This window comes from Castor canadensis, chromosome 6 (assembly GCF_047511655.1).
Source record: "Castor canadensis chromosome 6, mCasCan1.hap1v2, whole genome shotgun sequence".
Lineage (NCBI taxonomy): Eukaryota > Metazoa > Chordata > Mammalia > Rodentia > Castoridae > Castor > Castor canadensis.
The window spans coordinates 17,274,917-17,562,069 of record NC_133391.1 but is presented as its reverse complement, the minus strand read 5'-3'; the positions used below and the strand labels follow the sequence as shown (position 1 = coordinate 17,562,069).

Genomic DNA, 287,153 nt, shown 5'->3' with positions numbered 1-287,153 from the left:
GTGAGGCATCTTGGTTGTTTCCATAACTTGGCTATTGTGAATAGCACTGCAATAACCATGGCTGTGCAGGTGCCTCCGGAGTAACCTGTGTTGCATTCCTTTGGGTATATCCCCAGGAGTAAGATTGTTGGATCATGTGGCAGGTCTATGTTTAGATTTTTAAGAAGTCTCCAAATTTTTTTACAGAGTGGTTGCACCAGCTTGCATTCCCACCAGCAGTGGACTAGGGTTCCTTTTTCCCCACATCCTCACCAACACATGGTGGTGGTGGTGTTTTTGATGATGGCTATTCTAACAGGGGTGAGGTGGAATCTTAGTGTGGTTTTGATTTGCATTTCCTTTATGGCCAGAGATGGTGAGCATTTTTTCATGTGTTTTTTGGTCATTTGAATTTCTTCTTTTGAAAATGTTCTGTTTAGTTCAGTTGCCCATTTCTTAATTGGTTCATTGATTTTAGGAGAGTTTAGTTTCTTAAGTTCCCTGTATATTCTGGTTATCAGTCCCTTGTCTGATGTATAGCTGGCAAATATTTTCTTCCACTCAGTGGGTGGTCTTTTCAGTTTAGAGACCATTTCCTTTGTTGTGCAGAAGCTTTTTAATTTTATGAAGTCCCATTTATTCTTCCGTTCTCTGAGCTGCTGGGCTGCTGGGGTTCTATTGAGGAAGTCTTTGTCTATACCTATTTGTTCCAGAGTGTTTCCTGCTCCTTCCTGTAGTAACTTCAGAGTTTCAGGTCTGATATTTAGGTCCTTGATCCATGTTGAGTTGATACTAGTACAGGGTGACACACATGGATCTAGTTTGTTTCCTGCAGACAGGTAACCACTTTTTCCAGCAACATTTGTTGAAGAGGCTGTCTTTTCACCATCGTATATTTTTGGCACCTTTGTCAAAAATGAGGTGGGTACAGTTGTGTGGATTCATATCTAGGTACTCTATTCTGTTCCACTGGTCTTCATGTCTGTTTTTGTGCCAGTACCATGCTGTTTTTATTGCTATTGATTTGTAATATAGTTTGAAGTCGGGTATTGTGATACCTCCAGCATTACTCTTTTTGCTGAGTATTGCCTTGGCTACTCGTGGTCTCTTGTAATTCCAAATGAACTTTAGGGTAGATTTTTCAATCTCTGTGATGAAAGTCATTGGGATTTTGATGGGAATTGCATTAAACATGTAGATTGCTTTCGGTAGTATAGCGATTTTTACTATGTTGATTCTATCAATCCATGAGCATGGGAGATCTTTCCATCTTCTGTAGTCTTCCTTGATCTCTTTCTTCAGGGGTTTGTAATTCTCCTTGTAGAGGTCAGTCACATCCTTGGTTAAATTTATTCCTAGGTATTTGATTTTTTATGAGACTATTGTGAATGGAATTGTTTCCATATATTCCTTCTCAGTTTGTTCATTGTTGGTGTATAGAAAAGCTAATGATTTTTGTAAGTTGATTTTGTATCCTGCCACCTTAGTGTGGCTGTTTATGGTGTCTAAGAGTTTTGGGGTAGAGTTTTTTTGGGTCTTTAAAGTATAGGATCATATCATCTGCAAACAGGGATATTTTGACAGTTTCTTTACCTGTTTATATTCCTTTTATTTCTTCTTCTTGCCTAATTGCTCTGGCTAGAAATAACAGTACTATGTTGAATAGGAGTGGGGATAGTGGGCACCCTTGTCTTGTTCCTGATTTTAGGGGGAATGGTTTCAGTTTTTCACCATTAAGTATGATGTTGGCTGTAGGTTTGTCATATATAGCCTTTACAATGATGAGGTACATTTCTTCTACTCCTATTTTCCTTAGAGCTTTTATCATGAAGTGGTGTTGGACCTTGTTGAAGGCTTTTTCTGCATCTATTGAGATGATCAAGTGGTTTTTGTCTTTGCTTCTATTGATGTGCTGTATTACATTTATAGATTTGCATATGTTGAACCACCCATGCATCCCAGGGATGAAGCCTACTTGGTCGTTGTGAATGATCTTTTTGATGTGTTGTTGGATTCGGTTTGGCATTATTTTATTGAGGATTTTTGCGTCGATATTCATTAAGGAAATTGGCCTGTAGTTTTCCAATTTGGAGGTGTCTTTGTCTGGTTTTGGGATGAGAGTAATATTGGCTTCATAAAATGAGTTAGGCAGTGTTCCTTCCCTTTTTATTTTGTGGAATAGCTTAAGAAGAGTTGATATTAGTTCTTCTTTAAACACCTGATAGAATTCAGCAGTGAATTCATCAGGTCCTAGACTTTTCCTTTTCAGGAAGCTCTCGATGGCAGCTTCAATTTCTTTTTGTGTTATACATCTATTCAGGTGATTAATATTTTCTTGGTTCAGTTTTGTGTGGTTTTAAGTTTCTAGAAATCCATCCATTTCTTCAAAATTTTCAAATTTATTAGGTTATAGGCTCTCAAAGCAGTCTCTGATGATTTCCTGGATTTCCATGGTGTTTGTTGTTATCTCTCTTTTTGCATTTCTGATTTTACTGATTTGGGATTTCTCTCTCCTCATTTTAGTCAGGTTTGACAGGGGTCTGTCAATCTTATTTATTTTTTCCAAGAACCAACTTTTTGTTTCATTGATTCTTTGTATGTTTTTTTTTTTTCTTTGTTTTTTGTTTTGGTCTCTATTTCACTGATTTCAGCCCTTAATTATTTCTTTCCTTCTGCTTCTTTTGGGATTTGCTTGATCTTGTTTTTCTAGGAGTTTGAGCTGTAGTGTTAGGTCATTAATTTGAGATCTTTCAGTCCTTTTAATATATGCACTCATGGCTATAAACTTACCTCTCAGGACTGCCTTTGCTGCGTCCCATAGGTTCTGGTAGATCATGTTTTCATTTTCATTAACTTCCAGGAACCTTTTAGTTTCCTCTTTTATTTCATCAATGACCAGAGATGGAGAACATTTTTTCATGTGTTTTTTGGCCATTTGAATTTCTTCTTTTGAGAAAGTACTGTTTAGTTCACTTGCCCATTTATTGGTTCATTAATTTTGGGAGAACTTAGTGTTTTGTGTTCCCTATATATTCTGGTTATCAGTCCTTTGTCTGATGTGTAGTTGGCAAATATTTTCTCCCACTCTGTGGGTGGTCTCTTCAGTTTAGAGACCATTTCTTTTGTTGAGAAGAAGCTTTTTAGTTATATGAAGTCCCATTTGTCTATGCTATCTCTTAGTTGCTGAGCTGCTGTGGTTCCATTGAGAAAGTCCTTACCTATACCTATTAGTTCCAAAGTATTTCTTACTCTTTCCTACACCAACTTGAGTTTCGGGTATGATATTACGGTCCTTGATCCATTTTGAGGTAATATTGGTATAGGGTGATAAACATGGATTTAGTTTCAGTTTTTTGCAGACTGCTAACCAGTTTTCCCAGCAGTTTTTGTTGAACAGGTTGTCTTTTCTCCATCATATATTTTTAGCACCTTTGTCAAAGATAAGTTGGTTATAGTTGTGTGGCTTCATATCCAGGTCCTCTATTCTGTTCCACTGGTCTTCATGTCTGTTTTTGTGTCAGTACCATGCTGCTTTTATTGCTATTGCTTTGTAATATAGTTTGAAGTTGGGTATTGTGATACCTCCAGCATTGTTCTTTTTGCTAAGTATAGCCTTGGCTATTCATGGTCTCTTGTGTTTCCAAAGAAATTTACTGGTAGATTTTTCAATCTCTTTGATGAATGTTGTTGGGATTTTGATGGGAATTGCATCAAACAGGTAGATTGCTTTTGGGAGTATAGACATTTTTACAATGTTGATTCTACCAATCCATGAGCATGGGAGATCTCTCCACTTTCTATAGTCTTCCTCAATCTCTTTCTTCAGGAGTTTATAGTTTTCCTTGTAGAGGTCATTCACATCCTTGGTTAGGTTTACTCCTAGGTATTTGATTTTTTTTTTTGAGGGCTATTGTAAATGGAATTGTTTTCATATATTCTTTCTCAGTTTGCTCATTATTAGTGCATAGAAATGCTAACGATTTTTCTATGTTGATTTTATATCCTGCTACCTTCCTATAGCTGTTGATGGTGTCTAGGAGCTTCTGAGTAGAGTTTTTTGGGTCTTTAAGGCATAGGATCATATCATCTGCAAATAGGGATATTTTGACAGTTTCTTTACTTATTTGTATTCCTTTTATTCCTTCTTCTTGCCTAATTGCTCTGGCTAGGAATTCCAGTACTATGTTGAATAGGAGTGGGGATAGTGGGCATCCTTGTCTTGTTCCTGATTTTAGAGGGAATGGTTTCAGTTTTTCTCCATTAAGTATAATGCTGGCTGTAGGTTTGTCATATATAGCTTTTATAATGTTGAGGTACTTTCCTTCTATTCCTAGTTTTCTTAGAGCTTCTATCATGAAATGGTGTTGGATCTTATCAAACGCCTTTTCTGCATCTATTGAGAAGGTTTTTGTATTTGCTTCTGTTAATGTGTATTACATTTATTGATTTTCATGTTAAACCACCCCTGCATTCCTGGGATGAAGCCTACTTAGTCGTGGTGAGTGATCTTTTTGATGTGTTGTTGAATTCGGTTTGCCATTATTTTATTGAGGATTTTTGCATCAATGTTCATTAAGGAGATTGGCCTATCATTCTCCTTTTTGGAGATGCCTTTGCCTGGGTTGGGGATAAGCTTAATACTGGCTTCATAAAATGTGTTAAAAAGTTTTCCTTCCCTTTCTATTTCATGGAACAGTTTAAGGAGGGTTGATATTAGTTCTTCTTTAAAGGTCTGATAGAATCCATCAGATCCCGGACTTTTCTTTTTGGAGAGACTCTTTATTGCTGCTTCAATTTCTTTTTGTGTTGTGGATCTATTCAGGTGAATAATGTCCTCTTGGTTCAGTTTTGGATGATCATATGTATCTAGAAATCTGTCCATTTCTTTAAGATTTTCAAATTTATTTGAATATAGGTTCTTGAAGTAGTCTCTGATGATTTCCTGGACTTCCATAGTGTTTGTTGTTATTGCCCTTTTGCATTCCTGATTTTAGTAATTTGGGTTTTTTCTCTCCTCATTTTAGTCATGTTTGCCAGGGGTCTGTCAATCGTTTATTTTTTCAAAGAACCAACTTTTTGTTTCATTAATTCTTTGTATGGTTTTTTTGGTTTCTATTTCGTTGATTTCAGCTCTTATTTTTATTATTTCTCTCCTGTTTGTTTTGGGATTTGCTTGTTCTTGTTTTGCTAGGAGTTTGAGATGTATCATTAGGTCATTGATTTGGGATCTTTCAGTCTTTTTAATATATGCACTCATGGCTATAAACTTTCCTCACAGGACTGCCTTTGCTGTGTCCCATAGGTTCCAGTAGGTTGTGTTTTCATTTTCATTGACTTCAAGGAACCTTTTAATTTCCTCTTTTATTTCATCAATGACCCATTGTTCATTAAGCAATGAGTTATTCAGCTTCCAGCTGTTTTCTTTTTTTTTTTTTTTTGTCTTTATTTTTGTTGTTGAGTTCTAGTTTTAAAGCATTGTGATCTGATAAAATGCATGGTATAATTTCTATTTTCTTATATTTGCTGAGGCTTGCTTTGTGCCCTAGGATATAATGTACTTTGGAGAAGGCTCCATGGGCTGCTGAGAAAAATGTATATGGTGTAGAAGTTGGATGAAATGTTCTGTAGACATCAACTAGGTCCATTTGATCTATGGTATGTTTTAGATCTAGGATTTATTGATTTTTTGTTTCATGACCTATCTATTGGTGATAGTGGGGTGTTAAAGTCTCCGACTACCACTGTGTTGGAGTTAATATATGCTTTTAGGTCCTTCAGGGTATGTTTGATGATACTGGATGTGCTGACATTGGGTACATATATGTTGATAATTGTTATTTCCTTTTGGTGTATTTCTCCTTTTATTAGTATGGAATGTCCTTCCTTATCTCGTTTGATCAATGTAGGTTTGAAGTCTACTGTGTCTGAAATAAGTATTGCTACTCCTGCCTGTTTTCGGGGGCCACTGGCTTGGTAGATCTTCTTCCAGCCTTTCATCCTAAGCCTATGCTTATTTCTATCAATGAGATGGGTCTCCTGTCAACAAATTGTTGGATGTTCCTTTTTAATCCTGTTTGTCAAACGATGCCTTTTGATGGGGTAATTAAGTCCGTTAATATTAAGTGTTAGTATTGATAGATATGTGGTGATTCCTGTCATTTAGTTGTCTTAGTTGTTTGAGGGTTTTGATTGTGTGTAGCTAAATCAATGTTACTCTCTACTTTCTTGCTTTTTCTTTTCCTGTAGTTTGGTACTGCTTGCCCTTTCATGGTTATGTTGGGTTTCACTTTCTGTGTGCAGAATCCCTTGAAGAATCTTTTGTTGTGGTGGCTGTGTGCTCATATACTGTTTTAGTTTCTGTTTATCATGGAAGACTTTTATTGCTCCATCTATTTTGAATGATAGTTTTGCTGGACAGAGTATCCTAGGGTTGAAGTTATTTTCATTCAGTGCCTGTGAAACCTCACCCCAAGCTCTTCTTGCTTTTAATGTTTCTGTTGAGAAGTCTGCTGTGATTTTGATGGGTTTACCTTTGTATATTATTTGATTTTTCTCTCTTACACCCTTCATTATTCTTTCTCTAGTCTCTGTATTTGTTGTTTTAATGATAGTATGTCGTGGGGTAGTTCTACTTTGGTCAGATCTGTTTGGTGTTCTGGAGGCTTCTTGTACCTGTATGGGCATAGTTTCCTCTCGAGTTGGGAAATTTTCTGTTATTATTTTGTTGAACATATTACGCATTCCTTTTGTTTGTGCCTCTTCTCCTTCTTTGACGTCCATCATTCTCAGGTTTGGTCTTTTGATGGAGTCAGTGAGTTCTTGCATTTTCTCTTCACAGGTCTTGAGTTGTTTAACTAATAGTTCTTCGGTTTTTTCCTTTAATTACCATTTCATCTTCAAGTTCTGAGATTCTGTCTTCTGCTCATTCTATTCTGCTGGATTGGCCTTCCATTTTGTTTTGCATTTCTGTTTTGTTCTTTTTTCTGAGGTTTTCCATATCCTGGGTCACTTCCTCTTTAATGTTGTCTATTTTCGTCCTGAGTTAATTTATCTCTTTATTAATCGTGTCCTTTCACTTTGGTGTTTATACAGTGCTTCTATGGTTTATTTGTTCTTGTGCTTTCTCAAATTCTCTATTTTTGTTGTCTTGGAATTTCTTGAGTGTCTGCTGTATATTTCGGTTGACCATGTCCAATATCATCTCTATAAAATCCTCACTGATTACTTGCAGGATTTCTTCTTTCAGAATGTTCTTGTGGGCTTCATTGGGTTCTTTGGCTTAGTTTATCTTCGTTTTGTTGGAGTCTGGATCTGGGCATCTGTTTTCTTCATTTCCCTCTGGTTCCTGTACTAATTTATTATTGGGGGGAAGCTGGTTTCCCTGTTTTTTCTGTCTTCCCATCATTGCCCTTGCTACTGTTACTGTTCCTGTATTGTGTTATTCAGTATTGTCTAGCTTGTAATAGTAACAATGATGATTTCTAGAATGGAAGGATGAGAGGAGAGGGAAAGCAAAGAAGGTAAAGAAAAAGGGAACAAAACAAAACAAACAAAAAGAGCCAAAGAAATAAACAGGGAGAGATAGTGTACTAATCAACAGTGAGCTAAACAGGCATTAGAGAGACAGAGAGAGGATAAAAAAAAATCCCCAAGTTTAAATGCAATACAGTTTCAGTCTTAATAGTTTTGGTGTTAGTCCTTCAGCATCCAGTTGTGGTGTTGGTGTTTGAGCAGTGGTTCTGTCATTGTCTCATCTCATCAAAGGAAAATAAAAAGAGTCTGGAGACAGCTTTGTGAATATCTATCTGAGGCTATGGCTCACCTGCCACTTACTGTCAGCCAGCTGCTGCTGCTGCAGGCTTTATTTATTGCAGATCTCAGGAATGAGGTTTACACTAACCTAGCCCCACAAGGCTTTGTTTATTTAGAGTTCTCCTGGATGCATGCCCCTTTTGTTTTCTCCAGTATACAGCCCTACCCACCTGTTGCAACTGCAGTCTTTTTTTAATTTAGAGTTCACATGAGGAAGTGCCCCTCCCCCACTCGTTTTTTCTGAGGTTTTTCCATATCTTGAGTTACTTCCTCTTTAACATTGTCAATTTTTGCCCTTAATTCATTTATCTCTCTGTTTATGGTGGTCTCAGTTTCAGTTTGGTGCTCACTGCCTATAAGATAAATCACAAAAAGATAACAGTATATATATGAATAATATATTCACCTGCATCCTGCAGCAAACCACATTTGGAGTTGTGTGGCTGTTTTCATGGTCTTGACAAAAACTGTTACTGTTGTTCTGGCTTTTAAGATCACTTCTCCAGGCAGAAGGATGAGGAGATGCCTGTTTGTAGGAGCTCCTAACTTCATCATTCCCATCTTCATACTGATCCAATTGACTCTCTGTGGAATCTGATTGGGAACATGTCCTCCATTTATTGATGACGATACACACTCTGAACATGGACACATCATGGTTGTGTGCAACAAAGGCTCAGTCACTACCTTCTACTGTGTCCTGGGATACCTGGGTTCCTTGGCCCTGGGGAGCTTTACTGTGGCTTTCCTAGCAAGGACTGTGCCTGATACATTCAACAAAGCCAAATTCTTGACATTTAGCTTGCTAGTGTTCTGAAATGTCTGGGTCACCATCCTCCCAGTCTACCACAGCACCAAGGGGAAGACCATGGGGGCAGTAGAAGGCTTCTCCATCTTGGCCTCCCATCTTAGCCTCTAGTTCAGGGCTGTTAGGCTGCATCTTTGCACCCAAGTGCTACATTATTTTGTTAAGACTAGATAGGAACTCACTTTATGAGTTCAAGGAAAAAATGCATTCTAGGAATAATAAGATTTCTTAAATTTTAACTGTTTTTCCTAAATTAAACAAAGTTGCTGCAGACAATAATGCACCACTCTAATCACCGAATATTAGATTACAATATGAGATATGATCTCATGATCAAGTGGCTGCAACTGTTTCACTAATTATGCTAGAATCACTACACTCTCACCCAACACCCATTTTCATTTTAACACCATTTCAGTGTTTTGTTTCATGACATTAAGTCACCTTTCATTCAGGGTATTCTTGATTAGTCTTGTTTGTAGAATTCACCTTATCTTGTCTTTCACTTGGCCTTTTTTACATAATATTTCTAATTTGCACCTATTCATAAAAATTAATTTCCTTCATCTAGCAATGCCAAGCCAAAGACAAGAGTGTTTATAGAACATCACTGAGTTTTTTCAATAATTTGAAAGGTTGCCTTTAATACTCTATATCCCTGAATATATGTCATTGTATTTCTGGACCCCTCAGTATACTTCATTAATGTAGTTTATGTTTTGCTCCTGAAAAAAACCAACACATTTTTGTTAAACTAAATTTGTCCTGAACGGGGACCATGTACAAGAAATCCTCACATATTGAATGCAACTAAATATACACCCTAACTTGAGTATATTTTTGGAACAAATAGCTGATTCTCAATCATAGCAGCCATGATTCAGTAAATCCCAGGAACCCACCTATACAAACTATATTGAAAGACAAATACCCTGCTGTAACTAATCCATCTGTGTCTATACCTCAATTCTTTTTTAATTCTAGAAGCACAATCTCTTTGTCTAGTCACTTTTGTCAAATTGTACATAGACTTCCAAGTCCAACAATATCTATGTCTGACTACTTTTGTGTGTTTTCACCTCTTTTATGTGAAGCTGCCACTTATACACTGATGTTAAGATCTTTGTTATCATAAGACTTTTCTCCTATTACTCTGTCATTCATCAGTTTATTTCAAAGGATATAAACTTTGGAAGATAGATGAAAAGTTGTTTCCTCCTCTACAATTCTGTTCATAATTAAGCCAGTGTGTCTTGTGGGGAACCTGTTGGTGAATATTTGAATTTAGCTGAGTGCTACAAAAAGATGCAGGATAGTGTGAGAATAGATTTTCTGTTCCAATCTCTCCAAAATAGTTCTTGCAGGTAAGGGGGGGAAAACCCCAAACCATGGTGGTGAAATTTCAAAAGACACTTGATGGATAAATGGGAGTTTTGTTAATCAAGTTAGACATAAGACCAGGAGGGAATAAGCTGGTGAAGAGGTAGAAGAAGAATACTACAAGCAGGAAGATGGCCTAGCAAAGTTCCTTAGGTTAGGCTCAGCTTTGCAATGTGACTGAGGATGCCAGAGTTTGTGGAACCAACTGAGGTATAAGAAGAGGTAATCAGGGATCCAATTATGCAGATAATTTAAAGATGTTGAATTTTATTTGAAAAACAAGGGACATATTTAAGAAACTGACAAGAGAAATGGAACTTTTCCTAAAAATGATCTCATTTGCTATATTTGGATTTTGGTGGATCTGGGATCAAAAACTTGTTCAGATAAAAAAATCTCTTTATAGGAAATTCATGAGTCTTAATAACTTAAGATTAATTTTTATATACCACTGTACATGGTGTAAGTGTTTTGAGATATTGTTATGGTTAGATGTGGCTTTTCTCCCAAGGTTTCATGAGCTGGAGGTTTGGTTCTAAGTGTGACAGTGTTGAGGTGGTTTAACAATAAGAGGTAGGACTTAGTGGAAGGTCATTACCAGCCTCTTCCCTTACTCTGTATTTCTTTCTCACCATATGACTCTCCTTCTCACATACATTCCCATCAATGTGAAGATATCTGTCAAGAGATCCAGGGGGACCAGTCCAATGGCAGTGAAATGCCAATGAGACTTTCGGATACCAAAACTGCTAGCTAAATAACCACTTTTCTTCATAAGTACCCACCTTCAGCTATTTAATTATAGTAACAGAAAACTGAGTATATATCAGTGTATGTGTTCAAAGAATGAGTTGACCTGGATGGATACAATTACTGTGCAAATTCATAATGTAAGAATCTACAGAGACAATAGTACATAAGCAAGACTTTCTATACAAACTATATGGGAAGCAAGTCCTTTTTGAAATCAAGGTCATAGCAAGTGGCTGCAAAATGTGAGAATGCCAATATTACTCTTATAAAATTACAAGGACAGGACAATCAATGGTAGAATGAGTATTGTTTCCTTATGTGTCCTTTGCAATATAATAAATATATGAACTCTAAAAATTCTCCACAACCCATCAGCAGCTATAGAACGTTATGTTAATGAATTGATGAGAATGTGTCCTGTCCAGCAGGGCATGTGGAAAAACAGGAGGAAAGAGTAGGCTGCAGGTTTATGGATTGGTACCCATTAGAGACAAGCCAAGAAAAGTCATAATTTGGTGGGGCAGAGGATGCTTCTGTGATCAAGAGAAGCAGAGGTTTTTACCATGAGCCCACACCTCCTGTTAATGACATAATACTGAAAAAAGACACATTAAAATGAATCATTAGTAACTGGAAGTCTTAGAGAATGTGGTCTCTCAGCTGGGAAAGTTTGTGGTAGGAAGTTTGTGCAGGTAACAATGAAATAACAAGAAAATGGAGTTATACTGTATCATATAACATGAAATAAAACTTAGGAGCTTAAGAAACTGAGTTATAATGTGTCATGTGACATGAAATAAAATGCAACTTATGAGCTTAAGAAATTATTGTAGGGAAAATCTGCATGGCAAAATGAAGAGAAAAACTGTAAACTTTGAAAATGGATGGGAAATTCTTCAAAAACATAGCTTGTGTCTCTGACTTATAAACCATTCCTAGAAATCAAGATGAAAGCTGAACACCAATGGAGAAATGGGGATGTAGGAGGGGATAATAAAGGACTGGATCATAGAAATGGCATTATATATGAATGCCAAATATATGGAAAGATAAGTGAACTCAATCAGGACTGACACTTCCTTCTCCTCAGGACAAGCCCTAGATAATCCAGCTTTGGAACACTGTGGGTCATGTCCACAGAGAGGACTGGAGTTCCTTCCCCTCAGGACCAGGCTCAGAGAGATGCCCTAGTCCAACAAACTTTCAGCCTTCTTGATAGGGTCTTCAGATGCACAAAGTTCTTAATTTTGAGCAAATCCAATTTATTTTTTGTTTGTATGCTTTTCAGATCCTAGAAACGACTGCTAAATGTAAGATCATAAAGATTTATCTGTATGTTCTTGTGAACTTTATAGTTTTCTTTACTTTCAGCCTTTGTCCTCCTTCCCCCTGTATGTTAATATATGTGTGTAGTGTACATTAAGGGCATAGTTTCATTCCCATACACATGGGTAGCCAGTGGCTTAACATTACTTGTTTAAGTCACCATTCTTTTTTCCCAAAGTTAATGGTGTGTGCCCTTGTCAAAACTCAATTCACTGCAGAGGTAGGTTTTTATTTCTGTACTTTCATTTCAGTTCTACTGATCTTCTGGGCCAGTATCACACTTTGTGATCACAGTTGCCTTGTGGTGATTTGAAGCTGGAAACCATGAACCTCCAAATTTCCTATTTTTTTGAGGTTTGCAGGTTTTTCTATTGTTAGCACCTTGAAATTTCATTATCAGCCTTCCTACTTCAGCCATAGGAATCACACTATGTAGATTGAACATTGCCAATTTTAAAAATATTGCTTTTTCAGGCCAGGCATGGTGACTCACACCTGTAATCCCAGCTGCTTCAGAGGCAGAAATGGAGAGCACCACGGTTCTAGGCCAGCCCATGCAAAAAGTTACTGAGACCCCTATCTCAATAAACTGGGGTAGTAGTGTGTGCCTGTAATCCTAGCTATATGGTAGGAGAATTGCCATCTGAGGTCAACCAAAGACAAAAACACAATACCCTCCCTAAAAAATAAGGCAAAAATGGGGCTGGGAGTAGGGCCCAAGTGGTAGAGTACTAGCCTAGCAAACCCTGAGTTCAAACCCCAGTATGCCAAATAGATGTATTTACACATTCTTTCAATCGAAGCATGGCATCTCTTTACATTTAGATTTTCCTTAATTTCAAAAATGTTTTGTAATTTTCATAAAATGAGTTTTGCCAATTGTTTATATTCATTGTTTTTAATGTTGACATTATTTACACTTGCTTTAAATTTCATTTTCAGACTGTTTATTGTTAGTGTGTAGGTATATGTCTATTGATATTTTGCTTGTTAACTTTGCAGAATTCATTTACTGGCATTAGTTGTATTTTATGAATTCTCAGGATTTTCAATATATAATGTTAAATGATCTGTGACACATGAGGGGATGGTTTGTTTCCTTTTCTGTATGGTGCCTTTAATTTCCTGCTCATGTCACCCCCACCCCCTACCACCATTGGCTCTGGCCCTGCCAACTCTATTCTCTCAGCTGGGCAGGACTCCCCCTTATGTTTTTCACAGGGAAACCCATCTCCACCCCCAATCAGGGTAAGGTGCTCTCATCTGGACTTCTACAGCAATGCACTCTCCCTCAGACCAGGCACCTCTAGGACTGCAGCTTCAGCTCTTCATGAAGAGATGGACATGACATCTCTTCATGCTGTGATATGACTGGTCTGAGTGTTGACACTTGCCTCTAGGGTGCCCTGATGGGGGTAATATTTTCCCAAAACAAAGGTGTTCATCAACAGGGACTCCCTCCTCCCAAGTCAAACAAACCTGTTGACCCTAGAAAGGCCCTGCCCATATCAACCCTCCCCTCACTGGATAGGCAGCATTTCAGGTGCCCAGAGTGACAGGTGTCAGGATCCATCTGGTGGTGGCTGCCCCAGGGAGGGTCTTGTGTACATGGTTACTTCTACAGGTTTGCTTTCTGGCCATTCCCACAAATGTATGTGTAAAATTCCCACGGGCTCATCATTCACAGTTCACCTCTAATCCTTATGGAAGACCTTAGAAATCTGTGAAAATCATCATGGCTTTAAGCATCTTAAGTAGAACAAAACCCTCCTAAACCCTCCTCTTTTCAAATTCTGCATCATGTATTTGCAGAGTGGAGTGTGGAGTGTGTATGCATGTGCAATGGTCTTGGGATCAGGGTTGAGGGGTTGCTCCACATACCATTACATTTACCTTCATGCTACCCTAGAAGTGGGCTGATGACCTGAGGGGCCTAGAGTTCAAGCATGAGCACATTTCCAGGATACATGGGCTATCCCTAACCATTGCTGGCACTCCCCAGAACATGGTACTGTCCCTGATTGCCTGGATTCCTTGCTGCTCTCTTGGCATCCATCTGGTTCCCTGTAAGCCAGGAGCTCCACTCTCACTTGCTCCAGGATGACTGGCAAGCATTCTCACAGGACCCATGTGTTCTGACTGGGCCTTAATCTGCAGGGAAGCAGTGCTGGTGAGTGAACTTAGTGCCCTGAATACTGCAATTTAAAACTGTGAAATTTAATTAAAAACCAATACTAAAAACCATATGCCAAACATGGGGGCGCCGGGAATCAGAGAAATTAAAAAGGGTATTTTCCCACTCGAGGGGAGGATGGCTCTGGTACTGGAGTGCAGGCTGAGTGGAGCTCAGGAGGTGACTCTTAAGAGAAGGGCTATAATGTACTTTCCCTCATTCAATAAACTTTGCAAAGTTCTTTGCTAACTTGTGATATTGCTGCTGTAAATACTTTTCTTTTAAAATGGTGAAACTATCTTTTATGCATTGTGAATTCCATTTGGTGATTAACGCATTTACATTTAGAAATGATCATCAGAAGATCATTTAACTTGCAGATAGTCTTAAATTGAAGTCATATCTAATGTCAAAAGCAGCATAACTGAGCAAGGCATGGTGGCACACACCTGCAATCCCAGCACTTGGGGAGGTTGAGGCAGGAGGATCATGAGTTTGATATAACACCATGGGCTAGTGAGAATTTGTCTCAAAAATTGTTTTGAAAGAGGGGAAGCAGCACAATTTAAAAGTGTTTATTAAATCTCTGCTATCTGTATTTCCCTATTTCCAGATTTGTTAAAAACTAGAAGACAGAAAAACTAATGTAGATAAAGCTAGCATGAAAATTATACATTAATGTATATTTAAAACCAAATGAGATGACATGTATTAGTTCATCCATGGCTCTGAGAATTAATGCCAAACAACAGTACTCATGACATATTAATCCTATGTGAATTTTCTGTCAATAAAATTTTTAAAATCTCTGAAAAAAATGAGAGGCCCTCATATCTCATCCTACGAACACTAAAAGAATAAAAACATATTACAAAGAATATCATGACCACAGATTTGATAACCTAAATTAAGTGAAACAGTTTCTTCAAAACACAATCTACTATAACTCACAAGAGAAGAAATAGGTAATCTGAGTAGATTTTATTAGTGAAATGGAACCAATACCTATTATACTTCTAAAAACTCACATTCATCCCCATTTGAACTGATAGGGATTCCCATTTTGTGAAGAACATTTGGAAAGAGCAAATACTTAACTTACTACTCATTGGCCCAGACATTCCATGACCATTATGGGGTATTTTTCTGCAATGGGTGCCACAATTATGGAGAATTTAATCTTTTCAGGGTTAAAGAAAGGTATATTTGGCCAGACATGTTGACACTTGCCTATAATCCCAGCTCTCGGTAGCTAGAAACAGGAAGATCACAGTTCAAAGCCAACCTGAGTAACTTAGCATAACCCTGTCTCAAAATAAATTTAAAAGGCCTCAAGGCGTAGCTTACTACTAGAGCACTTTCCTAGCACAAGGAGCTGGGTTCCGGCCACAGCACTGCACCAAATAAGGGGAGTTATATACTCATGGGCAAAAAGTGTTGAAGGACAACCAGTACCCAGGAGTCCTGTAACACAGTCTGGGTTCTCCAGGCCACTTTCCCCTGATCTCTGTATGTTGCATTCCTAGCACATTCCATAGTCATTCTTAAAATTGCAAGTGAGAAAGGTATGTTTGGGGGTCGGTAACTAGACCTGTCCAAGACTATCTACAGAACTGTCCTGTGCATATCTGTTAACACACAGGAAGCATAGAAGGTAGCCAAAGAGGCCAAGACAGGCATGTTCTGCTAACAGGTTTTGGATCTGAGCATGCACGTGACTGCTTTTCTCTTTTCTCTCTATAAAAATTGCCTGAGAGTATTTTGATTTCTACTGAGGTAAGTTGCAAGTTTCACAGATGCTATCATCATCTAATCACCAGTAGTGTGGATCAAGTGTGGTTAAGGGGAGGCATTCAGGAGCCCAGCAGCCTACAATGGGGGAAAGGACCTCAGCTTCCAGGGCTTACAATCCACTGCAATACTGTCACTTTGACTAAGACGATCAAACCTGTGGTCACAAGATTACACCTTTGGCAGGCTGGTAATCAGCAATAATGAAAGCCTACACAATGGCTAGGGGTTTTACAATACTTCCTCCTGTGCTTTGGCAGGGACTAACAGCAAATGCTTCTTCCTCTTCTGTATTCACCAGCACATGCCCTGAGCCACCATAGATGTGCACCTCAATATATTCAGGGGACAGGAGTCTGCAAATGACAGCAGCAAGGAAGCAGCAGCACAGGAAACAGATAGGGTTGATATTCCTGCCTGTTCAACAACTCTTATTAGCAAAGGGTGATATATTTAATTCTTCCCATGGTGGAGGGGGTCCCTTTTCTTAAAACAACCATCTCTAGGCCCATCCCAGGCATATGCAATAACAATGGTCACATGGCTACTTCAAGCATCCAGCGATGGTGACCAGAGAAAATGTGGTGACCACAGAGCTGCAGCTTGGCTCTTGATAATCAGAACTAAGTCCCACCTGGCTATGGTGCTATTTTTGCTTTCTTGATAGGCAAGTGCCTCCAACACTTCCTGCAAAATACAAACAGAACTTCACAAGATACACTGAAGCATTTAACCATTCATGTTGAGATGAGTCTTTAGTGTGGGAAGAGATGGTAACACCTGAAAATGACCAAAGCAAAAGTCCATCAGCAATTGGTGGTTCTGACTTGGGTCCAGTGTATCACAGAACCAGTCAGCACAGAGCAGTCACAGTAGAGATGTCCTCTGTCATGGTTGGCCCATCCTGATTTTATTGCCATTTGTTTCAATAGTCTGCCATTCACTCCACTGGTAAGGGAGGAATTAGTATCCTGGGGCTACTTGGACAAATACATGACACCTCTCACTGGACAGATAAAATGCACAACAGCTTATTAGTTAACTATATTCACAGTCAAGAAGTGGAAAGCACTGAGTCTATGCAGGCACATACACGGATTTCACTTCAGAGTAGAGAGAAAATATAGATGAGGAATAAGGCTCTGCAGTTATCAAGAAGGTAAGATTTTCCTTTGCTCACATGGGAGGATGTGGCTGGTTTGTTTGAATCATTTTGTCTGCTGGCAGCAAACTATAATACACTAGAGTACAGAAAAGACATACTATAAAGCTATAATACCAACAATGTACTATAATCTACACTAATTATATAATTTTAATTGCATACAAGATAAAGTAGTAACATATATACTACTTGTACACAAAACCATATTATATACTAAATATTAAATATACATGCTTATAGATACACATGTACACACACACTATGCATATGAGATAATGCTATACGTTACAATAGGGTATCAAATCTCTTTGAATAGAGACACAAACAGCCTCAACAACGTATTAGAAAAGCAAATCAACCAATAGGCAAAGACTTACACTTCATGATGGAAAGAGGATTTACCTATAAAAGTCGTGTTTTATAACTGAAAGAATTGATGTAATACATCATATCAGAAAAAAAATATGAAAAACCACATGATCATTCCAAGAGATGCAGAAAACCCATTTGAAAAGTTTCAACACCTCTTCATATCGACACACTCCATAATAATGAACAAAAGGGAAATTCCTCGATCTGTCTTAAGCCATTAATTTAAAACCCACAAACTTTAAGAGGAAACTATTTTCTCCCTCTGACTAAACCCAATACATTGTCCTTTCACATGTCTTTCTCATTAATTCAAAGTGAACTGTCCAAACAGCAGTTGAGAATAAGAAAAAAGCCAAGTAATTCACATGAAACTGTATGATGAACTTTACATACTTAAAATTTGATCACAACACTTTATTAGCAAAGAAAATTCCCTTATGTCCCCCAAAAGTTGTTTTTCCAACAAGGTAGAACATATACAATGTATGAAGGCAATAAAGAACATCCCACAAAGTACAGTTTTTAAAAAATCCCCAAAATTAACAAATACTCATTTTTGGGGGGCAACTCATCAATCACAGACCACTTATACAATTATATAAAAATTAAACATACTTACATATTAGAAATACATTTTAACTTATGGATCCAACACATTTTAAAGTAGAGAAAATTTTTATTAACTGACTTAAAAATCACTACCTATTCAACTCAGGCACTACTGCTTGAAGAACACAGCCATGCGCTGCATAACATTTTGGGTAACAATGGATCACATACACAAGAGTCATCCGTCACCTTATCAAGGGGGCTGAAAAATTTCTACCACCTATGAAATGCATAGCTGATGAAGAGGCAAGAGAAAAGACACTGCACAAGGGAAAGAAGCCCAAGCAAGTTCACAGAAAAGGGTTTAGCAGAAGCTACTGCCAACCTCAACAAGCTCCTTTAACAGTTTGAAAACTCAGACCCCCAATAGCAAAAGGTTTTCTTTAAAAGAGAGGAATGTTCATGTTTTTGCTTGCTTGCAAACAAATCTATAATGGAAAAAAGCCTCTGACCCTGTAAAGGGGATCCCAGATGATGGCACTATAATCACAGGAAATGACACCTCTTAGTGTTTTGTTTTTGGTTTGTTGGTAGTGGGTTTGTTTTTGGTTTTTGCCTCACACTTGATAAGCAGGCACGCTAACACTGGAGCCATAACTCCAAACCCTTTTTGCTTTACTTATTTTTCCAGTCTCACACTTTTGGCCAGGCTGACCTGGACCATGACCCTCCTCCACACACCTTCCACATAGCTGGGAGGACAAAGGAGCACCACAATGCCCAGTTTTTTGTTGTTGTTCATTTGTTGTTGTCTCACCAAGTTTTGGGTGGGGCTGGCCATGAACCCAGATCCTTCCAATATGTGCTTCCTGAGGAGCTGGGATTACAGTTGTGAGCCACGGCACCTGGTCCCACGTGCGTTATTACACCAGAAGACTTTCCATTAGGCTATGTGGGGAAAAGCAGAGCAACACTGTGGATAATCTTGGCCCTGTGTGAGCTTAGGATATTGGGTGTATTTACATCTTAAGGTTTTCTTCTCCTTGGACATAGTCTATGCAACCCACGCTGGTTCTAAACCTATGACCATCCTGCCTCAGCCTCTGTGGTACTAGCATACTAGATTTAAACAAGAAAGCTTAAGCTGCTGTGATAAAACAAATTAGGAAAAAGCTCACAGAATAATTATGCAAAGAAATATTTTTATACAGCTGTACAAAGTATTTGAGTTTTAAGGTACAAGCAATTACAAAAGTCAAAAGGTTAAAATTTTAAAGTTTACAAATTGAGAAAGTTTCAGTAAGTTGAATTAATTAAAAGTAGTTCTTTTTATAAATTCAGTAATAATCTAAGGCTATATGTTTATAAAGTCTACAGTAGTATACAGTAATGTCTCAGGCCATCACATTCACTAAGTAATCACCCACTGACTCACCCAGGGCAACACCCGGCCCTTACAGCTCTATTCACATTAAGTGCCCTTTACAAATATAGCATTTCTTTTCATATTTTATACTTCTTTTGTACCACATCTTTATGGTGCCTTTCCTGGGTCCAATACACAAATACTTACTGTGTTTCCACTGCCTACACTATTCAGTACAATAACATGCTATGAAGGCTTGCAATACAGAAAAAATAGACTATACCATATAGTCTACATATATAGTAAGCTGTAACCTCTAGATTCCTGTAAGTAAACACTATGATCTTAACACCATGATGAAACTGCCTAATGATGCATGCCTCACTTAGCATGTGTCCCCATGTTAAGGACATAACTATACTTACAGAATTCTCCCCTCATTGTTTCTCTGCAAAAGATATGAAAACTCAATCTGAGAAAACTTTCTAAATGCAAACCACTGAGGCCAGACATGGTGGCAAATAGCTATAAGCTTCTACTCATGAGGTGGAAATCAGGGAGATTGGGCTTCAAAGCCAGCAGAGGCAAAAAGTTAGAGAGAACCCTATCTGAACAAAGCCAAGCATGGTGCCATGTGCCTCTGACGCCAATTACATGAAAGGCATAAGGAAGAGGATAATGGTCTGATGCTGCCCTGGACAAAAAGTACAAGGCCTCATATAGAAAATAACTTAAAGCCAAAAGAGCTGGGGATGTGTATCAAGAGTCAAGCATGTGTCTAGCAAGCACAAGGTGGTGAATTCAAACTCAGTACCTGCAAACTCAAAAATACAAGACACTAATAAACACAGTATGTTAATAATTCATAAAACAGTTCATTCATATTGTGAAATTTTGAACATTATATAATTAATTTGGATCAGAATCTCAATATACTTACCTTTGCAGGATTTCTTTCCAAGGAAAGCTGTCATGACTATTAATGTTATTGTTAAAATCTTTATTTTCCAAACCACTAGGGGCTCAATCCAGTGTCCATTCTTATATTTACAAGATTTATCTCCAGCATGCATTCTCATGTGTCTTTGAATGGGGTGTGAGAAACATGAAGCCATTCCCATATTCCACTCAATAACAGGGTTCTTCTCCAGAATGAGTCTTTTCAAGTCTTCAAATGGAACTGGAACAACTAAAGACCATAACACACTTCTAATACTCATTGAGCTTTGCTCAATGAGATCCTTCCATAATCTCAAAAACAACTGAAAAAACTGAAGGCTGCCACAATTTTCCTTATTCATAAGATTAGAACAACTTAAGAGTTTTACTGTACTGTTCACATTTTCTCTTGAATTATTTCTTTCAATATTTCTTAATGGGAACTGCAATCTCTGAAGGCATTACCACAGTCTACATTCATAGTGATTTTTCTCTGGTACAAGTCCTTTCATGTCTTCAAGGTAAATCTGGAGGGTTTACTACATTGTTTATACATACAGAGTTTTCTCAACTATGAATTCTTTCCTGTAATTGAAGGGAACAGTGATGATGAAGGTTTTACCTCATTGTTTACATATTTTATTCCAGTGTGAGTTCTTTCAAGTCTTTTACAGACTTGAAAGAACTAAGAGCTTTACCACATTATTTACATTCATATGGTCTTTCGCCTGTATGAATTCCTTCGTGTAATTTAAGGAACTGAGAGTTTTGCCATTGTTTGCATTCACAGGGTTTTTCTTCACTCTGTGTTCATTCATTTACTCAGAGTTAACAGATCCCTGAAGGCTTTTTCACATTGTTTACATTGGTAAGATTTTTTCCACCAGTATGAGTTCTCTCATGTACTTGAAGGGAACTGAGATGTCTGAAGGATTTACCACATTGCTTGCACTCATAGGGTTTTTCTCCTGTGTGAGTTCTTTCATGTACTTGAACATAACTGAAATATCTGAAGGCTTTGCCACATCGTTTACATTCATAGGGTTTTTCTCCAGTATGAGTCCGTTCATGTAATTTAAGAGAACTGGAACAACTGAGAGTTTTACCGCATTGTTTACATTCATAGGGTTTTTCTCCAGTATGAATTCTTTCATGTCTTCGAAGAGAACTATGATCTATGAAAACTTTACCACACTGCATACACTCATACGGTTTTTCTCCAGTGTGAGTCCTTTCATGTAATAGAAGGGAATTGTGATGACTGAAGGCTTTATCACATTGTTTACATTCATAGGGCTTTTCTCCAGTGTGAGTCCTTTCATGTACTCGAAGATAACTGGAACAACTGAGAGTTTTACCACATTGCTTACATTCATAGGGTTTTTCTGCACTATGTGTTCTTTCATGTATTCGAAGGTAACTGAGATGTCTGAAGGCCTTTCCACATTGTTTGCATTCATAGTTTTCTCCAGTATGAGTACTTTCATGTACTCGAAGGTAACTGAGATGTCTGAAGGCTTTGCCACATTGTTTACATCCAAAAGGTTTCCCCCCAGTATGAGTTCTTTCGTGTAATTTAAGAGAACTGGAACAACTCAGAGTTTTACCACATTGTTTACACTCATACATTTTGTCTCCACTATGAATTCTTTCGTGAATTCGAAGGGAACTATGAGCTATGAAGACTTTACCACACACTTTACATGCATATGGTTTTTCTCCAGTATGAGTCCTTTCATGTAATTTAAGAGACCTGGAACAACTGAAAGTTCTACCACACTGTTGGCATTCATAGGGTTTTTCTTCACTATGTGTTCTTTCATGTACTCTAAGGGACCAGAGATGTATGAAGGCTTTGCAGCACTGTTTACATTCATAGGTTTTTTCTCCACTATGAGTTCTTTCATGTGCTCGAAGGTGACTGAGATGTCTGAAGGCTTTACCACACTGTTTACATTCATGCGGTTTTTCTCCAGTGTGAATTCTTTCATGTACTCGAAGGTAACTGGAAGAACTCAGAGTTTTACCACATTGTTTACATGCATATGGTTTTTCTCCAGTATGGGTTCTTTCATGTACTCGAAGGTAACCGAGATGTGTGAAGGCTTTTCCACATTGCTTACATTCATATGGTTTTTCTCCAGTATGAATTCTTTCATGTACTTGAAGGGAACTGTGAGTTTTGAAGACTTTACCGCATTGTTTACATTCATAGGGTCTTTCTTCACTATGCGTTGTTTGATGCACTCGAAGGTAACTGCGTCGTCTGAAGGCTTTACCACACTGTTTACATTCATAGGGTTTTTCTCCGCTATGAGTCCTTTCATGCAACTTAAGCGCACTAGAACAACTGAGAGATTTACCACATTGTTTACATACATAAGGATTTTCTTCACTATGTGTTTTTTCATGTACTCGAAGGTACCTAAGATGTCTGAAAACTTTCCCACATTGTTTACATCCATAAAATTTTTCTACAGTATGAGTACTTCGACGTATTTGAAATGAAGTAGAACAAACAAAAGCCTTTCCACTTTGCTTGCGCTCATGGGGGTTTTTTGCACTATGTGTGTGTTGATGTATTTGAAACAGACTGAGAAAATCAAAGGTTTTCAAACAAACCTTACATTCGTAAGGTCCATTTACATTGTGAGATGCCATGTGTCCTTGAACACTTGTGAGAGAAATAACAGTTTTCCCACTTTGTTTACACTTATATTGCTTCTCTCCATATTCCTCGTGTTCATATGGTTTGTATCCAGAGTGAGGTATAATGTACCTATTAAAGGATGAATAACACATGAGAATTTTCCACACACCACAATCACCTGCTTTTAGTGGAGTAGATATTGCCTTGCTCATATTAACATTTGGAATCTGGGTGAAGGCATCTCCACACTGCCTCTCTGCTTTGTTTTCACATAGTCTCTCTACCCCATAGCTTCTATTAAAAAAATGGCAAGACAAAGTTATAATAAGTGCTTTACTAACAACTGTCTATTTAATTAGTAGGTCTTGGATATAACACTGCTTCAAAAATGAAGGAACATATGTTTTCTGCTATATCTGAATCATCTGAAATTGAATGGACTGGTTACTCAGCAACATGGCTTCCACAGAGCTACTAACAGAACAGCAATATTCACATGTGCCATTTCTTATTCCTGTCTACAAACACTGAACATTATTGTTACATTGAAGAATACATTTCTGATGAATGTTTTCCAATGATAATTAAAATTAAATAAATTAAATTAAAATTAAAAGTTGTGCTTATTTATTTTGTTTGCTTGTTTACAAAATTTCACTCAAGGGACACTGCTTCCTCTTATGCATGCAACCTACCTTAGATTTTCCCCAGGATTTTTGTGCTTATCTTTAATGTTCTGGCCTTCCCATTTGTTTCCTAAAATGTAGAACAAAAAAATTATTATGAATTATTAAAAACTATAGAAAAAAATATCAATTTCTAGGTTCAACATACATTGTAACCAAGCCTTAGTCAATAAATTCTTCTCTTTTCACATTCTAAATCACAGAACAGCTTGTTCTCTAACTGGCTAACTGAAGGAATGATGTTACTCTTACCTATAGAAGCAAGGTGACTGAAGGTTTCCAGCATTACATCTCTGTAGAGATCCTTCTGAGAAGGACCCAGCAAAGCCCACTCTTCATGGGTGAAGTTCACAGCCAAATCCTCAAAGGTCACAGATTCCTAAAGCATCCCAAATGCATACAAAGGAGAATGGATGAGACAGACAGCACTGTGAATCTACACTCAATTCATAAGATGTCCTCGTGATTCTGTGAACTCCAAACATTTATTACATCACTTGGTCATTAAAACTCAGTCCCATAATCCCTCCTACACAGCAGTTCTAATGCTAGAATTGAAGTATTCAGGATGCAAACAGAATAGGAATTCTCCTCTCATTAGCCATCCATAAAAAAACTACAACAGGTAAGATTTTTTTTCCATTTATTTTTTTTTCTTTTTCAATTCCTATTATAAAAAGAAATCTGTCAAAACACTGGATGAACACAAGCTAAAGGAACAGAGACTTACATGAGTAATAGTCCACATCATGAAACTGAAGAAGAATGAGATAAACATAAATCAAGCACAAGAAACAATTACAGAATGAAACTACAAGCAGGAAATTAATACAGAAAACTGACAATCCCCCAAAACTGTGCTTCAAATATCAAAGTGAGAGCCTGGTGCCACCAACACAGCAGAGACCTGAGCCAACACTGGCGCTCTCTGCAGCCCCGCACTCCCTCCATGAATGATCCAGATAAGTCCCTATGTATCAGAGTAAGATGGATGGCAGCTTAGTGCTGACTGTGATTGTGGTGATCTGGAGCTGGAGCTGCCTGGGCTTCCTGCTGAAATATACATAGCAATAAAGGAAGAAAAGAAGCAAAACTCATGGAGTGCTTACCAGCACCTTAGAATGCTGTTGCTGAAGACCAGCCCAACACTAAAAATAGCTGCACTGTGAGAAGAATTTCACAGAAGCCCGAGATGTGCATATTTACTCACATTTCTATTAAATGTTAAATCATTTTGCATAATAAATCTGGGTGCATAGTACATCATTTCATTTTGTTTGAGTTTCTTGAAGACAGAGCACAGTTAACCATTACTATGAACCCAAACTTATTATGAATCTTTTCAATTGGAAAAAAACAATCCAAAAAATAATCTGATGAGAAAAGCAAGTCAAAAATGTGAAAGGAGTGGATTGGTTAAAGCCACAATAGCACTAGAAGGGAGCTTTACAGCAAGTGGCTGAAAAAGGGAGAATAATCCAGGATTTTATTTTGATTCCTTTACTGCATGAAATATTCAACTTAGTTTACAACATGTGCCTACTGATGTTGTTGATAAGTTAAATGACTTGAGTAAGTTCAGTGTCCCACCCAGAACTGAAGAAGTTTGATATTAAAGTCAGAAAGCCAGGAAAAAGGAATGGCAAATTTGGCTATTAGAAGCCTTCTACTGATCTTCCCAGGATAGCCATCTTGTGAGTAGAGGAGAGGAATGTTTTCTCATCAATCAGTTTTATTGTAAGGTCAGGAAGGATGAACAAGTTGAGAAGGAACACATAGCAGTTACTTGGACAAGTTCGTTAGCAGGACAAAAGACTCTGACATATGACATAGAAACTGAATCAGTAAAGGACAGGAGAAGAGGAAATGGGGAAGGATTTCTGAACAGTGGGAAATTCCTCTTAAACAAGCAGCTTGAATCCATAGGCTTCTCACAGTTACACAGTCCAATGGGGGTTACTAATTAAAGTCAGTCTAGGCTTCACTTAATACCTTCTGCTGTAAATCTTCTCCTGAACTAAAATAATCAGCAAACACTCTGCATTTTTTGCAGTGTTTTGTCTTTTATTATTACTAGTGTTTAAGTCATTTTTTACTTGAACCAGAATGTGACATTTGGTAAGGATTTTATTCATTCTGTTTTTAAAATCCAGAAATGGAATTTTATGCAGCCATGAAGAAGAATGAAATGTTATCATTCTCTGGTAGATGGATGGAATTGGAGAACATCATTCTGAGTGAGGTTAGCCTGGCCCAAAAGACCAAAAATCGTATGTTCTCCCTCATATGTGGACATTAGATCAAGGGCAAACACAACAATGGGATTGGACTTTGAGCACATGATAAAAGCGAGAGCACACAAGGGAGGGGTGAGGATAGGTAAGACACCTAAAAAACTAGCTGGCATTTGTTGCCCTTAACGCAGAGAAACTAAAGCAGATACCTTAAAAGCAACTGAGGCCAATAGGAAAAGGGGAACAGGTACTAGAGAAAAGGTTAGATCAAAAAGAATTAACCTAGAAGGTAACACCCACTCACAGGAAATCAATGTGAGTCAATGCCCTGTATAGCTATCCTTATCTCAACCAGCAAAAACCCTTTTTCCTTCCTAATATTGCTTATACTCTCTCTACAACAAAATTAGAAATAAGGGCAAAATAGTTTCTGCTGGGTATTGGGGGGGAGGGGGAGGGGGCAGAGTGGGTGGTAAGGGAGGGGGTGGGGGCAGGGGGGAGAAATGAACCAAGCCTGTATGCACATATGAATAATAAAAGAAAAATGAAAAAAAATAATAATAAAATAAAATCCAGACATAAGGGATAGTTTTCATTTTAACTGGCATATTGTTTGCACACAAAAAAGAATAGAGCAAAATAATGCCATGCAGGAGGAAACAAAAGAAATGCACTGGACTGGAGGAGTGGCTCCAGCAGTAGAGAGCCTGCTTTGCAAGCATGAAGACCGGAGTTCAAATCCCAGTCTCACCAAAAAAAAAAATTAAGAAATGTACCAAAACAAAAAACATTCTCTCATAGAACAATATGTTTTACAGGAAACAACTTTTGCCTTGAAATTTACACAAAATTGTACATAACTGCATGAAAATATCCATTTCCTAAAACATTTTTCATTCATTGGTATTTTCAAGTTTTTCATACTGTACACAGTTCTTAAAACACAGGATACCAGCAGCAACTGAAAATGAATGCAAAATTATCTACCTCAAAATAACAAAAGTACATGGCAAACATACACCACCCATAGTGCTTCCCAATATGTACTTCTATTTAGTCAGCATATACTGTAGTGAACATTCTTTACAATGAAGTGTAATATATCACATCTTATTTATGTTATCAATTTACTTGCTGTACTTAATTATAAACATTAGTTTTAAATTTTTATTTGCAACTACACTTTTTCCATTTAACCCTATAGTTTGTTGAATACCTAGCTGAATATACAATATAAGTCTGTCCTAAGGCTGTCCATGTACTTAATTTATTTAAACACTCATACTCATTGTGTATAGGAATTTGTATTTTGGAGGTACTTGATCTATCCACCAAGAAAAATTTAGAATTACTTTATTATAAAATATTCATAGAGGTCTTTATTACAAAATGCTTATTTGTTAAGACTTGTGTGCATGGACGTAATCAAGAAAATCATTATTGTAGCTTAAAATTTGTACACTATCCAAGGCAAGCATGTATAAAATTTGTTAATGTAAAAAAAAGTAAAACCTAATATGAATATGCCTATACATGTGTAAAGAAATTGAATAACTAGTAACTGTCCAAAAAAGAATGGACAAGACCTCAGTCCACAGGGTGCTCATGGATCCAAGGGAGCAAGATGGAGGACTGTTGATGTCCTGATGCCCCAGTGGCACCTAACTACCCTGAAGAAGATCAGAGGACCCCACAAGGTACCCATGGGATTCCATAACCAGCAAGAAACAAAGCCCTCTCCAAATCTACAGAGATTCTTCCAGAGGAAGAATGGGAAGAATGACTTGCAGTTCAACACTCCTGATTTCCCTGCCCCCTGAAGTCTCCACTTGGCTCCAGGCTCCATTACTCGGCACTTGCTTGGTGTTAAGTCCTGCTTCCCAGCACACACAGGAACTCAGGGCTACATGCTTCCCCAAACTACAGGACCTGCTACCTTCACCCTGAAACACCAAGGAAACCAACGCCCCTGTATAAGCAGGCTCTACGACTCTCACAGGCTTTTTCTCCCATGACTACAGCAACTCCTGTGGCTCTAGAAGCCGGCACCTGGCAAACAGGCCCCAGAACTCCCACAACATGCAGCTGAGATCCACCATACCTGTAGCAGTTGCCGTGGCTCCTGGAAACCCATGCCACAACACAAGTAGACCCCAGGGCCTCTGCTGCATCGTGGGCAGCAGACGATTCAAGCCTGCCAGCTTTGCTGCCCCAAAGGCACTCTCAACTTGCTACTCAGTGCTAGGAGCTCACTGCCACAAATGCAAGTGAATCCCAGGCTCCACGCTTTGCTATTTTATTGGCTCTAGGAGGCTTCCCTCCCCACAGAGGCCAGCGCTAACCACTAAGCCCTCCCATGGGAAAGCCCCCCCTGCCCCATAAAAGAGAGGGAACCCAGCTCTTCCACTGAGTGGTAATCTGCCATTCTGTGGGTGCCAGGAAACCAGCTTCCTAAGGCACAAAAAGGCTGAAAGCATAGTTCCCAACCACAGGAGAGCCCCTACCTCTCCCTTAAAGAAAAAATGCTAGATTCCCCACTGAGGGGAGGAAAGCTGTAAACTACAACACAAAGAACGGCACCAGAAGGCCTGCCTCCCAAGGTGCACAGAGGCCCAGTGCTCCCCACTCTACCTGACAGTTGGCGAGCCCCCGCCTCCCTGCAGGAGAGTTCCATCTATCCTGTCCAAGAGATGGAATCCCAGCTCCTTCACTGAGTAGCAACCCACTACTCTGCAGCTACTAGGAGGCCTGCCTCCCACAGTGCACAGACTCAGCACTCCCCCTTGTGACTGCAGAAGAGTCCTTAAAGCCAGCATTAAGATCATTCTGAAACCCAATAAAGACGTAACCAGAAAAGAGAATTATAGACCAATATCTTTAATGAACATGAATGCAAGATTGTCAACAAAATCCTGGCAAACAATTCAACAACACATCAAAAAGATCATACACCATAACCAAGGTGGTTTCATTCTAGGCATGCAAGGATGGTTCAACATATGCAAATCCATAAGTGTAATACAGCATATAAACAGAAGGAAGGACAAAAACCACATGATACGCTCAATAGATGCAGAAAAAACCTTTGACAACATCCAACACCCTTTCATAATAAAAGCACTGAAGAAACTAGGAATAGAAGGAATGTTCCTCAACATAATAAAGGCTATATTCAACAAACCTAGAGCCAACATCATACTAAACAGAGAACAACTGAAACCATTCTCACTGGAGTCAGGAACGAGTTAGGGCTGCCTGCTTTCTCCACTCCTATTCAATATAGTTTTGGAATTCCTAGCCAGAGCAGTATGACAAGAGCAAGAAATAAAAGGGATCCAAATAGGGAAGGAAAAAGTCAAACTATACCTATTTGCAGATGACATGATCTTATACCTAAGAGACCCCAAAAACTCTACCAAAAACAATTAGAAATCATAAATTCTTCTGGCTAAGTAGCAGGACACAAAATTAACATAAAGAAATCAGTAGCTTTTCTATATATCAATAACAAACAGACTGAGAAAGAAATCAGGCAAATAATCCCACTTACAATAGACTCAAAAAAAAAAAATTAAAGGACCTTGGAATAAATTTAACAAAAGAAATCAAAGACCTTTTTAATGAAAACCATAAACTACTGGAGGGAGAAATCGAAGAAGACATCAGAAGATGGTAAGATCTTCCATGCTCAGGAACTGGTAAAATCAACCTTGTGAAAATGGCCATACTACCAAAAGCAATCTACATGTTCAACACAATCCCTATCAAAACTCCAATGACATTCTACACAGAAACAGAAAAAACAATCATGAAATACATATGGAAACACAAAGGACCTTGAATAGCCAAAGCAATTCTAAGCAAAAAGCCCAATGCTGGAGGTATCACAATACCAGACTTCAAATTATACTACAGAGCCATAACAAAAACATAAAAACAGCATGGTACTGGCACAAAAACAGACAGGAAGACCAATGGATCAGAATAAAAAATCCAGACATAAACCCACGCACCTACAGCCAACTGATCTTCAACAAAGTAGCCCAAAACACATGATGAAGAAAAGAGAGCCTCTTCAACAAATGCTGCTGGGAAAACTGGATATTCACTGAAGAAGACAATGAAGAAGACTGCAACTAGATCCCTGTTTATCACCCTGTACCAAAATAAACTCAAGGTGGATCAAAGACCTTGATAAAAGGCCTGAAACTTTGAAACAACTCCAGGAAGCAGTAGAAAATACACTGGAACAGATAAGTATAGGGAACAACTTCCTCAACAGAACTCAAAAGGCTCAGAATCTAAGAGAAACAATGAACAAATGGGACTGCATCAAACTAAACAGCTTCTGCACAGCAAATGAAAAAGTCACCAGACTTAAGAGATAGCCTAGAGAATGGGAGAAAATCTTTGCCAGCTACTTATCTGATAAGGGTCCATATCCAAAAGCTACAGGGAACTCAAAAACCTCAGCCCCTAAAGAATCAACACCCCAGTGAAGAAATGGGCATGTGGATTAAACAGGGACTTCTCAAAGGAAGAGGTACAAATGGCCAGTAAATACAGGAAGAAGTGTTCAATTTCCTTGGTTATAAAAGAGATGCAATTCAAAACAACACTTAGATTTCATCTCACCCTAGTTAGAATGGCCATAATGGTAATAACAACAATAAATACTGGCCAGGATGTGGTGAAACAGGAACCCTTATACACTGCTGGTGGGAATGCAAATTAGTATAACCACTATGGAAAGCAGTATGGAGGGTTCTCAAAAAACTAGAGATAGAACTGCCATTTGATCCAGTAATATCTCACCTGGGCATCTACTCAAAGGAACGTAAGACAGGATACAGTAGTATCCTGTATACCGATGTTCATCTCAGCACTGTTCACAATAGCCATGCTTTGGAAACAACCCAGGTCCCTACAACTGATGAATGGATCAAGAAACTGTGGTATATATACACAATGGAGTATTACTCAGCCATAGGAATAATGACATAGGTTTTGAAGGTAAATGGATACAACTGGCAGACATCATGTAAGTGAAGTAACGCAGGATCAGAAACACAAAAGCCACATATTTTCTCTCATACATAGAAGACAGATCCAAAGATAAACATATATACAAAAACAAGAATGATCATATACAAACTCAGAGGTAGAACATGTTTGTAACAGTGGAACTACTCTATGGAACTTGGGGAAGGAGGGAAAGGAAAAGAGAGTGATAGAGCACACCACAGTATATATCAAGGGAGCAATCCCCTTGCCTCTCAGCTCCAAGGGCACCCAGACCACACGCAGTCAGACTGGAAGAAGAAGGACAGCCAGATGTCCTCCAGGGACCAGGAACTTGTGGGGAGGTATCTATTTCTCAGCCCAAAAAAGTTAACATATGCCAAAATGGGAACAAAATTATTAAATGCATGGAAAAATTGGAGTTGAAGGCAGAATAGTAGATATTAGAGCAGTTATCAATGAAATTGGCAATTTTAAAAAATAACACTAATGATATCAAAAGTTAATTTTTTGAAAACATAAACAGAACTTACAAACCTTTAGCTATACTGACTTAAAAAGAAAGAAGACTCAAATTGCTAAATTCAGAAATAAAAATAAGAGATATCATTACCAGTCTTACAGAAACAGATAAGATTACAAGAGAATACTATTCCAGGAAATTGAAAAACCTACATGAAATGGACAAATTTCTATGAATACACAATCTACTAAAACTGGATCATGAAAAAAATAGAAAATCTGATTGGAACTATGAGTGAACATATGAACTCAAACACCTCCAATGCACTGGGAGCAGGTGGCTCACACCTATAATCCTAGCTGCTTGGGAGACTGACATTGGGAGGATCATGGTTCAAGGTCAGCCTGGGCAAATAGTTCCCAAGATCTCATCTCCAAAATAACCAGAGCAAATAATGGACCGGAGGTGTGGCTCAAGTAGTACAATGCCTGCTTTGCAAGCACAAAGCCCTCAGGTCAAACCCCAGTACCACCAAAGAAATCTTCCAATGATGAAAGGCCAGAACCAAAAGATGGCTTCACTGGTAATATTTACCACATATTTACAGAATTAACAGCAATTCTTTGCAAACCCTTTGAAACAAAAGGGAACACTTTCTAATTCTTTCTGTGAGGCCAATATCACCCTGATCCCAAAACCATACAGTGGAACTACAAGGAAACTAATCTAATCCTTAACAAAATACTGGCAACAGGAATGAGCAGCAGGTTAGAAGGATTGTTAATGTAGTATTTATTCCGAGAATGCAAAGATGTTTTAATATAAAAGAAATAACACTGCTATATCACATTAACAGAAAGGAAAGAAATCCCACAATGGGCTCTACTGATACAGAAAAATCATTTGGTAAAATTCATCCTTTATTATTACAAAAACAAATGCAATCAATGGATACAGAGCTGAGTGAAATGATAAAAGATTTGGGGGAAGAGTCAGCAGTAATGGTTACAAGACATTATGAAAGTTCTTAATGCTATTAAATGTTCATTTAAAATATTAAAATGGTAAATTTATATATGCATATTTTACCACAAAATGCTTATGAACTAAAAACAAAAAAAGACAAAAATCAAACTAACAGAGGTGAATACAACTATGTCTGGGATTTTAAAAAGATAGGTTGAATGAGAATGGAGAATTACAAAGCCTTTTATATAAGCACCTCTGCCCAAAGATTGCTTTTTCCATCTGAACAGTAGATATGAGCACCTTCTGTGTTCAACACAGTCCTCGACCTGAAGCCTCACAGTCATGAACTGATAATAACCAAGAGAGAGAGGGACCCAGGTCTCCAGAGCACATGCCTCTCCTGCCCTGGTCCCAGGATGGCCATGGAAAAACATTAAGAATTCAAATATACAAACACTTATGCTCAGTGGGCCAAAACTTCATTTAAAACAGAAAAACAAGCCAGAAGGATGAAGTGAACACAATTCTAACTGCCAAGTACTCAATGAGACAAAGCAAAAAAAGTCCCATACCCCAAAGCAGGGTCCAGTGAACAGATTCCACCTTGGGTAGCCAGGGAGAGCCCCCTCATGGAGAGACCACCTAAGAAGGCTGGCCCAGAGAACCCAGTGCTTCTGATAGCAGAAATCTGCTCTATCTGAGACATGCAGCATTAGGAAGGGGGAAGGGGGCATCTTGGGTGACTCTGAGATCACCCATTTCTAGGGATGCACAAGATAAGAGAGGGCTGGGAAATAATTTTGAAAACACTGACTAGAAGCAAGCACTCTGCAAAAAGCCTCAAGCCAAAAGACATTCTGGTCTATTTTGTGTTGCTATAACAGAACACCTGATACTGGTAGTTTGCACCCTGAATGCTCCCAAAGGCCCATGTGTCGAACACATGGTCACCAGCCTACAACACTATCGGGAGATTGCAGAACATTTAGAGGTGGGGCTTAGTGGGAAAAAGTTAGGTTGCTCGGATGTGTCCTTGAAGGGGATATTGGAACACCAGCCTCTTCCCCTTTCTCTCTCTCTGCCTCTCAGCCTCCATGAGGTGAATAGGCATTCTCTGCCATGTACTCCCACTATTATGTACTGTGCTACCACAGACCCAAAGCAATAGGGCCAAGGGACTATGGACTGAATCTGAAACCCTGAGCCAAAATAAATAAATCTTTCCTCCTACTAAGGTGATTATCTCAGGTATTCTGTCAGAAATAGAAAACTGACTAGCATGCGGGATAAATTTTATATATATATACATATACATACATAGGTTTATTTAGCTCACAGTTCTGGAGGCTGGACATCCCAGACTGGGTTGGCACATCTGACCAGGGCCTTGTGTCAAGCCACATCATAACACAGTGAAAAAAAGAGAAGGGGATTCAGGTGGGCATGAGCACTCATGCAGAAGAGATAAAACTCAAGGGGAGAGTTCATTGCAGGGTAACTAATCCAGGTCGGTGAGAACTACACAATCCCTCTTAATGACCTAATCATCTCTTAAAGGTCCCACTACCTCTCAACACTCATACCAGGGACCAAATCTCAACATAAGTTTTGTTGGGAGAGCAGGGGATAGAACATATTCAAACGGTATCAGGCTAACCCCAGCCAGGTGTGAGGAGCTGCAAATGGCCAAGAAAAAGGCAGCAGCAGGAGGGAAGCAGTGAGGCCAAATGGGAAAGAGTTCAAACATGGTCTAACATCCCAAGCCCCAGCCCCTGCTCAATCAAACTATGTGACTCTAAGCAAGTTACTAATGCTCTCTGGGTCTTGACTACCTTGTCGATACAATGGGCAAAAATAACACCTTTGTGGGGTAAAGACTCACTTTGGAATGGTCTAGTGCAGTGCCTGGTACATAGGGGACCCACCTATATTGCTATAGTCTTTTTTGACAAACACATACCAATCTAGAGAGACATATTCCTTTTGAAACAGCAGGGTCTCCAAAGCTTGCAAGGACAAAATTCATCTTCACTGAAGGGAAGTAAGGAGGCTCTTCAAATAATTAAAAGGAGCCAGGCACTGGTGGTGCATGCCTCTAATCCTAGCTACTCAGGAGGCAGAGATCAGGAGGTCTTGGTTCAAAGCCAGCTGGGCAAATAGTTTGCAAGACTCTATTTCAAAAAAAAAAAAAACCTTCACCAAAAAGGGCTGGTGGAGTGGCTCAAGGTGTGGGCCCTGAGTTCAAATGCTAGTACTGCAAAAAAAGAAAGTAAATGGGATGACAAAGGCACTGGTCAAATATTTCTGGACAGGGAAGGCCAACTAGAAAGCAAGACACCCTTACAGCGGACAATGAAGTGAGTTAACCATTTCTTAATGGTGAAGATGGGGTCTTAAAATGGGCAAAAACCAGTTTTTGTATGCCAGATGACTTCCCACTCTGGTACAACTGCACATGCCATCAAAACTCAAGGAGAGATGATGGATGACACTTCAGGGCTGCTGAAGTGTCTGCCCTGGCATGGCAGTGGGCCCAGGAAGGCCTGGAAGAGTCACCTTCCTGGTGCTGACATCTCTACCAACAGCGTGGGAAAGAAATGCCCACTGGGTGAAAGTAGCTTTAAATGATTTGATTTAAAATGACTTTAGAATAAAAACGAGGGACAATAACAAGTGTTGATGAAGATTTGGAGAAATTGGCACCTTCACTCCCATCAGGTGGAAATGTGCAATGGTGCTGGACACTTTACAAGAAGTCTCAAAACATGGAACACAGATGTTTCATATGACCCAAGAAATTCCACCCAAGAGACCTGAAAACAGATATCCACAAAGAAACTTGTACATGTAGGTTCACAGCAGCATTGTTCACAGTGGTTTAAAAAAAAAAAAAAAAGTGCAAACAAGGTCCTAATATGGCAGCTTGCTGACAGGTACCACTTTCTTATGTCCATGGCTGCAAGGAGAGGTGAGCAAGTTAAGAAGTTAGAGAATGTGCCAGTATAAGGAAAGATAGTAGATAGAGAAAATTTTTAAATACCACTCTAACTAAACCTCTAAAAAAGCAGAACTGCCACAAGGATCTGCTCCCTCCCACAACCTTTCCAGCCCAGGTTTTTGGGGGCTTTTTTAACTGTTCTGATTTGCTTTTGTCAAGATTCACACATGTGGGCCATGCTGTTAACAAAACAACTGCACAAAGGACTATGAGCAGGTCAGCAAGCCTTGCCTGGGCCACCAGACAGAAGATGACCAACATCTGTGCTCCATGACCAGGGACAAAAACAGTGAAAGCAGGAATGTGCTAGCAGAGCAAACCAGTTTCAGTCCTGAGAGCACTGCACAGGCCACCCCAGTACTCAGGCACATATATGACCCCAAGAAAACTTTTGACTAAGCGGACTGATTAAAGGCCCCTGTATTTGGAACAGGACTGGCAAGTGGGTGAAACTGGATGAATTTTGTTATAACCAGTGTTATTCCTGAAGGCCTCCACCCAGTCAAGTCCAGTGTGAGGACAAAAATTCATCTGACCCCCCCAAGAAAAGTTTTGGCTAAGCAGGCTGTTCAAAGGCACGCGCGCGTGCGCACACACACATACACACACACACACACACACACACACACGGTTCCTAACTGATGGGGGGAAGGGGGGCGCATGCTGGGCGATGTGGGGGTGCAGCCACTCGACACCAAGGTCTCTACCCAAAGGAAGTGAGCAGTCTACCATCCAGGGTTCTAACCCAAGACAAGGAAGAGTGTGGAAGCAAGATGGCTAGCTGCCTAGAACTCTTAACCTAGCACCCAGCTCAACAGTCTATACATATTCACAGTGACAAAAGCTACTCACTAACAAACAAAACATTACACCAGAGGCCTAGGTGGAAAGGGTGAAAAAGCTCATTGTGGACAAGCTAAAGCAGCACTGGACTCAAGAGGCAAGGAAAAGTGAAGGCCTTGAGAATGGAGAGTGCCTTCTGACCCACTAGCTGTGGTCCAGAACTCCACCCCCTAGCCCCCAACTGCTCTCTGACATGCCTGGAACCACTCCACAAAAGTCAGCAGAGCAGTCCAACCCCCAGGAATTGCCACTACTCTACAACTGCCCCACCCCATCCCAGCAGTTACCTGATCCACAGCCTTCCTCCCAGGCTGCACCCAGTCAACCCAGAGCCCTGAAGGGTAACATGAGTAAACACAAAGGACTGCAGACAAAAAGTTGAGGACCAGAGACTGGAGGATAAAGCATCCACTGTACTGATAAGAGCTCAGCAGACATACACTCTTCTCCTCAACAAGGAAGAAATACTTTTAATTTTTTTAATTTGTTTGTCTCTTTTACATATTTTTTTCTTCTTACTTTCTCTTTTCACTTTTCCTATCTCTTGCTTACAAACTGTTCTACTGTCAATTCTACCTCCTTCTTTTATTGTTCTTAGCCTTTCTATTCCTTTCCAGTCCCTGATGATAGCACCCTTCTCCACAATAACTGAACTATATTCCCACACACTAATACTTTAACTGCAGTTCTCACACTTCACTCCCTTTCTTATTTCTTCCCTTGACTCCTTCCCTTACTTTTACTACCTAATTTTAACTGTTACACACATTTTTATTTTTCTAAACCCTTACTGTACCACATAAGAACACTAGTCCCCTTCATATATAACATGATTGGTTGCATGGGTTGCCAATGATATTTTACTTCATGTAAATATCTGGTTTGGTACTGAACTGGTGAACTCGTTACTGCTAAATTATACCCCCAGGCCAGTGGTGAGAAATGGCACATCAACTCTGCACTACCCAGCCTTGCCGGAACATAGCAAATAATTCAAGATGACTAAAACTCCCAACCAATGAACTGACTACAAGAACAAATCTCAATGTAGAAGTACATGAAATATGAAAAAGGGAAGGGACATAATACCTTGAAAAGGTCAACAATCACATAACAAACAATCTGAATGATACTGAAGGGGATAAATCCTCTAATTTTGAGCTCAAAGGAATGATAAGATTAATGAGATGAAAGAAGACAGTATAAACACCTCCAACAAAATCAAAGCGAACACAAATAAACAACTAAATGAATTCAAAGAAAATACAGATAAATAACTAAATGAATTCAGAGGATACAAACAGCTGAATGAACTCTAGGAGGATACAAATAAACACCCAAATAAAATAAAGACTACAGTGCAAGATGTGAAAGGGGAATTTAATAAAGATACAGAAAGCCTGGGGAAAAAATCAAATTGAAGCTCTGGAAATGATAAGTTTAAGTCAAATAAAAAAATCTGGTTGAAAGCCTCTCCAGCAGACTAAATCAACTAAAAGACAGAATATCAGAGCTTTGAAGCTGAAGTAAATGTAACAGAAAAATGATGATACAGAAAAAAAATGAAGAAATATGAACCCTCATCACTGTGTCACTAAACCCTTCAAGATTTTTTAACAGCAACATTGCCAAAGAGAAAGTACTTGTTTTTGAGCACCAATATGTTTTCCCATCAAAAGCACTACATACACAACAAAGAAACAAAGACATCAGAAATTACATCAGATAACATTAGATCTGAGAAAGAGAGGACCCCAGGAAAAATCTCCTTTTTGGTGGTCAAGGCTAGTTGGTAGTAAATACCACTCACAAAAACTGAATGGAGGATTTGGTTTTCATTTTGGTTTTGTGGAACCACAAAGGAACTAAACCTATGGTCTAACGGCTAGGGAAGAGGCCTAAATCCGGCAGGTATTGGTAGTGGTGACAAACCACAGATGGACAAATCAAATAAGAACAATGCAGAACAGGAGGCAAAACTTGGACAAATTATGTTACAGAGGGGAAAAGTTTCAGGAAAAAGAATCCATCTGCAAGGTCCTCACAGAAACTAAAACAGAACAATTGCAAGGAGATCATGTACAGTGATCTCAGTGATGGCAGAAGATCAAGCCAAAGGCAAAGACTATGGGACAGTCTTCAAAATTGATTACATATCATTTGTTTCAAAAATACCTAAGACAATAGTAACTAGATTAAAAGTGCAAATGAGCACAAGACACATCATAAAAAAAATAACTTTGGACAGTCTGTGTTATAAGCTGCCCATACAGACAATCGGAGAGAGATGTATGCAGAGCTGTTTAAGGACCTGTGGTAGATTCTATCCTCCGCACATTCCAGTTTTCATTCACGCATCAAGTAAGGACCACACTACTTAACTATTTGTGATACAGCACTAGGTGAACATTACTACTGCAGAATGCTGTGTTTATTTCCAGGTTGGTAGTGAATCACTCCTACTAAATCATCTATGTGCACAGCGAAGATTCTGTTTTAGACTTCACAGGCCATGGGAATTAACAGTGCTCTCCTCAGGATCAATTCAAGTCTTCTAAAGGCTTAAATTTTGCCTATATCAAACAGGACAACTTTGTGTTATTTATGCATATTTCTCTGAGGTTCAAATTTGTTTAAGTTTCCTATTTTAATTAATGAACTCTCATACAAAGCTTCTAAAATACAATGAAAAGCAGCTGAAGAAAAAATAAGCAAGCAACTCACCACAGATGTTTTCATTTTCTTTGTATGCAGAGACAGCTAGAGGACTGAATTATGGTTGGAAGACAAAAATGAATCCAGGGAGTGATGAGAGAATTGGTATGCCTTGCTTCAGGATTCTGATACTCAAAGATCTCTTCACAGCAGCTGGAGAAAAATCTCTAGAAAATACCACAACAAAAACCTTCCCTGTGGGAGTCTCTTACACATGAGTATGTCCACACAAGACTGTGCTAAAACAGCACACACAATCATGCTAACTGACATACAGGTAATTTATATGCTAATTAACATAAAGCTTATACGTAATAAAAAACATTTGCTATGAATAATGTTATCATGAAGAAATAATTTTAAATATTAGGATGATTGTTTAATGAAACTACAGTACACCAAAGGAAAAATATTTAAGTAGTATTATCTATGCTCCTATGAATACAGATGTACAACATGAGACTCCACATCCGTGCTTCCACTAGACCACCCCTTCCTTTTATATACCTAAATTTCATAGGAAGTATACACCTTGTAGTCTAACATTTTTGGCCTAGGATTTTTTGTAGGGGAAATGCACAAAATGTGTATTTACTTTGAACCTCTGTACCATTAGTTCCTGATGACAGGTCTCACTGTGACCACAGCTTCATGTATTTCTGTCCCTCAATGACCCTGTGCTTTGTAATTACATCAGTATCCATGAAGTAAGCAACAGTAAATGTGATACAAACAATTCTGAAATGAGGTGCTACTGAAAATTCACCAATATCCAATGCTATTAACACACTGGTGAATAGGGGAGAAATAATTCAATTATATCCACAATAAAATCAGTAGAACCCAATCACCAGGTAAGTTTCCACAAGCATTGTAAATGTCAACAAAATGGATCTCAGCAAGGATGCAGGAATGAAGAGAACCAACGAGAATGAATCATACAAAGAAATTGTCTGGAAGTAAGACTATGTATTAAATTTTTGTATCATGAGCCTTTTACTTATGTGGGCATAGTATTGTTTTTGTTATATTTTAAGAAAGTAATTAATAGTTGTGACTCAGTTTAATTTTCTCATTTTAAATAAAGAAACATCAGCTCCTATTAATTAGCTGTAGAATTTATGATTTTTAAAAACAGATTACTGACAGTGAGAAGGCAAAAGTCTGTTTTACTAACTCCTAGGCTCATATAAATCCTCAGAAAACACTGGAGATAAAAGCTTTGAGAACTAGTTTACTCAGGTAGGCACTTTTAATGGGTACTAGACTCATCCCACAATTACAGAATCTTGAACTATCAGAAACTACAGTAGTGTTTTGTTCAAATCTTCATAGACCAAGATTGAGACCTTATCTAAAAGTGGACTCAGAGGACGCAGGATATAGTAGATGATACATATACACACATATATAAACTTATATAAGCTTTTTTCTCTCTTACATCATTATTTTTCAATCACTGTTGCTGTGACAAATGTATACCAGCAAGTAAAAAACAATCAACTGGTCCTACATCATACCAAAAAAAAGATCCACAGAGTTATAAGAAAAAAGTAATTTTGGAGAAAGCTTCATTACTTTCTTACTAGGAAAGTGTTCTTACATTGGATTTTTAAAACCATAAATTCTAAAGGGTATAATGAACATACAGCAAACTTCACTAGAATTAGGAATCTCTGTTCACCAAATATTATTAAGAATGTGCAAGGTAATACAAAGAATAGAAATAAGTGTGCAGAGTACATTTCTAGTATAGAGCTTACAATGTAGAATCTACTAAGATCTATGTAAGCCTAAGGAAAAAGCAAACATTCCAACAGAAAAAAATAAGGCTGAGAGATTTTAACAAGCACTTCACAAAAGAAAAGACAATCAAATGACAAATAAATGTATGAATATATATACAAATCAATGGTAAATAGCTTAAAGTTAAAACTAGAATATAATGCAATATAATACTGCATCATCACTAGAAAGGTAAAAACAATGACAACAAAGGCAAAAAATAATAAACAGATTAAAAACCACAATGGTGTTAAAGAATTACAGTTGCTAAACACTGCTGGTGGCAATAAAATTGAGCCTCTTTGGAAAGTTATTTGGTACCATTTACAAATGGTAAATGGCCTATGTACCACCAATTCAAGTGCTAGGAAGAAGAGAAATGCACCACATCATTTTACAAGATTGCTCTAACAACTCTGGACATGGTGGTGAACTCTAGTATTCCAGCACTAGGGAGGCTAAGGCCAACATGAGCTACATAAGAGCTCCAGGCCAGTGGAGGGGATACATGGAGAGAGCCTATTTCACCATTAGTAATTACCCCCAGGGAGAATGGAGAGAATAGTGATAGGAAGACAGGGTTTTCCAGGGCATCACTAACGTTCCATTTCTTCACCTCATACTAGGTACATAGGTACATGGTGTGTTCCCTCTAGAACAATTCACTGACCTACCCAATATTGATGCTTGTCCTGGTCTTTATTATTGTTGTTGTTGTTTTTGTTGCTCAGTAAATCACCTTTACTAAGAAAAGGCAGTGAGGAAGAACAGAAAGGACAGATGACAAAAGGGTACTAGGAAACACTTTGGAGTAACAGATTGCTAATGATATTTACTACGGTGCTGTTTCAGCTGTTTCATGGATGTATTCATATGTCAAAAGATGACAGGTATATACCTGAAATATATGCATATTGTTAGGGATGCATTACATACATACATTACATTTCAATAAAGGTGTAAAAATATTTAGGATGCATCTAAAACTGAAGTTAAGAAGGAAATATGCAGGCAAAATATATAAGCAAATATATAGAGAGACAAAAATTAAAAAGACTACGAATTCATTAGCTAAAGTTCAGTCTTATTAGAAGAAGCAAATATTATAAAAAGAACAAACAATGAAGATGTTGAAAATGAACATACTACACAGAGTTTCAGCAATGCCAAATGTTGCTTCTTTGAAAACACAGTGAAATTGAAAGAGTCCTGGTAAATCTGAAAAGAAAACTAATATGTAAATTATATGTTATGTAATTGTAACATATGTACATATACAGTAAAAGCTTGCTTTATAACAGAGATTGTTAGGTGATTCTGTGATTCCATAAACATCACAGAGTATACCTACACAAACATAAATGGTTTAGCCTTAGAACACACCTATCCTGTATATTATACACACCACCACATAAGAACTTTGTCACCAGCCAGGCACCACTGGCTCATGCTTGTAATCCTAGCTATTCAGGAGGCAGAGATCAGGAGGATCAAGGTTCAAAGCCAGCCTGGAAAAATAGTTTGTGAGATCCTATCTTGAAAAAAATCCATTTCAAAAATAGGGTTGGTGGAGTGGCTCAAGGCGTAGACCCTGAATTCAAACCCCAGTACTGAAAAAAAAAAAAACAGAACACCATTATATGGCACATAACGGTATATTATAAAGCCATAGCAATCAGCCTAAGCTTAGCAATTAGGCCAATAAACAGACCCACGAAACTAACAACAGAAACCTTAAAAGCTTACCTTTAACCTTATAAATCACTTAGAAGTGACAATGATTATAAATGATAGTGATTGTAAATGACTTATAGGTAACAAATGTACTCCAGAGAAGAAGAAAAAACGACACCATTTCCAATGAAGGCTACACAGGGGGAATCTCTGTAGCAAGAAAAGAAAAATTACTGTGTCTGATACACAACATAGTAAATCATTATCAAAAAGAATAAATACCTAAATATAAAAGCAAACTATGAAACATTCAAAAGTTGCTGCAGCAAAGGAAGTTATTTCTTCTCAAAGTAACATAAAACAATACTAAAAAAATAAAGCAGTTATAAATTGGACTACATTAAATTTTCTATTCACCAAATGAAACCACAGAGGGTGCAAAAAGAAGTACATGACAGAGGGAGAAACTAATTGCCTCACAAGTGACACATTAAGTAAGAAAACGTCAGAGGTCCCAGAAGTAACACAGTCAAAAGACCTCAAAGGCACTTTATTAGGCGAGACCTAAGGGCTCAATAATCATAAAAAATTCAACATCTTTAGAAATTACAGAACATATACAAAAATCACATCATTACCAGTAGTACTGATGAAGATGGGGAACAACTGAAGTCTCACGAATTCAAAATGGAGAACATGTTGTTATTATCTACTTCAGAAAATTGGCTGTTGAAGATACATGACTCTTCGCCACCAGTCATAGACTTCTACAAGTGTCCTATAATAACATACAAGGGACAGCAGAACTGGTCCACAACACTGACACCAAGAGTTGGGGTAAGAGGATCTGCACTCAGGAAGATAACTAACAAAGTACAAGCACATTGTGGGGCTAAACATATTCTAGTCTTGTATATCCAGTTTAACAAACAGTAGAAACCACCACGTGACTTTTATACAGGTGTCACATTCACGTAACATTTCACATGTGCACATTTTAAAGAGGAAATATGAGCCATGCATCAGTGGCTCACTCCTATAATCCTAGCTACTTGGGAGGCTGAAATCAGGAGGATGGAGGCTTCAGGCTAGCTGAGGCAAATGAGTACATGAGACTCCATCTCAAGAGGAAAAAAAGTTGGGCATAGTGGCACACATCTCAGGATTGTGGTCCAGGATGGCCTGGGCAAAAAGCAAGACCCTACACTATCCCAAAAATAAACGGAGCAAAAAGGGCTGGAGGTATGACTCAAGTGGGAGAGCACCTGCCTGGCAAGCATGAGGCTCTGAGTTCAAAAACAAGAAATATGTAGCCTGGCACAGTGCTCAGGTCTGTAATCCCTGCTACTCTAGGTTACCTGATCCCAGTGTGTAGGTGGGAACAGGGAAGAGAAGGGGTCCCAGTTTCTCCTCAGAAGCATATTGCCAGTACAGTGTACCAACTACTGTTGCTGATCTTTGAGCTTCTATCTAGCCTGCATCAGGGAGATTAAAAAAAAAAAAAAAGTAGACCTCTGGCAGCCTGAATGGGAGTTCAGCACTTTCTGAACCTGCTCCCCCAATTCAGTCAACTAACAGCCCAGGTCTACCAACTCCTCCCATAAGGAATTTATTCATGCACCAAGTGTCCCCAATTTATCATCTCCATTTAAGTAACTACATCCTAAACCTCCAACCTCTGGTAGCGAAGGTCTCTAGGAATTTGCAACAACAACTGATTTTAAATGGGTATGCAAGCATGTCCACTAACTACAACCACCAGCAGTACAGAAAGGAATTAAGAACCACAGATCCTTGGATATTCCTGGAAGAGTTTTCTAGCACTCTTCCTAGGACAACATGGCAACAAAAATTTTAACTAACTTGCATCAGGTAGTTCATGCAGCAAATACCAGACCCCCTGCAGCCTGAGCACAGCTGTTAAAATGGCTATTGCCAAAAAGCTGAGCCAGTACTCAAGAGGCTCATCAGAGAATGAATTCAAGGCAAACCTGGGCTACAGTGGGAGTTCAAGGCCTCCTTGGACTAAAGAGATCCTGTCTTAATGACAAAGAAAAAAAAAAAGGTGAAAGATAACAAGTGTTCAGGAGGACATGAACATGAAGATAAAGGGAACCCTTGTATATTGTTGCTATGATCATAAATTTAGTAAACAATTTTTTAAAATATTATGATGGCTCTTCAAAAAATAAAAATTGCACAAAGCACATGAACCAGAAGTCATTTCTAGGTATCTATCTAAATGAACCAAAATCAGAATGTTGAAGAGATGGCTGCACACCCATGCTCTCTGCAGCACTATTCACAGTAGCAAAGATATGGCCAACAACCCAAGTGCCTTTTAGATGAGGGTCCACTGGAAGATTTCTCCCAGCTCCAGGGCTTCCAGCTGCTCCTGAGAGCTCACATGACAGGGGCCTGATAATCACTAGACACTCCAAGAAACCAGAGACATGACAACTGTGGGCACCTGGTGTCAGACAGTTCTGAAACCCAGGACCAGGGACAGACTGCAAAGTGGGATGAAGACACATCACCCTGTAAAGTGCAACCCAGAAGCTCAACCCAAAGATTCTGATAAGGTATCTGTGCATAGAGAAGACAAAAGGAGGTGGCAAAAAAGACTTTTACAAGTGGTCAAGTAATTCTTCTCTGCTTTTCTCTCCTGGGAGATATTCACAAACAGGAAAAAAAAAACCCTTTAAAAAGTGTCATCTAGTACTTGAAGGAAAAAAATACAAAATTTTGTGTTTGTTTGCAATGTAACATGGGGAACAAATAATGGGAAGTGGTGTGGAGAAGGGAAGTCGGTTTTGAGGGATGAGGATAGTGAGCTAGAGTTTTAGGAATTCATTTCCAGACCTACTTAGGAGGATACTGGGGGGCAGGGGTATCAGGAGGGGCAGGTTTCTAGCTGTGTTCTTTCCACACATTTGGAAAGCTCAAGCAGAAAGGATAAACCCTCAGGAGTAAGGAGGGACTAGGGACCTTACAGACCACAGCCCCTCCCAAGAGAAATCCTTCCCTGATGATCCTCCCAACATCACTACACAGTCTGGGGAGAAGCCAGGCTGTAGGCAGGGAGCTGCCCAGAAAGGATTCCTGGCAGAGGCTGTAGTCTATGGTCAGACAGAAGGCACAGTGTTCCAGGTGTCACCCTTTCCCCTCCCTGCTGGCTGACAACTGGAGCCTGCAGACTCCAGAGCAGATCTGGAGGAGTCCTGATCCTACCACAACCGATTCCAGTTGGTTCCAAACAGCCCTTTCTCTAATCTCAAGAGGTCTGACTGCGGGGGGGGGGGGGGGGGGGGGGGATAATGTATACACATGTAAGTAAATGCAAAAACAATAAATAAATAGGTCTGATTGCAAACTCACCATTTCCCAGCTGGGGTGCTCCCTAGGAATCTGCCAGCACTAGCATGTCCCATGGGACATGCTAGCCCATGGGACAACAGCCGCTGTGGCAGTCCATTGGGTCTCCTGAGAAGACAGCCTGGAGAGAGAGCCCAAAATGGTGGCTTTAGATACTGCTGAAGTCTACCTCCTGTGCCCTGGCTATGTTCCAGATTGGACAGGTCTCATCCCATGCCTCTGATTGTACAGGGATTCAGGCCCTGCCCCTTCAGGCCCCGAAAGACAATAGATAGGACCAACCCAAGACTGAATGAGGCCGCTAGGACAAGTCCTAGGCTGCAGCTATTTTAAGGCTGGGATTCCTCCATACCAGAGGACTGAACCACCAGAGGCACATTTGCAATCACTAAAGCCATAATAATTTATTAATTATATGTATGTGTATACATTATTCACAAATGGAAAGAGGGTAGTGACAATTACTTTTAAATTTCCCATAACTTTTTTGGTCTCTAGTCCTGTGAGGAGGCAGCCTGAGCTTTAAACTGAGAAGCAATCCCTAAGGCAGGAATTTCATTTTCAACACATATAAAAATGTAAGGTACAACTATAATTTTAAATTTTCTAGTATTCACATTTTAAAAATTAAAATAGAAGAAATCCATCATAACAACTAAGCCCAATGTATACAAAATACTTTCACTGTAATATGTAAAAATAAAATTGTCAGTGAAGAATATATTTTATTTGGTCACGACTTTTTATTTCATCTGTATTTGCACCCATTCCCCAGTCTACCCCTACTGTATATATTTAATTATATTATTGGTAAGGTCAGATGCACATACATTTTAAGACACAAATATTAACTGTATAGTTTTGTCAAATACACCCATAAAACTTTTACGTATTTGAAGAACATAGTGTTTTAGTTGCTCCAAGAAAATCACATTGTGTTCCTTCCCAGGCAGTTTTTTCTCCACCACATGCAACATAATGTGATTTCTTAATCACAGGTCCACTTCTCCTGAAATATCATATAATATACACAATTTCAGGTGCCGCCATCTCACTAAGCACAGTGCTTATAAGGTTGACCCAAGGTGTGGGCCTCAGTAATCTTGATCCTTTGCTGTACTGAGCAGTATTCTATTGTGTAAATGCACCACAATTTTCTCATCCATTTTACTAGTGATGGATATCTGATTTATTTACTTTTGGGTAACTAGTACTACAGTGTCTATGAAGACTTGTGTGTGTGTGTGCACTCTAGTTTAATTTTAGGGACAGTATGTAGGCCAGGCTAGCCTGGAACTCCCTATGTGGCCCAAACTGGCCCTGAAATCAAGATCTCATCCTCCAGAGTGCTGGAATTACAGGCTGGGTGGGTTCTATTTTAAACATTTTTCCCCTCCACTTCAATTTTATTCAGCTGACTTATTCTACAAGTTTTCTTTTGGCAACTTCTTCCCACTGCATCTCTCTCCATGTTTACATAAAGTCAGTTTGGTCTGGATCGTTTATCAAGTATACCTGTCTTCAATGTTCAAAGATTCAAAATCAAAACTCCACACTCTATTGGTGGGTCCATTTGTGATCTACTTTACCTGGCTACCTCTTAATGGCCTTTCTACTCATTCTACAGTCCTCTCAAACTTACACAAAGCAGGCATGCAACTACCCCACACTAGAAGTTATTTCCAGCAGTGCTCTGGAATTCATGAAGAGCTACTTTATCGCACCACTGCTTCTGAAAAACTGAAATGATTCTCAGGCATCACCTAGATCAGGCCTTAATTTTTACAAATCCAGAAACTTTCTGTCCAAATACAATAGTAAGTCCCTCATGGTCAGGGTCAGGAATCTGCTACATTCCCAGGGCCTCAACACACACACATCTCCCTCCACCCTTGCAGGATTCCTGGACACGCCCCCTGCCATCTCCATAGCCCCCTTTAACAGTGTGGAGCCTGAGTCCCTGGACAAGTCCAGGCCCTGAAGACCCGAAGATGCGTGCGTGCTTGCGTGCGTGTGCGTGTGTAACTGAAGGTACAGGGCACAAAACTCGTCTCTGGGCTTCCCAGGTGTCTTTTCAGCAAGAGAAGCTCGGGGGAGGGGCAATGCTGTCCTCCGCAGGTTCCGTTCCGAGTGGGGAAGGGGGGAGGGGGAGCTGCCAGGTAACAGCACTTAAAGGACCCGCCACACCCTAGGAAAGACCACCTCTCCTCAGTGGAAACTGATGGGACAGTCCCGCTCCCTAACGGTAGTTACTGATCTATGGATTAAATCCGCGACCCCCGGCACCCAGGCGGACCTCGCTGGGCATGGTCGCGTCACTCCCACAGCCCGCCCCCACCCCCACCCCCGTGGGAGCGCGGGCCTGGCGCGCGCAGGACGCGAGAGAGGCGCGCGAGGGGTCATGGGGCAACAGCTCACCCAGTGAAAGAACTTTCTCGAGAGGGCAGTGGGACAGGGAAGGAAAAAAAGCATCGAATTCCCGGGCTTCTCCGTGCGGGTCCTCCACCGAACGGACACCCCTGGCAGCCGCCGTAGGACTGACCTGCGTGGAAGCGTACGCACGCGTACCGTGGGCGGCGCGGTTGCTCTATTCGGCGCTCGGCGGAAGCGGCTGCTCTGGGACAGATTTGGCGTTCCGTTTGCGCGTCAGCAGCGTGAAAGAGATCCCGGGGTGAGAGGCTGCGCACGCGCCGACCTTTCTAGCTGGAATTCCTGTTGCAATGTTCTGCCGGCCAAGCTCTCAATGGGACAAGGCCGTGAGGGGTTTCCATCACCAAAACAGCGAAGAAAACCGTTTTGTTCGTAATGGGATATGACTCTGAAGAGTCCCGACCTTCACCTGGAGATTCATGGCTCGTTTTTCAAACGTCCACCAACGAGCTCGGGGTCCTGGGCTTGACCCTGTTAGCTTGCTTGTAGGGGAGGCCTTTGTACACTTCTTGGTGGATTGAAGCAGAGGAAGGGGTCTCTGAGCATTCTTAAACAAATACCTTTTTTTTTCTTTTTTGGCCATTGCGCGCGGGGGTGGGGGTGGGGGGCGTTGAATTCAGAGCCTCGACCTTCCTGGCAGGTTCTCTAGCACTTGAACCACTCCAGCAGCCCTTTTGCTCTTTAAATTTAATTCACTACTAGCATTTAAGTAACACAGCATTTCATTTTCTCGCGGTTGCTATGGATTGCAACGTGCATTCAATCTATTTGGAAGTAGTATACTACTGGTTTAATGTATGCAAAACCGTTCCATTTACTGAATTCTATCCTTGGAGCAGCTGGATAAATTTTAGATCTACACATTATAAATTGTACAGTACACTGTTACTTTTTTTGCTTTAATTTTTTTTAATTAAGAGAAAAATGTATTTGGAATATTTGGGAGACGCTTTAAGGATGTGCAATTGACTTTTATCATTCTATCACCCACAACTTTTGCAGGCAGCTGTGAATCTTGCAGACAGGAATTACGATTATTGTTACCCGCACTGATGCAGTCTGTGATCAGAAAATGCTAGTTTTTGTGCTTCAAATGGAAAAATCCACGTACAGCACGTGAATGGGGTGAGGTAGGATAGCTTTATTGAGAAGAGGGGAATCACCTGATCTGCCAGGTGAGGAAAGGGAAGAAAAAGAAGGGGGCATGGTAGACAAAGGTGGAGTCCACCAACAGAGAAAAAGAGAGAGAGAGAGCATTTCTAGCCTGCCTTATGGTATTCTAGTGGTGATTTTCTAATTGTTATAACCATCTATATTTGATTTTTTTTTTGTTTTTTTTTAATTTTTTTATTATTCATATGTGCATACAATACTTGGGTCATTTCTGCCCCCACCCCCTGCGTAACAACCCACCCCGCCCACTCCCTCTCCCCCCCAACCCCCAGGATACCAGGCAGAAACTATTTTGCCCTTATCTCTAATTATGTTCAAGAGAAAGTATAAGCAATAATAGGAAGGAACAAGGGTTTTTGCTGGTTAAGATAAGGATAGCTATACAGGGAGTTGACTCACATTAATTTCCTGTGCATGTGTGTTACCTTCTAGGTTAATTCTTCTCCATCTAACCTTTTCTCTAGTTCCTGATCCCCTTCTCCTGTTGGCCTCAGTTGCTTTTAAGGTATCAGCTTTAGTTTCTCTGTGTTGAGGGCAACAACTGCTAACTAATTTTTTAGGTGTCTTACCTATCCTCATATCTCCCTTGTGTGCTCTTGCTTTTATCATGTGATCAAAGTCCAATCCCCTTGTTGTGTTTGCCCTTGATCTAATGTCCACATATGAGAGAGAACATACAATTTTTGGTCTTTTGGGCCAGGCTAACCTCACTCAGAATGATGTTCTCCAATTCCATCCATTTACCAGCGAATGATAACATTTCGTTCTTCTTCATGGCTGCATAAAATTCCATTGTGTATAGATACCACATTTTCTTAATCCATTCGTCAGTGGTAGGGCATCTTGGCTGTTTCCATAGCTTGGCTATTGTAAATAGTGCTGCAATAAACATGGGTGTGCAGGTACCTCTGGAGTAACCTGTGTCACAGTCTTTTGGGTATATCCCCAAGAGTGGTATTGCTGGATCAAATGGTAGATCAATGTTTAGCTTTTTAAGTAGCCTCCAAATTTTTTTCCAGAGTGGTTGTACTAGTTTACATTCCCACCAACAGTGTAAGAGGGTTCCTTTTTCCCCGGCATCCTCGCCAACACCTGTTGTTGGTGGTGTTGCTGATGATGGTTATTCTAACAGGGGTGAGGTGGAATTTTAGTGTGGTTTTCATTTGCATTTCCTTTATTGCTAGAGATGGTGAGCATTTTTTCATGTGTTTTTTGGCCATTTGAATTTCTTCTTTTGAGAAAGTTCTGTTTAGTTCACTTGCCCATTTTTTTATTGGTTCATTAGTTTTGGGAGAATTTAGTGTTTTAAGTTCCCTATATATTCTGGTTATCAGTCCTTTGTTTGATGTGTAGCTGGCAAATATTTTCTCCCACTCTGTAGGTGTTCTCTTCAGTTTAGAGACCATTTCTTTTGTTGAGCAGAAGCTTTTTAGTTTTATGAAGTTCCATTTATCTATGCTATCTCTTAGTTGCTGTGCTGCTGGCGTTCCATTGAGAAAGTTCTTACCTGTACCTACTAACTCCAGAGTATTTCCTACTCTTTCTTGTATCAACTTTAGAGTTTGTGGTCTGATATTAAGATCCTTGATCCATTTTGAGTTAATCATGGTATAGGGTGATAGACATGGATCTAGTTTCAGTTTTTTGCAGACTGCTAACCAGTTTTCCCAGCAGTTTTTGTTGAAGAGGCTGCTTTTTCTCCATTGTATACTTTTAGCGCCTTTGTCAAAAACAAGTTGGTTATAGTTGTGCGGCTTCATATCTGGGTCCTCTATTCTGTTCCACTGGTCTTCATGTCTGTTTTTGTGAGAGTACAAAAACAGTTTTTGTGCTGTTTTTATTGTTATTGCTTTGTAATATAGTTTGAAGTCGGGTATCGTGATACCTCCAGCATTGTTTTTTTGACTGAGTATTGCCTTAGCTATTCATGGCCTCTTGTGTTTCCATATAAATTTAATGGTAGATTTGTCAATCTCTTTAATGAATGTCATTGGAATTTTGATGGGAATTGCATTAAACATGTAGATTACTTTTGGGAGTATCGATATTTTTACTATGTTGATTCTACCAATCCATGAGCATGGGAGATCTCTCCACTTTCTATAATCTTCCTCAATCTCTTTCTTCAGAAGTGTATAGTTTTCCTTGTAGAGGTCTTTCACATCCTTTGTTAGGTTTACAACTAGGTATTTGATTTTTTTTGAGGCTATTGTAAATGGAATTGTTTTCATATATTCTTTTTCACTTTGTTCATTATTAGTGTACATAAATGCTAATGATTTTTCTATGTTGATTTTATATCCTGCTACCTTGCTATAGCTATTGATGGTGTCTAGGAGCTTCTGAGTAGAGTTTTTTGGGTCTTTAAGGTATAAGATCATGTTGTCTGCAAATATGGGTATTTTGACAGTTTCTTTACCTATTTGTATTCCTTTTATTCCTTCTTCTTGCCTAATTGCTCTGGCTAGGAATTCCAGTACTATGTTGAATAGGAGTGGAGATAGTGGGCAACCTTGTCTCGTTCCTGATTTTAGAGGGAATGGTTTCAGTTTTTCACCATTAGGTATAATGCTGGCTGTAGGTTTGTCATATAGAGCTTTTATAATGTTGAGGTACTTTCCTTCTATTCCTAGTTTTCTTAGAGCTTTTATCATGAAATGATGTTGGTAGCAGGATATAAAATCAACATAGAAAAATCATTAGCATTTCTATACACTAACAATGAGCAAACTGAAAAAGAATGTATGAAAACAATTCCATTTACAATAGCCTCAAACAAAATCAAATACCTAGGTGTAAACCTAACAAAAGATGTGAAAGACCTCTACAAGGAAAACTATACACTTCTGAAGAAAGAGATTGAGGAAGATTATAGAAAGTGGAGAGATCTCCCATGCTCATGGATTGGTAGAATCAACATAGTAAAAATGTCGATACTCCCCAAAGTAATCTACATGTTTAATGCAATTCCCATCAAAATTCCAATGACATTCATTAAAGAGATCAAAAAATCTACTGTTAAATTTATATGGAAACACAAGAGGCCACGAATAGCCAAGGCAATACTCAGTCAAAAGAACAATGCAGGAGGTATCACAATACCTGACTTCAAATTATATTACAAAGCAATAACAATAAAAACAGCATGGTACTGGCACAAAAACAGACATGAAGACCAGTGGAACAGAACAGAGGATCCAGATATGAAGCCACACAACTATAAGCAACTTATCTTTGACAAAGGAGCTAAAAATATACGATGGAGAAATAGCAGCCTCTTCAACAAAAACTGCTGGGAAAACTGGTTAGCAGTCTACAAAAAACTGAAACTAGATCCATGTATATCACCCTATACCAAGATTAACTCAAAATCGATCAAGGATCTTAATATCAGACCCCAAACTCTTAAGTTGATACAAGAAAGAGTAGGAAATACTCTGGACTTAGTAGGTATAGGTAAGAACTTTCTCAATGAAACCCCAGCAGCACAGCAACTAAGAGATAGCATAGATAAATGGGACCTCATAAAACTAAAAAGCTTCTGTTCATCAAAAGAAATGGTCTCTAAACTGAAGAGAACACCCACAGAGTGGGAGAAAATATTTGCCAACTATACATCAGACAAAGGACTGATAACCAGAATATACAGGGAACTTAAAAAACTAAATTCTCCCAAAACTAATGAACCAATAAAGAAATGGGCAAGTGAACTAAACAGAACTTTCTCAAAAGAAGAAATTCAAATGGCCAGAAAACACATGAAAAAATGCTCACCATCTCTAGCAATAAAGGAAATACAAATTAAAACCACGCTAAGATTCCACCTCACCCCTGTTAGAATAGCCATCATCAGCAACACCACCAACAACAGGTGTTGGCGAGGATGAGGGGAAAAAGGAACCCTCTTACACTGTTGGTGGGAATGTAGACTAGTACAACCACTCTGGAAAAAAATTTGGAGGCTACCTAAAAAGCTGGACATCGATCTACCATTTGATCCAGCAATACCACTCTTGGGGATATACCCAAAAGACTGTTACTCCAGAGGCACCTGCACATCCATGTTTATTGCGGCACTATTCACAATAGCCAAGTTATGGAAACAGCCAAGATGCCCCAGCACTGACGAATGGATTAAGAAAATGTGGTATCTATACACAATGGAATTTTATGCAGCCATGAAGAACGAAATGTTATCATTCGCTGGTAAATGGATGGAATTGGAGAACATCATTCTGAGTGAGGTTAGCCTGGCTCAAAAAACCAAAAATCGTATGTTCTCCCTCATATGTGGACATTAGATCAAGGGCAAACACAACAAGGGGATTGGACTATGAGCACATGATAAAAGCGAGAGCACACAAGGGAGGGGTGAGGATAGGTAAGACACCTAAAAAACTAGCTAGCATTTGTTGCCCTTAACGCAGAGAAACTAAAGCAGATACCTTAAAGCAACTGAGGCCAATAGGAAAAGGGGAACAGGTACTAGAGAAAAGGTTAGATCAAAAAGAATTAACCTAGAAGGTAACACACACGCACAGGAAATCAATGTGAGTCAATGCCCTGTATAGCTATCCTTATCTCAACCAGCAAAAACCCTTGTTCCTTCCTATTATTGCTTATACTCTCTCTACAACAAAATTAGAAATAAGGGCAAAATAGTTTCTGCTGGGTATTGAGTGGGGGGAGAGGGAGGGGTTGGAGTGGGTGGTAAGGGAGGGGGTGGGGGCAGGGGGGAGAAATGAACCAAGCCTTGTATGCACATATGAATAATAAAAGAAAAAAAAATCAGAGACTTCGCAATCATGAAAAAAAAAATCTTAGTGTTTTCTATTCACAGTGGATTTAAATTTAAATTGGAAATCAAAAAGGGCCTCAAATACTTAAAAATTAAATATTATAGCCCTCACTAATTCAACATTTTTCTTTACTCAGTTTCAGTTGCCTGTCATCAACTACCATTGTTCAGTGATCCAAAATCACACAAACCAGATGATCTCTGATGTATCACCAGAAAGTGCGTATCATTCACCTCACTTCATCTCCCATCACCACAAAACACTGGGAAGAGTACACTAAAATATTTTGACTGAGGTATATCTTAGTGCTCAGAACTTATTCTCTAATTAAATTACCTCTTTAATTGAATTTATTTATGGATGGCTTAACATGTCAAGACAGACACAGTAAGACTGTTCATGTAACTTTTGTGTCAGTGTATTATAATTGTTCTGTTTTAGTAGTAGTAGTGGTAACTTATTGCCAACTAAAACTAATATATAAATTAAATTTATGGAAAAATGAGCATATCTAGAGTTAAATATTATCCTTGGTTTCAGATATTCACTGGGAATCTTGTAACATATCTCCCATGGAGAATGGGGTTTAATATGTTGCATCTCTAAATAACACGTGAGTAAAACATATCACAGGAAATACAGATTGTTAAGCAAAACATAATGATGACATTTGTGGAATACTAAATGTTGTCATAAGTTCTCTTATAATCTTGGCTTTGAGGTAGAAACTAATTCCCATGAATGTGGACTAGATTTAACAATTTGCTCAGCTAACAAAATTAGGAATATTCAGAACACTAATACAGTCATTTCAAATAAAAGACAGTAACTTATTTAGAAACATGGACTATTAAACCTTAAAAATAATTAATTTCTAAGTGAATGAATAAAATCATTTCTTATTTATGTAATGATACAAAATTATAAGTTTGAAATATTCACTTAAGAAAAATATTAGGGAGAAATTTCATGAAACTTGGGATGGCAATGATTTCTTTGATATAACACCAAAAGCATAAGTAATGAAAGAGAAAAAACAAGATGTTTTACTGTATAACATTAAAGTGTTTTATGCATCAAAGGACACTGTCAACAGAGTGAAGGGACAATCAATCAAATTTGAAAATATTTGCAAATCATATATGTCATAAGAGGTTAATATCTAGAATATATATGTAAGTCCTACAACAAAAACCTAACAAGAAAAAATTTTAAAATACTCATGTGTGAAAATGGAATAAGGAGACCTGTTGAAAATATTCTAAGAAGTAGGGGAGGATAATAAATGTTGGAGGGGGTGAATGTAACTAAGATATATTGTGAGCAGTTTTGTAAATGTCACAATGTATTCCTAGTACAACAATAAAGTGCTAATAAACCTAAAAATAAATCTTTAAAGAAAAAAAAACAGGCAGAGTATTGAATAAGCATTTCTACAAGGAAGACATACAAATGGCTGATAAACATGAAAAGATCTTCAACATCCCTAGTCACTGGAAAATGGAAATTAAAGCCACAATGAAATAGCACTTTACAAATGTTATGGTAGCCATTATGTTTCTAAAAAGGAGATTATCAGCATAGGAAAGGACATGGAGGAACTGGAACCCTCATGTGCTGCTGATGGGAATGGAAAATGGTGGAATGAGTGGAAAATGTGTGGAGACCCATGAAAACTTTAAAGATAGAATTGTCAGAGGCTCTTCAAGATAGCAGATTGCTGACAACCCCAAACCCTGGAACTCTCACAATCCTGAAAGAAGGTGGCAACTGAGGACCCTGGAAGACGTATCCTAGGTCCCACAGTCAGCCAGTAGCAGAACTCTACCTGAACCTAAAATGAGTGAAGCAGCAGAATAAGTGGAGAAAGGTTGGCAGGTGTGCATTTCCCATGGCACCAGAGCCAAGCACTGGCTCCCCTCTCTGGGCTGGAAGAGCTGAAACCTTTATCACAAGAACTGTGTGAAAAAGGTCAGTGCCTAAACAACAAAGGCACCCAGTGGGCAATCTGCTGAGGAAAGCTGCTGGGACCTGGTGAGGACAAGTATAGCCACACCACACGACTGACCCCTGAACAAAGACTTCTCTTGAACCAGCTATGAAATTCCCTACAACACATGACCCACACTGGAGCACCTGACCAACAGCGGTGACACTGAAGGCCATAGAGGAACAACTACCCACCAGGGAAAGTTTACTAGGACCCAGCAGCAGCCCACAGAAGTCATTGGGAATGGGGCACACTGTGTCAGTGCTATCAACAGCAAGCTGCACCTCCAACCCTACCAGAGACCTCCACCAGTGACAACATCTAGACAAAACCCTGCGCTTGTTCACAACTACAGACTGTAAGTTCTGGGGACTTTGAGAGAGGGGATCATTACAAGTGTGAATGAGGTGAGGCTTGCAAGTTGTGACTACAATCTTCAGAGATCCTACTTAGATCTACACCACCCTTTCCCCAGCACCAGGCAACAATCCAGAGGCAGGTATCTAATTTAGCTTGCCATCTAGTGGACTGAAAGACACAGAGGGCGGGGGAAGGTCAATGGATCACAAGACCAATAGAAAATTTGCAATTTTTGCATAAAATTTATGTCCGTGGCTGCAAAATCTGTGATGTAGATCTTTTACTCATTTATTTGCAGCTTTTTTCCTGTATATTCCAACAGCAGTTTTCTGTATTTCTCACTCTCCAATTTTCTCTTTAGCCTTACCTCCCTCCCTCCTCTCTCACTGTAGTCATCATACCAGAGCCCTGTAATCCACATTTAACTTTGCAGTACTAACCATTTCTTCTCCCCTTTTTTACCACCCTCCTGGATTCATACTTTCCACCTGTCAACCACTAGAACAACTTCCTAACTCTTAATTTCCTTTTCCACTGTCTACCCACCCACAATCCTTATTCAGTATCAATATTTTCAATTGATAAAGGGATTCCCAAATTTTTTTTTGGTCAGTTCTGTGGAGTTTGTATTTGTCTGTTTACTTTCCTCCATTGCTCTACCCTCTCTCCCCTATTTTATTATTTAGCTACCTATCCCATCCTGCTTAATTAATCCTTTATATTAGCTCAACCACCACCCCCTTCCAGCACATAAACTTTTCATGTCATATACCCACTAGTGCTTTCCCCCTATCTCTCGCCCATCACAGCCCTTACTACCTTTAGCCTTCCAGGACCACAAAGAGTCATCTTTGCTCTAATAGAAAACCAAAGATACTGGAATGGTAGCTATAACTGATACTCATTAGGGATTACTATAATTTCAAGGTTGCCATTTAACAACTGTGACAGCTTTAGTTGCTAAGCTTTCTTGCCCTATGTAGAACAGAGAGTAGAATCCAGCATCTTAAAAATAAGCAGCTGAAGGGATTAATATTGAGACACTACACTCCCATATAGAGACAGGAAAACACACCAAAGATCAACCACCACCCAGTCCTGTACAATCTTCCATAAAACCCCAACAAAAGGGGCAGAGAAGATTAGAAACTTGAATCAAAAACAACCCCAGAGACATAAATCTCAATGCAGAAACAAGAAGCAGCAAGGCAACAGCTCTCCCTCAAAAGCCAACTCTACCACTAAGGACCCAAACAAGAGCAAAGAGAAGGAAATATCAAATGTTGAATTCCAAAAATAATAGTAAAGAATGATTAATGAGCTCAAAGAATAGACACATAAGCTAGTGCCTGAACTCAAAGAGGATATGAATAACAACTAAAATAGCTCAAAGATAATTCAAACAAACAGATGAGTGAAATTAAGACAATGCAGGATATGAAAGAATAAATCAATAAAGATATAGAAATTTTGAAAAATAACCAAGTTGAAATGAACAGTTCAGTATCCCAAATAAAAACCTAAATTGAAAGCTTAGGAGCAATGAACAGAGTGAAGACAGTTGAAATAGAGTATCAGGAACAGAAGACAAAGTAGAGGAATTAGATCAAGCAGTCAAAGACCATGAAAAAAATGCTAAGAAAATATGAACAGAACATGCAAGCTATCTGGGACACCAGCAGAAGACCAAATCTGCAAATCATGGGTGTAGAACAAGAAGAGATACAAACTAAAGGCTTATCCAATAACAATAGCTGAAAATTTCCCCAGCCTTGAGAAAGGGAGGGATGTCCAGGTTAAGGAGACTTACAGAACACCAAACCATTAGGACAAGAAAAGAAATACCCCGGACATACTATAATCAAAACACTCAATATACAGAAAAAGAAAGAATACTGAAAGCTGCAAAAGAGAAAAAACAGATCACATCTAAAGCCAACCCATCAGAATAACAGCAGATTTCTCAACATAGATTCTAAATGCAAGAAGGTCATGGAAAAACATATTTCAGGCCCTAAAAGAAAACAACTGTCAGCTGAGCACCAGTGGCTTTCACCTACAATCCTAGCCATTCAGAAGACAGAAATCAGGAGGATCACAGTTCGAAGGCAGCCTGGGCAAATAGCTCGTAAGACCCTATCTCGAAAATACCTAACACAAAAAGGGCTGGTGGAGTGGCTCAAGGTGTAGGCCCTGAGTTCAAGCCCCAGAACCACAAAAAGAAAGAAAGAAAACATCTGTCAATCTAGATTATCCAATAAAACTATCCTTCCTAATTGAAGAAGAAAATGAAAACCTTCCACAACAAACAAAAACTAAAGGAATTCATGACCACCAAATCAGCACCACAGAAAATACTTAAAGGACTCTTACATGCAGAAGAAATTAGAGTCAGACAGAAAGATGTGAGAAAGAATAAACCCTTCTGACCAAGCAGACTAATAAAGACTAGGAGAAAAGTAAACATCAGGGGGATAAAAATGACTGGAAACACCACACACTTCTCAATACTAACACTGAATGTTAATGGCTCCAATGCCCCAGTCAAAAGACACAGAATAGCAAATTGGATTAATAAAAAAACAAGACCCCTCCCATATGTTGCTTATAAGAAACACATCTCACTGAGAAAAATAAACACTGGCTTAGAATGAAAGGGTGTAAAAAGGTTCTCCAAGAACATGGACTGCACAAACAGGCAAGAATAATTATATCTGACAAAGTGGACTTCAGAGTCAAATCAGAAGAGACAAGGAAGATCACTTCATATTAATTCCTGTCATCAAGAGGAAATATCAATTCTTAACATGTATGTGCCAAACACTGGGCCGCTCAACTACATTTAAAAAAACATAATGAATTTAAAAGCACAGATAAACCCCAACACAGTGATGGTGGGAGACCTGAATATCTCACTGTCACCAATAGATAGGAACATAAGTCAGGATGTGATAGGACACTTGCACACCGATGTTTACTGCATCACTGCTCACAATAGCTAAACTATGGAAACAACCAATGTGCCCTGCAACTGATGAGTGAGTCAAGAAAATGTGCTATATATATGGGGGAGGGGAGTAAGGGAGAGTAATAGAAGAGATTGAACTGACCAAAGTAAAGTATACGCACAGTGGGGATATATCGAGAAACCCCTATGAACAGTGACTTGGGAATTAATAATAAAATTCAGGACAGTAAAATAGGTACAATGGGGGTATGTATGGGAGGAGGGAGGGTGAATGGAGGAGTTGAAGATGAGGGAATATGGTTAATGGACTTCATATACATATACTAAATAGAACAATGAAACCTTTTGCAATTGTTTTAGTGGGGCAGAGAGGGGGGTTGAGGAGGAGAGACAGTAGGGTTGATGTAACCAATGTCAATGTAACCTATTCAGAATTGTCACAATGAAACCCCCTGTACAATGAATGCATCCTAATAAAAATGAAAAATTTTTAAGAGCGAAAAATAAAAGAATTGTCATATGATGCAGTAATTCCATCCTGCTTGTATACCTAAAAGCAGTGAAAGCAGAAGCTGCCACAAATTTTGGTGCACAAAGTTCATAGCAGCATTATTCATAATAACCAAAAGTTGGACACCACAAGCTTTCACCAAAGAATGAATGGATAAAATGTGACCTATACCTATATTAAAATATTGCTAAATTTCCAAATACTGTATGATTCATTTGAATAAGATTCCTGGAGTAGACAAATTTATGGAGACAGAAACTAGAATAGTGATTTTGAAGGTGTGAGATATAGATTAGGAGGCACTGTTTGGTGGGTTCAGTTTAATTTAGGGAAGAGAAAAAATTCTGTAGATGAATGATGGTGATACTTACAAGTTATTTTTAACCAGAGTTTTAATCCATAGTTCTAGTACATACTAGTAGATATGATTGATACATAAATATTTCTCTATACTAACTTTTATGTAATTTTCTGAGAAATAATAAAATTATGTACAATTTTTAAGAGTACATATATAGCCATTATTGAGCTAGAAACATATATTTTTTTTATTAATTTAGGCCTAAGAATTTTCTAGTGTCTATAGGGTCTTTTAATTTTTCCTTTATTCCTGTGCTTGGTTGGGGGGTACATTGTGGCATTTACACAGGTTTCTACAACGTATCAAATATGTCATACTTGAACTCTTTTTCCACAGTTCTCCTTTATCCTCCTCTCCCAATTCCTGGAATAATTTCAACAGGTATCATTTTTGCATTTACATACATCTGTACTCCTTTTTTGCACTGTATTCACTCTCCTCCCTCCCACTGGTGCCAGCCCTGCCCCCTGGGCAGAACCTGTTCCATCCTCCTGTTCTCTGATTTTGTAGAAGAAAAAAGAGAAAAGATGGAAAAGAAAAACATGACATTTTAGCTTGTTTGAGTTAGAGGTAGCAACACAGGGAGTTTCCTTGATCATTTTCAAACAAGGATAAATTGATTTCTGTATTGTTCATATCCTTTTTACTTCTCTTGCCTTATTGCTCTGGCTAAGAATTCAAGCATTATTTTGAGTAAGAATGGGGAGTAGACACCCTTGTCTACACCCTTGTCTTGTTCCTGACTTTAGAGGAAATACTTTCAGCTTTTCCTCACTAGTACAATGTTGTCTAGGGGCTAGTCATATATATTTTTATTATGTTGAGGTATGTTTCTTCTATTCCTACTTTTCTTGGGGCTCTTATCGTAAAGAGGAATTGAATTTTGTCAAATGATCTTTCTACAACTATTGAGATCATCATGTGATTTTGCCCCTGATTCAATTTATATGCTATATTGTACTTATTGATTTTAGTATGTTGAACAATCCTTGCATCCCTGGAATGAAACCACCCTGATCTTTTTAATGTGTTGTTGAATTCGGTTTGCAACATTTTATTGAGAAATAAAACCAAGGAAATTGATCTGTAGTTTTACTTTTAGTTGTTGTATACTTAACCAGTTTTGATGTCAGGGTAATACTGAATTCATAGAATAACTTCAATAGCATTCCTTCTTTTTTTCTATTTTATGGAATAGATTGAAGAGCATTGGTGTTCATTCTTCAAAGGTCTGGGAGAATTCAGCAGGTCCTCAGCACTTGTTTATTGATAGACTCTATTATTTCTTTAATCTCATTGATCCTTATAAAGTTCTTTGAGTTATTTATATCCTCTTATATTAATTTTGGTGGGGCATATATGTCTAGAAATTCATCCATTTCTTCTAGATTTTCCAATTTATTCAAATATAAGTTTTCAAAACATTGCCTGATGAACCTCTGAATTTAATTGGCATCTGTGGTAATACCCCTTTTCATGTCTAATTTTATTAATTTGGTTCTTCTGTTTCTTTTAGTTTGTTGATCTTATCTTTTCAAAGAATAAATGTTTTATGTTATTGATCTTTTAGTATTGTTCATTTAGTGTGATTTCATTCATTTTCACCCTGCTCTTTATGACTTCTTTCTACTACTAATTTTGGGTTTGACTTGTTCTTATCTTTCTAAAAGTTTGTGGTGCATCATAGGTTATTTCTTTGAGATCATTCAGATTTTTTAATGTTGGCACTCACGGCTATACTTCCCTCTCAGAACTGCCTTCCACAGGTTTTGGTATGTTGTATATCCACCTTTGACTCTAGGAATATTGATCATTTCCTCCCTGATTTCCTCAGTTACCCACTGATCATTGTCCAATCTCCATGTGTTTGTATAGTTTCTATAGTTTCTCTTGCTACTGATATCTAATTTTATTTAATTATGATCTAATAAGATGCGAGAAGCTATTTCAGTTTTCTTGTATTTGTTAAGACATGGCTTATGGAGTAAGATATGATCTATCTTGTGGAGAGTTCCATGAGCTCCTGAGAAGAATACATACTGGGGTATTGAAATCACTTACAATTATTGTATCTGGAACTCTGTGTCCATTTATGTCCAATAGTGTTTGCTTTATGAAACTAGTCTTTGCCAGTGAGGTGGGGCTCTTGCTGTAACAAATAGTTGGATCTTGTTTTTTAATCCAATTTTTTAATCCAATCCAAATACAGTCTATGTATTTTCATTAGAGAATTAAGACCATTTACATTTAAGGTTATTATTGACAAGTATTTTCTGATTCATGTAATTTCAGTTTTTTGCTGATTAATTCATGCACTGTTTGTTCTTTTCTCTCTCTTGTCTATCTTAGAAATTTGTTAGTTTACTGAGTTGAGCATGTTTTATTGTTTCCTTCCTCTCATCTGTTTGTCTACACCTCTCCTGAAATTTGTTCATTTCAGTCATGTTTGTGACTGTCTTTATTCCTCATCTGCATAGAATTCCTTTGTGCCTTCTGAAATTTTGGCTTAGGTGTCATGAACTGCTTTAGTTTGTGTTTATCTTATAAGATGGATCAAAGACCTAAATGTAAGGTCTGAAGCTACTACTAGATGAAAACATGGGGAAACATTTCAAGACACTGGTACATGAGACCACAAAAGTGCAGGAGACAAAAGTAAAAATAGACAAATGAGGTTACATTAAACTCAAAAGTTCCTGGGAGCCAGTGACTCATGCCTGTAATCCTAGCTACTTTGGAGGCAGAGATCAAGAGGATTGAGGTTCAAAGCCAGCCCAGGCAAATAGTTTGAGAGACCCTATCTTGAAAGTACCCAATACAAGAAAAGGCTGGCATATTTGAGTCAAGTGGTAGAGAAAGCCTGCCTAGCAAGCATGAGGCCCTAAGTTCAAACCCCAGCACTCCCCCCAAAAAATAACCTTCTGCATGGAAAAGAAAATACTAACAGAGTGCAGAGACAACCTATTTAATAGGAGCCAATATTCACAGGGTTCAAATATGACAATCCACATCTACAACACATAAGGAATTTCAAAAACTAAATAGCAAAAAAATCCTACAAATAACCAAATTAAAGTGGGCAAAATATCTAATTAGACATTTCTCAAAAGAAGATACATAATAGCCAACACGTATATGAAGAAATGCTCTACATTACTAATAATCAGGGAAATGTAAATCAAAACCATAATGATCTATTACCTGACTCAGTAAGAATTACTTATTAAAAAGACTAAACATAACACATGCTAAAAAAGATATGTGGTAAAGTGAACACTTGCACACCATTGGTAGAAATATAAATTAGTACAGCCATTGTGGAAAACAACTTAGAAGTTCACCAAAAAATTAAAAACAGATCTAGCATATGTTTTAGCAACACAACTACTGGGCATATATATCCAAGAGATATGAAATCAGTATAAAGGGCATCCACACTCCTACATTCCTTGCAGCATGATTCATAGTCACCAGGAAATGGAAACAATATCAGTGTCCATTCACAGATCAATGAATAAAGAAAATGTGGTGATACTTACAGTGGAGTAATATTAATCCATAAAAATGAATAGAAGCCTGTCATTTGTAGTATGCAGAACCTGAGATTAATATGCTAAGTGAAATAAGTCAGACAAGAATAATGTTTTGATTTACATTTTCTTCACCTATCTCTATGGCACCCATAACTGGCCTTTGTGCTCACTTGGAGCAAATTTTTGCAGAAGAATTTGGAAATGTTTCCCAATGTGACAAAGGTTTCAGCACACTGATGGAAAATTATAGATGGTAAGTCTGTTAAGAAACATGTTCTGACTCATGTTTTCCTCAGTCTTTCTATATTCCCCAAAATATCTTCTATGTACAATTTTAAGAAATATTTGCAAGGCAATTTGCAAACTGAAGAAACCTAAAGGCTCAAAATTTGGCTTGGTCTTTAGTCACTTAAAGAACACAGTAAATGATGAAGCATTTGACAGTGATTTTCTGACTCATGTATCAAACCCCTTTTCTATAGCACTGATACAGGGAATATATGCAGAGTTGAAAGACATCTTTCCAAAACACTTGTGAAAGTGCTGTACCCTAAAGGTTCCCATGCTAACATATGTTTCAATTCACTGGGAAACAAAAACATTGACAGTGAGTAATATTTTAAGAGTCTTATTCTGAAGCATGTTTTACCTGCCTCCCTTTGTATAATAGGCAGAAAGGGACTTTATGTGCAGCTGGAAGATTTCCTTGCAAGCATATAAAATAGAAGTTATCTAAAGGTTCCCAAGGAGACATGGGTTTCTAGTAACTGCAAGATACTGGTGATAAAGCTTTTTAAGAATAGTGAACTTATTCATGTTTTCCAAACTCTTACCTAAATGTCCCATGAAGGACTTATATGTGATGGTCAGAGACAAAAAGCTGGAAAATGAAGTAACCTAAAGATCCTTGAGCTGGTAGAGCTGGCAGTTCCTGAAATAACACTGGATGGCAAAGTGCTTGAAAATGTACTCATTCATGTATTCGACACCCCTCTGTGTAGCACCAAAAAAGGGCATCAGCACAGAACTGTAAGAGTTTGGCTTGGAAAATGATGTGGCCTAAAGAATCATGGTTCAAGGCCAGTGCCAGCCAAAAAAAAGCAAGACCTCATTTCCAAAATAACCAGACCAAAACAGACTGGAGGTGTGGCTCAAGCGGTAGAGCACCTGCTTTGCAAGCACAAAGCCCTGAGTTCAAATCCCAGTCCCACCAAAACAAAACAAAAACAGAACATTGTAGATGATGAAGCTGACTTCTCAGCAGAAAGCCTGGAAGTCAAAAAACAACAGATGATGTAATTAAAGTGATTTTTTTAAAAAGTCAACAGAGAATTCTACATCTCACAAACCAGTCCTTCAAAAATGAGAGAGAGAGTAGGTGAGGGAGCAGGCAGAGGAGGACGTGTTAATGGTGTTGGACCCATGGAGCTTCTTCTCCCTGCTTCTTTTCTTGGGAACCGCTGCAGAATGGAGGCAGATAAAGAGCTCTCTTGCACCGCCAGCAGGCAGCCAACCCCATCCAGGACATGGGACAGCGTCTCAACGTCCCTCAGTTTACAATAAAGACTTCAATTGTTTATATGCACAGGTTTTACATGCACTGTTCTTTCACGAAATTTAATAGAAACATTTAAGCCAGCATTGGAAAGTGAAGAATGTCAGCAGTGAGGGCATCATGGCAGAGAGGGGAAATAGGCTAGGAATGGGCAGGAGAGAACAGATGGAGAAGGAAGAGAGTCAGATCAAGAGCCCCGATGGAGTAAAATATTTGCAGGCTGTAGAGGAGGAAATGTGAATGGATTTAGTGGATTTCTCTAGGAACTTTGGAAGAGTGTTTGGTATTAGTGGAGCAGGAGGAGGATTGGTCCCTGTTTAGAAGGAACAAAAAGACTTTTGTGAGGAGTGTGCATAAATAAACCAGGAATCTACCCTGAAGATAACTGTTTGACTCTCTGGATACTTACTTTTTGAAGTTTGTTATAGAAGTTTAGAATCATTAGTACTCATTCTGTGTTTCCTTTGAGAGTATCTTCTAAGGAGAAAAGCTGGTTTGAAGTTTTCTTCATATTGAGGCTTAAAATTACTACTACTATGAAAAGTATAAAGAGAATGAACTATTATTGGGAATCCTGTGAGAGTTTGACAAAAAAAAGTTCATTGGAGACTTATCAGTGCCCTTTTGGCAAATAAGAGTGAGTCATCTGGCAAACAGGAAGGAAATTAAGTGTTAAATTTGGTCTAACTTGAATTTTAATTTGAGACTTGTTTCATGCTTGATAGTTTCTTCATTTGAAGGTTAGATTCACTATTCTTCTCTTAGAAATGAATGAGATAATAAATGAGAGATTGTGAGAAAAAAAATGAAGGACAAAATAAGATATTTCCAGACTTTTTAAATGCTGAGATCACTTACCTGCCATACAAGAAATGTTAAAGGAAGTCTTTCAGATTGAAATAAACGGGATCTGATGGAGAACAATATGGTGACTGGGTCATACCTATTGATTATCTCCTCACAGACAGCAAAAACAACAACAATACACACTACTGTGTCAAATGCGTGAAAAGTAATTATATATATGTGAGCAGGTACACAATTAATGAACATATAATTTATTACATCAATTACATAAAAGGCAAAGAGCTGTACAGTGGTAGTGTTGGTGTATAACTGAAGTTAAGTTAGTATCAATCCAAATTAGATTATCGTAACTTTAGAATGTTATATGTAATACACACAGTAATGAAAAACAAAACATCTATAGAACATACATAAAAGGAAATGAGGATGGAAACAACATATTCCTACAAAAATCAACTAACCACTAAAAAGGCAGCGATTGAGGAAGTTAGTCCAAAAATATTACTATCACTCACATTAAGTTTTTCTGTGGTACATAAACCTGGAATCCATTTTACAAATAATAGGAGTTTAAGGAGAAAACCAGTGGCTCTATTCATATAATTAAAATTTATATAGGAAACAAATAGAATTTCTTAAAAATTATGGAAGGAGCAAAGATATATCACTCTGGTATTATGTTTTATGCTTTTAGAACATCACCGAAAAACAATGACATAGTTTAAGTTGAAATTTCTGTGCACTAATAAAACTATGTACTCTCAAGTTGGTTCCTAAAACATCCATCCTCAGACTCAGCAGTCATAATTTTTGCAAAGAAAATTTTATTGATTTTATACATGAAATAACATTTGTGATTTCAATTTCAATAACATTAGATTGAAATAAAAGAATGAGAATATAAAAATCAGCAATACAACCTGCAATTATGTTGAGAAGCAGCAACTGAAAAGCCACATTATCTTCTGAGACTCAATTATCTAAATTCAACTATCCATGCATTTAATATAGCTAATGTATTCATTTATTCAACTAATATTATCCATAATTTGTTAGGGATTGTTCTAGGCCTAGGAATGAATATGTAAGTGAACAACATAAATATTCTTGTCCTCACAGACTTTTCCCTATTAAGATCATGTATTATACTTCTTTCTCTCCCAGAGTATGAGCTGACAACATATCTGAAGTTAATTGTGGGTTTGCTTCCCTTTCCTCCTACTTTTCACATAAATTTTTTCTATGAAGTACAGTATTATAATCTATTTTGAGGTTATATTACAATGTTCTTATATCCTAAAAATGCTGTATTTGAAATGGATGAAGTAATAAAATTTTAATGGAACAAAGCTTTACTCTTTTATGAATATAAGAAGGATTTGGTGTCCTACTCCAGATGTAGTTGAAGTAAACAGAGGCAAAGACCCTCAAAGGTTGCACTGTGAAAGAATGAGTCAAGGCTGGTGGAGTGGCTCAGGTGGTAGTGTGCTTGAGGCCCTGAGTTCAAACTCCAGTACCAAAAAAAATAAATAAATCATGGTGAATGTCAACCATACTCAAATAGTACTCAAACTGATGACAATCATTTTAAATGCAGGAAACAGCATGTAAAGTCAGAAGGAGGTTTACAAAAAAAATATACCTTATTCTCTATAACTGTAAAAATTTGATTTTAATGCATAGCCAAAACCTGTAAGGCACAAAATTACCATCTGAGTTCTGCTCATAACTGCCTATTACATCCTGTCCCTCTCCAGGTTTTGAACTTTTATTCTAATGTCAATTTTCAAGGTCTGACATCAAAGAGTAGGAGTTTTAATCAAAGCTCAATATCTTATTGTAATGAAAATTATCAAGGAATACAATTTGATGCAGAAATATGTACCTAATAATTACCTTTCATGACAATATTTTTGAGTCCCTAACAACACCCATAGCTGCTATTAAAATATGAGTATTAAAAGTCACTCCTGGAGTCACAACCACAGCTATGGTAAAAGAATTTTCTCCATCTGTTAATTCTCTGCTGTATACTTCTTTGATTCTTTTTCATTTTGTAAAATTTTACCTATGTCAACTAGCCCATGTTACAACATCTAACAAGACAGATAAGATATATTTTCCCAAGCATTTCACATTCTGTGAGGAAGATAGGCAATAAGTAAACAAATTTTAAAAATTAGAACTCCAACCAGAGTTAAATGCTATAAAGACAATCTTACAGGTGAATGGAGTAGAAAATGACAGGGCTCTGTAGTAGACAGAATGGTAAGGAAACTATTTCTTACGATCTCTGTCCTTCTTTGTACTGGGGGCCTGAGTAGGTCCTGGTTCAGAGGCAGTTTTCATTTTATAAAAGTTTGTGATTTCTTCTTCCAATTGCCTCCTATCTTCTTCAAGCTTCATTATCTCCTCTTGTTGAACCTTTTTAAGGTGCTCAAACTTGTCCTGCAACTGTAAAACAAATGTGCAGTTGTGACCTAAGACACAGTATGGTAGACATCTGAAAGAACATATTTGTCTTTTTTCTGGATGTCAAACAATCTTTTAAAAATTCATGTTTAATCCAGGCACTAGTGGCTCATGCCTGTAATCTTAGCTACTTAGGAGACTGAGATCAGGAGGATTGTAGTTCAAGGCCAGTCCAGGTTAATAGTTCATGAGACGCCCCCCATCTCTAAAATAACCAGAGCAACATCAACCAGAGGAGTAGAGAGAGAGCCTGCTTTGTAAGCATGAAGCCCTGAATTCAGACCCCAGTCTTACGCACCCCCCCCCCAAAAAAATCATGATTAAACTAAATACTCAGGTATGAAATTTTTCTTGATTTTAAAATTTAATGTTTTTCCATTGAGCCAAATTTAATAAAACCCATAGCCATGGGAAAACAAGATGATTTTATAGCCAGGCACTGGTGGCTCACGCCTATAATCCTAGTTACTCAGGAGGCAGAGATCAGGGGGATCGAGGTTCAAGGCCAGCCTGGGCAGATAGTTTGCAAGACCCTATCTCAAAAATGCCCAACACACAAAAAGGCTGATGGAGTGGCTCAAGTGGTAGAGCCCCTGCCTAGCAAGCATGAGGTGCTGAGTTCAAACCTCAGTACAGCCAAAAAGAAAAAAAAATTTATAACATGTTTATCTTTCCTAAAGAGGTATACTTTCTCACTCAACATATTCTCCACAAAGTCTCTCAAGCAAAGTTTCATCACTAAAAGTGCATATGTTGGAGGCAGGCAAGACAGCTCAGTAAAAGCCCCCAGCACTAACCTACTCTTCCACAAAGAACCAAAGCAGCAGGCGCAGGGCAGCCTGACAAGGTAAGTGACCACAGGATACTCAAAGCCAACAGTAGGGAAACTGAAATCTCATAAAATCCAGAGACCTGAAATGGCATCATAGCAAGAGAAACAAAATATCCCATCACCTGCCACCCCAAGTGTACAGCCAAGGGAGAGGGTCTCCCCTCTGCAGGGGTAAAAGTCAAAGAAAATCCCAGCAAAGTCTGCCAGTGCAGATATTAGCAGTTCTTACCTATTAGAAAGTTGGACAGACCTTGAAGGAGTACAAGCTAAATAGCACACCTAAAATCTGCAGAGTAGTCTGGCTTTCCCAGCAAACTCCCAGAAGCCATCTTGAGAAGCAAACTATTGTCTGAATTTAGATTGTTTTACGGGTCAGAAAAACCCATCTGTAGGACCTCACAGATACCCTACAGTACTGGCTCAGTAGGTGACCTCCTCATCAGCCAGACTTGATCAGTGGATTAACTGTGACACAAACCTGGTGAGAGTGCTGCATAGTAATCAGCAGGGGTTGTAAGGAGGAGGGGAGCAGAGAACTGGGCGATCAGGCAGCATGCCATCTAACACTGGGGGACATTTCAGTTGCATGTTTCACAAAGGTGCCAGGTTGCCCACACAATTCTCACCACCCCTCTCCCAGTGATGGGCACTCACTAGCATGGCAGAGCTGGAACTCTGAATGTCCACTTCCCCACCCACCCACAGAGACAGGCAGGGCAGCTTTGAACAACACCAACACAGCCCCGGCTGTAGCCCTTACCCCAAGCACACAGTCTGAGAAGACCAAGAGAGAAACTTTGCTCAGGGTTTCAAGTGCATCCACTTTCTTTCCCTCCTGCAGGCACCTCAGCCAGACAAATGTCACACAGCTCCCAGCCATGACACTCTCACTTGACCCCTGCTGAGTACTCCAACTCAAGGAATCAGAGACAAACAAACCCTTGCTGTCATACAATCCCCAAAAATGCCTAGCTAAGGGGGTTCTGAGTCCTGCTCAGGTGTACCCACAGCAGCATCAGAGAGGAATAATATTTCCTGCTTAACGTTTTGAAAAAGAACCAGTCAGAAATCTTCAAAATAAAGAGATCTATAAACAGATTTTAAAAATTCAGTTGAAAACCTCCAGAACAGACTAGGTCCAGCAGAAGAAAGAATATCAGAGTATAGAATCAACAGATCTGTATTGCTGACTCCAATGTAGGGACAGTGGGTTGGCTCCCAGTGGAATCATCAAGCTACCTTCTGGTCACAGAGGCTGAGGATCATTCCTACTGAGGATCTGATCCTGCACATGGTATTTCTGCAAACACTTGAAAGTCATAGTGGGTAAGCTGCTGTCAAAATCCATAGTCCAGATTTGGACCAGCATGACTTGGAGCACGTGTGGGCATCCAGCAGACGAAGTAGGCAAGGGACAGGTGTTGACTGCTGTACATCAGCGTGTGGCCCTGCTTTGTCTCCAGTGAATAGATGTGGTCAGTAATGGAGTCAAAGAAGTCACAGAGACTTCTACCATGTCTACCATAGGCACCTGGACATGCTGATGGCACCATAGAAAGTGCTGATGACCATGGAGGACAGCAGAAGCTTGCTGTTGACAGCCACACCATTGCTGACAAACAGGCTTCTGGATATCTAGGAGATGCCACTGACTGAGGACTTCCAGAACTGAACTGGGAAGGGAAAAAGGGTGCTGCTGTGGAAGCAGTGTGTCAGCAGTTGGCAACACATGAGACCTGCATCTTTTGCTAGGCCGTCTCCATCAAAAACTCACTCCCACAGGAGGATTGACAGTTCCATCCAGAAACTGCATACGGCGAAGCTCCAGGCAAGGCCTCTGGGAGAGAGAACACCTGTAGAGACTCTGGAACCACAGTCCCTGCTGGCCCAGAACTCTAGTTTCAATAACAATAGTTTCTCCTCTCTAGGAGAAATAGACTATTTTGGGTCTTTGAGAAATCTGGGCCTCTACTCAAGACAGATCTTTTGCAGTATTATATCCAGACAGAAATTTTAAAAAGGAAGAATGAAGACAGTACTCAAGCTTTTTAGGACACCATTAAAAGAACAAATCATGCCCTTTATCTTTACAAAGATAAAACTAGAAGTCAACAACAAAATGAATCTTAGAAATTACACAAATACATGGAGACTGAACAATACACTTTTGAACAAACAATGGTTATCAAAGAAATTATAAGAGAAGTTTTAAATTTTCTTTTTAAAAGTGAAAATGGAAACATGGGAGAAAGGGCAAGATGGGAGCAGAGTAAAATTCTTCAGGGAGCTCTCTCTGAAGAGACCCCAAGTTGAACACCCATACACATACCAAACTAGCAGCCCAAAAGCTAAGGAAGTCAGGGAAAAGATGACAGTGTCTGCTTTTAGTACGAGAAAGTGAAAAGACTCACTGAAGAAGACAGTAAGGAGTTTCCCGTGTCACATCCCTCCCCCAACTCCCAACAGTCCAGCATGGAGAGGGCAACTGCTCCTTGAGGGAAAGAGAGAGAATTAAGTTCAGGCCTTAGACTCGAAACCCAGTACTGGGGCCACTATGGTGAAATTCAATGTTGGGAAAAGCCCAGTGACTGATACCACCAGGCCAATACCTGCAGACAGAGCCTCTAGAGCTTCATTAGGCCTCCCCTAACCTCAGGCCACACAGCCAGGAACAAACTCCACCACTCGAGGAGCAGAACACTAAAGCTAGCACAGGTCTTCTCAGAGCCTAGAGAAAAACCTGCTATGGTGAGACCAAGCACTAATCAGAACTAAAGTCTCAATACACAGTACAGAGCTCACAGATGGAGCCTCTGAATAGGCTCTGTATTTAGACAGAGAAGTGCATACCTGCAGGACAGACACGAGCTTCGGCCAACCTTGTATTGGCCGAGGGAATGCTGCCCTACTCTCAAGACTGTGCAAGGTCCCTGTAGCTGTGAGAATCAGACACCACCCACGTTAGCACATATTTTGGTGGCCAAGACAGTATTTCCCACCACACATTCTATAACCTCAGGTAGCACAGCTATCACCAGGACAGTGATCAAACATGAGGATCTAGAACAGTCCCAGCACCAAGAAGAGACCTGTCCCAAGGGAGTATCTTGTGTTTTAGCCTACATCACTATAGGCTGTGGCATGATTCTCAGTATACCCCTGAGATTATGTAGGTCCTTGCAACTGTGAGACTTAGAAGCAACCCTGATTAGCATCAACCCAGATGGCCAAGGGTCTGCCTTGAGTGACTCTACTCCAACCTGGAACAGGTTCTTACTAACAGGGTAGTAAGAAAAGGACTGCTATGGTACTTGATGCAAGGCTGGTGAAACTTAATTCTGGGCAGATTTTGGCAACTTCACCAGCAGGACTGTCTGTAGATGGAGCCTCTGGAACATCACCAGTGCTAGTGGGACATGTGGTCCCTATCCATCAGACTTCTAGCTAGTATCACCTGAGGCTGGTTGCAGCGGTCTTCAGCCATTTGTCTACTTCAGCAGGAGGAAGCCCATAGAACTGTGGACCTGGGTCCTAATCCAGTACAGTACCTATATTGGTGGCCTGTCATCTCAAAGCATGACTCAGCTCAGTAACTTTAATGGCCACAGATATTATATAGGAGCCTGTAGCTTGTCTGTCCACAGTGACTGTCCAGAATCAGGCAGAATTCTATTGCATCTGACTATAAGCCAATAACTGTTGATGAGGTATCTGGGCCAATCTTGGCCCCTAGGGTAAGCTTTTGGGGACAGACTACTCTTCTCCAGGGACTCTACAATTGCTTCCAGGACAATAAACCAATGGAACATTCCATCCAGAAGTTTAAGAATACACATTTTCTCATCAGCACAGGAAACATTCCACAAGATATATCATATGTTAGGCCACAAAATAAGCCTCAAATTTTTTAATGAAAGTACATTGGGCATTGTCATATGCCTCCACCCCTATAAAAAAAAGGAAGAAAGTATATTAGGTATCTTTTCTGACCACAGGACAATAAAGCTAGAAGTCAATAACAAGAAAACTTTGAAAACTATACAAACACATGCAAATGAATCTATTTTTGAGCAAGCAATGAATCAGTGGAAGAAAGCATGAAGGAGAAATTTAAACTTCTAGAAATAAATGAGATAGAGATACAACATACACTTGTGGGAGACAGCAAGAGCAGTAGAAAGAAGGAAACTTAGAGCAATCAAGATCTCAAGTGGCTCGAGTGGTAGATGGCATGCTTTCCAAGTGCAAAACCCTGAGTTCAAACCCCAGTCCCACCAAAAAAAAAATTGTCATTCAAAAAGTAGAACAATCTCAAATATACAACCTATTGCTACATCTCAATAAACTGGAAAAGCAAGAACAAACTAAAGCCAAAATTAGTAGAAGGAAAGCAACAATAAAGGTCAGATCAGAAATAAATGGAATGGAGACTAAAAAAAACACATAAAAGATTAAAAAACAGATGATTGTTTTAAAGGTAAAAAAAATGTACAATCCCTTAACTAAACTTAGAAAAAAAGAGAAAACACTCAAAAGTGAACCATTACAACTGACACCACAGAAATACAAACAATCATTAAGAACAACTACATGACAGTAAATTTTATAATTTAGAACAAATGAATAAATTCATAAACACTTGCACCTTATCATGAATAAATAGAAAGCTTGAAGGGATGATCATACTGAGCTGCTAATAAAAAGCCTTGCATTGGGCTGGCAGAGTGGTTTAAGTGGTAGAGCACCTGCCTAGCAAATGTGAGGCATTGAGTTCAAATCCAGTACTGTCAAAAAAAAAAAAAGCTTCTCATAAAAGGAAAGCCCAAAGTCAATGACCTTGCTGCTGAATTCTACCCAAATTTACAGAACTTGTGCTGATTCTCCTTAAGTTATTCAAGAAAATAAAAGAGGAATGAATTCTTCCAAGTACACTCTATAAGGCAAGCATTACCCTGACACCAAAAACAGACAAGGACACAATTTCACCACCCAGAGGCAACCACCTTTGATATTTTACTGACTTACTTTTGGTTTTTACTTTAAACATTCAATACAATTGTTAAGTCTTAGCTTAGTGTTGAAGAATAAACTTTCAGTCGAGCTGATTGGGATTTTCTCTGAAAACTAAGACTCAGGGTCTGGGGATAGCTCAGTGGTTGACTGTTTGCCTCACATGCACAAGGCTGTGGGTTCAATCTCCAGGACCACAAAAAAACAAATCCAATCTGAGATTCCTTTAAAAAAGAGCTAAGACTCCATTTTGTCATCTATAAAATGGATATAAATATAGCATCTAATTTATAAATGATGGAGATTAAGTTAATACAAGGTACTTAGCAAGGTGTGGGGCACAGATAATCCTTACTAGAAATATGGAACACAATTTTTCCTCTAAGGTAAAAATTCTTTGTAAACAAAATTTTGTACAAAATTCCAGGAGATGAAAGTATTTTTATATACCATTCTCTGTTTTTGAACTTTCTTCCAATTGTTGTTTATCATAAAGAACATTATGAAAAATACATTTGTTTTTTAATATTGTCATACTGGGAATACGGTTTCATTTATAAAAGTTCTTACAATATATCATAGTCGAATTCAACCCCTCTACCATTCCCCATTATCCTCACTCCCCCCATTTCTGGAATAGTTTCAACAGGTCTCATTTGAAAAATATGTTTGTATTCAAAGCTTTTTCTACATTTTAGATTATTTCCTTAGGACAAATCCATGTTTTCATCATGGAATGATGTAACTAATATAAATAATGAAAAAAAGAAATAAAGTGCATTCAGATTGCAAGAAAAAAATCAAATTGCTGCTGCTTGCAGATGCTGTGATCTTATATATCCAAACCTGAAAAACTCCCACACAAAACTTTAGAACGAATACATGAATTCATGCATACCTATAGGACACAAAAGTCAACTGACAATTATAAGTAGCATTGCTGTATGCCAAGAATGAATTATCTGAAATAGAAATCAAGAATGCAACACTACTTATAACAGCTACAAAAAAAACTAAAAGACTGGGCCAGGTGTGGTGGCTCACTTCTGCAATCCTAGCTACTCAGGAGGCAGAGATTGGGAGGGTCATGATTCAAAGCCATCCCAGGCAAAAATTCACGAGACATCATCTAAGCCAACAGCTGGACACGGAGGTGTGCATCTGTTACCACAGCTGTGTGGGAAACGTAAAATAGGAGTACCTCAGTCCATACTGGCAGGCATACACTGAAGACCCTATACTAAAAATAACTAAAAGCCAAAAGGATTGATGAATGGCTCAAGTGGTAGAATGCTCAGGAAGTATAAAGGCCTGTGCTCAACCAAAAACAAGCTAAAATAATTACAAATCAATATTATCAATAAGGTGAAAGAAGTCTACAAAAGAAATTAATAAACACTGATGAGAGAAATTGAAGTGAACACATAAAAGTGGGCATGTTCATAGATGGAAGAGTCAATATTATTAAAATGCCCATAACACCCAAAGTGTTCTACAGATCAAGTGCAATCCCTATCAAAATGACAAGAGCATTCTTTACATAACTAGAAAGAAATTTATATGAAACCACAAAAAACCCAAATTAACAAAACCACCTTGAGCAAAATAACAAAGCAGACAGCATTACACTGCCTTACTTTAAAACATAATGCAAAGGTGTAGTAATCAAAAGCACGATACAAGCATAAAAACAAATGTAAACCAACAGAACAAAACAGAGAGCCAACAAGTAAGTCATTCATTTATGGCCACTGACTTTTTTGGAGAAAAGACAGTCTTTGTAGTAAGTGAGAATGGAAAATTATACATCTGCATGCATCGGAATGAAACTAGGCCCTTGTCTTTCACCAGTTCCAAAGATCAACCAAAAAAAACCTAAAAATTTAAATGTGAGACATGAAACTACTAGAACAAAATAGGGGAAATATTTCAGAACATCGGAACAGCATTTGGGGGAGCAAGATCCCAAAATCACAGAAAATGAAAGCAAAAATAGGCAAATGGGATTACAACCTAAATAGCTTCTTTACAGCAAAGAAAACACTCAACAGAGTGAGTGGACAACACACAGAAAAGGAGAAAATATTTGCAATGTGTACATCTGAAAAGGGGTCGACATCAAAAGTATATACAGAATTCCAAAAGTCATTTGTTCAATTAAATAAATGGACAAAAGATCTAAGTAGACATTTCTCAAAAGAAGACATATGAATGGCCAACAGGGACCTGGAAAAAATGCTCCACATCACTAATCATAAGGGAAATGCAAACCAAAACCACAGTGTGATATGACTTCTACCCAGGAAGAATGGCTAATATAAAAAAAATAATAAAGACAAAAAGTGATGGCAAGGATGTGGAGAAAAGGGAACCCGTGCACACCATCAGTGGGAATATAAATTAGCACAGCCTTTAGGAAACAGTACGGAGGTTCCTCGTAGATAGAACGACAATATAATCAGCAACAACACTACTGACTACACAGCCAGAGTAAATTAGTGTGCTCATCTTGAGCTCTGCCCTTCCGGTTTCATTTCAGGACTATTCACAATAGCAAAGAAATGCAAAGTGTCCATCAACTGAAGGGTGGGCAAAGAAAATGTGGTGTTTATGGATGGTCCAGAGATAATCGTGTCGAGACAAGCCAAGCTCACAAAGACAAGTAACACGTTTTCACTTATATGTGGAATCTAGATCTAAAAACATAATGATATGATGTACAGATAGAGCAGGACCCTTAGATCCCAGCACAGTAAGCACTGTTAAGGGTGTAGGAGGGTGAATATGGTGGAATATTATGTACTCATGTATGAAAAAGGAAAAATGAAACCTGTTGAAACTGTTCTAAGAATGGGGGAGGGCAGAAAAAAGGAGAATGATGGAGGGGCAAATTTAAATATGAAGTATTGTAAGCACTTTTGGAAATGTTGCAATGTACCCCCTATACAACAACAATATAATAAAAAAATTTTTAAAGAGCTGCTGATCATAGCCAAAGAAGCAATGGAGAAACTGTACTATGGAGGTCAGAACTAAACTCAACACTCCAAAATGAACTGACATCCAGGACACATTGTCCAGAGAAGGCTATTCCCTAAAGAAGGCTTCACATAGCAATGAAAAAGTTAATAGGCTGTAAATTTCATTGACAATGCAATGGTGTCAAGAGGCATAATCTTTAAGAGATGATTAGGTCATGGGGGTTCTGGCCTCACAAATGTATGAATGCTCTTATCATGGGCGTAGACTAGTCATTAGTGAATGGTACCAAATGGAAGAGTGATTTCAGCCCCTTTCCCGCTCTTTCTTTCCCCCTCCTCCTCTCCCTCCCCTCTCTCCCTTTCCTTCTCTCTCTCTCTCTCTCTCTCTCTCTCTCTCTCTGTCTTGCCCCTCTACTTTCCACCAAGAGATGATGAAGTAAGGAAGTCCTCACCAAATTAACAATTCTCATTGTTGAACTTCCCAGTCTCTAGAACTATAAGAAGTAAATCTCTGTTCTTTATAAATTACCCAGTGTCCAGTATGCAATTACACATGCACAAAATGGGCTGAGACAGAAAAATCATACTGAGAAGTGTAGCTGTTGCAGTAACAATGGCTTAAAATGTTTGAAACTTGGTAATTGGTAGAGGAGCAAGCTAGAAAAAGCCTAATGTCTATTCTGGGCGCTGGTGGCTCACACCTGTAACCCTAACTACTCAGGAGGCAGAGATCAAGAGGATCATGGTTCTCAAGACCTTATCTTGAAAAAAATCCACCACAAAAAGGGTTGGTGGAGTGGTTCAAGTGGTAAGAGCACCTGTCTAACAAGTATGAAGCCCTGAGTTCAAACCCCCAGAATCACCACCCCACAAAAAAGCCTAATGTCCATGAATTGACATTAAAGAAAAATAATTAAAGGCTCTGTAGATGACACAACCTGTAGGGAAAGCCTATGTCTTCTCAGGGATGACTTAACTGGTCGTGATCTGAATGTTTATAGAAACATGTACATAAAAGGACACTGTGATGAGGTCCCAGAAGAAATGAAGAACAAGGAACTGGAAACTGAACATAAAGCTGTCCTTTGTATACAGTTGGAAAAAACTTGGCTGAATTGTTTCTGTGGCCAAAGGCTTTACTCAAGGCAAAACTTAAGAGCATCAAATTAGGGTATCTGTCCTAAGAATTTTCTACGCAGGAAGGTGTTCAAGGTGAGCCAGGGTCTTTTTTAACTGTAAACTGAGAGAAAATAGAAGTTATATAAAGATATAGCTAAAAAAAAAAAGTAGTAAAAAAAAATTAAACTCCAGGAACCAGTGGCTCATGCTTGTAATCCCAGCTATTCAGGAAGCAGAGATCAGGAGGATCGCAGTTCAAAGCCAGCCCCAGCAAAGAGTTCACGAGACCCTATCTCGAAAAAAAACCATCACAAAAAAGGGCTGGTGGAGTAACTCAAGGTGTAGGACTGAGTTCAAGCCCCAGTACTGCGAGAAAAAAAAAAAAAAAGAATTGAAGCTGAAGCTAGCCATGGAAAGAATTTTTGAAAGCATGTTTGGGAGAGAATGCTAAGGAAAATGGCAAGCAACTATTTTCTACAGAGATTGCTATAGTAGAAAGAGGCATGTTCTGCTCATCAAGAAAACAGCCCTGACAGCTCTTAGAGATGTCAAGGCAAGTTAAGGACACTGAAAGTGAGGTTTCCAGAAAGGTGTTGTATGGACCTCACCATTCATTGCTCTGCACCACCTCAGGACTGTGCTCCCTGAATTCCAATGCAGTGCCCTTGGAAACCCCAGCCATTGTTCAAGTGACCCCAGATGTGGTTCAGACTGCTATTCTAGGGCTCAGGAAGATACTTGTCATGGGGCATGACCAGAGAGTCCCCATTTAGGGCCATGCCAATAGGCCCATGGAGTAATGCAATCCCCAAGACCCCAGAAGAGTGGGGCTTCCAGCATGCAACTCTATCCTGGAAAGCTAGGCAGGAGAATTCAACCTGTAAAAGCTTCTGTGTGAGTTGAGTACAACAAAAACATGTGTTCAGTGCTGTCTGAGACCTTAGAAGTACAACCCCTACCCCCAATATGTCAGAGATGTGGACATTTAATTGGCAAATTCTCAAAATGTTCCAGAAAAAAATAAATTACAAGGTCAGGCACAGTGGTACATGCCTATAATCCCAGCTATTAATAAGTAGAGATCAGGAGGATCGCTGTTCAAGGCCAGCTCAGACTTAAAGTTAGTGAGACCCCCCCCCCCGCCATCTCAACTAAACAAGCTGGGCATGGTGGTTCACATTTGCAATTGCAGATATGTAGGGCACGGATGAGAAAATCACACTCTGAGGCCAGCTCTGGGCAAAATGTAAGACCTTATCTAAAAAATAACCTAAAGTTGGAGTTATGGCTTAAGTGGTAAAGTACCTACTTTGTAACTGTGAAGCCCTGAGTTCAAGCTCCACTCCCACAAAAGTAAGTAAGTAAATAAATAAATAACCTAAAGCAAAAAGGACTGTCTCAAGTGGTACAGTGCCTGCTTAGCAAGTGCAAGGGTGAAGACATACTATGTACTCACATGAAAATGGAACAATGAGACCTGCTGAAACTATTCCAGGAATGGGGGGAGGGAGGATAAAGGAGAATGATGGTGGGGTGAACTCTTTTGTAAATGTCGCAGTGCACCCCCAGTACAACAATAATAAAAAAAGATTTAAAAAGTCTTTAGTCTCACTTTTAAAAAAAACAGTAGTGTCAAAAATAATAAACAAATACATACAGAAATAACAGGCTATACTTTTGTAAAGTCTATTCTGATCCTACATAGTGAAGAGCTATTCTTTTAAAGAATAGCAAATTTGTTTCAGAAATATAAACTAATCCCTTGAGATAAGGCCCTAATTAATAGGATATGTAAAAGAGACTGCAGATGACCACAAGGACAGCACTTGCCTCTTTTTCAGCATCTTTAAATGATGTCTCTTTCTCCTTTACTCGCTGCATGAACTTCTGCTTCAACTCTTCCTCTTCCCACTGGCACTGGTCCTGGAACTCTTGTCTCTTGGTTTCATATAGCTCCTGAAAGCTGAAAAGGAAATAGTATTATTCTTATGTTAAAATGCTAACACAAATTAACATGTAGACTGAATATTAGCATGTTAGGTTCTGTAACATGACATTCACCAATATTCTCTTATGTGTAGTAACACAAAATGGAGATGTCTATATCATGAGATGTAAAAACTAAGACACAATGAGTAATATGAGTAAAGTCTAAATAAAGAACGTAAGAATTCTTTTTTTTTTTTTTTTTTTTTTGCGGTACTGGCGTTTGAACTCAGGGTCTTCACCTTGAGCCACTCTGCCAACCCTTTTTTTATGGTGTTTTCAAGATAGGGTGTTGTGAACTATTTGCCCAGGCTGGATTTGAGCTGAGATCCTCCTGATCTCTGCCTCCTGAGTAGCTGGGTTCACAGGTGTTAGCCACCAACGCCCAGCTAGAACACAAGAATTTTGAGAAACTTTTCTTGGCAGTACTGAAGTTTAAACTCAGGGCCTCAGGATTGCTAGGCAAATGCTCTACTGCTTGAGCTGTGCCCCCAGCCCAGAATTTTGAAACATTTATGTCACTCTCTGTTATATCATACTTATTCACATCTTTGGGCAATAAAGTTGAAGGAAACTGGTAAGATCTGAGACTATCTCAAAGTAGTTCAAACAAAGAAAGGGATCCTTTCACTTATGATAGTTCCATATTGATTGTCTTCAAAGAACCATAATGGATATAAATGGATTGTGATAATAGTGTTACCTGGCTGGCAGAGTAGCTCCAGTGGTAGAGCACCTGCCTAGCAAGCATAGGACCCTGAGTTCAAACCCCAGTACCACCAAAAAAAAAAAAAGTGTGATCAGTGCTATCCATACCTTTCATCACAAATACTATTCCTCTTCAATATGGCTCTCAAAATTCCTTCACTTTACTTCAAGGACATTTCTGTTTTTCAACACTTCACTCCATCAAATTCTTTTTAAAATCCTCTGTCAAATTTGTCAATCTTTGCTAATATCTGACCATTTCCCTCTGAGCATCTATTTTATGTAAATACAAAAATTCAAAACTATAACATTTTTTTCCTTGCTTACACATCTCACTATAGGCACACCCTGGAGATGCATATTCCAACATCTAAAAGAGTCCTCCACCATGCTGTTCCTTCTGTGTCCATCTGTGTGAAGATAATTTGAAAGCCTAAAAATTCACTTTGGACCAGAATGAGAGAAGTACTCTTTATTTCATTCCCAAATGATCAGACCTTGTGGTTTTAGGGAGTTTCTAAGTCATCATTTAGGTGTGGCAGTGATGCACACACTTACCTCACTGGCTGGTTGTCGGGACCCACATCTGTAAAGCCCAGGTTCTGCAGCTTGCGGCACCTGTAGCATTCATAGTGATGAAAGTGGGTGTGTTCTTTCAGGTCTTCCATATTGGTACAAAGAAGCATGTCACGCAGCTTAACAAAGTCACAGTGGTTTTCATTTTCCACTAGTCAGAGAAATAAATCCATGGCACTCACTACCAATTGCTGGCATTCAGCAAACATTCTCAAATCAATTCATGGATGATAAACATTTAAAATAATAGCTATATGATGGTATCTATATTTCTGATTAACAGCTAAAATTCTTTGAACTATGTATCTGGTTACTCTGTCTCGGTAATATTAAGCATAGTTAAAATAAAAAAGAAGCCAGGCATCGGTGGCTCATGCCTATAATCCTAGCGACTCAGGAGGCAGAGATCAGAAGGATCAAGGCGTGAAGCAAACAGTTCATGAAACAAACCCTATCTTGAAGATACTCAACACAAATAAGGGCTGGTGCAGACTTTCAGGCAATAAGAGCACCTGCCTAGCAAGAATGAGGCCCTGAGTTCAAATCCCACTACCACCAAAAAATAAAAAAGTTAAAATAAAATTGCTCTAAATTTATTTCATTAGAATAAGTAGGAAGAAGCAAAATTAAAAGTTATTTTAGTATATATATAATAAGTTTTCATGAAAATTGTATTAGTGTCCTATAAACTACCATCAAGATATTTCACAGCTAACAGATCATGCAATATAACTTCAACAAAGTAAATAATTTTTAAAATAAATTCTTCTAACAAAAATACCTTAAAATCATACAGGTTTTAGTTATCAAATTCCACTTATGTGCCACATTTATGATACTGCATTAATCAGTATTCAAAATCAATGAACACATTCATCTAATTCTTGTAATTCATTTTTAACTGATACAGAAAGCCATAAATCTTGTACATATTACGCAATACCAAGTAACATCTGATACATGTATACATTGTGCAATATTTAAATCAAGTTGCATGTATCCTCAAACTTGTATCATTTTTTTTGGCAGTACGGGGGTTTGAACCCAAGGCCTCATGCTTACTAGGCAAGGCACTCTTACCACTTAAGCCACTCTGCCAACCCTGTGTTATGTTGAGTATTTTCAAGATAGTGTCCCATAAACTATTTCCCCAGGCTGGCTTCAAACCTCGGTCCTCCTGATCTCTGCCTCCTAAGTAGCTAGGATTACAGGTGTGAGTCACCAGACTCTTATCATTTCTTTATGGTATAAATTTTCAAATGTTTTCTTCTCTCTTTTTGAAATATAGAGTACATTATGGTTGTCTGTAGTCACTATACTGTGCAACAGTCTACAGGAGCTTTTTTTATTTGGCAGTACTGGGGTTGGAACTCAGGCTCTCATGCTTGCTAGGCAGGTGCGCTACCACCTGAGCCACTACACCAGCCAGCCCCCACCCCTCCACCCCACCAGTAGCTTCTTGCTCCTATATAACTGCCATTGAGGAACCTTTCCCTGTCCCACCCACTGGCCCTAGCCTCTGGTAATCACCATTCTACTCTCAATTGCTACAGGGTCAACTATTTTAGATTGCACACAGGAATGAGCTCATGCGGTTGGCACTTGTCTCCCTGAGCCTGACTTATTTCACTTAACATAATGATCTCCAATTGCATCCATGTTGTCACAAATAATGGGATTTCTCTGTCAGGTTTATGTTAGGGTTGGTTGACCATTTACTTTTACTTTGTGTGTGTAACTTAATTGACTTTTTCATTAACATGTATCAATTGTACAAATTAATGGGCTTCACGGTGACATTTCCAGTACATGCATATACCATGCGTTGATCAAGTCATCCTCTTCTACCCTTTCTCACACTCCCTTCCTCTCCCCCCAGTGCTTACTGCATCTGTAGTCTACACTTGGACCATATTTCTTTTTTTTTTTTGGTGGTGGTGGTACAAAGGTTTGAACTCAGGACCTCACACTTGCTATGCAGGCTCTCTACCACTTGCTACTCCACCAGCCCTTTTTTGTGTTGTGATGGATATTTTCGAGATAGGAGCTCATGAACTATTTGCCCAGGCTGGTTTCGAACCGTGATCCTCCTGATCTCTGCCTGAGTAGCTAGGATTACAGGTGTGAGCCACCAGCACCCAGCAGTGTAAGAGTTCTGTAAGGTACTGTTAAAATTGATTGAAGTATCCTATTGAGAATTTTTACACCTATGTTCATCAGGGATATTAATCTATACTTCTGTTTTTTGTTTTGTTTTTATTAGACTTTGGTAGCATGGTAATACTGGTTTTATAAAATCATAGACTTGTCTGAGAAGCATTATGTTAATTCTTCTTTAAAAGTCTGGTAAAATTCAGCAGTGAATCCATTCAGTCCCAGGCTCTTTTATTGTTGGAGACTTTCTCATTGTAGAGGCATTTAACATCTTTGGTTAATATATTTTAAAAACAAATCATACATCTCTCTCCTGTGTTTATCACATCCAGAAAACTTATCATGGCACACTGTCTATTGTGTAGGATATAGTGACCAAATTTTATACATCTATACATATACAATATAATGAATACAATATATTAAAACATTAAGTTTTTAAACTATGGTTCATAAATTTAAATTTTTCAAATATGTCAATTTAAAAAAACATCTGGAGCCAGGTGCCAGTGGTTCCTAACTACTCAGGAGGCAGAGATCAGGAGGATCATGGTTTGAAGCTAGCCCCAGGCAAACAGTTTGCAAGACCTTTATCTCAGGGAGAAAAAAAAAATCACACAAAAAAAGTGGCTGGCAGAGAGATGCAAGTGGTAAGAGTGTGAGACCCTGAGTTCAAAAACTCCAGTGCTGCCAAAAAAAAAAAAAAAAATTCACAAGAAAGAACATTTGGAGACCAGTACAGGTAGAAATCCTCCGTCCTCAATAATTTGTACTACAGATACATGAGCAAGAACACAAATCACTCTCTATTACAATATTCAATTCATTTTGATGCTAAATAGGTTAACAAATGTCAAAGATACAATTTAGCCAATGGTATACTGCACTTCTTTGATTTAAGTAGTAGTTGGCCATTCTTGTTTTTTAGTGACCACTTCAGAATACTTTCGAAATTAGTGGTATTTTATGAAACCCATTTAAGCACTAGCATTCATCCTTCCATCTTGTTCAAGGCAATCCCCAGCATTCTGACTGCCCTGGTTCATGCAGAGAGGTAGTATTTATATGGTACAAGCAAGGAGTTTCCCAATCCTGGCAACCTATCAACTAAACTTCCTGCCAACTAAATTTCCCTTGTCACCTCCTGGGTTTGGGGTAATGATGGGAGCCTCTAATAAAGACTTCCATCTACCAGGGACCCTTAGATAGCCCTCTGTGCAAAGGCCCTGACTGCCACCCTCCCCCGCCCAATACCCCTTTCTAGCAGGAAAGAAGCCAAAGAGCAGTCGTTGCCCCTTTTCCCTAATGGCAGTTAGAGTTACTTCTTCACAGGGGGGAATCAGACAGAAGGAAGGGGACCCCTAGAAACCTCCATTATGTCCTCCCTGTGATCACAACCGATGGAAAGAAGGAAAGGAAGGACAGGCAGCATGAGGATCAGGACCCACCAATCAGAATGTTGCATCAACAGCCAACCAAAATGCTGCTTTCTGCATACCTAATTAGCACACAGATTGAGGAATGCTCTGGAGTGAATGGACAAAAACCTCAGATGATGTCATTTCTCGGGCACCCTCTTTTGGGACTCTCCCCTCAATTCTAGGGGCTCTACTCTCCCACTTTACTTTTTTCTATCTCAATAAATGCTCCCACTTTACTTCATCACAGAATGAGCTCTCTTTCATGATATTTACCTTGCAAAACTCCCCAAGGGTAGTGACGGCCTCTGACTATCCTTTTTCCAACTTTCACCTCATCCATACTTCCTACCACAGCAAAAGGTAACAATCCCTAGAAAATAAGAAGGATAAAAATTGAATTCTCTCAGAACAATGTGGTTTACTAGAGTCACTCTTTTTTTGTTTTGGAAATAACAGAGGTGGGACTATCATAGTAAATTTAATCCAACAAGCGATCTACCTGGATCAGATTTTAATACTTAGCAGAAAATAAACACTATCTGATTTTGCATCAGTCTCAAGTGGTATACACAATTAAAAACTATTTACTTAGAATCGACTAAAGCAAGACATTCTACTATGCTGTGGGAAATACTAAGAAAAACATGTTAACATATATACAATTTTTTTCACACTATATTCTAAATGCAGACACAGTGTTGAGAAAATAATACACAAACTTTCTACATGCTATTCTTTTACAGTATATAGAAGATATACTATATCTTCTAGTATAGAAGATAAAGATAGAGACATTAAAAATAAAAGTGCAACAATTAATTAATGGCTACACAATGTAAAATATGCTGATTAACAGTAATATATATGTCCTGATGAATTTTAATATGATTTAGAGTAGGAAGGGGCCATTTGTGATCATGAGCATCAGAGAGAGTCTGAAAAATAAAGCCCAATGCCAGGGACATCTGAGAGGATGGTAAGCAAAGCCAGAAGGGACCACAGGTAAGGAGGAAGTTTGGGGCAATATGCAAAGACAGGAATGTACAAGAGAGACTCGAGGTCTGTCAGAAGTGATGTACATTGGTGTGTCTGGATAGGAATTTTGATAGTATAAAGGAAAATACTATGGTTAAAGTTTTGGCATTGTGTTAACTATTTGATAATTAATATTAGTTTATTATATGTTCATGATAAAAAATTATTCCATATAAGAATTTCCTATACTTGGGCTCCTAGAGATATGTCAGGAGAGGTGAAAATATTCAAGACATGATAAAAAAGAATTTAACACATATGAATAAAGAAAAAATATATATCACTCACCTTTTCAATAAAGGAATCTTTAAGCATCTTGAAATAAATAAGGTATGAAAAATAAGAGCAACGAAATTAACATTTATCAATATAAGAGGTAACTCTTATATTCTAGACCTGTGTGTCAAGTGCTTCAAAATGATTCTGGCAGATAAATCTCAAAAGAAACCCTAGAAGATGTATTGGTGACACAGATAACAGTTTTAGAGGTTCCAGTCCATGACAGACTAGTCCTGTTTCTTTGTGACAGCACAATACATCATGTGCCATCATATAGCAGCAAATGCAGAGGAAGTTCAGTCATCTTGTAGGTGGGAATGAAAACGAGGGAAGAAGAGACCCTGCATACTATGATCCCTTTCAAGGTCACACCTCAATGACCTCAAATCTAGGCCCCACCTCTTAAAATTTCTACCAACCTCCAATAGTACCATGGGCTGGGAACCAAACTTTTAGTACATGGGCTTTTGGGGCCCATTCCACACCCAAATTATAGCACTCTACTTCTGGATCCCAAAGCCTTATGTCTACCTCTTAAGGAAAAATGCATTCAAAAGAAGAAACACAAATGTCAAAGTCTTAAGTGTTCCAGCATTGCAGCACCAAGTTCACATAAAAACCAACACACAAATTACATGTGTCCACATACAATACCAGCATTCCTATTCCAAAAGGAAGCAATGGGGAAAATATGGAAAGATCATACCAAAGCAAGACCTAAATTCACAGGGCAAACATTGAACTCTAAGCCTTCATGTCTACCATCTGGGACACACTAAAATAGAATGTGAGCTCCCACAGAATTGGAGAACCCCACCCCTACAGCCTTGTTGCAGACCAATTTGTCACTTTCTTGGGATGGATCTGCTTAGTACCTGAAATTTCCCTCTGCAGGCATTCCACATTCCTGGTATCTCAGCCCCCTCCAAAACCACCCATTGATCTCTGCTTATAGCATTCTAGGCTTTCTCTAGCCCACTTCAATTTTTTCAAAAATCCTTCCATGAACCAATTCCAAACACTTCTGGACCTCATTATCAGGTATAGTCACAGCAATGACTGCACCTCTCTGTATCAATTTCTCTATTAATAACTTCCTCTCACTGTGAGAAGAATCAACACAACAGAGGAAAGGTATATTTTAGCTCATAACTTGTGACTAATTGGCCATTTTGCTTTGGGCCCACGGTGACAAAACACATCATGGCAGCACCACATGGTAAAGGAAGTTCCTTAACCTCAGGGCTAGGGATGAGAGGGAAAGAGACTGGCATCCCACACCCTCTCCAAAAGCCTGACTCAAATGGCAAAAGCCTCATTCTAGACCCAAACTCCTCATGGTTCCATTACTCATCCCAAGAGCACCACAGGATGGAAACCAAACTTTTAACGCAAGGGCTATCAGGGAATATTTCATGTCCAAACTATAACAAGCTGAATAGATATTTCTCAAAAGAAGAAACACAAATGTCATCTAATACATGGAAACTATTCAGTATCATTAGCCATTAAGGAAGGGCATGTTAAAAATTCAAAATGAGATGTCATCTCACCTCGGCTAGAATGGTTGTTGTCAAAAAGAAAAAAAGTACTAGTAAGGGTGAAGAGAAATGGTAAATCCTTTACATTATTGGTTTGGACATGAGTTAGCACAGACACTATGGATAGCCCTGTAGAGGTTCCTCAAAAATATGAAAACAATAAAAGCAGAAATCAAAAATAAGAAAAACTCTGAAGCTTTATAAATACCTGGAAATCAAAAAAAAACTTATGCAATGAATAGATGAAGAAGGAAATTTAAAAATTTCTTAAAAACAAAAGAAAATGAAGGCAAAAACATCAAAAAACCTATGGCATACAGCAAAAGCAATACTAAGAAGGAAATGTAAAACAAGCAATGCCCACATTAAAAAATGAAAGGAGAAACAACCTACCATTGCATCTCAAAAGAACTAGAGCCAGGCACAGGTGGCTCATGCCTGTAATCCTAGGTACTCAAGAGGCAGAGATCAGGAGGATCAAGGTTCAGAGCCATCCCAGGCAAACAGTTTGTGAGACCCTATCTCAAAAAACCCTTCACAAAAATAGGGCTGGTAGAGTGGCTCAAGGTGAAGGCCCTGAGTTCAATTCCCAGTACTGCAAAAGAGAGAGAGAGAGAGAGAGAGAGAGAACTAGAAAAAGCAAGAAAACGAAACCCCAAATTAGTAGAAGAAAGAAAAAGATTGGACCAGAAATAAATGAAATGGAAACTGTATAAAGGGGTGCCCGCATGCTCCTATGTATTATGTCACTATTCACAATAGCTAAGATACCAAGTCAACCTAGATGTCCACTGATGGATGAGAGTATACGTAGCATATTATTACACAATAGAATTATGCAGTGGAATATTATGGAATGTTATTTGGCAGAGTAAGGAATGCAATTCTATTCTTTGTAGCAAAATGGATAGAACTATGGGACATTATCTTAAGTGAAATGAGTCAGGCAAAGAAAGATAAGTACTGCATATTCTCTCTCATATGCAGAATTGAAAATCCAATCTTAATGTACCATAGTGATGACTAGAGGCTGGAAAGGGAGTTAGGGAATACAAACAGGTTGGATAATGGGTACCAAAACAGAGATGGAAGAATTCATTCATGAAGTTCCACAGAACACTGGGGAAAAAAGAATACACGAAGAACTCTTACAACTTATAATAAAAAGACAAAAATATCAATCTAAAACTGGGAAAGGGATTTGAATACATATTTCTCCAAGGGAGATATAAAACTACACACAATCCCATGAAAGGATATTCTACATCTGTAACTATCAGGAAAAAACAAATCAAAACCACTTTGCTCTACATAGCATGTCCAGATTTCTTTTAATTTTACATAATAGTAATTAAGGCAAAGAAATGAGTAAATCAGAACTTCTGGTACAGAAGTTTTAAACTGGTACAGATTTTTTTTAATTAATATAGTAGTTCGTCAAAAGATTGAGTAAAATAAGACTCAAAAATTCCACTTATAAGCATATATACCCAGGAGAAATGAAAACATGCCCATGCAAAGACTGTACACAGAAGTTCACAGCAACATTTTTCATAATATCCAAAGTATAGAATAAACCCAACTGATGAGTAGATAAAACTTTGCTATCCACACAGTGGGATTTGGCCACAAGAATGAAGTACTGAGCCAGGATCCAGTGACTCATGCCTGTAATCCTAGCTACTTGGGAGGCTGAAATTGGGAGGACAGAGGTCCAAGGCCAGCCCAGGAACTATTTCTCAAGACCCCATCTCTAAAATAACCAGAGCAAAATGGACTGGAGGTGTAGCTCAAATGGTAGAGCACCTGCTTTGCAAGTATGAAGCCTGAGTTCAAACATGAAGTGCTGAACATATTACAACAGTATAAACCTAGAAAACACTGTCTTGAGTGAAGGCAGATATAAAAGATGTCATATGTGATTACATTAATATAAAATGTCCAGAACATAGGAATCTCCATATAGACATATAAGATAAATTAACAGCTGTCTTAACTGGGGGAGGAGAAATAAGCAGAGGAGAGCTAAAGAGTAAAAGATTTCTTTTGGAAGTGATGAAACTATTCTAAAATTGACTGCCAAGATGGTTGCCTAGGGAGATCCAAAATGGCGGCTAAGGTAAGGGAATCAGAACTCCTAAGCTCTGTGACACCAGAAACCTCTGTGAGACGTTGGAGTTACACTGGATAATTCTGATTGCTTCTAGCCAAAATAATAACCATTATCACATTAGGTGCAGACAAAATTCAAAGACTAACCCTTAAATCAGCTTTTAGTTGCACCTAACAGCCACAAAAATACTACCCAGCACAGCCAGCAGGACATGTCCAGCCTTTGGCCCTGGGATAAAAGTCCCCAGCTACTTCTCCTTTTTTTTTTTTTCTTCTTTCTTCTCCCAACAAGCAGAAAACAGAGCATCAGTCAGAATCAAACTCTGCGACATCCTGGACCCCAGCCTATGGAAAGCCTCCCTACACCATGTCACACTAAAAACAGAGGCCCCATTTCTTCCCACCAGCTGGCTCCAAATCTGCCCACATGAAAGTGCTGAAGGAACAGGTGAGCATCACACACCAGGCACAGCTCCCTAGTCCACCCCTCCCTGCAACCCCCCCATAGGGAAAATAATCCAGACAGCCCTGGGCAGACTGAACCCTCTCCCCACCCAGCAAAACTGAAAAACATTAACAGAGAACTGTAATCTAACACCAACATCGGAGGTGGGGGTGGAACACTGAACCTGCCTCAGAAAACAGGAGTGGAGCAAGGAGCCAAACTCTCAGCACTGAACTCTCAGAGATGCACACATAAAGCAGCAAAGGCTGAGAGCGGGGCGGGGCAACAAGCCAACCACCCAGAGGAGCCACCAGTACCCAGCAGAGATCAGGATGAGGCATAAAGGCTGAGAGAGGGAGTGGAGCAACAAAGCAACTTCCCAAAGGAACTGCCAGCACTCAGCAGAGATCAGGAAAAGTACAAAAGCCAAGAGCAAGGGTGGGAAGACAGGCCAACCTCCCAAAGCAGGGCAGGAGGTGAATCCCAGAACTGATCTCTGGGACAGAAGGCAGCATTCAAGACTGCATTGCCCCACCTTGCTGGGGGAGGAGCTGACCAAACAGAGCTACAGCTGAAGAACAACACAGCTGCTGCCTTGTGAAAACATCAGCTCCAATCACCCTGCACAAGCTGGCAGTCTTACCTCACCTCACAACTCCAACTAATCTTGTGGACAGAGAATGAAATACCATTCACAAGCCAGTCACCTAGCAAGACCACATCAGAGCTTCTCCTTGAATGCCAATACCAGGATTGGACACCTAAGGAAAACCTCCAGAACTTTTAAAACAAACTGAACTTTTTGTGGTTCCTGAACCTGGTGTTTTTATTGTTTTTTTTTCTCTTTTTCTTTTTTATTCTTGTGTTATTAACTTCATTATCACTATTCTCTTATCCCTATTCTCACCCTCTTCACTTTCCCTCCTTCTCCTGTGCTACAATCCATTGTTCTCCCTCCCAACTACTTTTTCTGCCCCTTCTCATTCACTCTCTCCCCTGTCTTCACCCCCCCTCCAATACTCCCCCAACCTGTCACCACAGTACCCCTCTCTCCTACACACTCACAACCTGCTGACTAGCCTACTATAGCAACAGTACACACCCCCAACCTCCTGCAATCCCTGACACAAACATCTTCCACTACAACAGAAACACACCCAAACACACAAAAGGACCTCAAAACCCTGCAGCCCCCATACCTCTTAACACCCATCCTTTTCCCATATACCCCCTTTTTTTAGTACCACCTTTACCAATTCCCCAAAATCTATAACAAGCCTAATAACCATTACCTCCCCCCACTCCCACTGTTTATAGATATTATCACCAAGGGGTTTTCTATATAATATGTAAACAACTGGTCTGGCATTGAGCCTGTGAATTTGATATTGCTAAAGTATACCTCCAGACCAGGGACAGATAGAGCACATCAATCTAGCTAATGTCAGTCACAACACAAAAATTAAATCAGGGAAGGAAATCAGTCGATCAAATCCACCAACTAGCCTACCAGAAACACAGTTACACAGCACCAAGTGGAGCAATGGGAAGAAAAAGGGATGGAAACCACTCTCCTCAAAAAAATAATTCAATACAGGAGTCAGTGGGAAGTGAAGGAAATGGATACCCAGTTCCTGACCTCAACAAAACAATGATAAATGTTGCTAAGGAACCCAGTGACACCCACAGGAAAAAACCCTCAAAAAAGAAATCTTAGAAAAAAATCTCTGAGAAATTCATGGAAAAGATACTAGACATGGTTAACCAGAATGTACAAGATGCACTCAAGAAATTTGAAGACACTCAAGAAATTTTCAAGACACCAAAAAAAAAGAAATTGAGCTGACACAGAAACAAGAAAGAAACTCAGGACTTCAACAAATATCAAAGTGAGACAAAGGACACTATAAAAAGAGAGATATGTGAATTAAAGAGAACACCACAAATTATAAAAGAGGAGTTGAACAAAGATATGGAAAACCTCAAAAGAAAGTATCAAACAGAAATCCTAGAAATACAAAGTCCCTATAGTCACTCCAGATGATTAGAACAAGTGGAAGACAGACTCTCAGAGCTCGAAAATAAAACAGAAATTAAAGAAAAAACAGAAGAAATCTTCGTGAAACAACACAAGAGCTGTAAAAGGAATACGCGAGATCTCAGCAACTCCATCGAAAGACCAACCCTGAGAACATGGGCACTGAAGAAGAAGAGGTGCAAGCCAAAGGGATACAAAACATATTCAATAAAGTAATGACAGAAAATATCCCAAATCTCGAGAAAGTTTTGCCCATTCAGGTACAGGAAGCCTCCAGGACACCAAACAGACTTGACCAAAATACAACCTCCCCACGCATATTATCATTAAAATGACAACCACAGAGAACAGAGAAAGAATGTTGAAGGCTGAGAGAAAAAACAAATAACATATAAAGGTAAACCCATCAAAATGATGGCAGATTTCTCCACAGAAAACTTAAAAGCTGGAAGGGCATGGAGTGAGGTATTTTGGACACTGAATGAAAATAACTTCATCCTAGAATAATCTACCCAGCAAAACTATCATTTGAAATTGACAGAGCAATAAAAATCTTTCATGATAAACAGAAACAAAAACAATATATGACCACCAAGCCACCACTAGAGAAGATTCTGAAAGGAATTCTACACACAAATGAAAGCAAACAAAACCACAAGAGGACAGGAAGTATCACACCATAGAAGAAGAAAAGACAAGTAATCTGAGAATAGTATTGATTCAACTGCACACAATCAAATCCTTAAACAACAAAAACAACTAAATGAAAGGAATCACCGCATACCTATCAATACTAACACTGAATATTAACAGACTCAACTCTCCCATCAAAAGACACCGTTTGGCAAACTGGATTAAAAAGGAAGATCCAACAAGCTGTTGTTTACAAGAGACCCATCTCATTGACAGAAACAAGCAACTGGTTTAGGATGAAAGGCTGGAAGATTTACCCAGCCAATGGCTCCCGAAAACAGGCAGGAGTAGCAATACTTATCTCAGACAAAGCAGATTTCAAACTTACATTGATCAAGCAACATAAAGAAGGACACTCCATGCTAATAAAAGAGGAAATACACCCAAAGTAAATAACAATTATCAACCTGTATGCACCCAACGTCAATGCACCCAATTTCATCAAACATACTCTGAAGAACTAAAAACATGTATAAACTCCAACACAGTGGTAGTGGGAGACTTTAATAACCCCCTATCACCAATAGATAGGTCATCCAAACATAAAATCAATAAAGAAATTCTAGGCGAGGATGTGGGGAAAAAGGACCCCTTGTACACTGCTGGTGGGAATGCAAGCTGGTGGAACCACTCTGGAAAAAAATTTGGAGGCTTCTTAAAAATCTAAACATAGATCTGCCATATGATCCAGCAATCCTACACCTGGGGATATATCCAAAGGAATGCAACACGATTACTCCAAAGGCACCTGCACACCCATGTTTATTGCAGTGCTAATCACAATAGCCAAGTTATGGAAACAACCAAGATGCCCCACTATTGATGAATGAATCGAGAAAATGTGGTATTTATACACAATGGAATTTTACTCAGCCATGAAGAAGAATGAAATCTTATCATTCGTAAGTAAATGGATAGAACCGGAGTACATAATCTTAAGCAAAGTTAGCCAGGTTCCGAAGGCCAATAATCGCATGTTCTCATATATGGATTATGCATCTAAAACAAATGCAGTAATGTTATTGGACATTGGTCACACACTGAGGGGAGAATGCACACAAGGGAGGAATAGGGAAAGTAAAGGAAACCTAAAACTTGAATGTGGTTGATGTGCTCACTGTAGAGGAGCAAATAAAGAAATCTTAAAGTGGCAGAGACCACTGTGGGAAGGGGACTAAGAAATAGTGAAGAGTTCTGGTAGAGATGAACCAATGTGGGTTGCAATACACAAGTGCATGGAAGCAATGCTAGGAATCTCTCTGTATAGTTATCTTTACCTCAAACAAGCAAAAATGCTATGTCTTTCTTATTATCTCTTATGTTTTCTCTTCAACAAAATCAGAAAACAATACGGTGGAGTAAGTTCTGCCTGGAAGCAGGAAAGGGGGAGGAGGGGGGATGGAAGGTAGCCCTTATAATGTATACACATATAAGTATGTAAAAATGATAAAATAAAAGGAGAAAAAAAGATGATTGCCTATATCTGTGATTATATTAGAATCATCGAACTGCATACTTTAAATGGGTGAACTAAAATAAAGCTGTTTTACAGAAATGCCATTTTTCTTACAAAAACAGAGAATAGGAGAGCCTGCCTTTGGGGTAGGTTCCAGTGGGAGGAGGGAGGATGTGGGGAGAGGGTGTAGGAGGGTGAATTGATGCCAATATTATGTACACACATATGAAAATGGAAAAATAAGACCCGTTGAAACTGTTCCAGGAATGGAGGGAGGGATAAAGGAGAATGACAGAGGGGTGAATTCAACTATGATATATTTGATATACTGTAAGAACTTCTGTAAATGTCACAATGTACTCCAGGCACAGCAATGATAGAAAAAAATAAAAATAAAGCTGTTTTAACTCTTGGCAAACACTTTTTCAAAATCAAGAAAATTATTTCCCCGCAATGGATTTTGGGGGAAAAAACATTGTTTATTGTCACTTTGTCAGGTGCAGGTGACCAGACAACACTACTACCATCAGTACATATTGTAAGGCAGTACAAAGAGCTGGCAGTTGGAGGCTTACATTGGTCGAGGGGTTTACGTGAGTAGTTGTTTCATCATCAGATGGGAACTGATATATCCGGATGCCACTGTTGGTCAATTCACTCATTATCCTATTCTTAAACTTTTGTAAATCACTCTTAGAAATTGTATCCGCTTTGGCAATCAGTGGTATAATATTCACCTGTGAAGAGGAAAGACAAACTATCACCATTGAGGAGCTGTTGTCCACCATGCAGTTTTCAGTCTACATCTTACAACCTCTGGAAATTAATTTGCATAACTAGATAATCACCAGCTGTCAACCCTTTCTTACAAAATTGTTTTTGCAAAGTCATCAGTACTGTGGAAGATTCAGCTTTTACCAGAATTTGGGATTAGAAGTCTTCATCTTGCTTCACTTCTAAAAAAATCTTGTACTTCCAACACATCTGGACTTAGTAAAATTTAGGCAATGGATGGAAGATAAGACAGCAGAAAAACACCCTTGACCATCCATGTGAAATTCTCCTTACAAAAATTATGAATTTCCTATATCTGGAAAACAGCTTGATGATAACCGATGTCCATAAAATTAAAAATAAAACTATGTCCCTGACTACTGAAATTCAGGTCAGGTGTGGTGGCTCATACCTGTAATCCCAGCTACATGGAAGCCATACATGGGAGGTACTGCAGTCCCAGACCACCCCAGGCAAAAAAAAAAAAAAAAAAGGCAAGACCTTATCTAAAAAATATCTAAAAGCAAAAATTGCTAGAGGCATGGCTCAAGTAGTAGCACACTTGCCAGTACTGCCAAAAAAAGAAAGAAGAAATTAAGGAAGATCTTAATTTATCTAGAAATCTAATTTCTTTGAACTGTATGTCATTACCATATAAGATTAGTATGAAGTTTTTTTGCACATTGAACAATCCATAACAAAAGTTAAAGCTTTGTATTGAAGGGAACCTGACTTTGGAGCCTTCTCATTCTTCACCTGAAAGAAGTTGAGGTCAGTCTGTTATATCAGAGCAGAATGCAGAAAAAAATCTGATGTCACACCTTCATTCACATGCACATTGCCCTCCATTGAAAAAAAGACAGACCTTTGAATTCACTTGCAATAATTTTGGACTTATGTAAGAGTTATACAAACCATACAGAGGAGGAAATCCTAATTTTCCCAAAGCCACAGACCAGCCAGTGGTAGGGCTAGATTTTGCAATCAGACAGCTTGAACCCACAGTCCTTGATTTTAATCCCAGAAAGCTCAAGACACTTTCTCAACGTCACAGAAAGCTAACAATTTATGATAATAAAGCAAATATTCCAAAGCTGCTTCTGAATGGAGGAGATGAAAATGAAGGAATAGGGCTGATGGGCTTCATACACATACAGGAAATGGAATGATGAAACCTCTTGTAATTGCTCTGAGTGGGACAGGAAGAGGGTGGCATGGGGTGGGGGTGGGGGAGTGGGTGATCTAACAATGTAAGGCTATTCAGAATTGTCACAATGAATCCCCCGTACCATAAATATATGCTAATAAAAAAAATTTTTAAAAGCTGTTTCCACTGACAGAAAACCCTATGAACTTTATAGATTCCGTACACTTCTTCTGTATGGATGAGACTGCAAACTTGTACTTTCCAGTTTTTATATTCATTTAGAATGATTTTCCATACATTTAGATTAAACTATGAAAAAACTAATGACTAGAAAATTTAACTAAGTGGACAGGGTCGCATATAAATTTCTTGTTTGTTATGTAACTACTTAATTGACTCTTGGAATACATGCTTACAGGAAATTCAAACAGTGAAGAAAAGTACAAAGCAAAGAATGAAAGTCTCCTAGGACCAGTTCTGGCCTCTGAGAGAAGCCCTGAGCAAATATGAGCACTGTAGTGCATGCCTTTCCAGCCATTTTTCTTGGTTTATGCAATTATATTCATAAATGGTATCATTTAAGATTTTTTTAATTCTGAGTTTTTTTTTTAATGGAATATCTTTAAATTTGGAGTGTTAAAGAAACTGAGAGAGCCAGGTGTGGTGATCATGCCTATAAGCCCAGCACTCGGGAGGCTGAGGTTGGAAGATCACAATTCCAGGCCAGTCTGGGCTACATAACAAAACCCATCTCAAAAAGAAAAACAAACAAATGTGGGAGGCACAGTTAAGAAGGTCACAGTCTGAGGCCAGCCCCAGGCAAAAATGTAAGACCCTATCTAAAAAATAACTAAATCAAAAAAGGATTAGGGTGTAGCTCAAGCATTAGAGAGCCTGCCTAGTAAGCATGAGGTCCTGAGTTCAAACTCCAGTAACAGCAAAAAAAAAAGGGGGAGTGGGGAGAGACTGAGAGAGAACTTGAAGGAAGAGATGATGTCTTTGCCCCCATCTGATGCCCCAACCCTCACAGATCTGATCCATCTAGCCTTCAGCAGATTCCACCACAGAGAAGTGGTCCATCTGTGCTGCCTGGGAGCAGGCTGAACATGTTGGAGCTTTGGCACAGGGTCACATACGTCTTTAAGCCCCTCTGCCTGTGCTGCACAGCTCATTCCCTGCAGGATTTCCTAGAGAAGCAGGAGAACCACATCACCATGGTTGTAGGTAGGTGTGGGGAGTATCAGGCCAGAACCCCTTTTGCCCCTGCTGTAAGGTGCCCACAAGTCTCTCAAGGACTGGGTTATTGGTTCCTGTACAGCAAGGTTCTTAACCTGTTCTTGTGCCGGGGTCTCAAATAAATTTCATCAAGATTTTTCTAAAATCCATGGGGATAAGCAGCCTGTCAAAAGGGAGTCCACTGGCCATCAGTGGCTCACACCCGTAATCCTACCTACTTGGGAGGATCAAGATTCAAGGCCAGCCTAAGCAAATAGTTCATGAGATTCCATCTGCAAAATAACCAAATCAAAATGGGCTGGAAATATGGCTAAAGCAGTAGAGCATCTGCTTTGAAATCATGAAGCCCTGAGTTCAAACTCCAGTCCTATCAAAAATGGGGGGAGGGAGCCTGCATACATTCCAAGCTTTCTCTAGTGGAATCATGCTTCCATGGCCCTTTATACAGAAGACAATAGCTACCTGCATGATCCTGCATTCTGAATCCACTCTTGATAGGATTTGTAGCCAGACTTAGAAAAGCTTCATGGCTCACATCATCAGTTGTACCAAAAATGAAAGGGATTATTTTATATTATCATATGGTAAACTTTATTTCAAAAATAACACAAACAGCCATGATCTGAATTAGTATTTAATCACAGGAAAATTAACTAAAGTTCTATTTTAGTGTTTTTACCTGCATCTCCCTTTCCAAAGAAGTATAATTTTTAATTTAAGTTATCTAGAAAGTAAAGTAAGGTTGAATTCTACTAAATATTGAAGTCTCCCTCCCCCCAAATTCATATGTGGAAGCCCTAACCCTCTTCATCTCAGGATGTGACTGTAATCATAGAGCCTTTAAAAGGTGATTAAATTAAAATGAAGCTTCATGGTGGGGTCTAATCCAATCTGACCCATGTCCTTATAGGAGAAAAGCCATGTGATGAGGAAAGAAGCCATGTGATGAGGAAAGAAGGCTGTCATTGGCCAAATGAGAAAAGAGATTTCAGAAGAAACAGAACCTGGTGTTGACATCCTGAGCTAGCCTCCAGTTCAAGACTACTAGCCTGTACAAGAAAATATTCTTTTATTTTTTTTAAGCCATCCACCAACCATTCCATTTTGTTATGGAAGCCCTTGAAAATGCATACAAATGCTTTAAAGACTAATGGGGAATAATGTTAAAATATATGCACCAGCTGGGTGCTGGTGGCTCACACGGTAATCCTAGCTACTTGGGAGACTGAGATTGGAATGATCACAGTTCAAGACCAGCCTGGGCAAACAGTTTGCAAGACCCCATTTCCAAGAAAAATCTGAGTCAAATGAACTGGAAGTGTGGCTCAAGTGGTAGAGCACCTGCTTTGCCAGTGTGAGTCCCACCAAAAAAAAATGCACATATGACAACATAATACATATTTGCTGCAAGTATGTTGTCACCTCAAAATACATATTAAGCTTAAAAGGTTGGTGGATTTTCCAAACACACCTTACTGTCAATGTTCTTCATTGTTAACAGATCGAGTGACTTTAGAGAATGTCCTGTAGGTGAGATGAAGTAAAGGCATGCATGGATTCGAGAATCGTGATACTCGAAGATGGAACGTTTAATCTTCAATTCTTCCTGAAGATAGGCCTCAAATTGAGCATCGAGGTAGTCAACCACAGGCTGGTAACTAAAACGTAATTATTTTAAAATTAGCATACCAAATTGATAAAATCAAAATCATTTTTTATTTATAGTTAATATGTACACTAAACAGCCTGTCATGTTGATAAAATTATGCATTATGTATCCATATAAAGATAATTCCAGGCACATGTATCTAGAAGTCTAGAAGTCCAAAACACTAAGAATGGCCAAGACAACAACTAAGAAAACCAAGGAAGTCATACTGCTCAGATATCAGAGGTTTTGTTTGTCTGTGGTGGTGGTGGTGGTGGTACTGGGGGGTTGAACTCAGGGCCTTACACTTGCTAGACAGCATATATCACTTGAGCCACTCCACCAGCAGCCCCTTTTATGTTGGTTATACAGTAGATAAAGAGAAGAGAATCAAACTCAACAATGAAAAAAAAAGAAAGAAAACCTTTCTCTACAAGAAAGGAATACAGTATATACAAAACAGAACATTTTTTTAAAAGAATGACAGGAGTATACCTTTAATTGTCAATAATAACCTTGAGTGTACTTGGATGAAATTGTCCAATTAAAAGATATAGGCTGGTTGAATTGCTTTTTTAAAACAACATGCAATGGTATACTACCTATAAGAAACTCAATCCATAAGTAAACACAGCAATAGACTAAAAGTGAAGGGATGAAATAAGATAGACCTTACAAACAGAAAACAACCTGGACTAGTTATGCTTAGATAAAGCAGACCTTCAGACAAAAACACAAAGAAATCACTATATAATAATAAATTAACCAACTCAACAATAATAACAATTATATGTGTACCCAAAACTGGTGAATTTGATTATATAAAGCAAACATTAAATCTGAAAGGAGAGATATACTTTAAAACAATAATAGTCAATGACTTCAATACCCCATGTTCATCATCGAAGACAAATCATTCAGGCAAAAAAACTGAAGAGAAACATCAGAATTAAACTACACTATAGCCCAACCGGACCTAACAGATATTCACAGAACAGTTCATTCAACAACTTCAGAATACAGATTTTTTTCTTCACCACATGGAATATTATACATGATAGATGGTTCATTAACCCACACAGGCTATGTCTTGAAAAATTCCAAAACAAAATGAAAGCATATATACTAAATAATACTAAATCTCAACACAAGGTACTTTAGAAAATGCACAAATGTATAGAAATTAAATAACACATTCTCTTGAACAACCAATGGATCAATGGTGAACTCAAAAGGGAAATTTACAATTTTTTTTAAAAAATTAATATAAAACATACCAAGACCTGTGGGATAAATAAAGCAGAAGGAGACCAACACTGAAGTATTGCAATAAATATCTACATTGAAAGGATAGAAATTTTTCAAATAAACTAGTGATGCCATTCAAGGAAATATAAAAGAAAGAATAAACCAAATCCAAAATTAGTAGAAGAAAAAACACAACAGTGATCAGGCCAGAAATAAAACAAAATATAGACTGAAAATACAAAAAGATCAATGAAAGGAAGAGCTTCTAAAAAAAGATAAAATCCACAAATCTTTAGCTAGACTATCAAGGAAAAAATACTGAAGATCCAAATAAAATCAGGGATAAAAAAGGAGACATTGTAACTGATACCACAGAAATACAAAGGATCTCCAGGAACTATTGTGAACAACTAAATGCCAAGAAACGAGTAAACTTTTGGACACATATAACTTACCAAAATTGAACTATGAGGGCATAACACCTGAATGGACCAGTAACAGACAACAAATTTAATCAACAATAAAATATCCCCTAACAAAGAAAATCTCAAAAGTGAATGGCTTTACTGCTCATTTTTACCAAAAAAATATTTGGCAGTACTGGGGTTTGAGCTCAGATCCTCACACTTCCTAGGTTAGGCAGGCATTCTATCACTTGAGCCACTCCACCAGCCCTTTACCAAGAGTAAAATAAAGCTATAAAACTTAAACTTCTCAAATTATTCCAAAAAATTGAAAGGGAGAGAAATATTCCAAACATATTCTACAACACAAGCATTACCCTAGTAATTAATTATTCTAACCCAAGCAAGAATACAAAAAAGAAGAAAATTGCAGACCAACATCCCTGTGAACACAGATGCAAAAACTCAATAAAATAAGAGCAAACAATCCAGGCACCAGTGGCTCACGCCTATAATGCTAGCTACTTGGGAGGCTGAGTTCAGGAGGATCAAGATTCAAGACCAGCCTGGGCAAATAGTTCATGAAACCCCATCTCCAAAATAACCAGCGCAAAACGGACTGGAGGTGTGGCTCAAGCGGTAGAGCACCTGCTTTGCAAGTATGGAGCCCTTAGTTCAAACCCCAGTACCACAAAAAGAAAAAAAAGTTAAAAAATTTTTTGATGTTGACCAAAATACTCACAAAACTCCCAAGCTGAAAGTGTTAAAAAGCTAGTTACTGGTGGGATTACAGTGTAAAATAACAAGAATGACATTTGGAAATTTACATTGAAAGGGGGGTTGAGAAATTGTGCAGGGGCCTGAATTCTTGTTAAAGTGGGTTTTCATGCCACCTAGATTATTTTACTTTTTTACAGAAATATGTGTGACTTAGGGAATTGATTTTAAATGAATAATCTACTAATAAACAAATGTGTGAAATATTTAAGAAACAACTTTATCATATAAAGGAGGAATAACAGATTGATCCCCAATACTTCCATGTCCTAATCCCTGGTGATTTTATTTGGGGGGGAAGATGAGGATATAGATGTAATTAAGAATTTTAAGAGCCGGTGGTGTGGCTCAGTGGTAGAGTACCTGCCTAGCAAGCATGTGAAGTCCTGAGTTCAAACCCCAGTACCACAAAAAAAAATTGATGAAATATCATCATAGGTTATCTGGTATACCCTCGATCCTATGATAATTGTCCTCAAAAGAAATCATAAGAGCAGAGGAGAAGCTATGAGAAGATAAAGGTAGACATTGTAGTGACACAGCCAGAAGGAAACACAAGGGATACCAGAAGCTGTGAGAAGCAAAGAAAAAATTATTCTTCTAGAGCCTCAAGATGAAGTTTGGTCCTTGTGACACCTTGACTTTGGACTTGTAGGTTCCATAACTGTGCAAGAATTGGTTTCATTTTTTTAAGCCACCAGTTTACAGTAACTTCCTGCAGCAAACTCAGGAAAGTGACACAGGATGCACTGTCTTCTTTGGGTCTCATTCCACACTACAGTAAGATGTGCAGAGTGCAGTAAGCACTGACACTGAGACTGACACTAGATTAAGCCTTTTTCTTCTTCTTCTTCTTCTTTTTTTTTTTTCCGGTGGTACCAAGGATTGAACTTGGCGTTATGCTTACTCTATCACTTGAGTCACACCCCCAGTCTTTTGCTTCTAGTTTGTTTGTTTTTCAGAGAGGATCTCACACTAACTTTCCTCAGGCTGGCCTTGAACTGAGGTCTTCCTGCCTCCACCTCCCAAATATCTGGTGTATACCACCACACCTGGCTTGTTTTTGAGATAGGGTCTTGCTAACCTTTTGTCCAAGCTGGACTCAAACCTCAATCCTCCTGTCTCTGCCACCTGAGTAGCTGAGATTTTAAATTTTGATTTGATTTGATTTTGCTGGTACTGGGGTTTGAATTCAGGGCCTTGCACTTGCTAGACAGGTGCTCCACCACTTGAGTCATGACCTTTTGCCTTAGGTATTTTTTAGGTATGGTTTCGAGTTTATGCCTGGTCCGGCCTGGACTACATTCCTCCTATATATGCTTCCTGCAAAGCTGGGATGATGGACACACACCATCATGCCCAGTTTTTATTGGTTACGATGGGGTCTCACTAACATGTTTGCCCAGACTGGCCTCAAATCTCAATCCTCCCAATCCCTGCCTCCTGAGCAGGTGGGATGACAGGCATGACCCATCACACCCAGCTAATCTTGTATTTTTTAAAAAAAAAAAAAGTACTTTCAAGGACTGGCAGAGTGGTTCAAATCATAGAACACCTGCCTAGCAAGACTAACAAGTGTGAGACCCTGAATTCAAACCCCAGTACTGCCAAAAAAAAAAAAAATACTTTCAGATAAACTGACTACAAAGGGTGATACTCATTTTCTAAAATATTAAGAACTATTTAAGCACCAAGTTATCTGTATTTTCTTTGGCTCCTTTCCTAATAACTCTGTTTCTTTCGTAAGTTTCACCCAAATCAGTTTCTTTTTTTTTTTTTGGCAGTATTGGAGTTTGAACTCAGGGCCTCTCATTTACTAGGCAGGTGTCTACCAGTTGTGCCATGCCACCCCAAATCATTTTCATATTTAAGTTATAACTTGAGTATTTGTTCAAAACCTTACTTTTAACTAATAGTAGTGTGAATGTTTAGAATATTGTTCTCTGAAAAGAACAAATATTTTGATTGGTGAATTGGCCAGTTTCTGTGGTGTGAATGCCCACACCCTGGTTGATTGCAGAGTTGGGAAGATATGCTCTCATGACCTGGTATTCATTAGCTTCAGCACAACACGGATCTGAATCACAAGACACAAGCCAGCACATGAAAATTATCTTACTCTGAAATTAACTTGAGGTAAGTAGGAGAGTCCCATCTTATCATTAATATGCAAACATTTCAAAAAGGAATATGAATCTAAAACAACTTCTGTGCCACAATTTACCTTCCTCTGTCACAAATATGATATAGGAACTATTCTGATAAAAAGAACTTTTAAAAGTCTATCATATTAGAGAAGAGATGAGGAAATAAGCTAAAACTAGTAGAAACTACAGAAACAATTTTTTGCTATAATTGGTTAATTCAAAATCTTGTCAGAAAAACCAGATAACTGGTATTATATAAGTGTCAATTTAATAAGAAAACTACTGAGGCTGGGCACAGTGGCTCACACCTGTAATTCCAGTTACCAGGGAGGCAGAGATTGGAAGGATTGGAGTTTGAGGCCAACCTGGGCCAAAAGTTCAAGAGACCCCATCTCAATCAATAACCAGGTATGGTGGCATGTGCTGTTATCCCAGCAACACAGAAAATATAAATAGGAAGATCCCAGTCCAGACCAGCCAGGTCATAAACTCAAGATCCATATAGAGTGGCTCAAGTGGTACCGCCTAGAAACAAGACCCTGAGTTCACACACCAGTACCACCAAAAAGGAGGAGGAAGGGGGTGGGGGAGAAGTAGGTGTAAGAGGAGGTGTTGGAGGAGGAAGAGAAAGAGAAGAAGAAATACTTGCTTAGAAAAGAATGAAAATCTAGAAGGAAAAGTATCAATCACCTAAGAAGAATTTTACAATTTAGTCTAGGAAAAAGAAGGCAAATACTTTGAAATGAGCAAACCTGCATTAATTAATAAGAAGGCACTAACCTGGCTTCTTTGTTTATTTGGTCACCATACCCCACTGTTTTCACGACAGTCAATTTCAGCTGAACGTTGGTTTCATGAAGTTCATACGACTTCACTTTAAGTCCAACATTTGAGTAAAAGTGTGAGGATTTGTTATCCTTCAAGTTGGTATTAAACAGTGTGTTAATCAGTGTCGTTTTTCCAATTCCAGTCTCCCCTGTAATAAACACAGATGTGTCTTCACAGGGCATAGAATGGTTTATAAGTAACACTCTGAAACCTTACCGTAGCTTAAAGGGTTCCAAAAAAGTAAACCTCAAACTCATGTAAGTAAAGGGTAGAATGATGGTTAGAACCTGAGGACAGAGAATGGGGAGTTATTGATAAAAGGACACAAAGTAAACAGGATAAAAGGATACAAAGTTTCAAGTAGACAAGAGGAATAAGTTTTAAATTAGTTACACAGCAGGGCAACTATAGTTAATAATGTATATTTCAAAACAACTAAGATAATGCATTTCAAATGTCTCACTATAAAAATTGATAGGTGGTCTAGGGCATTGCTCAAGGGGTAGAGCACTTGCATAGAAGTACACAGCTCTGAGTTCAAATTCCACTACTGCCCCCAAAAAAAGATTTTAAAAAATCAGTACAGCCATATGCTGGTGGCTCACGCCTGTAATCCTAGTTACTCAGGAGGCAGAGATCAGGAGGATCACAGTTCAAAGCCAGACCAGGCAAATAGTTTGAGAGACTCTATCTTGAAAATACTCATCACAAAAAAAGAGGACAAGTGAAGTGATGAATATGCTAATTAACTTGATTTATTCATTCTGCATTGTATACAAATATCAAAACACCACATTGTACTCCATAAATTATACAATTATAATTAATCAATTTAAAAATATTTATTTCAAAACAAATAAATAGGGCTGGCAGAGCAGAGTGGCTCAAATGGTAGAGAATCTGCCTAGCAAGCATGAACACCTGAGTTCAAACTCCAGCACTGCCAAAAAAAAAAAAGTAACATCAAATAAATAAATAAAGGGTGTCAAATACTTCAAAGACTGGGATCTCTCCCTTAATCTTTAACATGGTGTAGAAAGAAATTATGAACTGAGTTATGTCATATATTGAAGGATGCTGAAATGTTTAAGTAAAAATGTTTAAATAATAAGGGTGAGAAATGGAAACCAATACGAAAAGAAATGGTCTTGAATTCACAGAACCAATGTGTAAGGTAAGCTGGAGTGAGGAGAAAAATGAAGTGATGATTCAATGTGGTGTTTGCTACTTACCCACACAGAGAATGTTGAAAAAGAATCCTTGTTGGATAGACCTGTTCACCAACTGATAGGGCAGACATTCAAAACCAAAATGGCCAAGGGTAGTTAAGCAACGGATGTTTTCATTTTGCTTAAATAAAAGGAAATTTAAAAGATTTTGATTAAAACAGGAAATAAAGTCTTTTTGAAAGGACAATAATAAAAACATGTTAAAGAAAGTAGAACTGATTATCATAGTTTAGACAAGATGCAAATATATTAAGTAAATTGTTAATATTGTTACAAATAAGCTGAATCTATCTCTAACCACACTCAAAAAGGATACTTACAAAGAATAAAGAAATGCACAAAAAACTTCAATGCTTTTTTCTCAAATAATTAATGACTTCCACATAAAAGGGCGAATTTTCACACCTTCATTCTGTTTTCATGTGATAATATATTAAGAAAACCTAGTACATATTTATATATGGGAAGTAACCAAAATGAACTTGAAATATAAATTTAAAAATCAAACACAATTACTTTAAATTTTTCATATACCCTCAAAACATTTTTTTATTGGTGGTACTAAGTATTGAATCCAGGGCCTTACATCTGCTAGGCAGGTGCTCTACCACTTGAGCCACTCCACCAGCCCTTTTCCCTTTGGTTATTTTTGAGAAGCAGTCTCACTTTATACTGAGGCTGGCCTGGATCATAATCCTCCTATTTGTGCTTCTTCATGTAGCTGGGGATGACAGGCATGAGACATCATGCCCAGCCATTGGTAGAGATGGGGTCTTGCAAACTTCTTGCCCACACTGGGCTCAAGCTGCAATCCTCTATCTCTGCCTCCTAATAGCTAGGATTACAGGCATGCACCACCACCACCATGCCTGACTTGAGAATGTTTTCAATATCAAATTGTTAAAGGAATCGACTGCTAACAACACTACCCTAGAAAACTAGAAATTATGCCTAAAGTTAATAATTGGTCATTTTTAAAAGGTGGGAAGACAGTTCAGGGAAAGTTTAACTATATATTAATTTAACTCCTTGAAATTTCTCCCAAACAACTAGAAAATTCCACAAAGCATTATGTAGAAATGTTTACTGTAGCCACTTTTTTATAATTATTGACCCATAATAATTGCACAAATTAATCATATTCACTGTGATATTCCATACACACATACATACATCATGCATTGATCACATCCATCTGTCATTCTGCCCTCACTCTTCCATTCTACCACACCTTTATAATTCTCTAGTAATCACCATTCTACTTTTAGGTCAGCTTTTTTTCTTTTTTTTTTAGTTTCCACATACAGAAGAGATCATGTGATCCTTGTCATTCTATGCCTGGTTTATTTCACTCAGTACAAATGCCCTCCAGTTCTACCCCATTTTGCTACAAACGAGAAATTTCATTTTTTTATTGCTGAATATTCCACTGTATATATACACCACATTTTCTGTATCAGTGCACAGGTAAGTGGATAGTTAGGATGGTTCCACAGTTTAGCTTTTGTGACTAGTGCCACAATTAACATGGACTATGTGTATCTTTGTGTACATTGAATTTCCTTTGGGTATATATCAGGAGTAAGAAGGCTGGATCATATGGGTGTTCTATTTTTAGCTCTTTGAGAAAACTTAATAAGTAAGAGCCTACATAGTGCTGTACTATGTTACATTCCCACCAACAGTCTATCAGAGTTCCTTGTTCTCCACCTCTCTCACCAGCATCTGCTAGTTTTTGGTTTTCTGATAATAGCCAGTCTAACTAGGGTATGACGATGAATTATCACAGTTTCTATTTGCATTTTTCTCATGGCAAATGGTACTGAGCATTGCTTTCAGATGTATTCTATTAATTTGTTAATTACGCAAAATAATGGTTTCATAACAACATTTTCATGTATATATACAAGGTACTTTGATCATATTTATTGACCATTTGTATTTCTTCTTTTGAGGTATCTAATTAAGATCATTTATTCATGTTTTAATTTAATTACTTGGGTTGCTATTACAGCTTTTGCATTCCTTATATATTCTGGATATTAACTCTATGTTAGATAGATAGCTGGCAAGTATCTCCTTCCATTTTGTGGGTTGTTTCTTCACTCTGGTGGTTGCTTCAATTGCTGTGCAGAAGCTTTTTAGTGTGGTATAATCACATTTGTCAATTCTTGCTTTTTTTTCCTGTTTCTGGAGTCCTAATAGGAAATCACCTGTACCAATATCTTGAAGTGTTTCCCCTACAAGCATCTACCAGAACTACTAAGAGACTATATCAATCTTACAAGTCAGTATACATCAATTGTTTCACATCTAGTCTCAGATCAGAGATGTAGATGGCTGAAAAAGGTAACACTAGCAACACTACACTGATAAAGTGACGGACTAAAAGCAAACTATAACATTTTTCAAACTCATCCTAGGGCTGAGGTCACAGATCAACCAACTACTCCAGAGTCTAGGGAGAGAAAGGAGCCTTGACATTCCTAAGCCAGACACAGGAACCAGTAAGAAGAGCTCTTAAGCAAGCAGAAAATTGGTAACAGAGAGTAAAGACATCCTAGGGTCACAAGTGTAGAGGAAATATACACTTCAAACTCAACTGAATATTCCATGGAAAAGTATCTCTCAAGATGCACAACTGGAAGAAGGCAACATGAACAATGCAAGAAGAACAAGAAATTATATTCAGGGCTGAAGGCATGGTTCAAGAGGTAGAGTATCTGCCTGGCAAGCATGAGGCCCTGAGTTCAAACTCCAGGGCTGCCAACAAAGAAAGAAAAGGAAGGAAATGAGGAAGGAAGGAAGAGAGGGAGGAAAGGAGGGAGGGGAAAAAAGAAAAGAAAAAGGAAGGAAAGAAGAGAAATTACACTCAGACCATTCTCCCCTACAAAATGAAAGCTTTTATCTGTGGGGGAAATAATCAAACACCTTTGGTCTTAGGGCAGTGAGAAAACACATTAATGCTTGAGGAAGGGAACATAAAAAAGCCTCAACCCCTGAAGTATGTACAGAAATTCATGATGAATTCAGAACCATACAAGAAGAACGAAATAGAAGGCCACAACAATGGAATCCAATTGGTTCTTTGAAAAGATAAACAAAATTGACAAACCTTTAGTCAAACTAACCAAAATAAGTCATTCTTTTAAATAAACAGATTAGAGATGAAAAGGAGATATTACAACAGATACCACTGAAATCCAGAGGAACATTAGTGAACATTTTCAAAAACTATATGTCATCCTCATTATTATAATATCTAAAAAGAAAAACTGCATGCCAATAAACTGGAAAATCTAGAAGAAATGGACAAATTTCTGGACACATATGACCTAACAAAATTGAACCAAGGGAATATTTCAAAAAGACTAAATAGCTCAAAAACAATATAATAAACATAGTAATAAACATAATATAGCAAATAAATGGAATCAAGGATAAAAATCACATTATCATCTCATTAGAAGTGATAAAATTCAACATCCCTTCATGATAAAAGCCCTGAATGCCTCACGTATAGAAGAATCAGAATTGGGCATAATAAAGGCTACATAAGACAAAGCCATACCAATATCATACTGAATGGGGGGACTGAACAAGATGAGGGTGTCCATGCTCACCACTCTTGTTTAGCATAGTACTTGGTGATACTGGAAACTTTAGGAGGTGGGTCCTACTTGGAGAGTGGGCATGCCCTCGAGTTTATTTTGTGTTCTCTGTCTTTCTCTCCTCCTTCCTTCTCTCCTTCCCTCCCTCCCCACCATCTCTCCCTTTCTCCCTCTGTCTTGCTCTCCTTCTCTCTGTTACTCTGTGGACCTCTCTTCCTCTCTCTCCCTCTCCCTCTTTACCTACCAGACACCATCCTCTCTCACAAGCTCCTGCAGCCATAGTGTTCTGCCTCTCCACAGGCCCAGAAACAAGGAGCCAAATAACCACCAACTGACATATCTGAAACTATGAGCCAAAATACACGTTTCTTCTTTTAAGTTGCCCATCTCAGGTATTTTGTCACAGTGACACAAAGTGAATTGTTGGGAGGTTCTGGAGTCTTAGTTTGTTTCTCTTTGTTTTATTTTGTTTTGTTTTGTTTGCTGTACTGGGGCTTGAACTCAGGTCCTACATGAGCCACTCCACCAGCCCTTTTTGTATTAGGTATTTTCAAGACAGGGTCTCTCAAACCTATTTGCTCGGGCTGGCTTTGAACCATAATCCTCCTGATGTCTGCCTCCTGAGTAGCTGGGATTATAGATGTGAGCCACCAGTGCCTGGCTTTTTTTTTGGCTTTAAATAGGAATAGTCGGGCTGGCAGAGTGGCTCAAGTGGTAGAGTACCTGCCTAGCAAGCATAAAGCCCTGAATTCAAACCCCAGTGCTGCCAAAAAAAAGTCTTAATGATCCAAACATTGTATGCACATATGAATAAAATAAAAATTTTTTAAATAGTCTTTTATATAAAAAGATCAACAGATTCAAGAAATGTATCAATGCTTGAAATCATCATTGATATTTAAGTCAAGTCTAAGCAACAGAAAAGTTAATTCATTACCAAACATAACAAACAAAACTTTATTATCTAGAACCATACCAGTTTACTGAGTCAAAATTTTCAATTGTACAAAGGGGCTTATTGGAATGTTTCCACACACATGTAATATACTTTTATCATATTTACCCCCCTGTATTATTCTTTCTTATCCTCCTTACCTCCTCTTTTTTTAGTTTTTAATATGCTCTATTATTCAGCTTTCAAAATGCATATAATATACATCATAGCCAGGAAAGACATGAAAAAATGTTCAACATCCTTACCATAAAGGAAATGCAAGTCAAAACACTGAGCTGGTGGCTCACACCTGTAATCTTTGCTACTTGGAAAGCTGAGGTCAGGAGGATTGCAGTTTGAGGCCAGCCTGGACAAATAGTTCTTGAGACCCCATCTCCAAAATAACTAGAGCAAAATGGACTGGAGGTGTGGCTCAAGCAGTAGAGGGCCTGCTTTGCAAGGGCAAAGCCCTGAGTTCAAATCCCAATCCCAACAAAAGAACAAACTTGAGATTCCATATCATCCCAGTCAGATTGAGTCAATATTTTGAAGCTATACAATCTTACTGAAGTACAAAATACATGTTCTATTTGAAAGATATACTTAACTGCATCTTCATCATTAGGTGTTTGTGTGGGCGTAGTCACTAGTTTTTCTGCCATGTCAGACAAAAGAACTAAAATGAAGAGAGAAAACTTCTTCAAATTTACTTACTAATATTATGTTCTTAACATATAATTTGGTTCAATAACAGAGACTAATACAGACATTAACACAAGCTTTAGCTTTTCATTCACACTACTGGCCTGTTTTAAGTTGTAGCTATCTTAGTAGACAGTCTTCTATGTAATAAATAATATATAACATTCAATATAACATAGACTAATACACTTAACCATAGACACACAAAAGGCATCCTTTCAAAAGAATTCCCTTTTGAAATCAACAAGGCAAAGATCACTCTTCTTTTTTAAGGGACTCTTTAAAAAAAAAAGAGTCCTTTTAAAAAGAGTTCATGAGAAAGAGAATTTTTGCTTTAAGATATCATAAGACAATAAGAAAGACACTCAAAATTACTTAACTTTCCAGAGAAGCTCATTGGGGGAAGCTGGGAGATTAGTGCAGCCATGGAAGAAGAACTGGAATAAAACTCTAAACAACTCCCTTGGGAATTGAACTAAAGTAATGACGGTCATTTGGGAAGCACCTGTCATACATCCAGCATTGTGCTGAGTTCTTACCTGCTTTACCTGGTAAAAATTAAACTAGATATGACATAGTTATATTTTCATTGCCATATGCCAGGTGGGAAATTCAGACTCATAAATATTAAGTAACTTACTTGCCCAGAGTTTCAGCGATGCAGAACACACAGGTCTATGTTGACTCTGAGGCTGTTGTCCTTCCTTCTATCTGCAAATGTGGGCCAAGTTAACAGTCACTGTACTTGCAACAACTGGGAACAAGGAGGAGAGATAGGGCAGAGCGTGGTGTTCTGATCTGTAAGCAGAACTCCCTGAAAAGGCCACACTACCCTACTTTGAGAACTGCACAAGACACTGGGAATATGAGGCACACTTTTAAAAAAAAGATTATGTACTATGGGTCAAGCAACAATAAAAGCGGACTGAAGAGCAAAGAACGGGTCTATTCCATGGTCTTTTCATTTGATGTATCCTAAGAATTATTCCACTTTCATATGCAAATTTCTCTCATTTTTCCTGATGTTAAGTAAGGTTCTCTAAAATAGTGTTGTGTTGTTTGGTTTACTGTAGTCTAGTTTATATGAAATTTCTATATTTATTTAGCAGAAACTTAGTGTTGGAAATTAAGTTTGAGGGCATTAAGTGGGACTTACAGTCCTTAATTATAATCAACAAATGTTTAAAACACTAAAAAGAGATTGCTCCTTAAATTCTTACACTTATCCTCTCTCAGAACTTGAAGTAATTAACTACAAATTCAAGAGTATCTGCTAAAGATGTTTTGAAAACTACAGATGCAAATTATCTTATATTTAAAAGTCTTCTTACAAATGCCTTAAACAAATAGAGGTATATTTCTCTCCCATATGGGTCCATTCCCTGGACACATAAGTCCAGAGTTGAACTTCTCAAAGTATAGTCCCTGGACCCCTGAAGATCCCTAAGACTTTTTCAGGATGTCCATGGGATCAAAATCTTTTCTAATAATACTAGGGTATGATTTGCCTTTTCCACTGTGTTAAATTTACACTGATGGTTCAAAGCCAAATTATTAAATTATTAAATTATTGCGAGCTTCATCAATGCAATGGTACAAATTGTCTTATTAACCTTGTATTTTGTTCACTACACACACCAAAAAATAAAGAAGAAATGTGAGTACCCATAAAGCACTTGTATATAAGTATGAAGGCTGTCTTGAGGAAAACAAGTTCTGTGGTATTGAGTTATGAGACAGTAACTTCTTTTTCATGTCATTTTTATTTTTATTTTTTATTTATTTTTGGTGGCACTGGGAGTTTGAACCCTGGACCTCACACTCACTAGGCAGGCATTCTTACTGCTTGAGCCACTCCACCAGCCCTTTTTTGTGTTGGATTTTTTTCAAGATAGGGTCTTGAGAACTATTTACTGGGCTGGCTATGAACTGTGATCCTCTTCCTGATGTCTGCCTCCTGAGTAGCTAGGATTGCTGCCACCAGCAGCCAGCCTCATGGACCATTTTTAATTTCAAGAACAACTGACAAGCACTGGTTACTCAGGCTTGGGGTTTTTTGGTTTGTTTGTTTTTTATTTGTTTTATGTTGCATTTAATCAACATCTGTCATTGATGGAGCATGATTTTGTTCTTTTTAGACATACTACTCCGTAGTTTGCTTCTGGCATGCACTAGAGCTGGGATGTGCTGTGACCACATTTGGATCATTGCTCTAGCCATCCTAAGACCTTGATAACATTAGCAGCTGACAATGTCAAAACAGTAGCCATCCAAGAGCATCTTCTTCTGACTCCCAGCCTGAAGAAACTCTTTCATTGTAGGAATGTTACTGATTCTTGTTTTCAATGCCTTCAGCAGAGGGGGTTCAGAGAGAAAAGGAACACTGAGTTCCAGTGTTTGAGACCATTAGCATAGCTTCTCCTGGGGGCATGGCTCAAGAGGTAGGGCACCTGCCTGTAGAATAACTTCCAACACTTGTATGTCTGCCCACTGAATTTGCTGCCAATGAGAAAATCCTCCCCAGGGTCTTTCAAAATCTTATTTTCAGAAATAAAATGTAATATCTGAATGAGAAAACTGGAACTTGCCTATTTTAAAATACAATCTCTACATTATTGAGTTGAGGTAGACAATTTCCTTTGATTTGGCAAAGGCAGTTTCATTATCCCAATGAGCCTCAATTTCTGATTTGGGAAGCAGGGTCTGTTTTCTGCTCAAGACCATTGTTTCATAAGGAAGAAGCTCTGTCTGAAGCCCCCAGAAGGTACTTTCCTCAACCAGAAGCTTCCAGCATACATGCTCTTGATCCATAAAGATGGCTCAGTCACTGAAAAATCACTATGATTATCTATAAATCTGTATCTATAAATTTTATCTGAAGATGAGAGATCACTAATTTTTAAAACAGTAAATTAAATGAAAGGAAGCATTTATCTTCCTTGCTTATATCCCAGGCTGGTCTCGAACTCTCAATCCTCCTGCCTCAGCCTCCTGAGTGCCGAGATTACATGAGTGTACCACCATATCTATCTCAGGAGATTTCTTTCCATTTTAATGGGTTTCATTATGACACTGTCATACATATAAATAATGTACTTTGATCATATTCACCCTCCCAACATAGCCCTCTCTTGTCTCCCCACTCTCCCTTCCCACTGGCCACAGTTGTGTTGCTCACTACACACTTCACTCAAAAAAGGAAGACAACAGCGGTGGTAGTGGCTCACTCCTGTAATCTCAGCTACTCAGAGATCAGGAGGATCACAGTTCGAAGCCAGCCCAGGTGAACAGGTCTCAAGATCCCATCTCAAAAAAAAACCCATCACAGAAAAAGGGCTAGTGGAGTGACTCAAGGTGTAGGGTGAGTTCAAACCCTAGTACTGCCAAAAAAAAAAAAGAAGACAAGTGAGTATCCATAAAGCACTTATATTGTATGTAAGTGTGATGGTTGTCTTGAGGAAAACAAGTCTATGACAGATGGTAATCAAGAAATAGCGACGTAAAAAAATAGAGCTGCATATGTAAATATCACAATTATTACATGCTACTAAAACTGAAAGGTTTTTTAAAAGAAATAGTGACAAACTGGAGGTGTGGCTCAAGCAGTACAGCGCCTGCTTTGCAAATGGGAAGGAAAAAAGGAAAGAAAGAAATGGTGACCTCTTTTATGGATACTTTGGTTGCAAGGACAAATGACAAACACAGATTCTTGGCAAATAAACTGTACTTTATAACATCAAGAAAAATAACTGAATCCAAGGTTGTGAAACAGAGCCACCCAGCACCTACCTCCTACACAAAGGAGAGTCAAAGTAACAAGTCCATAGCTACATTTCAAAGCCAATGACCATGGGAGAATACTGGAGATCAGCAGAGTTTGGAAGTCAGATTCAGAGACCTAAGACAGCAGCACAGAAAGAGAAAATATCCTGCTATCTGCCAGTCTGACTCCACATCTGGGAGTCTCTTCCTTTGCAGACGTTAGGATAAAGGAGAGAGAGTCCAAGGAAATTCTACTCCCATGGATGCTGATAATACTATCTATTGGAATGTCACAGTCCCTCACAGGCCAGCAGTCCACTTATATAAATTACCCGAAATCTACACAGTAGACCTACTTTGGAAAAGGACCTCGCATCCTCTCCTGAGAAACCCCCGGAGTGCTGTCGCCAAAAGCCGTCTTGAGAAGTGAGCTATTGTCTGAATTTGGATAGCACCAGCAATTAGAAACCCAAGTAATCCCATCTCTGGGAACATACACACATTCCACTGCACTCACTCTGAAAGTGGCTGCTTTGCAGACCCAACTTGGTACAGCAGACCACTAGTGACCAAAGTCCACTGCATGCCCTGAGCTGCAGAGGATGGGTGCAGTGACACAGAGGAGAATGGAAGATGCTGCCCTTGAGATCTCTCCTAAAGAAAACTGGTTCTCATCTTGGGAACCAGAAGGTCAGAGTTCTCTATGGCTCTCTTTGGGCAAGAGTGTGGCCAGCCATTTGTGGACTTCACCTGTGCCAAGGCTAAAGGCAAATCTCAAGCACCTGCTACATTCCCCTCTCTCTTCACCATGCTCAAGTGCCTAGTAATGGTAAGACAGGTAGGAAACATCAAGCTTCATGCTGTCGCCCCACCCCAGAGAGTAACTCCATGACTGACGCCGTTACTTCACCTCTGGGCACGCACTACCACCAGCACGCAGTAACACCACAGTTTCTGCTGTCATCCCAGCTATTTGGTTCTCGCCACTGTTCTGCCCCCAACCTTGTCTGAAAACGCAGTTCTGCCAAAAGTGGGTGTGGTCATCACAGTAGGTGCTGTGGTTCCTGCCACCACCTCTCCCTGGGCCTGCACCACTGTCAGATTGGAGAACAAGAACTTGGGCTGCTCATCAGCGCTAGAGCTGCCAGTGTCACAGGCCCTTGACTGTTGCTAACTAACACCAACAGTGCCTGAGGGAACCCCCATCGCCTGATAGAGACACTAATTCCATTATAGGAGTAGCCACACCGTGAGCACAAGACACCTGTTTCTGTCTGCCTCATACAGGTCTGACACCGAGAATGTCCCTACTTTTGCATGGCCTACCAAACAGTGGGTCTCTCTAACTCCACCATAAGTTAAAGACAGTAATCACAATCAAATACGTGATAAGGAGACTACACCACAGTGTCCGGTTGGAAATAAATCCAACGTTGCATAACAAACCAGTGCACAGAAACACATCTTAAGAAGAAAGTCACTTAATAAGAAGACCTTTCCATAAAAATACAGACACTTGATGTTGGGGTTAACAGTGAGGACAGCCATGTTAGGACCAGACCCTCTCTCTGCCTTGCAGGTGGCTTACTAGAAACTCCCCATCCAACCCCAATGACTGACAAAGGGACAGTTGTTAACCTTTATCTCCAGATGGGTGCCAAGGACAGCTGAGCAGGCAGTGACCTAACCACAACTTCTCTTTCTTGGTTGCCTAGCAACAGTATCCCTTAGTGACCTTCCTGTACTTTTCCACTAGCCCCCTATATCTAGCCAAGCCTGTGTGCGGCAGTGGACTCTTGCTGGGGTCGCCCTCCACAGGACTCCTGCCTGAACAATAAACCCTGTACTGGTGTTTGAGCTGTCTCTCTGCCTCTGCCATGCCTCTTTCATTTCTAACATTTTGTGCCAAAACCCAGGAGGGAGTTTCAACTATGGAGGAATGCTCTTCATCCCCAAACTGCCCGAATTCTCTCCAAATCTCTCTCTTTTTCCTCCTTCTTTCCCTCCTCATTACCCTCTATATCACTCTAACACTGCTATATTTCCCATTCCTCTGCAACCTCCTGCAGGGCCCTTCACCAGGTCCACTCCACACACTCAGCACCACTCCAATTTCTACAGGGATGGGTAAGACCATGGCACCTCCGTGTGTCCGTCTCTAGCCACTCTCACCTTCGGTGTTCCTATCTCTCCCCCTCTGGCCATTTAGGTTAGAGACGTCTACCCCAGGTTTGTTTTTCGGTTTTGCAAGTTTTCTCCAGGGGACACTCTAAGAAAAACTCCCTAACCCCGACTATGAGCAACACCCACTCAAAGATTCCCTCTGACTCACCCTGGGGTTTCTTTTACACACCCTTATTAAACTGGGCCTAAAGGGTGATCTAAAACCAAAAACCTCATCAGTTTTTCTAAGAAACTTTGACCTCAATACAAATTAGATGATTTCTCCAAATGACCCAGATTTATCCCAATGTCCTCTCAGACCTTAACTTTATCGTGAGAAACAGCAAAGGGCAAAAGGCTTCCTATCTCCAGGCTTTCTTCTACCTCAGATCCCAGCCCTCCCTTTGTTCAAACTGCTGGGGCAGATAGGTTTAACTCCAGCTTTCTGCTGTCACAACCTAAAAAGCGATAAACAGCAACAGCTCTTCCCAGGTTTACTCTCAGGCCCTAAACAGAAGCAGGAGACTTCCTCACCTGTTCCCTGCTGCCTTTCTCTCCCTTTTCACTGCTCTATCTCTCATACTCTTTCCTTTCTTTCCTTTCTCTGATGGCTCCATCAGGGACCACGCCCCATCACTGGACCCCTCATCCAACACTGATCTTCAGTTTTGCTGAGTCTTCCCCTTCATCCAGGTTTCTCTCTAGTCCTACTGTGGATGTCCTACTGTGGACCACAGAAGCACTGACTAGGCAAGAGACCCCCTCCGTCCACCAACTGGGTGGACTCACCTATTATTTTCTGGAGATGCCTAGAAAATATAGGTATACTGAGGCATATCACAGACTACCAGTAGGTAGTATAGAGGGTAGTATATCTGCCCTCTGATATGTCTGTCCTACCAGGTAGGACCACTATGGGGATTACTCACCACCTTTTTCCACAAAAATGGGCCAGAGACCCCTGAGGGACAGTCCACTGGGATGTCTCCTCCAAAGCCTCCAGACCCTGGGTCTCACAGAAATCTTAAGCCTAAACTGGTTTTCTAGGGTAACACAGTCTGACACCAATATAATTTGGATCATAATAACTATTAACAAAAACAGGACATTTTCAATTCCCAAATTCAGCATGATCTCAAAAACTTTCTCCAAGGCTATGGGACATGGTCTGAGGTGCCCCTATATCTAGGCCTTTGTCTATGTCCCCTCTAGACTCTCTGTCAATCTTGTTCACCTCATATTCTCCTAAACAAAAATCCTCCTGGGGTATCTCTGTCTTTCATTAAAAAACCCCTCCTCCAATGACTGTACCCAAGTCTATGTAATCCTTTCCTCTTCCCTCCTCTCACAATATATATTTTAAAAGCTTTAGCTTTAAAACTCTTCTCTCTGAATCTGTCTCAGCCATCATGGAGGTTTCTTTCAGTACTCCTACTCCATGTCCTGCTCCTGTCTCCTCTCCCGGACCAGCCATCTGAGTGAAGAAAACAGAGTTAGAGATAGGCAAGGGGAAAAAAAGAAAGAGAGAGAAAAGATCTACTCAAATTGCATTGTCAATTTTCTTAGCCTCCTGAGTGACTCACACAATCCCAGGACTACAAACATAAAATCAATTAAAAATCTAAATGACATATGGCTGAGGATTTGAGATACTTTTCTGTCTCAACCTCCTGGATTTTTTTCTACCTAATGCTAAGCCTCTAAGTCTGCCTAGACACTCTACTAACAGTTTTCTCCTTTAATTCTTGTTTTTGAGATGGGTAGTTTTCCCATTGCAGACATGTCAAGGCTGAGAGGGGGGTCAGGTTATATCCAGGTCACTACAGGTGACAACCCTGGGCTGGCCCATTTGCTCTCCTGCCAAAGGCTCCATGCAGTTGCAATTATGGACCCATGCCCTCAGCCTCATGTGTGCACAGGCTAAAAGGACCAAAGACAAAATTTCAGTTCTCTCTCTAAAATGCTCCATGTATTTAAAATTAAAATTTCAATTTTCCAGGTTATGACATTAACTAAAAGGCAAAAATACAGCCTTCCTGAGTTTTGCTATGGATTCAATAAGGCAGTTAGATTTTTTTTCATTAGACCCCTTACCTAAAATTAAGTCTTGAGGGGCTAATTCATTCTACCTTTTTCCATGCTTACTATCACCAATTTCAATGGAGATGTAATCCTTTTTACTGCAACAGTCTGCCCTTTTCCCAGCCTGTCATACAAATTCTAATTTTAAAATAAAATTTTAATATAAAATAAGAGGATAAACTTGTATATCCCCTCATGCATCCCATGTCCTTTGTCTGATGAGGATATGGGATGCCAACACTATACCAAGACTAGGCTCCCTGAATTTACCTTAAAGACTTGGCTAATAACAAGACTTGGCTACAGCCCAAGGTAAACTATTACTACCAATTAATTTTTTTAAAAAACCTCTAGAAGTAAATCTAAAGCCTTCAATATCTAAGAGTATGCTTAAAATTAATATAATTGTTTTGTGTGTCATTGTGTAAACTTAATATATGTCTATTGTGTTATTAACTTATTAGAGACAAAAATCTAATAGCTATGGCAACAGTCTTATTAAAAACTGAGTCTGACTTAAAACACTTAACTAAAATTGACTCTTACTTCAGCTATCAAGCCACCCAAAATGAGTCCTAAAAGAACAGAATGGGACACACCTCAATCCACTCCTAAACATTTTTTAAATAAATAATCAATGTATTTATGGCCACTCAGTTAATTTTTAGACATTCTTGAGCTCTTGAATCTATGCACACTTAAACTGACATTCGTGGCATGCCTAATTTAAAACTTTTTACATATGTGCGTATTTATGTCTTATTACAGAGTTAATGTAAAAAAATGAAAGGCTTCTGTTCTCTTCTCTCCCCACCTCTTCTGCTACTACTTTTAAGACAAACCAGTTTTTAACATTTTATGCCAATCAGGTCTAACAAGAATAGAGGCAATATTTTATGGACAGTAACCTTAATGTTTCATATTGTGTAAGTGTAATTTACATTCAATTCCTTTATACTTAGATCTATTAACAAATGGTGTCTTTATAAATTACTTATTTTATTTAAAAGAGTTTAAGATTGTCTTTCTGCATGGGTCTATAAAGGATATAAAAAGGTATTAGGAATATTTTTTGGGAAAAAAGTTAAAGGAAATAAAAAGTGCTATTAAATAAAAAAGGATTTTATAAAAAGGTATGTCCTATGATTGTTCCAAATATGGAAAAGAGGGGTATGGACAAACCATCAGATGGTTCAAAATGTTATATAAATGTTTGGAGTAAGTCTTAAAAGTATAAAATAAAAGCTTTGGTGTGTGATAAAGTTAAAGTTGACTATAATCTAAGAGTTACCTAAAAGATTTTCTAGGGTCATGTTAAACTAGAACCTGATTCTCTATGTTATAAAATAAGAAGGCTATCTTAACATTGTTCTGCTCTAAGTAAAAACCATCATAAAGAAAGATTTTATCAAAAGAATTACTTGTGTTTTCTTCTGATCTTGTCAATCTTTTAAATACTTAAAAAACTAAACTTTAATAACTCAGAGTTCATTTAAGTATCTATTCATGTAAAAGTCTCTTAAATAACTTTTGTATATCTATGTGATAGAACAACTGTTGTTTTGGGTAATTCTGGCACAACTGGTACACTATAGCTTTGTGATTAAAAATATATAGAGCTTTGTGTCTAGACTTTACCTAAATATTGTACAATATTTGGTCCCCTTTCAGACCATTCCACTAATCTCAATAGAGGAGGATGGGGTATAAAGGCCCAATACACTTGTCCACTTACCACAGATGCACAGGTAAGGATAGCAACCATGGCCAAAAAAAGGTTCGCTGGTGCAATGGGGCTTCAAGTGGATCATAAGACATTTTCAACTTTTGCTGATAATGCTTTAATTTGTCCCCAAGTAGGGATAGAACTTTTCACATAATATGGACAAGAACGTTTCTTTTGAAAAGTAGCTAAATATTGTACAAACATTTGCAGAGTTTAAAATGTGTCAGCTTAATATATGTAAAATTACCAGCTAAAGCTCTCTTTTACCCAAAAGCATTCCATCTAAACCTTTGACATACAAAATGGTTAATGAAACTTTTGACAGTTCTGCTGTTTGTAATCAGTAACATTCAGAAACAATCTGCCATTTGGACAATCCAGCTACTTAAAACCTGTCCTATATTTATCTTAGCCAAATAAATAGTAATGTATATATAAAACGTACTTGTACATTAAAAAATAAGGCTGTATGGCATACAGTCACTAACTTGTAAGAGATCGAAAGTGTTCACTTTTGTCATGCTATATAGCCAAAATTCTAAATTTTACTCCCCACCACAAAAAAATACTTCACCAAGCAGACATATGTGTTCATGTGTTCCACTTAGTGCTGCCTCTTTAATGCTGTCAAAATGTTGTCTACAATAAAAATAACAGATGTTCTGACAATTCCTAAACTACTTTTCAGTATTTTAACCCTGGCTATTCTAAGTCTTCTCATTAGCAGTCTGGGTTCTTCTCTGGAGCATTTGCAATCAAACCCCCAAAAATGATTCTAACAAGTACCTATTTTTTAATTGAGTCAGCCTTCTAAGTATTTGCTTTTTGGAAAACTTTGAACTATTGTCTGTTGACATTCTATAGCATTTTTAAGAATTTAAGCATTTTTAAGATTTGTAAGGATATCATCTATAGTCTAGACAGAACTAAAAATGGATGTCAAGTAAGCCCACTTCTTCTAAACCTCTTTTTTTGCTTATAATTTGGTCAAATGGGTCTTAATTGGCACTGATTCCCACCTGACCTGCCCAAAGCTTCCCCTCCAATGCTGAGAACATCCTGGGAAAGTTATTCCAGCACTGAGGGACTTTCATTAACCAAATGGTTAATTGACAAAATCTTCAGAGGAGACTCTTCAGGGACAGTTTGAAGACAGGAGGGGAAAAGCTGTCACAATCCAGATGGACTCACCTGTGCCAGGCCTCGCAAAATTTACTAATGCCAAAAGATTTTAAAGAAGTGATCTTACACAAGGCTACTGGACATGCAGGCCCTTGCAGACACCCCTAACAGAAGGCAAACTCACATTTTGGGCCAAGATCTTCTAGTTAAGTAAAAAACAAATTATTTTTGCTGGCTGCAAACTCATCTTTTTAGTAGTCCATGCTCATGGAGTTATTTTCCCCTGGGCAGACTATTTAACTGGGAGTTTTCTAACTTTTACCTACTCTATATTCTACTTTATAAAAATGTTTCCAGTTTTAAACGTAAATAACAAGTACTTTTGATTTAGCTGTCAGTTATCTGTCCTCTTCTGAATTTGTCACTGACCAAAGACCCTAGTTCCCTGGTTTCCAAGGTACTTGGACTGCTTTTATTAAAAGGCACTAACTCCCTACTTGGCCCACAGATTAACTAAAAACAGAAAAGCATAACATCTCTCCATTTTGTCTATTGTCCTTTGCCTCCTAAGCCATTCTCTCCTGCAGCCAACTTAGAGTCAAGAAAGGAAACAAATGATCAATGACATCTTAGGACAAGGGACTGAAACTACTCCCAACAACAGACTCTACTCAGAATGAAACATCCTCCAGATAACAACTCCAGAACCTCTCCCAAAACCAGAACTGAGATGGTGACCAATTCAGTCTCACCTGTGGTTGGGACCATTTACTGCACATGTCTTTGTCCCCTGCTCCCAGTTCTTTTGTCTACCTAGGCCTATAGCCAACATCTGTACGCCAAGATCCCTTGATTTTCTTTCTCATGCTGATAACTATTGGCCATGTGTATTTAACTACATGTCTCATCTTATCTCCCAAAGCCTACATTCCTTTACACAGGTTGCCACTCAAAACCATGTCTCTTCTACTGGAAAAATGCTGCTTTTATGTCAACTAGTCCAGGACTATTTGTAATATCTAAAGGACCTCAAAATGTGCTGCCAACATCTAACAACAAGCCATGGACAGCTGGGGACAGGGTCTTCCTGGGTTAAAGACTCCAGGCTTTCATCCAGGACACTACCCAGATCAACTCAATCCTGTTCCTCCAATAGGCCTGCTATAGCAAGAAGATCCTGTTGATAACCCCTCTCCTTAAGAGATCTCAACACCCTGCCCTCAGCAGGAAGTAGCTAAATGAAATTTCATTGTCCTTATTCCTATCTATCTATCTATTAAAAGGCAGGAATGTTGGGGTTAACAGTGAGGACAGCCATGTTAGGACCAGACCCTCTCTCTGCCTTGCAGGTGGCTTACTAGAAACTTACCCACCCAACCCCAAAGACTGACAAAGGGACAGTTGTTAACCTTTATCTCCAGATGGGTGCCAAGGACAGCTGAGCAGGCAGTGACCTAACCACAGCTTATCTTTCTTGGTTGCCCAGCAATGGTATCCCTTAGTGACCTTCCTGGTACTTTTCCACTAGCCCCCTATATCTAGCCCAAGCCTGTGTGTGGCAATGGGCTCTAGCTCTCTTGCTGGAGTCCCCCTCCACAGGGCTCCTGCCTGAACAATAAACCCTGCACTGGTGTTTGAGCTATCTCTGTGCCTCTGCCATGCCTCTTTCATTTCTAACACTTGAAATGAAAATTTCAACACAGGAGCATAAGAAATATGAAAACAAGATGATATGCTCTCTCCCAAAAACATAATAACATACTAACAACAGATTCCAAAGATAGAGAAATGGATGAGATGCCTGGTAAAGAATTTAAAAGGATGATCATTTTAAAAGTTCAATGAGGTCCAAGAGAATACAGATGGACATTTAAATGAAATTAGGAACTCAATGCAAAATATGAATGAAAAATTCAGCAATGAAGTATTTTGAAAAATAATCAAACAGAAATCTTGAAAATAAATAACTCAGTAAGTCAACTGAAAAAAAAGTTGAGCCTCAATAAGTGTAGATCAAAAGGAAAAAAGAATATCTGAACTTAAAGATAGATCTTTGAAATGTCAGAGAAAGAAAGAAAGAATTAAAGAAGGAAGGAAGGGGAAGGAAGGAATCATTCAAGACCTCAAGACCTTTGGAACACCAAACATGAACAAATGAACACCAGAAATGAACCAACACCTGAGTTTTTAATACCTGAAGGAAAGAAGAAAAGACAAGGGGCTAGGAAAACCTGTTCAATGAAATAATAGCAAATTGGGTCAGCTATGGACATTCATGTACACAATGCTTATAGGAACCAAAACACACATAACCAGAAAAGATTTTTACCACAGCATGTTACAGTCAAACTTCCAAAGTACAAGATAAAAAGTTTTTAGATATGCAAGATAATAGCCCCAGGTCACATATTTAAAGGTATCCCCACTAGACTAACAGAAGATTTCTCAACAGAAGTCCAACAGGCCAGGATGAAAGATAATTATGTATTTCAAGTCCTGAAAGAATATAACTGCCAACCAAGATTGCTATAGCCAGCAAGGGTATCCTCAGAAACTGGTAAGAAATAAAGTGCTTTCAAAAACAGAGCTTTCATGACAACCAGACCAGTATCATAAAAGATGTTTTAGGGAGTCCTACATCCAGAAGTAAAATAAAGTTAACTATCATCATATAAACACAGGAATGCCTAAATCCCACTAGGAGAATAGATACACACACGAGGAACAGAAAAAAGTCAAACATAGTAAATATAGTAAACCATCAAATCACAAAGATGATCATAAAAGAAGAAAGCAACAAAGAGTATTCAAATCACCTAGAAGAAAATCAACAAAATGGCAGAAGTCCGTACCTTTCCATGGTAACTCAAGATATAAGGGAACTAAACTCTCCATCTGAAAACTGCAGAATGGCTGCATGGACTTTTAAAAAAACAAACAACAACAACAAAAAACCAACAACATGATTCCTACCAGAAACTCACCTCACTGATAAAGACACATGCAGACCAAAAATGAAATGATGGGAAAAAGATATTCTGAGAAAATAGAATCTGAAAATAAGCAGGAGTCACCATACTGTTTGCCAATCATCTGGCAAAAGAGACTTTGAGACAAAAACTGTAAGAAGAGACAAAGAATGTCACTGTGTGAATGACAGGGATCTACTGCACACAAAATGTGATGATTGTAAATACACATGCACCTAATGTCAGATCACCCAATTTAAAAAAAAAAAAAACACTATTAAAAACAAAAACTATGAGCTCCAACATAATAATGAGGCACTTCAACTTTATCCAATGAACAGATAATCCAGACAAAATATCAACAAGGAAATATAGAGTTAAAACATACAATAGATCAAATGGATTTGACAGGACGTTCCATCCAACAGCTGCAGGACCCACGTTCTTTTCATCAGCACATGGAACTTCTCTAGAAGAGACCACATGCTAAGCCAGAGGCTTTTAGAAATTAAAATCTTATCCTGGATCTCTTCATACTGAAAATAAAATGATCATAATGATCATAATGAAATAAAACTAGAACAACAGAAACGTTACAAATTATACAATTGCATTTTTAAAAAGCTGTGATTCGAAAAATAAAGGAAATTCAAATTTTTCTTAAAACAAATGGTAACAAACCACATCCAAAATCAACAGGGAACAACAAAGATTAGTACAGAAATAAAATGAAATACAGACTAAAAGAAAAGTACAAAAAAAATCAATGAAACAAAGAGTTGGCTCTTTGAAAAGATAAACAAAATTGACAAACCTTTAGCTAGAAAAAAAAAAATCAAACCTCTAAGCAAAAAAAAAAAAAAAAAAAACCCCAAAAAAAAAGACCCAAAAAATAAAATCAGAAATGAAAAAGAGACGTTACAATGGATACAACAGAACTTTCAAGGAAAACTGGAAATTTAGAAAAACTAGATGCCAACAAATGGGAAGCCTAGAGGAAATGAACAAATTTCAGGACACATAAATCAAAACCAAACCATGAGGACAAATAAAAAACCTAAATAGACCAAAACAAGTAATGAGGTAGTCTTCCAACAAAGAAAAATGGCTAAATGGCTTTCTTGCTGAATTTTGCCAAACTTTTAAAGAACTACCATTTTTCCCAAAGTACTCCATCAAGAACACAAACGTTTAATTTAATTGTGTTCAGCAAGAACACTACAACAGTTGGCAAGGATGAGGTGAAACGGGAACCTTATACACTGTTGGTGGGAATGTAAATTAATACAATTGTGGAAAGAGTACGGAGATTCCGTAAAAACCTCAAAATAGAACTGCCATATAATCCAGTGACACCATTCCAGGCATCTACCTAAAGGAGCATTAAGTCAGGATACAATAGAGACACTTGGATGCCAATCTTCTATCAGCACTATTCACAATAGCCAAGCTATGGAAACAACCCAGATGCCCTACAACTGATGAATGGATCAAGAAAATGTGGAGTTTTACTCAGTCATAAGGAATAATGACAACATGTGATTTGAAGGTAAATGGATATAATTGAGGGACATCATGTTAAATGAAGTAAGCCAGGATCAGAAAGACAAAGGCCCCATGTTTTCTCTCATATGTGGAAGACAAATCCAAAAGATAAACATATATACAAAAAACAAGCACGATCATATACAAACTTGTATCTAGAACATATTTGTAACAGTGACAGTACTCTATAGAACTCAAGGAAGGAGGAAAAGGAAAAGAGAATGACAGAGCACCAACACTATCAAACAAAATACATTACATCTATGTAGGTAAAGGACAATAATGGTGTGTACTGAAAGCTGTTGAATAATGGGGGGGGGGTGGGAGGGAAGACAAGGGAGAGAAACAGGGAGGCTTGAACTGATTAAAGTATGCTCACAAGGGGAATACATCAAGAAACCCCTTTGAACATTGACTTTGGAATTAATAATGAAAGACAGGACTGTAAAACAGGTACAGTGGGGGGAGTTACCTGGGGGAGGGAGAGGGGGAATGAAGGAGATGAAGGTGAGGGAATATGGTTGATAGGCTTCATATACTTACATGAAATAGAACAAAAAATCTCTTGCAATAGCTTTAAGTGAGGTGGTGGGTGGAGGGGGAAGATGGCGGGGGAATAAGAAACAAAAAAATAAGTAAATAAATCATATGCTCATGGATAATATCAGTATTTGCAGCACCTATCAGAAAAGGTTTTCACAGATGGAATATGTAAAATCTCATTATAACTAGCATTGGTAAAGAATAGTACCTTTGAGCCAGGTGTGAGGGAGCATGTCTTTAAAAGAATCCCAGCACTTGGGAGGCTGAGGCAGGAAAATCAGGAGTTCAAGGCCAGCCTTGGCTACATAGGTGGAACTGTCTCAAAAAGCAAAATAAACGTAAAACTTTAAATGGGGGAAAAGAAAAAAGAGGTGAATTTGATCAAAGTACATTGTATGCATGTTATAAATACCACAATTAATTTACACTAATAAAAATTAAATTTAGAAAACACTAACTTTAAACCTAATTAAGCAAAATATCATCGCCCTGAAACCCAACCCAATTATTATTATATTTTGAGTTTCATCAATGCAAATCTGAGAGAGGCAGGTTGGGTTCCAGGATGTGGAGAGTGACGATCTTGGAGTAGGACGCGGAGGCCACTAGGAGCGGGTCCACTGCTCGCGGGCTGCGCGGGAGAAACAGGGGAGGCCAATGAGGAGGCTGCGCCTCTTGGTCGGGCGCCATGATATCAAGCCTGCGGTCTCGGAGCCGGAGCGAGCTCCGAGCCCCGACGCGCTCCGAGCCCGAGCGCCCCCGAATTCCGAGCCCCGACGAGTTCCGAGCACAAGCGAGCTCCAAAACCAATGGAGCTCTGAGCCCAAGCGAGGTCCTAGCACCTGCGAATTCTGAGCCCCGAGGAGTTCCGAGCCCGAGCGAGCTCCGAGCCCGAGTGAGTTCCGAGCCCCGAGGAGTTCCGAGCCCGAGCGAGCTCCGAGCCCGAGCGAATTCCGAGCCCCGATGAATTCCGAGCCCGAGCGAGCTCCGAGCCCTAGCGCATGAGGAGTGGGCGGCCCTGTGCATGCGCGTTCGGGCATAGACCTGGTCGCCGCCATAGCCGCAGGCTGGTGAACGGTGGGCTGGTGTGGCCCGGCCTGCTCCCGGCGTTCCAGGCTCAGGTTCCCTCGTCAGCTCCTCCCCTGCCCGGTCCAGGCCGCGGGGCAAAGCCGCCCGAGGCCCCTTGTCTGCAAGCCGGTGAGTGCACATCGGGCTGCGCGGGGCTGGGCAAGCCGGACCCTCCCTGTTCTCGGCCCCCGTCCCCTGTCACCTGTCCCCGTCCTAGCCGAGCACAGGCCTCTCGCGGACGGACAGGGAACGCGCACTTTCCCTGTCTCCTGGGATCTCGGACCCGACCCCACTCCTTGGCCAGTGCAGCTCTTCCAGTTGTTCCTGAGTTAAGTGACCAGGATGGGTGTAACTTTGATTAAACTGGTCGTATTTTCACGTTTGTTAGGCAGGTGCTGTACCTCTTGAGCCACACCCCCAGCCCCAAGTCCTATATTTTGATCTCACTGAAGCCCTAGTGCAGCTGGTAGGTGTTAATGCTACAGTTTGTGTCACTAACACACAACAGGCTGCTTTTTGTATCATCTGATAGGAGTTAGTAATGTCAGGATGCAAGAAGAAAGAGAAAACTGATACTGTTTCTATTTATACCTGATAAGTATATAATATAAATTGAGATAAACTGATAAAGTATAATAAAAGTAGATGAACAACAAACCTGTTAAGCCATTGGTAACACACACGTGGAACTGAAGCGTTTGCTAGACAAAGTAATGTTACCTTAAGTTACTTCAGTCCCTCACTATTTGATACACAGTCCAACGTTTACCCTATCCATTAAGTATATGCATAGCATCAAATGCTTTTAATTCTTTTTAAGTGTCAAACTCATGAGAGACAGAAAGATAACTAAATGTAATGCAAGATCCTAGATCAGAGAAAGAACTTTACTGAAGAAACTGATGGGATGTGAATAACTCAAGTTAGCTTCCTGGTTTTGATCATTGCACCATGGTTATATACAATCTTAACATTAGGACAAACAGAATAGATAGTATAATACAGGATTTCTGTATGTATTACTATTGCAGTTTGCCTATAGATACAAAGTTAAAAGCTAGGGGCATGGCTCAAGTGTCGAGCCCAGCCTAGCAAGCACAAGGCCTTGAATTCAACCCCAGTACAACCAAAGAATCAAAGACAATAAAATAAAATTGATTTTTTTAAAAGGCTATTTTAACAGTAGAAAAGCAAGTACTAGAACCCTTTCCTTATGTGGCAACTATTTATTGCGTACCTACTGTCTGCCAGGAGTGGGCATAGAAAATAGAATGATAGCCAGGTGCCAGTGCCTCACGCCTGTAATCCCAGCTACTCAGGAGGCAGAGATTAAGAGGATCTCAGTTTAAAGCCAGCCCAGGCAAATAATTCACGAGACCCTATCTGGAGAATACTCAGTACAAAAAGGGGGACGGGGGCTGGTGGAGTGGCACAAGAGTAGAGCAACTGCCTAGCAAGTATGAGGCCCTGAGTTCAAACTCCAGTACCGCACAAAAACAAAAGGAAGGAAGGAAGAAAATAGAATGGCAAATAAACAGAAATGTGGAGATTAACATTGCACATGCTGAGGCATGAAGATGAGTTACTGGACAGATAAATACGGTAACAGAAAGTGCTTCCTGAGAAAGGAATCACAGACCTCCTGGTCTGTGATGTCAGACTCTTTTCTGATTTAAGTTGAGTCCTGGGAGGGGAAAGAATAAATGCCTTAAAGATATTTTCAAATTGAATATGGAAAACATTGTGTACAGTATGTAACATTCTGACATGTTCCCTGTCCCCTAGAGGATTTTGTGGGATTCACAATGTATATTACATACAGAAATCTCTAAGATTTGTAGCAAAGACACCTATTTCACTTTGTTGAACCCAGCATTTTCCAAACTTGAAGTGACCCCCCCCCCACCTTTTTTTTTTTTTTTTTTTGACAGTACTCAAGTCTTGCTAGAATGCTTGCTGAGCAGGCATTCTACCACTTGAGCTACTTCTCCAGCCCTTTTTTGTGTTGAGTATTTCTGAGATAGGGTCTTGTGAACTATTTGCCCCGGCTGGCTTCCAACCACGATCCTCCCTGTCTCAGCATCATGAATAAATAGGAGTATAGACATGAGTCACCAGTGCTGGGCTGATTTGGCCCCTTTTTGTGAATAACAGGCTATTTAACACACTTGGGACAAACTTGTACTGGGGAATGTATAGAGTCATTTTCAGTTCATACACAAGAAAGAGAAGCCCTGTTCTGCCTAACTTGATAAACGTGGTTTTTGTTGTAAAATACACGTGTTTGAGGTGATTGCATTTGAAACTTAAGGGAATGTTTATTCACTTCTGCCTGGTTCTTCTGATGCTGGGACTTCTTCAGCGCTCATGTGTGGAGAAATAACTCAGTTCCTAATATACTTATAAATTACTACCGAAAAGTAATTCACCTCTTAGTGAGTTGACTGTGAGATGTCACATTGGTGTCATGTCTTGGCAGTGAATGGTTTCCTTATCTAACAGATCATTCTACTGGAATTGCAGCTTTCTCTTTAAAAAAAAAAAAATTTGTGGCCAAGCATGACGATTATACCTGTAATCCTAACACTCAGGAGGATCCTGAGTTGGAGGCCAGTCTGGGCTTCATGGTGATACCTTGTCCCAAAAAAAAAAAAATGCATCTCAGCAATGACTTCTCTATTTTCATCACTAGCTTTTTTAGAACAATTTTTCAGAGAAACTTTTATAAACAGAAAAAAACAAAATCTTACGTGATTATTAGCAAATCAGTACATTTCACTCAGTGGTTGAAATGCCTGTTTTCCCCCTCTTTTTTAAGGAAAAAGAAAAAAGAAAAACTTTCTGAAGTCTTCCAACGAGGCAAGAACTACTGTGTTTTCTGTTCTAGGAAGAAGAAGGGAAAAGACTGGCAAAATGTCTTTTGGTTGATCTATTTGTGAGTCTCGGTTTTGTAGGATGGACATGTGAATGAAGAATTCTAAAAGTGCTTGTTGATCTTTGTTTTGTTTTTGGCAGAACTAGGGTTTGAACTCAGGGCCTCATGCTTACTTGGCAGGCACTCTACCACTTGAGCCACTCTGCCAGCCCATTGTTGACTATTGCAAAGCACGTCACACCTTACCATGTGCTGAATGAACAGTTTGTATTCCTCTTTACAAACTCCATAGCCCTTAGGAGAAAAACACTTTGAATTTCTTCTTCCAGCTGTGGAACATCTCATTATAAGATATCTGTCAAGAGATAAATTTGGGTGTTGTAGCAAAGTCTCTACATAAATGATTGATGCCTTTAAAGGAGGGAAAAAGTAAAAGTCACATTCAGGAATCCCACTCTCAACTCTGCAAACACAAGGCAAGATTCTAAGAGTGGCTGTCACTGGGGAGCAGAAATCCTCCTTGTGGACAACATTGGCTCCTGAGGTTCTCATTAGATATTTAACACCTCAGAGTGGCTGTCATCCATATGGCAAATGGATACTGGAAAATCATCTTTCCAGGATTGACAAGGTTACTGAAGCTGCTAGGACAGGTCCATCTCCAGCAACAGATGCTATGATAAAAGAGAACAAAGTTTTTGTGATATCACAATGTAGAAAGTACAAGGTATGGTTGTCCAGTGGGGGGGGCTGAATACAGACAGGCTAAGCCCACCTTACTTGTGGATTTATTACAGCTATTTTGACCAAAAACAGTCAAAAATTAATAAATTTTTGAAAATCAAAAGAAACTTCAAAGCTGAATAAAAAATCCGCTTAGTGGCTCACACCTGTAATCCTAGCTACTCAGGAGACAGAGATTAGAAGGATCAAAGTTTGAAGCCAGCCCTGGCATATAGTTCATAAGACCCTATTTCAATAAAACCTATCACAAAGAAGGGCTGGTGGAGTGGCTCAAGTGGTAGAGCACCTGCCTTACAAGTATGAGGCCCTGAGTTCAAACCCCAGTACCACAGAAAGAAAAGGAAGGGGAGGGAAGGGAGCAGGGAGGGAGGTAAACTTCAAAAACAAAAAAAAATTTAATTCCCATACACACCTTGTGCCTCTCAGTGGGAGAAACTCTCAATCAGTCCTGCGTTACATCAGTTCTGTTTAAATTGTATAATCTGCTGAGGGTCTCCCTGTCCTTAATTTTGTGAAAATATGCCTCCCAAAAAGCATGGTAAAGTGTTTAAGTGATAAAGTGAAAATTTTAGAGTTGTTGAAAGGCAACATTGTCTTTAGCCGGTGTTCGGTGGCATGATGGGAAAAATGAATCAGACATCCCTCAAGATTAACAAGTATGAAATAAGATCCAGTTTTTGTGAGCAGTATTCATGTGTACAACAGTCATTTTGTGACTGCATGCAGAGGAGTTATGGATGCTTGGACCTATAGGTAACTTGGAATCGTTTTAGGGTACTGAACTCCAGGTATCCCGATTATGGGTGGTTTTTCCTCCACGGGAGGCTCCTTGGTACCAAGAATCTACTACTCTCAAAAAGGAAGTGAGCGTTCTAAAACAGAAGAGTGCAGTCTCCTTTGTATGAAGGATCAGCTGAGAGTGGAGCAGAAGCAGATCTCCTGAGGCTGACTTTTGGGTGGATTTGAACCTTTGTGGGGATAAAGAATAAGATTAAACCCACTACACATGGTCTCCCCATCTTCTTATCTCAGTCCTTCACATCTACACTTAGAATCACTTAGAGTGTAGAATTTAGAATGTCGTTGCCCAATCCTGGCACAGGCCACTAAATCCAACACTCTGAGAGCAGAAACTTAGCATTGACACTTTTTTCTTTAAGTTTTTATTGGTTTTTGCTTTTGATTCTTTATCTCTTTATTTACTTTTATTAACATACATCATTTGTATAAAGGGGTTTCATTGTAATACTTCAACACATGCATACGATGTACCTCAAGTTCACTTCCTCTATTCCTCTCCCTTGTTCCCCCTTTTTTTCTTTTTTTGCCCCACTGCTTAAAACGATTTCCATAGGTTTTACTGTTCTGTCTTCATACATGTGTATAAAGTACTTCAACCATGTTCACCCTCCTTCATCCTCTCCTTTTACTTCCCCCTTCCTGCTAGAACCCATAAATACAACCTGCTTTACTTTCCTGTCATTCTTTTTTAAGGACTAGACTCCGAATCTAATTTTCCTGAAAACAACATTCTTCTTTGTGGCTGAATAATACTCCATTGTGTATATATATCCCACATTTTCTTTATCTGTTCATTGGTTGATGAGCAACCAGACTGATCCCGTATTTTGCCTGTTGTCAGTAGCGCTGCTGTAAACATGAGTGCACAGGTGTCCCCGCTGTATGTTGACTTACATTCCTTTGGATATATTTGGCATCTTTTGTAATTCCCCACATGTGTAACCAGGACTGGAAACCACTGAGCTTCCCATGATGCAACAGTGGGTTTGTGCCACAGAATTGACACAAAATTCAGTTGTACACAATTAAGTCACAGTTAAGTCATCCATCCTTTAAACTGTGTCTTTAAGGCCTTCTTCGTAAACTAGCTACTGTACCAACACAAAGGGAAAGCGCCAAGATTTAAATTTAGCTTTAATCTGGGTTATTAACAGCCTGCACCTTTTCTCTTTTCCCAGGTATGCCCTCTTGGAATGCTGTACTTTCATAGGAAGAGACGATGGAGGAGAAAGAAGTGAATGATGGATCACAGGTAGCCAGATCCCTGGTAAGCTCACTTTTCCTCTCCTCTACAGTGCTGCCATAGTGCTCAGAATATGGGCAGGTCTTAATCTTTCAGTTCTCAAGTATTGAGTCCCCCAAATCCAGAGCCCAGGAGACTCTTGTAACATATGATACAACTTCTCTGTGATGTGTCCCATTTTCCTTACACACCTCTTTATAACTCGTTCTCTCTCATTTTCATGGACGTAGATCTGTGCTACATGTTGTGAAGCAAACAAAACAGTTAAGTGTCTTCTAATCACCCTTTACTAAACAGCTTACCATAATTTAAACACTTGATGTAGCTCTCTGTAAAACAGTGAATGATGCTCAGGTCACTGTGACTTCTTGGTTTGAGGTAATAGGGTCATTCAATATGCCTGGGAATATCTACTACCATGAGTTAATCAAGAAACTGTTGAGTTGGCAGAGTGGCTCAAAACATAGAGTGCCTGCCTAGCAAGCGTGAGGCCCTGAGTTCAAAGAAACTGTTGAACCTTGGGGTGAATTTGACGATGATATATTATAAGAACTTTTATAAATGTCACAATGTACCCTAGTACAACAATAATATGATAATAAAAAAAGAAACTATTGAACCTTTCCCGAAACCTGCTGAAGTCTGTTGTTAATGATTCTATAATTTGACTAGTATTTATCAACAGATGACATTGACTGCTAAAAGGAGTCAATGAAAGCTAGTCAAATGCTTCAGAAAAACTCAGCAAATGCTTTTCACTTTTTAAAAAATTGCTGTCATTATAGAGGGGGTGAGTAAAAACTTGCCATCAAATTAGGCAATTAGTGTGAGCAACATGGGATAAAAGCTGTCAGAGGTTTCTGCACATGTATTACTTGCCAAGGGTCGTTTGCTTTTTCTACTTAAACAGAAACTGGTGCATTATAAATACTGACACGCAGTGGTCAAAACCACTGTCATAGAAGAGGCTTAGTTTCACTTCAAAGAATGAAAGGATGGTGGACATTTGCATTGAAGTTAAAAGCTGAAGATCTTTTATGGGACTGGGGGTAGAGCACCTGCCTAAAAAGTGAGAGTCCAAATCCCAGTACTGCCAAAAAGAAAGAAAGAAAGGAAAAGAAAAATGAATTATTGACCTGGCACAGTGGCTCAGGCCTACTCAGGAGGCGGAAATTGATCAAAGGGCCTTGGCTAGCCTGATCAAAAAGTTTGTGAGAACCCCATCTCAACTAATAAAAGCTGGGTATGGTGGTGCACACCTATCATACCAGCTACATGGGAAATAGAAATAGGAAGATCTTGGTCCAGGTCGGCCTGGGCATAAAATGAGACCCTATTACGAAAAAAGCTGAAGCAAAAAGAGCTGGCGATGTGGCTCAAGTGGTTGTGTCTAGCAAGCTCAAGGCCCTGAGAGCAACCCCAGTACTGCCGTGTGTCTATACTTTAATCAAAAGTATCTGCATGGCAAAAGAAAACTATAAGCAAAGTAAAAAGACATGTCCAGTTGACAGAAATAAATCGCCACTCAAATCACAGTGGGCTAATCCTTCTGATGTACAGAACACTTCCCTAAACCAGTTGGGAGGTTAGGAATCCAAAAGAAAACTGCACAAAAACATCAAAAGAAAATGCACAGGGAGGAATATTCAAACACATCTTAAACACAGGAAAAATGTTCATCTCTACTCAGGACAGTACATTTAAATTAAAATGTACATGTTAGAGCATGTCTGAAGTCTTATCACAAAGCTTGACACTTCTGCCACAGATCTGCTATTTGTCACAAGTGTGGTAACATACTGTCTTGCCAAAGCTGAGGGAAGTCACTCTCTTACACTGCTGACCTGTGGCCATGCGGCAGATGGCATTTCCAGAAAAATGGACAAAATATCGCCTGTCCCAGATACTCTCTTCACAATGTGACTTTGGCACTCATCCCATCCTAGACATGAAGGTCTGTTTTCTCTCCACTGGGCACGAGAAAGCCCCTGGCTGGAGAAAGCTATGTGACTTTCAAAGCAGATCATGTAAGGTGCCAGAACTTCTTCCTCTTCTTCTTGGGATGCTCGCCGTAAAGCCAGCCACCCTTGAGAAGTCCAGGTGGGGAGGAGCCAAGGCCCACAGCAACTACTAACCTCTTATCTGGGAGCCAGCATCAACTTGCCAGCCATGTAAGTGAACCGTCTTCACAGTGGATCCTCCATCCCCTGGTGGTGATATCAAAGACGTGTGGGTGCATCTTTTGTGTAGTGTAGCCTGATTAAAAATTGATAAATAAAAAGTCAAATTTTATCATCTTAAATAGAAATAGAGATGATGTAAAATGAAGAGAGAAGCCAGGCATGGTGCTATAATCCCAGCTACTCAGGAGGCAGAGATTGGAAGGATCATGGCTTGAGGCCAGCCTGATCAAAAAGTGAGCAAGACCACCATCTCAACAAAAAAACTGAGTGTGGTGGTCCATTTTGTAATTCCAGTTACATGGGAGGCATAGGTTGGAGGATCAGTGGTCTAAAGCTGGCCCCAGGCGAAAAGCAAGACCCTATCTGAAAAGTAACCTAAAGTAAAAAGGGGTGGGAATGTGGCCTAAGTGGTAGAGTAGCTGCCTAGCAAGTATAAGGTCCTGAGTTCAAACCCCAGTAACACACACACACATACACATACAAATAAATAAAAAATAACAACAGAAGACCTTAGACCACCAAACTGCAGTGGGCAGAAAGCAGGCTGAGCAAACACAGGCTGCTTTTTTTGTGGAAAAGTGAAGATGACTGAGAGGAAAGAACCAAAAGGCAGCTCCTAAAGGCAGAGCCAAGAAACAGCTGCCCTTCAGGACCACTGTGGGCTGCTGTCTGCTGGAACAAGACACCTTCCCACGCTGTAGGTTTGTAAGCAATGAGAGGGGGTCAACTAACTGTTTCTTGGCTCACAGATCAATAGACAGAAAGCTCTGAAGAAGCCACACCCAAAAGAACTTCACTCAGCTGACACAGGTGATTTTGAGCTGATGCTAAATGGAGTGAAACTTGGGGGTCTTGGGTGTTACCCTTTTGTTTCTAACCTACTGGAATATTCTCTCTCCTTCTCTGCTCAGTGCATAAAAATCCGTTGAGGATTTACACCTATTTTCACAGTTTCAAAGAATCCTAAATTCTTTCATTGTTGAGATGAGTTCCTAATGTATTTTTTAATTGTATTTATGAGACAAAGTCACTCTCCTGCAGTAAATTATCAAAAGTCTGAATGCAAGGAGTATTTCATTTGAGGAGGTAAGCTGGGGAGATGGGGTCTTGCTAGATTTTTCAGGTTTTCCTTAACCTCCAACTCCTCATGCCTCATGTTCCTGAATAGCTGGGATTACAGGTGCATGCCATGAACCCAGCTCATGCATATTTTTACATGTCAGGAAAGGTGACAGACAGGTATTGTTTCAAAAGGTATGACCTGGGACAGGAGGGTGACTCAAATGATAAGAGTGTTTGGCTTGCATTCAGCCCCCAGTACCATAAAAAAGGCGGGGGGGAGGGATCAAAAGATTTGGCCTGTAAAGGGTGTAGGAGGATGAATGTGGTAGAAATATTATGTACTCGTGTATGAAAATGGACAGTTGAGACCTGCTGAAACTATTCCAGGAATGGGGGGAAGGGGATAAAGGAAATGATGGAGGGGTAAATACAACTATGATACATTGTAAGAACTTTTGTAAATGTCACAAGGCACTCTCAGTACAAAGTAATATGATAAAAATGTAAAAAAAAAAAAAAAGCTTGTCTGGATTACACAGAGTCCTGAAGTCTCTCTGTACATGCTTAGACACCCTGGCCTTTTTCTAGAGTTGCTCCTTCCACCCCTTCTCCCCAGGGCCCCTGCAAGAGGTTTCTGGCTAAGCAGTGATGTGCTGGATATTTCAGGAGTCACTGACATTCCAGGACGTGACCGTGGACTTCACCAGAGATGAGTGGGAACAGCTGTACCCTGCTCAGAAGAACCTCTACCGAGACGTGATGCTGGAGAACTACAGGAACCTAGTGGCACTGGGTAAGGGGGTGCCCTGCATGGCTGGAACCTTCCCAGCAGGTTTACTTGTGCGGATGGAGTGCAGACCGTATGGGAGAATGCTGAGTGGTTTTGGAGACAGAGACCTTTGTCTGCTGTCCTTTCTCCTCAAGTAAAAGGTCTTGGCTTGCTGAGTTGGAGGTGGATAGCTTTATTTTGCTGCCTGTGCAGCCTCCTACCCCCAATTCAGAGGCTTAACAATTAAAAAATTTGAAGTGGGTTCTGAAAGAGATTTTGATTACAGTACAAATCCTCAGACAACATATTTCTCTTGTGAATAGGGCATCAGCTTTACAAACCAGAGGTAATTACTCAGTTGGAGCAAGAGGAGCAGTGGACAACAGAAAGAGACAGCCCACTGGACGCTCATCCAGGTGAGAAGCAAGCGCTTGGGCATGGCTATTCAGTGGGAGAAACAACCACTTTTGAAATACTAAATGCCCTGTGTTCAAATTCTCCCTCTGAGATTGAAAAAATACTGAGGCCCTTGAAAACATTCAGTTTTCTGATTGAACAGAAACTATATATTTATTATGAAAAAAGTTTGCACAGTACAAAAGTTATTTTTGCAAGTATCGATTTGAACGTCCAGAAATACTTAATGTAGGGCTGGGGTGCAGCTCAAGCAGTAGGGCACCTGCCTAGAAAGTGTGAGGCATTGAGTTCAGACCCCAGCAGCACACACACAAACACACACATACACACACAAAGAAGTAAATACTTAGTGTTACTTAACTCTACATAGCATTTTGTCTGTATTTTTGTTCATATATCCTTTCAGCATTTGCTAAATCTCTCTTGTGCTTATCAAAAATCTGCTATATTTACCTATTATTTGCTTTTTCTTTTATCTTCAGACTCTTTTGACTTACTGTCTATACCTGTACCTTCATTTCTAATTCCCCTGCTCCTGTGTGATATGGTCCCCATCCTGCCTGTGCTGAAAATGCTCACTTGGAGATTGTTCCTAACTTCCTTCCCATGAAAAAGCCTTTTACTGTGTTGACTGCACCATCTTGAAATTCTCCTCCCCTGGCTGTGTGTGGCGCACCCTGTTCTTGCCTCCTGCAGCTCGCCTCACTTTCCCTACTCACTGGCTGCCTTTCTTCCTCCTTTTTCTCTCGAAGGCCTGGGTTTATATGGACTTGCTGTTCCACCCTGCAGCATGCTGCTTTTAAATAGTCCTTAAACATCGTCCTGTTTGTACATTTCTGGCCTTCATATTTCACCCTCAGTCTTCTTTCAGATTTTAAATATAGTTTTGTTTACTAATGCTATGCTGTCATTTAATTAAATATTTCAAACCTAGTCTGATGACTTTATACTCTGTTGAGGTGGTTTTTTTTGTTTTTGTTTTTTCCCCTGTTTTGGAGATGGTCTCACTATGTGGTCCAGGCTGGCCTTGAATTCTCAGTCCTCCTACTTCTGTCTCCCAAGTGCTGGGATTACAGGCATGCATCCTCACTCACACTTGGCTGTACTCTCTTCTTTCAGGCATCCCCTTAAATGTGGGATTTCTTGACAAATGATAATAATGGTGGTAATAATCTTAGTTCCTTATTGCTGGAATACCACCTATGATGTCTGCTGTTCATTTTAGCAAAGACTTGACTGCTGCCTGAATCCCAGATCAGATGCTGATTTAGGCATTTTCTATTCTGGTTCTTTAAACCAGTCTCACTACCCTATTTCTATCTTGTTCCCACTCCCATTCTTCGCTTTGATACCTGGTTTCATCATTTGGAGTCTGTCATTCAAACTTCAGCTCTTTCAAATTGACTTTGACTTGGCTGTCCTTCTTGCTTTTATTTCTTTGTTTTCCTGTTTTTGAGACAGGGTCTGGCCCAGGCTGACCTCCAACTTGTGATCCTTTTGCAACAGTCTCCGAGTCTGGGGCCTCAGCCTACAAGTTCCAAGTCTGGGGAACTTGTGCCACTACACCCAACTTTCTTCCTTGCCGTTAGTACTCTAGGTTATCTTAAGTAAGAAACTTCATTCCTATTTTACTTCACTGAGAAACAGAATTTGAGCCTGATCATTACTCCCATCTGTGAATCTCTCGTGTCCTGCATGAGCTTGTCCTAGAAACCTAACTGAAGGTGATGGGAGATTCCGGAAAAGACAACAGACAGAAAACCAAACATGCATAAAGCTGGGGCCAGGGAGGCTGGGCGCTCGGACAGAGACACACCAGCCCTCTCTACCTCCAGGGAGTTTATTATATACAGTGGCAACACAAAGCGGAGAGGCATTTCTCGGGGAGGGGGGTGTGACACGGTGATCCTCGGGAACAGGAGAAACCTGTGAGAGCTTCTCTCCAAACGTGAACATTAAAGGAAAAAACAGCTATACTGCATCTTGCCTACTTCTGCAGCTGAGGCTGTGCCAATCCAAGTGTGCAGTTTTACTGGGCATAACCATACTTGCTCCCTTCTGTGGTTTGGGGCTGTGCCAAACTCAAACATGCAGCTTATTCAATACACCTGTCAGCTCCCAACATGAATCCAGTCTAGTAATTAAGATATTTTGTTTTGGGGTTGTTTTGGTGGTACTGGGGTTTGAACTCAGGGCTTCATGCTTACAAGGCAGGCGCTCTACCATTTGAGTCACTCCTCCAACCCTTTTTGCTCTGGTTGTTCTGGAGATTGAGTCTGGTTTTTGCCCAACCCAGCCTGGACTATAATCCTCCTATTTTATGCTTCCCACTGTCATTGAAATCTGAATATCCACTTTTTCCACTGAAATGGGGTCTCATAGTTGTCTTTTTGCCAGGCTGGTTTGGACCCATAATCCTCCTGTCTCCGCCTCCCATATAGCTTAGAATAACAGGTGCATGTCAGATGGGTTCTTGCAGACTCCCTGCCCGGGCTGGCCTCGAACCACTGTCTTCATGATCTCAGCCTCACAAGTAGCTAGGATTACAGGCACAAGCCACCTTTTTTTTTCCCCCATTCTTTTTAACTTTCTGAAAGAAGTTTGTAAATACACATATATTCTGGACTGGGACTTAGAAATCTGGGTTCTCATTGTCTTCTTCTGTATCCCAGCCCATCTTCACACACCCTTCCTTCTCCTCTCCCCACCTCTCTTTCTGTTTCTTCCCATTAAGTATCCCAGGCCCTTCTGGAGGTTTAATTGTAGCTAAGGTAGACAATACTACCTATTCTGGGGAGAATGCAGGCTAGTAAGGAGATAATGGGGAATAATTAGACAGAGGTTATCCAGTAAGATCAGTGGAAAGATGGAGAAAGAGATAGCTGGTATGAGACTTGGTTAGGCAGGAATTTTGGAGTGGGGTGAAGACTGGAGGAAGCATGGCCAGGTTCCATGAAAAACTTAAGGATAAAGAGGGGAACTCATGCAAAGAGTTTTAGGAAGGTCTGTAAGGAGAAGCAGAGAGGAAAGGTGGTTGGGATGGTGTCTTGATCTGAAACTTGAGAAACAGTAGGGTTGGGAGAGGGTCTTAAGCTGTCAGTATGAGAATAAAATAATGAAACCTGTTAAACATTGTTTTAAAAGGGGGGAGGGCTGGGGGCATGGCTCAAGTAGAGCACCTGCCTAGCAAGCGTGAGGCCCTGAGTTCAAACCCCAGTACTGCCAAAAACTTAAAAAATAAAATAAGGTAAGAAAGAGTACTAGAGGGGTAAATTTAATCAAAGTTCATTGTATATGTGTATAGAAATATCCCAATGAAACCCCTTTGAACAGTTAACATATGCTAATGAAAAAATAAGTTAAAAAAAGAAAGCAGTTGCTTTCCCAGAGAAAGATGTAGGTTGAGATGGCAGAGAATGCTGCTGTTTCTTCTCTCTTGTCTCCATGATTTATGGAGTGGGTTCAGTAACAACGTTGTTAGCAAGAGGAACCGTCTGTAAGAAATCAGTGGATTCCAGACTCTAATTTCACATAGCACAATTTCACAGATTGTCCTTTCCCAAGTCTTGGATCCATAGAATTTCTGCCCACTAAATAATATCATAGCCACCATAAATGGCACATTTTTTAAATTAATAATAGAGAACTGAAAATATAGTGCTTCGCAAGTAGAAATGTCATCTTTTTCCATATTTTGTTTTCCCCCTTTTCCCTCAATTCTCTCCTCCCCTTACTTACTTCCTCCCTTCTTCCTACTTCTTGAACAGTTCAGTTCAAAAGGCACTGTGTGCTGAGTCATGTAAACATCTACTTGGTGAGGTCCACTTTGGTGTGGAAGGCCCCGCAGGATGTCAGGCTTCCCAATAGTGTCACAAAGTGTTCGTAAAAGACCTTCAGGAAGGTGTCTGTTCTTAGATATAAAGGTGGTCATAGGTGCCCTAGAATTGTGATGTTATTAAACACCCACACCCCTAAAGTTGACCCGGGGCTGTGGAGCCAGTGGAACAGATTATGGCCAAGGAAAGTGACCACATCGAGACTACAGTGATCTATGCAGGCACCTACGAGAATAACAGAAGCCTGTTGAACCCTGCTATAAGCTGGAGAGGTGTCACACTCACCTTGTAGGTCATGTTAGCATAGGTTAGAGTGCATGCCATTCCATAAAGTGCTGGGAGAAGAAAGAATATATTATTTTCTTCACTTACTGTCTGTTCTCACTCCTCAGATTGACAACATCAAAATGTTACCACATCTTGTACTGGGAATGATATGGGTAAAATGAGCATATTTCATACTGTTATATGAGTGTAAATTGGTAGTGCCTTATAAGAGAACCATTTGACCAAATCTGTCAAAATATTTAGTATGCCAATCCTTTGACCTGGCATTTCACTGGCTCTGTCTTCTTGAAAGACTAGCTTGAGCCTACCAGATGTTTGCATTGAGTAAAATAGAAAAAAGAAAATTGAAACCTAAAACTTAACATCAGGAAAATAGATTTTTCAGGAATGAAAAAGAAGGAAATAGATCTGTATAAACTCATTCAGAAAGAATATTGTTGGCTCACAACTGTAATCCTAGCTACTCAAGAGACAGAGATTGAAAGGACCAGATTGAGGCCAGTCCTAGCAAAAAGTTGGTGAGACCCCCATCTCAACCAATAAAAGCTGAGTGTACACACCTGTCATCCTAGCTACACAGGAAGTGTAAACAGGACAATCACAGTCCAAGCTGGTGCAGACATAAAACTGAGACCCTTTTAAAAAAATAACTAGAGCAAAAAAGGACTGGGGTGTGGCTCAATTGGTAGAGCACTTGCCTGGCAAGTACAAGTCCCTGAGTACTGCAAAAATAAATAAATAAATACATTGTTTGGTGAAAAGCAAAGTTACATGGGAGACATGTATAGCATCATTCTGTTTTGGTTTCAAAATAAATAAAAACTGTATAATTACATCCAAACACTCATGTGTCTGTGTATTACAAGACTCTTCCTTCAGAATCAACAGAAGATATTTGCACACCAAAAGTAGCTATGGGAACCTTGTCCAACCCATCATGAGGATAAAAAAATGACCTCATGAACCTGTTCGCCTCCACCAGCTAGATCAGGGGAATTGAGGGAGATCTAACAGAGGGCTGGTGGTGTGGCTCAAGAGATAGAGTACTTGCCTGGCATACTTGATGCTGTGGGTTCAATTCTCAGTACTAAATAGAGGGAGGGAAGGGAGCGAGGGAATGGAGGAAGGAAAGGGAGAGGGAAAGGTAATGGTGTAGCTACCCAGCTTCAAGGGGACCATTCAGACAGCTTCAATTTGTTCTCTGTGGTTGCAGGACCCTCACCTGAGATAAATAAAGCAGACTCACCCAGAAAGTCCAAAGCCCAAGGACAGCTGACTACTAAGTGGTCAGTTGTTGAGTAAGGATGGGTCTGCACTGCCTAAGTTTTGCTGGATCCAGATGTCATGAGTGTTTTTCATGAGCCACCAGCATAGTCTTGGATCTTTTCTTTTCTTGAGTCAGGGTCTTGCTATGTGGCCAGGCCTAGAACACAACTGCTGAATGAATCACACCCAGCTCCTATTGTCTTGGATCATGTTGAGTAGGATTAATGCCCCAAATAAGAATGCATCTGTCTAGATCATGGAGAGAAGGGATCCACCAAGAACCTCCCCAGAGTCATGAAAGTTCCCCAAAGTGAGTCTGTTTTAACCATCTGCAAAGCTTAATGTAACACTACCCAGCCATTCAAAAATTGGCCCATTAACCTCTCCTCCCTTCTCTGCTCCACTCTTTTTTTTTTATTCATTTATTCACATGTACATACATTGTTTGGGTCATTTCTCCCCCTTGACCCCCACCCCTACCTCTTCCCCCCTCTCCCCCTCGCTTCCAGGCAGAACCTGTTCTGCCCTTATCTCTAATTTTGTTGAAGAGAAGATATAAGCATAATAAGAGAGAAAGCGTTTTTGCTAGTTAAGTTAAGAGTAGCTATACAGAGATTCCTAGCATTGCTTCCATGTACAAATGTGTTACAACCCAAGTTGATTCATCTCTAACTGATCTTTACACTTGTTCCTGATCCCCTTCTCGTGTTGACCTCTGTTAAGGTTTCTGTATTAGTTCCTCTGGAGTGGGGACATCAAACGATTTCATGTTTTGGGTTTACTTCCTATCTCCATAACTCCCGTATGTGCACCACTCTTTTTAGAAAAGAACTAACTAAAAGTTAGCAATTGAAGGAAGAGGTAAAGCAAGGAAGTAGTTACATGGGGGAAGACACAAAAATAGAATCAAAAAAAAGACCTAGCAGGGAGAGAGCAGTATGGTGGAAGGGTGGACAGGAAGAGAGTGGAATGGGGGAAGAAGCAGGCAAGGAGAAGGAGTGTCACCTTTCATTACAGGCCCAGAGAAGAGGAAAGGAATTACCTTTGAAATTTTGAGTATTAAATGTGAACATTTGAATTACTAAATAAATACTGTGCTTGTGACCCAATGTGACGTAGCAGTATCTATTACCTAAGAATCAGGAAGAAAGACATGGATCTTGCTCAAATGTTCATGTAGAAACAAGAAGATTATCCCCCCTCTTAAAGAAGTAGTGGGAATCCAAAATGAAATTTTGTTTTTTATCATAATCTGTAAGTGATGCTTGTTCCAAATCTGGTCATCATATTATATTCATATGAACATAGGAAAAATCGGACAAGATAGGTATTAACTATTACAGTTTCTAGGAGGCGGGATTATTTCCTTACACTTTTGCACATGATTTGAATACGTTACTATCAGCAAGTATTGTTGTTATCATTTTAAACAAAAAAATAGGAAGAATACCTCTTTAGCAGTACTAGGTATTGAACCCAAGAACCCATGATAAGCAAGCATCCTACCACTTGAACCATACCCCCAGCCCAAGATATGTTTTTGAATAAGCAGGTAACTGTCATTACAGTAAAATAATCCACAGATGGGGTTTATAAGGGCTTGGACCTGTCTTCTGTAGGAGTCACTCCTCTGACATCCCCACCTCTGAACACAGACCTTGTCTGATGTTTGTTCTCCTGTCCATCTCCTTTTAACCATGCATACTTCTGAACAATCTCCTCTTTCTATGACTACCATAGGTTTTTAATTCTTCTCCCTGCTCACTGTTTCCCATCATCCTCTCATAGTCCTTCCCCTTGTTAGGTGGCCGTATTTGAAAACTTGAATTCTATATATGCCACGCGCACATTACTGTCAGTTTTGTTCAGTTACTCATTATGCAACCAGTTACTTTTCAAAGTCTAGGGAATGTTGGAAAGTATTTATATGTTCTGAATTTCTTCTAGATGGGGAAAACAGACATGAAATCGAAACAACTACAGTAAGCCAGAATGTTTCTGGTGAAAACCAAACCCATGACACAGTAATGAAAAGACTAACCGGAGACAGTTTCTGGTACTCCATCCTAGGAGGACTCTGGGATTTTGATTATCAGTTAGAATTTAACCAAGAAAACCAGAGGAGACATCTGGGACAAGTAGCTTTCACCCACCAGAAGAGGCCACAGGAGAGAGGTACTGAATGTAATAAATTTGAGGAGAACTATAACTTGAACTCAAACCTTACTCTGCATCAGAGAATTCCTCCAATTAAAATACCCTTTCATTATGACACACAAGGAAAGAGCATCAAACACAATTCAGACTTGATTTATTATCCAGGGGACTATGGAAGAGAGACTCCCTATGGATATAACGAGTATGGAAAAATCTCCAGTCGACATATTCTTCTTCCTAGTCATATTCATGCCAGAGAGAAACCCAACGAATGTGGAAAGGCCTTCCACCACAACCCGCCTCTTACCCAACCTCTCATGGTGCTTACAGGAGAGAAACCCTACAAGTGTGATGAATGTGGGAAAAGGTTCAGCCAGCGAATACATCTTATTCAACATGAGAGGATCCACACTGGGGAAAAGCCTTTCACATGCCATGAATGTGGGAAGGCCTTCCGCCAGCATTCGTCCTTTACTCAGCATCTGAGGATTCACACTGGAGAGAAGCCCTATAAGTGTAATCAGTGCGGTAAAGCCTTCAGCCGAATCACGTCTCTTACTGAACACCATAGACTTCACACTGGAGAGAAACCTTACGAATGTAGTTTTTGTGGAAAAGCCTTCAGCCAGAGGACACATCTTAATCAACATGAAAGAACACATACAGGAGAGAAACCCTATAAATGTAATGAATGTGGGAAAGCCTTCAGCCAGAGCGCTCACCTTAATCAACATAGGAAAATCCACACCCGTGAGAAATTATGTGACTATAAATGTGAGAAAATCCTTCCTAAGCCACAGTCCTTCATTTAGTGGCACATAACTTGTGGTGGGGAAATCATGAATTTAGTAATGTGGGAATTTTTTTATTTTCTACTTTTCAGTATCAAATTATTGATAGTAGAGAGAAAGCTTACCAGTAAACTTTTAATGCATAGAAACAAAATAAATTTGTACCTTAAACTAGTAGTGCATTATATTCCCAAAAGGGGTTATAAACAGTAAACATTTATTTTATAAACAAAAATATACTGATCTGTGTTCTAAATCTGATATAAAAATTCTCAAAGAAATGAACAGAGCCAGGCATGGTGGTACATGCCTGTAATCCCAGCATTTGAGAGGCTGAAGCAGGAGGACCAGTTCTAATGACAGCCTGGGCTGCATAGCAAGCCCCTGTCTCAAAAAAAAATTCTTAGACAATACCTATAATTATTTACTGGTATATATTATCCTATAAAGCTTTTAAATTATATAAACGTTGGTTAAGCAAGACAATACTGTAATATAACCAGTTACATAAAACAAAATAAATATAAGGAGAAATCGTTCTCAAACTTAACTTATTTTGTACTTCATTTACAGTTTTTATCTTATCGACTCTTTAATATTTTAAGAAGCATAGGATTTTCAGCTTGACCCAGGAAATACTATCTATGAAACTGTTGAATTGCCTATACTAATTATATTTGGTCTACTTCCATCAGAATAAATGTGTGCCGTTTGGAATGAAGATCATTCATTGGTATACCACAAAAGTAACCCTGTACACCATCATTTGAGAAAGCATGATAGGAGTATGACAATATTCTGTTCTTCTTTTAGCAATCTTGGAATGATTTTCTTCAAATAAATTCTGGGATCACTTTGAGGAAAGTCTTGGAGGACACAGGATCATATTGATGAAGCTTGAAATTTTGATTTAGCGATGTCTGCATTTCTGTCCTGTTATTCTAGTTTTAAATTCCCTATGGCATATGTGAATAATTTATCTTTTTTTTTTTTTTTTGGTGGAACCACAGTTTGAACTCAGGGCTTCATGTTTGCAAAGCAGGCACTCTACCACTTGAACCACACCTCCAGCCATTTTGCTCTGGTTATTTTGGAGATGGGGTCTTGTAAACTATTTGCCTGGACTTGCCTCAAACTTTAATCCTCCTGATCTCAGCCTCCCAAGTAGCTAAGATTACAGGCATGAGCCACCAGTGCCCAGTTTTTATGTCTTTAGTTCTTAAGTGACTTTCTTGAAGGCATTATTGAGTCTTGTTTTGTTTTTATCCATTCAGTCTGTTTTTTTTATCATTAGGCACTGTTATTTGAACTCAGGGCCTTGTGTTTGTTATGCAGGTGCTCAACCACAGACAGGTTGTATTTTTTAATTGGAAAATTTAGTCTATTTACATCTAAGATTATTATTAAGAAGTAAAGACTTGCTTTGTCATTTTGTTTATTTTATTCTGTTATGAATACTCTTTATTATTTGTTCTTCTCTTGTGAGTCTCTGTGGTTTGATTACCATATTGATAAGGCTTTAGTCTTCTTTATTTCTCTTTTGGGTATCTGCTGTTCCAGTGAGATTTATACTTCCATATGTTTTCATGATGATAGTTATCTTTCTTTCACTTCTCGATGTAGTACTCTCTAAAGCATCTTTTTTAAGGCAGCCTAGTGGTCATAAACCCCTGTAGTTTTTGCTCATCTTGTGTTACTCCTTCAGTCTTGTAGGAACATTGCGACTGTGGGTGTGATGTTCTTAGTTGTTAGTTATTTCCTTCAGGATGGGGACTATGTCATTGTGTTCCGTCCTGGTCTAATAGACCCTCGATGGAACTTGGTGCAGTTTCTACAATTGTTTCTTTGTCCTCTTCTTCTTACAGTTTGACTATAATATGGCATGAAGGAGATCTTTTCTGATCACATCTGTTTGGGGTTCTGTAAGCCTCTTATACCTGGATGTCCATGTCTTTCCCAACACTAGGGTCTTTTTTCTGCTGTTATTTCATGAATAGGTTTTCTGTGCCATTTACTGTTACCTCCTCATCTTCATATGGTCCAATGATAAAAGTCTGTGTTTGTTTAGTGGTGTCCCAAAAATCTTGAATGCTCTCTTCTTTTTCTATTCATTAATTTTTTTATCTGAATGTGACATTATAAAAGACTTTGTTGTATTCAAGCTCAGATATTTTTTCTTCTGATTGATCTAGTCTTTGTTGAGACTTTTAACACAATTTTTGTGGTACTGGGGCTTTGAATTCAGGGTGCCACACTTACTAGGTGGGTACTCTACCACTTGAGCCACACACACCCCCAGCCCTGTTTTGCTTTTAGTTATTTTTCAGGCAGAGCCTTGGCCAGCATCAGACCAAGATCCTCCTGTCTACAGCCTCACATGTAGCTGGGATCACAGATGCATGTCACTATGCCCAATTTACTGATTGATATGGGGTCTTGCTAACTTTTTGCCTGGGCTAGCCTCAAACCATGATCTTCCCAATCTCTGCTTCCCAAGTAGCTGGGATTATCAGCATGAGCCACCATGTCCAGCCTCAACTGAATTTTGTATTTGATTTATTGAGCTCTTTTTCAAGATTTGATAGGTTCTTTTTCAGACTCTATCTCTGCTGAATTTCTCATTCATCTCATGTATTGTTTTTCTGATTTCATCCAGCTTGTCTGTATGTTCTTGAATCTTACTGAGTTTCTTTATAACAATTCTTTGTGTTCTTTAATCAGGTATTTTGTCAAGAAAGTTTTCGTGGGATTTGTTGCTAGAGAGTTAAATGTGTTTTGTTTTTTTCAGGCATCATGGTACAATGTTTTCTTGTGCTCTTATGTTGATATTTGCACACCTGGTGGATCTCTACCATTTATATGAGATGGTCTTCATAGTAAATGATTTTCAATATGTGTGTTGGGGTGTTGGCTTTGTTTCTAACTGGGATCTTTAGTGTAGTATCCTTGTAGCTTCTTTAGCTATAATTAATGACTATCAACACAGTGTGTGTTGTGGCAGTCAAAGAAACCAGTATCTCTGGGTACCACACAGGGTTGGGGACTTCCTGTGCCTCAGGCAAGTGTGGTTAGTACAGAGCAGTGAGTGAGGAGTACCCATTGTGTAACCACTCTAACAGTTGGAGTGGTGGTACCAGTTGGGTGATGGACATTTTCTCAGATACTGCTGAGGCAAGCTCCCTTGCTGGCCAGGCCTCTGGCACTGGCAGCCCCAGGAGCATGGGAGAGTGCTGAAGCACTTCAGACCAGTAAGTATTACAGGTACACCTTGCAGGGAGAGGTGACAAGGGGGAACCACAGTGCCTCATCTGTGGTACTCACTCCCCAGCGCAGCACCAGTGCAGGCCAAATCCACAGTGCTCTCTACTGGGTGATGGGAGAGGAGCACTTTCCCATACACAGTAAGGTGTGGAGAAAGCAGCTAGCAGGACTGTGCCTTGCCTTCAGTCCTAGTGTTAGTTCATGTCAATATGTGGCTGACCATGCCCTTCTTTCCAGTGAGCACATACCTTGGACTCCCAAGAACAGCTACTAGCTCTCCTTCTCCCTCTCGCTCTCCCTCCTTCCTCTCTCCTCTCTTGACTTGAATTTTCCCCAAACCATCTAATTCATTGTCCTGTCATTTTGGTATGATTATATTGTTAGCTAGCATTATTAAAGTTTGAAGTTGGGCATGGTGGCACATTTCTGTCATCCCAGCTATGTGGGAGACTGAGATCAGAGGATAGGGGTTCCAGGCCAGCCTGGGGCCCCATCTCATGGGGTGGTCATGGTGACATACACTGTCATCCCATCTACGGGAAGTATACACAGGAGGATCGTGGTCCAGGTCCAGGCCAACCTGGGAAAAAAAATCAAGACCCCCATCTCAAAATAACCAGAGCAAAAAGAGCTGGAGGTGTGGCTCCGTGGTAGAGCCCTACCTAGCAAGTGTGAAGCCCTGAGTTCAAACTTCAGAGTTACCAAAAAAAATCGACACTCATACTTATTCCTAAGTGCCAAATGGGAATGGAGTTGTGTGTTTGGGAGTAGGAAGAACCCATGTGAAATGCTCTGTAGTAGCTCAGCAAGAAATGAATACCTGGGCTAGGAGTGTGACTCAGCTGGTAGACACCTACCTACTAAGGAGAAGGCCCTGTGTTCAAATCCCCACACTGGCAAAAATAAAAGGAAGAAATGAATGCCCTCCAGTTGTCTGTATTTCGCCATAGTGACTAGGCTCCTCTACTTCTTAGGGCCTCCCCACAATAAGCTCCCCTATTACTTGCCTAGTCACTGATTATCTATATACCAGTCTACATTTCTACATGATTGCCCCCTAGCTGCAGAATTTCTGGAGCCTTGGATATTGGTAGCTCTATCTTCTGGGATTACAAAGAAAAAATTCTCTCCTCTGTCAGCAGAAAAAGATATTTTGGAATCCACACTGAGGATACCAAAGAGCTGGAGAAAGGGGTTGGTTAATACAATAGTAATACATAGCTTGCTGAAGGAAAAGAACCTCTAGAAAATATAAGACTGTCGGGTGTGGTGGTGCACACTAGTAATCCCAGCACTCAGGGCTGGGAGGCAGGAGAATCTCAAGTTTGTGACCACTCTGGGCTACATAGTAAGACTCTGTCTCCCAAAAAAGGGAGGAGAAGGAGTGGCATGCTGCTTAAGTGGCAGAATGCTTTTGAGGCCCTGAGTTCAAATCCCATTACTGCTTTAAAATACAAAGACCCTGAGGAACAGTTTCTGCTTCCATGGTGGTATCTTGTTCCTGTATCCTCTGGGCTGGACAAATGCTGTGTCCTCACAGGGCAGAAGGAACAGAAGCCTCTTTTATAGGGACATTAATCCTTTGTGTGAGAGCCCTCATGACTTGGTTACTTCCCCAACTGCCACATTTCTTACACTGTCAGATTAAGTATTAGGTTCCAATGTATGAATTTTGGAGAGACACGTACATTCGAACCCTAGCAGTTTTTAACCTTGTAGGAGAAATAAAATGTGTCTTTCATTCTTGTCTACAGTAGTGGCAACAGTTTTGATTCGTTAGAGGCTGGAAGGCAGGAAAAAGTGGTAGGAACTGCCTAAGTTCAAGGTCAGGACCTAGCTAGAGGGGTCAGAGGAGCCTGACTCAAGTTTTGTTCTGAGGAGAGACAGTGACTAGACAAGGAAGGGGCAATCTGCAATCAAGTAAGAAAGCCCTCCCCAGAAACATTGATCCTGGACTTCCAGAACTGTGGGAAATTAATTTTACATGGTGTAAGGCACAGAGCCTGTTGTGTCTTGTTGTGGCAGTCTGAATAGTCTAATACATACTTAATTATATTATTATTGCCTATAAGGGGATATGCAAACTCCTCCATCTATTTCTCAGCCACCACATTCTCTCCTTCCCACTGTTCCAGTGCAGGCCATCAGTACCCCCTGACAAACCATCCAGCCTCCAATTTCTTCCACCTGTGTTCTGTCTTCAGCACACTACCACAATGATGTTGGAAACCAGCAAACCTACTCTTATTTTTCAAAGGCTTGCCATAACTCAGAAGAAAAAGGTCTTTCTCTTGCTGCTCTTCCTCTCGCTCTATTCTGGCTGTATCTGACTCTTGCTATCACCACATCTATATTTTGTCCTTCAAACTATCCATTCCAGGAGCCTGTTGTTTGCTGCTCCTCTTAGCAACTTCCAAGCCAAAGCCTCATATATTCCCAGCCTGCCTCTTTCTGACAAGGCATCATCTAGCAGCCAATATTAGCCAATCTAACTCCTTCATAACTGACACAAAAATACAGGTCTTCACACCAGATGCTAAGAAATAATACAAATCATACTGGACGTAAACACCTACAAAATTTATATTAAAAAGCAGCAGAGCCAGGCGCTTTGGCACATGCCTGTAATTCTAGCTACTTAGGAGGCAGAAAGGATCACGGTTTGAAGCCAGCCTGGACAAATAGTTCACAAGACCCTGTCTCGGAAAAAAAACAATGCAAAACAGGACTGGGAGAGTGGCTCAAATGGTAGAGCATCTGCCTAGCAAGAGTGAGGTCCTGAGTTCAAGCCCCAGTGCTGCCAAAAGAAATTTAAAATCCTCTCTGATTTTGACATACACAATTAAATGTTGTCAACCACAGCTACCATAGTGTGCAGCCGTAACAGAACACTTGCATAACTGCACTCCACAGTTTCAGTGTTTAATTTGGGAGGCCTAGTCTAATCCCCAGAGATCAGCGCAAGATCAGGAACCCAAATGAACAGAGCTCAGTGCGCGTGGGGAAGGCATAAATCTAACACCCACCACCCAGCCGAGGCCTTTTCTAAGAAGACTGGGCGGAGTCCTACCCTTAACCCCGCCCAGGACTAGGAGGATCCACGGCCAATGAAAGGAGCGGGGCGGGGCGGAGCCTGCGTGCGGCATGACGCCATCACGCTCCAGCGGGGCTCGGCGGGCCTGGTGGTTGCACCGTAGAGTCAGGAGGTGAGCGTGGTGTAAAGCGTGGGTTTTGGGGACAGAGGCGCTGCCGCGCAGGAGCCGGCAGAGCGAGTCGCGTCCTCACGGTTGTCCGGGGTGGGGGATGCGAATTACCCCGGTCTTCTCTAGCATGGCGTCGGTAGTAACTGATCCCAAAGCAGCCCCAGGTCAAGGTCTCCGATCCCCCGCCAAGGTCTCGCTTGCTCTGAGCCTTTGGAAATAGGCAGCCCGGAGGAATGGAGAGAAATAAAGGACATCAGTAATGGCCAGCATTTTGAGCGCCTTTTAGGTCAAATACTCCAAGTACTCCTGTGAGTTGGCCCTGTTGTGTTCCCGGTTTTCCAGGGGCTGAGAACTGGGGTTTGGAGAGATTAACGTTGCTGCACTGTGAACACTATGCAGATGGGAGATTGGGTCCGAAGGAAAGGCGGGACCCCTAAACGTCTTTGAACTGGTGATCCCAGAGAGATTACAGACGCAGTTTCCGAGCTGGTTCATTTGGCAAGTCATAGCCACCAGAATGATTTGTTTACTTACTTTGGTGGGAGAAGGATTTTGCGGGACTGGTGATCGAACCCAGAACTTCATGCATGCTAGGCAGGTGTTCTACCGCTCCCAGCCCAGAATGTTAAGCTTTGAGGTTTGTTTTTCAGGTGACCATAGCCACATAATGTCAGTAGTTCGCTCATCCGTCCATGCAAAATGGATCGTGGGGAAGGTGATTGGGACAGCAATGCAAAAAACCGCTAAAGTGAGAGTGACCAGGCTTGTTCTGGATCCCTACTTACTGAAGGTGAGCAGGAAAACATTTCTCTATCAGTAATAGAGCATCTGCTGTGAACCAGGCACTGGGCTGGTCTATGGGTATAATGTGGTTTATACACACATTCCAGGAACTTAGAGTTAATTTCAATTCCTTCTGATAAATGTTGCAGTCGTCCAGTATGCAAAGCACTATTGAAACATACGGGGCATTGGGATGGGGGTTAGAGGTAAGGGAATGGGTGAAGAGGCTGTTGTAAAAGTCTAGGAAGGAAATGAAAAGGACCTGAACTTAGTTGGAGCAGCAGAGATGGAGTGGGGAAAAGTAGATTACAGGAAGAAGGGACAGAGTCACTGATTTGTGCAAGAGAGGGAGGAGCAGGTGCCAGGTGGTTTCTGCTGTTGAAGTTGGGCTTACCATAGTAAGGAATTCTGTTCATTATCTAGAAATAAAGACACAGGAACAAGCCAAAGAAGGCCTGGTGATTGGCTTTAGAAGAGCTTAGTTTGAATAATGACCCTTGTTTATCAACTGTGCACCTTAACCTTCCTAAGCCTACTTTTCTGATCTGTAAAATAGTAATGCCTGATAATGCAGCGAGGTTGCTAGGAAAAGTAGGTGATTCATTTGCAAGGCTCTGAGCCAGCACAGAGCTAAGTCTTTCATACACATTATAACACTTAATTCTCTTGATAACTTTAGAGCTTCCTTTTAAGTGAAGAGGGAAAAAAACTGAGCTTAGAGTAGTTAAGTGACTCAAATATAGTGAGAGACTTACATGTTTATAGGCTAGAGAGAAGGCTTCCAGGCTGGCGGAGTGGCTCAAGTGGTAGAGCACCTGCCTAGCAAGTGTGAGGCCTTGAGTTCAAGTCCCAGTACTGCCAAAAAGAAAACACACACACACACATAGGAGAAGGCTTCCCTGGGAAGGAAAGGCATAGAGAGAGATGATAACTGATAGAGCAAGGGTACTGAAGGGAACGGCCTGGAGAGCCCAAGGACAAAATCAACTCTGGAAAAGTCATTGCCCTTTTGTAATTATGCAGCTGATTTTTGTACCAGAAGTTTCCTGAAGTTTCTGACCTTTTTCATGCCTTGGCTTGTTTTCTGTGCGGGGTTTGTTTTTGGTTTTGTTTTTTTCTTTTTTTTTGCAGTAGTGGGGTTTGAACTCACGTCTTATACCTTGAGCCACTCCACCAGCCCTTTTTCTTGTGTGATGGGTTTTCTTCGAGATAGAGTCTCATGAACTATTTCCCTGGGCTGGCTTCATACCTCTATCTTCCTGATCTCTAACTCCTGAGTAGCTGGGATTATAGGCGTTATAGGCGTGAGCTACCAGTGCCCGTGTTCTGTGCATTTCTTTTTCACAGTTTGTATAGCACTGCCATGCCACAGATGGAAGCTAGTGACTTGTTCCTCTCTTTCTCTGAACAGTATTTTAATAAGAGAAAAACCTACTTTGCTCACGATGCCCTTCAGCAGTGCACGGTTGGGGATATTGTGCTTCTCAAAGCTTTGCCTGTTCCACGAACAAAGCATGTGAAACACGAACTGGCTGAGATCATTTTCAAAGTTGGCAAAGTCATAGACCCAGTGACAGGAAAACCCTGTGCGGGAACCACCTACCTGGAGAGTCCAATCGGTTCAGAATCCACTCACCTGAGCAAAACACTGGAAGAACTCAATGTCTCTTCAGCATAGTGACGGACTGGAAGGAGTCAAGGGGAAAAGTTCATGTTTGTTTTATGCGGAAAAAAAAAAAGTTTTTTTTTTCTAAATGTTGGTGGTCATGTTTCTGAGTTTTCTTTTCAGTGAACATACCTTGATATTACACTAAGAGCACCCAGCCACCTGCTGCATTATTTGGTAAGCTTGCTGTTTTAGAAGGTATACTGCTTTATTTTTTCATGCAAAAGAGTTTTGAACTTACTTTATTTGTTGTGGGTGGGTTTTTTTTTTTGGCAGTACTGGGGTTTGAACTCAGGGCCTTTCATTTGCTAGGCAAGTACTCTTACCACTTGAGCCAGCACACAGAAAATATTTTTAATGGTATATATTCAGAGTAAGTTAAATTTTTTTTCTCTGATTTTACCACCTCCTAAGGAAAATAAACTGCTTGTGGCCAAACTTTGTCAGATTAAGCTATATTCATAGGAATGCTGATATATAGAAAATAAAATGTCTGAACTCTGTCATTTATATTGTGAGCTAGATTAAATAGGCATGAGTTGTTGAAATCTGACAGATTGATTAAATTGTAGGTCTTTAAGCTGGAGGTTTTTGAATTTTGTTAATAAACCATGATAACTTAGATTTTGACCTGAAGAACATGGAGCTACATACTCCAGTTTTCTGGCTTCTAGAAAGAGACTTGGGTGTATTTCATCCTCAGCAAATATGTGCGTTGTATAACACAAGGTTTTAATGATGACCAATGCTGGTGGCTCACGCCTGTAATCCCAGCTACTAAGGAGGCAGAGATCAGGAGGATTGAGGTTCAAAGCCAGTTGGGGCAAATAGTTCAAGAGACTTTATGTGGAAAAAACCCATCACAAAAGAAAAGGGGTGGTGGAGTGGCTCAAGTTGTAGGCCCTGAGTTCAAGCTCCAAGTACCACAAAAAAAAAAAGACCTCAGGCATTGGTCATCAGAGCTCACATGGCAGGCAGGCATGGGTGCCTCGTGGCAAACTGGACCACATGGGTTGAGGGAGAGATTAACTTCCCAGCGGAGGTGAGACTGCTACCACTCAGTCTTGAAAGTCTCTAGGCTGAGAGGTGATGGTGGAGAGGGGCATTCCAGCCAGAGATTCAGGCATGTAAAGTCCTCAGAGTAACAGAAAGCATAACCAAGGTTCTGGAAGCCAGAGAAAGATTTCAAAGCATGATTCGATCACATTTGCATTTCAGTACAGGTTAAATAGCTTCAATGTAGAGAATGGGCAGGAAGAGGAAGAGGAGAGGCTGGAAGTTCAGAGGCTGGTCCTAAGGTGTAAACTAGTGTGGAGATGAGAGTAGTGCTGGAGTAGAACTACTGGTGTCAGGACAAGTGAGTGGAAGGGAAGCATCAGAAGGTGTTCAAGTCCCCTGCACATGGGGCTATGTAGTGCTTGTTAGCCTAGGAGGGTTCAGAGCATCACAGGCTGTCTGGAGAGGTTCTCCCAGCAAATGACACCTGTACCCCAACTCTGGGAAAGACTTCAAGCCACCTCTAAAATATTTTAATGTATCATTTTTATTTAAACAAAAATTTTGCTTGGGCTGGGAATGTGACTCAGTGGTAGAGGCTCACCTAGCAAGCACGGGGCCATATGTTCAATCCCCACTGCTGGGGAAAAAAAAAAATTCATGGAAATCTTGTGTAAAAATTATGATCTAGGTAGACTTACTGTGTTTATGTGAAATGAGAGTGCCCCTTTCCATCCCCGTAAAAAGCACTCAGTTAATGAACCTCCAGAGCAAAATGACAGTGAGGGGAAAATAAATAAATGGCCTAATATTAAATATTTAAAAAAGCAAAAACAGCAAAGAAATGTCTAGCTACCAAATTTAGCTACCTCACATTTCAGGAGACTAGAAAAGCTCTGTCTTAAAATAAGGCTGAGATAGGCCAGGCATGGTGGCACATAGGTGTAATCCCAGCACACCGGGGGCAGAGGGATTCGGAGTTCTTCCTGTCCCAGGGAGAGCCCCTCTGCCTGCTTTTTGGGTCTAAACAACCTCACTAAGCACATGAGCTAGTTGAGGTAGGGTACTCCACTGCCCTCCAAGTGACAAGTGCCCCTCCCCCTCTGAGGCAAATTCTCTTTGCTACCCTCCTCCATTTGCACAACCCACCCCTGTCTTGGGTGCTTCCTTGCCATATTAACGTTCAAGCTGCTCCAGCGAGGAAACGTCTGCACCACTCCTTCCTCTTACCAGTTTCAGAGAGCTCAGCCCGCTGCAGCTTGGCAGGGCTGCCTCCTCTCCTCCTGTCTAGCTCCTTTTCTGCCCACCTGGTCCGTAGCTCTTTTATCTTCCTATAGAATATACTTCCCCATGCTTTTGCTAAAGTTGTTTTCTTCTGCCAGGAATATTCTTTCCACTGGTCCACTCCTCCCCTCGGCACTGGGCTGCCATTAGTGCAGCAGGAACTGTTTCCTGGCTTCTGCCCCAAAACTTGCAGGCTCTCCCTTCTGGCAGACATGGCTTCTTTGTGCACCTCTGCACTCAGCACTTGACATACTGAAGTGTTACTTTATTAATTGTACAAAGCTGTTTTGCTATATATTTCTACATGAATATAATGTACTTTTATTGTATTCATCCCCTCTATTACTCTTCCTCATCCATCCTCCCCGCCAAGTGTTACTTTGTTGAAATGGTAATACATCCACAAGATCCAAAATTCAAAAGAGATTTGGGGAGAGGGTCGCCCTCCTACTTTCTACCGCTAGATCCTAATTCTCCTGGCAACAATGTTACTCTTGCGCATCTTCCCGGTGCCTTCACCCACGCCCCGTCCGTTCGTTGTATCCACCCGGTTCTGGACACTGAGCTGGAGACTCCCAATTGTCCCTTCTCCCCGCGCCCCGCCAGCCCGGGAACCCGTCTCGGCGCCGCGCTGCTCCCCCTGGCGGCGGCGACCCGCCCTGCAGCGGCCGCGCGTCCTGCCCCGCCCCGCCCCAGCCCGCCGGCCGGGCCGGGGGAGGGGTCGCGGCGGCGGCGGCGGCGTCACGGCGGCGCCCGGGCGGTGGGAGCCGAGGCTCCGGAGCAAGATGGCGACGCGAGTGCTGCGCGCCCGAGGAGCGGCGGCGGCGGCGGCAAGCGGTCTCCTGCGCCCGGCCGCCCCTGGCAGCCCCCTGCCCGGGCTCCGGTGAGCAGCGACGCCGTCTCCGGGCGCAGCTGGGGAGGGCGCGGGGCCGAGGGCGCGGGGTCGCGACCGGTTCCGCTCCGCCCCGGGCTGGGGGGCGGCGGGATCGCGGCGGCCGGAGCTTCGGCGGGCCGGGCCTGGCGCCTTCCGGTGATCGGGGCTCAAGGTCACAGCGGGGCCGGGCAGGGCGGGGCCGGACTGCGTCCGCCCGGCCTCGGGGCTGTGCCCGGCGAGCGCGGCCTAGACGCGGCCTGCGGCCCTGCCGACCGGAGCGGCGACACCTGCGCGCAGGCGGGGAAGAAACGAATTACCAGGACGGGGCGCGGAGCGACGGGCCCCGGCGCCCAGCAGCCTTGACTTGCATCCAGAAGTGTTGCTGACTGGATGCTTAAACTTTTCCCAACTTCGCTGGATTACACGTCAGGTGTCCGATCCATCACCTTGACACTTGAATTTATACATCCTAATTTACCCTTAGATTTGCTTTTGGTTTTTTGGCTTTTTCCTCTGGGTGATTTCAGTGTTGCCTTTTTGGTGGCAGTGGTTATTAATGAACCGCTAGAAAATGCAGTTGACATTTTAAAAGGAAAGCAACGAACTATCTGATAATCTCTCCTTCCCCCAGTGCTGAGGGTGGAGCCCAGTGTTAGACTCACTATAGGCCGGGGAGCTGTATATAATATGGCTTATTTAACTTAATCCTGGTTGCAGTCTTTTTTTTTTTTTTTTTTTTGCTGTACCAGAGTTTGAACTCAGGGCCTCACACCTGCTAGGCAGGCTCTCTACCACTTGAGCCACTTCGCCCGCCGTTTTGTGTTGGGTATTTTCGAGATAGGTTCTCCTGAACTACTTGCCCAGGCTAGGTTGGAGCCACAGTCCTGATCTCTGCCTCCTGAGTAGCTAAAATTACATGCGTGAGCCACCAGCACCCGGCCTGGTTGCAGTTTTAACAAGTAAGACTAGCGTTTTTAGCAGATCGAAACTTGGAGAGGAAGAGAGGCAGAATTAGGAAAGTATTTGAACTAGGATGTGAGGCTTCAGGCCAAAGGCCTTTCCTAGGACTGATGCTTAGCTTGTACATCCAAATTACATACATTTGACCTTCCAAGTTGATTACAGAACAGCTTCCTTTTATTGTTACTGAGTATCTAGTGTGTGGCTTTTTTGCCTTTATTTTTTTCCTTCATATACAAGCAGTGTGAGTCCTTGAAGTTTGTTTTGTTCTTTGATCAACAGGCAGAAATTGTTTGCCTAGAATTCAAGGTCACAAAGTGAAGTAGAGGCCCAGTACCCTTTCTTTCTGCTGGGGCCAAAAGCTAGTGACACTGGAGTCCTATCTCCAACCTGTGGTTCTTTGGTAACTGTCTCAGGTCCCACTGTACTTTTTGACTACTACTGGGCCCCCAGTCTGCCTGACCTATAGACATTCTCCAGTACTCAACCTAAACTCAGCTAATTCACTAATTCTACCAAATATTGAAGTGCACGGTGTTCTTGAAGTGCTGTGGAACTGCATGGAATAGCCATGGTCACTGTCCCCAGCTGTGAAAGGTAAAACCCCTACAGCTTACAGATAAGATAGGTGCTATGAGAGAAGACCAAGGAACCCTGTAGCAGCTCATGACACCAAGAAGCCGAGACTGAAAGGGTAAGCATGTGAAAAAACCTTGAGTGGGAGTCAGGCATCCTGACCCACCCTAGAAAAGTTCAGGAGACTAGGTACAGGCACCATGGGAACTAGCTAGAGGAGAGGCAGCAAGGATCAGGGCTCAGCTCATTCCAGGCCCTGCAGGCCACCACAGAGAGAGCTTGGCATTTATTCTATGAGCCATAGAAGATAGTTAAAAGTATGAACTGGTGCGACATGATCTGATATGTAATTTTTAAAAATCAGTCTTCCTTTGGAGAAGGGGACAGAATCAAGGGTAAGGGGCCAGTGAGTGGACGCTGGTGATGTTTACTAAAAGTCATTTGTTCTGTAAATATGGCTACCCTGTGGCAGGCACCTCACTGTTGGGAAACATGGGTGAATAAAGTATACAGGCTGTCTATCTGGGAACTTGCTGGTAATTTAGAGCAGAGGAAGTGGGGGATAGGCAAGGGAGGGATGTGAAGAGATCTAGACTACTTAGAACCCTGTGAAGTTTGAGGTGGTTGTATGCTATTCACTTGGAAAAACAGTATGAGGTCCCCAGGAGATGTTTGGGCTGCAGGCAACGTGTGGGAGTTTTGTCAGCATGTAGGAACTTAAAGCTGATGGGTAACGTGGGTTTCATTTTACTGTTGTGTATTTGATTACAATTTTGTTTTTTGGGTTTTTTTTTGGTGCAACAGGGGTTTGAACTCAGGGCTTTGCACTTGCAAAACAGGTGCTCTACCACTGAGCCACACCTTCAGTCCATTTTGCTCTACTTATTTTGAAGATGGGGTCTTAGCCTCCCAAGTAGCTAGGATTACAGGCGCGAGCCACCAGCACCCAGCGCCCAGCTATAGGAATAGATGAGATGTTTTGAGGAGAGAGTATAGGTTAGCATTTACAGTCTGGATAAGTGGGGGCCAGAAAGGAAGAAGGGAAAGAGCAGCCAGCAAGGTTGTTATTGCCAGAGGGAAGATCCCAAGGAAGGAGTGCTCAGCTGTGCCAGAAACGCTGAAAGGTTAAGGGAGATGAGAGAACTGAGGTTGCCAGAAGGGTGCTAGCAGTGACCTTGCAGGGTGAGTTTCAGAAAGGAATGGGGGCTTCCTGGGCACCTCGTCCCTGTGTGTACATTTGCCAGCACATCTTACTCAGCATGGCTTGGTGCCAGGCCCAGAGTTCCCAGATGCTTACTGCACATTTGGTAAGTGTCCCACTGGGGCTGGAAATCCTGTGCACCCAAGATTTAACTCGTGGTCCTCTGACAAAGCCTGCTCCTCCTGGGTTCTCTCTCCCTTCCACTTAGTGACCCACACTGGAAAGGGCAAGGTCTTCCCCCAATCCATGCCTTCCCTCTTCCACCCATAGGTAGGTTGCCACATCTGTCAGTTCTGCCTCTAGCACATCTGGACTCCACCTTGTCCATCCCCAATGCCCTCAGTTCAGCCCTCAGCAACACTTACTTGTCTGGATTCCTGTGAAGAGTGTGGACTTGAACCTGTTGTTGAATGGGGCACCTAAAGACTTCTAAGGACTGGAGGTGTGGCTGAAGTGGTAGAACCTGGGAAGCCCTGAATTCAAATCCCAGTACTGAGAGGGCATTTTGCCTCTTAAATAAAGATCCCTATTACACAAACTATGGATCCTAATCCCACTTCTCTTCCTCCCCCAACTGCCCTGCCAAGAAAAGCTGTGCAAGATACTTGGAGGACAGTTGAGGACATTTGAATAGGGAAGGGATATTAGAGATTGTGAATTATTATCTTTCTTGGATGTAATCATGGCATTGTGGATTTGTTTTTTACTCTTAGGAGATACATGCTGAAGTATTTAGAGGAGAACTGTGTCTACATGGTTTTCAAATGGTTGTGTAAAAATTAAAAAGCAAATAGAAATTTAAAATGGTGACAGGGTGGTTTTTAAATCTAGATGCAGGGCACAGATTATTTTATTTCAGCTTCTCTGTGTTTGAAGTATTTCAAAATGAAACATGGGCAACAGGGTTCTATAGCAGCAGCGTATAAGTCAGGTTTACTGGGGTTGGTGGTGGGGAAGGGAGTCAGGTAGCTACAGCGTTAATGCAGGACTCCCTTGGGACAGGTTGTTCAGCCTCCACTCCCACTGGCCTGCTTCCTCATTGTGCAGCAAATGCACACTCCTGGCTTTGGCAGGTACTGGTTCTTAGAATGTCCTTCCTCCTATGGGGATCCACCTGCCAAATTTCTCCTCATTGTCAAGTCTTTAGCCCAACAGGTACTTCCTCAGACAGCTGCTCTCCATCTCTTCCAGGCTGACTTAGACCCCACAGCCTCCACCCCCACCTGACACAGCTACCACCTATGTCCTCATCAAACGCTTACCTCACTTTAGGCTGTGATCATGTTTCCCTGGGCCCACCAGCAAATGCAGCTGTTTGAAGTCAGGCCTGGGTTGATTCATCTTTGTGTTCCCAGCTGGCTCAGTGCCAGGCACATGCTGTGCAGTTTGTAAATATTTGAGGGTCAAGTGAAGGAAACTCACTGTGCTATTGCTGTCTTGTCCTGGGGTCTGAGTCTTAAATGTGTTCCCTTCTTCCATTTACTCTGCAAATCTTAGCACGATCTTCCACACTTGATCAGGACCTGTGTCTCACCCTGGGGATGGACCCAGGGCTTTGAGCATGCTAGGCATCACTCTACCACAGAGCTGTGTCTCCAGCCCCAGGAGCCTCTTCTGAATGTACACAAAAGAAGGGAACTCTACTGTCATCATCTTGGCCCTGCACCATCATTTGTGCCTGTTGCTGCTGGGCCTGGCAGCCAACAGGGAGCCAAGGAACAATGCTGCCTGCCTTTAGTGCCGCTGTCATCTGTCACTGCACTGCCAGGCTGGTTTGTACACTTTGAAAACTTGCTAGCATCTCACCATGTTCAGAATAAAGTCCAGCTAATGGTGCCTCCCATTCTCTCTCTGGCAACCTCCTACTCCCTGTTCTGCCTCACTGACCTCTGCAGTTACAGAATATGCCGTTCATTTTCATGACTCCATGCCCTGTACATGTTGTTCCCTTTGACTGGATTATCACCTGCATGTCCATCTGTTTGGCTTGTCCTCCAAGACCAAGCTGAAATGTCTCTACTGGAGTCCCTCCAGAATCCAAGCCAGTGATTCATTCCCTTGGGCTCTTGGAGTGAGTGAGTGTGTATGTGTGTCTGTCTGTCTACTTCCACAGCATCCACAATCACTCTAGCTGCTTACTGGTAGTATTTCCCAGGAGACTGAACAGGCTCAGCATCAGATTCAAGTTGATATCCATAGAGCCTAGCACATGTTTACTCTGCCTAGTATTCTGTACTGCTCCCTACCCTCTATAAAGTGCCACCCAATATAGCATTAATGTAATATTAATAATAATTAATATATTAATAACCCTAATATACATACACATATTTATGATGTTGTAAAGACTTCTGCCCCTGGTGATTGTCGCTCAGACCTTGACCAGATCTTATCACTCTGGCAGCCCTGGGCACAGCTGTTTCTCTTCCGTCTGTGGTTTGGCTTAGCCAATGAGATGGACAGGGCACATCAGGCAGCTTTGGTCACCTGACACCTATCACTCAAAAGATGTCAAAGTTTGACAGTCAGTTGGGGGCAGTTTGGGGCCAGACTGTTCCTTACTTGTCGAGGCATTTGCACTCAGATTCTGTGTGGACTGCTGCTGAGTCTCATCCTCTACTCTGCATAGCTCTTAGGTCATTTGTGCAAACTTTCTACTTTGTTGCTAATTTTACATGCCTCCCATTGGCTTCATGATATATTAAATATCAAAATGTGGTGTGTGTAAAACACCACATTTATTTTTATTGAAATAAATTTTACCATGATTCATTTGGAAAATTGCCTTCTTTGGAATGAGGTTTTTGGGGTGGGGTTTTTTTTCCCCTAATCAAGGAATGAATTGAAAACAGTAGCAAACACTGTATGATTTTAGTTTTTTGTTAGAGAACTAGTACTTTATATATAATGTCTTTTATAAAGTTTGTTGAAAAAAATCATTTTAGAAACTTATCTTGTAAGCCCTTAACATAAACCAGGTACTGTCCTGAGTACTTGAGGTCCATTATCCAAGAGTGAGTACAAAAGGGAGAAGCAGTCAATATAGAATTATATGGGGAAAGCTGTACCTTTCCTTCTATCCCAGCATCCTTTCCTCCAGGATACAGCCATGAACACTTTCATAATTCTAAGGAATTTTAACAGACAGTGAAAGCAAAATGGAAGTTTCCAGATTCTTTTTACAAACATTATTTAGGACCATGGGTTTTTGTCCTGACCACTTTACAAGAAAAATTGCATGTGCTGGTATTAACTTGTTCTTTTGCTTGTTTAGTGTGAGTTTCTTGCTTTTTAATCCTTGAAGGATTGGGAAAAAAATGTTTTTCTGTTTCTTGAACATTATTCATAGAAAGCATGTTGTATTTTTGTTTGTATATTTATAGGTTCACATCATTCAAAAAAATCTTTTTATCTGGTTTCTAGCTATTTCAGAAAATATCCTATGAATTATTTTTTAGTTAAAAGAACATTTTATGGGGAGAAAATTGTTCCATAATGTTTGTTCAATAAAGCAGCTAGTTGATTTTACTTTTGTTTTTTGTTTGTTTTTTGTGGTGCTGGGGTTTGAATTCAGGGCCTACACCTTGAGCTACTCCTTTTTTGTGATGGATATTTTCAAGATAGGGTCTCCAAAACTCTTTGCCTGTGGCTGACTTTGAACCTCGATCCTCCTGATCTCTGCCTTCTGAGTAGCTAGGATTACAGGTGTGAGCCACCAACGCCCAGCTTTTGTTTTGATTTTGTTTTTGGAGACTATGTGGCACAAACTGGCCTGGAACTCTCTCTGTAGCCCATACCAGCCTCAAACTCTCAGTCCTCCTATCATATCCTCCCAAGCACTGGGATTACAAGTGTGTACCACCACATTTGGCATAGCTATTGATTTCTTAAAACAGAAAGAAGAAAAAGGTTGCCAATATAATGTGAAATTTAGAATACTATTATTTCCAAAATTTATATTCCAAATTATAAAATGTTCTTGAATAAGAATAGGAATTTGTGCTCTTGAGCTATAGTTGCTGCTCTTAAGTCACCCTGCTCAGAGCTGCTCCCCCCTCTTCCTTGGGGAGTATACTTTCCTGCTGTCACTCTCTTTCTCTCTCACTGTCAGTTGAACTCTGAGCCAAGCACCAGTGGCTCACAGCTGTAATCCCAGCTACTCAGGAGACAGAGATCAGGAGGATCAAGGTTCAAAGTCAACCCCAGGCAAAGAATTCTGAAGACCCTATCTCAAAAATACCTATCATAAAAAAATGAGTGGCTCAAGGTGTAGGCCCTGAGTTCAAACTCCAGTACTGTAAATTTTTATTTTAAAAATAAAAAAAATTAAAGAATAGGAATATGTGTTATTCTAATATGGAATCCATGTGTTCATCTCATGACACAGTTCATGAGATTTTGTTCTCAAAAGTACTTGAGCCAGGGCACCCTCTCTTGGGACCCTGCCTCAAACGCTGGGGGCCCTTTGTTAGGAAAACGTCGCACACCGCACACAAAGGAGGCTCACGAGAGTTATCTCATGTCCAAAAGTTTAATAAGCAGGCTGGTGGCTGAGAGAAAATGGTGCAGCAGCTTCTCTCGGCCGGTCTGATTTTAAATAGCATTTGGGGGAAAGCAAGGGCAAGGGATGGTCTTTGATCTGCAAAGGAAGAGACCAGCTGCAGGAGCAAGGTCCACGGGTGGGAAAAGGAAGGGGGGTGGGAGGTAAAGAATGGTGGGCTTTGTTTTGCTAGGAGTGAAACCAGCTGCGGTTTAGGCTCCAGAAGAGGCAGTTCTCATCATTTCCCCATTTTTCGTTTACTAGAGAGAGAGAGGAGAAGGGTTGGGTATTTGGGCGTAGTTTGATCCTCTAGCTGCTTCCGGCTGGCAGGGGGGCAGCGCATGTCCTCAGGTGGGGTCCCCAGGGTTTGGTGTCTTCGTAGAGGTTAGCGTGGGGTTCCCCTTGGTGGCACCAGAGAGGTTGATATCCTTGGAGGAGGAGTTGATTGAATCTTTGGTTGGTGGCTGCAGATATGCAATCTAGTAAAAAATTTTGTATATTTTTTATAATGCAAGGGAGAAAACTCGGGAGGGTAAAAACAACAATAGGGGCGCTAGGAAAGGCAAGAGCCAAGAGAGCAGAGGAGATTGAGTCCAGTCTAGGACAGAGGAGTTTTTAGTTCTGTGAAGTTGGATTTCTTCGCTTAATTGAGACAGGGTATCAATATTCTGTTCTACTAGGCCTGACTTATTAATGTAACAACATTCCTCTTGGAGGAAAAGGCAGGTGCCTCCTTTTTCAGCGGTTAAGCGATCTAGGGCCCTGCGGTTTTGTAAGGCAACCTGAACTAATGAGGTGAGTTGTCACTGAAGGGAGGCCAGAGAAACTGAGGTTGATTCAAGAGTGACCTGTAGGCGCTCCTCAAAATCTTTTGCAGAGGTGACACTATGGCCCAGGGCTCCACCTGCAAACCCAGTGGCAGTGATGGAGGAGGCCAGGCTAATCCCGACCATAATGGGTAGGAAGGCGGCTCGTGGTTGTCAGGGCGAGTATAGCCAGAAGAATTCAGCCTTTCCATAGACAGTGAGTTGGGGAACTGTTATTACTGAGAGGCAGGGGCCTGGAGTAGAGGCATTTATACAGGTGTGTAAGGAGCCGTTGCACCAGAGTATAGTCCAGAGGGCGGGAAGGTTTCAGTACTTATAGAGACATTAGAGCGACAGAATTTGAGGAAACCAGCCCCAGAAGAGGTGTGGACAGAGGAGTAATAGCAGGTGTAGGAGGGAAGTGAGTATTGGTCTGGGTCAGGTTCCCACAGAGGTATAGAAGTCAAAGTGGGGGAAGGGAGGTACGAGGCTTCTAGGACCTGGGTTATTAAGGCAGCATTAATGATGGGGGTTCCTTTTGTAGTTAGGAGTCCCCTTTTCTTCCAGATTGCAGAGTGGGACAACAAAGTGTGAAAGGCATATTTAGAGTCAGTGTAAATATTAATAGTTTTGGTTTTTGCCAGGGTTAGAGCTCTGGCCAGGGCAGTTAGTTCGGCCTTTTGGGAAGTCATACCCAAAGGGAGAGGACGTGCCTCAATGACAGTGGAATTAGAGACAATAGCATAGCCTGCTCTTTTTTGTCCATTGTGAATAAAGGAGCTGCCATCAATAAACCAAGTGCAGTCAGTCTGAGAAAGGTGTCCTCCTGAATGTGGTCTGGGCAGGGGAGGAGCTCCTCAAGGATCTCGGGGCAGGAGTGAATGAGGGGTGTTGAAGAGAGAGGAAGAAGAGTGGCTGGATTAAGTGGGGGACATGAGACAAAAGTTGGTGTGAGGTCCTCAACCAAGGCCACCTGGAGGGACAGGATACAGAGGAGGGCATGGAGTGAAGTCCCTTATATGTAAGGAACTCTGAGAGGCTATGAGAGGAGTAAACAGTAAGGGGGGACCCAAAGGTGAGCTTTTTACTTTCTTGAATTAGGAGAGAAGCAGCTGCTAGGGCCCTGAGGCATGGGGCCCACCCCATGGTTGTGGGGCCTGTTTTAAGAGGTATGCTACTGGAGCAAAGGAGGGCCCTGTGTTGTGTCCTAAAACTCGTAGGGCAAACCCCTGTCTCTCAGAGACATAAAGGAAAAAGAGACGAGTGGGGTCCAGCAGGTGAAGCGCCAGGGCTTGTAGGAGGGACTTGAAATGGCCTGACACAGGCCAAGAGGGGTCCAGGGGCTCTTGGATGGGGCCCTTGGATGCCTCATATAGAGGTTTGGCCATTAGACTGAAGTTAGATACCCAAGCCCTGAGGTAGCCTGCCAGACCGAGAAAGGAAAGAATTTCAGCCTTGGTGGTGGGGGTAGGGAGAGAAACCAATAAGGCCTTAGGATCTGTGGTGATAGCCTTATGAGTAGGGAAGATAGACAGGCCTAGGTAAGTTACCTGGGTGAGAGACAGTTGAGCCTTGTTAGGGGATACCTGGTATCCCTTTTTTCCCAGAAAATTGAGCAGGAGGGCAGTGTGTTGTTGGCTATCCTTGAGTGAGGGGCTGCAGAGCAGGAGATCATCTACATAATGGAGGAGTTTACTCAGGGAGAGATGAGGCGTAAGGAGGTCCCTAGCCAGAGATTGGCCAAAAAGGTGGGAACTGTCCCGGAACCCCTGAGGCAGAACAGTCCAGGTCAATTGTTGGGAAGTATGAGAATCTGGATCAGTCCAGGTGAAGGCAAAGAGATTTTGGGACCGTGGGTGAACAGGGATAGTGAAGAAAGCATCTTTTAGGTCCAGGACTGTGAAATGGGTGGTGGTACTGGGGATGAGAGACAGGAGAGTGTAGGGGTTAGGTACCACCAGTGTATAGGAGTCACTGCCGTGTTGATTAAGTAGAGGTCCTGCACCAGCCAGTAAGACCCATTGGGCTTTTTTATAGGCAGAATAGGAGTGTTATAGGGGTAGTGAGTTGGGTGAAGCAGGCCCTTAGTGAGAAGCTCTGAGATGATAGGCTTTAGCCCCTATAGGTGGGTTAGAGAGATGTGATATTGAGATTGATTTGGGAAAGTAGAAGGATCTTTGAGAGTGATGACAACTGGCTCATGTGAGGCAATGGAGGGGTTTTTGAGATCCCATACAATGGGGTCCACTAATGTTGCCTGTAGGGGCAAGGAGTTGGGAGAAGCTTGTGGAAGCAAGACACCTATGATGGTGAGGCAGATGGTGAGGATGGAGACGAGGGGTTGGTGGGCTGCGGCTTTTGTGGAGATGGATGTAAGGTGAGGGTGGCCTGAAACTTTGTCAGAATGTCTCTACCTAAGAGTGGAGTGGGACAATTAGGTAGCACTAGGAAGGAATGGGTAGAGTGTATTTCCCAGTATGCAAGTTAAGGGAAAGGTCATTAAGGGCTGGGTGGGAGTTCCCTCCACCCCGACTATGGAGGTTGAAGAAGGCTTGGTAGGTCCCCAGAACTCCGGCAAGGCAGAAAAAGTGGCACCAGTGTCTAAGAGGAGAGAGATAGGCCTACAGTCAATGATGACTGTTACCCTGTGCTCCCGTGAAGTTATGGTCATCGGGCCTGGGAGTACTGGGCTCTGTCAGTCTTCTGCCGCAGTTGCCAGTCCTAGAAAATCAGGGAGGAGGAATGTTGAGGGGGTCTAGACCCCCCACCTCGAGAGGTGGAGGGGCAGTCCCTCGCCCAGTGGCCCCCTGTTTGCACTTAGGACATGGTCCTGGTGGGCGGTGTATCTTAGGACAGGCATGGGCCCAGTGTCCCTCAAGGCTACACTGAAAACATGGGCCGGGAGGCAATCAGGATTTTCCCTGGCCTTGTGAGTTGGGAGCCTGGGGGGGTTTGCTGGAGGGCTTGGGCCAACATCTGGAATTTGGTCTTATCTCTTCTCTCCTTATCAGCCCGTTGCTGTTCCTCATGGTAATTATAAACCTTAAAAGCCACATTTAAAATTTCAGCCTGTGGAGTCTGAGGGCCATTTTCCAGCCTTTTAAGTTTTTTTCTTATATCTGGGGCTGACTGGGAGATAAAGTGGGTCATAAGGATAACTGTCCCATCCTTAGTTGCAGGGTCAACTTTTGTGTGGCATCGTAATGGCTCTGTAAGTCAGGACAAGAAACTGGCTGGATTTTCTTTTTCCTCTTGTTGAACTTCTCTGAGTTTGTCAAAATTAGCAACCTCTTGGGCAGCCCTCTTTAACCCTGCTGCTAGGCAGGGGACCATCTGGCCCCTGGAAGTTAGGTCATTAGCTTGATAGTCCCAATGGGGTTCTGCCTCTGGAACTGCCAACGTTCCCACAGGGTGGGGGCAGGGGTGGTGAGGTGAATCTCATCTGCATGTGTCTTAGCCATGTCCCAGACCCTTCGTCTCTCCTCTGGGAGGAGGGGTGAGGAGAGGATGGTATAAATGTCATGCCAGGTGAGGCTATAGGATTGAGCCAAATATTGAAATTCTTTAATATAAGAGTCAGGGTCAGTGGTGTAGGAACCAAGGCATTTTTCAATCTGAGACAGGTCTGTGAGAGAAAAGGGAACATGAACTCGCATGATACCCTCAGTGCTAGCCACATCCCAGAGAGGGTAGGGGGAAACCGGCTGGCTGGGGGGGCCATGAGAGTGAATGTGGGGGGGGGCTCAGGGGATCCTGTAGTTTTGGATTTGGATTGGTGGGAGGGCAAGTGGAAGGGGGAGCAGAAGGAGGAGGGGAGGAAGGGGTGAAAGGAGAGGCAGGGGAAGTGGCAAGAGGAGCAGCGGGAGGAGGACCTGGCTGCTGAACAATGGAGGCTCGCGTCTGATAAGGTGGAAGCTCATTAGCAGGATTGAAGGAAGGGAAAGCATCAGGGTTAGGGAGGGTAGTTGGGGTTTTTGTAGCCAGAAGGACTTGGGCAGGGGAGCAAGAGGTGCAGAGAGAAGGTTTAGAGCGGAGATAAGAAAATGCTAGGACACAGGGAATTTCCTTTAATTTTCCAGTGCGTTCACAGAAGTTACAGAGATCCCTGAGAATGTTAGGTCTGAGTGTGCCATCTGGTGTCCATTTAGAGTTATTGTCCAATTGGTATTGTGGCCAAGCCTGATTGGAAAGAAAAATGAGGTTTTTTGCCTTTAGATCAGGGGAGAGCCATAGGGGCTTGAGGTTGGCCAACAGACAGCCCAGAGGGGTGTCTGAGGGAATTTTGGAAGGTCCATTGCCCATGGTAAGACCCGATCCGAGGAGAATATGGCAGGCATCCCCGAGATATTGCTTTCCTGGACGAAACAGGAGTGGAGGACCTCAAGGGAACGTCTTCACCGAGAGGATCATCCATGCCACAGGAACCCAGTTCTTGAGGCAAGTGAGCCAGGACCTAGTACTAGGGTTTTCAACCAACTGAGAGAGAGGGAGGTAAGGAATGGTGGGCTTTGTTTTGCAAGGAGTGAAACCAGCTGTGATTTAGGCTGCAGAAGAGGCAGTTCTCATCCCTCTTCTCTCCCATTTTATACTTCTCTCAATAAACTCTCTCTAAAAAAAATAAATAAATTTGAAAATAAACTTTCCCGCTCTATACTTAAGAAGCACATGAGGCTTACCTCATTCCTTTTAGTGATTTTTCTGATTTGGGATATTCCCTAATTTAACCCAATCTGTATTAACGAATATCGAAAGCATTTGCATTAAGAGAAAACCAGAAATGAGACAGTAATGAACATTTTTGTGTGTTCATTTTGTCACTTATCTAAATATAGCTGCCTGTAGAATATAACAGGTGTAATTGCTAAGCCAAAAGTCACACCGAGTTTCAGTTTTGATATAATGTCACACTGCCCTGGAGGTTATACAAATTTGCATTCTCATCAACAAGGCTGTGGGAGTTAAATTGTCACTTAAACCTTTGTGGTTAAAGTATAGTTCATTACTTAAGCCAAATTTATCCTTTTTTTTTTTTTTCACATGGAGATCCATGCTGGGTCACCCATACCACCCCAGCCCCCATTTTAGCATTAGTTATGTTCACAATGGTACACAACCATCATCGTATCTGCTTCCAAGTCAAATCTTTTTTTTTTTTTTTGGCTGTACTAGGATTTTGATCTCAGGGCCATGCTCTTGCTAGGCGGAGCGCTACAGCTTCAGCCATACCCCTCAACCCTTTTTGCTTTAGTTGTTTTGGGGATAGGGTTTCCTGTGTTTGCCCAGGCTGACCCCTGGACCATGGTCCTGCTATTTTCTGCTTTCCGCTGCAGCTGGTATGGCAAGTGAGCACAAGCACTATGCCCAGCTTTTTTGCCTGGAGAACTTTTTTTTTTTTGGTCTGGGCTGGCCTCCAACCACAATTCTCCCGATCTTAGTCTCCCCATTTTCAGTCACCTCTGAAAATCGTTTTTTTTTTTTGAATTGTAGTAAAATAATACAACACAGAATGTATCATTTCACTCATTTTTAAGGATACAGTTCAGTAGCATTAAGTACATTCGTATTGTTTCACAACCATCACTTCCATCAGTCTTCAGAACTTTCTCTTTTCCCAAATTGAAACTGCATCCTTGCCTCCCTCTGACTCCTGGCAGCTACCATCTCTTCTGTCTCCAAAAATCTGACTACTATAGGTATCCACATGTGTTTTCTTTTATCAAAAATTGCTTTGTTCTTTTTGTTTTGTTTTTAGTACTAGGGTTTGAACTTAGAACCCTATACTTGTACTCTACCACTTGAGTTCAAAAATTGCTATAGAGCCGGGCGCTGGAGGCTCACGCCTGTAATTCTAACTACTTGGGAGGCAGAGATCAGGAAGATCTTGGATGGAAACCAGCCCTGGCAAATAGTTCTTGAGACCCTATTTTGAAAAAATCCTTTACAAAAAAGGGCTGGTGGAGTGGGTCAAGTGGTAGAGCAGCTGCCTAGCAAGTGTGAAGCCTGAGTTCAAACCTTAATGCTGCCAAAAAAAAAAAAAAAAAAAATATATATATATATATATATATATATATATATATATATATATATATATATATATATATTTGCTTTGGTGGAAGGATTTTTTCATAGGACAAGTTGCTAAAATAAACATGGGAACTCTGAGGAGCAGCAGGAGTCACTCACTCTGTATTTCTCTCTGCTCCACTGTTTATGACGCATGTTGTCACAGTGCAAGCAGACACCTGTGGTATCGCCCAGTGGTGTACTCTAAGTAGATTGGTGAATTTAAGAAAGCAGAATAAATAGGCTGTGCCAAGACCTAAAGGCACCAAGGTCTTTGCACTTGGATTGACTCATTGTATCGGTTATTCCACAGGAGCATGACATCTTCCAATAACAGACCCCGAGAAGACAGTTGGCTAAAATCCTTATTTGTCAGGAAGGTGGATCCCAGGAAAGATGCTCACTCGAATCTCCTGGCCAAGAGGGAAACAAGCAGTCTGTACAAACTGCAGTGTGAGTAATCACTTTGTACCACCACAGTGACTTTCTTTGCTCATAAACTTATTGTTGGATTTCTTTTGTTTCAGTTCACAATGTTAAACCAGAATGCCTAGACTCATACAACAAAATCTGGTGCGTATACCAACTATCCTTTCCTTGGGGAAAAATAATGCTTTTAATATTTGTCAGTTCAGCTAACACTTGATAGCAGAGTCTTAAGATCCTTTATCTCCTCAAGGCTTTGCACTTGAACCATGCCCCCAGCCCTTTTTGCTTAGTTACTTTTTCAGATAGGGTCTTGTGTTTTTGCCCAGGGCTGGCCTTGGATAGGAGGCCTCGCATCCTATCTGGAATTACAGGTATGTGCCAGCATACCCAGCTTACTTGTTGAAATGGGGGTCTCACTAACTTTTTCCCCTGAGCTAGCCTCCAACCTCAATCCTCCCAACCTCCACTTCCCAAGTAAGTAAGATTATAGGCATGTGCCAACATGCCCAGCCTATTCAGAGGCTCTTAATCTGAGTTCTGTGTGAGATTGCCAATGGCATTTTGATTTTAAGTTACTCACACAGTAACTCATCACATAGTCTTATCAGACTTTAGAATGTTCCTATATTTCTAAGGTTGGAAAGAACTTTGTAAGGCAGTCTAATCCATCTACTCGTCCACTGCTTGTGTCTTTTCTGCAGACCTTCCTGACTGCTTGTGCTTAAGTACATTCTATCCCTGGACAGCTCTGAGTGTTCGGAATTAGAACTTATGTCCCCTTGACCTCCATTGTTTCCAGTTTTCCTTCTAAGTAAAGCTGCCACGTGAAAGTCCTTTGTGGAGCTGGGCATGGTCGTGCCCACATGTAATCCCAGATTTTGGAGGCTGAGGCCAGAAGATTGTCAGCTTGAGGCCAGCCTGGGCTGCATAGTTAGACCCTGTCTCAAAAAAATGAAAACAAACAAAACAAAAAACCATCCCATATATGCTTACACAACTGCTGTGTCTTCCCATGCCTTTCCCTTCTCAGAATCCCAGTCCCCTGAGCTGGTTGTCATATGATGAAGACCCACACCCCTGATAAAATTTGTGAATTTCAAGACTAAAGAGAAAATTTAGTTCATCAGTTCTTAACTAACAAGAGTAGAATTTTAACAATCAGTTGTAAGCAAATATAAGTATTTTTTGCCTTTTATTATCTGCTGCTTCCTTGAGAAAGCAAATGATTTTGTCTTCCAAAATCAGCGAAGTTTTCAGAAGCAAAAGTTTTATCATCTCATTTTTGGAGGTGTTTGGTAGAATGCAACATTAGCATAGATTTCAGCATGTTCCTTTTATTTAAAAGTTCCTTGAACCAGAGTAGATGTTTATTCCTAAGTCTTTTCTCATAACATGAGAGGTTTTCTGTGTGCTGTGTCTCCCTGGATTCTTTCTTGTCCTGTTGTAATCACTTCAGCTCCATCTGGGATTTCTGGCTGACTGTCCATTTTCGTATCAGACACCCTGCTTTCACTTCAGATTCAGCCTACAGTCGCCTTGCTCCCCAGCTTCCCTGTCTGTGCCGCCTTATCCCGTCCTCAGTTCCTGTGACTAGTCAGTCTCAGATGCGCTGTTCATTCTCTGCTTGTTTCCTTCTCCATCTTCCTCAGAGCCTGTTAAGTTCAAGCCTTTCTGGACTTGAAGTTGTCCCTTGCCTAAACCTCACCCCACAGTCCATCTCCCAGTTATATCAGGTTGATCCACGTGGCTCTGCTTTCTCCCTCATCATGTCTTTTTCTTTTTTCTGAAATGATCAGCAGCTCCCTGTTTCCAAAACATAAAGTTCTGGAAGAGCCTCGTTTTTAGGGACCCCTATAATGAGATTTTGCCCAACCCATCCATTTCTGGGCACAAGTACTGCCTACCTTACAACCTCCATACAGGTAAGGCCAGGGCTGGCAAGAGCAGGTATAGGGCCCCAGCAAAGAGGTTTGAGTACAAATCCTCCATATGTGACTGCTCAGGCCCCATGGCCTCTCTGCACCCCACCTGGGACACTGGCATGGACTTCCTTCTGCTGCATTGACTCAGCTATTTGCTTCCTGCTCACTCATGCCAAAAAAGAAACCCGTGTTCATTTGCCTGACATGATCCATCCTTCCTATTCCTGATTTTCATCAGTCCCATTATTTCTGAGCATTCATGATTACACATCACATACATTTAATACCAAATCATAATTTAAAAGTAAATATCACCCTTCAAAAACCACACATGCTGTAGCCATTGTCCTGGGTCATGAGAGCACCTGGATTTCGTTTAGGTCAGCTCTAGGCCGTTGGAGCTTTCCTCTGCTCACCATTCTTACCCAGCTGGCCCTGTGCCCAGCGTTGGTGCTGATCTCAGCTTCATATGATGCATCATCAGCAAATAACTTGCACAGGTTCCATTTCTGACCTTGATACTCTTCCATCCATTGTGCAGTTTGCACTGCATTTCTCATAATTTTTCTACTCAAAGGTTCAGGTTTGACTGGAGAGGTAGCTCAGTGGTAGAGCACTCACCTAGCATGCAAGGCCTTGGGTTCAAGCCCCAGCACTGCAAAGAAAAAAAATGTGCCGGTTTGGGCTTTTCTCGTGGTGTTAAACCCTTGTGGCTATGCCCTGCCTTTCCCTGTACATTACCACTGCATCATAGGAAGCTTTCCGTGGAGCTCAGCTCTGAATGACACCTCGGTTAAATCAGTGCATGGCTGTGACCTGCTGTGTACAGTCAGTGGTGACAAACTGGTGGGTGTGAATTCAGTGTGAGACTGAGAGACCTCTGGAGTCTCCTGGTTAGGTGGGGTAGAACCTAATTTATGCTTTGCGTATGACGTTAATTCTGATTCTTCCGCACGGATTATGCCGTGTTGACGCTGCTGGGGACTATTGGAGATTGGGGCTGCTCCGACTGAGTCATGTGCTGACCTGGGGCCTGCTTGCTCTCTGCTCCTGCCACCTCCACCTGCTCTGCAGCTTGTGTGCTCTACTTTTGTCTTAAATACTGCTTTCCTGCCTTTCTGTTCTCTCCCATATTCCTCTCTCCTGTTCCCATGTCTCATTCTTATTTCTGGAGCAGGCAGATCCAGCTTTTGTGCACATCACATTTGTAAATAGTTCCTTTTGTCTTCTTTTCCTGAAACGGCAAGTGATGGACCTATAGCTCTGCACTCGGGCCTCTGACTTGCTTTATCATTGTTGTCACTATACATGAGTTGCCGACAGCTCCTGTGCACAGTTGGGGTTAAAAGCTCCCTTATGAAAAGCGAGGTGCTAGTGCCTAACAATTCAGCTTCAGGTTCCTCTGGATACTTTTATCACAAATGTGTTCTGGGTGAGTCATTCTGAGAACTGAGTAGGTCTCCTTCCTGTTACTGGGTATGTGCTGCACACAGGTAAATTTCACCACTAATTTTAGTTTTGCTATTTCTTTTTCTTTAAGCCAAGAGGTACTACCAAAGATTCATGAAGACAAGCATTACCCTTGCACCTTGGTGGGGACGTGGAACACGTGGTATGGCGAGCAGGATCAAGCTGGTAGGAAGCAGAAACCTTGGGAGCCAATGCTTTTTCCCTTAAGCCTTCTTATAACTTTTTAATTGAGGCATGTTTTTATAATCAAAGCTTTCCATGTCTCAGTCTGGTTTTATAGCTAAGGTAGTTTCTTCAATAATTCACTACAAAAAGTGCTTTTTTATTGTCTTTAATGTTTGACTCTATTGTTGAAACTTCATGATGTAATCATGGGCCAATACATGGCACACTGCAGTTTTTTACCACATTCATGTCATGTGTATCTCGAATATTTTCAAGGTAAGAGGATCACGAAACTCTAAACATGTGTTGTCTTTTAAAATACATTTCAGTCCACCTATGGAGGTACGAAGGAGGCTACCCAGCCCTCACTGAGGTCATGAGTAAGCTCAGAGAAAATCAGGTAATGACTTGGAAAAAATGTGTACTTACTTGGAGATGTTAGTACAGAATTAAGTGACTCTTCTGTCCCCAGTTTTCCCTAGTGAACCATTCAGTTTTTGTAGGACCAATTTTCTCATTTGAACTCTTAAAGTTACCAGTTGTAATACTATTAAAATACCAGTTCTTGTCTTAAAACTCCAACTGTACTTTGAAAGTAACAAGAGTAGATGTAGACACCATTAGCTCTGCTTTACCTGAGGCACCACGTGTCTACTTGAAGAACTGCCAGCCACAGACATGTTTTTTTACCTTGACTGGCTTTGCTATCCTCCCCCTCCATGCACTAATGGGTACTTGGTGCTTGGTAGTAGACATTTTTCCCCTCATCGTGCTGCTGATGAAACCCAGGGTCTTGCACATGCTAGGCAAGTGCTACACTCCCAGTCAGTGAAGAGAATTTCAATAGTCGCATATCATTAAGTTCCCAGACAAAGTCAGAGAATGCTTGTTATCGTTGTAGCCGTTCAGCAGATGTAAACCAGATTGTCTCAGGCCACCCTGTTTATTACTCTATCTATACTAGTACTTTGTGGGGACATAATTGTTACTAAACTACATAACAATTTTTATATAAGCATTAGAAGATTTCAGGAGCACACTTTTCTTGCCCACAGGAATTTGTGAATTTCCGTAAGGCAAGAAGCAACATGCTTCTCTCCAGGAGGAACCAGCTGCTATTGGAGTTCAGTTTCTGGAATGAGCCTGTCCCAAGGTCGGGGCCTAACATTTATGAGCTCAGGTCTTACCAGCTCCGAGTAAGTATGGAGATGCGGCCTGACCTGCCAGGCTCGTGAAAAAGCACAGATGCTCTTGTGACCAACAGCACATTCTGTCACGCAGGCTTAGCGTTCTCCTTTTACTTTTCTCCCTGTCCAGTCCTGCTCCTGCTTTCTTTTTTTTTCTTTCTTATTACTTCTCTCCTGCTAAGCTTTTTTTTTATGTTCTTATGTATGTTTACTGCTTGATTTTTTTTTCCCAAATAACATTTTTTGTTTTTAAAAGGTAAGACCTCAAGTGCAGGACTAGATACAATGTATACCTTGTACTCTAGCTGAACTGAATCAACTAATAAGCATTCTGTCTGTTAAACAAACCATACAGAACTTGGAGAGTAAAAGGGGAATAACAAACCGGGCACCAGGTGCTAACATCTGTAATCCCAGCTACTCAGGAGGCAGAGATCAGGGGAATCATGGTTCAAAGCCATCCCAGGCAAATAGTTCCATGAGACCCTATCTCAAAAAAAATTTATCACAAAAAAGTGTCTCAAGGTAAAGTCCCCGATTTCAAGCCCCAGTACCACAAAAAAAAAAAAAAAAAAAAAAAAAATTTTATAACCGTTTCTAGATGTTTCCCTACTGAATACTAAAAAGAATGATCACAATAGAGCTGTACCTATTAGCCATCCTCTCTTCATATTCCACCCTTCCGCCCACCCTTCCTAGCCCCAGGAACAGCACTGTTAGACTAAGTAGAGCCAAGTCTCTAGTGATCAGTCACCTTGCAGTGGAGAAAATGAAGTGCGCGCCAATTCGTCTGTAGTGCATCTAGCTCTGCCTGTGATGACCGTGAATGATGGATGTCTTGTTCTTACTTTATGCGTGTGTTGTCTTTCGTAGAACCATGAAGTCTCACTCCACTGGGGAATGGGAGCAAATGAATAGTCATACTTGTACTCTTACTTCTGTTTTTCACTGAAGGACTAACCAAAATCTAAATCTCTCTTTAGCCAGGAACCATGATTGAGTGGGGCAATTACTGGTGAGTATATTGATACGGAGTTTGTAAGCCTTATTAATAGATTATTGTAAGCCACAGAGTTAATTCTCACAAAAAAAATCTGAGAATAATGCCTTGACTTGATACTAGGCTTTTTCTTTTCTTTACTATTTTTTTAATATGGTGTCTCACTATGTTGTCAGGCTGGTCTTGAACCCCTGAGCTCAAACACTGTCTTGCCTCAGCCTCCTAAGTAGCTGGGACCACAGGCTACATCAGACTGTTGTTCTTTTTGATGTTTTTATTATGAAATTGTTCAAACATGTGGAAAATGTGCAGAGGATCCCCACTTCCATGCCTGTTCCTGAGCCTCAGTAATTATCAGCACAAGCCAGGTAGTGGCTGAGATTGGGAGGATCACAATTTGAGGCAAGTCCAAGCAAATATTTTGTGAGACCCACATTTCCAAAATAACTATAACAAGCCGGGTACCAGTGGCTCACGCCTGTAATCCTAGTTACTCAGGAGGCAGAGATCAGGATGATTGTGGTTTGAAGCCAGCCTGGACAAACAGCTTGAAACACCCTATCTTGACAATACCAAACACAAAAAAGGGCTGGTAGAGTGGCTCCAGTGGCAGAGCACCTGCCTGGCAAACACAAAGCCCTGAGTTCAGACTCTAGTCCCACCAAAAAAAAAAGAGGTGGAGGTCCTGTCGTGTCCTGTCACATGCTACATGGTGGAGGAGCCTTGAAGACATTACATGAACAGAAATTAAGTCAGTCACAAAAGGAAATTGTTGTACTCAAATGAAGTATATCCAAAGTCATCAAAATCATAAGAAAAAAGCTGACCAGGTGGCTGCCAGGGGTGGGAGGAAAGAAGGCCTCGATGTTTAGTGGGTTTGGAGATCTAGTTTTGCAAATGAATAAAGTTCTGAACACAGCAGCATAGAGAGATTTGTCAGTTCCAACTATATTGTGCCTTAAGAAAAGTCCCTAAAACTGATCTGAGGATATTTTGTTTTTAACAAAATATATTTTTAACAAAATATATTTTCTTTGTATGAAGAAAATCAAATTTTATTTTATTTAAAAAGTTTTTTTTAATTGTAGCAAAAAATCAGCTTAATATTTCACTTTGCACTTTTAATAAAATAAAATTTAGTCTTATTTAGTATTTTGAGACAGGGTGTAACTTTGTAGTAAGGCTGACCTGAAACTCTCAATCCTTCTGCTTCAGCCTTCTGAGTGCCCAGCTTAAAATATTTTTTAAATCAGAAAGGATTTCTGTGGACATTTCACCAGAAAAGGCATAATGAATGCCTAGTAAGCACATAAGATGCTCAGCAGGTTATAGTAGTTAATATCTGTAATCCCAGCTACTCTGGCAGTGGAGATTGGGGAGGTCACAGTTTGAAGCCAGCCCAGGACAAAAGTTAGTGACACCCCATCTCAACAAATAAGCTAGGTGTTGTGGCACACGTCTGTCATCCCAGCTGCACAGGGAAGTAGAGGTAGGAAGATCATCATACAAGGCCACTCTGGGCAAAAATACTAGACCCTATCTAAGAAATAACTAAGGCAAAAAAGGGTTGGGCATGTGGCTCAAGTGGTAGAAGCCTTTATAGCAACTGCAAGGCCCTGAGTTCAAACCCCAATAACACACACACACATACAAAAAAAAATGTTCCACATTCTTAGTTGTTATAGAAATACAAAGTAAAACTGCAATGAGAAACTGCCTCCTACCCACTGGATGGCCATGACTGAAAAGGCAGATAATGAGATAATGACAGGTGTTGCCAAGGTTGTAGAGAAATTGGAACCTTCATAGATTGCTGATGGGAAGGCAAAATAAACAACCACCTTGAGTCTTCAAAATGTTGCACACATGGAGTGACACGTGACCCAGTACTTCTACTTCCAGGAGTACACCCAAAAGAAATTAAAATACATCTACATCCACACACTTACACAATGTGCACAACGGCAGGTCCCGTGTTACTTGTTAAAATTTACTCACCAGGGAATCCACAGGATGACCTGAGATTATTCAGTTATGTTTTATGTGTGAAGCCAGCTCAGCATTCAATTTATATTTTGGCACATAGGTAACTTTTTAAGATGGTCACCTCTTCAATACATGCTTCTGATTGTTACCAGGCTAAGGCAAGTATATTTTCCTCGATTTCCATGATGGAATTAGAAAAATTCAGAATGAAATGAATAATCCAGAACATTCATAAGCATCAATGAAAAACGGGTTTTTCCCCACTGAGCAGAGTTACGATGCACGTTAAATTGATTTGCTTAATTTCAATGATTTGTCCATTGAATTTGTAATTTTTGCAAAGATACTAACTACTTCCAGATGCGAAGGTTGAATGCAGTGTCATTTGTTGATAGCTGTGGGGGCAAAGCAGGGAGGTCCCTGCTTTACCACAGGGAGCCTGAAAGCCTGCGAGGGCAACACTAGTAGTGCTGAGCCCATGGTGGGTGGGTGAAAGTGGAGGTGCCCCGTGTCTTGAGGAGGTTCACATCAGACTGTTCTCCTTCTGATTCCATAGCCCCCTCTGAGAAACCCCAGGAAGAGAACGCACCAGCAAGCCAACTCAGCAAGTGTTCCCTGAGCACCTGTGTTTCTCAGGAGGTCCCTGGTGCTGGCTGCTTTGAAAGTGTGTTCCCTCCATCTCTGGTTTAACCCACTCTGCAGCATGCCCTCTGGCAACCTGGGTGTGGTAGCACCAGGTTTTCCCCTCTCTCTCTCTGTCTGGGTACTCTTGGAGAAGCAGTTCTTGCTAAGCTCTCCCTTCTCTGCCAGTTGTCCCGACTTTATGTCAAGAGTGAGTAGCACAACCACAGATCCTCATGTTCTTATTTTGAATCTTCATGAAATGCTAGCCACTTCTCATAAAAATGGCAGTACAGCTAGGGAAAGGTGTGCTTGCATCATATATCTCTTAGAATCACCTTCGATTGCCTCTGATTATTTGATAGCAATTTGATAATTATTTTTTTTTAAATCAGTTTTCATTGTAGACACCTTGCTGAGTGTGGAGGAGTGTGGTCTTCAGTTCACTTAAACACATTTGGTGTCTGAATGTTGTTTTTTCTCTTACAGGGCCCGCGCCATCCGCTTCAGACAGGACAGTAATGAGGCGGTGGGGGGCTTCTTCTCTCAGATTGGGCAGCTCTACATGGTGCATCACCTTTGGGGTATGTGTGATTGTCATTACTAATTAAGTCGTATTACGTGATCAGTGTGATCAAGCAGTGGAGCCATACCAGTCAGTAACTGTACACGACAGCAAATACAAGATCCTACAGAGGGCAAGTGCTGGGCGTGTAACCTAAAGAGGAGAACTGGGGTATGTGTGGCTCCAATGGTAGAAGTGCTGAGGCCCTGACTTCAGTCCCCAGTACCACAAAAAAACTAAAGCAGTCTGTAGATCCATGCCATGTAAACTGGTAAGGAGAGCAGGGTAGTCGTGAAGAGAATTGGGGAGCCAGCAGCTGTGGGGAGGGAGGTGATAAAACCTCAGGTTGCCTTTCATTTTTTCCCACATTCCCTTTCATTTTTTCCCACATTCCCTGTCTAGATGGCTTCCCTGACCTCAGAGACAGTTCTACCCTTTTATCCAGTGTGCAGTTCCTCTGCACTGTCCTGGAGGACACGTTTTGCCTTTTCTTTCCCCATTCACTTCTTTTCTGGGGGGGGTGCAGTACTGGAATTTGAACTCAGCACCTTATGCTTACTAGGCAGATACTCTACCACTTGAGCCTCCAGCACTTTTTGCTTTAGTTATTTTTCAGGTAGAGACTGAGCTTCTCCTCCCTGTACCTCCCAAGTAGCTGAGATTACAGGCATGAGCTTGTAATCTCTAGCTTGTTTGTTGTTTTTCCCAGGCTGACCTTGAACCAGAATCCTCCCAATCTCTGCCTCCCAAGTAACTGGGATTATAGGCACATGCCACCACCAACGACTTTTGTTTGGCACTTTCTTTGGTGTCTTTCAAAGCTTCAATCAGGTGTTACCCTCTCCCCACAAGTGGACATCCTTCCTCCTGATCCCCCAGATCCCTGTGGAGTGCCAGTTGTCACTGTGGCTATTTGTGCCTGTCTCCCTGCCAGAACAGGACCTGGTCTCAGTAATTTCTTGGTATGAGTCTGGTTCTGGGCTCATTTGTAAAAGATTATTTTTGCACTGGGGTTTGAACTCAGAGCCTCATGCTTGCTAAGCAGATACTCTACCACTTAAGCCACTTTGCCAGCCCATGTTAAAGGTTTTAAAGATAAAAGAAAAGCATAACCCATTTTCAAGTCTTGTCAGTGAATTGAGAAGGGTAAGTTTGACCTGTTTGGTTCCCCCAAGCGTGGCAACCCTGTCTGTCTTGCTCATGAGCATAGTGGACTTTAACATAGTTGATACAGGCCTGGGGGAAATAAGGCAAATGCAGATAGCAGAGCTTGTGCTGGGACTTGGGAGAGTCACAGGGACATGAAGTTGCATGTTGTCAGAGGAAGAATGGGAACCAGCTTTCAAGATCTAGATGAAATTGACAGGTAAAATGGGAAGGAAGGGCTGGAGCAGTGGTGAAGACACAGGAAATTATAAAAAGTACTTTAAAAACTACAAATAGGCTAGGTGGTGGCACACACCTGTCATCTCAACACTCAGACACTGGGGCAAGAGGATCACAAGTTCTAGGCCAGTCCGAGCTACATGGCAACAACCTGTCTCAAAAAACCAAGGGCTGGGATGCAGCTCAGTGGTAGAGCACTTTAGCTCCTGTGAGGCCTGGGTTCAATCTTGAGCACTGAAAGACAAAACAAAACAAAAAAACCCTATAAATTGTACTGACTGGGTACATGGTAGGACGGTTTCCAGGAACCTAATTCTGAATGGATAAGTTAAGACAAAAAAAAAAGTAACTTACATTGTGCTCTTGAACTCCGTCCGCCCCCAGAATAAGGAAAGGACCCCTCATCAGTCCCAGAAGTCACTGCTTAGACCAGGGCCACTATGCTCTGCTCAGCTCCACCCTCAGCCTCCTTGGCATTTGAGAAGGAACCTGGCTGAATGGCAGGTGCCAACAGTAGCCATTCAGCTTCCCTCAACACCAAAGGGCAGTGTTACCCTGGGAGTTTTGTTTTCTGCTACCCTACAAGTATCAGTTTTCAAATGTAGTAGGTTTAGAAACAAATCCTTAAAAACTGTTGTGCATTTTTCAACCTTTTGAGATTATATTGCATGTAATTTTATCTTTTGGACTGGAGTAGGGAGTAAAAGTAGGTTTTAGTATTTCAAAAATCAAAGAGTCAGACCCCTCCCCTTCTTCCCCTTCATTTCAGCCTGGAGAGACTTCTGAGTGTGAGCTCCTGCTCACCCTCCCAGACATCCTTGCACATGACAGACCACAGGTGGATGGGTCAGGGCCACATGGAGGAGGCTTATTGCTCACCATGTGCATATGGTGCAAGCCAGGCATGTGGTCTGACCACGTTTGTACCTATTGCATGTCTGGATAGGGAATCCCAGGTGAGGAGCGTGCAATTGCAAACAGGTACCAGGTGAGGTGTGAGTGGCACAGGGCAGACCCTTTACCTTATTCCGTGGAGAGGACTTGAGGCTTCAGAGAACAGCAGCAAGGTGAGGAGAGCCTACTGAGTCACAGAAGCCAGGGACAATGAAGCCTGAAGGTGTCAGAGTGACCACATCACAGTACATTTTCTTTTCTTAAGCTGTCTCATTCTTTGTCTTCCTTTCACACTGAGCTGTCCACCTTTGTCCCTAGTCAATGTCACCCATGTTCCCTGCTCAGTTCCTACCTTATAGGAAAAGTACTGAGATATGCAAGCATGAATCCTCAGCTATCTCCCCTGACACTTCCATATTTTTTAGAGAAAGAAAGCCAGCATCAGGCACCTCTAATATGTTTGTTATTTTACATAAATCTCCACAATTCCCACCAAGAAGAGATGCCTTGTCTAATAGATGAGAAACAGACCACTCACTGCCCACAGCCATTTAGTGTGTGAGCCAGGCTCAGGGCTCGGTACATCTGGCTTCACAGATTGTCTTTTCACCACAGGACACCCTTCCCATTACCTGACACCATGCCTGTCTCCATCCTCAGGCCTGTCCACCACCTGTCTGGGCCCTTCTCTCAGCACATTACATGTTCACAAAGTCTCCCCAGGTGGACAGGGTGGCCACACCTGTAATCCCAGCACTTAAGGCTGAGGCAGGAAGGTCAAGAGTTTTAGGTCAGCCTGGGCTACAGAGCCAAATCTTGTCTCAAAAAAAAACAAAAGAATTCAGTGATAAAGGAAATGGTTAAAATGGTAAATTTCATATTACATATATTTTAATGCAGTTTAAATTTTTTTAACTAAGAAAGTTGAATAAAGCTCACCCAACAGAGTATAATAGAAATTTTGATTCTAGGTGGTTAAGTAAGATCTACAAGGGTAGATCTTACAGGAAGAAGGAAGTCCTCGAGGGAAAAGGCATTTGTCCCAAAATGGAAACTAGAACTGAAGGAAGAAGCCCTGGGTAGTTGCTTTGTCTGACACCAAGTGGCAGGATATAGCAGGCACTTGCCTGGTGAGTTTGGGAAGGACTTTGCCCAGGCTGGGGTCAGAACCCTTGGCATCCATCCTTATGGTGTATCTGTGAAACTGCCATCTCACTATATGGTGCCTTGGCCCACATTGTCCCCTCCATCTGGAACACTCTTCTTTCCATTTATGTCTGTCTGGTAACCTTCAAGATGTACCTGGCCATATCACACCCCTAAGCCATTCTGCCCAGTCTCCTCCCTGTCCTGTGGACTCTGCCCTCTCAGGTCCACTGCTTGCAGCTGAGGCTTACCCCTTGCCTTTACTTGTCTCTCTCTCTCCACTGCATTAAACGCAGCCTCTGCCCAAATTGATGTAGCGCTTGGTAAATGTGGAGCAACAGCTTATTATGTATTTATTCATTTATTTGTTTATTTACAGCACTGGGGATCAAAAGCAGGGCATCAACCTGCTAAGTACATGTTCTACCGCTGAGCTACACCCCCAGCCCATGTTGAGCAAAGTAGAATGTGGTACTGTTTATCTGGTCTACAAGCTTTTGGCTTTGAACTTGACATGCTATTGAAGAAGTTTCCTTAGTTTGTGAAGATGTCTTGGATTTACTGGACTGTAAAGGTTTCACACTCAATAGCTTTGCCTTTCCACAGGGCCTAACATGAGTTTGCTCTGAATAACATCCTCACAATTCTCCCAGCTTGGTTCTGAGTGCCCAAAGTAGTGTCTGAGAAAACGGGATGACAGCTGAGTGGATGTGCCAGGGGACGGAGGCAGTTGTCTGACCTGTCTTGCATCTGTGGTTACTTTTAAGCTTATAAGAATCTTCAGAGCAGGGAAGACATACGGAATGCAGCATGGCACAAACACGGCTGGGAGGAGCTGGTATATTACACAGGTAATGTAACAGACCTGAAATACTCGATCCTTTTTGTCTCACTGTTTTAGTTATGTGTGTTCACCCTAAAGCTAATATGTGGATAGTATGATGCTAGGATGGTGAATTATAAGATTGGAAAGAGAAGAGATACTCACATTTTTCGTTATACTTAATTGGTGTTTTCCAATGAAGAATTTTGATTCTTTCAAGTGTATATGTTGCTTGGTACAGTTTTCAGATCCTTGGATAGTATACATTTTATAATATGACCTGTTTGTGTAGACTTCTAATTTTTTGAAATTTCTTTGAAATTTTATTATGCAAAACTTTTTCTAAGCTTTCCTTTTTTTATCAAAATTGTCAGTTCTTAAAAATATAACTAAGTACATCAGTTAAAAAGAATAATTTGGGATGTGTGGCTTAAGTAGTAAAACACCTGCCTCATGAGGGCAAAGCCCTGAGTTCAAACTCTAGTACCACCAAAAAAAAAAGAAGAAAAAAAAGAAAGAATAATTTGGTTTAGGAGTGTAGCTGAGCGCTGAGCACTTCCCCAGCATACAAAGGCCCTGGATTCAACCCCAGCACCGCAAAAAAAAAAAAAAAAGGAATTTGGGATCTGAGGGCATGGCTCAGCCCTGGGTTTGATTCACATCAAAAACAAAAGAGTAGAGCTGATGCTGTGGCTCAAATGTTAGAGTACCTGCCTATCAAGCACGAAGCCCCAAGTTCAAACCCCAGTACTGCAAAAGAAAAAAAGAAAAAGAGAGTGATTGTGAAATTGAGTTAGAATTTCCACATGGATGCATCTATCCATATACATGCATGTGTGCATATGTAAATACATAGTATGGAACCCATTTGTATGATTCGTGTAAGGAAACTCTTGGGCACTGGCAGAAGTAAGGGCCAGCCTCGTTGTACACCAGGTACATTGAGATCCACATGCTCCCCAAGACAGCGGAGAGTCACTGAGTCTAGGAGCAGAAGTCATCTGTCTTTTACTTTTAAACAATCATGTACTTGTGTGTGACTTTGTGGCCTATGTTCATACTTGTCCTGAGTTCCAGAGTCATGTTTTACCCAGTGGTAGGTTTTACTGTAGAGCTCTTACTTTGTACAGGATACATTCAAACATAGCACTACTGGGTTTCTATAAATGTATTTTTAGTTCAGTGAACCTTGTGAGAAATCACCTTTTCTCACGTACACATTTTCCTAATTTCCCACAATGAAATGAAGTGCCTGGTAGGATCTGTTTGGATTTTAATGATGTCATATAGGATACTAGCTGCTGTTAGAACTTTGAGTATTTTTGCCCCTGAGGTCCACTCTGTCCTCAAGCAGCGCATCTTTTGAATGTACTTAGCAGCCCATTTGTTACTGAGTGTTTACCACATTTGGATAGAAACAAACACAGTAACTGTGGTCCTGTTTTCAGTCCCACTCATTCAGGAAATGGAATCCAGGATCATGATCCCACTGAAGACTTCGCCCCTCCAGTAACGTTAGAGAAGTCACGTGCCCATATACCGTGTGTGATGAGCTCTTGTCACGAGTTATTTCATTTGTATATCAAGTGAGGTGTAAGCTGCTGTACATAGCTGATGAGCCCTCTTCTCTTCAAAATTCACTCAGTCACAAGACAGGAAGCGATGACAGCTCGGCTGGTGGGCGGTGCGGTGTCCTCTGAAGCATCGCATTGGCGGAGTGCAGCTTGCAACACTTAACCTCCTTCTGCCCCTCTAGGAGGAGGCCCATCATTTCTGAGTAAGATTCCAACCCTGACCAAAATCACTTCTTTCTAAAAAGGCAACTCAGTTTTATAGTTACAGATTTTGGCAAATTTCTTGTACCAGGAGGTGGTACAAATTTTGTCATGTTTCTCAAGCACTTATTCTGAGTCTCAAATTGGAAACAAATCATGTGTGTGGCCAGTAGCTAAAGATGTTTTAATTCACTCTCGCTTTCATTTCCAGTCAGTCAGCCTCTTAAACCGAGTCATCACCAGGCTGGTTGTGGTGGACCGGGTACACACATCCATCAGTGATCAGTCTTCACATAGTCTGTCGTGGTCTCTGTGAGAGGGAAAAGTGGCTTGAACCTGTGTATCATATGTGACTTTGAAATGAACCCTGAATAATACTAATTTTATTATAATATTTTTCTATAAAACAAGTAGCACTTGGAAAAGAGGTTTTATTTTGTAAGCAGTCATTTGTGACTCAGACATTCTCTGGTCAACATCACTCAGCTCACAGCAGACATTTCCAAGGTCATGTATGAAGGGTGGTACATGTTGAGATTTAAATTGGTGTAAAGCTGCCCACTTGGTCTAGCTGTTTTAGTTTTTTAATGTAGTGTGCCAATTGTGTGACTGTAATCATGTGAAAGTCCTGTTGAACTGAATAATTTTCTCCACAAATTGAGCAATTTATGTGTAAAATAAAGTGTGAATAAATCTCATATCAAATGTCAAACTTTTACATGCAGATGGTTTTCTCCAAGAGCATATGAAAGTCAATAAAATCCTCTTAATTTTCACATGTTGCACGTTGGGATCTGTTTGTACTGTGTTGTGCTGAGAAGGACTTGTCCTGGCACCCTGGGATGCAGGGGGAGGAAGACCTGGCAAAGAAAACCTACATTTTCACCAGCAGTCCTACTCATCTCCAAGAAACCAAAAGCAACTATCACCCTGTCTGACCTCTGTGCCCTGACCTGCAAAATGAGAAGAGCACCTGCTCCGTCTTCCTCACTGAGTTTCTGTGAAAATTGCCACTTTTCTGTATCCACCTGAGTCCTTACTGGACTCTCATCTCCTTGAGAACAAGGATTTTCATCCTTGCTCCTCACCCAGCCAAGGCACAGGCCTGGCACAGGTTACATGCTCAGCACATCTACACAGGATGTATGAAATAAAAGAACTACTTACACAATACTACTTCCTTTTAGAATACGGTAGAATTAATATGAATTAATAAAGATAATCTAGTTATTCAGAACTGAAATTAATTGTTGAGAATATGGAATTTTCACTTAGAAATTGTATGGACTAGTGAGGCATGGTGGTACATGCCTATAATCCCAGCACTCGGGAGGCTGAGACAAGATTGCAAGTTTGAGGTCAGCCCAAGTTATATAGCAAGACCCTGTCTCAAAAGGTAAAATTTTAAAAATTAAAAATATATTGAGTGGACTTAGAAATAAAATGAATCATGTAGATAGAATTCTGTCAGGAACCTTCTATCTTCATATTGCCTCTAGCCATCCCCACCCTCAGGCCATTAAGTATCTGGGAAGCAACACTGTCCCAGCAATAGGTGTCAAATAGAATATGTAAGAATATTTTCAGGCAGGGGAGTGGTGGCTCATGCCTGTAATCCCAGCTACTTGGGAGGTGGAAATTAGAAGGATTACAGAGTGGCTCAAGTGGTAGAGCATCCGCCTAGAAAGATTTACAGTTATAGGCAGCCCAGGCAAAAATTAGCAATTCCCTATCTCAACCAACAAGCTGGGCATGGTGGTTCACACCTATCATCCTAGCTACACAGGGGGCATAAATAGGTTCATGTTCTGAGGGTGAACCAAGGCAAAAATACACGACCCTACCAAAAACTAAAGCAAGAAAGGGGGACTTGGCTATGGATCAAGTAGTAGAGCACCTGCCTAGCAAGTGTAAGGCCCTGAGTTCAAACCCCAGTGCTGCAAATATAGGACTAGTTAGCTTCTCTCTTTTTATCTTGCTTTATAAAGGAATTTTCTGTTCAAAAAAGCAGAGAGCAATAAAATGGCCATCTAAAATGGAATTCTTTCAGAATACACTGTAGTGATTTGTCCTCGGTACATCATTGGATTTGGGAAGGCAGCCTGGCTCACGCTGGGCCTCAGGCTTTACCCTTCCTAGTATTTGACAAATACTAAGCTCGTGTTTGTGTCAAGCACCTGGTACTCGGAACAACGTTGTGAACAAAACATGATCTCCTGGGGATTGCAACTTCTAACACACTGTAACTAATTTGCACTGGGTGGTCAAGGTGATGATGCTATGGGGAAAAAGCACAGGCAATGCAGATAGAAGTCGGGCTAAGGGACTAGGGTGTAGCACTACCTAGGCCTGGTCAGCGTTAGCCCCACTGAAATGCTGATACTAAGCAAAGGATTGAAGGTAGTGAGGAAGCCAGCCAGTGTCTGGGAAAAGCTACAGCGTGGGCCTTAAGACAGGGCCATGCTTGGTGTATGCTGAGAACAGCGGAGACCACTGTTGGTGGAGCAGATGACAGGGAGAGCATGGTGGAAGATGAGCCCACAGATGCCAACAGGGTGGATCAGCACAGCATTGAAAGGGCCTTGAGTTTTGCTCTGAGGTGGGATACAGTGAATGCTTTTGAGCAGAAGGGTGTGGTGACTTGGATTAGCACAAGCAGGAAGAAGGTTTCAATTCTAAGTATTCTTTGAGCTGGGCAATAGTGGCTCATGCCTGTAATCCCAGCAATTTGTGAGGCTTAGATCAGCAAGACAGAGGTTTGAGGCTAGCCCAGGCAGATAGTTCATGAGACCCCCATCTCCAAAATAATCAGAACAAAATGAACTGGAGGTGTGGCTCAAGCAGTAGAGCACCTGCTTTGCAAGTGTCAAGCCCTGATTTCAGTCCCACCAAAAGCAAATAATATTCCCTGATGGCAAAGCCAACACGATTTCCCAAATAATTGACTAGAGTGTGAATGTAAAAAAATTTTAACGTGCCTTAAATTTTTGGCCTGAACGACTGGAAGGATGGAGAAGCTGTAGATGGAACAGATTTGAGGAAGTGAAGCTCAGAGTTAAGACTTAAATAGGAAGTGTCTCCCACAGGCTCCTATGTTAAAGTTTGGTCCCCAGATGATGGTGCTATTTTGGGAGGATCTGGAATCTAGGAGGTGGGGTGTAGCTAGAGGAGGTAAGTCACTGGGACTTTGATGGTTATACCTGGCCTCCAGTGCTCTCTGCTTCCTGGCCACCATAAGATGAAGAACTTCCTCCACCACACATTCCTGCCACCATGATGTTCTGCCCAAACACCTGGGACCATTTGACCATGGACTGAACCCTCTGAAACTGTGAGCCAAAATAAATCCCTCCTCCCTTAGGTAGTTTCTGTCAGGTATTTCATCACAGTGACAATAAAAGTAACACAATCAGGAATTCTGTTTAGTCATGTTAAGTTTGAAATGTAGAGATGTCAGGAAGGCAGGTGGTTGTATGAGTTGAACTTGAGAGAGCAGTTTGGCCTGGAGACCACAAGTGCAAATTGTCTGAATATAGAATTAAGGACAGTTCACCAAGGGAGTGAGTGCAGCTGGAGAAGAAAACCAAGGTGAGGACGAGCCAGTAGAGACTAAGGCAGCATTAGGGAGCCAGGTATGGTGGTTCAGGCCTGAACCCCAACACTCGGGAGGCGGAGGCAGGAGGATCGGGAGTTCATGGACAGCTGGGCTACATAGCAAGACTCCCTCAAAATCTACTAGAGAAAAGGTTAGTTTGAGAAGAATTAACTTAGAGGGTAACATGTGCAGGAAATCAATGCAAGTCAACTCCCTGTATAGCTATCCTTATCCCAACCAGCAAAAACCCTTGTTCCTTCCTATTATTGCTTATGCTCTCTCTTCAACAAAATTAGAGATAAGGGCAAAATAGTTTCTGCTGGGTAGCGGAGGGGAGCAGGGTTGTTGGGGGGAGAGGGAGGGGGTCGGAGGAGGTAAGGGAGAGGGTGGGGTAAAGGGAGAGAAATGACCCAAACATTGTATGCACATATGAATAAAAGAAAAAAATAAAATAAAAATCAGTTTTGTCCTAAAGGAGAAAAAAAAAATGGAAAACAAGCTGGGCACCAGTGGCTCACACCTATAATCTTGGGTACTCAGGAGGCAGAGATCAGGAGAATCGTGATTCAAAGCCAGCCTGAGGCAAATAGTTCGAGAGACCCTATTTTGAAAAAAAACCAACACAAACAAGAGCTGGTGGATTTGCTCAAGCGTTAAGAGTGCCTGCCTAGCAAGCGTGAGGCCCTGAGTTCAATCCCTAGTGCCATCAAAAAAATAAAAAGAAAACCAGGAATTGGGTCGTGTCTCAGTGGTAGTTTGCCCAGAATGCATAAGGCCCTGAGTTTGCAACCCAACACTGCAGGAAAAAAGGTAAATTTGTCTGCAAAGCTCTTTTTTTTTTTCAAATGGTGCGAGGGTTTGAACTCAGGGTCTACACCTTGAACCACTCCACCAGCCCTTTTATATGTGATGGTTTTTTTGAGATAGGGTCTCACCAAGTATTTGCCTGGCCTGACTTTGAACCACAATCCTCCTGATCTCTGCTAGGATTACAGGTGTGAGCCACCAATACCCAGCCTGCAAAACCATTTTTGCAGGCTATTCTTGGGGGTCTCCAGAAGCAACAGGATCCCACAACCTCTTCTTAAAATTGAAGGTGCTTATAGGCGGTGGAATGGCTCAAGTGGTAGAGCACCTGCCTATCAAACATGGGGCCCTGAGTTCAAACCCCAAAACTTCCAAAAAACAAAATAAATAAAACGGAAGGTGTTAATGACCAAGGTAAAACAATTCTACTGGGAAAAGATAGGCTCTTGGGCACAAAGTGCAGTGTCTCCTCGTGGCACACCGAACAAAACCAGAAGCATTGGGGAAAGGTGACTCACCCATGGAAAAAGCAACATGGTTCAAGTCAAATCCTGAGCTGCCTGCTAAGCCATCGGACACAGAACCCATGTGGTCCTGTGCACCTGAAGGATTTACACTAGCCAGACACTGGTGGCTCACACCTGTAATCCTAGCTACTCAGGAGGCACAGATCAGGAGGATCACCATTCGAGACTCTATCTCAAAAATACCCAACACCAAAAAAGGGTTGGTGGAGTGGCTCAAGTGGTAGAACGCCTGCCTAGCAAACGTGAGGCTCTGAGTTCAAACTCCAGTGCCACCAAAAAAAAAAAAAATTAGACTTAGACAAATAAAAAAAGTAAAAAATAAAGGTGAAGTAGGACTTATATTTTTGGTTTTTTCAAAAAATGAAGACCACTTGACTTTATTTGTTGCAAAACAGGCCTTCTACCCCAGGGAGTAAAATTTCATCTGTTAATATGTTAACACTGTGGTCACCGTGTTAATAAGTATTAGTGTGGGGTGGACAGTCCTGGCCCCAGTAAATTGTTAACTCTCCAGTAATGCACAAGATAAAGGATGCTGTGGAAATCATTGATCTGGGTTCCAGCTCTGAACGTCACCTCATGGCACCATTAACCTCGGTGAGCATGCCTCCTACCTCCTAAAAAGAGGACAGCAGTCTCTACACTGCTGATCTCAGGGCAGTAAAAGTCACGAGGAGACATGTGGAAACACCTTAGAAAAAGTGAAAATCACAGGGTGCCTTGTGGTCAGCTCCCCATATTTTCGGAATCTGGCCATAAAGATTGTAGGGTCGTAGAACACAGTGTTGTGGCCAGACATTGTCATGTCTGGAAACTCTCACTCACTCCTGCCCCTGCCATCGGGAGTGGCAGGCAGATAGACGCCCCCCATGGAGAGCCACTTTCCTTAGGCATCCAGAAGAGTCATTAAAGTGGGAGTTAAACCAGAGAGAATGAGTGGGTGCAGAGTGCAGGGTATAAGCATCCTTTTCTTAAGCAGATGGACTTTTTGTTTTTGTGGTACCGGGGTTGGAACTCAGGGCCTCACGCTTGCTAGGCAGGTGCTCTACCACCTGAGTCACCCCCACCAGCCCTTTTTTATGATGGGTTTTTTAGAGATGGGGTCTGGCCTGCAGGCTGATTCCTGCCTCCTCAGTAGCTAAGATTCCAGACGTGAGCCACTGGCGCCTTCTTATTTTGTGTTGTTTGGTTTTATGTTGTGTTTGTTGTGTTGTTGTGTCGTGTTGTGTTGTGTTGTGGTGTTGTGTTGTGTTGTGTTGTGTTGTTGTGTTGTGTTGTGTTGAGTTGTGTTGTGGAGACAGGGTCTCCTTATGTTGCCCAAGCTGACCTTAAACTCACAATCATCCTGCCTTAGCCTCCCAAGTACTAGCTTATTATTTCAGTTTAATACCACAACGAATTCCAGTTCCATTAACATTTTCTGTTCACATGACCAGGTCTTGTAATCAGAATGAAAGATGGTATCCCAAGGACAAGGGATACGGCCAGTGCTTTCTGAATCCATCCTGGGGCCCTATGTGTAAGTCTTGGGAGCAATGTCCTGTATCTGTTCCCAGCAAGTCCAGAATTAGAACAATTCTTGCATCATTTCAAAGTCACCCCTCTGATACAACAAAGGAGGAATTGTCCAGGCCACCCTGGGACTAGTTGCATGGAGCAGAGTGGCTTCTGGTCGGAGGAGGGGCTGTGTAATTCCACGAAAGGGTCCATGCAGGTGTCGCGATTTCTCTGCACATCACACAGCCCTGAGGCAAATGCAGCTCTCAGCTCCTGTTCAGGCCCCCACTCTGAGAAGGCAGGTAGACCTGCAAGGGCAGCTCCTCAGCCCTCCCTGCCACCTGCCCCCAATGGCCCACTCCAACCCATGCCCACAGTGGTGACAAAGCACTCTTCAGAGACCTGGCCTGCAAACGCCACTGTGATGTCTAGGAGAGTTGCCAGGAAACGTTTACAACTGTGAAACAACACCCTTGTTGTTTGGGAGCTCATTTAATTGTTGCCAAAGTTATGTCAGTCTCTCCTACAAACACGGATTTGGATTTTTTTTTTTTTCTTTTTTTTTTTGAGGCAGGGTCTCCCTGTGGAGCCCAGGCTGGCCTGGAACTCAAGAAACTTTCATAGAGAGTACATCAACCCAATATCACCATAAGAAAGGGACTAAGGTAGAAAGAAGAAAAATAGAGATGAACCAGTTCAGGTTATGATATCACGAGGAAACTTCCTGTGTAGCTATCTTAAACAAAAATGTCATTTTTTTTTTCTTTTACAAAATCGCAGAACAGGAGGAATTGATACCTGCCTAAGGGGTTGATACTAGTGGGAGGGGGAAGGAAGTGGAGAGAGGGAGTAAAAGGGTAAAAAATGGTGCAAATAATGTGTACACACGTATGTAAATGGAAAAATGAGACCTGTTGAAACTATTCCAGGAATGGGGGTGGGGAGGGGATAAAAGAGAATGATGGAAAGGTGAATTCAACTATGATATATTTGATATTTTGTAAGAACTTTTGTAAATGCCACAATTTACCCCCACCCAGCACAATGATTAAAAAAAAAAAAGAAGAAGAAAAAGAAACTTGTAATCCTCCTGCCTCTTCCTCTCAGCAATTACAGGCATGTACACCATGCACAGTCCCCAACTCTGTGAAGGAAATTTGGCTCATCCTGTTTATTTGTCAAAATAATTACTTGATTATTTAAATTATAAGTTTTTCAACTAATTTCTAATATTAAAACATTGGAGCTGGGGCTATAGTTCAGTGATCCAGCAGGACCAGCTGAACATGTGCACCAAGAAAAAAAAAGAAAGAAAAAACCACCCATGGTGCTGTGAACTTTCCTACTTAAGCAGGGATTAAGCAGCCACTGCTTGTCCCCTTATAACCCCAACCCCAGCTTCCACTTCTAACACTTTCTGAAATTTCCCTTTCTTGGTATTGCTCAAAATAAACATGAACCTGACTTTCAGGTGTTTCTTTCCAAATCATCTATAAAAAAAAGAAATGGCTTGTATGAGCTGTTAGAAATTATTTCTTAATCATTCAGGAAAAACGCTATTTTTTTTTCCTTTGCAATAAGTAAAATTTGTTTTTATTTCTTTTACTTGATGTAATTTTCAAATACCTTTTGTTTTTGCAGGACAGGATTTGAATTCAGGGCTTTGCACTTGCAAAGCAGGCTCTCTGCCTGCCACTTGAGCCACACCTCTAGTCCATTTTGCTCTGGTTATTTTGGAGATAGGGTCTCTCAAACTCTTTGCCCAGGCTGGCTTCCAACCTGAATCCTCCCAATCTTAGCCTCACAAGTAGCTAGGATTACAGGCATGAGCCATTGGCCCCTGGCTCAAATATCTATATTAAAGACCAGTTCCTGCTGGGCACTGGTGGCTAACACCTATAATCCCAGGTACTCTGGAGGCAGAGATTAGGAGCATCGAGGTTTGAAGCCAGCCTGGGCAGATAGTTCAAAAGACCCTACCTTGATAAAATCCATCACAAAAAAGGGCTGATAGAGTGGCTCAAAGTGAAGGCCCTGAGTTCAAACCCCAGTACCACAAAAAAATAAAGACCAGTTCTTTTGTTTAAAGCTCCATTGTTATTTTTTAAACCTTTGTAACATTTCATATATATAATGAATTCTGAGAGGTGAAAAAAGAATGTCCACCCCTCCCCCCAGTGCTTCACACGATGGGGGCTGTGGGGGGGCCACTGTGGCCCTGCTATGCACAGAGAAATCTCAGCTCTCTTCCTTGCCTGGGAGCTGTTTCCACTGTAAGACTCACAATATCTGAAACACTGGATATTGAACTACAGAAAAGGCAGAACTGAAAATTCCCCAAATCTGGGCTGGGTTGTGGCTCACGTGGCAAAGCATTTGCCTAGCATGCTCAGGTCCTGGGTTCAAATCCCATCACCACCAAAAAAACATAAAGAGAGAAGAAAAGAAATACAGGAAATTCCACAAATCTGTATAATAGATGGATAAACTTTTATTTATACACCAAAGGGAAAACCAATATTCACTTAGACAGCTGAATTCATATTTCAAAGGATGAAGTGTTTAATTTACTCTACACCTTTAAAAGGCTTCAAGAAAAATACAGTTAGGAATATAGATAAAGAATTCAGATTACAAAACTCTCCCAGGTAATTAATGGTCATAAAATACTGAGATTACAGCTTTGTTTTGTTTTTTAAAAAGTGATCTAGGAGTTCTAACCATACTTTACCTGAATGGACAGATAATCAGTACCAACTTTATATGAAAAATTGTCAGACAATTATTGGCAATTATAAGAAACAGCATCAATCTGTATAACTTCTAAGAATTAATCTGAAGTTTTATGAGCTATATAAAAATTGACATCATTCTTCCAGCTCTCCCAAAAGCTCTACAAAATCAGTGATGTACCATTTAGCGTTGTCCTTCACTTGTTGCCTGATTACATTTCCTCCAAACCCAATGAAGACATCCTAAGAACAAAGAAATAATCTTATAAAAATGACCCAACAGCATTCCAGAGCAAGAGATATATGCTGTGAACATATATACTATATATATACATATTATATGAATACCCTTTATAAATATATATTATAAGTATGTGTATATATATCTACATGCACATATAACATAATATATATAACATTATGTATAAATATATATACCCTTTTTTTTTTGGAACTGGGGCTTGAACTCAGAGCTTTGCACTTACAAAGTAGGTTTTCTACTGCTTGAGTCACTCTTTCAGCTCTGTATACTTTTTTTTTTAAGACAGGGTATTGCTCTGTAGCCCAGGCTAGCCTGGGACTTATGATCCTCCTGCCTCAGCCTCCCCAGTGCTGGCACTATAGGTGTGCACCACCTCACCCAACATTAGGACATTATTTTTTGCTTAAAAGAATAAACTCTTCTTGTACAGAGAGGTGAGGCTGTCCTCAGGAGGCTCCTTCCTTGAGCTCATTCTGATAAGAAAACTCCTCCTCCCCAGTTCAGTAAGGGAAGATCCATTCAGCTGGATGGTGTGGGGGTGTCAGAGAAGGGTAAGACATGGTGCTTGCCCTCTGTTTTTTTTTTTTTGCTGGTACTGAGGTTTGAACTCAGGGCCTCACGCTTGCTAGGCAGGCACCACTTGAGCCACTCTGTCAGCTCTTTTTTGTATTGTGTATTTTTGAAATAGAGTCTCTCAAACTATTTGTCGTAGGCTGGCTTTGAGCTGTGATCCTCCTGACCTCTGCCTCCTGAATAGCTAGGATTGCAGGCATGAGCACTGGCGCCCAGTGGCAGCACTCTTTCAAAGTTAAAATTGCTTGACGGTTACATCATTTCACCAATTCTACTACCACACACCTTCTTTTACTCGACGCTGTTTTGAGATGGTATCTCCTCCTTTCTGTCTGATATAGACACAATACACAGGAATTTTCATATCACACAAGGGGACAAGGTAACAACTTGAATTTGGCCTCCTAACTGATCTCCGTGCCTTCACAGCAACCCCTCCTGCCTGTGAGCACATCAGTAACCCTAACACACCACATCTCTCCTGTCTGGAAGCCTTCAAAGCTGACACACCTGCGTGGCCTTGCTCACTGACCACCCAGACCATGCGCTGCACATTCCTACTCCCTCCCCATCCCCAACTTCCTGCCCTAAGTCCTGCCAGGCCTGCATGTGATATCTTCTTCCAACCCCCTGCAGGGCTACCCACCTGCATGCCTACCCTTCTCTGACCGGTATGGTCATCTGAAATTTATAGTTTTGTCACTTCTGGACAATGAGATTGGAGCCCCCGACAGAACTTTGCATATTTACTTGTTTGTATTCCTCATTATGGTGGCCCAGGGGTCATTATGTGAGCACTCCAAGATTGGTTGTAAATCACCTAGGAATGTATTAGCTTGAACTAACTCAAGTAATAGTAAAGGGATACAAAAGATTCTTTTATTGTTGTCTTCGTTTTGTGGTTTTTTTGGGTAGAGTTAGCGGGAGGCACTGGTTTTAGGTTTTGGTTTTCTTTTTTTTGAAACATGTAGCCTAGGCTGGTCTCAAACTCATGATCCTCCTGCCTCTGCATCCCAAGTGCTGGGACCATAGGTGTGCAATACCAGACACTGCACAAAAAGTTTCTTTAAGGGATAGGGTAGAATGCATGCCTAGCATGTGAGGCCCTGGTTCAACCCCAGGACTGAAAACAAGAAAACCCCTTTAACTCTTTTTGATTAATCATTTACAATCTATTTTTAAATGGCTCAGGAAAGTATGTGGTGACAGCTTAAGTGCTGTTTTTGGTTCAGTTTTTCTTTTTTTTTTTTTTTTTTTTCTTTTATTATTCATATGTGCATACAAGGCTTGGTTCATTTCTCCCCCCTGCCCCCACCCCCTCCCTTACCACCCACTCCACCCCCTCCCGCTCCCCCCCCCTCAATACCCCAGTTTTTCTTAAATTGGGATGACTGCGACCATGACAGAAGCAAAGTCCAATGGTAAATGGACACATTTGGCACATAGGACACTGACTGTCCAGCATTTGCTTCCTGTATTAGGTTTAAAATTCACAGAAATTTTGTCTCAGAAAACAACATTAGTTCACAAGAGCAAACTATTTTTTTTTGGCAGCAATGAGATTTGAACTCAGGGCCTAGGCAAGAACTCTTATCATTTGAGCCATTTCATCAGCAGCAAAATGTTTCTATACAGGTAAAATTATCTAACCTTGGAGTCTACTCCCATTTCCCATGTGAGGAGAAGAAAATGTTCCCCATCTCTCCTGTTACAGTAAAATAAACCCTTGCTAAAACTTAAAAAAAAAAAAAAATCTAACCTCAGCAAGCCTTAGTACCCCATGAGTAAAAGGAAGATAATATTTTCCTTCACAGAGCCATTATCAGGATTAAATGAGAGAATGTGCGAAGGGGAATGTATAAGATGAGGTTAAAATCTCAGTGATAGCTGGGAGTATGGCTGAAGCAGTATGGCACCTGCCTAGCAAGCATGATGCTCAGAGTTCAAATCCCACTACTGCTAAAGTAATTTTAACAATCTCAGTTACAGTTGTAGGAGTTGTTGATGTGGAGAAATGAGGCCAAACGTGATTGAGCAAATTGAGTGCCAAAACTGCAAGGACAAGGGGTCATTAAACGTTCTGAGAGTTTTGTTGTTTTTTTTTCTTTTGTGGTACCAGGGCTTGAACTCACTTCACCTTGATTGAACCACTCCATCAGCCCTTTTTATGTTAGGTATTTTAGAGATAGGTCTCTCGAACTATTTGTCCAGGGCTGGCTTTGAACCGAGATCCTCCTGATCTCTTGTTCCTGAGTAACTAGGATTACAGGAGTGAGCCACCAGCACCTGGCCTGCAAGGTTTTAAGTTCCTTATTCATAAAGTTTTTGGGTTTATAAAGTCAACTGACATAATGAGAATGAATCTGACGGGGCCCCTATAATCCCAGCTACTCAGGAGGCAGAGATCAGGAGGATTACTGTTCAAAGCCAGTCCTGGACAAATAGTTCAAGAGACCCTGTCTCAAAAAAACCATCACAAAAAGGTGCTGGTGGAGAGGCTCAAGTGGTAGGGCACCTGCCTAGCAATTGTGAGGGCCCGAGTTCAAATCCCATGCTGACAAAAAAAAAAAAAACAATTGGCTGGGCACTGGTGGCTCACACCTGTACTCCCAGCTACTCAGGAGGATCTGTGTGAAAACAGCCTGGACAAATAGTTTGTGAGACCCTATCTCAAAAAACCCTATCACAAAAAACTGGGCTGGTGGAGTGGCTCAAGGTGAAGGCCCTGAGTTCAAACCACAAAAAAAAAAAAATCTTGTTTTAGTTGTTTTGTGTTTTTATTTTATAATGACCTTTAGCTACTTGTGTTTAATTACTGTTGTAAACCTTATGTAGTTCTAAATCAGCTGTTCAAAACAAAATTACAATCTGAGAAAAATTAGTCCCCTTAATACGTACAGCAGGAGGACAAGCTTCCATGTCTGTAGCTCCATCTCCAATCATGATTATTTTCTTAAAGTGAAATTTTTCCTTTAAAAATTTAATAACTTTTCCTTTCCCACCAGATTCAGCTGTTGGCTGTGTCTCATCAAACCCTGCATATTCACCTTAAAAGAAAAGTTAAGACAGCATTAAAGACCCACAAAAGTATATTTGGGACAGCTTTTTGCACAGAATGACATCCTCACTTAAATGTCACTGAAAAGGCTAAACATGGCCTCAATAGAGTCACACAGCCTGGGACTCCAAGGCTATTGCCTGTAAAAGAGGCTCTGTTCGGTCCTAAGCACCTGGGGCTGAGTTACTTGTATTCCTGGGCTTCAAATATAATAATTTTAGACCCTACTGAGGTAGCAGGACACCATAAAGCAAGAATACACGAAATTTACTAGGTTAACATAGAATTCCACCCAAGGCAACTGCAGCTTACTCTCCTTCAATCATTTCTATTATAGAAATTAACTCGATCTCTGTTTTGGGGATTTTTTTCTTTTTTTGTTGGTACTGGGGTTTGAACTCAGGGTCTCATGGTTGTTAGGCAGGTGCTCTACCACTTCAGCCACTCTGCCAGCCCAGAAATTAACTCATTCTCTACTTTTTCCAATGATGCATCCCTAGTCTATACAGCCTTAAAAATGTTCTATTAATTTGGAATTGTCACAATGGATCCCTGTACAATGGTAATAAAAATGAAAAAAAAAGAAATAAAACTGATTTGCTTAGTATCACACAAACTTAAAAAAAAGTTCTATTAACATATTTAAATATTATCTGGTTTTAAGACTATCAGCTGCTCCCTGACATGACAAGCTCTCTTGAGATGACATAAACACAACTGTAACTCCAAGAGAATTCAGAAAGGGGCCAGGAGGCGTCCCCAACATTAACAAAACTCTTTTTGGTTTTGGGCAGCAAGGTTCAGGGCCTTGCACTTGCCAGGCAGGTGCTTGACCACTTGAGCCACTCCACCAGCCCTTGACAAAACACTTGAGTCTATATTGCTACAAATGCATAAAAGCTCACCTAAAACTGAAATGTAACACATGACTTAAGTCACGAGGCCTACCTAGGAATTAGCATTTGACTAAATGCAGGCATTTATACACAGGTGAAAATCTAGATACTAAAGCCAGGACAGATGATGACTGGAGTCTAATTTGCAGGGCAAAGGACACCAAATGGGGACTCCCAGCCCCTTGCTTACACTGCACTCCAACGGAGCCCACCCAGATTACTACATAACAGCACTGCTAAGAAAGAGAACATGTACAATGGAAGCCTTACCATTAAAGTAGAATTTCAGCCTATTGGCAAACACATTGGCTGCTGGGATATTGAGCTTTGAGGCGACATGTTCTACGATACTCCTAAAGCCACCAGATATTAGGAAAACCTGAACGTTTCGCTCTTGCAAGCGACTTACCAGCTCCCTGCAAAAACACATACAAAATACCAAACTTTGATTAATACAAAAGAGAAATAAGGAAACATGAAAAAAACTCAGTACTTTTTCTCCCCATGCATTTGCCTTGAAGCATATCTGACAAAGTGTATTGCCTAAAGAATTAATATTTTATATGTGGATTTTTGTTTGGTTGGGTTTTCCTTTTTTCTTTTTATTCCTGGTAGTTGGGTTTGAACTCAGAGCCTACACCTTCAGCCACTCTACCAGCCCTTTTTAGTGATTTTTTTTTTTTGAGATAGGGTCTCACAAACAATTTGCCAGGGCTGGCTTTGAACTATGATCTTCCTGAACTCTGACTCCTGGGCAGCTAGGATTATAGGCATAGCCACTGGCGCTCAGCTGGGTTTCCAGGGTTTGAAATCAAGGCCTTGCATTTGCTAGGCAGACATTCTACCACTTGAGCCATGCCCCCAGCCCTTTTTGCTTTAGTTATTTTTCAGATAGGGTCTCACATTTTTGCCCAGGGCCAGCCTGGGCCACATTCTATTTATGTTTCTGTGTTTCCTGTGTACCTGGGATTAAAGGCACACACCACCATGCCCAGCTATTGGTTGAGTGGAGTCTTTCTAACTTTCTGCCCAGGCGGTCCTCAAACTGCAGTCTTCCCAAATTCTACCTTTTGAGTAACTGAGATTATGGGCATAAGCTACCAAGCCCTGCCCTATGTTTTTTCTTTCTGTTGTTTTTTGTTTATGTCTTTTTTTTTCTGGTAGTACTGGGGTTTGAACTTGGGGCCTCACCAGGCAGGCACTCTACCATTTGAGCCACTCCTCCAGCCCCTATTTCTTTGGGTTCTTTGAGACAGGGTCTCACTATGTAGGACAGGCTGGCCTCAAACTCTCAGTCCTCCTGCCTCAGCCTCCAAGTGCTGGGATAATAGGTGTGAGCCACCATGCTTGGCTTTATATATGATCTTCTAATGCACTTAGAAAATAATGGATGGAATTTCTCTGCTTTATAAAACCAACTCACAACCTTATACCCATGAACTCAAAAACCAGATGTAAAAATGTAAGGCAAGTACAAGATCTCCCTGGGGACACAAGGGTGCAGACATGGGCAGGTGCTCAGTCAGACAAAACCATACCTAAGTGCCCAAAAAGAAACCACTTGTCAGGAGCTTCGCAGTGACAGTCGCTCTGGAGCAGGAGGGCCCTGAAACAGCTGAGGGAAGACAGCATGTACAGGGCCCGGGCTGCAATTACCTTATACCGGGGGTCAGGTGCGGGGGGTGCTCTGCCAGGAGTCTTTGCACCTGCTCCCTGGAGGGCTGGATCAGTGCCAAGCGCTCAGTGAGGGCAGCTTTGAAAGGCACGGCCCCGCCCATGGCTCTCCGTGTCCTAGGAAGAAAACCAAGAATCAGACCCTTGTGGCAGCTGTTCTCAAAGGTTACACCCTGTCCTGCACCAGGTCCTCATAATGCCCATCCCAAGGAAGGTGCTGGCCCAGACAATGCCATGTGCTATGGGAGTTGGGCCTAGGAAGAAACTAAGGAAGGTTAGCACGAGAGTCCCATTAATCCTCTGGGGCCATGAATTTTGCAGCCAAAAATGCAGCCCCCTAATGGTGTGAGATACCACACAATCTATCCACAGGCACCTTCCTCAGAAGCCATAAGCTGTCATAAACCAAGAGAAGCCAAAGGCTGGACATTCCTACATTTTGCAGAGCGCAAAACAGTGCACGACCCAGTGACAGGCCACAGCACAAGCAGGTGCCAGCGCTGCAGAGTGAGGAGGGGTCCTGACCCAGGATCCACTGAGATACTGAAACAGATCTAGCTTTCCAGTGAGCCTCTAAAGCCATACTTTCAACCATGACAGAGCGCACTGGACACCACAGAATCTTCTCTGGGTGGTTATGTCATCATTCTCCTGATAAGCTAAGAATGTATCTTATCCATATTTGCTTGATAGGAGCAATGATTTTCTTTTGCCAGAATATTTGTCATAAACATTTACATAAAGGGATGGATAGATAAGGCATACTACCAAATTCAGCTCTAAGTGATGGAAGAAAAAGCCAAGTGCTTTTTCTTTCTTTTTTGGCAGTGCTAGGGTTTGAACTCAGAGGCTCACGCTTGCTAGGCAGACACTCTACCACTTGAGCCACACCACTGGCCGCTGAGTGCTTTTTCTTAGTACTTGCTTAGAACTAAAACTCTGGAATTGTGGCTCTGGCCTAGCATTTCATCCAAAAATCATTGGGGTTTTTTTTAAATTTATCATTTCATGAAACAAATAAAGATCATTCCTACATTTCTGACACAGCGTCCTCAACTCCACAGAATTTGGCCAGCTCATCAATGCCTTCTTCCCTGATGACAGTGCTGTCAACATCGAAGCATACTGCATCCGCAGAGCAGAAAAGCTTCCCCAGCTCTGAATGGGACACCATTCTTGGGAGAATCTCCTTCCTACAAGAGAAAAAGAAGCATATTTAAAGATATAACTATCACCATGGAAAGGCTCAATGATGCCAACAAGGCCTTCCACTTTGATTTGTATCAAAGTCAGTGACCCCTGCAAGCATGTTCTTGTGGACTCATTGATTCTTAACACATATTAAACTTCTTCTAAACATTGGGCTGTCAGTGGGCACCATGGTGCATGCCTGTAATTCCAGCACTCAAGAGGCTGAGGCGGGATGATTGCTACATAACAAGTCATGAGAAGGCCAGCCTGGGCTATATAGCAAATTCCAGGACAACCTGGGCTGGCTACAGAATGAGTCCCTGTCCCAAAAAACAAAAAAAAGAAAAAAAGGTAATTGAGAGTAAATATGGTGGATGTATTTTGTATTCACATATGAAAATAGAATGAAATTGTTAAAATTGTTCTAAGATATGAGCACCTATGTAAATATCACAATGTATCTCCTTGTACAACTATTATATGCTAATAAAAAAAATAATTCAAAAGAGCAAAAAAAAAAATTAAATGTCAGGCTCTAGTGTTATGAAAACTGAGTAAGACCCAAACTCTAACATCAGGAGCTCAGCCTAGGAACGGCACCAATTTGTAAGTATGTGTGATGTTAAGCCGGTATCCAACTCTGGCTTCACACTTGCAAAGCAAGCGCTGTACCACTCAAGCCACACCTCTAGTCCATTTTACCCTGGTTATTTTGGAGATAGGGTTTCTCAAACTGTTTGCCCAGGCTGGCCTTGAACTATGAGACTCCCTATCTCAGTTTCCCAAGTAGATAGGAATATTGGCAAAAGCTACCAGGGCCTAACTTAAAAAACATTTTTTTTAACAGCAGAAGACCCTGAATTCAATCCCCAGTACCACCAAAAATATATTTTTATAAGAGCTAGGGGCGTGGCTCAAGTAGGAAAGTGCCAGCCTACCAAACAAGGCCCTGAGTTCAAACCCAGCTCCACCAAAAAGAAAATCAGAACTAATCTTGCTTCATCAAAAGTCCCATACACTTTCACCTTACCTCATTATCTCTAAGCAAATCATTTCAACCAAAAATATTTCAGTATATATTTCTCTTTATTATTTTGTGGTACTGGGGCTTGAACTCAGGGCGTACAACTTGAACCACTCCACCAACCCTTTTTTTGTGACAAATTTTTTTGAGATAGGGTCTTGCCAACTATTTGCCTGGGCTAGCTTTGAACGATGATCCACCTGATCTCTGCCTCCTGAGTAAACAGGTATGAGCCACCAGTGCCCGGCTATTTCTTATTTTTTATTACCACATATTAATGGGGTTCAGTGTGTTACTTCCAAAGTACATGCAGCATACAAATCCAACCTCCCCTTATCCAGAACCCCCTCCATGCATACACCTGTCTCACTATTCTATATTCAGAGTGACTTTTTTTTTTTTAGCTTCCATATATGAGAGAGAATATGTGGAACTTATCTTTCTATGTTTGGCTTATTTCATGTAACATAATATCCTCAGTTTTATCCATTTCGCTGCAAATGACAGGAATTTTTTTTTTTTTTGGGTCAGTACTGGGGTTGAACTCAGGGCCTCATGCTTGCTAGGCAGGTGCTCTACCATTTGAGCCACTTCAACAGTCCTTTTCATGTTGGGTATTTTTTTAAATAGAGTCTCAAGAACTACTTCCCCAGGCTGGCTTCATGATCCTCCTGATGTCTGCTTCCCAAATAGCTAGGATTATAGGTGTGAGCCACCAGCACCCAGCTCTATTCTTCTGTTGATGGGCACCTAGACTGATGTTGTATCTTAGGTACTATGAACAGTCCCACAGAGATGGGCATGCAAGGATCTCTTTGGGATACTGGTTTCATTTCCTTTAAATATATCTACCCAGAAGTGGGATAGCTGGATTATATGGCAGTTCTATTTTTAGTTTTCGGAGGAAAACTAAAACATACCTTTCTCCATAGTGGCTGTACTAACTTACATTCTCTCCAACAGTATATAAGATTCCGTTTTCTCCTTATCCTTGTCAGCATTTTTTTTCTTTTTTAATATCATAGTCATTCTAGTTAGAGTGAAAATGTCTGTCTCTCTCTCTGAGACAGTCTCACTATGTACACTTGATCCAGCCTGAGTGCTGGGATTAGTACCACAATTTATAGTTTTGGTTTGCATTTCCCTGATAATGGTATTGAGCATTTTTTTTTCATGTATTTGAGAAGTGTCCATTCATTTGCCTATTTCTTAATTGAATTACTGATTCCTATATTCCCCATCTGAATACAAGTCCTGACTTGGAATTGCCAACACTGGCCTCCAGGATTGCACTATGTTCCAGAGACAGAGAAGACAGGAGGTTTGAGCCAAGCCTCACACTGAATTCACTGGGAAGGCTGATTGCTTTGCCACACACTGTCTTGGAGACCATGCTGAATAATATGACCTTGACTCTGCCCAAGGGATGTGCCCTCTACCCTGCATTTTACCAGGGCTTCACTCCCTCCCTGCTTGATAGACCAGCAGAGCAAACTTGGCCTTGGCTCCCTCCAGCTCTTCCCAACCTGTCCAAAAAAGGCTCTGTCTCCTTGCTCACTTCCGGTTCTACCAGCAATGACTCACAATTCATGCATATGCAAAATTCTCAAGGCTATCGCCATGAAAAAAAAAATCTGCTGAGCAAGTTCAGTTGCTGCAAAGTAAATTGTGTACATTAGAATTTTACACAAAGAAAAAAAATCACTGCTGGGAATGGACTCTGGATCCTTCCCATCCACCTCTTGGGGGTAGAAAGGGCACAGGACTGCAGTGGAATGATGCTTCTGGAAAGGTCTGTGCTCAGACACAGGCCAGGTTCCCACCATTGCCTCTGTTGCTCAGACTGGGACTCCAGCTGGGCCAGTCTCCAGCTGGTCCAACAGATTTTAAAACAAAACAAAACAACAACAACAAAAAATCATGCTGACAAGCCCTTCTTATCCCTAATGCCAAAGTACAAAAAAATTTTCCTTCAGGGCCAGACTTAGGTCTGATTTTGGATAAGAGGTAAAAATCTCCTTGTCCAAACAAACTCTTGCCCAAACTTAACCTCCAGAATCATGCAAGAGGCATCTCCGATCACTTTTTGTTAGGAGTGACCTCTCACCTTCACCTGCTAACAGACAAAGCACAGCAGCTATAGAGCTTCAGCAAGGCAGAGGGAATAAAGTTCCCTGAGCTCTGAGCATGATAGGTTCTGTGAAGCTTCTGAATCAGGAGTCTGGGGATGTGGCTCCAGTGGCAGAGCCACTCTGTTCAATACACACACACACACACACACACACACACACACACACACACACACACACTAAAGTCCTACTGCATTTAGATCACAAGGTTGTACTTACTCCTCCTCATACCTGGGGCACATGATAGTGTCCTGAGAAAGAGAAAGAGTTCAAGGTGTTCTCAAAGCCCAGCACCCAGGACACAGGGCTGCCTTTCTTTCCCTACTGTGCTGAGCAGGACTAGCTTCTGCTGGCTTTCCCAGTCCCTGTGGACCAGGGAAGGCTGCAGCCTACGGAAGTCTCCTTAAAGGTACTGGTCCTCAGAGAGGACCTGCTCCCCAGAATGGCAGGACATAGAAGAAGTATGAAGAATACAATTTACTGTCTTCTTTGACACTGTTTACATCTAAAGGAGAATTGTTCTAATAATAAAGACTTCATCTATGTCTAATCTACAGTCCATACACTGACTTGAATGCTTCTTACCCTTTTATCAATTAGAAATGGACTAAATAATATGAAAATGTAAGTTCTTTCTCTCTCTCCTCCTTTCTTTCTGTGATACTGGGATTTGAACTCAGTGCTTTGTGTTTTCTAGGCAGGGACTCTACCCCTTGAGCCACACCACCAGCCAAGAAAGGAAGGAGAGTTTATGAGTAATGCATGATATAAAAATCCAAATATAAACTGGGTGCTGGTGGCTCACACCTGTAATCCTAGCTACTCACAAAGGCACAGATCAGGAGGATCGTGGTTCAAAGCCAACCTGGGCAAATAGTTCGTAAGACCCTATCTCGAAAAAAACGCATCCCAAAAACAACAGGGCTGGTGGAGTGGCTCAAGTTGTAGGCCCTGAGTTCAAACCCCAGTACTGCAAAAAAAAAAAAAAAAAAAACAGAAGTTCTATGTTGTTTTACCAACATGAAAATGACAGGACTGTGATCCTTATGATACTGAAATCCTATCTGGCAGTTGTAATAAAACAGAAATTTGAAATTAGTTTTCCCTAACCTACAGTCCAAATATCAAAAAATTAGCCTAAAATGAATCACACATACATAAAACACAAAAATTAAAATTATGAATCTCCTAAAATTAGGGGCAAAAAGTCCTAACTGTGGTTGGAAGCCTCTAAAATTGCCCCTATGACCCTGCCTCCTGAGAACCCCACCTGGGGTGGGGATGGCTCCTCTTGATTTAGTGACCAGAATGTGCCAGAGGTGAAGGATGTCCCTTGTGAGATCAGACCGTGACAGAAATGAGTGCATGTATAACTGTAACGTCAGAATAAGCTCTAGATGGTGCCAAAAGGAATGCCTTGGTCCGTTGATATCAGGGGAAGGAGCACGGGGCAGGAAGAAGGCATGGGACCTCCCTGTATATGGCTTTGCAATCCCCTATGAATCTATCATTTCAATTAAAAAAAAGTTATGCTAGTTAATCTCAAAACAAGAAAGGAACGAAAAAGGCTGGAGGTGTGGCTCAAGCATATGGCACCTGCCTTGCAGGTGTGAAGCCCTGAGTTCAAACCCCAGTACTGTCAAAAAGAAATAAGAAAGAATGTGGCTGCCCCTTTGCCCCACTGTGTGGTTCTGAGGGCAGACAGCTGCCATGCTGCGAGCTGTCCTAGAGAAAGACACATGTGGCAAGAACTAGGAGGCCTCCAGCCAACAGTGAGGAGCGAAGGCCCAGAGTTCAACAACCCACCAGGAACTGAACCCACCAACAGCTAGAAATCTATGCCAGAAAGCAAAGCATATAGATGAAGGGCTGGGGGCATGGCTCAGTGTAGAGTGCTTGCCTAACAAGTGCCAGGCTCTGGGTTCAATACCCAGTACCTTTTTAAAAAAGGCCTACAGGCTCTGCACCACACAGGTTAGCTGCTTCCAGACTTATGATGCATAAAAACTAGGGAAATAAATGTATGTTGCTTTAAGCTGCTATCTTTGGGGGTAATTTGTTATACAGCTAATGCAACAACCACCTTAAATTTCTTAAATAAATAAAAGGCACAAAAAATACAATGACAGATTGGGCTTCATCAAAATTTAAAACTTTCATTTTTCAAAAGCTAGGATAAAAAAAAGAAAAGACACTGGGAGACAATTTTCACAATACAGATTAAAAAATGAGCAAAAGATTTGAGTAGACATTCCAAAAAGATATGCATATAAACTCAAAAGAAGAATGAATAAATTTTAAAAGAGGGACATTGATGAAGCTATGAAACAAATCAGATCCCTTCTACATTGCAGAGATGGTGTAAAATGGTACAACCATTTTGGAAAAGTTTGGCAGTTTCTTATAAAGTTAAACTATTCGGCCGGGCACTGGTGGCCCAGGCCTGTAATACTAGCTATTTAGGAGGCAGAGATTAGGAGGCTCGCTGTTTGAAGCCAGCCCAGGCAAATAGTTCTCAAGACTCTCTCTGGAAAAACCCACCACAAAAAAAGGGGGAGTGGGTTCAAGGTGCAGGACCTGAGTTCAAATCCCAGTGTCAGAAAAAAAATTATTTTCATAAGTGCCAGCAGTCTCACTCACCTACATTTATCCAACAGAAATGAAAACATATTTGCAGCAGCTTTAGTTATGATTGCCCAAAGGTAGAAACAACCCAAATATCCACCAATAGATAAACAGGAAAACAAATTGTAATCCATTCCTGCAATGCAACACTACTCTGTAATCAAAAGGAATGGATTTATGGTTACATGCTACCACATGCACAGATGTAAAACACTTTATGCTGACAGAAAGAGACCAGACAGAAGGGAGCACAATGAGTTATACCATTTATAGGAAACTCGGGCTAGGGGCTTAGCTCACATGGTAGAGTGCTTGCCTGGCATGCAGGTGGTCCTGAAACGCTACAAAATACAAGCTATAGAGACAAGGATCAAGCGGATCAGTGTCTCAACTGGAGAATGGATTCAGGGGAACCTAACTGGAAAGATGCCCTCAGAAATGTTTTAGGAGAAATGTGCTATTGTGATGATATAAGTGTGTATAAACTTGTCAAAATTCATCGAAATGTGCACTTCAAACTGAGTGCATTTTATCGCATTAAATTATATACCAATAAAACATTGGCCTTAAGAAGTAATTAGGATCGTGCCAAGTTATTTCAAAATTTCAAAAGTTCTGGCTAGTTTGTTTCACTAGCACAGGAGAGACAGAACTATAATCATTATTATTTTATATTGAAAACCGAATTTGATCCTCAGGTCTATATCAGCCATCAAGTATTCACAGTAACTTTAATGTACAAATCGCATATAAAGAAAATGTAGCAAGCAAAGGTAACAAATGAATGGCTTAATTCCCAACTTGAATCTGCTAAGCATTTATTTAAGAGCCTACTGCTCATGGAAAAGTCAAAGACCTTAGCTCTCGATTTGGGGATTTTCCTCATCTTGCACTGATGATCGTCCCGTGCGGATTGCATCATTCATTCAAGCAGTTTGGCAACACTCAGTTGCGGGATCAAACAAGTGAAGCGATCGAAAAGTCAGTTAATGCAAAGAAAGCCTTGAAATGGCAGGAAGGTTCATTCACCTACCCCGACTTGGCAGGACAAGCAGGCGCAGCGTCAAAGCCGGCTGAGCCGAGCGCCGCGCGCGGGTGCACCGAGGCTCGCCCACGGACTCTCCGCGCCGCGGTTCCTGGGCCGCGGCCCCCGCCTCCCGCGCTTCCGCGGCCAGGGGCAGAGGCTGTCTCCGACCTGCGGGAACCGAGCTGGGAGGGAGGCGAGGGTGCTGGCAAGCGGAGCCTTCGCCTTCACCGGAGCTCGGGGCAGGTCAGCGGTATGCGGGCGGCTTCAGCTCAGCTTTGCATGCGCTTCTCTCGACTGGAGGCAGCAGATCCCGGCTCCGCAAAGCCGGCTTGGAAGGAGGCCTTGGCCCCGCCCCGGGGCGTGACTCCGGGCCCGCCCCTCCTCCCTCCTCCGCGGGCTCCGCGCCAGCTAAGCGGACCTGCGCCGCACCGTAGGCGTGTCCCGCACCGCCCAGCCTCCCGCGCACCTCCACCTTGCAGAGAACCAGAGAGCTCCCCAATCTTCGGAAGCCGCTCCCCACGGCCACACCACTCGCCATGAGGATACGCGAGGAGGTGAGGGACCTCTGAACTCATTTTGCAATTAACGAAGCGCCTTGGGAGCCTTCTCCGAAATCTACGTTTGCATTATGCTCTTGCAGGAATGCAGGTCTCCTGCAGGTCTCAAGAGGGTTACAAAAATTACTTACATTCGCAGCTGAAATGCAGAATACCGTGAGTGACAAAATGAGTCTTTACACTTTTTCTTTTCCCCCCTCGTCACTTACCTAGCTATTTTCATGTTGACTACAACCAATAAGAGGTGTTGACCCCAAAACATTTACTTTTGGCGGAAGCTGGCTGCAGTCAGGCAATGAAGTCCACCCTAAAACACAACCTGAAACCTGCCATGCTGAGAGTCTGTGCTCTAGCTGGTCATCAAGCAGAGGACACATGGCTGAGGCAGGCCACTTGACAACATCCCTGCTCTTAGCTGTAGAAACCCTCAAACAACCACAACGCAATGCGGCAATGAGTCCTCCCAGTGCACACGCCTTTCCCGGGATCCACTCAGTTTCTCCCAGTTCTGCAGGAGATGGTTCTGGTGAAGGACGGAGAGGCCAAGAGCCTATTGCTGATGGGAAAGTCAGACACCTTAGCTCTAAATCTCCCTCCACTCCCCACCCCGTGTTTGGGGGTTGAACCCAGGGCCTTTAGCTTGAGCATGCTAAACACATGCTGTACCACTGAGACGCCTGTAATCCCAGCTACTCAGGAGGCAGAAATCAGAAGGATCGCAGTTGGAAGCCAGCTCCGGTAAATAGTTTCACGAGAGTATCTTGGAAAAAAAAAACCATCACAAAAAAAGGGTGGAGTGACTTAGATATCAGCACTGAGTTCAAACCCCAGTACTGCAAAAATAAATACATACATACATTAATTAAGTAAAAATACTATGCAGTGAATGGCAGGGAGTTGGGGTGGGGGTTGAGAGGTCTGAAATAACAATCTAGGCAACAAACGATGTACTTTGGCAGTAGTTTGGCTTGAACTCAGGGCGTCATGGTTGCTAGGCAGGCACTCTCCCACCTGAGTCACACTTACAAGCCCAGAACCACGTACTTTAAATCAGTGCTAATAAAATTGCCTTCTAAAGTACAGTGAATTGGCTGGTGGAGTGGCTCCAGCAGTAGAATGCCCACATGGCAAGTGTGAGGCCCTGAGTTCAAACCCCAGTACCACTAAATAAAAAAGACTAGTTAGGGTTGGTGGTATATGCCTATAATCCCAGCACCACGGAGGCTAAGGCAAGAGGATGGCTAGTTCAAAGCAGCCTGGGCCATATAGTAAGTCTGAAGCCAGTCGGGGCTAATTGGTCTCAGGCAATTGTGAAGTTCTGTTCTTAGGCTTCCAAACCACAAAGAGCTGAAGAAGTTTGGGAAGACAATACCTTCCTCATTTGGCCAGTGAGACTTGAAGAACTAGGCTGAAGAGGTCTTTAGGAAAACAAGAGATTTCACAACATTTCTGGAATCTTCCCTTCTTCCTGTCATAAATACAGAGATGACGGTAATATAGCAGTCACTTTGCAATCAAGAGGAAAAAACAGAATGACAGCAACCCAGCTATGAAATTACTGAGTAACTGCTCCCAATACCAGCAGCTACGATCCCTAGACTTCTTGTTTAAGAAAAATAAACCCATACTAGTTTAAGACTTCTGTTACTTGTAGACAGAAGGCAAGAAAAGCCAGAAGTTGCAGCTACTGCCCAGCGTAGAGCAGAGGTTGTCATTTGAATCCTGTTAAATTAAAGTGGTTGTTACACTTCTTAGGCTTTTGCTGAAACCCAGAAGGACCACAGTTTAGGAATAAATATTATGTCCCAGGACAGAAAATTTGCTCCAAGATTAAGGGTAAAACTGAAACAGACCAGCTCCTAACAAAGCATATTATCAATATGCAAGTTAAAACTCTTCAAAGGAAGACAGCAGAATCCAAGTTTCTATAATGGATCATTCATAGTGTCCAACAAACAATCAAACATTAAAGGAATAGGTACATGGTTCACGCCTGTAATCCTAGCTTCTTGGGAGGCAGAGATCAGGAGGATCAGGGTTAAAGCCAGCCCTATCTGGAAAAACCCATCACGAAAAAGGACTAGTGAAGTAGCTTCAGTAGTAACAGCGCCTGCTAGCAAGTGTGAGGCCCTGATTTCAAACCCCAGTGCCACCAAAAACACAAAAACAAAAAATTAAGGACTTGCAAAGAAATAGGCAACTAATAGGGGAAAGCTTCAGTCTTTCATAATAGAAATATTATTTCCATACAAGACTATAAAGCAATGAAGCTAAATACACTAAAGGATTTAAAGGAAAACAAAGTCATAATGATTTCCCAGAAGAAGAATCTCAGACGAAATGAAATTTTTTAATGGAAAATCTACAACTGAAAAATACATATGTGAAATCAAAATATATTAGCTGGTTTTGTTGGATTATAGTAGACTACAAAACAAAGGATCTACGAACTTGAAGACATAACAAAGAATAGAGAAAAACATAAAAAGAAAAGAAAAGGAAACTCAAAGCAAAAAGAAGGAAGGAAACAATAAGTGTTAGAGCAAAATCAACAAAACTGAAAGCAAAAAAAGAAAAAAGCCAGATCTTTGTCCAGGAAAAAAACATTAACTTGTCTCTAAAGATTGCCAACCAGGCACCAGTGGCTCACCCCTGTCATTGGGAGGCAGAGATAGGGAGGATCAAGGTTTGAGGCCAGCATGGGCAGATAGTTCAACAGACCCCCACCCTCAAAACAACCAGAGCAAAACAGACTGGAGGTGTGGCTTAAGCGGTAGAGTACCTATTTAGCAAGTGCAAAGCCCTGAATTCAAACTCCAGTCCCATCAAAAAAAAAAAAAAAAAAGAAAGATTGCCAAACATACAAACAACCCTGAGGAAAAGATAGTTAGGGCCTTGCATTCTTGGCATACACAGCAATGCATGTAAGAACAAAAGACCTACACAGGACTCTCTTTCTAAACACAAACATAGTAATTGTTTCAGACAGAAATCACAGATAGATGCTAAAATTGGCAGACATTATAAATAAAAACAAGATGTTTATGTATTTCCCCCCAAGATACTTACTAAACACAAAAGGGAAATGTATCATTTATAGTATAGAAATCTAGCAAACATAAACCAGAATGGTCTGTGAATTTAATTAAAGTACTTTGTACACATGGATGAAAATAATGAAACCTATTAAAAATTGCTTTAAAGAGGGAGGAGAGGGGAAAAGAAAGAATAATAGAGGAGATAAATTTGATCAAAGTATGACATATGCAAATATGGACATATCACAATGAAATTAATACATACAATTAAACTGGGCACCAGTGGCTCACACCTGTAATCCTAGCTACTCAGCAGGCAGAGATCAGGAGGATCGAGGTTCAAAGCCAGCCCTGGGCAAACAGTTCACGAGACTCTATCTCAAAAAAACCCTTCACAAAAAAGGACTGGTGGAGTGGCTCAAGGTGTAGGCCCTGAGTTCAAACCCCACTTAATATAAAAAAAAAAATATATATATATATATATATATACATGCTAATATAAAAGAGGGAAAAAAAACCCTCAAGTTGATAGCACCAATAAATGAGATAAACTGACATATTGTGATTCTTCCTAAGATGCACTAAGGAGGACATATACTTCTGTGGTACTCTTGCCAAAAACAAATGTCCTACATTTAACCAGCTGGAAATATCAAACAACCCAAATAAAGGGACAGTCTATAAAGTAACTGCCACTGCTCTTTGAAAAACGCCAAGGCCAGGAGCTGGGCTGTAGCTTAGGGGTATGGCATGAGTTTAGCCTGCACAAGGCCTTGGGTCAGATCCCAGCACCCAAAGTCATTAAAGAGGAAGATAACTGAGGCACTAAAGAAAACCGATTGCAGAATAATGCTGGGTCATACCTTAGGCTAGAAATTATACATCAGTGATATGATGAGGAAATCTATACATAATATGTCAGTGTCAATTTCTTATTGTTGACATTTTTGTTCTGAGATTACTTAAGATGCTTACATTTGAGCAACCCATGTGAAGGCCCTAGGAACTCTTTCTACTGTATTTCTGCAATTCTTTGTGAGTACAAAATTATTTCGAAATGGAAAATTTTAAAAATTACACCAAGATGCCAACCTCAAACTGCTCATAGGTAGAGTGTGAGCTAAGGGTGTGGAAAGCCTGAGGTTCAATTGCCACCCCTCCAAAAAAACTCACAAAAGTTTAGACATATTCTGTTGTCAAGAATGAAAAACCAAACCAGAACTCTCCTAAATACCACAGGAATAAACCATAGCACTTAACAGTCCCTTTAAAAAAAAAAAAAAAGTAAGAGTTTCACCTATATGAAACAGAACTAAGAAACTTCTTATAATTGCTTTAAGTGGAGTGGGGAGGGGGCTGAGGGGAAGAGACCATGGGGCAATGTAACTAATATACAATATAAGTCTAATCAGAATTGTCACTACAAATCCCCCCCCACACAAAATGAATATATCCTAATAAAACTTTATTTAAAAAATAAAGTAAGTTTCAGTATAGTCTGGTTTCAAACTCAAAATCCTCCTGCCTCTGCCCCCAGTTAGACTCCACACATAAGGGTTCAGTCCCACAACACTGAGTCACAGACAACAGTCACAAGTCCCAGGTCCCCAGTCTATCTGGCTACAAATCTAGGAGTCCTAGCCCCTCTCTTCAGGTTTGATAATTTCTGAGAACAATTCAGAGAACTCAGGTGATCACCTTACTTACCTTTACATTTATTAGAGGATTTACTTCAGGAATAGCCAAATACATGACAGGCATAGGAAAAGGTACAGGATGGGAAGGGTGGTACAGAGCTTCTAGACCCTCTCTCAGTTATCCAACCTTTTACACCTCATTGTTCAGCAATTTTTTGTTTTGTTTTTTGATAGGGTCTTGCTATGTAGCTCAGGCTGGCCTGGAAACCACGATTCTCCTACCTCAGCCTCCTGAGTGCTGGGATTACAAGCATGTACCATCATGCCTGGCTGTCTAATCTTTTTTTCTTTTTTTTTTAAGAAAGGCAGACTGCCACATGCAGTGCCTCATTTGGATGTGTTTGGAGTCCTGGAAGCTTGACTACCCTACGTTCTCCTACAAATGGACCTTGAGTCCAAGCATTTTTATAATTCAGTATCTAGCCCCTCTGCACACTGGAGGTGTGTATATGTGGGAAACTCCAGAGTTACCACCAATAACTGAGTAACCCCCATCCTAAGTCTATAGAGGGTCCAACATATAGTCACACCACAACACAGGTGTGTTCTAAGGGGCTCATTATGAATAAGAAAAGGTACTCCTATCACTCAAGAAGCAATGGCTTCAGAAGCTATATGCTAAGAACTAAGGACAAAGATGAAATATATATATATATTTTTTTTTTTTTTTGAGACAGGGTTTCTCTATGTAGAGAGGCCATGAACTCTCTACATACCCCACAGTGACCTTGAACTTGTGATCCTCCTGTCTCTACCTCCCAAGTGCTGAGATTACAAGTATGTGCACCAGGCCCAGCTCAAAATATTATATTATGCCTCAGATTCTCATCTTACAATAAATTCCAAATGAATCAAGAGTTGAAAAAAAAAATAAAAAGCAAGGGGGTTGGCACAGTGCCTCAAGTGGTAGAGTACCTGCCTAACATGCTAACAAGTATGAGGCCCTGAGTTCAAACCCCAATGCCACCACCACAAAAAAAAAAAAAAAAGGATTGGGAAAAGAAACCCTCAAAAATGTTACAGAAAACATGGGAGGAATATTTCTGTAACCTGTGAGTAAGGCTGTTTTATACACATTTATCATTTTTCACTTTGTATATACATATATAGCCCATAAAACCTGGATGTTCACATTTGAGTGTATGAAAAAAAATTCTTAGGGCTGGGGGCATGGCTTAAGTGTAGCAAGCACAAGGCCCTGAGTTCAAACCCCAGTACTGCCAAAAAAAAAAAAAAAAAAGAAAGAAAAAAATTTTAATGTTTAATTGCAAAAAAGGAATACGTACAAAATACAAATAATATCAGAACAAGTTAATTGCAACAGGATCTTTAAGGGACATTTTCCACACACATAAAGAACTCCCCAAACTGTAACAGTTCAACTAGAAAACAGACTAGCCAGGCGCTGGTGGCTCATGCCTATAATCCTAGCTACTCAGGAGGCAGAGATCAGGAGGGATCAGGGTCTGAAGCCAGCCTGGGCAAACAGTTGGTGAGACCCTATCTCTAGAAAATTCATCACAAAAAAAAAAAGGTTGTTGGAGTGGCTCAAGTGGTAAGAGCACCTGTCTAGCAAGTGTGAGGCCCTGAGTTCAAATCCCAGTACTAACAAAAACAAAAACAGACTAGACACAGTTGTCAGAAAAGAACTACAAATGGCTCTTACAATAAATTTGATATGTGCTAAACTTAAACTTAAACTTCACTTTCAGTAACAAAACTTTAATATTTTCATCTATCAAGTTGGCAAAGATAGAAAACACTTATGAAGATAAAGGATGATAGCAGAGGGAGATTTTTCAAAGAAGTCTTTTGTACTTTCAATTTTTAAAGAAAATAAGCCCTAAGTTTATTGCAAACCTAGAAACACCAGAAAGTCACTAATATAGAACAAATCAGCAGTATTGTTTTTATTTTCTTCCAGACATTCAAACTCTTGGTTCTTAGCCTTACTGAAACTGGCATACATTTTTTTTTCTCATGCAGTTAACAGAATGGTCATAGAGCAGATCCCTCAGAAAGTGCCAGTGGTCCTCATGCCTGTAATCCTAGCTACTCAGGAGGCAGAGATCAGGAGGATGGAAGTTCGAAGCCAGCCTGGGGCAAATAGGTTGTGAGACCCTATCTTGAAAACAAAATCATCACAAAAATGGGCTAGTGGAGTGGCTCAAGGTGTGTGTCCTGAGTTCAAATCTCAGTACTGAAAAAAAAAGATACTATACAAAATGCAGCGGGTGGTAATAAACTATATGACTTTCCTTTCAGTGCAGAAATATTCAAGCTTGTGTGTATCTATAATCAAACTAAGTGTGTTGTATTTTCCTGCTTAGTTGTCAGAAGCTAACAGTAAAGATGAATAATGAATAAAGATGGAGCAGCAGGCCTTGGCCAGGGTATGGTGAGACTCAGTAAAACAAGTAGGAGGTAGCCCCCCTCTTATCATCACACTTGCCCCTTTACAGAAACTGCTGGAATGAGAAATACTAGATATGCAGTGCAACCCCGAATCAATAATGACTAGTTACCTTATAACTATGGCAATTTAGGACAATCGATTCAAGTTGAATGTCAGATGTTATAAAAAATCTGTACCTTGTGATGGTTAACAAAAATGTCTGTTACTCCCAAATACAATACAGAAATGATTCAACAATTCACTAAAATACAGTACCTCAAGTATTCTTAGGTGATATGTACTTTCATTTTTTTTTACTATATGCATATGTTTTCTATTTAAATTTAGTGCTGGGGGGGCTCCTGGCAGAGCACTTGCCTAGCATGCATAAGGCCCTAGGCTCAATTCCCAGAACTACCAAAAAGAATTGACCTATTAACATTTGAACTAAATTTGTTAAGTGATCATAAACACATTTTGAAAATGAAGAAAAGTGGAGGGTTGCAGGTATTGCTCAAATAGTAGAACCTTTCCCTAGCAAATGCAAGGCCCTGAGTTCAAACCCAGAGAAGGAGGGAAGGAGAGAGGAAGACAGGGAAGGAGGGAGGGAAAAAGGGAAGGCAGGAAGGAAGATGAAGGATTGGCGGTACAGCTCAGTGGTAGAGCACTTGTATAGCATGCATGTAGCCCTGGGTTGGACCTCCCAGCACAGCAGAAAGGGAGGGAGAGAGGGAAGGAGGGAGGTGGGTTGAGGTTATAGCACAGTTAGTAGGAGCACTTGCCTGGTATGTACAAGGCCCTGGGCTCAATCCCTAGCACTCCAAAAGATAAGTAATTTAAAATAAAAATTATATATAAATCTTAAAAATAAAGAAAAATGAAAAGTCAGCTGTAATTCTAACACACAAGAATAGTTACTATTAAAATAGTTTGAGTTGGTGGAGTGGCTCAAATGATAGCATGCCTGCCTAACAAGCATAAAGCCCTGTGTTCAAACCCCAATACTACCAAAAAAAAAAAAAAAAATGGAGAAATTGAAAACATTTTGAGGTATATCCTTTTAGTCCTTTAATGATGTATATGTTATTAAATAAGGCACTGGACATGCCTTTTATTATCTGTATACACATATATGTGCATATTTATATTTGTATATATGTGTATGTTTCTGCACCATCTCCTTTTTATAGACATATTAATCTGGGGAGGTTCACAAAATAAAAAGATCCTGGGTTGTTTTTTTTTCTTTTCAGTACTAGGGTTTGAACTCAAGCACTCTACCATTTGGGCTACACCCCAGTCCATCCTGAACTTCTTGTATAGTCAGCGTTTATATTTTGACTCGATCCTCGCCTTTTTTTTTTGTTTAGAGTCATGTTAAGATGCTTTCTTCCCCGTATCAGGAATGCCTGTTTCCGTCTCAAATACGCTCTCATCACATTTTTGTTTTGCTGTGGTGGGAAATGAACCCAGGGCCTTCACATGAAAGCTCTACCACTGAGTTACCCATCCCCAGCCTTCTGCAAATCGCCTGTGTGGACTTCTCAACACTGTCTTGATCATCCTTGGTCACCTCCCCTAATTAACCCTCCATTCCACCTCCAGGGTCCGGCCTTCTTAACTAGCTGAATCTGTTTCTGCAGGTTTGTGTCTTGCGACCTTCTTCCCTCCATCTTACCTGTCACCTTTCTCTAAAAACGCCAGGCCCTTCCTTCCACGCCCTTTCTCTACTTGTAAGCAGGAATTCATATGCATGTTTTTGTTGTTCTTGTTGGTTTTTTTTTATGGTGGTACTACTAGGGCTTGAATTCAGGGCCTCGGATCTGCTAAACAGACGCTCTACCACTTGAGCCACTCCACCTGCCCTGTTAATTATTATTTTGTGGTACTGGAGGTTGTCAGGGCTTTACATTTGCAAGACAAGCACTCTAGTAGTTGAGTCCCCGGGAAATTGTGCAATTTTTTTAAAAAAAGGAGTTATTTCAAGGGCTGGACCTCACTGCTTAATGAAATTGTAATTTTTAAATCAGACTGGGGGTGTCCGAGGCCTCAGCAGCGACTTGAGCGCTGTGAACGGGCTGATTCTTGCTTCTCCTCAACTCCCAACGCAATACTAAAACTCTCGCACTTTCCACCTTACTAAACCTTCCCTGACCTTAAAACCGTGTGATAACGGGAAAGGATCCTACGGGTTCGCTTCTGTGTCCCCCACAGCACCTCAACACTGTGGGTCACCTAGTTCACGGTGGAGAAAACGCCACTGACGGAATAAACAAAGGAAACGCGGGAGCGAAACCCCGGAGGCAAGAATCCCGCCCTACGCCCTCCACCAAAGAGCGTCTCATCTCACACGCCTCGCCTGCAGGCCCCGCCTCGCGCAGAGCGGGCCGCCCGCCCCGCCTACGTCCTCAGGTCCGGGGTAGACAACACTGGTTGGCAAAGACTCCAGACCTCTACGAGCCCAGATGGCTCCTCCCGTGCGCAATGGCGCTACGGCCGGCACGCGAGGGGCGGACCACAGGCGCCGTGCGGCAGCGAGCCAATGAGCGGGCGCCAGCCTACCCGCGGCCCAATGGCGATGGAGCGTGGGCACGCTGGGGGCGGGCCGGGAGCGTCAGACTTTTCCAGAAGACCCGGATAGAAGCCTCCCCGGCCACGCTGAGCCGGGGTCTGCGTACTGCTCACGCTGGTCTCGGACCTTGTTCTTCAGCTATGGCGGCCGTGAAGACACTGAACCCCAAGGCCGAAGTGGCCCGGGCGCAGGCGGCGCTGTCGGTTAACATCAGCGCTGCGCGGGGGCTGCAGGAAGTGCTGAGGACCAACTTGGGGCCTAAGGGCACCATGAAGATGTAAGGCGGCGCCGGCGGGAGGGCCTGGCGGGCCGGGGACCGGAGACTCGCCCCGGGCTTCCGCAGACCCCTCTTCGCGGCTCCTCACGGTCCGGCCTGTGTCTTGCACAGAGCCCATCCGCGAGTCCCAGCCGTTTTCTCTTGAGCGGTGCGGTGGCCTCCGAGGACAAAGCTGCCCGCGTGCGCGGCCCCACCCCGTGGCCATCGCACCGATCCCTTGCAGGGAGGTGATCAGCCCCGCGTTCCCTGCGCCCTAACATCTGTGGGGGAGGGGGAAACAGGGTTCTTGCGGGATTCTTAATCTGGTTTCCGTTGGAAACTGCGCGGGCTGACTCGTCTGTTGCTGCATTGCGCAGGCTCGTGTCCGGCTCTGGAGACGTCAAGCTGACCAAAGACGGCCACGTGCTTCTTCACGAAATGGTGAGGCTGTCACGCTACGTCCGAAAGGGCTTGGTCTTTTCCGTGGCCCACGCCGCTTGCAGAAAGGCTTCTAATACTCACCGTCGGGGTGGGAGAAATTACTCGCCTGGGTTTTGAGTGGAGAGCAGAAAAGCAATGTGGTTAGTAGTAATACTGACCGTACAGGAAAGTGAGGCCCGGAGTGTGACAGGCCCATTACGCCCGAATCCCTGACCTTTTTCCATTTGCAGGTCTGCCTTAGAGAAGTCTGTAATTACTAAGATTAATTACAACCTCAGAAATGAAGGTCGGTTGACGCTATCGGATGGGCAGCAGGATGATTACAGTATCTTTTGGGGGGCGCGTGTTGGGATTTCACCTGCAGGCTCTACCCCTTGAGCCACACTTCCAGTCCATCTTGCTCTAGTTATTTTGGACATGGGGTCTAGCGAACTATTTGCTCCCTCTGGCCTCCAACCCATCCCAGCCTCTCAAGTAGCTAGGATTATAGCTGGTACGAGTCTCCAGCCGCCCCACCTACAGTACCTTTTCTTAAAAACAGGAATTTTTCAGGCTGGAGTTGTAGGGTTCCCAACACCACAAGGAAAAAAAGAAGAAATTTAAAAAATGAGTGATGTTTTTTGTTTGTTTTCTCTTTGGTATTACTGGGAAAACAGCCAATTCTTCCGTTAAATTTCATGTTGCCACCTTCAGCTGCGGGAAACACAATCTCTCTCTTTTTTTGGTTTATTCATTTATTCATATGTGCTTACGTTGTTTGGGCCATCTCTCTCCCCTGCCACCTGTCCCGTCCCCTCCTCTCCCTTCCAGGCAGAACCTGTTCTGCCCTCTTGTTGAAGAGAAGGCATAAGCAATAATAAGAAAGACATAGCGTTTTTGCTAGCTTGAGATAAGGATAGTTATACAGAGAGATTCCTAACATTGCTTCCATGCACATGTGTATTACAACCTGAATTGATTCATCTCTACCAGACCTCTTCACTACTTCCTGCTTCTGTCTCTCTTTTTAAGTGCCATGGATCAACAATAAATTAAGCTGGACACCTGACTCCTGTAATCTTAGCTACTCAGGAGGCAGAAATCAGGAGGATCAAGGTTTGAAGACAGCCAGTGCAAATAGTTCTAGAGACCCTATCTGGAAAACACCCAATATCAAAAAGGGCTGGTGGAGTGACTCAAGTGGTAGAGCATCCGCTTAGCAAGTGTGAGGCCCTGAGTTCAAACCCCCCAGGAGAACCAAAAATTAAATTGAGAGGAACGTCTGTCATACTCTATTTAAACCTCACAATTCAAATTTAAACCTAGCAATTCAAATCCAAGAAAAGGAAATGGCTTGTCTCTGATTTGAATTGAGAGTGAAATTTAGTGGTTTTTATTAGGTTAATTTAGATTTTGTTTGTTGTACTGGGGTTTGAACTCAGGGCCTCACTCTTGGGAGGCAGGTGCTCTCCCTCTTGAGCCACTCTGCCAGCCTTACTTACTTACTTTTATCATAACCTAACATACATATTTTATTGTGTCTAATACACACAGGATTATGACACTTCTGTTTGTTTTTAGTGTGCTAAGTGGTGGCCTGTGCTCATGAGACAAGTGGAACCATAGTTTAAATATATTTGATACCAAAAAGCCATAGCTGTGTGGCTTCTTAGTTTTGTTTTTTTCTTGGGAAATTTAAATACAGAAATAGTTAAACATTACAGCATAACGTAGTTATAAAGTGAACACGTGAAGCAGTGAATTTCTTGTGCTATTTGTCATCTTGAGTATACCTTAGCTTCATCTTAAGTTTCTTCTTCAGTAAAGTGGAAATCTAAGAAGTTACCAAATCTACACAAGAGTTTTGATTATCATAAATTGATGTGCAAAGCAGCTACTTGAACCTTTTAAATTGAAGTCATATCTAGTGACATCTTGGACAATTTAAAGATGCCCTTCACCGATTTCCTTGAGTTTTTTCAGTAATTCTTTCTCTGCTTTCAGCAAATTCAACATCCAACAGCCTCCTTAATAGCAAAAGTAGCAACGGCCCAGGATGACATAACTGGTGATGGTACTACCTCCAATGTCCTCATCATTGGAGAGCTGCTGAAGCAGGCAGATCTCTACATTTCTGAGGTATGCTTGCCTGTCTTGTTTCTGCCATGTTTTACTTTTACTTTGAACATGAAATGCTTGGTGTGAATTTGTGCACATTAATGTGTGAATAGTAGCTAAGGCCACACAGCAGAATGTAAAGGTGGGAGCATCTTTGTCAGATTATATTTCATATGATTTGTATAAGAAAAAATCAACTAAATGTTTACATCTAATTTTTTTTTTTTTTTTTTTTTTTGTAATACTGGGGTTTGAACTCAGGGCCTACACCTTGAGCCACTCCAGCAGCCTTTTTGGTGATGGGTTTTTTTCAATAGTTTTGAGAACTGTTTGCCTGGACTGGCTTCATACAGCAATGCTCCTGACTAGCCGGGATTGTAGGCATGAAACGTGGTGCCCGCCTTAAATAAGGATTTTATAGCATTTTTAACTCTGAGTAGTTAGTTCCAAGGTTAAAGCAAACCTCTGAATACTAATCTGTCAGAACTACCTGGCAAGAGAAAGTAGACTCTTAGTCTCCATTTATTTACTTTTATTGCTAAAAGATGTGAAGTGAGATTACCTAAAGAAAAATGTTCCTATTGACTGCAGATGTTTAGGACACAGGTTTGAGTCTAGAATTATTCCTGGTGGATGCACAGTGAACACCCAAGTGTGCTTTGTAGTTCTCTTGGCTTTGACTCTGTGCTAGAGTAAAGTCTGTTCTTTACCTCTGCATTGAAAGGAGTATTCTGTCCTTTTAAATGTATTCAAAAAGTCAGCACATCATATTACTTTAATTGCATTAAGAAGTATGAATGATCCACAATATCCCTTCAAATAATTATCTGAACGTTCATGAACTATAGCATTTTCTAATTGGTGATGTGTTAGTGATGGTTTTTGCACTGTCTGTTTATTACAGGGTCTTCATCCTAGAATAATCACTGAAGGTTTTGAGGCTGCAAAGGAAAAAGCCCTTGAGTTTTTGGAACAAATCAAAGTAAGCAGAGAGATGGACAGGGAAACACTTATAGATGTGGCCAGAACATCTCTTCGTACTAAAGTTCATGCTGAACTTGCAGATGTCTTAACAGAGGTATGTGTTGAGTTTCATGTGTGTGGTACATTACATGTGGAAATCCTGGAGTAGAAACTTCAGTGTTTTTACCAATTCCAACTATAGGGTTTTAAGTAAAATCTTCACAGTGTCGTACTGTGTGAAATTAAGTAGTTCATTTTTGTCCTAGGGAAATTTACCTAATACGTGTCTCTGCAATGTAAAATAATTTTTGGTTTTTTGAGGCCAGGGTCTTGCTATTAGTGCAGTTGGCCTCTAATTCCCAAGTCCTCCTATCTCAGCCTTGAGTGCTGGGATTAGAGGTATACCTCACTGTGCCTGGCTCGTTACCAGTATTTTAAACAAAATAGCTGGTGATTCTTTGAGCAGTTACAAATTGAGATTTTTAGGATGTGAATGACTTCAGCCTTTTTTTGTAGTATATTCTGTTTACTCATAGAAAAAGATCAGTTCAGAATTTTGTATTTTTTACTGTGTCCTGTGCACATTCCCCCCCCCCCCCCCCCGCCCAAGACATTTTAAATTGAAGAAACCGTCTTTGAGCTTCTGCTAATCGAATTCATTTTAATGGCTGTACTTCTGTTGTTAGGCTGTAGTGGACTCCATTTTGGCCATTAAAAAAAAAGATGAACCTATTGACCTGTTCATGGTTGAGATCATGGAAATGAAACATAAATCTGAGACAGACACAAGGTAGGTTGCAAGTGCCATGAAATACTTTTTATGTTTTGTTTTGATTCTGAGAATTGAGTCCAGAGCTTTGTACATGCTAAGCAGGTACTCTTACCTGCTTACACCCCCAGCCCTGAAATACTTACCTCTTATTAATATACTTAATTAGTATATTTAGAAACTTATAGATGCTTCATACAATACATAGTTTTGACTGATTTATTTACATCTTTGGATAAACAGATTTGTATTGGGTAAGTTGCTCAGTGATACCTTTACTGGGTACTATATCCTTTTGAAATGAGGGGTATTGGTGTGCTGAGTTTATGGCCAGAATGATTAGTGCTTTTTTAGTATAAAGTATAATTGGACACTGTTGTAAATTTCAAGGTTTTTTTTTTACCCCCAAAGACCTTGCTTGAAAACATTGCTTTAAAGAGGGAATGACAATTTGATAGGCTGCCGGTTGAGACTCTTGTCTTACTGTGTTCTGTGATACTGCTTTTTCATAATTGATCTCCCTATTTTTCACTGAAAGTCTTGTTCAGATAATTCTATGTATGCTGGAGGGTGGTTCAAGTGGTAGAGTGCCTGCCTGGCAAGTACGAAGCCCTGAGTTCAAACTCTAGTACTACATAAAATAAAATATAAGCCCCCCAGATAATTCTGTGCACTTGGCAGGCAGGTGTTCTACCACTCGAGCCATGACCCTAGCCCTTGTGTGGATAATTCTAGAGATACAACGGATTGGTGTAAAAATTATCAAATAGTCTCAGCTTCATGTTTTAATTTTGTTAGTATATGTTACACTCATCTGGAAATCGATGATACATTCTTGTGTGTTTCTACAGCTTAATCAGAGGGCTTGTTTTGGATCATGGGGCACGGCATCCTGATATGAAGAAAAGAGTAGAAAATGCCTACATCCTCACATGCAATGTGTCATTAGAATATGAGAAGACGTGAGTTCGTGGTCCCTTTGAAATGGAGCAGAGGGGAGAGTTGCTTGCTGTTTTGGAGCAAGCCACTTCTTTTTGACATGCATTTTCCCAAAGTAAAGATAACACTGTCTCAGTGTGGCTTGGGAGACCTAGATGAAATGACCTCTAGAACTGTACAAGGGGCAGGATTGGAGCTTTCTGTGACTTACTGACCCTTAAGACTAACCCAGGTTCTTAGGCTGCTGTCTTCTACTCAAAATACAACCACTTTACCTCTTTCTGTAACTTTTTATTTTATAGAGAAGTGAATTCTGGCTTTTTTTACAAGAGTGCAGAAGAGAGAGAAAAACTAGTAAGAGCTGAAAGAAAATTCATTGAGGACAGAGTTAAAAAAATAATAGAACTGAAAAAGAAAGTCTGTGGTGACTCAGATAAAGGATTTGTTGTTATTAATCAGAAGGTGAGAATGAACATTTTATAAACTAAATAGTCTGTTCTTTATCTTTAAGCTAAAAGATCAAAACTAATTTATTTTTATTGCAGGGAATTGACCCATTTTCCTTAGATGCTCTTGCAAAAGAAGGCATAGTAGCTCTGCGCAGAGCTAAAAGGAGGAATATGGAGAGGTATGGAGAGGTTATCTGAGCATTGTGAACTGCACTTATTTTGCAAGTGGATTAGGGTTTTTCCTTTTTCCTCCTATCTACTTTATTTTTGCTTTTTTCCTTTTAATATAAATAAAATTTACTATTTTAATGTCACCTAGACTGGCCTGGAAGTCACTCTTCTTGCCTCAGCCTCCCCAGTGCTAGGATTACAGTCATGCACCCCCATACCCAGCTATTATTTTAACCATTTTTACATGTTTAATTCAGTGTTGTATGACCACTGTCTCCAAGATGTTTTCATCCCACATGACCACTCCCTGCTTTTTCCTTACACCCAGCCCCTTGTAAGTGGAATCACAACATTTATCCTTTTGCACCTGGGTTATTTACTTTTAATGCCTGTGTTGTAGTATACATCAGCATCTCATTCCTTTCTCAGACAGTATTCCTTTATGTGTGTGTACCACATTTCATTCATCCATTAGTGGGCATTTGAGTTATTTCTGCCTTCTGGCTATTGTGAGTAATTGTGTGAACATTCCTCTGTATTTATTTTGTTTTTGTATTGTGACATAGTGTAACTACTTCTCCTTGTCAAAAGACAACATAAAGAGGTACCAGAGAAAGAAATACTTTGTCCAAAGAGCTCATGTGCACATTAAGATTTCATAGTGGAATATTTGCTGACCATGGGAGGGAGGTTTAAATGGAGAGTTAAGAGAAAAGACCAGTTTTCATCTGTTCAGTGAATGGAAAGGTTTGGTTGGAATGCATATATGTAATTCTGAAATTAAGATATAAGAATTTCTCCTAGAAATTCTTGACCACCTTTTGGAACTTAATGTTACTTATATTTCTCCCTTAAAAATAACTTTTAATATTTCAGGCTGACTCTTGCCTGTGGTGGGGTAGCCCTAAATTCTTTTGATGACCTAAATCCTGACTGTTTGGGATATGCAGGACTTGTCTATGAGTATACATTGGTAAGTGTATTTTGTACCTAAAGTTAATAGTACTTTTTTATTCATGAATTCTTCATTAGAAAAACTCAAGCTCAGAATCAGTTTTCTTTGTTTATATACATGTTGGTAATTTATATGTAATAATGACAGGCATTGACAAGGGGAAAAATAGATTTCTTTGTGGGTTTTTTAGGGTTTTTTGTTTTGTTTTGGTTTTTTTTTTTTTTTTAGCTTTTATTTTTTGGTGGGACTGGGGTTTGACTTGGGGCTTTGTGCTTGCTTGGCAGGCACTCCACCACTTGACCTACACCTCCAGCACTTTTTGTTCTGGTTATTTTGGAGATGGGGTCTCACTCTACCCTGGCCAGCCAGGACTACAGTCCTGTTTTCCATTTCCTGCCATAGCTAGGATGACAGGCCTGCCCACCATACTCAGCTTTTTTTGTGTTCAGATTGGAATCTTACAGTCTTTTTTTGTCCAAGCTAGCATCAAACCTCAATCCTCACAATTTCAGCACACCCCTACGCACACATGCGCCCATGCAGCTGGAATTCTCGCCCAGCTATTATTTTGAGATGGAATTTAGTGAACTTTTTGCCTCAGCTGCCCCTGAACCACAACCTTCCCAATCTCATCCTCCCAAGTAGCTAAGATTATAGGCATGATTTTTTTCTTTTTAAACTAAGATTTGCTTTAATATGATTTGCTCCTTGTTAGTATGCTATGTATTCTCCCATATGCCCCCTACTCTCTACTCACTCTTTGCACAGCCATGTACTGCTTTTGAAAATAATTTATCTTCTATGTACAGGGAGAAGAAAAGTTCACCTTTATTGAGAAATGTAACAATCCCCGTTCTGTCACATTATTGGTCAAAGGACCAAATAAGCATACACTTATTCAAATCAAAGATGCAATAAGAGATGGCCTGAGGGCTGTCAAAAATGCTATTGATGATGGTAAGAACCTCACTGTATTTAAATTTATTTTCTCTTGCTGGTCTAAAAGGCATGGCAGAATACTGTGTTCTTTGATCAGTAGTTTACACAGCCAGACACCATGCAAAAGTAAAGTCTACACTTTAAAATGACTGTGATGGTATGCTGTGTTTTCCATAGTGTATCATTCATTATTAAAAGTGAATACAAATAAATGAAGTGATACAGCTTTCCAATAGGAGCTGTTTGCTGTGTTAGTTGCTTGTTGCTTTCCAATGCAATTCTATGCATTGGGGGTGTATCTCAGTGGTAGAGCCCTTGCCTAGCAAACATGAGGCCCTGGGTTTGATCTGCAGCACTGCAAAACAAACAAATGCAGTATGGTATTTTAATTGTTGGGGTCACTGTGGACTTGTAAGAAATTAGAAGCTTTCATTAGTGTTTTTGGTTTAAAGATTTTTTTTTACAATTGCTTTATTTAAAATATAAATAGTTTTATTTTTTGTTGCTTATTATTTCTCTTCGCATCCTCTCCCCAACAGGCTGTGTGGTTCCAGGTGCTGGTGCAGTAGAAGTGGCAATGGCAGAAGCCCTGATCAAATATAAGCCCAGTGTAAAGGGCAGGGCCCAGCTTGGAGTCCAAGCATTTGCTGATGCATTGCTCATTATTCCCAAGGTGTGAATACTGAACAGTTTTCTAAATTACATCAAACAGTTTAGCTGATTGAAACTTTGTGATAAAATAGTTTTTATATCATAATACAGATTTTGAATTAGCGAGATTGAGCAGTTTTCTCTCTGGCTTAAGTATCCCCGTATCATCTTAAAGTACTTTATTCCTCTGGGAGACCTGCTTGTCTTTGAAGTTTCAGATGGCAGGAGAATAGTTGCAACCAGGTATGGTAGTCTCCCACTTGTAATCCCAGCACTTAGAAGGCTAACACAGGAGAATTCCTGAGTTCAAGGATTCCCTTGAACAGACCAGGACCCTGCCTCCAGGGGGTTATACATGAGTACAAGCTTGCGTTTTGTTGTTTTAGTTAAACATTGGTTTCTATTATATTCTCATTTGAAGGTTATTGTTCATGACCAGTGTGTTGCTGGGTTTGGAGTGGGTTTGAAGTAACTTTTAAAAGTCTGGCTATTTTCTGAAGGGAACATAAATAATGGTTCTCTCTTCAATGATTTACCCCCTCAAGAAAAATTAATTGGGAATACTATATATTGAAGACTTCACTCTCGATTTTCAGTTCCTATCTTTTCAATAATTATATTTGTTTACTTTAGGTTCTTGCTCAGAACTCAGGTTTTGACCTTCAGGAAACACTAGTTAAAGTTCAAGCAGAACATTCAGAATCAGGTCAACTTGTAGGTGTGGACTTGAACACAGGTAAGAGAATACTAGATAATATAAATGAGGTGAAGCTAGGAAAGTTGGCTGATAAGGGCAAAGGGATCTTGCAGTGCTTGTTGCTTTGCAGTATGATATCAGTACTATCTGGAACTGGCTGTAAGTTCTGATAAAATACAGAAAACTGAAATGACTAGATAATACATTTAGGGAGCAGAGGAGACATTTCAATAATTTCATAGAGTATAGATTTGTTGGAGATGTTGCTGAGTGGGAGTACATGGCTTAGTTTAGTAATATTGAAGGGTTTCATATTGGGCTTGACTTAGTTTTTTAATCAGGAAATTTGAGAATCATATTCTCAGGTGGATAGTAAATAATATCAGAAAAAGGGATCAGATCTAATGAAATGATCCTATCCCGGTATTATCCCCTACAACACAGATTGTACATGTTCCAAAGGGAGGACCTAGTGTCAACACTATTGTTAATTTAATACAAAAGGTTTCAAAATCAGGGAAGTGAAAAGCCCATTGTAGCCACATGGTAGAGTACCCATCTCTAGGTGTCATCTAAATAGAGATCATCTCTGGGGAGATGTTTTAGGTGAGAGAAATGATCTGGAGGGGTCTTGGTGAGCAAAGGAGCACACAATTACTGTTCTTTCACACTTTAAAGGTCTTGGTTGGCTTTGTTTTGTACTCTAGAGTTGGCAACACTTCATAAAATAGAAAAAGTGTTTCCTTTTTTTATAAATAGTATCTGATACTATGACCAACTATTTGTGATTTTTAAGAAGACCTGTTTACCTTTCAGGTGAGCCAATGGTAGCAGCAGAAGTGGGTGTATGGGATAACTACTGTGTGAAGAAACAGCTTCTTCACTCCTGGTAAGTTTGAGAAAACCAAAATAAAACAGCTTTTAGGAAACTGTCATACTCTGCATTTGTTATGTTCATTTTGTCATCACCTTCCCCCAGGAATGTAGTCAATCATGAGCAGAGACTAAAATGGCCCTGTGTGTAGAGAGAAAGGAAAACCAGTTGGATATAATGTGTGCATTTTAGTGGAAACAGCAAGTTAGTAAAACCGGGGTTCATATCTGAGACATCTGATTTTGTTTCCCTCCCTTGTAGCACTGTGATTGCCACCAACATTCTGCTGGTTGATGAAATCATGAGGGCTGGAATGTCATCTCTGAAAGGCTGAATTGAAGCCTCCCATGCATCTGAACTTGAATACAGGATGATCCTGAGGAATGCAGATGTGGAATTTGTGTCCAAGCTTCAAATAATTTTTGTGTGTATATGTGTGGGACTGTGGTTTGAACTTCATGCTTGCAAAGAATGGCTCTGCTGTTGGAGCCATACCCCCAGCACAAAGAATTTTCAAAGGAATTTTGTTTTCCCATATGAAAAAAAAATTTGGTACTGTTCAAATTACACCATTGTGAAATTACAGTATTGTTAAATCGCACTAAAAGTATACCCTCATAAAGCAGGCCCTTTTTATCCAGCAAACAGGATGTTTTTATTATTTTCAAGCCTATCAACCTTATGGTCCAAGAAAATATGTCCCACTGATCTTTTACCCAAATTACTGTTCTTTCCCGGTAAAGTTTTGTATTTCCAGGGCTTAGCAGTGCAATAAACCAAGTCTAAGTCGAACCCTTCTGTTCTGTGACAGATGAACTAAAGAGGCCAGTGGGGAGGGGCGGGGCTTTGGGTGCTGTTCTTTGTCCCAGCGTGCTTTGCGGGTAGTCCAGCTCACATTGGCTGACGGCTCACGGGCGGGTTGACGTGGAGTAGTGCGTGGCGCATGCGTAATAGCGCGCTTTCCTTACTGCCCGGCATGGGCTTCCCTCTGCTCCTGTGCCTGCTGCCACTACTGTCCCGTCCTTGGTTCCAGCTAGGTCAGTGTGCTTGCCTTCCTGCCGGCGCTACTTGTCCCAGGGACAGCGGGAGAGGGATGGCGCCGTGCCTCGTGGGGGACAAGAGTACGGGCGGGTCGAACCGCCACCGTAGGGAGGTGGGCCGGCGGCTGTGGCTGACCTCGCCGCCCTTGGTAGCATTCTTTGAACGCGCGCCTTTCCTTTTACTTGATTTTTTTACTTTGGTGGTACTGGAGTTTGAATACTCGAAACTCCTTGTTCAAGTTACACCATTGTGAAATTACAATGTCTGTAATGTCTGCAGGGCATAACAGGCAGGGGCTCCCATGTACCCCAGCCAGCTTGCTGCTTCCAGCCCTGTCTGGAGCCAGAAGTATGTCCAGGCTTTTGACCATTTTTTGTGCTGTTTACATTTTTATACCATTTTATTCGTAATAGTTTTGAATAGTCAAAACTCAAGTCACCCCCAAAACATTAGAATAACTTCCCATCTTAAATACTGACGGTACTCTTTAGTATATCCGGTCTGCTCAAATTCAGTGTCTCAAAATGTTTGTTAGGTAGAGTTTGTTGAGTTAGGGTCAAACTAAAGTTTATACGTTGTCATTGTGTGTTCCTTTTAATTCCATCCCATTATAGTTCCCTTTTGAGATGTCTCTGCTTGCCCCCCCCCCTTTTTTTTTTCTTTTTCTTTTTTTCCTTCCTTGAAACTTGTTTGTTCAAGAATCTGGGTTCATTATTTTGGGGGGACTGGGGATTGAACTTAGGGCCTCGTGCCTCTTAGGCAAGTGCTGAACCACTTGAGCAACATCCCTGGTCTTGTGGAAGAACCTGAAAGTGGATGAAATTAGTGTGAGTATGTCATAATAAGAAGAGGGCCAAAGTGAAGGAATATCAAAGACTTGGACTCTGCCTTTGAGAAACTTACAGGGCTTGTGTTAACAGCGCTGGTGCAGTCTGTGATCAGAAAATCTTGGTTTTTGTGCTCCAAATGGAAGAATCCAATTAGAGCTCGTGGATGCAGTGAGGTAGACTAGCTTTATTGAGAGAAGAGGAGTCACCTGTTCTGCCAGGCGAGGAAAGGAATAGAAGAAGAGGGCACGGTGGGTGCAGGTGGAGTCCGCTGGCAGAGAGAGCAAGCTTTTCTTTTTCAGGTGCCATGGGGAGGGCAGGCCCAGGAGGTTCCTGCCCAATAATGAACAAGTGGGGAGGGGCATGGGAGTTCCTAGCCAGGCCAGGGTGGTCTGGCCCATCCCCAGGCAACCTACATGAGCCCCAAACTTTTCCTACTTCTAGGCTGCCTCAAACTCTTCCTAAGAGACAGTATTCCAAAAAAGTATTTTTGGGGAGGTTGTTGGTGGCGGGGGTCATCCATCTCCAATATCTGCTTTGAGGTGACAAGGAGCAGCAGGCCCTACCTATAAAAGGAAGTTGTCTTTTCTTACTCCTTTTCCTTAGGGCTCATTTGGTCACAAGATGTCCGGCATAGTTAAGGTTTCTCCTGGAGATCTGGATTGCTCATGGAGATCTCATTTGTTTGTGGAGCTTGATAGCCTTGTTGCCTCATAATTTGGGTTCTAAAGGCTTTTATTCTGGAAGAGATAGATCTGATTTAGAAGGCATGACCTGAACATTTAATACTGATAGGAGCATCAGAAGGGGTCCTTACAGGTGTGGCAGGAAGGACAAAGAAATTTTGAAAAGTGAAAGGGGGTCTTATGGTTACTTTACTTGTAGGTGTTTATGCCTGTAGCTGTTTTTAACTCTTAATGACCCTCTATTTTGGACTGTCACTATAGTAGGCAATTAAGGGCTGACTACATTAGGGGCCAGATGTACCAAGGGGCAGGTGTTAGTCTAATTAGAAAGTAAACATTAATGTGTCAGTTCTGTATAGAAAGGAGACTTAGTGTCCCTAAGCAGAAGCTAGACACCATTGAAAGCTATATTGTCTTTGTTTAAATAGAAGACGTAGGCAAAGGCATGGGCCTTTTGCCAGAAGCCCAGAAGGCTTAAATATTAGAGCACATGTGTAAGAGCCCCTTTTTAAATTCTCTTGGCTTTGGTTACTTTTAGAGGTCTGGCATAATTCTCTCCATGTACATCTGGAGAAGTCCCCTCATGTGTCTTGGGTGGCTGAATGCCACTTGTTCCTCTTGAGAAGTTGAGGGATGCTGACCACCTTGGTGGTGGGGGGGGGGGTCACATCCTTTTAAACTGTTTCTCTAAACAGTCATCTCTGAAGATTTTTGCCAGTTTGGCAGCTCTGTCCAGAAAGTCCAGAAGGTCAAATTCTGTCCAACAGAGGGGAGCAAGTAGCATCAAACAAATAAGAAGTCAGTGCCAATGTGACCTTTTTAGCCAAATTAAGAGATTTACTTTTAAAAAATGGCTCTTAGGCTGAGCCTAATTTAAATCTAATTGCTTTTCCCATAAAGGATGTATTGGCACCTTTAAATTGTTGTAAAGTGTTAGCAGGTAACATTATAAAGTTATTGTTACAAGGAAAATGAAAATCAATCCCAATACTTAAGAATGTCTGTCCTGGTTAATAAATAAGCGCTTGTCAGAGTTATTTTTCATGGGCTTGCCTGTGAATGTTTTTGAAGGATCAGAACTGTAATGACAAAACTTAAAGTAACCATGGTTAATTACAACTTAAGCCTTGAATTTTGGTTAGGCAAAGTAACAGATTAGTGGTTGTCAGTACTATACTGACAGTACTGACTATTGTACTGACAATTAAAAACCCTAATTTTTCCAATGGTTAGGGGAAGGCAGTGTTAGGAGTTTCAAATAGCTCCTGCTTTAATACTCAATTGAATATAAATATATATATATATACACACACACACACAAAACAGTGTTTATCTAGTTAATGTCAGATAAACCAGTGTTTAGCTTATAAACAGGTGTCAAACCTAAATGTTAGAACTTTTAGTATTTGTTCAAAAGAGCAGAAATGTCAAAGACCTTATTAGAAGTTACCTTAGATAAAAGAACTATAGCTGCTTACATATACACCTTTAACTCTATAAATAATTTTATGACATTTAGATACATGCATAAGGCACTAGGAGTATTAGAACCATTTAAAGAATTTTTACTTAGTTTAAATTTAGTTTCTTTAATGTTAGTAGAAAAATACCTTAGGACTTTTGTGTCTGACAAGAGACTAATTTAAGCAGGATGTAAAGAACAGTAAATAATCTTAAATGGGCTATGAAGAGAACTAGTCATCTTATTTTTGGCTAGCAGGATCAAAGCATCTCCCAACACTTAAGGACACAGCCAAGTGTGGAATTCGTTATAATTGAGCTGGCTAACCCCATGTCAACCAGTGTAGAGAGAGAGGGAAATGGGAAGGAGGAAATTTACCCTTTAAGGGAGAGGATGAAAAAAGAACTTCTGGATCCTTGGAGTGTCTCCGTGTTCTAGGAAGCCTCAACACAGGTCCCTTAGACCTGTTTCCGTCACACATCTGTGGAGCAAGGGAGTAGCAGGGTACCCCTAAGGAACAGTCTCTCCACCCCTACATGAGGATTCTTTAAGATGGTATGTCAGTCCTGAATGTTGACCCATCCGCCAAAATATCAGAACTATTATGCACTGGGCAAAGAGGCTAATACCAAAACAACACGTAAAATGAAAAGATAGTATGTACAAAGACAATCTGTTGATTAGCTAAAGGGGTGAGCATAAAGTTAAGGAGACCCAATGCCTGAGGGCCATAGCTTGGATGTTGTTAAGAGATTGCTTTTTAGACTGAAGATGTTAACTAACAGAATGACTTGGAACACATAGTAGGATTGTTGTTGACCTGCATGTAGCACCTAGAGCCAAAAAATTACAGATTTAGTTATTGGGAGTTAGTGATACACATAGTTTGGTATTTTAGGATTAGTCACCTTTTTATAGACTCTTAAAAACTTAAGGTTATCATTATATCTGGAGAGTGAGCTTTTGTTTGGTTTTGGTAACATTTTGTGTCAGCCTATAGCACCAAAAGATCTTGATAGTTATTTTGATAAAACAGAAACCCGTTTTTTAAATACACATTGGTAACTTAAATTTTGACCTTAGAAGACTTTTAGGCAAACTTTAAGTTACAAACTTATAAGCTTTAAGACCTTAATTTGTATATTGAAATAACCTTTGTAAAAACCTGAATTAGATAACACTGTTTTAAATAAAACTCTTGGGGAGAAATGACCCAAACATTGTATGCACATATGAATAAAAGAAATTTAAAAAATTAAATAAAACTCTTAATAACCTATACCTTAAAAGACTCAGGAAGAAAATTAAATTTAAAAATGTAAATTGCACTCACGATAGAATGAAACAGATTGAGATTATTGTACATAAATTTTCTTTAGTCCTTAGGCAAAGAATAGTCAGGCCTGGTTGGGATTAGAACTTTAGATAACTTTTGAGATAGCTGTGTACATTTTAACTTTTCTGAAGACATCTAAACAAACACATAGACACACAAATGTTACGACCCAGGCGTGCTAAAGAATATAAGCATGCATAATGAGCTTTAAAAAGTAAAAATTAAGTGGCCACAGTTGGTAGGAGACAAAGACATATACAGAAAACACACACAATGACACACAAAACAATTACATTACTTCAAAGTGCACTCTTAAACCATTTCTTTGTCATTATTTGTATAAGATTAGTCAGCTAGATTACTAAGTAGTTTGTAACAGATCTTTAACATACTTACTCTGTTTTTGACCCAATCCTTAACAGGCCAATGCAGTAAAAACAACGTGTATAAAAACCATATTAATCTAGAGAATTCTAACCACAAGTTGGTTATAATTCTCCTAGAGGATGGCAAGATGGCATCACCCATGAGTTTCCTATTCAAGATGGAACTGTACACATGCCTCCATCGTGGCGGCAGCATTTCCTGTGACCACGTGGTCTCTCCAAAAGGTCTCTCAAATGGAACACAAAGACAAGTTACATACAACATACAGGCTCAAAATAGCTGTCTATTATAGGAATAACACCTGAGAGACAGATGTCCATGAGTTAGGCATGCTAATGAAAAGACTAAATTGAAGCAAGGTAAGGTGGGATTTAAAGTTTTGTTAGCCTCCTTGTGTAAAAAAAATCTTTTCTATCAAAGTATTTGTTATCCTCTTAGATTACTTAAAAATTAGGTCGCCATCTTAGGTGACTTGCATGCTTAAAGGATCCTTGCATCTTCCAGATTCCAGTACGACTCCATTGTCTGCCAACTGTATTCCCATTCCCCAAGCCTTTTAGCTGATTGAGGGAGATTGTGACCCTCCTACCTGGACAAATCCCGGGTGAGGGGCAGGTACAACTGCGTCAAGGATATAAAGAGGAGCCTGTCAGCCATTTTGTGCTTGCGTGTTCCTTAGCAGGACTGAGCGCATGCTTGCACCCGCTTGATAAAGAGAAAATTGCCTTGTCAGGATTTTCTGTCTCTTGTGTGTCTGTTTTCGGCACCGGAGGGTCTTTAATTCCAACACTTGGATGTGACATTACTTGATAGTAGAATTTTTTCCTTCGAATATAATGTCCTATGCTTTAGTTTTAAAGGCTTATTTAAATGTAGGATTACTATGGCTAGGGCAAATGGCAGTAATCCTTTAAGCTTTGTTAGTGTTCAGTTTGTTCCAGGTGTTTATAATTAAATCCTGGATTTTCCCATAAATGTGCTTTGTTATTACCTCAGAAGCCAAGAATCTAAACCCTGTAGAACCCAGCCATTCACAGATCTGCAGTTTGGAAATGATCTTTAACAAGTTTACAACCTGACATTACTTTGAGCTATAGAGAACAAAATTTTATTAATTTTAAAACAAAAAATAATTGTTATGAATAAAACTTCTAATTAAACTATTTAAAATATCCACACATGAGAACCCATTTTCTTTAACCTCGTGGCTATAAGCCTAATTTTATCAGCAAAGAACAATTAAAGTTTTGTAAGGAAAATACAAAACAAAACCAATGATTACTTAGTACCATTAAGTTCTCTTTATCTTAAGTACATGTCTAAAACTCATATTCTAGTGTAAAAATATGATATTAATAGAATAATTTTGCCTTTAGAGTAAATGAATTATACTTTATGAGTGGCCAATATCTAATTCTTAATTAAATGGCACTGTTTTTATTAGAGAATTTAAGTATATTCACAGCTACAAACAGCTGTATGGCCTGAGGTGCCAGGGCAGCAGTTGGCTGCATAGGCTGGCTAGGCGGGGCTTTTTAGGCACACACTGAGAGGTTGGGCTGGAGTGTCAGCCAGTGCTGAGAGACTGGAGGTGGAGCTGGCTCCCAGGCTGGAGCTGATAGGCAGGTCCAGATACTTTGTGCACACGCATGTTCCTGGTTCCTGAGAGGCAGTAGGCAATGGGATCGGGGGAGGGGGGGGGAGGCTCAAGAAGAAATTACTTTCTAACTGGACTAATCTCTGTTTAATATTAGGTAGCTAGAGCCCAGAGGCCATCAAAGGAAATTCTAAAGTTAGCCTAAATTCACTCTAAAGTATAATTTACTTTTTACCCTAGAGCAGTCCACATCTTAAACAACTATGTTTAGAACAGGGAGGTTTTTACGAGTGAATTTTAAAAAGAAACAAAACTAAAACTCAAACTGAGGAGCTAGGCAGAGCAAAAGCTAGGTTTTTTAAACAGAAATTTTACATCCATAAAAGCAGGAAACTGAGATTACTCAATGTCTCTCTTAACATGACAGTATCCCAAACTCACACAACCACCTCAGGGCCAAAAGAATCCAAAGCCCAAAGTTATTTAGTAAATATTTTACTAAATAAAATACTTTAGAGACAAGGCCAGAGTCTGGTCAGATGGGGTGTGTAGGGCAGACAAGCTTGGCAGGTAGGCAGGCAAAGGGAATGGGTCAGAGGAGGGAGACAGAAGGTTGCAAAAGGAAGAAGACAGTTTGGTTAGGCTCAGATGTTGGGAACCTTATAGCTAAAGGCTGCTGGTCTGAGGCTACCAGCCTGTGCAGTGCCCCAAGTGATAGGCAGGGGAGCTCGGGTGGTGAGGGGCCTTAGAAATCAGAGGTGGACTAGACAGCAAAGGTCAGAGAAGTTTTATTTGTAGAGAAGAGAAAGGAAAGCTGCATGGGGTCATGCAGAGGACCCAGAAACCAGTGGTCCCCTCAGTCAGATTGGAAATTGGGTTTTATAGCCTTTTTATTGCCCAAGGGCGGAGATTTTGGTGGGATGCATGTCAAAGAAGGGTCTCCTTGGTGCAAACAGATGTTTCTTGGGAAGGAGAAGGGATGTACCTCTACACTGTCTGAAGTGTTTATATGTGTGTAGCAGGAAGTATTGGCCATGGCACATATGCCTCCTTGTTTAGCCAAAAGAAAATCGAGGGCTAGGCGGTGGTCCATGACCATACAGGCAAGGGATGACAAAGACCTTTGCATGTCCTTTAAAGGCAAGGCCTACCTGGTCTGAGGTGCCCTCTACTACTTTGGTTAGGCTTTTTGCAGTTATATGATTATCAGTCACCCCATAGATTATTCCAGCTAGGGCTGCAATCAGTGCCGTTATCCCTAAAACTATTAGAGTAACCTCTGTTTTGAGTTTAAAATTTCCCCTAGGTCATGTGGGGTGTAAACTGTCAGGGGTCAGTTTAGGACAAATCTTTGAGCTTCAGGCACTGGAAGACTAATTGTAGTGACTGCTAGAAGACATCCTGGCCATCCCTTGGCTACCTGATCTAGTTTTTTACTTAAGTAGCCCACTGGCTGGGGAGTGATGCCCCTGGGCTGAGTCACCACCCCCAGGGCCAGTTCTCCCCTTTCACAGACATATAATTGAAACTTGTCCTGTACTGGGAGACCCAGGGCAGGAGCTGTCATAAGGAACTGATTTAACTGCTGGAATGCACTTTCTGACTTGTCATCCCATTCAATAAAAGGCTGGGGATCCTTCTGCAGTTCCTTAAGGATCTGATTTAAGGGCCTGGCTAGCTCTGCATATCCTGAGATCCAAATTCTACAGTATCCTGTCACCCCCCAAAAGGCCTTCAATTGCTTGAGTCTTAGATAGAGGAAACATCAGGATTGGGTGGATCCTATCTTCTCCTAGAGCCTTCATTTCTTTCTCCAGTACAAGACCTAAATATATAACCCTAGACTGACACAATTGGGCTTTTTTCTTTAGAGATTTTACAACCTCTAACTGCTAGGAAGTTTAATAAGGATTCAGTGTCTCACAAAATGCCAGGCTCGGTTGGTCCACAGAGGAGGCGGTCATCTACATATTGTAGTAGAGTAGCTTGTGAATGTTACATGCCAGTGTGAAATATTGTGGGCTCATGTTGAGGGTCCTTGCCTTCACAGGACAGAGAACTGGCTTATTATGAGGCACCTGATTGACTTGGGAGCCAAGGCTGGTACATAAAGTAGGATTTATGAGAAAGAAAGGAAAGGCTACAGCTAGAGCAGTGCAATGGAGCCCAGAAACCGCTGGCTCCCTGCTCAGGTGAAGGCTGGGGCTTTTTATGGACGCTTTAACTCTGGGTTAGAGTAAGGGTTAGGTGGGTTTTTTCTATTGGCCATAGATTTGTGCACGCAGGCTCTCTCAGATGAGCTGGTCTGTTTGCCCCTTATTGGGGAGGCGGATGGGAAGAACCTTGAGAGCATTTTGTTTATCAGCCCCATGCAGATTTATGAGACCCTGTATCTCCTCTTCAGGGCGTAGGAATGCAGATTTATAACTGTCAGGATGCAGGGCTCATAGTGCTGTCCATGGGAGATGGGATACTCACTCATCTCTCCTTTAGATCCCAGATCCAACATGGGTATTGCCATTTTGCCAAGTCTTGGGTTAGAGCCAACCCAAAGAGATGGGGACTGTCTCTGAATTCCTGGGGGAGGACAATCCAAGTGACCTGTCCAGACTTTCATATGGGGTCCTCAAAGGCAAACATAGGTTGACTTTTAGTGTGTAAGGAAATGCAAAGAAGGTGTCCTTTTAAATCCAGGATAGAGTAGTAAGCTGTACCCTGGGGTATCTGGGCTAGAAGCATATAGGGATTTGGAACTACACGGGGGAGAGGCACTACTGCTTCATTGGTCAGGCAGAGATCTTGGACTAGCCTCCATTTGTTAGGTCCCTTTCTGACCCCAAGAATAGGAGTATTATATGGGCTGGAGCATTGTATTAGCAGTCCCTGTCTCTTTAAGTCTTTGATTATGGGAATTGGCCCCTCCTTAACTTCCAGTCTTAAAGGATATTGTTTTTGATGGGGAAACCAAGAGGGGTCCTTGAGGTGAATTAGGACTAGGGCTGCTGTTTGTGCATCCAGATGTCCATCTGTCCACACTGTGGAGTTTACTTGTTCCTCTATCAGCAGCAAGCAAAAGTACTCCCCTGGGGGTAAAAGGAGTTGCACCCCCAATTTAGATAGACAGTCTCACCCTAGCAGAAGAGTAGGGATTTCTGTGTCAATTAAAAAGGAGTGAAAATCTCCCCAGGAGCAGGCTATAGTCTGAGTGAAAAATGCTCTAGGGGCTGGCCTGATATGCCTAGAACAGAAATTTTCTTGGAGGACCTGGGTCCAGGAGAGAAAGGAATAGCTGGAAATGCTGGCTCCAGTATCGATAAGGAGGCTGACCTTGTGCTTTTCAATACTAAGTATCACCCTGGGCTCCTCTGGTTTTATGGTGGTCACAGGAGCCTGGATGGGAGGCCCTGGCATTGGTTCCCTTTGGAACTGAGGACAGCATGCCTTCCATTGATCTCCCTGGCAGATGGGGTGGGGTCCTGGAGGTAGTTTCCTCCGGGGGCACTCCCTCCTAAAATGGCCTGCCTGTCCACATTAAAAATATGTCCATGGGTTTGGACTCTGCCCTGGGGGAACCTCTCTGAGCACTGCTATCAGAGCCTCCTGCCATTTATCCTTTCTCTTTTCCTTTTCTAGGTCCGTTTTTTCTTTTTCTAAGTCCCTATCATAGTATATGTATGTTGCTACACGGACCAATTGGTCTAGATCTCTGCTCCCTATAGCCATCAGCTTTTAAAGCTTTCTACGAATATCTAGGGCTGACTGTGTTAGAAATTTATTTTTTAGGATGATTTCTTCCTCTTGTGACTACAGTGCAGTGTTGGTATGCTTTTGTAAAGCATCCTTAAGTCTCTGTAGGAAAGCTACTGGGGTTTCTTAAGGGTCCTTCCTATACAGCCACTTGGGAGTAATTAAGGGGTTTTATCTTGGCTCTCTTTAGACCTTTAAAAATGCAGTGGATGAAGTGGTTACGGGTCCATTCATCCTTGTCATTCTCAGGGTCCTACTTAGGATCATATCTTGGCACTGCCTGATCTCCTGTGGGAATTGGGAATTGGTATTCCCTTTTAGGTATCCAGTGTCTCTGTCTTTCTTCCCCCTCCCCTTGTCCCCCTCCAAGGGCCGGGTCTGAGATTGGCCTGTGGGACCACATTTAACTAAGTGATAATTCCTGATCTGGTACTCGCTGTTTCTCCAGAAAAGTGAGAGTCTGAGATAACAATATCATTACATCCTTCCAAGTTAGTTTAAAATTTTGGCTGACTTCTCTGAATGCCTGGATGTACTGATCCGGGTTTTTTGTGTAACTTCCTGATTCCTTTTTTATTCTTTTAAGTTCACTTAATCTAAAAGGAATGTGAGCCCTATCCCCTCCAGGAATTAACTGGAGAGGGTAGAGTCCTATGAGGCAAAGTCCAGGGAGCAAGATGCCTGGGTAAGGGGGTAGTGGGGAGCTGATGGGGCATCAGTCAATTTCCTCAGGATGGGATATATCTCCTGTGGTTTCCCTAGAGATTTGATTTCTGTCATAGGGGAAGCCCCCTTTGACATTGTTGGGCACCCTTGGGCATCAGATGGTTTTTTTGTGTTCTGGTTCCTCAAGGGAGTTGAATTTTTTTGCAAAGGGTCACCATGGTCTGGGTATCTAGCCTGCATTAGTTTAGTCATTCTGGGAGGTCTCTAAGGAAAAAGAAAACTTGAACATATGGACTTCACTCCACTTTCCTCTGTTCTACAGAACATATCTAATTGAAGAATGGTATTATCATTAACGTTCCCTGTCTCTGGCCATTCTTCCCCATCTCCCTGAGGATATTGTGGCCAGGCCTGGGTGCAGTAAAATTTGAGTAACTGTTGTTGAAGACTTTTTGGATCAAGGTCTTCCCAACATTTTAGTAAGCAGACAAGGTGGGGGGATCCTTCCAAGATCCTGGAAGTCTGATTCCCCATCTAAAAAGGGAAGCAAGGGAAAATTGATTGTCTTAAGAGGAGTTTTCTTCTTTTACCTAGGCGTCCTCAGATGAGGAGATCCTCTAAGTGGATCCTGTGCTCTCCCACCACTGCCACCTGTGACTAAGGTTGTAGGGAAGACATTTAGGTATGTCTGGCTGCAGACACCTGCCCAGAGTGACCCTGATCAGTTTTTTTTGCCCATACATCTTAGTTTGCCTGTTTGCCTTGTGACTCAGGTACCTAGTTCTCCTCTGCTAGCTGAAGGCTTGTAATTTAAAAACAGTTCTATCAGTGAGGGGCTCTAAAGTAACCAGGAGGGCTTGTATGGCCAGAGGGAGGACCCCTGTGGAGGCATGGATGGGGACTTTTGATGAGGTAGACTTTTTTGTTCCCCTACATATCCTGTTAGACATACATTTTTTCTATGAAAAGAGAGGGAGCATCTGAAGGCGTTGTATTTTGTTTGTTTGTTTGATTTTTTTTGCTGCAGTAAGGGACAAAAACAGAGAAGACCATTGAGGTTTCTATCTCCTTAGGTAGCTCTCAGGTAAAGCACTCTTTTTTTCCCTGAGGTCAGACTATGGGAACCTGCTTAACCAGATCAACCAGATGCCTAACAAAGTTAGGGTAACTTGGGTAAGCCCAAGTTAGAGAGCAGCTCTTTTTGGTGTACTCAGTTGAAATGGGGGCTGCAGCAGGGAGCTCCTGAGGACATAGTATAAGGATTAGGTGGGGGGGGGGGGATGTAGGGATCTCAGCTAAAGAAGGACGCTCACTGCTGTCTAGGACAAAGGGGAAGCCACTCATTCTGATCTACTTGGGAAAGAAGAAGGAGAAGCTGAGGATTGGAGGAAAGAGCGTTCCAGGCTCAACACATGAGGAATTATTTGTCGTCAGTGCTGTCCAGGTCAATCCCGCCAGAGGCAGTACTGGAGCACTGGAAGTAAGGGGTGACTTCCACTGGCAGGCCACAGGAACTGTGAAGAAAGTGTAGAGATCTGATCATCTGTGTGCTGCAGGCATAACTGGAGGGGTTCTAATACTTAGCCACCTTTGGAGCCTCAGGGTGGGTCAGGAAGTTGCATCTTCAGCCTTCAGGTCCCACTGGGGAGTTGCCCCAGCCAGAGCACCCTTGTAGCTTGAAGAGAAACTTTCCTTCCCACTCGTTTTCAGACCTCCTCCTTAGCGGGTCAGATCTGAAAGGGAGAGAATTTAAGGATGAAAGGGAGCTAAGAGTTGAGAGGAAAAAAGTTTTGGTGCACTGAGTTTTTAACTCCACCCATGTAGCATTCGCAGTCTGGTATAAGCCCCTGACCAGCCCCCCATTTCTCGGAATCCCTGCCTTAACATCTGTAGAGGGCTTGGAGTTTTTTCCCCAGGTTCCCAAGGGAGAAACCCTCCTTAGCAAGAGAGAGAGAGAAAGAAAAACAGAGGGGTTCGGCAGGTCTGAGAGTCCCACTGTAGCTAAGCCATGGTGTGTGTGTGTGGGTGGGTATCTCCTAGAGGACAGACTCCGCTGGAGTGCCAGATGATCATGGCCACTTCCTAGGCAGTCCCCTCCAGTTTAGTGCAACCTGTACCAACCTCAGGTGAAGAAGAAGTGTCACTTCATGGTTGTCAAGATGATACGCAGGGGAGCTCGGGTGGTGAGGGTCCTCAGTCCACTCTTAGATAGAAATCAAAGGCAGACTAGAGCAGCCAAATTCATTGAAGTTTTATTTGTAGAGATGAGAAATGAAAGGCTGCATGGGGTCATGTAGTGGGTCCCAGAAACCAGTGGTCTTCTGGGTCAGTTTGGAAATTGGGTTTTATAGCCTTTTTTATTGCCCAAGGGTGGAGATTTTGGTGGGATAGATGTTGAAGGAGAAATGTCTCCTTGGTGTGAACAGATTATTTCTTGGGAAGGAGAAGGGGCAGTTTTCCCCCTGGCTAACTGATACCTTTTGGACTTCATGCAGTCCACTGCTTCACAAGCGTGCCTTCACACATGTGCACCCCCGTGCTGCAGCCCCTTTTGCATGGTACAGCTGCTGCCACTGCTGTTTCTGCAGTCACAGTTGCTGCACTTTACCACTGTGTGCGTCGGTGCCCCGGCTAGGTGGGGCTTCCAGCCCACTTTGAGAAGTGGACTGGGGCCTGTGCCATATGTAGGCTCGAGGGGAATGGCTGGAGGATCATGCCCAGTGGCCATGGGCCCAGAGGCCCCACCAAATGGGGCTGAGCATCTCAGGGGTCCTGCCCCAGCAACGGCCCACTCTGCATTTCTGGACTGGAACCTCTGTCCTCTGAAGGTGGGACTTCCGTCCTCCGGAGCCATGACCCCTAGAGATGGGACTTCTGTCCATCTCTAGGGGCAGGCTGAGAAAAACGTGTGCACAGAACTGCACACATGCATGTTAAACTTGAGCATGTTGGCACCATTCTGCACATAGGGCTGCCTACATGGTTGTCTCAACTGGCCAGCTGGGAAACTGTGCTCATGTGTCTTGGAGTGTGGGCCTGGAGTGGCCCACTGAGCAACCTTGCATGAGAGTCCTAAACTGCATCCTTGGCTCCCTCTATCGGCCAGCAGGGAATCTGCATTGCCTGTACCACCCCATGTGTGCTTGCCCCAAGGGTTGGCCCAGGAGGCTGTGTATGTATGCCATCACCAGGCCCCAGCGGCATCTGAGACACTGCTCAGTGCCACTCCCCTTGGCTGGGGAGGGGCAATTGCAAGGGGCACACAGCCTCCCAACCCACAGGTAGCAGTTTATTTGCTCCCTGTCTGTGACTCCCTCCCCTATTGTATAAGCAGCCATGCTTTCCCAAAGCAGGTGTCAGCTCCTCTGAAGCCAGTCTTTCCTGTTCTTTAAAAAAAAAGGAAAAAAAAAAGCGTGTGTGAGATGGGCTGACTGAGGTGTGCCTCTCATTTGTTGTTTTAAAACTGCCAGTTATGGGAGAAAGAAAAGAAGAGAAGAAAGGAAAGATGAGGGCAGAGAAACTCTGACAGGGAGGGAAGGTGCAGACGCATGGCAGCTGCAGGAAAGAGGCAGTGGCTACTTAAGGCAGTCCTGAGTGCCCTCCACCTGGGCCAGATGGTGAACTTGAACCCTGTGGCACTGCAGCACCTCTGTAATTCTGCCCTTCCCAGCTGTGTGTCCAGGATGTACCACAGAAACTTGTGGGTACACATGGGTCCCACATGCCTCTTGCCACCTGGGGCTGATCTAATAAAGGACGTTCCAGCATCTACCAGGAGCATGCTGTGGGTGAGATGCTGATGTGTAAGGGGCAGAGAGGAATAGTTTAGGATAAAACAAATTAATAAACACAGCGTTTTACCTTTTTAACGCCTGGCTGGCTCACCAAAAATGTTAGTGGTGCTGGTGCAGTCTGTGATCAGAAGATCTTGGTTTTTGTGCTCCAAATGGAAGAATACAAGGAGAGCATGTGGATGGGGTGAAGTAGAATAACTTTACTGAGAGAAGGGGAGTCATCTGTTCTGCCAGGTGATGAAAGGGAGGAAGAAGAGGACAAGATGGATGCAGGTGGAGTCTGCTGGGGGAGAGCGAGCTTTTCTTTTTCAAGTGCCTTTAAAACTATCCCATGGAAGGGCAGCCCAGGTTCCTACCCAGTAATGAATGAGTGGGGAGGGGCATGGGAGTTCCCAGCCAGGCGAGGGTGGTCTGGCCCATCCCCAGGCAACCTACATGAGCCCCAAACTTTTCCTACTTCTAGCCTGCCTCACTTGGATATCCTTTCTGGGGAAGCGTGGCCTATTCAGAACAGCCTTTACTGGAAGTAAAGAGATGGGATCTAACCTTGACTCCTGCCAGCCAGATTTTTTGGGGTTATTTGTTTTTCTTTTGCTTTTAAGCTTATACTCTACCACTGAGCTACACCCCAGCCCCACACCAGCTATTCAAGTCAATTTTTTTTGTGTGTGTGGTAGGTACAAGGGTTTGAATTCTGTGCTTCACACTTGCTAGGCAAGGACTCTACCACTTGAGCCACACTCCTGGCCCTAGTTTCTAAACTTACCTAGCTGGGATAATGGGTTGTGTAGAGGAAATAAAGTGAAAAACATACCATGTGCGCAACATTTGAATCATACAGTTGCCGCCTGTAAGATGATTGTTATCCCCATTTTATAGGTGAAGAAATTGAATCTCAGATTAAGTAATTTGCCTAAAATCTCCTAGTAAATTAAGTGGTAGAAGAATTTAAAGCCCTTTTGTTGTGTGTGTGAGACTGGGGTTTGGACTCGGAACTTCACACTTGGAAAGCAGGTGCTCTACCACTTGAGCCACACCTCTAGGTACGTTTTTGCTCTGGCTATTTTGGAGATTCAGGTCTCCCACTATTTGTCCAAGTTGACCTCAAACCACAATCCCCCAGTCTTAACGTCCTAAGTAGCCATGATTTCAGGCGTGAGTCACCAGCACCACGCTAAATAAAGCCAATTTTTTAAGTCTCCATATTTTGTCCTTTTACACTATTATGAGTTTATGTTACCCACATATTGCCAGTTATCATATATATCTCTCTAATTTTATCTAAATATAGGTATACATATATATGTATATATTTTTTAGCAGTTCTGGGGTTTGAGCTTAGGGCTTCACACTTGCTATGCAGGTAGATACTCTTACTGCTTGAGCCACTCTGCCAGCCCTGTATTTTTGTATTGGGTATTTTTAAGATAGGGTGTCACAAACTGTTTGCCCAGGTTGGTCTTGAACCATGATCTTCCTGATCTCTGCCTCTGGAGTAGCTAGGATTACAAGTGTGAGCCACCAGCACCCAGTTTATATTTGGGTTTTTATTTCATGCATTACTCATAAACCCTCCTTCCTTTCTGCAGGAAATGCACAGAGTACTAGTATGGTCCAGCTGCCAGGTGGGACATTCCTGATGGGAACAAATGCTTCTAATGGCAGAGATGGCGAAGGGCCTGTCCGAGAGGTGACAGTACAGCCATTCACCATGGACATATTTCCTGTCACCAATAAAGATTTCAGGTACATCAGGGAGATTTTGGGAAGGTAAAAGGGGTTTCTAATCTTCATTTCTGGTATCTGAAAGGAACCTACATTGCTCATCGGCACATCCCATTAGTACTGTGGCACGTGTCCTCTACATTGTTCAGGTGAAGCATCTGAAGGTCACAGCAATTCAATCCCCAGTACCACCACTAAAAAATAAAAAAACAGCAAACCCAACTCCTCTACTCTTCTGTGGGGCAGGGTGTGGGGAGAATGGGAGAAGAGTCATAAAGTCTGAGACTCTTAGATTCCCTTTTTATTTGTAAAGGAAATAGCATTGTAGCTTGAGCTTGCTCTGAGAAGCTGTGTTGAATTGCCTTAGTTTTCCCAAAGGCTTAATGTTTTAGAGGGCAGGGCAGGCAAGGCAGGGCAAAAGAGAAAACGAATTTCATTGGATTATGGGCACAGCTTATGGTGGAACACTGGCTGTTTTGCCAGCATTGAGGCCCTGAGCAAAACCCCAGTACTGCAAATAAATAAATATCTTTGGGAGGGATAAGGTAGGGGAAGAATCTGGTACAATGTATTTTTTACTTGGTGTGATAATAGACAACTTTTCCTACCTGTACTTACAAATTTTTCAGGAATACAATGTGTATTGCTTGTGTGTATTTGGTTTTTTTTCTTGTTATGTAGCTCAGCCTGGCCTGCAACTCCTGATCCTGCCTGGTCCTCCTGCAGGCTGGCATTAAAAGTATTTGCTTTAATAGGTAAGTTATTAAAATTGAAGGGTAGCCAAGAGTGCACCCATGATCCTGGCCATTTGGAAGGCTGAGGCAGAAGGGTCCCTCAAGGCCAGCCTAGGCTGCAGAGTAAGACTCTGTCTCTAAATAAATAAATAATATTAAATAAATGAAATAAATTGGGTCATTGTACCATATCATAGCAAACAGAAATAGCTAGATAAATGTATAGTATTCATTCTTTTATATTCCAAATTATGAAAATGCATCAACTCCAGCAATTCCCTACGTTTTTCTTGTTACCCATGATTTGTGTGTGCTTCTGATTTGTGTATGCTTCTGTGTGAAAGGCTCTTAGACCATTCGCATGCCCTGGGGCTGTCACCTCCTCCTCCTCTGAGCCCTTTGATGGAAGTAAGCCATGCTTTCTCATAACAGAAGACAGTTAGTGCAGGAAACCAAGCCCATTCCCGCCCCCCGCCCCCCCCCCCCAGTCCACTTGCTGACCTGTTCTAGACCACACAAGACTATAGGAAGGGCCATTCTGAAGTCTCCATATGAATGTCTTTCATGTTAGACGGAGATAGTAACAGTAGTACCTGTTCTGTCTACCTCCTGTAACAATCATGGTTTAGATGTGTGATGAAGAGGCTGAGGATGTAGCTCAGTGGTAGAGTGCCTGAGTAGCATGCTCAAGGCCCTGGGTTCAAACCCCAAGACCACCAACAAAACAAAACTACATGATAAATGATGAAGACCTTTCAGAAAAGAGACCCATCCCCACCCTTAGATCTGCTGGGAGCTTTAATCTTAGTGTCTAGAAACCAGAGGTGACCCACATGAACTTCAGCTGGCAAGATATAAACAGAACATGGCATAGCCACACAGTACACTACCTGCTCATCAATAATGATCCTGAAAACAACATGGGTGAATCTGAAGCATTTTGCCAAGTGAAAGAAGCCAGACCCCAAAGACCACATGCTGTATGATTTGGTTTATATGACATATGGAGAGGCAAAACTATAGGGACAAAAAACACATAAGTGGATGCAGAATTTTTAGAGATGGTTGACTGAACTGTTCTGTATCATGATATTACGTGCCTATAATACCAACACTCGGGAGGCTAAGGCAGGAGAATCTCAAGTTCAAAGCCATCCTGGGCTATATAAAGAGATCTTGTAGCAAAACAAAAGAAAACAAAACACCCTTACAGAACTATATATTAAAAAGAGTAAATTTTTTCTGCCTCAGTAGGCATATGAATAGTTCAGAAAAAGTTCCCCAGGGGGATTTTAATCTCTTGACCATTTCTTCCAAAATGAAAAAGTCTGCTCTGCTAGGTGTGGTAACTCACATCTGTAATCCCAGCTACTTAGTAGGTGAAGGTCAGAAAGATGGCAGTTCAGAGCTAACTCAGGCAAAAAGTTATCAAGACTCCATTTCAGCAAATAAGCCTGGTGTGATGGTGCATGCCCATAATGGGAGGTGTGAGAGGGAGAATTGAGGTCCAGGCCAACCTCAGGAAAAACTGAAGACCCTATGTGAAAAATAACTAAAGCAAAAAAAAAAAAAAATCCAGTGCCAGTGGCTCATGCCTGTTATCCTAGCTCCTTGGGAGGGAGGCTGAGATTGGGAAGATCACAGTTCATAGTTCATGGCCAGTCTGGGCAAATAGTTCAAGGGACCCCATCTCCAAAATACCAGAGAAAAATGGATTGGTGATATGACTCAAGTAGCAGAGTATCTGCTTTGCAAGCATGAAGTCCTGAGTTCAAACCCCACCAAACAAAAAAAAGAAAGGTTGGGAGTGTGACTCAAGCAGTAGAACACCTGCCTAGCAAACAAATGGGGTTCAAATCCCAAAACCACCAGAAGAATAAAATAAGCTTCACAATTTGTATATCTATAGTTACATGAAGAATAATTTAAAATGTCCAGACATGGAAAATTGCATTATTCAAGACAAAATTTTATTTATTTATTTATTTATTTTTTGCAGTACTGGAGTATTTGAACTCAGGGCCTCATGCTTTCTAGGCAGGTGTTCTACCCCTTGAGCTACTCTGCCAGTCCCAATTTTTTTAAGAGTGAATTTTACTGTGTGTAAATTACATTCTAATTTTAAAGAAAATGTACTCAAGCTTCGAGGTTAATTCCTCGGAGCTGGAGAGAACCTGTGGTGTGTGAGTTACAGGACACAGACTGAAGCTCCTGGAACAGGAGAGGGTAGGGATGGGGCACAGAACCCTATGAGATATCTCTTTTCAGGGAGTTTGTCAGGGAGAAGAAGTTCCGGACAGAGGCTGAAGAGTTTGGGTGGAGTTTTGTCTTTGAGGACTTTGTCTCCAGTGAGCTAAGAAATAAAGCAACCCAGCAGATGCAGGTGAGAACCTGGACATGCAGCTGAGGGAGCTGGAGAGGAGGCCTGGCCAGACACTCCTGTGGCCTGTGGGGTCTCCTGACCACAGCAGAGAATCAGACCTGACTCTGGCAGAGAAAGGAAGCAGGAGAAACCCATTCTGGGAGAGTTGGATGAATACACACTCCCACAAGTTAACCCTGAGCTTGTTCTTGCATAGGGAGACTAATAAAAATCCTTAGATACTTCCTGAGTTGGTAGGAGAACATCTAGAAGCCGGGCATAGTGGTACATATTATAATCCCAGCAATTAGGAGGCTGAGGCAGAAGGCCAGTCTGGGCTGCATAGAAAGATCCTGTCTCAAACAAAACATCCTGACTGACAGGCCTTCCTCTAATGGGATGGTGAGTTCAGCCACAACCTCAGTCTCTGCTCTGTCTCAGAGGTGCCCTTACTGGGCTGCAGCACTTTCATTCATCCTGCTTCTTCTTTGCAGTCTGTTCTCTGGTGGCTTCCAGTAGAAAAGGCATTTTGGAGGCAGGTAAGTGCTGGTTTGTCCACCACCTTTGTACTCCTGCTGTCTCCAGAAGGCATGATGGGAGCTCTGGGGAAATTAGCCAAACAAGCCTGTTCCTCTGTTCTACCTCTTCTCCCTGTTGCTCTTATCCTCATCGCCTATCCCATCCATCATTGCTCCCTTTAGTCTCTCTCTTTGTTTTTTTTTTTTTTTGGTGGTATCAGGGTTTAAACTCAGGACCTCATGCTTTCTAGGCAGGTGCTCTACCACTTGAGCCAGCCCTTTAGTCTCTTGCATAGTCTCTTGTTTTCTAAACCTGGATGGTCCTCACTCACCAAGCTCTTTCTTCCAACTTCCTTGCTCCATATAGTGGCAAAAACTCAGGCTTCCAGGAAATCCCCGAAGTCTGTCTCACTTCATCCTGGCTGTCAGCCTGCAGGTCCCGGCTCTGGCATCCGAGAGAGATTGGAGTTCCCAGTGGTACACGTGAGCTGGAACGATGCTCGTGCCTACTGTGCATGGCGGGGGAAACGGCTGCCCACTGAGGAAGAATGGGAGTTTGCTGCCCGAGGGGGCTTGAAGGGTATAGAGATGCCAAGGGGACTTCCCTTTATTCCTCTCCCTGTCCTGGGGACCTTGAAGGGTGGAAGGAGACCATGTTTCTAGAGCAGGGCTTCTTACACTATCTGCGACAGGGACCAATAGTGTTGTTTCATTTCTAACCCATCCCAAACCAATACACCTGTAAAATTCATAAAAAATAAGTATCTGGAGACCAGTGTGGTGGCACACACCTTTACACACATTTACAGCACTTGGGAGTCTGAGGCAGGAGGATTGAGAGTTTGAGGCCAACCTAGTCTACATAATGACTTCCAAGCCAGCCTGGGCTACATAGTTCAAAAAAGTGAATTGGGAAAAAAAAAAGTGAATTGGAAAAATAGAATGAAAAACAGACAAAAAAAATTTCATTGTTGGAGATTCCATAGGTAGAAGTTACCTTTCAGTAAATATAATTAGACCAAAATAGCTTACCAAAAAAGAATAATTACCAAAACTACACACCTTTTCCATAGGGACATAAAGATGAATATAAGGAGTCAGTTTGCTCATAAATGCGTCATCTGTAATCCTAACAATCAAAAAGTTATAATGAAAAACAGTTTCCCACATTAAGTACTTCTACACATTAAATACCTCTGAATGAACCCAGGAATATCAACAGTCAAACAGTAAAACATAACAAATGCAGTGGCTTCTTGCTGTTCATTTACACAATCTAAATCAGTTAACAAGCTTCCTAATTACTCAGTTTCTGTACTTACCTCCACATGCACTGGTAACAAATGGTCTAAGAGCCCCACACGGAATTATACATGGGGCAAATCAGTAGATCCAGGGCTTCCCAGTGCAGTGCGGTGAGTGGGGGATAGAAATGGAGATAATCTCAGTGTTCCTTCCTCACCACCTTTTGACTTCCTGCTGGTTCCCTCTGACTTCTTTTTTTTTCTTCTTCCTCCTCAACTCTCATCCTTTCCTTTCTCTGCTACCTCCTGGCTGTCCTGGCAGGTCAAGTTTACCCATGGGGGAACAAGTTCCAGCCAAACCGCACCAATCTGTGGCAGGTAAGACCTACCTTCCTCACCAAGCATGCACTGGGTTAAGCCATCAGGATTCAGAGGGCCTTGTGTTCTAATGAACTGAGAGGATAACTGGTGAACTGGTGAGGCAGAAGATGTCTGAGGGTGCCGCGGTGACTTCACAAGAGACAGTGGTGACATTTGAACTAGTTAAGTCATTGAAAAGTGAAAGAGAAGCTGGGTGCTGGTGGCTCACGCCTGTAGTCCTAGCTACTCAGGAAGCAAAGATCAGGAAGAGGTTCAAAGCCGGCCTGGGCAAATCATTCTCAAGACCCCATCTCAAAAAATACCCAGCCAAAACAGGGCTGGTGGAGTGGCTAAAGTGGTAGAGCGCCTGCCTAGCAAGCAAGAGGCCCTGAGTTCAAACCCCAGTGTTGCCAAAAAAAGAAAAAAGAAAAGTGAAAGAAAGGGCATTCCAAGCATAGGAAATATGAATACCTAGCATTGTATTGGGAAAGAGCACTGTGTGTTCAGAGATGTGACAAATTCAGGGAGGTCAGGGCCCAGGAAAATGAGGGGCTATAGGAGATATGTCAAGGGTGAGGCCTAGTAGGAAGCAGATCTTATGAAGGACCAGGTGTGCCAAGCTGAGGTTTTAGCTCTTACCTTCCAGGAAGTGGGAGCCAACACAGGTTTTCTGATTTTTTTGTGGTTCAAATGCAGGTATCATGCATGGAAGGCAAGTCTTCTACCACTGACCTACACCCCTGGCCAAGTTTTGATGGTTGGTTGGTTGATTATTTTGTTGTTTTTGTGGTACTAGGGTTTGAACTCAGGGTCTCTTGCTTGGTAGGCAGGTACTCTACCACTTGAGCCACATCTCCAGCCCTTGCTTGTTTATTTTTGAAGTGCTGGGGATGGAACCCAGGGCTTCCTGAGTACTAGGCAAGTGCTATACCACTGAGCTACACCCCAAGCTCCAACAGAGGTTTTGGAACTGAAGTAACATTACTTTGATTTAAGAAGAATACTAATTGGCTAATTTGTGCAGAACCAAAAGAGGTAGAACTGCAGTGGTGACAGGGAATTTTAGGCTGTGGCAATGGTCCATGGAATATCAAATCTTAAGTGGAGAGAGGAAATGGAAAAGTGGAGGCGCGTCTGAGACAGACAGGATTTAGTAATCAACCAAACATGGAAAATGGAAGAGAGTTGAATTTAACCTGGATCCAAGCTTGAACCAAGGTGGTGGTACTATTGTAAACCAGAATAGAGGATCAGAGGGTAGAACTTGACCAGTTAGGATCAGTTTAGTGTAAGATGCCTGGGGGTCATTTATATGCTCAGACAGAAATTGAAAAAGAAGGGCTGGGGATGCAACTTGGTGGTGGAGCTACCTTGCTTGTGCAAGGTCCTGAGTTTGATCCCAAACAACACACACACACACACACACACACACACACACACACACACACACACAGAGTGTATTAGTTTGTTTTCTGTTGATATAGTAAAATACCTGAGTCTGAGAACTTTAGGAGGAAGACAAGTTTATATAGTTCACAGTTTTGGAGGCTAAAATTCAAGATCATGAGGTCCCATCCATTCAACCTCTGACAAAAACTGACACACACCCACACACAACACACACAAGCTGAATCACAACATGGCAGAGAAGTAAAAGGGGCCAAGCATATGGGGTGACCTCACTTTATAACAACCCACTCTCACAAGAACTAAGTCCAAGAAACCAGCATTAGTCCATCGAAATGCAATTCCCTCAATAACCTAGTTACCTCCCACTAGGCTCCACCTCTTAAAAGGTTCCACCGCCTCTTCCTACAGCTACATTGGGAAACATGGTTCCAGCACATGAACCATTGGGGGGCCAGCCACAACCAGCACATCGCAGGGTTCTTCAGCATGTGTCTGAGTGGGCGCACTGCCCTCCGAGGGAGGGTGTGGGGGAATGGAGCATTGAGAGGGGCCTGAGGTTTGGACCATTGAGCTTGGGGTCCAAGCTCTACTAAAAGATCTGTTTCTCTGATCTTTGGTTCTGAGCCTTAGGTGCTAGTTTATAAAGAGAGGCAATACGTGCATCACGACATTGGAAAGATTAGTTTAAAAGATACAAATGTAACAGACGTGTTCATAGTGTTTAGTATATCATAACCCGTCATCTTATCTTCCCTTTGATGAGAGGAGCTTCCAGCTAAACCCCAGTTTTTGTGGTTTTTGGTGTTACTGGGGCTTGAACTCAGGGCCTCACAGTTCCTAGGCAGGTGCTCTACCACTTGAACCACTCCTCTAGCACTGAATCCCAGTTTCAATGAGAAGAAAAACAAGTTGAATAAATTACATCAACAAATAAAAGTTACATTTTAAAGAATTCTGTTGGTAAAGCCTGATTGTAGTGACACATGCCTGTAATCCTTCCTTTCCAGAGCCTGAGGGAAGATCATGAGTTTCAGGTCAGCCTGGGCTACTTACCAAGGTTCAGGCCAACCTGTGTTACATAGCCAGACCCCCTCTCAAAAGACCAAAACAAAACAAAAAAGGAAAAAAGAAAGAATGGACTTTGGTGGTAATAAAGAGCAGAAGATAGGGAAGGTGCGGGTGAGTCAGGGTTAAATCTGTGATGTAGAGGATAGATAAAAGGTGAAGAGAGCACAGCATGGGACAGACACTGAGCTGTCCTGAGGAAGCAGGACAAAGGTTCCAGTGAATAGGCAAGGGACACAGAGTACTGGAGGAGTCATCTCTCTTTCTAAGGCACCATGGAGTGAGGGTTCAAGGCCAAGGGGAGGAAGGTGCTAAGAGTGGAGGGAGCAGGAGCTGGGTAAGCTGGATATGGATACTGAGGGCTCAGGGGACACACTTTTCCTAACCAGCCCAGAGGTCACTGTGGGGAACATGAGGCAACTGGTTCAGGGGTCAGGATAGGAGCCTTAGGTCACTGTGAATGCCTTTCCTCTTTCTCTTCTCCTTCCCCTAAATGATACAGCCAGGTGAGCTTCCTTTCCTCTGGACAGGTACCTGCCTTGGACAAGCTGATAAATCCTTTCATTTGAATTTCTCCATCAGGGGAAGTTCCCCAAAGGTGACAAAGCTGAGGATGGCTTCCATGGACTGTCCCCAGTGAATGCTTTTCCCCCACAGAACAAGTACGGTAAGAGGTCCCATCGGATCACTGTTCTGCATAACAGAGGAGGCAAAGAAAAGTGCTTTCATACATACACCATTTTCTCCTGAGCCTTCAGTGGGGGGTAGGGTCTTGTGCTTCCCAGCCAGGGACTAACCCTTCTGCTGTGCTGTAGGGCTCTACGACCTCATGGGCAATGTGTGGGAGTGGACGGCATCCACATACCAGGCTGCTGACCAGGACATGCGTGTCCTCCGGGGTGCGTCCTGGATTGACACAGCAGATGGCTCCGCCAATCACCGGGCCCGGGTCACCACCAGGTGAGAAGTACCACCCAGGGGACCTTGGGACTTAGTAGCTGGGGGCTGAGAGTTTGTATCCTGGGCTTCTGAAGCCCAGGCAGTGCGAGAGCAGGTGTGGGTGCTCCTTCTACATTCCACCACCTCCCTTCTGCCCACCAGAAGTTGTGGGTACCAAAAAGAAAGCAAGCAGTGCTTGCCATGAGAAATTAAAGGACTGGAGGTTTTGGGAACTTTTCCTGGCAGTTCTCAGCACTGGAGTCTTACAATCAACAGGAACAAGGCTCAGGGAAGTCTGAAGCCTGTTCATTTCACACAGATGGTCAGTGGTAGCACCTGAATGCTGGGGTTTCAGGGCCTGAGCCTCCTTCTAGGACTCTTTCCACTTTGTCCACCTGTACATTTCATTTGGTTGAGCTCTCTGCAACCCCTCCCCCCGGCTTCCTTAATACTGCTGAATCCACTTGGCTGTAGCTCCAGGTACTGAGGTTTCAGGGTTTTGACAAGGTGAAATCCCTGGATTTTCTTCTCCTCCCTTTTCTGGAGAAAGTTCTGGCCTGGAAGCTAGGCATCTAGGTTTTCCACTGATTCCATTCTCCCACTGAAGCAGCGGTTGGCTTTGGGGAAGATGTTTGTCTTTGTAGTATCTGATTCTGGGTCTATGAAATGGTGAGATCTGCTTTCCAGAATAGCTTGGAAATGGCAAATGAAGGAATATGCGTGAAAGTTCTTTGAAAGTATCAAGTGCTGACTAGTACCATCATACTCTCGTTTCTTGCCTATAGGATATTTTTGGACTGAGTTCTTCTAAACTACTTAAAGTAGAAGTTATTTGTTATAAGTTCTGCCCTCTAATGATATCTTTCAGGGCCACCCTCTCTTCCCCAAGGTCTCTTCTCTCCTTGCCCCCAAGAGTAGTTCTCACAAAGGACCTGCCCTCACACCAGATTTCTTTCCCGATCATTCTCCCCAAAGTCCTTAGGCTCCCAGACCTCCGCAGGCCAAGTTGGGCCTTTCTCAACAAGTGCCCATTCCTTCTCCCCTTCTCTGGTGGCAGGATGGGCAACACTCCAGACTCAGCCTCAGACAACCTGGGCTTCCGTTGTGCTTCCACTGCTGGCCGACCACTTGGGGAGCTGTGAGCAGCCATCAAAGACCAGGAGTGAAGTCCCCTGGTACCATGCTTTTCACTAACCACGTTCCAAACACAGCCAACTCTACACTGTTTAGCTTCAGCGTCAGGGGTGACCTCTCCCTTCCCCACCCCTCTGTGGCAGGCACCCCACAAGGGGCAGGAGAGACCTCACCTTCAAGGGTGGCCTCTGTCTCATGGAGAAGGGCTCAGTGCATAGACTGTGACAGAGTGGGTGTTTCTCTTAGAAGTTAACAACCTAGAGGCCAAACACTCCAACAGTTGAAACAGTGCTCTAAGAGGAAGTTTGCAAAAACATTTTTTAAAATGTGTTCCTTTCCCTTTTGCCCTGTTTGATTCGGGGATCTGACATTGCTTCCTCAAAGCAGTTCTCTCTTCTCAGATAATTAACTATTGTAGCAGGAAAATGTTTCCTCTTTCCTCCTGTGCTGTTGTGTTCCATTCCCTCTTGAAGGAACCTCTCTCCCCTAGCTGTAAAAACAGTCATGTGGGCTCTTTAAAGCAATGTCAGTCTTAAAGAGGTCTGAAAGAATAAAGTAATTTACAGGTGAAGCTATGCATTGGGGGAGTCACAGAAAGACAAATGTCAGGCTTCCCTCCATGTGCCTCCAAAAACATCTCCAGAGAAGAACCTGCTCTTGGTGGTACAGGATATCTTGAGGTCAATAAAATCTGCGATGTTTACCTCGGGCGTTTCTGTCATTGATCCTCACTCTGGAGCCCTAGGGAAGAAGGCCCAAGTGTCACTGACTCTGGGCCCCGGTGAAGATAAAAGTGGATGGTGGACCCCGCTGGGCAGTCTCCCTCTCACCCCTTGGGCCTGTCCCAGTCTGCGCCAATGCTATGTGATGGGAACACCATGCCTCGCACAGCTTGGGAGGCCGCAGGGTCTCCCTCCTTGGCTCTCCTCTCTGCTGGCCTCCCCCACCCTCCCGCTGTCAGTAGTCGTCCTCAGCCAGGGACAGCAGCACTGCCTTGGGCGTGTTCTCGAACAGCGCAGCCCTGTTCTGCTGCTGCCCCTTCTTCACCCAGTGGCCGTAGATGCGGAAAGCATAGGCATCGATGAGGCGCCGCAGAGGCCGCAGCGCGTAGGGGTCTCGGATGACGATCTCCCGGGTCACCGGCTTCACACGGCGGTACTGGTAGTAGATCCGCACTGAGGCCAGCACCGTCAGGGCGATCACCTGTGGGCCGGACACTGATCACCTGCTGCCTGCCTCATATCACCCACAGGGACACAGGCTGATATCCGCCTTTCCTGCAGCCACAGGAGGCTAGATCAGAGCCATGGGGGGTGGGGGCGCATGGGAGTGGGGGGCAGTGCTCTGGAAACCCTGGGGGATCTAATGACCCTGGGGGAGGGGTAGTGCTTGGAGGGAGGCCTGGACTCTGGAGCCAACAGCAAGCCCAGGGCCTTCCTACCTTGAACTTGCCCCGGGGACTGAAGTGGCGCACTTCTTCCACCACGTACTGCTGGAAGAAGGGGTGTGCCAGGGCGTCTTCCGCCGTACAGCGGTTCTGGGGCTGCACCACCAAGAAGCGAGAAACCTGAGAGAACAAAGGACGGACCTTGGGATGCCAAGGTAGAAAGAGGCTCCTCAGGCCTCCCCGAGCAGGCTCCTTCATCCTGTGGCATCCGGTACCCGCTCCCCATGTCCTGAGCCCAGGGGAGCCATAAGCCTGGCCTCTCCTCTCACCAAGTCCTTCACTGTGTCCGAGTAATCGTCCCACTCGGGTGAGCCGAACTGGTAGTCGCCACTCATGATCATCCTCAGCATCAGCATCTGCTTCCGGTGCCAGAAGGGCGGCGAGCCGGCCAGCAGCGTGTACATGATCACCCCTGTGCTCCACCTGGACGAGCGGGCGGGGAGGGGGGGCAGGAGCGCTGCCGGCTCGCGCTCTGCCTCCCAGGGCCCCTGCCATGGGCTGCCCCAAGTACTCACATGTCCACCTCCTTCCCGTAGCCTGGGTGGTCATCGTTCATGGAGCACTGGATGATTTCAGGGGCTAGGTAACTGGGGGTCCCGCAGACCTCTGTGGAAATGGTTCTGGTCAGGATGGGTCAGTGGGGGCTCAAGGACGCAGTGCAGGTACAACAGCGGGGGGCGGAGATGGGCACAGGGGCCTGGGCAGGTTCTCTCCTAACACCGCAGGGTACTCAGAGGCTCCAACTCCCACCCTGGCCTGGGACAGTGGGAACCTGGCTCAGCTCATTAACCAGGAGGAGGTCTTAGCCTGAAGAGACGCCTAGCCTCTGAAATGGGAGGATTTTTATTCTAGGGGAGGAGTCAAGGGAGAAACCCTGGATTCTCAGGATCCTGGGTACCACACCTCGCAGCTTCTCTCCGGGTGTCAGCTGACAGGAAAAGCCAAAGTCTGTGAGCTTGATGTTCATGTCGTCATCCAGGAGGATGTTCTCAGGCTTCAGGTCCCGATGCACGATGTTGAGTTTGTGCAGGGCAGAGATCACCTCCAGCAGCGCTCGCATGATCTTTCTAAAGTGGCCATAGTATTTCTAAACCTTGCTCTGGGTTTTTTGTTTTTGTGAAACTGAGGTTTGAACTCAGAGCTTCACATTTGCAAAGCAAGCACTCTACCATTTGAACCACACCTCCAAGTCCATCTTGCTCTGGTTATTTTGGAGATGGGGTCTTGCAAACTATTTGCCCTGGCAGGCCTCTAAACTTTGATTCTCTAGGTCTTAGCCTCCTGAGTAGATGGGATTACAGGTGTGAACCACTGTGCCCCCAGCTGCTCTGGGTTTTCATTAGTTGGTTGAATTATTTTTTTTTTTTTTTGAACCCTGCCTGGCCTGGAACTCTTTATGTAGCCTGGGCTGGTCTCAAACTCTTAATCCTCCTGCCTAAGCCTCCTGAGTGCTGGGACTACACGTGTGTCCCACCGTGCACATCCTAGTTGAAGTCTTTTTGTTTTTTTTTTTAATTAGCATACATTAAAATAGTACAAGGGGGGTTTGTTGTGATAATTCCAGAGATATATAGTTTTGGTTTTTTTTGTTGTTGTTGTTTTGGTTTGGTGGCACTGGTGTTTGAACTCAAGGCCTCCCACTTGCTAGGCAGGCACTCTACCACTTAAGCCGCTCCACCAGCCCTTCCAGAGATATATAGTGTACTTTGAACAAGTTTGCTCTCTATATTCCTTTACCCTCCTCTCCCCGCTTTTTCAGAAAGTTTAGTGGATTTTATTACACTATATTTAACATATTAAATAATATATATTCATTACACTATCTTTTATATATTATATATTATATATGTATATATATACTATATACACTGTATATATATATACTATATATATACACTATCTTTTATATATTATATATAATATTATATAAATAAACACCCTTCAGTTCCGTTTGCCTAGTTTAACTTAACTTTTTTTTGTCTTCTTTTTTGGTGCTGGGGATGGAACCCAGGGCCTTGCATATGCTAGGCAAGTGCTCATCCCAGCCAATTGGCTTTATTTTTGATAGAATTGGGCAGCACTGCATTCCAAAAGAGAGTGAGTGGAACACTCACTCTCACTACTACTACTACTACTACTACTTCTTCTCTTTGATGGTACTGGGGTTTGAACTTGTTGGGCAGGCACTCTTACCACTTGAGCCACTCTGCCAGCCCACAGGGAGACCAAACCCATATCCCAGCTACGCTTCGAAAGAGGACAGGCTGGATGGTACTGGCACAAAAACAGACATGAAGACCAGTGGAACAGAATAGAGGACCCAGATATGAATCCACACAACTATACCCACTTCATTTTTGACAAAGGTGCCAAAAATATATGATGGAGAAAAGACAACCTCTTTAACAAATGTTGCTGGGAAAAGTGGTTACCCGTCTGCAAGAAACTGAAACTAGATCCATGTCTATCACCCTGTACTAGTATCAACTCAAAAATGGATCAAGGACCTTAATATCAGACCTGAAACTCTGAAGTTACTACAGGAAGGAGCAGGAAACACTCTGGAACAAACAGGTATAGACAAAGACTTCCTCAATAGAATCCCAGCAGCCCAGCAACTAAGAGAAAGGATGAATAAATGGGACTTCATAAAATTAAAAAGCTTATGCACAACAAAAGAAATGGTCTCTAAACTGAAAAGAGAAGGAGAAGATATTTGCCCCGTTATACATCAGACAAGGGACTGATAACCAGAATATACAGGGAACTTAAGAAACTAAACTCTCCTAAAATCAATGAACCAATTAAGAAATAGGCAACTGAACTAAACAGAACTTTTTCAAAAGAAGAAATTCAAATGGCCAAAAAACACATGAAAAAATGCTCACCATCTCTGGCCATAAAGGAAATGCAAGTCATAACCACACTAAGATTCCACCTCACCCCTGTTAGAATAGCCATCATCAAAAACACCACCACCACCATGTGTTGGTGAGGATGTGGGGAAAAAGGAACCCTAGTCCACTGCTGGTGGGAATGCAAGCTGGTGCAACCACTCTGGAAAAAAATTTGGAGACTTCTTAAAAATCTAAATATAGACCTGCCATATGATCCAGCAATCCCACTTCTATGGATATACCCAAAGGAATTCAAACAAGTTACTCCAGAGACACCTGCACAGCCATGGTTATTGCAGTGCTATCCACAATAGCCAAGTTATGGAAACAACCAAGATGCCCCAATACTGATGAATGAATCAAGAAAATGTGGTACTTGTACACAATGGAATTTTACTCAGCCATGAAGAAGAATGAAATTTTATCATTTGCCAGTAAATGGATGAAACTGGAGAACATCATTCTGAGCGAGGTCAGCCAGGCTCAGAAGACCAAAAATCATATGTTCTCCCTCATATGCAGACTTTAGATCTAGGGCAAATGCAGCAATGTGGTTGGACTTGGATCACAAGACAAGGGGAAAGCACATATGGGAGATATAGGAATAGGTAGAAAACCCAAAACATGAAAGCATTTGATGTCCCCATTCCAGAGGAACTAATACAGAAACCTTAAAATGACAGGTTATCATGAGCAGGGGATCAGGAACCAAGGTAAAGATCAGTTAGAGTTGAATCAACATAGGTCATAACACATGGGTACATGAAAGCAATAGTAGGAATCTCTCTGCATAGCTGTCCTTAACTAGCAAAAACACTTTGTCTTCCTTATTATGCTTATGTCTTTTCTTCAACAAAATCAGTGATAAGGGCAGAACGGGACCTGCCTAGAACTGAGGGGGCAGGGGGGAAGGGTGGGGGACGGGGGCAGGGAGGAGAAATTACCCAAACAATGTATGCATATGTGAATAAATGAACAACAACAAAAAAAAGATATACCTTTATCTTTAAGTGTCTTGCCAACATTTTAGTATTATCAGTTTGTAAGAGTTAACCGTCAAGGATTAAATACATTACGATTTGTATTTATGCAAAAAAAAAAAAAGGACAGGCTGGGATTGAGCCAAGGGGGATGGGTGGCAGCTGGGACAAACACACACCAAGCCTCCTCCAACCTCAGTATTTATGGCCTTAGGATTGGGAGGCAGTGGAGAAAGGGGCATATGGACCCTCACCTTGTTTCCTTCTCACTCAAGGTGACCTTCTCAGTGAGGTAGTCAAAGAGCTCCCCCTTCTTCATCCTGTGGGAACAGAGGGATTGAAGCTGGGCTGGCTGAAGACCACCCTGTCCTTACCCTGCTCCCAGAAATCCTCCTCAGCCCTAATCCCTGCAGAGGCAAAGAAGGCAGCTCCCCATGAAGGTCCAAGGCCTGGGGAGAGGAACTGGGTAGCAAGTAGAGAAACTTTCTAGGCGGAATTGGAAGAAGGGTGGGAAGGTGGAATGTGCAGGAGTGTGGGGCACCCCCAATCGGTGGAGGTGACATCATGCACTGGCATCTGTCAGGGCTGGGGGTAGATGAGGGGCCCCTGAACCTCTGGGCCAACCCAAGATGCAGAGCAGAAGGTCTGGGGAGTCCTCGTTTTCTCAGGGAAAAATGGAAAGAATCATGTGAAGCAAAGTTTGCCTACTATAGGATTAAGAATTGAAGTTTCAATCTGTTTGGTTTTTTTGATAGTGGACCTTGTGCTTGCTAAGCAGAAACTCTACCACTTGAGTCACAGTCCCAGTCCTGTTTTGTTTTGAGACAAGGTCTGCCTGTGCAACCTAGGCAGGCCTTGAACTTGCTATGTAGCCCAGAGCTCAGACTGGCCTCCTACTCCCAATCCCCCTGCCTCTCCAATGCTGGGACTACAGGGGTGTACCATGGTGCCTGGCCAGTTCAATCTCTTACTTCCTGAGGAGGATCTATAAGAAGTCTCTGTGACAACAACCTGGTTCTACCTTGAAGGGCTCCTCGGGGCAGTAGTAAAAATAGCTTTCCCAAGCAACCTCTTGAAAGGTTAAAGACATTTGAGCTTTTGAGCTCCCTCCAAAGGTTACACAGGACAGAGCCCTGTGACTGAGCACAGCTGGGGCAGAGGCAGCCAGGCGAGTCTGCAGAGGTCCCAGGAGAGTGTCCCTTAGTTAAATAGAGAAGGTGTATCCAACCCCACCTCCTTTCCCTCCTGGAAAGTTCAGATTCCCAGGGCAAATGCGGAGGAAAATGAATTCAGGGACAAGATTGACAGTGGTGATCATAGAGGTGAGAAACAGCTTGTGATCTCCCTCCAGTCAGGGTGGTGATCATCAAGAAAACAAACAACGAATAATAAATGCTGGCCACAATGCAGTGGGGGGGAACTTTAAAAAATACACTTTTGGCAGTAGTATAAATTAGTGCAGCCTCTATGGAAATCAGTATAGAAGTTCATCAAAAACTCACCCTGACTTCTGCCTGTAATCCTAGCTACTCAAGAGGCAGAGATCAGGAGGATTGCAGTTGGAAGCCAGCCTCAGGCAAATAGTTCCTGAGACCCTATCTCAAAAAAAAAGACCATCACAAAGAAGGGCTTGTGAAGTGGCTCAAGGTTAGTAAGAGCATCTGCCTATCAAGTGTGAAGTCCCAAGTTCAAAACTCCAGTGCTGCCAAAAAAAAATTAAAGTAAACCTACTCTCTATACCACTCTTGGGCATACAGCCAAAGAAATATAAATCAGCATGCAAGAGAGATACATGCACACACATTTTATCAAAGTTCTGTTCAAAATAGCCTAGGGTCCCAGCAAGCAATGAATGGGTTTGTTTTTTGGGATTTTTTTGGGAGTTCTGAGATTTGAAATTCACACCCTCATGCTCGCTAGACAGGCACTCTACCATTTGAGCCACGCTCCCAGCCCTTTTTTGTGTTGGACATTTTTTGAGCCATTCCCCTCTCCAGCTTCAAACCTTGATTATCCTGATGTCTGCCTCCTGAGTAGCTAGGATTACAGGTGTGAGCCACCAGCACTCGGCATGAACCACACCTTAGATGTAGTTTTTTTCTCAATACTGAGGACAGAATTCAGGACCTCCAGCTTGCTAGGCAGGCACTCTACCACATGAGCAATGCCTGCAGTGCTTTTGCTTTTACTTTTTCAGAGGAGTCCATGCTTTCTCTGGGGCTGGCCTTGGACCATGATCCTCCTGCTTCTGCCTCCTGAGGCATATATGCGTGTGTGTGTGTGTGTGTGTGTGTGTGACCTTGTCTGTCTTTTTCATTCAATTCTGAGTATTCTCAGTTTTTAGGATTAAGTATTGCTGGGCACCAGTGGCTCACACCTGTAATCCTAGCTACTCAGGAGGCAAAGATCAGGATCTTGGTTCAAAGCCAACCCTGGGCAAAATAGTTCCTGAGACCCTATCTTGAAAAAAAAAAAAAATCACACACCAAAAAAAGCTGGTGGAATGGCTCAAGGTATAGGCCCTGAGTTCAAACTCCAGTACCACAAAAAAAAAAAGAGTAAGTTTTGAGTAGCCCACCACCACCACCACCACCATCATTGTATTTAATAATTATCAGCATTTACCTTGTGCCAGTCACTGCGCCATTATTATTCCCATAATACAGAGGAGAAAGCCAGTTGTTAAATTCTGCAGCCCATAGGTGGTGAGCCCAGGGTCCAAAATCTGGCTTCCTGACAAATGGGCTCATCTTCCTAAAGTGTCTGTGACCCTATTCACCCTCACAGTGGGTGCCATGCTGGTCTCCACATAGAGTAGAGGTTCAAAGATAGGCGGGTATGACGACTGCAGGGTTGGATACTTACAGGTCAAACACTAAGAAGAAGAACGTGTTGGTCTCATACGTGTCCTTCAGCTGTACTGAAATGGAAATGGAACAGAATGGCCCATCTCACAGACCAGGGGCCTGGCAGGGCACAGGGACAGGGAGAGTTAGTTACTGTGGACTAACTTTGAAAGTCGGAGCCATGGGAACAGGACAGTGCTCAAAGGAAGCCAACTAGGCTTTGGGCAGCTTGGAACTTAGGACTTCTCTCTCCTGTGCCCCAGCTGCATTCATTCTGCCCTGCCTGTGGTCCCTTTTGTCACAATAGGGAGGAAAAGTTGATAGCTTTCAGCCTCCAGGAGTCAGGCTGACAGAGTGCAAAGTGGGGCAACCCCTGAGATGGTTCTACTTGGTCATGCAGTGGGGCCACTGCAGTCTGGGGCGGTCACTCACTGATGTTGGGGTGTCCTGAGACTTTGTGCAGGATGTCCACCTCCTTCAGCGTGGCTTCTCGAAGCTCCTGTACCTCCTTGGAGCTGAAGCTGCCTCCGCCAGTGATGTCAATGATCTTCACGGCGTATTCCTGGCACGTGGGCTTGTGGATGCAGCGCCTGACCACACTGCTAACTCCCCTGGGGGTGCAGAGCACAGATGGCCTCAGGGGCCCCTCACCGGAAGGAGAGTCCTGAGCAGAGATGTTCTGCCCTTGTCTAGTGATTTACCCTTTTCCCCAGCTCCCTGCATAAGTTTGAGGGGAACAATGGGGTGAAGAAATCTTGGAGCTGTTTGGAGTTGGAGTGACAAGTCTGGTGTGGGGGCTCTTGACTCTGACTTGAGTGCTTCTTCACTCAGCACATAGAAGGAAGCAGAACAGGACACTCTCGGGGCCACAGTCTTCCCTCCAATCCCTTATTCCCCACCCCTAACTCAAAGGTAGGTTTGGGTGTGCTAGTCAGCAGCACCTGGGAGTTTTGCTCTCCAAGGGATCCGTACTAGGGGATGGAAGTGGTGCCAATGCTCGGGTCCAAGCAAAGAGTGCCCCAGCCTGCAGAGCCTGCAAGTGTGGGGCAAGTCTGGGTCCTACCTGCCCAGGATCTCCTTGGGCTCATAGTTCTCATAGAAGCCCTGTGCAGAGTAAGAGTCAGGCAGTGCCTCGTCCCGGGTCATATTCAGATACTCAGGATCCCAAGGGCCTCTGGGAGGGAAGCAGAAAGAAGTGATCAGCCCCTGTCCTGGTGAATGGGATATGCGCTTTGAGGGCTGGAACTGTTTCTTGTCCATCTTTGTAGGTTCTGGCACAGGCTGGCCCATGATGAATATTCAGCTGAAAAGATTTAGCCAATTTTGACTTCCCAGCCCTTTCTGATCCCCGGTGTTGACCACCTTCCCTCCTTGTGGATTCTCCTCACCCTGGTTGCCTGGAGCTGTGGACAGAGCCCAACTTATTTCTCCCCACTAGGACTCCAAGGTGCTCCTTACAGTCCCAGGTGGGGGCCAGGTGCAGGTCCAGGCTAGGGGGGACAGGAGATCAGGCCCCAAGTTCACTGTAATGAGGCCAGCGATTCTTTGCTTTTAGAAAACACCAGAAACTGCAGAGTTTCCTTTTCTGAGACTAGGCTGGTCCTGCTTTTCTTGTCTGCTCTCCACACTTGTAGGAAGGATGAGAAGCTTCATGGAACTTATCTCCCTAGCTGTAACTGTCTTACTTTGAAATCTCCCTTCCTTGCAAGACGTACTTCCTGTCCATCACCCTCCTCCTTCCTCACTCATTCTGCCCAGACCAGGACTTTTATAACCCGGTCCCCCAACCCCTGCCCCCCTGCACTCCTTTCTTCTTCTTTCCTGCTGCTGATTCTGAACTTCCATTCTTTGCAAACCACTCACGAGGGTGCTTTGTGGGATAGACAGGGCTAGGTGAGTCTTGGTCCCAGCCTCTGGTATCACTTGTGCTATTGATTGTGGCCTTCCCTGCCCTCTGTGCCTAGCACAAGTGTGTAGCAAGTGGTGTTCTTCCTGGGTGAGTCAATGGTTGGGCGGGAAACCTTTTGGTCCAGCTTTGGTGAGAATGCCCACATCCTGTCCAACAATGGCCATGAGCCCTGAGTGATCCTGCTGCAGTGTGGGGTGGGACAGAGCCAGGATAGCCAAACTTGGATGGAGAGGAGCTGACCTGGCCCACCTTGTTTCTAGGAACACAGAGTTCTACCACTAGAGAACTGAATCCCAACCTCCGATGCATGAATGGAGGGGTGCAAAAATTCATCTACCCACAGGAAGAGGGGTAAGTTGAAAACAGGCACAAGCTGTCTCAGTTTGTGACATGCCCTGACATGCCCTCAGTTCCATGACCCCCAGGGCCCATAAAGGCCTGGCCTCTCAAAGGGCCCAATTTGCTGACCACCCAAGCAGCATCCCTGGCTGCATCAGGACTCAGAATGACTGTTCCAGGAAGCCTGGTGTCCCTGCTACCGGGTGCCTGGTTACCAGAGGCAGGTTTAGAATAACAACCATCTTTGCCAATAGCAAGCGCGTGGATAGCACACAGGCCTCCTCCACAACGTCAGCAGCTGACAGAGCCTGGGAGAGTCTGTTCCCCACAAAAACAAGTCCATTTACTATCAGATCTGTCCAAGTTCCCAGCATGGACATCTGTGCTTCTCACCTCCCAGCACTGAGCAGCACCAGGTCCCTCCCTTTCACTGGCCCTCCAGGGCAGGGGGTGTATCTGGATTCACGCCAAGATGCCATCCTGGACTGAGAGTTCTGTTCCCTGACACAAAGAGGTTGCCAAATTCTGGCTGGATTCACCTTTTCTGATGATGCATGTGTCCAATCCATCCCCTGCTCTGAGGCCTGACTGGGAACAACTCTGTGTCTCTGTCCACCTCATCAGCCTCTTACACCTTTTCCAAGATCCCTGTGGAAAGAGTTCCCAAATAGGAGTAGATGGCCTGGTCTTTTTGGAGCATAACATCCCTCCCTCAAACCAGGGGTAACAAAGCAGCTACAGCAACCTTCTTTGTAGAAAACTGCCAAACAGGGGTTTTGAGAGTCCATGCCATTCCCTTCATGTTGTCCTCTTCAGAAAGGAGAAATGGGGCTAATGGATTTGGAGTCTGTCTACCCCGCAACCCCTCCCTCTCTCCACCTGCTGCCTGGCTACTCACGGTTGAGTTCTTGAAGGGCCTTAAATGAATGTGACAAGAATCCTAAAGGTCCCAGAGCCCCTGGAGCAGAGGGCACAACAGAGGGCTGAAGCTGCGTCTTCAACCAGAGTTAAGATATCTTGTTCTTCTTCTTTTGGGGTTTGCTGCTTCATGACGGAAGGCTGGTGTGCCAAAAATAAATCACAAGTGCAAACCTGGGATGCAGGCCAAGGATCCACAGGCACAGGGCCTGGCTGAATCTCACCAGGGGGTGGCGACCCCTGGTGGAGGGTGAGGGAAACTCAGGTGGTCTGGGACTGGGCCTGATGGCACAGCCTACCCATCTCCCCTCTGGACCTCATTTGACCTCCAGGCCCAGAGGCGGCCTTTGTAGGGAACAAACTCGTCTGTCTGGGAGTGATTTCCCTGAGGACTGAGGGAAGGTTCTGGAGAACAAACACAGCACAATGGCTGAACCTCAGGCTGCAGCAGGGACCTGGACAGGGCTCACTCAAGGCCTGAGGACCTCATGCCTCATGCATGGTGCCATGCACAATGTGTCTACAGGCTTTAATTGACTGCAGTCTTGGGCCAGGGTCATCATCAACGTGATTCTACCTTAAGGGGTTTGCACACTTGAAAACACTTGCAACAGACCCCTTTTAACTTCATTGCTCCCCTGTATCTACCCCATACTTTTTCTCAGTGGCCTAATGGGCCATACAGTGCTTCACATGGGAGCCCACCAATACCCACCTGGTTAGCATTTTCCAAAGCATTTCAGTTCCCTAGAACTCTGGTGTTAAAATTTTAGAGTGACCTGCTTAAGGTCACCAAGCAGGGTGTGCAGGACCTGCATTAACCCCAGTACTCTGTGCCCATCACATCAACTGTTTTTCCTATATGGACAGTTTTTGAATTGCTGAGTTGAAATGACGTCAAGGTATGAGCACAAAGGTCAATTTACTGAGATGCATGCACACTGTCCAAGGATAGAAACATCTCCACTTTTTGTTTACTGTTAACAGGCCAATTTTTCCCCTCAGATTCTAAGGTATACACTCGTGCTGGGTTTTTTTTTTTGTGTGATACTGGGAATTGAACTCAGGGCCTCCAGCTTCCTAGCTAGGCAGGTGCTCTGCCACTTGAGCCACTCGGCCAGCCCTTTTATGTGATGGGTTTTTTTCAAGATAGGGTCTAGTGAACTATTTGCCCAGGGCTGGCTTTGAACCTCAATCCTCCTGATCTCTACCTAATGAGTAGCTAGGGTTACAGGGGTGAGCAACAGGCACCCTGTCTGGTTAGTTTTGAGATAGGGTTTTGCTTTATGCACAGCAGGGCCAGACCATTATCATCCTATTTGTGCTTCCCACATGTGCCATCACACCCAACCAGTGGTTGACTGAGACAGGGTGTGTTTTGCCCAGGCAGGCCTCAAACTGAGATCCTCCAATCTCTGCCTCCAGAGTAGCTAAGATTACCGGTTTGAGCCACCTGCCAGCTAACACAGCATTTTAGGCAGTGTCCTGCTACTGCTCAGTTTACTGATCTCTAAATAAGCACATTCGCTACCGAGGTGAGCTTATGTAACTCCTCTTCCTCAAGGTACTGTCTGATCTGCTAAATGGATACTAATTTAATCTCCAGAGACTACAGACCACAAAGACATGTTGAGACAATTGTGTTCTTCTGGGAATTACATTACGTTCTGCATGCATATCCAATATGACCATACAGCTAAGACACTACCACACCACACCATGGAAGAAAATCACTTTATTCTAATTAACTCAAAATAACATCAAAACAGCCTGTTTAAGGAAGCCACACAAACACTTGCCAGTCCCAAACTCTATATCATGTCAGTGAAAACTGTACAGGTACAACACCCTCTTCTGTGGCCACTCTGAAGCCATGAGGTTATTAAGGAGAGATTTATTGTGATTTTATACTCTACATTTCACTATTGCATTCTGATGTTAAATGAACTTGGTCATCAGAGGCGATCTTCAATTCCACTTGAGCTTCTTGGTTACACTAACCCTGCAAACAGGAAAGGTAAATTAGAGGAGCACTAGCTGCAGACACTCAACAGGAGAGACACCTAAATGAAATGTCAAAGGCTTCTGCTAAACCAGGACAGGACATGCAATCTACTAATTCCATAGCTCAACCACCTGAGAGGATTAAGTTCTCTCCTATTTCCTACCTACCTAAGGGTGGGAAAATGAAAGCAAGTGTAACAGATAACCCACGCAGGCTGACAGGAGGAAGTTACATAAAAACAACTGACAGCCAATGTTCCAGAGTATTATGAAGGACTAGACCTGGCACACAGATTTACACTTGCCTAGGGAAGATTCAGGGTGAATGGAGTAGATGTATAAACCACATACCATTTGCAATTCTGCACTGTTTCAGCACCTCATTGAAGCCTTCACAGAGCTTAAAGTCACCCTGGTTCTGGGCACACTCTAAGAACTGTTTTATCTCATAAAAGCAAGGCTGCTGCTCCTGCTGCTGCATGGGCTGGGTTCCCAGGGGCTCCTGCAAAGGCAAAGTAATCAGTACAATCCAGAAAGGAAATCATATTCACAATAGGCAAGGGGTGGCACCCAGAGTCTTTTCAGACTCTGGGTGCCACCAGAATCTGATGCCAATTAAAGTTTCCATCTAATTACATGTGAAAGTGAAAAACTAGGGGTGCAGTCCTAGCTCAACTAGTAAAGCATTTGCCTAGCAAGTGTGAGGTCTCACGTTGAAGCCCCAGTATACACATACCAAAAAAAAAAAAAAAAAAAAAAAAAAAAAAAAGACGTTTTCCGGGCATCTCAATATTAAATGGATGTGCGGCTTTGTGATAGAGTGCTTCATCCAGCATGTGTACAGTCCTGGGTTTGACCCCTAACGCTGCAGAAATATAATGAGCTGAGGATATATATAGCTTAGTGGTGGAATATGTACTCAGCGTGCACAAGGCTCTGGATTCAATCTGTAACACCAAACACAGAAAAAGAATAAAGGAAAACCAGAAGGATTAGAAGTTCCAAGCACTCCAAAAATACAGAGTGCACGCTCATGCTCACAAGAAAACTCAGGTGTTCAGAGGCAGAGACCAGGGAGACCCCAGCTTAAAACTGGCCCCAGCAAACACATTGCAGGACTCAATCTTGAAAATACACAAAAAAGGGCTAGAGAAGTGGCTAAAATGGTAGAGTGCCTACATATTCCTAGCAGGTATGAGGCCCTGAGTTCAAACCCCAGTACCATCAAAAAGAAAAACAAAACAAAACAAAACAAAACAGGGCTGACAAGTAGCTCAAGTGGTAAAGCACCTGCCTAACAAGTGTTAAGCCTGGAGCTCAAACCAAAACCAAAACACATTCCCAAAGCTGAGCATGGCAGCAGACTGTTGCTGTTTATCGGCTGGACCTGGGTGACAGGAGCTGTAAAAGATGAGGGGACTACTGAGTCTTGCTCAACAGCCACTTTAATGAGTATCACTTCTACTTTTTATAAACTCCTTTTTTCAGAGAGCATTTGGTCAGAAAAAGCTTGTCAAGTATTATGTGTCAAGGTTACATTAGTACAAGGAAGCACAGTTAAAATTAACACTTTCTTATGTCTCTTTTAAAATGGGAACAGAGAAACAGGAGAAGCATAACCTTCTTATTTACATCTGAAGGACATGAAGCCATGTGGGAAACCTTGAGCACTGTTGTTTTTCTGGACGTCTGGTTCTGAGACTTTTGTTTCAGTTCCTTGGAGCCTTCTCACAAGGCCAGATACCAAATCACACAGGCACAGTCTGGTCCTGAGGCCTTTGCCTCAGTTCCTTGAGCTTTCTCACAAGGCCAGATACCAACTCACACAGGCAAGGTCCCACTGCTGGCTCCAACAGCATACACCTGTAACCCCATCATCATTTGGATATTACAGGAGTTCAAGGCTAGCCTAGGCTACAATAAGGCCCATCTCAAAAAAGGAAAAGCAAAACAAACACACCCACAAAAAATGGTAAAAAAAAAATTCACATACTTAAGAAAGAATGGAAAACTAACAGGTAAGAGTTTATGAGTCCTCAGAGATTTCTGATTATTAACTAAGATTATGACTGGATTAGTAAGAAGTGCCACCAAGATAAAGTATTTAGATAAGATGTGGTGATGCACACCTGAACTCCCAGCTACCTGGGAGGCTGAGGTAGGAGCAACATAGTAAGAACCCATCTCAAAAAAAAGGGGAAAATGATTATTTTACAGGGAATCAGGCTGGACTGTTAACAATTCTCCTTAGGAAAAACTATAAATTATATAGTCCTGCCAATTGTAGATTTTGATAAACTCATTTTCTACGAGTTGTACAGCACTGTAGATTCTAAAATTAAAGATGGTTCCTACACATAAAGAACTAATACACAACAAAGTTTTCTGACAAAGAATGCCCAAACTAGAGAATGGCTGCCCAGGATCTTACCTGGTAAGTGATGTCAGGCCTGGAGGGCTCAGCGCTTCCACCTCCACTGAAGCCCCCAGTGATGGCATGACCCAATGTATGCCCAACAGCAGAGCCCACAGCCACGCCAGCTGCAGTCGTTGCCATCTGGGCCATCAGCCCAGGCTGCCGGGGCGCAGCCACAGGTGCTCCAACTGCAGAAGCTGGGGCCACTGCTGGTGGCTGAGCTGCAGGTGCTGGCCTGGGTGGAGCTCTCATATGAGGGGCCCGGCTGTGAAAGAAAACAATGAAAAGCATGAAGTTCCCACTTCCAAGTTTCTGGAAACTGGCAAATTAAAAAAGCTTGTATATTAAAAATAATCTTCAGGATTCTCATTTTAAATTAGTGAACACAAGTATTTATTATGTACAGGCAAAAAAACTTTATGGAAAACAACTGTTAACTCTACATCACCTTAACCTCTTTAATCTTTTGTAATGGCCAAGCAATAACTACCTTAAAAGTTTTCAATTTCCCCCCAAAAAAATCACTCATTCCAATATTAAGCAGTTATTATGTACAAGAATATGGTAGGGGCTGGGAATATGGGAATACAACTGAAATCAAACAAAACTCTCTGCCTTCATTGAGCTTACATTCTACCAAGATGTTTATAAAATGTCACATGACATTCCTTATGTACTAAGAACTATCCCAAGAGTGTTATGTTGGGAGCTACTGAAGCTTTAAGATTATCAAATCTCACTGGGTCACTTGAATTAGGATCTAGGGCTGGAACTGGTAGAGCACTTGCCTAGCATGTCACGAGGACCTGTGTTGTCAGCACAGGAGGGAGAAAAAAAAAAAAAAATCTTGGTTCCTGGGTGGTGAAATACTAATACACTTGTGGACCCAACTACTCAGGAGACTAAGGGGAGAGGACTGCTTGAGCCATGGGTTGGTAGAGTTGGGCAACATAGCAAGACTACACCTCCAAAAACAAAAATTAAAGACAGGGCTGGAGACACCGCACAAGGGGTAGATCGCCTGCCTAGGAAGCAGGAACCCGAGTTCAAACCCAGTATTTCCAAAAAAGAAGTACTGTTACTTACGGGTCAGCTGTAAATAAGATTATTTTAGGGCTTGAAGGTGTGAATGAAGCGGTAAAGTGCCTACCTAGCAAGCCTAAGTTCTGAGTTCAAACTCCAGCCCCACCAAAAAAAAGCCGCCATCTGAGTAAAGAAACCAGTCCAGTTCCTTCATTCAACAGAGTAGAAAACTGAAGCTTTAGTCTGTGAAGGCAAATTGTCTGAATTATAAAATTAATTTCGAAGCCCGGGAGTGGGAGGCTCTTCTGTAATCTCAGCACCCGGAAGGCTGACGCTGGAGGAGTTCAAGCTCAAGGCCAGCTGGGGCTACAGAGCGAATTTAGGTCACGAGATCCTGTCTCGAAAAACCACGAGCTGGAGCTCAGTACAGGCTCGCCCAGCCAGCAAGACCCTGGGTTCCATCACCAGCATCGACAAAACCCAAAACAGTAACTTCAATTATTGTGTTCCCCATCCGCAAGACGTCTGGATGCGTCCAACCCCGCTTTAAAACCTTGACGTAAATCATGCCCTCAGCCCATTTCCTCGTGCGTCCTTCTCCCGACTCAGCCTAGGTCAAAAGGTTAGGACTGAACTCCCTATCAAGAAGCAAACGCCTTCCCGTTCTCTGGCTAGGAAGCGTCCTTCCATTTCTTAGCACCGAACACAATTCTCCCCGGTGCGGCGGCCTTGGCCTCTTCGCCCCCAACCGTGGCCTGCGTCTGGGTCCCGGGACCGGGACTTCGGCCCCCGAGTCCCGGATAGTCTCACCTGGCCGGAGGGGCCGTGCGGGAGGTGCGGCTTCGGCCTCCACGTGGCATCCTAAGAGCGAGGGTACTAGGCTTCCAGAAACGCGAAACTGCGAAGACCCGGCGGCTTCTGCGAAGGAGAGCGGAAGAAGGTAGGCGTAGCTGGCCTTGGCGCAGGACCAATCAGCGCACAGGCAGCGGCCTTCCGTTTACCGACGTCTCTCCGGACCCTGAAGGTCATTGGAAGAGCAAGACGTCCCTGCGGCGCCTCGTCGTACGCGGTGACGTCATCAGCTCGGAGCCAGGGCGCTTTCGAAAACCGGAAGTTCCTGTGGTGCTGCAGCAAATCTTGTCCTCCGAACCTATCAGGACTTCCTAGGGCGGACGGACCGTGGCGGCTTCCTTCAAACTTTGTGTCCACGTGGTAGTAAAATGTAACCTGAGAGTGAGTCACAACTCCGGCCTGACTGCCACAGGAACTTGGGTAAGTTACTTGGCTTAAATTACTTATTTGGGCAAAATTTTTGTTTTTCGTTTTGCCTTTTTTTTTTTTTTTTTTTGGCAATACTGGGGTTTGAACTCAGCTAGATTAGGCACTCTACCACTTGAGCCACTCCACCAGCCATGGGCAAATCTTTTTTGAGGCACAGTGTGGATGCATAAAACTAACTTATACAAAGCAAGAAGCAAAATTCTAGGGTTAAATTTAGGATTTTCTCATTCTTGTCTGTGGGTCCCGTGCAAAAAAGTTTGTCTTAGCCCCTTTTCACATATATTACAGAATTTGTGTCCAGAGTTGGGATAATATCCATAACTCAACAAAAATATACAAAACAGGCCCGGCGCCACTGACTCACGCCTATAATTCTAGCTAATCGGGAGGCAGAGATCAGGAGGATCGCGGTTTGAAGCCAGCCCAGGTAAATAGTTCGCGAGACCCCATCTCGAAAAAACCGTTCACAAAAAAGGGCTGGTGAAGTGGCCCAAGTGGTAGGCCCTAAGTTCATACCTAGTACCGCCGAAAAACCAAAAAGACAAAGTACAGAACAGCTTGTTAAGTTCTGGAGACACAGCAATCAAATAAAACAGGATTCCTTCTTCACATTCTTAAGTTTCAAGGCAGAGAAGCAAACTATAATCAGATGGTGGTGACATGCAGGAGGAGTCTGAAGGTAGCAGGGCAGGACTCTGGGGCATTTGAACAGAGTCCCAGGAGAGGTAGGGAAGCTGAGCCTCTTGTTAGTGAACATCTCAGGAAGCTGAAGCAGCAGAGACCCCCAGGTCCTGCTCTAAGCTTGCTGTGAAACGCTTTCCGCAGTTAAGAGAATTGCCTCGGCCAGGGGAAAGGTGACAGGTGGGAAAGTCTTGAGAGTAGGGTGAGGTGTAAGAAAAAGAGGTGGAGCCTCCATTTCTGTTGGGCTTTCGATCAGAAATTTCCTCTTTCTGCCAGAGTAGCAGACTTTTAAGAGTCTTCTCTTGTCCCTGGAACAGCACATCTTCCGTGAAAAACAAAAGTTTTAAGATTTTTTTTTAAGTACTGGTGTCAATTAAGGCCTTACTCTTGCCAGGCAAGTGGTCTACCATTCGGCAATACACCCGGGCAACCTTTTGAAATCAGAGGATCAAAATTCCACCGTAAGCACACTAATGTGACCATTGCCTTAGTATTTGTCCTGTGAAGAGCTATGAAGTTTGATACACATGTGCTGACCACCGGTTGCTCTTTTTCTTCCCTAGTCACCTTCTACCTTAGAACCTCTTTTTTCCCCTTTGGCAGCACTGGGGTTTGAACTCAGGGCCTCACATTGCTCCTTATTTTGTGTTGGGTGTGTTCAGGATGTGGTCTGGAGAACTGTTTGCTTGGGCTGTCCTTGGAACCTCAGTCCTCCTGAAGGGCTCCTTACGCCCAGCCCCTCTTCTTTATCCCGAAACACCTTCATCCCTACCCTCCGAGAGGTGGATTTGAGATTTAGGTCTCCTGTCTCCTCAAAAGTTCACGTTACAGCAATTGGCATACTTGGTGGTAAACACAACAGGCCTGGCTTGAGAGCAGTAACACTATGCATCTGCTTTTGGATGATTCCTAAGTACAGTTGGAGAAAAGCAGCCTTTATGAAGGGCACATCTTGGCACAAGAAGAGCTTAGAGCAAGCAGGACTTTCTACAACTCAAGAAAGAAGGTAGGGTACGGTAGCACAGGACACTGATCCCAGCACTCAGGAGGCAAAGGTAGAAGGATCACAACTTTGAGGCCATTCTAAGGTATCTAGAGACCCTGTCTCAAAAAGCCAAGGGCTAGAGCTGTAGTACAGTGGTAGAGCACTTGCCTAGCACGTACAAGGTCCTTGGGTTTGAGCTCAAGCATTTCAAAAACAAAAAAACAAAGGAATCTAGACCAGACAATTTTAATCACAATTGATTTAGTTCATTAATTTCTATATTGAAAGAATATTACATTTGTACAAAGTGATTTTGTGATGTTAAAAGATTAGAAATGATGTAAATTCCCTTCAGTAGAATACTGGTTTAAAACAGTACATTCAGATAATATGCGGCTATAAAAAGGGAAGAAGCTTCTCTTTGTATTGGTATGAAATGATTCCAAGATAAAACTACAAAGAAAAAAAAAAGCAAGGGGAAGGATTGAGTATGGTGTGCTGCTGCTTGTGCACAGTGAAGATGACCATATTGTGTATGCATAAAATATGTGAAGTTAAGCTGAGCCTGGTGGCTCACGCCTGTAATCCTAGCTAATTTAGGAGGCTGAAATTGGGAGGACTGAGGTTTGAGGCCAGCCCCAGCAAACAGTTTATGAGATCCCATCTCCAGAAATATCCAGAGCAAAATGGGAGGTGTGGTTCAAATGGTAGAGCACCTGCTTTGTAAGAATGAAGCTCTAAATTCAAACTCTAGTTCCACCAAAAAATACACATATACATACATATATGTCCATATATATGTATGTATGTGTATGATTACAGTCACACTTTGCCTCAGGCAGCGGGACCAGGTGTCTCACACTGGGAAGGGCTGAGGTTTCAGTTGAATAATTTTGTCTCTTTTGGATTTGGAAATAGTTAATATACTCCATTCAAAAAAAAAATTAAGAACATGTAAAATGTTAAAAGAACAACAAAAAAAAAGGGAGGAATTGAAAAATACTAGACTTCCACTATATATATTTATAGTTTGCTGAAAAGATGTGTCCTACCAGCAAATTTTAAGTTGTGTAAACCATGTTTCAGAACTTCCTATTCTAGAAATTTAAGAAACAGTCATTGTGGAGAGATAGTAGTTGTAAAGCCATTTATTTAACAAAATGTATATAACGAAAAACCTATAAGCCACCTACCTTGTTTAGAATTCCATAATACAGAATTAAACAAGCCATGCTTCATGTGGTGAAATGTGTGCAGCTGTTCAAAGGGTTTTGAAGGGGACTGGGGTATAACTCAGTGGTACAGCGTGGCCTGGCATGTACGCAGCCCTGGCTTCAGTCCCCAGCACTGTTCAAAACTGTTATGAAAAGAGTGTTTGACATGAAAATTTTGTTTATAGTGAGTTAAGTAAAAAAGCAGGTTGCAAAATTATACACATAGGTTTATTATTCAGAGCAGTACGCGGTTTGAACTCTGGGTCTCGTGCTTGCTAGGTAGGTACTTTATTACTTGAGCCATGTCCCCAGCCCCCAGCCCAACAGACACTATTTAAAACAAAAACAAAAACAAAACCTTCATATATATTTTGAAAACTGCAAGTTTTCTTGGTGTTTTCCACTGGGTAATGGAATTATAAGTGATTTCCTTTTTTTTTTTTTCCTTGCCCGTATTTTCCAATTTCTCTCTCTTTTTTTTTTTTAAATTGTGCTAGGGGCAAAAACCCTTGTTCCTTCCTATTATTGCTTATATTCTCTCTACAACAAAATTAGAAATAAGGGCAAAATAGTTTCTGCTGGGTATTGGGGGGGGGAGAGGGAGGGGGCAGGGGGGAGAAATGAACCAAGCCTTGTATGCACATATGAGTAATAAAAGAAAAATGAAAAAAAAAAAAGAAATGGGCAAGTGAACTAAACAGAACTTTCTCAAAAGAAGAAATTCAAATGGCCAAAAAACATGAAAAAATGCTCACCATCTCTAGCAATAAAGGAAATGCAAATTAAAACCACACTAAGATTCCACCTCACCCCTGTTAGAATAGCCATCATCAGCAACACCACCAACAACAGGTGTTGGCGAGGATGCCGGGGGGAAAAAGGAACCCTCTTACACTGTTGGTGGGAATGTAAACTAGTACAACCACTCTGGAAAAAAATTTGGAGGCTACTTAAAAAGCTAGACATTGATCTACCATTTGATCCAGCAATACCACTCTTGGGGATATACCCAAAAGACTGTGACACAGGTTACTCCAGAGGCACCTGCACACCCATGTTTATTGTGGCACTATTCACAATAGCCAAGTTATGGAAACAGCCAAGATGCCTCACTACTGATGAATGGATTAAGAAAATGTGGTATCTATACACAATGGAATTTTATGCAGCCATGAAGAAGAATGAAATGTTATCATTTGCTGGTAAATGGATGGAATTGGAGAACATCATTCTGAGTGAGGTTAGCCTGGCCCAAAAGACCAAAAATCGTATGTTCTCCCTCATATGCGGACATTAGGTCAAGGGCAAACACAACAAGGGGATTGGACTTTGAGCACATGATAAAAGTGAGAGCACACAAGGGAGGGGTGAGGATAGGTAAGACACCTAAAAAACTAGCTAGCATTTGTTGCCCTTAACGCAGAGAAACTAAAGCAGATACCTTAAAAGCAACTGAGGCCAATAGGAAAAGGGGACCAGGAACTAGAGAAAAGGTTAGATCAAAAAGAATTAACCTAGAAGGTAACACCCACGCACAGGAAATCAATGTGAGTCAATGCCCTGTATAGCTATCTTTATTTCAACCAGCAAAAACCCTTGTTCCTTCCTATTATTGCTTATACTCTCTCTACAACAAAATTAGAAATAAGGGCAAAATAGTTTCTGCTGGGTATTGAGGGGGTGGGGGGGGAGAGGGAGGGGGTGGAGTGGGTGGTAAGGGAGGGCGTGGGGGCAGGAGGGAGAAATGACCCAAGCCTTGTATGCACATATGATAATAAAAGAAAAAAAATTGTGCTGGGGGTACATTGTGACATTTACCAAAGTTCTTACCATATTATCAAATATATACCTGAATTCACCCCCTCCATCATTCTCCTTTACACCCCCCCCATTCCTGGAATAGTTTACACAGGTCTCATTTTTCCATTTACATACAGGTGTACACAGTATTTGCACCATATCCACCCTCCTACCCTCCTTCCCCACATTCTCCCCACTTCCCCAATTTTTCTATAATGAACATACTTACATTTAAATATACCGCTATGGTAATTTAAAATATATTACAAATCCGTCAAAAAATGAACCTAATTCCTTTCCCTTGAATGTGGGCTGCATTTAACCACTCACTTCTCATGGCATTTTTCCCATGATTATGATGGTTTGCAACTTAAAAGGCAGTGTGGCTTCCTCACTGCTCTTGGATCACCCACTCTGAGGGAAGCCAGCTGCCACATTACAAAACCCAGGCAAGTACACAGGGAGGCTCATGTGGCAAGGAACTGAGGCCTCCTGTTGGCATACAAGAGAGCAAGCTACCTCCCGATGACTATGGTCTCAGCAACAGCTTTACTGCCGCCTCAGGAGACACTGGGCCAGAATGACCCAGCTCTTCTCCTGAATTCCTGACTCATGAGACCAAGTAATCACGTGCCAATCATGATGTTTTTGTCAAGGATGGGATGCACGTTCAGTGGTGGTACTGCAGGATTACACTGCCTACTGACAACGTAGCCACCTTCACTTGCATAAGTACCATGTTTGGGTTTTTTGGTGGTGCTGAGATTTAAACTCAGGGCCTTCAACTTGAGCCACTCCACCATCCCTATTTTTGTGAAGGGGTTTTGAGATAGGGTCTTGGAGAACTATTTGCCTGGGCTGGCTTTGAACCTTGATCCTCCTGATCCTGAGTAGCTGGGATTACAGGTGTGAGCCACTGATGCCTGGCATTTCCTAACACATTTTTCAGTGTATTTTGTCAAACAGAGCATGACTGTATTTGCCTTAAGCCACTAGGTTTGAAGTAATGCTACAGGGCAATAGATAATAATACATGTATTTTCTTTTTCTTTCCTTTTTGTTTCTTTTGTTTTTGAGACAGGGTCTCACTATGTAGCCAAGGCTGGCCTCCTGCCTCAGCTGTGAATACACACATTTTCCACGGTGGTCATATTTTAAATTTAATGTAAAAGTTCTACTATACAAAATAAGCAAGATCTAGTAAACACAACATCTTACAGAGTATTGCTTTAACCTGGCAAATATTTGTCTGGGTGTCATGGTTAACCTTTTTTTTTTTTGGTGTTTTTTTTTTTTGCAGTACTGGGGTTTGAACTCAGGGCCTACACCTTGAACCACTTCACCAGCCCTTTTTTAAAATGGGTTTTTTCAAGATAGGGTCTTAAGAACTATCTGCCCCAGGGTTGGCTTAAAGTAACTAGGATTACAGGCATGAGCCACCAGCACCCTGCATGGCTAATCTTTTGTGTGTGTGTACTTGTGGGTGTATGTGAGTGTGTGGGGGTCTGTGTGTGGGTGGGTGTGTGCACATGCGTGGGTGTGGGTGTGGCACTGGGGCTTGAACTCTGGGCCTTGCAAGGCACATGCTCTACTTACCACTTGAGCCACCTGACTGGATTGAGAGCTGTGAAGATTACTAAAGCATGCCTCTGATGTATCTATGAGAGGATTCCAGAGAGGAGCAACTAAGGGAGAAGACCCACCTTGAAAGAGAGCAGCACCAGTGGAGCTTTTGGAAAAAAAAAAAGAAGCCAGGTGCCAGTGGCTCACACCTGTAATCCTGGCTACTCAGGAGGCAGAGGTCAGGAGGATTGTGGTTTGAAGTCAGCCCTGGGCAAACAGTTCTCCAGACCCTACCTTGAAAAAACCCATCCCAAAAAAAGCCCTGCTGGAGTGGCTCAAGTGGTAGAGTGCCTGCTTAGCAAGTGTGAGACCTTGAGTTCAAACCTCAATACTACCAAAAATAAATGAATAAATTGTTAAAAATGGGGACAGCAGCACCTACCTCAAAGGATTGTTCTCAGGCCGTAATTTCAGAGAACCTAGCAACTGTTCAATACCCTGTAGAATAAATACTAAACCTTTAGTGTTTACATAGACTAATATGACACTTGGGTAGAAATCTTGTACAAATCTCTTTTTTGTCTCCCCCATTCCTCTTTGTGACTTTTTTTTTTGGCAGCATTGGGGTTTGAACTCAGTGCCTTGTGGTTGCTACACAGGCATTCTACCACTTGAACCATACACCTAGCCCTTTTTTGGGATAGGGTCTCATGTTTTTGCCCAGGCTGGCCTGGACTACATCCTTGTATTTATGCCTCCCTAGTAGTTGGGATGACAGGTGAGGGCCACTAGTCACAGCTAATGGTTTATATGAGGTCTCAATAACTTTTTGCCAGGGCTGGCATCAACAACCTCCCCCCCCCCAAATCTTCCAGATCCATATCTCCACCTCCTTAATAGCTGGAATTACAGGCTGTGCCACCACACCTGACTGTGACCTCTTCTTCACATCTAAAAATCCCAAGTATTTGTGGTTCCGGAAACGAGTTACCATATTAACTGAAAAAGGAAAAAAAAAAACAACCTCAAGAGTTAAAATGCCTTCCTTGCTGTTCTTTTTAATTAAAAATCCTAAAAAGGCAGACCGACTTAGATGTTACTTACTACTTACTTAACAGTTAGTAAGGAAAAGATTGAAGCAGTAAACTTAAGAAATGTGGAAAAGTTCTGTTGACCAACAGTTACACTTGGAGTCAGTGAAAATATTTTTATCCGGTCTCGAGTATCCTGCAGAAAATCAGACAGAAACAAAAATCAATTAATTTCTTCAGACCAAACACACGAGCACTAGAAGTTCTTTGCGTGTCTGGTACTGGGATTTAAACTGAGGACCGCGCTTGCTCGGCAGGTCCTCTACCACTTGAGCCTCAACCCCTTACCAGTGTTTGACATCTCATTGATTTTAATTTGCATTTCCCTAATGATCTGCGAGTGTGACGTTGAATACTATTTTCATATTATCCGTTCACCATTTTAAAAGCTATACTAATAAAATTTGCATTTACTTAGAAACATGCAGAATGTCAACAAAACAGCGTTTTGTTTTGTTTTGTTTTCCGGTGCTGGGGATCCACCCAGGGCCTTGCGCGTGCTAGGCACACTTTACCACTGAGCTACACCCCAACCCAGAACACACCAGCTTTGAAGACAGGGTCTCACCATGTAGACCTATCTGGCCTGGACCCCTCCATCCTCCAGCTCGTTCTCCTGAGGGCCGGGATTACAGCCGTGAAGCACCACGCCCGGCCCGCCAGTCCCTCCCGCCAACGCGGCCAGGAGGGGAGTGGCACCTACCGGCTCAGGCGAGGCGCGTGCGCGGCCGCGGCTGCTGCTGGCGCTGGCGCCGCCTGCGCTGGCAGTTGAACAACTTCTGCGCGATCTTGCGCTCGTGGCCGCCGGGCACTGGCCGGTTGGTGCGCAGCTCCTGCTCGCGCCGCGTCCGGCCCTTGCTGCGTCCGGCCCCGCTGGCCGGGAAGTCGCACAGGTAGTAGTAGTCCAGGCAGTCGTAGAGGTCCTCCTCGAAGCTCACTGGTGGCCACGCCTTGAGGGGCTGCTTCCGGGCCCGGGCCTGGGGGCGGAGAACCAGAAGGTCGACGATCCGGTCCATCGCGCCGCCGCTACGGCCGCCCGCCGCGCTGGCTCCGCGGGCCGAGTCCCGTCCCGCGCTCCCATTGGCTCAGGTGGAGGGGCGTGGCTTCATGACGTCACAGACCATGACTCTCTGCACTAAGGAGGCTGAGGCAAGAGGATTGAGAGTTCTAGATAGGGCCACTCTAGATCCTGTCGCAAAAGCAGCAGAGAACGGGTAGAAACAATTGAGATTTCCATCCCAGGATTTAAAAGCTTAAGTTATTTCAATGTTTTTAAAATATTTTTTCTTTTTGTTTTACATATAATTGTATATATTTTGAGGTAGAGTGTTGTATAATGATCCGGGTAGGGTAATTGGTTTATCTTATCACCTTAAACATGGCCTGGGGGTGTGGGTTAAATATAAGCCTAAAACCCTGGGTTCAATCCCCAGTACAGGAAAGAAAGAAAAAAAAATATATATATATCTCAAAACCCCCTGTGCTAGCTATTTTGACATATGCAATTAAATGTCAGCTATAGCCAGGCACCAGTGGCTCACGCCTGTAATCCTAGCGACTTGGAAAGCTGAGATCAGCAAAACCGAGGTTCGAGGCCAGCCAAGGCAAATAGTTCATGAGACCCCCATCTTCAAAATAACCAGCGAAAAATGGGTTGGAGGTGTGGCTCAAGTGGTCGAGAGCCTGCTTTACAAGTGTGAAGCCCTGAGTTCAAACCCCAGTCCTACCAAAAAAAAAAAAAAAAGTCAACTATAGCTACCGTACTGTACAACAGAACACCAGAAGTTATTCATCCTA

General features: G+C 41.6%; 11 protein-coding genes and 2 non-coding genes across 31 annotated transcripts; 7 read left to right on the top strand and 6 right to left on the bottom strand.

Annotated features, from left to right (window-relative positions):
• Window positions 1–17,958: 17,958 nt before the first annotated feature.
• Window positions 17,959–41,522, bottom strand: LOC109684216 (uncharacterized). The gene is made up of 4 exons (XM_074075814.1): window positions 39,003–41,522; window positions 24,002–24,128; window positions 23,759–23,819; window positions 17,959–23,192 (listed from the first exon to the last, which is right to left on the bottom strand). Exons 1-4 carry the CDS (start codon window positions 39,015–39,017, stop codon window positions 21,242–21,244), a joined length of 2,154 nt encoding a protein of 717 aa, XP_073931915.1. The 5' UTR covers window positions 39,018–41,522; the 3' UTR covers window positions 17,959–21,241.
• A 25,078-nt stretch (window positions 41,523–66,600) lies between these two features.
• Window positions 66,601–128,578, bottom strand: Septin14 (septin 14). Its single transcript, XM_074075813.1, has 11 exons — window positions 127,978–128,578; window positions 112,498–112,568; window positions 111,764–111,831; window positions 106,614–106,731; window positions 105,334–105,529; window positions 99,801–99,987; window positions 95,748–95,909; window positions 85,847–85,943; window positions 81,981–82,149; window positions 80,559–80,691; window positions 66,601–68,768 (listed from the first exon to the last, which is right to left on the bottom strand). The coding sequence occupies exons 3-11, from the start codon at window positions 111,815–111,817 to the stop codon at window positions 68,592–68,594; spliced, it is 1,293 nt and encodes a 430-aa protein (XP_073931914.1). The 5' UTR covers window positions 111,818–111,831; window positions 112,498–112,568; window positions 127,978–128,578; the 3' UTR covers window positions 66,601–68,591.
• Window positions 128,579–128,795: 217 nt separating this feature from the next.
• Window positions 128,796–147,808, top strand: Znf713 (zinc finger protein 713). Of its 11 annotated transcripts, none has more exons than XM_074075807.1 (6): window positions 128,796–128,966; window positions 134,436–134,524; window positions 136,578–136,671; window positions 138,362–138,538; window positions 138,838–138,930; window positions 146,269–147,808. In XM_074075807.1, the coding sequence occupies exons 4-6, from the start codon at window positions 138,394–138,396 to the stop codon at window positions 147,288–147,290; spliced, it is 1,260 nt and encodes a 419-aa protein (XP_073931908.1). In that variant the 5' UTR covers window positions 128,796–128,966; window positions 134,436–134,524; window positions 136,578–136,671; window positions 138,362–138,393; the 3' UTR covers window positions 147,291–147,808. The 11 variants fall into 11 exon arrangements, with proteins under 11 accessions (XP_073931908.1, XP_073931906.1, XP_073931902.1 ...); XM_074075805.1 differs by having other exon boundaries at window positions 136,447–136,671; XM_074075801.1 differs by lacking the exon at window positions 136,578–136,671 and adding an exon at window positions 131,656–131,772 and having other exon boundaries at window positions 138,412–138,538.
• A 5,805-nt stretch (window positions 147,809–153,613) lies between these two features.
• Mrps17 (mitochondrial ribosomal protein S17) lies at window positions 153,614–156,265 on the top strand. Of its 2 annotated transcripts, none has more exons than XM_020160491.2 (3): window positions 153,614–153,736; window positions 154,384–154,523; window positions 155,928–156,265. In XM_020160491.2, exons 2-3 carry the CDS (start codon window positions 154,401–154,403, stop codon window positions 156,192–156,194), a joined length of 390 nt encoding a protein of 129 aa, XP_020016080.1. In that variant the 5' UTR covers window positions 153,614–153,736; window positions 154,384–154,400; the 3' UTR covers window positions 156,195–156,265. The 2 variants fall into 2 exon arrangements, with proteins under 2 accessions (XP_020016080.1, XP_073931913.1); XM_074075812.1 differs by lacking the exon at window positions 153,614–153,736 and adding an exon at window positions 153,745–154,041.
• A 2,916-nt stretch (window positions 156,266–159,181) lies between these two features.
• On the top strand, window positions 159,182–189,627 carry Nipsnap2 (nipsnap homolog 2). The gene is made up of 10 exons (XM_074075811.1): window positions 159,182–159,345; window positions 173,796–173,935; window positions 174,010–174,055; window positions 177,374–177,468; window positions 177,798–177,868; window positions 178,524–178,664; window positions 179,639–179,670; window positions 182,752–182,846; window positions 187,021–187,104; window positions 188,525–189,627. Exons 1-10 carry the CDS (start codon window positions 159,248–159,250, stop codon window positions 188,587–188,589), a joined length of 867 nt encoding a protein of 288 aa, XP_073931912.1. The 5' UTR covers window positions 159,182–159,247; the 3' UTR covers window positions 188,590–189,627.
• An 8,121-nt stretch (window positions 189,628–197,748) lies between these two features.
• Window positions 197,749–212,804, bottom strand: Psph (phosphoserine phosphatase). Its single transcript, XM_074075796.1, has 6 exons — window positions 212,475–212,804; window positions 205,507–205,665; window positions 204,455–204,589; window positions 203,069–203,214; window positions 201,743–201,891; window positions 197,749–198,252 (listed from the first exon to the last, which is right to left on the bottom strand). Exons 2-6 carry the CDS (start codon window positions 205,644–205,646, stop codon window positions 198,145–198,147), a joined length of 678 nt encoding a protein of 225 aa, XP_073931897.1. The 5' UTR covers window positions 205,647–205,665; window positions 212,475–212,804; the 3' UTR covers window positions 197,749–198,144.
• A 9,964-nt stretch (window positions 212,805–222,768) lies between these two features.
• Cct6a (chaperonin containing TCP1 subunit 6A) lies at window positions 222,769–233,720 on the top strand. Of its 2 annotated transcripts, XM_074075787.1 has the most exons (14): window positions 222,769–223,004; window positions 223,361–223,424; window positions 225,408–225,542; window positions 226,426–226,599; window positions 227,171–227,274; window positions 228,105–228,215; window positions 228,495–228,654; window positions 228,738–228,820; window positions 229,689–229,785; window positions 230,577–230,724; window positions 231,246–231,379; window positions 231,991–232,093; window positions 232,871–232,943; window positions 233,190–233,720. In XM_074075787.1, the coding sequence occupies exons 1-14, from the start codon at window positions 222,868–222,870 to the stop codon at window positions 233,260–233,262; spliced, it is 1,596 nt and encodes a 531-aa protein (XP_073931888.1). In that variant the 5' UTR covers window positions 222,769–222,867; the 3' UTR covers window positions 233,263–233,720. The 2 variants fall into 2 exon arrangements, with proteins under 2 accessions (XP_073931888.1, XP_073931889.1); XM_074075788.1 differs by lacking the exons at window positions 228,495–228,654; window positions 228,738–228,820.
• LOC141424509 (small nucleolar RNA SNORA22) lies at window positions 226,155–226,289 on the top strand. The gene has a single exon (XR_012449419.1). It is a non-coding gene; the product is annotated as a small nucleolar RNA SNORA22 (small nucleolar RNA).
• On the top strand, window positions 230,774–230,915 carry LOC141424499 (small nucleolar RNA SNORA15). The gene has a single exon (XR_012449412.1). It is a non-coding gene; the product is annotated as a small nucleolar RNA SNORA15 (small nucleolar RNA).
• A 94-nt stretch (window positions 233,721–233,814) lies between the features above and the next one.
• On the top strand, window positions 233,815–260,665 carry Sumf2 (sulfatase modifying factor 2). Of its 4 annotated transcripts, none has more exons than XM_074075794.1 (9): window positions 233,815–233,965; window positions 250,061–250,217; window positions 253,199–253,313; window positions 253,787–253,831; window positions 254,240–254,390; window positions 255,377–255,432; window positions 258,472–258,556; window positions 258,705–258,849; window positions 259,886–260,665. In XM_074075794.1, exons 1-9 carry the CDS (start codon window positions 233,872–233,874, stop codon window positions 259,968–259,970), a joined length of 933 nt encoding a protein of 310 aa, XP_073931895.1. In that variant the 5' UTR covers window positions 233,815–233,871; the 3' UTR covers window positions 259,971–260,665. The 4 variants fall into 4 exon arrangements, with proteins under 4 accessions (XP_073931895.1, XP_073931894.1, XP_020009167.2 ...); XM_074075793.1 differs by lacking the exon at window positions 253,199–253,313 and adding an exon at window positions 250,878–250,951 and having other exon boundaries at window positions 254,178–254,390; XM_020153578.2 differs by lacking the exon at window positions 253,787–253,831.
• On the bottom strand, window positions 260,506–272,863 carry Phkg1 (phosphorylase kinase catalytic subunit gamma 1). Of its 4 annotated transcripts, XM_074075790.1 has the most exons (12): window positions 271,279–272,863; window positions 270,920–271,028; window positions 269,196–269,306; window positions 268,565–268,743; window positions 268,152–268,206; window positions 265,541–265,606; window positions 262,313–262,476; window positions 261,925–262,015; window positions 261,679–261,832; window positions 261,404–261,529; window positions 261,010–261,165; window positions 260,506–260,703 (listed from the first exon to the last, which is right to left on the bottom strand). In XM_074075790.1, the coding sequence occupies exons 2-12, from the start codon at window positions 270,934–270,936 to the stop codon at window positions 260,644–260,646; spliced, it is 1,179 nt and encodes a 392-aa protein (XP_073931891.1). In that variant the 5' UTR covers window positions 270,937–271,028; window positions 271,279–272,863; the 3' UTR covers window positions 260,506–260,643. The 4 variants fall into 4 exon arrangements, with proteins under 4 accessions (XP_073931891.1, XP_073931890.1, XP_073931892.1 ...); XM_074075789.1 differs by having other exon boundaries at window positions 260,506–261,165; XM_074075791.1 differs by lacking the exon at window positions 270,920–271,028 and having other exon boundaries at window positions 260,506–261,165.
• Window positions 272,864–273,013: 150 nt separating this feature from the next.
• Window positions 273,014–277,783, bottom strand: Chchd2 (coiled-coil-helix-coiled-coil-helix domain containing 2). Its single transcript, XM_074075798.1, has 4 exons — window positions 277,552–277,783; window positions 275,734–275,983; window positions 273,654–273,804; window positions 273,014–273,300 (listed from the first exon to the last, which is right to left on the bottom strand). The coding sequence occupies exons 1-4, from the start codon at window positions 277,599–277,601 to the stop codon at window positions 273,290–273,292; spliced, it is 462 nt and encodes a 153-aa protein (XP_073931899.1). The 5' UTR covers window positions 277,602–277,783; the 3' UTR covers window positions 273,014–273,289.
• A 7,514-nt stretch (window positions 277,784–285,297) lies between these two features.
• Window positions 285,298–286,423, bottom strand: Nupr2 (nuclear protein 2, transcriptional regulator). The gene is made up of 2 exons (XM_074075799.1): window positions 286,060–286,423; window positions 285,298–285,492 (listed from the first exon to the last, which is right to left on the bottom strand). Exon 1 carries the CDS (start codon window positions 286,370–286,372, stop codon window positions 286,064–286,066), a length of 309 nt encoding a protein of 102 aa, XP_073931900.1. The 5' UTR covers window positions 286,373–286,423; the 3' UTR covers window positions 285,298–285,492; window positions 286,060–286,063.
• Between the last annotated feature and the right edge of the window lie 730 nt (window positions 286,424–287,153).

What these genes read in the sequence shown, in the direction of transcription:
- LOC109684216 (XM_074075814.1), bottom strand. An exon ending in CAGTCACCTTGCTTCTATAG is followed by an intron (nt 23,820 to 24,001) that starts GTAAGAGTAACA and finishes TCTACATTTTAG; the next exon opens with GAAACAAATGGGAAGGCCAG. An exon ending in AATCCTGGGGAAAATCTAAG is followed by an intron (nt 23,193 to 23,758) that starts GTAGGTTGCATG and finishes ATCCTTTAATAG; the next exon opens with GTACATTATACCTCACTCTG.
- Septin14 (XM_074075813.1), bottom strand. Translation starts at nt 111,817, where the DNA reads ATGGCAGAAAAACTAGTGACTACGCCCACACAAACACCTAATGATGAA. An exon ending in CACCTAATGATGAAGATGCA is followed by an intron (nt 106,732 to 111,763) that starts GTTAAGTATATC and finishes CTTTTATTTAAG; the next exon opens with CAAAATGAAAACATCCGTTG. An exon ending in CCCTTGGGGAGTTTTGCAAG is followed by an intron (nt 82,150 to 85,846) that starts GTAAATATCATG and finishes TTCTCTGACTAG; the next exon opens with TGGAAAATGAAAACCACTGT.
- Znf713 (XM_074075801.1), top strand. Translation starts at nt 134,477, where the DNA reads ATGGAGGAGAAAGAAGTGAATGATGGATCACAGGTAGCCAGATCCCTG. An exon ending in CAGGAACCTAGTGGCACTGG is followed by an intron (nt 138,539 to 138,837) that starts GTAAGGGGGTGC and finishes TCTTGTGAATAG; the next exon opens with GGCATCAGCTTTACAAACCA. An exon ending in CCCACTGGACGCTCATCCAG is followed by an intron (nt 138,931 to 146,268) that starts GTGAGAAGCAAG and finishes AATTTCTTCTAG; the next exon opens with ATGGGGAAAACAGACATGAA.
- Mrps17 (XM_020160491.2), top strand. Translation starts at nt 154,401, where the DNA reads ATGTCAGTAGTTCGCTCATCCGTCCATGCAAAATGGATCGTGGGGAAG. An exon ending in TGGATCCCTACTTACTGAAG is followed by an intron (nt 154,524 to 155,927) that starts GTGAGCAGGAAA and finishes TTCTCTGAACAG; the next exon opens with TATTTTAATAAGAGAAAAAC.
- Nipsnap2 (XM_074075811.1), top strand. Translation starts at nt 159,248, where the DNA reads ATGGCGACGCGAGTGCTGCGCGCCCGAGGAGCGGCGGCGGCGGCGGCA. An exon ending in GACTCATACAACAAAATCTG is followed by an intron (nt 174,056 to 177,373) that starts GTGCGTATACCA and finishes TTTTTCTTTAAG; the next exon opens with CCAAGAGGTACTACCAAAGA. An exon ending in TGGCGAGCAGGATCAAGCTG is followed by an intron (nt 177,469 to 177,797) that starts GTAGGAAGCAGA and finishes AATACATTTCAG; the next exon opens with TCCACCTATGGAGGTACGAA.
- Psph (XM_074075796.1), bottom strand. Translation starts at nt 205,646, where the DNA reads ATGGTGTCCCATTCAGAGCTGGGGAAGCTTTTCTGCTCTGCGGATGCA. An exon ending in CACCTGACCCCCGGTATAAG is followed by an intron (nt 203,215 to 204,454) that starts GTAATTGCAGCC and finishes GTGTTTTTGCAG; the next exon opens with GGAGCTGGTAAGTCGCTTGC. An exon ending in TGGAAGCTTGTCCTCCTGCT is followed by an intron (nt 198,253 to 201,742) that starts GTACGTATTAAG and finishes CTTTGTTCTTAG; the next exon opens with GATGTCTTCATTGGGTTTGG.
- Cct6a (XM_074075787.1), top strand. Translation starts at nt 222,868, where the DNA reads ATGGCGGCCGTGAAGACACTGAACCCCAAGGCCGAAGTGGCCCGGGCG. An exon ending in CCTAAGGGCACCATGAAGAT is followed by an intron (nt 223,005 to 223,360) that starts GTAAGGCGGCGC and finishes TGCATTGCGCAG; the next exon opens with GCTCGTGTCCGGCTCTGGAG. An exon ending in TTGTCTATGAGTATACATTG is followed by an intron (nt 229,786 to 230,576) that starts GTAAGTGTATTT and finishes TTCTATGTACAG; the next exon opens with GGAGAAGAAAAGTTCACCTT.
- Sumf2 (XM_074075793.1), top strand. Translation starts at nt 233,872, where the DNA reads ATGCGTAATAGCGCGCTTTCCTTACTGCCCGGCATGGGCTTCCCTCTG. An exon ending in GTCACCAATAAAGATTTCAG is followed by an intron (nt 250,218 to 250,877) that starts GTACATCAGGGA and finishes CTTGTTATGTAG; the next exon opens with CTCAGCCTGGCCTGCAACTC. An exon ending in ACCGCACCAATCTGTGGCAG is followed by an intron (nt 255,433 to 258,471) that starts GTAAGACCTACC and finishes TTTCTCCATCAG; the next exon opens with GGGAAGTTCCCCAAAGGTGA.
- Phkg1 (XM_074075789.1), bottom strand. An exon ending in CCCAAGGAGATCCTGGGCAG is followed by an intron (nt 268,744 to 269,195) that starts GTAGGACCCAGA and finishes CTGCACCCCCAG; the next exon opens with GGGAGTTAGCAGTGTGGTCA. An exon ending in GTCCCCGGGGCAAGTTCAAG is followed by an intron (nt 261,166 to 261,403) that starts GTAGGAAGGCCC and finishes TCCGGCCCACAG; the next exon opens with GTGATCGCCCTGACGGTGCT.
- Chchd2 (XM_074075798.1), bottom strand. Translation starts at nt 277,601, where the DNA reads ATGCCACGTGGAGGCCGAAGCCGCACCTCCCGCACGGCCCCTCCGGCC. An exon ending in CGCACGGCCCCTCCGGCCAG is followed by an intron (nt 275,984 to 277,551) that starts GTGAGACTATCC and finishes TTTCTTTCACAG; the next exon opens with CCGGGCCCCTCATATGAGAG. An exon ending in GGCCTGACATCACTTACCAG is followed by an intron (nt 273,805 to 275,733) that starts GTAAGATCCTGG and finishes TTGCCTTTGCAG; the next exon opens with GAGCCCCTGGGAACCCAGCC.
- Nupr2 (XM_074075799.1), bottom strand. Translation starts at nt 286,372, where the DNA reads ATGGACCGGATCGTCGACCTTCTGGTTCTCCGCCCCCAGGCCCGGGCC.